At 52.9% G+C, this 264,270-nt stretch overlaps 7 protein-coding genes across 26 annotated transcripts; 6 read left to right on the top strand and 1 right to left on the bottom strand.

Moving 5' to 3' along the window:
* Nucleotides 1–3,012: 3,012 nt before the first annotated feature.
* On the top strand, nucleotides 3,013–95,398 carry MYO18A (myosin XVIIIA). Of its 11 annotated transcripts, XM_045525317.1 has the most exons (45): nucleotides 46,276–46,640; nucleotides 48,474–48,548; nucleotides 49,758–49,793; nucleotides 51,838–51,925; nucleotides 52,134–52,240; nucleotides 52,354–52,530; nucleotides 52,870–53,083; nucleotides 53,316–53,458; nucleotides 54,077–54,177; nucleotides 54,990–55,053; nucleotides 55,248–55,392; nucleotides 55,723–55,743; nucleotides 56,898–56,909; nucleotides 57,492–57,668; nucleotides 57,879–57,969; nucleotides 58,252–58,444; nucleotides 59,252–59,338; nucleotides 61,408–61,549; nucleotides 61,699–61,858; nucleotides 62,615–62,801; nucleotides 63,097–63,340; nucleotides 65,762–65,871; nucleotides 66,969–67,034; nucleotides 70,116–70,244; nucleotides 70,911–71,054; nucleotides 71,368–71,457; nucleotides 71,565–71,684; nucleotides 71,892–72,003; nucleotides 72,435–72,562; nucleotides 72,848–73,002; nucleotides 74,568–74,691; nucleotides 74,780–74,980; nucleotides 75,562–75,672; nucleotides 76,200–76,304; nucleotides 76,610–76,756; nucleotides 77,146–77,259; nucleotides 78,640–78,756; nucleotides 78,949–79,032; nucleotides 79,464–79,601; nucleotides 81,645–81,830; nucleotides 82,165–82,304; nucleotides 83,098–83,142; nucleotides 86,351–86,473; nucleotides 88,072–89,363; nucleotides 93,998–94,086. In XM_045525317.1, exons 1-44 carry the CDS (start codon nucleotides 46,374–46,376, stop codon nucleotides 89,357–89,359), a joined length of 6,708 nt encoding a protein of 2,235 aa, XP_045381273.1. In that variant the 5' UTR covers nucleotides 46,276–46,373; the 3' UTR covers nucleotides 89,360–89,363; nucleotides 93,998–94,086. The 11 variants fall into 11 exon arrangements, 10 of the variants coding, with proteins under 10 accessions (XP_045381269.1, XP_045381268.1, XP_045381271.1 ...); XM_045525312.1 differs by lacking the exons at nucleotides 46,276–46,640; nucleotides 48,474–48,548; nucleotides 49,758–49,793 and adding exons at nucleotides 3,014–3,114; nucleotides 12,537–13,616; XR_006728796.1 differs by lacking the exons at nucleotides 46,276–46,640; nucleotides 48,474–48,548; nucleotides 49,758–49,793; nucleotides 88,072–89,363 and adding exons at nucleotides 3,015–3,114; nucleotides 12,537–13,616; nucleotides 87,700–87,759 and having other exon boundaries at nucleotides 93,998–94,072.
* Nucleotides 95,399–108,571: 13,173 nt separating this feature from the next.
* PIPOX (pipecolic acid and sarcosine oxidase) lies at nucleotides 108,572–120,613 on the bottom strand. Its single transcript, XM_045525323.1, has 8 exons — nucleotides 120,111–120,613; nucleotides 118,238–118,386; nucleotides 111,457–111,670; nucleotides 111,023–111,205; nucleotides 110,334–110,480; nucleotides 109,849–110,007; nucleotides 109,188–109,263; nucleotides 108,572–108,885 (listed from the first exon to the last, which is right to left on the bottom strand). Exons 1-8 carry the CDS (start codon nucleotides 120,222–120,224, stop codon nucleotides 108,755–108,757), a joined length of 1,173 nt encoding a protein of 390 aa, XP_045381279.1. The 5' UTR covers nucleotides 120,225–120,613; the 3' UTR covers nucleotides 108,572–108,754.
* Nucleotides 120,614–151,410: 30,797 nt separating this feature from the next.
* SEZ6 (seizure related 6 homolog) lies at nucleotides 151,411–196,001 on the top strand. Of its 3 annotated transcripts, none has more exons than XM_045525327.1 (17): nucleotides 151,411–151,491; nucleotides 172,824–173,492; nucleotides 173,936–174,069; nucleotides 183,537–183,732; nucleotides 187,712–187,897; nucleotides 190,346–190,514; nucleotides 190,643–190,809; nucleotides 191,363–191,557; nucleotides 191,790–191,928; nucleotides 192,046–192,242; nucleotides 192,795–192,989; nucleotides 193,397–193,588; nucleotides 193,688–193,885; nucleotides 194,173–194,211; nucleotides 194,462–194,579; nucleotides 194,663–194,765; nucleotides 194,930–196,001. In XM_045525327.1, the coding sequence occupies exons 2-17, from the start codon at nucleotides 173,144–173,146 to the stop codon at nucleotides 194,960–194,962; spliced, it is 2,610 nt and encodes an 869-aa protein (XP_045381283.1). In that variant the 5' UTR covers nucleotides 151,411–151,491; nucleotides 172,824–173,143; the 3' UTR covers nucleotides 194,963–196,001. The 3 variants fall into 3 exon arrangements, with proteins under 3 accessions (XP_045381283.1, XP_045381281.1, XP_045381282.1); XM_045525325.1 differs by lacking the exon at nucleotides 151,411–151,491 and adding an exon at nucleotides 151,814–152,028; XM_045525326.1 differs by lacking the exon at nucleotides 151,411–151,491 and adding an exon at nucleotides 151,814–152,028 and having other exon boundaries at nucleotides 194,946–196,001.
* Nucleotides 196,002–199,019: 3,018 nt separating this feature from the next.
* On the top strand, nucleotides 199,020–240,711 carry PHF12 (PHD finger protein 12). 3 transcript variants are annotated; one of them, XM_045525330.1, is made up of 15 exons: nucleotides 199,020–199,126; nucleotides 200,357–200,538; nucleotides 221,185–221,257; nucleotides 223,841–224,234; nucleotides 226,037–226,157; nucleotides 227,490–227,622; nucleotides 229,352–229,516; nucleotides 232,493–232,651; nucleotides 233,242–234,037; nucleotides 235,240–235,365; nucleotides 236,309–236,452; nucleotides 237,414–237,512; nucleotides 238,317–238,399; nucleotides 238,984–239,122; nucleotides 239,452–240,711. In XM_045525330.1, exons 3-15 carry the CDS (start codon nucleotides 221,207–221,209, stop codon nucleotides 239,784–239,786), a joined length of 2,745 nt encoding a protein of 914 aa, XP_045381286.1. In that variant the 5' UTR covers nucleotides 199,020–199,126; nucleotides 200,357–200,538; nucleotides 221,185–221,206; the 3' UTR covers nucleotides 239,787–240,711. The 3 variants fall into 3 exon arrangements, with proteins under 3 accessions (XP_045381286.1, XP_045381284.1, XP_045381285.1); XM_045525328.1 differs by having other exon boundaries at nucleotides 199,075–199,707; XM_045525329.1 differs by lacking the exon at nucleotides 199,020–199,126 and adding an exon at nucleotides 199,845–200,181.
* LOC123620256 (60S ribosomal protein L32-like) lies at nucleotides 210,374–210,961 on the top strand. The gene has a single exon (XM_045525331.1). It carries the CDS (start codon nucleotides 210,439–210,441, stop codon nucleotides 210,913–210,915), a length of 477 nt encoding a protein of 158 aa, XP_045381287.1. The 5' UTR covers nucleotides 210,374–210,438; the 3' UTR covers nucleotides 210,916–210,961.
* A 1,977-nt stretch (nucleotides 240,712–242,688) lies between the features above and the next one.
* On the top strand, nucleotides 242,689–247,242 carry DHRS13 (dehydrogenase/reductase 13). Its single transcript, XM_045525339.1, has 5 exons — nucleotides 242,689–242,951; nucleotides 243,052–243,170; nucleotides 244,170–244,293; nucleotides 244,476–244,787; nucleotides 246,144–247,242. Exons 1-5 carry the CDS (start codon nucleotides 242,825–242,827, stop codon nucleotides 246,593–246,595), a joined length of 1,134 nt encoding a protein of 377 aa, XP_045381295.1. The 5' UTR covers nucleotides 242,689–242,824; the 3' UTR covers nucleotides 246,596–247,242.
* A 15-nt stretch (nucleotides 247,243–247,257) lies between these two features.
* Nucleotides 247,258–262,240, top strand: FLOT2 (flotillin 2). Of its 6 annotated transcripts, none has more exons than XM_045525332.1 (11): nucleotides 247,297–247,491; nucleotides 252,189–252,270; nucleotides 257,410–257,500; nucleotides 258,495–258,618; nucleotides 259,028–259,146; nucleotides 259,270–259,383; nucleotides 259,485–259,604; nucleotides 259,694–259,908; nucleotides 260,199–260,382; nucleotides 260,715–260,864; nucleotides 260,978–262,240. In XM_045525332.1, exons 1-11 carry the CDS (start codon nucleotides 247,443–247,445, stop codon nucleotides 261,014–261,016), a joined length of 1,287 nt encoding a protein of 428 aa, XP_045381288.1. In that variant the 5' UTR covers nucleotides 247,297–247,442; the 3' UTR covers nucleotides 261,017–262,240. The 6 variants fall into 6 exon arrangements, with proteins under 6 accessions (XP_045381289.1, XP_045381288.1, XP_045381293.1 ...); XM_045525337.1 differs by lacking the exon at nucleotides 257,410–257,500 and adding an exon at nucleotides 255,793–255,883 and having other exon boundaries at nucleotides 247,340–247,491; XM_045525335.1 differs by lacking the exon at nucleotides 252,189–252,270 and having other exon boundaries at nucleotides 247,361–247,491.
* Nucleotides 262,241–264,270: the final 2,030 nt, after the last annotated feature.

Genomic DNA, 264,270 nt, shown 5'->3' on the forward strand with positions numbered 1-264,270 from the left:
TTGGCCTCCTAAGTGCTGGGATTGCAGGTATGAGCCACCATGCCCAGTCTGTGTGCAGGTTTTTGGTTGGATTGTATGGTAAGAGAACGTTTAGAAATCGCCAAACCATCTTTCAAAGTGGCTGTACCATTGTGCAGTCCCACCCGCAATGAATGGGAGTTCCTGTTGCTCTACATTCTTGCCAACATTGGAGTTGTCAGAGTTTTGGATTTTGGCCATTCTAATAGGTGTGTAGTGACATCTCACTGTTGTTTTAATTTGCAATTCTCTAATGACATAATGTTGAACATCTTTTCATATGCTTACTGCCATCTGTATATCTTCTTTGGTAAGGTGGTTTGTTCAGGTTTTTTGAACATTTTTAAATTGAGTTGTTTTCTTATTCTTATTGAGTTTAAAGAATTCTTTGTATGTTTTGGACATCTGTCCATTATCAAATGTCTTTTGCATATATTTTCTCCCAGTTTGTGGCTTGTCTTTTCATTCTTTTGAAAGTCTTCTGCAGTGCAGAAGTTTTTAATTTTAATGAAGTCCAGCTTATAAATTCTTTTTTTCATAGATGGTACCTTTGGTGTTGTATCTAAAGAGACATTATTGTTCCCAAGGTCATCTAGGTTTTCTTCTATGTTATCTTCTGGGAGTTTTATAGTTTTTGTGTTTTACATTTAGGTGTATTATTCATTTTGAGTTAATTTTTGTTTTTGAAGGGTGTAAAGTCTGTGTCTAGATTCTTTTTTTTTTTTTTTTTGAGACACAGTTTCACTCCGTTGCCCTGGGTAGAGTGCTGTGGCATCAGCCTAACTCACAGCAACCTCAAACTCCTGGGCTCATGCAATCCTCCTGCCTCAGCCTCCCAAGTAGCTGGGACTATAGGCATGCACCATGACGCCCAGCCACTTTTTCTATTTTTAGTAGAGATGGGGTCTCGTTCTTGCTCAGGCTAGTTTTGAACTCCTGACCTCAAGCAATCCTCCTGCTTCGGCCTCCTAGAGTGCTAGGTCTGGATTCTGTTTTTTGCATGTGGATGTCTAGTTCCAGCACCATTTGTTGGAAAGACTAAACTCATTTAATTTTCAAAACAAACTTTGAAGGAGGGAGGCACTGTTATTATCCCCCTTTTGTGGATAAACTGAGGCACAGAGAGGTTTTATAAATCACTCAGAGTAACAAAGGTAGTACCTGGCAGAACTGAGATCTGAACCCATGCAACCTGGCTGCAGAGTCCATGCACACTCAATTCCTATCTATAATAATGCTATTTCCTTCATAGGTTTGTTGCGAGGAATATAGTGTCTGGTACATAGTAGGTGCTCAGGAAGCAGGAGTGATAGTCATTGTCCTACCTAGTCTCCAAGGTTCCACTCAAATGTTATGTTCTTGAAGTATTAATAGCTTCCTCACTCCTTCAGCCAAATAAGTCTTCCATCATAGCACCCATCTTGTCATCCAAGGAATGACAGCCTGGTGAACCCTATTGCGGGCACCTCTACCTGTTCCTCATGTGACAGGACACATCTGAATTCCTTCTGTGTCACCCAGAGTTCCTGGGGCAGCATTTGGCACTTAGCAAGCAAAGTTTGTTAAATTGAGTTTGAGTGGCTTGTTATTCCTTTACCCAAAGTGCTCATCCTGGCTGGGCATGGTGGCTCACACCTGTACTCCTAGCACTTTGGGAGGCCTAGGTGGTGGGACCGTTGCTTGAGGTCAGAAGTTTGAGACAGCCTGAGCAAAATATCGAGACCCCAACTCTACAAAACATAGAAAAATTAGCTGGGCATGCTGGCACATGACTGTAGTCCCACCTACTCTGGAGGCTGAGGCAGGAGGATCCGTTGAGCCCAGGAGTTTGAGGTTGCAGTGAGCTATGATCATGCCACTGCCTCATGCCCAGGCAACAAAGCAAGACCCTGTCTCCAAAAAAAAAAAGAAAAAGAAAAAACCAAAAAACCCCAAAATACTCATCCCAATATGGTCTATTCCTCAGGAACTCCTAAACTCCTAGCTCTTAACTCTGTTTCTGAGTCTCTTCCTCACTCCAGCTTTCCCTGGTCTGTTGGGTTGGGCCACCTTTGCCTGGAGAAGTTCCTGTTTGGGCTGTCTGGGGAGGCAGCTGCCATTGTCTGCTACACCCTTTTTTCTGCACCACCCTACTCAGTTTCTTCCAAATTCTGGGGTACCCTACTCCAACATAGACACTGCCCAGAGAAATGTCCGCTTCTCTCTTTCTCTCCAAATCAAGACTTAGCAACTATCTTGGAGGCCTGGTCTCTGAATGCCCCTTGACCTCTCCTAGAAAGTCTAAAATCTCTTCTTGGGTAGAGCAGCTCACTTGATATGTATGGTGGACCCACGGACACCCTGTTTTCCAAAGAGCTCCTGAAGGGTGTTCATCTTGGCATTGGTGGACTCCTCCAGGAAGTGTCACTTATGGCCTTGGTCCCTGGGCGCTGGTATGCCTCTTGGGCAACTCCACTTTAGGCAGGGGTCTCTCAGACCAAGCCATTGGGAACCTGTTCCCACCTTGGGGAGTGCATTCTGGCAGTGCCACTTTGGACATGGCAGGCAGTACCTGCTCTGGACTGAGCCAGCTAGCGCCATCCAGCAGGGCCTAGCCACCTTGGGAAGAGGTGGCCAGCAAGACTCAGCTGTTTCCTCTAGACAGCACTACCCTGGGCATAGCCTGCAGAGTCCAGTGCCTGCCTTGGACACAGCCTCTTCTGCATATTTATCACGACCCTGGTGCCTGGCCTGGCCAGCGCCACTCGGCACCTTCTGGACATGTCCAGCAGCCTCCAGTGCTCAGGGCAGACAGGACCTCCAGGCAAGGCCTCTCGGACACAGCTAGAGGGGCCTCGGAGCCCAGTGCGGACAGAGTCTCCCAGGGCAGCGCCGGTGCCCGTCTGGCCCGCGTCTGGCGGCGCGCCCGAGCGCTGCCAGACAGGCCGGGCGTTTTTCCCCGGAGCCGCCAGCAGGGAGCTCCCTTTCGGCTCGCCTCGCGCGGTCGCGGGGGGCGGCGCTGCGCTGCGCCGCGCTGCGCTCCAGCCCGGACCGGGCCGGGGCCGCTGGATGCCGCGTCTCCGCTTCTGCTGCCTGCCGGGCGGGCTCCGGCTGCCGGTGAGTGTGGGGCGGCGGGGGTGGCCGCTCTGTGGCGGGCCAGGTCCGGTGGGGCGGCGGGGCGGGCTCCGGCCGGGTGGCCGGGCGGGCGGGCGGCGGGGCCCGCCGACTCCTCCTCCTCCCCTGTCCCCTGGAAGCAGCGGCCCGGACTCCCGGCTCCGGTCTCTGGCGGCGCCGAGGAGCTCGAAGCTCGGGGGCGGGGGCCGACCGGGAGGCGAAGGCTGGGGAGGGACAGCACCGGCCCCTCTGGCCAGCCCGTGGGGCGCGGGGCGGCAGGACAGGGTGGCCTCGGTTTGGGGGGATTCGGGGCTTGGAGGAGCCGAGGTGGCCCAGAGCTGCGGGGTGGGGGCTGCAGCCTCGGGGGTGGGGGCTTCTCGGGGCCAGGCCCAGGCCCCCCTGGTAAAGCGATGGAGCGAGGCGCTGAGGAAGGCAGCGGGGAAGGCGAGCACCTCCACTGAGCCCTTTATCCCTCCCAGCGGCCTTCACTCTTTCACTGCCAGGCCGACAGCGGGCTCCTCTCAGAGGAGCAGCTGCTAGACAGCTGGCAAAACAATGGAGACCCCGCTTCCCTGCGCCCCCTCCCCTTGGGACAGAAGACGGGCGTGGGGGGGGTAGCGGGTGGGGGTGGAATGGCAGACTTTGGGGCTTAGGGAGTGCAGGCTGTCCCCAGTGACGGGCTGCTCACCTCACCTTTCCCTGCAAAGGGGTGGGGTGTGTGTGGGAAGGTCGGACAGCCTGCCTGCCCCAGGCCTCCAGGAGAGACCGCCCTGACGCCCCGCCCTGCTAACCTGTCATGCCAGTTGTTTCGCCAATAGGACGGGGAGGTGGTAGGGTTAGCTGCCCCGCGCCGGTGCCCTGTGTTGAGGGGACGCTGATGGGTACCTAGCCTGCTGAGGAGTGTGGGTCGTGGCCCTGGTTGAGATAAGGCCTGCGGGGACACACCACACATTGGGGCTTTATTGTGGGGGTGGAGGTGGGGGTGTCACCCTGTTGCAAGGCACATGTGTCCTGCTGATTAGTTGGAAAGGCTGAGGCCAGAATGAGCCAGAGGTGGGGGGTGGGGGTGGGGAGGAAGACAGTCAGTTTGTTTTTTAAGCCAGTACTCATTTTGCCTGGTCACTTGGCCAAGGGGGCATGTGTTTGGCGCTGGCCTCTTAGTTTGTGCTTGTGTGGGCCGGTTGGGAGAATGCTTCCTGAGAGGGACTCTCCTGGCTAGGGCCTTCCTGCCCTCAGATTCCCCACAATTATAGAATTGGGTTTCCTTCCCCCGTCACCTTGCCAATGACTTGGGCTAGTTTGCTGGGTTCATTTTGTCTCTTGAAGTCCCTGGCATGGTGGTGGCTGAGGAGACCTTCCTTGTATGTGCCCCTATGGAGTGTGAACTGTAGGAAGTGTGTATGCACTGGGGCCGAGCTGGGAGGGAGGCAAGGTCACCTGGGTGATTAAGAGCAAGAGCACCTTGGCAGGACGTGGAATCCAGAGCACATGGAATCAAGCTGCCTTTCCTTATGCTTACCAGATCTGGAGCCCCTTTCTTGAGCAAGTTGGTGTCCTGTTGTCATGGCAACAGGTCTGGCCTAACATTCCCCACCCTTTTTTGGTTCAGGGGCTACTTTCTATTTGGGGATATTGAAAGTTGCTCTCCTGAGGTCTCTGGCTTCCTGACAAGCCTCCCTGGCTCTTTGTCAATGGCCAGCCACCTCCTCAGCTTCCCCTCTGTCCTTTTGTGATGAGGGCTTTCCAGGAAACATCCTCCTGGTTTCTGGACTTGACAGGACTGGTTATATATAGCCTCCAGTGGAGGTGTGCTTGTCCATTTGGGGTTGAGGGCATTGAGGCTGGAGCCTCAGTCCCAGGAAGACAATGGCTTTGGGGGCAGCTATTGTGTTGGGGGGATTAGGGGAATGAGAAGGGTTGCAGGTGGGGTCAGAGGGTGGGGGTGGGAGTGGTCACGGGCTGGTGGTCACTTCCTTTGGGAGCTTTGGACTTTGAACAGTTGATGACCTGGTGCCTGGTAGCTCCGTGGTGTCTGGTTTGTTTGCTCTCCTGGCCTGGCTCAGGTGCCAGGGCATGTGCCTGAGGGCTTCCTCCTGTGGCCCAGACTTTCCTGAGAGGGCCTCATGTGGATGATGCCCTTTCTGACTCCTGCCTGGTCTCTCAACCTTACTCCCAGTCAGTCTGGGCAGCCAGCCAGTTGCCTGGAACTCCCTTCACTGGCCCTGCTTGGGGCTGCTCACTGAGGGTGCATGTGTCTTCAGAAGTTCGGCCTGAAAACTCTGGGGTCTTCCAGAGGCAGGTACCTAAATGTGGACTGGGTGGGGCAGAACTGGGGCTTACGTGAAAGGGAGAATCCACCCTGCTGGGGTGGAGCAGGGAGTTGCTGGAACTCAGGAAGCCTTGATCCGGACTTGGTGTGTCACCGGTCTCCAGGGCAGCAGGGCTGTTCTTGCTCCTTAAAACCAGAGGTCTGCCCAGCCAGACCCCCTTACCCAGAGTGGATGCCACAGTTGGGAACCAGAACATCCATGTGAGCTGGGTCCTGTCGTGGCCCTGGGCCCTAGGCCTTGTCCTAGGCCTCTCTTGGGTGTGGTTGGGTAAAGCTGAGGGGCTCTGGCCTGATATAGCTTAAAGGTTTGGAGGGATGGGACAGCCCAGCCCACTGTGTGCTGACTGACAGGTTCCCACAGGACTTGGGATGGGGGCTTGATGGAGTTTTTAAGTTCTGCTTTGGGCCAGGCCAAGGGAGTCCTTTAGGATCTGCACATGGCAGCCCCCAACCCCCTTCATCATTGCCCCCTCCCCCCGCGTCCCGCCTACCCAGCATTTTCCAAGGCAGCTTGAATTAGAGGGTGGGGAGGTGCAGAGGTGGGAGCTGGATTGAGGGCAGGGAGCAGACCTGGTGAACCTCCATTTCCCACTCCCTCACTTCCCTGCCCTTTGTCCTGAGGTAGGAATTGTGGGGCTTGTAAATTATCCACATTCCCTTGATTTTTCGAACAGTTTAGAGTCAGGCAGAGGTTTGAGTTGTTGGACTGATGACTTTACTCAGCCCAAGGCCCTTTCTCTCTGCTAGGTACTTTATCGTCATATACAACGGATTATTTTTATTATTCTCTGGTATTCAGAAATGTTGGATGATGGGCTCAAGGTCACACAGCAAGTCGGAAGCAGAGCAGAATTAGGACCTGCAAGTTGTGGTCGAGCAGAGTACCTCTCCAGCAAAGGTTTGGGGTCAAGTCCGAGCTCTCAGGCCCTTGGAGATTTTAGAGTTGAAATAGCTGAGGCCTAGAGAGGGGACGGGACTTGCTCAAGGTCACACAGAAGAGGGTGAGCGCCCAGCGGGCTGCGGCAGGTCCCGCTTGGGGCCGAGCAGTGCACCTGGAAGAGCGGCAGGGGACTAGGCTGGGCAGCTGGCACCTTCCCGCTCTCCTTTCTCCCGGACCTGCGGGATTGCTGCGTTCCGGGGGAGACGGTATCGCAGCGGGAGGCGCCGCGGGGTTGCGGCTGCGCCGTCCGGGCCGCCTGGAAACGCCGAGGGCCGCCGGCTCCCCGCGCTGCTGCGGCGGGCGGGCCGGCTGATGTCATGTGAGAAGCGTGCAGCCGCAGTGAGGGAGCACACCTGGAGCCAGATAAGCTCCGTGTGACCTGGCGGTGAATCACCGGCGCTGCGGAGCTCAGCAGAACCGGCCGGGAGGAGGCTCGGCGGCGGCCGCTCCCCGTGGGGCCGCCGGGCCGGGCCAGGTGCTGCGCGACCCCTCCTGGCCGCTTTTGCGGCGCTCGGTGTGGGCCCGGCGCCGAGATAGGGGCCTCGAGGCTGTCGGAAACGGCCGCTCTGGGAGGTCAGAGGCCAAGGGAGAGAGGCCGGCTCTCTTGGGAAAGTATTTCCTTTGTATTTATTTATGAGTGTGGTCTGGGGGGCGGGAGGGTGGGGGACTGACCTAAGCATCCTCCCACAGCAGCCTAGGCTGGCCGCCCTCCTCTCGGGATGCTAACGTTATAGTTTCCATTTCCTGGGGTTTCTACTTTGCCAGAAGCAGGGTGACCCATTTGAATCTGTCCCCACTTACAGCCACAAGACACCAGTGAAACATATTTTAACCAAGTCCCCCAAGTCACTGAAACTTTTTCAAGACATGAAGGCAGTTCTTAAACTGACGATTGCAAACCCCGTTTACAGATTTAATGTTAATGGGCGGCTTACTACTTTGACAAGACTTTTTTCTTTTTCCTTTTTTTTTTTAGTCTTTAAAATCGTAAAAGTAACGTACTGGAAAAAAGTTGAATCAGTAGGCAGTGCATTAGGTAGAAAACTCAAGTGTTACCCCTCCTCCCCAGAGATGACCACTGATATATGTTTGTAATGGGTCTTTCCAGACTATTTTTAAAAAGCTTGTTGTATATATTTTATGTATTATATATTTATAGTTTAATATATCATATATTACGTAAAATATTTTATGTAAATATTAAAACTTTTTCATTCTGTAAGAAGTAAAAAGCATCTAGAAAAGTAGAAGAAAAATTACACATAATCCCACTACCCATAGCCCCTGGGCTTAAATATATACCCCCCCATCAACTGAATATTCTCACTGTAAAAAATTAAAACAATATAGACAAACACAAGTCTGCTCGACTTTTCTAAAATCCCAGTCTCCTTCACAGGGCATGCATTTTTCTATGCATATGTAATAATTGCACATGATATACGTGTATATATTCACACATACATATATGGTTTTTAAAATTTTAGCAAAATTACATATTATCCTGCAACTTGCTTTTTTCACTTAATATGGTATAGAATCTTTTCCAGGTCAATATATACAAATCTACCTCATTCTTTTTATTAACTGCCCAGTTTTTCTGTCATTTAGCTATTCTCCAGTGATGGACATTCATTTTTTAGACTTACTGTTATAAAGAATGCTGTAAAGATTAGACACGTTTATTGTGTAAATATATCTATAGATGTCCTGTAGGTGGAAATGCCCAGTCAAATATGTACATAAATATTTTCATAGATACCACTAACTTGCCCTCCTGAAAGGTTATACCAATTTTTTGTTCCTGCCAACACATATGAGACTCTCTCTGCTTCCCATGCCCTAATTGATTGATGTTATCAATCTTGATAGCTTTTACTAAACTGTTAAGTGAAAAATAGTATACGTCTATGCTAAATACTTGTTCATGTTTTTTGGACATTCTTTCTTGTGAATCTGAATTGCCTGTCTGTAGTATCCTTGGCAGTAACTATATGGGGCCTCTGGACTCCAGCTAGCGTGATCCAGCTTGGCCATGTGCTCACTGGGTTGCCTTCACTTCTTTGGGCTTTTCTTTCCATATGCAAAGGTCTTACTTCAGTTACACTTGTGCTGATAGTCATGGTGCACTCTATTATCCTCTTTAGGATCCCATTTAGATGGCAAAAAATGTGCCCTGCTGCTATTAGGTACTATTCCTGAGGGCCTATTAGGGGCTAGGCATTGTCTGAAGGGTACTTTATTTCCTACACTTTATGTGGTATGTACTATTTATTATTATCTCCATTTTACAGATGGGGAAATGGAGGCATAGAGGCCTTTAGTGACTTGTCCAAGATTGCATAGCTATTAACTCGATTTGTTTCCAGGTGTGTTACCTGACATCCAAAGCCTGAGCTCTTTCACTAGGTTTATTTGGCTTTATGGCACTTGAATTTAGTAGGTGCTTGATAAATAAATAATTTTTCTCCACATTTTATCACAAAGATCTGCAAACATTCAGAAAAGTTAAAGAATTTTTCAGTGAACACTCTCCATCTCCTAGATTCTACAATTAACATTTTCCTCTCCTTACTTTCACGTATGTATCCCTTGACCCATCCATCAAGGTTTCTTAAATTTTTGACACATCCATCTCAAAGTAAATTGTAGACATCAGTATACTTCACCTCAAATACTTTAGTATATGTGTCATTAACTCAGAGTTCAATATTTGTCTATAGTTCTTTTTTTCTTTTGAGTGAATATTTACACACAATGAAATGCACAAATCTTATGTGCACTATTTGTTGACTGTTGACAAATGCATATACCTGTCAACCCAAACACCTATCAATATATAGGGCATGAACATCACCCTAGAAAGTTCCCTCATGCCCTTTCTCATGCCATCCCCACCCCTACCCCTGAGAAATAACACCACTGTTCTGATTTTTTTCACCATAGGTTAGTTTTGCCTGTCTCCAAGAAGGTGATGGAGCCCAGCTCTCTAGAAAATGGGGGTTGAGGGACATAGGAGCAGTAGCAGCTGCAGCTGCATTATAGATCTGGTCATGGACGGGGAGGCTGCAGGGAACCAGATAGCTCCAGACTTGTGGCTCAGTCCACAGCCAGGCCTGGCCATTATGGGGGTGGCAGTGGGGAAAGGGTGCCTTGTGAACTATGTAGATGACAGTATCAGGACAGCAGTGGTGAGGGAAGGGCTGACATGGCCTTAGTCTCTAAAGGCTCCAGGGTTGGGAGAAGGTTAATAACTAACTTGCATCCGTGAGAGACTTAGATATTTGAATTTTAGAGCTAGAAAAGACCTAGATCATCTAGTCCAACCTTAAGCAAAGTGACAGGCTCAAGGTCCCCCAGCGATTTGTTGGCAGATCCAGGCCTAGATACCAAATCTAAAAATTCTGGCTAGCGCTATCTCCCGTGCTGCTGCTGTGACTGACTTTTATTCCTGTTCGCTGCAATGACTGAGGACCAAGATTTTCCTGAGACAGGGATTTACATGAAATTACTTCTCAGGGACCTTTCGAGCCCAGAGATTCTGGAATTCTAGGGGCTATTTTCCATTGATACTGCTCAGCTATCTAGGCCTCAGCAAAGAGCCAGGATTAGGTAAGGATTGCAGAGTGAGAATTGGGTGTTTTGGTGGGAGATTGAGGCCAAGATACTCATTTGTCCCCTCTGAGTCCCCAGGATGGATTTCTTTTTTCCTTCCCCTCACAGGTGCCCCTGGAGTCATTTTCTAAACCAGCTCTGTTAAGACTGTGCAGGTAGTGGTGGGTGAGGGGTTGGGTGGGCAGTAACCAGTTGAAGATCCCATTTCTTGGTGTGTGGTAGGTCTATGTCACACCCCTATCAGCATTCAGTAGGAGAGAGGCTCCCCATGTTAAAGTAGAGCCTTGAAGAGAGGATGCCAGCTGTCAGACACACCTCCACCCCAAAGCAGTCCAGACCTAGCTGGCCTAGGCCCTTGGCTGTGTCCCTCTTGGGGCCTAGATTTCCTATCTTTCAAGGTATTGTGCATGGAACATTTAGAACCAACAGGTTCAGAGGGAGCCTGTTTTACCAAGTAGAAACTGAGGTTAGAGAGGGAAAAGGGCTCATCCTAGGCCCACAGGGAGCTAGTGGCTGGGCCAGATTTCCTGCCTCTTTCGATGTGCTCTACAACTAAAGAGTACTCTAGAATTGCATTGTCTAATCTGGTAGCCACTAGCTCATGGGGCTGTTGAATACTTGAGATATGGTCAGTCTGAATTGAGATGTCCTCTAAGGGTAAAAATACACACCAGGTTTCAAAGATGTAATATAGGAAAGAGAATGTAAAATATCTCAATATTTTTCATATAGATTACGTGTTGAGATGACAATATTTTGGATATATGACATCAAATAAAATATAATATTACCAGCGTGGGCAACACAGCGGGGACCCATCTCTACAAAAAAATTTAAAAATTAGCTGAGCATGGTGGCAAGGGGCTGTAGTCCCAGGTACTCAGGAGGCTGGAGCTAGAAGATCGCTTGAGCCTGGGAGTTGGAGGTTGCAGTGAGCTGTGCCACTTCACTCCAGTCTGGGTGATAGAGTGAAACCCTGTCTCACAAAAAGTGAAATTAATTAAATTAAATTTAAAAAATTAAGGTTAATTTCACCTGTTCCTTTTTGCCCTTTTTAGTGTGGCCGCTAGAAAATTGCAAATGACATGTATGACTTAAGTTATATTTCTTATGGACAGTGCTGCTCTAGAAAGGAGATGAGTTGGTCTACCAGGAACCACATAGGTCAGAGTGCTGGGCACGGGGGAAGCAATTAACCATTGTACCGGGGCCGTTGGGAGTTCCTGGCCTTGATGCTTTCTTGGGCACTGTCTCTGTGTTGGGGGGCAGGGGGATTCCCTCTCAGTGGAATGGGGAGCCTGGAGGGCCCTGCTTGGTTGTGTGGGGTGGGGGTACACACAGAGGAAAGGCCTGTCCTGGGCCTGGCAAGAGGCCATTACTGGAAGGGGTAAGCTTATAGATCCTGTGTCTGAAACTCTGAGGGAGAGACATTTGTCGAAAGAAAAAATGACATTTAATTTCTAATTAGGTGATATGGCCTACTTCTTGTTCCCTGCTGGTTAGAACAAGAAAGCCTCTCTCAACTCCTCCACACCAGGTTTTTCTCAGTCCCATCGCCAGTTGGGTGTGCAGGGAGTGGGGGAGGTTGGTGCCATAGTTGCCGGTGCCCTGGAGCTGGGATTTTCTCTCAGGCTGCCACAACTTTCTTCCCGAGGCTATATTTAGGTGTTGGTCTGGGGAAAAGGATGTGAGTTTTTCAGGATCCTGTTTATCCAGCAGACCCTACCCCACCCCCACCTCACAGCTGTCCATTCTCTGTTCTGTCTGGAACTTCCCCTTCCTTCCCTCCCTGCTTCGCTGTGGGCACCCAGACCCTAGAAAGAACACGGTATTTGCTATCGAATCCCAGCATCACCACTAATAAGCTGTATGATGACTAACATATACTTAATTTTCTAAGTCTCTTTTTCTCATTTGTAAACTGGAGATAATGATACGTACCTGGAAGGAATGCTGTGGGGTTCAAACGAGATAGTGTATGTAAAGTGCCTGGCGTCATGCCTGGCAAGTGGTAGTCACTAAATACATGTTGGTTCTTCTGTTAGGTAGTGCCTAAGGATGCTGCTCTAGGGACAAGAGCCCAGCAGCATGTGATGTCTGCTGCCTCAGTGGACATTAGCTGTGGGAGGTGTGAGTGTGCTGAGTGTCTTTCCTTTGTTGTGTTTGAATCCTAAATCAGGTCCCAGGTTGGCTTGGTGCCTCCTCTTTCCAGGAGGTCAGGTCTCCTAAACGCTACCTCCAGGCACACCTAACTCTTGATCTATCAGGGATTCAAGGAAATGACAGTCTTTGAAGTCTGGGCTTTTACAGCCTTATCTGAACCTCAAGTTTCCTTGATTGTAAAATGTAATGATAGTACCTACCTACAGAAATGTTACGAGGATTAAATTAATTAGGACAATATTGGGTAAAGCAGAGTACCTGGAGCATAACTGGTGCTCAGTGAGGGGCAGCTGTATCAGTTGGTTTCACCTAGACTATAGATACAGGAAGAGGCTCTGCTGGAATAACTTTTCTTTTTCTGTGTGTTTCTGTTTGCAGCAGCAAGGTGGGGCACAGAGGCCCTGTGCTAAGCACTTATAATCCTCTGGGGGTAACACCCCTAAAAACAGCACCCCCACCATGTTTAACCTAATGAAGAAAGACAAGGACAAAGATGGCGGGAGGAAGGAGAAGAAGGAGAAAAAGGAGAAGAAGGAGCGGATGTCAGCGGCAGAGCTAAAGAGCCTGGAGGAGATGAGCCTGCGACGAGGCTTCTTCAACCTGAACCGCTCTTCCAAGCGTGAATCCAAGACCCGCCTGGAGATCTCCAACCCCATCCCCATCAAGGTGGCCAGTGGCTCTGACCTGCACCTGACTGACATTGACTCCGACAGCAACCGGGGCAGCATCATCCTGGACTCAGGTCACCTGAGCACGGCCAGCTCCAGCGATGACCTCAAGGGTGAAGAAGGCAGCTTCCGAGGCTCCGTGCTGCAGCGGGCAGCCAAGTTTGGCTCGCTGGCCAAGCAGAACTCACAGATGATTGTCAAGCGCTTCTCCTTCTCCCAGCGTAGCCGGGATGAGAGTGCCTCAGAGACCTCAACCCCCTCGGAGCACTCTGCCGCCCCATCGCCGCAGGTGGAGGTGAGGACTCTAGAGGGACAGCTGATGCAGCATCCTGGCCTAGGCATCCCTCGGCCAGGGCCCCGGTCCCGAGTCCCTGAGCTGGTAACTAAAAAGTTCCCAGCCGACCTGCGCCTGCCCCCTGTGGTGCCCCTGCCCCCTCCTGCCCTCCGGGAGCTGGAGCTGCAACGACGGCCCACTGGAGACTTTGGCTTCTCCCTGCGACGTACAACCATGCTGGATCGGGGCCCCGAGGGCCAGGTCTATCGGCGGGTAGTTCACTTTGCGGAGCCTGGTGCAGGCACCAAGGACCTGGCCCTGGGGCTGGTGCCAGGAGATCGACTGGTGGAGATTAATGGGCACAATGTGGAGAGCAAGTCCAGGGATGAGATTGTAGAGATGATCCGGCAGTCCGGGGACAGTGTACAGCTCAAAGTGCAACCCATCCCAGAACTCAGTGAGCTGAGCCGGAGCTGGCTGCGGAGCGGCGAGGGACCCCGCAGGGAGCCAGCTGATGTGAGTGTTTCCCAGGGTACCAGGGGTGAGCGGGGATCTGGAATGCTGGCATCTTCTGTTGTACTGAGGTGGGTGATTGGGGTACCCAAGAGCTGTGGTCAGAGCCCAGCAAGTGTGTAAGTGGGGAAGCCATGCCACTCTCTGAGCGCGCAGGGAGGAGTGACTTCAGGAGAACGTGCCCCACGCCAGCTGCTCATTAAAGGAGTCACACCTTTATCTCTGTACCTTGTCTAGGAGCTGATGAAAGTCCCCAAAGGTTCAATGTGGTAGAGTTCTCAGCAGTTTAGTCAGGCCTCATGGTTTGATGTTTTGGTCCAGTGTTCTGTGTCTGTTGGATTGACTTGACTGAATTCAGCATAATGCCTTTCTCAAGGGTGTTGGGCCGGGCCATGTTCTGCCTGAACTTTAGCGGCACCTCTGAAGCCCTCAGGAGGGGTCTCAGGTTAGTTGGTGATTACCATGAAAATGTTCAGCTTCATGATTCAAGGATGGGTTAGGGGTTTGGGAACCCTGTTTCCTGAACCCTAAATTGGAGCACGTAGGCTAACGTGTGTCACTTCCAGTCATGAGAGAGAATCCGGACAATGAAATATAGTATGTCCATGTTATTTAGATATTGGAGGTAAAGAAAAAGAAAAGACAAATGATTTCAAAATAGGGCCGTCATGGCACATCTGAGATGTACAGCTGCTTATGGTTCTAGCTCCTGGAAAGATAACCCCAGGCCAGAGCCTCCTCTTACCCCTGAGTGCGCAAGGTAATACCAGGTGAGGTTGCAGAGATAGCAGCGGCCAGTTCATGGAGGACCTTGTACATAATGGTTTAGATTTTATCCCAGTGAAGTGGGACCATTGAAGGGTTTGAAGCAGGGGAGTGACTGGATCTGATCTGTGAAGATCACTTGGGCTCCAAGAGTCTTTATTACCTCTCCCGGAAGAAGGAAAAGCAACAGGGATCAAACCTGCACAGATAGTATGTCCTGACTATCCCTGGAACCCCAACTGTTATCCTGCCTACACAGTAGAGCAATGGAAGCCATTGGAGTAGAAGAGATTTAGATCAGATCAGTAGGAACAGATCTCTAAGGGGACTCAAGCTCTCTAACCCCAAGGAGTCTTTTGATAGGGTGATTACATATCAGTTTGGAATGTCCTGCCAAGTTGACCTCTGGCCATTCTTCTCTCCCAGCTGTGAGCTCTTAGGACTGTCTAGATCTGGCCCTTGCAGCCTGACCAGTACACAGCCTGGCTAGGACTTTGCAGCACTAAGTGACCAGCCAGATGTGTCCAAATCAGAAATGGGAGGAAGTGCTAAGGAAGCAGGCAGAGTCCTGCTCCCAGCTTTCGCCCAGGGAGAGGAAGTGGATGCTCAGGATGGCCGCTCAACCTGGCAGCACATTGGGTGGAGGGGGCTAGGAGTGGCAGGCTCAGACTCTGGCAGGAAACACTGGAGTTGGGTTCCAGGCTTTCCTTTAACTGGGGCAAGTTTGGTTTAGGCAGCTTTGCTGGTCAGGGAGCAGTAGTGAGTGGGAAGGAGCCTGTGTGGAATCCAGGGAAGGGCCGGGACTCATTCGTTCCAGAAGCACATTGAGCGCCTACTATGTGTGAGCCGCCAGGCTAGGCTGAAGTCAGAGAGCCACGACTTAGAAGAGGAAGAAAAAGGGAGTGGTCTTTATCTCAGAACCAGTGACCATAAAGTGTTGCCATGCCTGTCTGCTTTCTTCCAGACTAACGTTGCTTTTAACAGATGGAATTTTCTTCTTAAAGAATGAATCCCCCAGGGGATTGTTGCCAGCTCCCTGCTGAACTGAGGCCCTGGGCCTGGCATCCCAGATGCTGTTTAGTTTTCTCTTTACAGCACAGGGATCATCCTGGCATCTCACATTTCCTAGCCACCTTTCCTTCCCAACTAGCTGCTGCTGTCCCATCCCTGGGGAAGTAGATGGTTTAGCTTTGGAGGCCGTGGTGGATTCCAAGTTACAGCTGGTATCACTGCAATGCTGACTCACTCTAGCCCCCATGGGGCAAGCCCAGCTGGTACCCAAAGGACTTCTTCCCCTGGCATCAGCCTGGAGGATCCTGCAGGGGACATAGTAGAAAACCCCATCCCCATGCATCTCCTAGAGCCATCTGGCAGGACAACAAGACACACAAGGCTGAGACAAGCTCTGTATCTTTTCCCCTGGGGGAGGGGTGGACTCGTGCCACAAGCAGAGAGGAGCAGGGTGAGCCCAGCATTTCCAGCTGCGTGGGACAGACCCAGGAGCTGGTATGGGGGAGCTGCAGCCTCTTCTGTGCCCTCAGCCTCTTTCTCCTCTTCCTCCCACTCCTACTCCTGCTCCTTTTCTTGGCAGCAGTTCTAATCCCAGTTCCCCGCCAAGAAAAGTGTCTTCCCTCCTCCAGGCTCCTGGGCAGGGTACCCTGATGACTGCAGCCCCATAGCGACAGCTCCTGGTGGCCACCCTGCTGTCAGGCCATCCATCAACTGTGTCCACACGTTGCCTGTCCCCAGGGAGCTCTGGAGAGCTGACTAGCCATCTGTTCTCTTCCCACGCACGTATGGGGCCAGGCCCCACGACTCTTCTCCATGGCCTGTTCAGAAGGCCCCAGGGAGAGAGCTCCTTGGGTCTCCCTCTCACATGGTGTGTGTCTAGACGCTTGGCTCACACCCTCTCCATGTGGCCCTTTAGCTGCCAGATAAGGTTCCACTGGGAGTAGGGGTGAGTCTCTCCACGTGGTAGGATGGACTCGGGGCCGGACAGAAATCACTCAGCAGGCCTGAGAGAAGCAGTTCTGTCTTCTGCCATCTATCCTTTACCCCATCTGTCCATTAAGTATGCACTTGTTGAGCGCTTACTGTGTACTAGGTCCTGGGACCGAGCAGTGAGTGGCACATGGTCCCAGCCCCAGGGAGCTCTTATCTCATGGGAGAGAGGGTCCCGAGCAGACCACGGCGTGCTGTCTGAGCAGCTCCATGGCAGGGCCAGTCCAGGGGCCAGGGAGCACAGCAGAGGGGCTTCCAGTACAGTCTTGGGAGCAGGGTCACGAAAGGTGACATCTGGGGAGGAGATGAGTGAGGGGAAGGCAGGAGGAAGGTGAAAGCTGTCACGGACACATGCCAAGGCCTAGAGGTTGGAGAGAGAATGACACATTTCGGGAATAAGGCTGGGGGACAATGTGTGGGGAGGGAGTGTTGGGAGAAGCAGTAGGAGGAAGGAGCAGGAGCCAGGTCACTAGGCCCTTGGGAGCCATGCTAGGGAGTGCGAACTTGGACCGAAGGGCAATTTAAGCAGGAAGTGATAGGAACAGATTTTAGGAAATGTCTCTGGCTGCTTCCGGAGACTGCATTAGGGTATAGCAAGGGTGGTTGTGGGGAGCTATTGTAATCCTGGTGGAACCGGTGGAGGCCTGAGCTTGGGCAGAAGCAGTGGGATGGAGAGAAGTCTCAGACCTGAGCGACTGAGGCAGGCTCGGTGGTCTCAGACTGACTGCGGTGGGGACTGAGGAAGAGGAGAGGTCGAGTATGACCAGCCGGTTGGGGGGAAGATGCTACGTTCTTTCTTTGATTCCTCAGGGAAAGTTTTTGGGGGCCATCTGTATTTGGATCAGTTACTCTTAAGTTTGCTAAAGGCCAAGTGTTTCCTGAGGCTGGTGATGTTAGGGGAGGTGTTGGTAAAGGTGAGGGTCTGCAAACCCCTGTTGGATCAGAATTCCTCCTCCAGTTCTATAAGTCTAGGTGGGAAAGTGAAGGCCCATTGAGAAGGGGTAGAGGCCAGGGTGGGGACTAGGGCCTAGGAGAGGGGAAGGCTGCGGGCCATCCCAGGGGACAAGTACAGTCCTTTGGGGCTGGGAGTGTCCTACATTTGGGAATGTACAATGTTTCTACTGCGTTCAGAAAAGCCCACCCTGCTAAACCCTGGTCAGCGTGGTTGTCCCTGCCACCAAGAGCCAGAGGAGCTGGGCTGCATGAGTGCCCTCCCCAGAAAACACTGCCTCCTTGAGCTTTTGAGGATGTGGTGGGAGGGGAGGGGATTTTAAAGGAAGGCCTACCGCTCCTTCCCAGCCAAGTCTAGTTGCCGAGATCTGGGATGTGGTTACTTTTCCTGTTGGACCTTAGGGTTTATAGTCAAAAGTTTTAGGGCTTTCGGGTTCCTTAAGAGGTCATCATGTCCACGAAAACCACCTCCACCCTCAGGAGAGTCTGAGAGGGGGCATGTTACAGTGGAAGGAACATGGGCTTTAGAGCCAGAAAGACCTGGGTTTGGGTTTTACCAAAGTCACCAAACCTTTCTGAGCCTCCGTGTCCTCATTCCCCCAATAACCATTTAATGAAGTTTGCTTAAGGACCAGGCACTGTGCTGGTGCTGGGGGATTAAATAAAAAAGTATAATCTTTCCTTGAGGAAGCAAAGACCTAAGTAAAGAAATGCAACCCTGCACCGTAGCTGCTATCCCCAAAGTCTGTGCAGGCTTGCGGTGGGGCAGGAAGGAGAGATGGTCACCTTTGGCCAGGGGGAAGGGGTGGCAATCAGGAGAGGCCTCCTGGTGGAGGTGACCCTTGATCTCTATAAAATGGGCCTATTCTATCCTCCCCAAGTTTGAGAAGGTTAAGTTGGAGAAGAATGCACACCCAACTAGCTCACTCTTGTTATCTCTGAGAAGGAGAATAGAATTGGAGGCTAAAAGGAGATTTGCTTTTTATTCTATATTTATTCTATATACTATACTTTGTGGGTCTTTATATGAGATAAGCATGTTTATACATGAGGTGAGTTTACATGTGTGAGAATTTAGCGGGTGGTAAATGCTTAGGAAGATTAGTATCCTTCCCTTCCCTCTGCCTAGTCTCTCAAGCCATCTGGGGAAGATAATTTTGCACCTTTCTTAATCCATCCTAGTGCTCTCCTGTCCTTGCTCTTGATTTTCTGTCCAATGGGAACTCCTGATGCTTTTGTCTCAACATTCTCTATAGCTGTAGCCTTAAAGACAGCCAGCTGAAGAGATGGGACACTGGGTGCTCCCTGTCCTTTTCCAGCCGATTAGAGCCCAGCATCTCAGGCCTGCAGGCTTGGTCACCAGTGGCCGGTCAGGGGGGCCTGCATCTGGGAGCAGGGCAGGAGAGCCCCCTTTGCTGTAGCGGAAACCCTGGCCTAGACCCCTGGGTGGGAACTGTGTGAGCCTTACCAGCCTTGTCTCCAGGGCACCTGCTGCTGTCAGGATTCCAAGGGGAGACTCGAAGTTGTGCTGCCTCCGGGTCTGCCCGGTTGAGCACTGGGCTTTCCTAGGGGCTTCGTGTGCTGGTCGAGCAGCTGGGTGCTGCCCAGGCTTAGTGTTCAAGAATGCTTCTGTTCCTAATTTTACTCCAAGTGATCTTTGAAGGGTTTTTTTGTTTCTGTTTTTTTTTTTTTTTTTTAAACAGGAAATTTTTACTTCATTTTGTGCCAAAGCTTCTGGCATCAGGGAGTCTCACCATGTGAGAGTCCCGGCTTGGGGGCTCAGTGTGGAACTCAAACTAAGTCTTTTTGGTAACAATGAGGGGCCAGTGGGCAAGTGCCAAGGGCACAAGAAGTAGTAAGTGAAAGGTCTTTGGGAGCATCTTGAAGGGTTACTGATGATGGATTAGTGGGGTGCACGGGATCAGCAGGTAGACTAGGTCATTTGTGTCCTGCCAGGTCTCCTTCCCTTTCCTTGGAGGCACCGTTCTGCCTTCTTCCCCGTGAGATGCTAAACAAACAGCAGCTCCAGAGTGCCCCGGCCACCCAGCCCGTGGGTGGAGGGCACAGTGCCCAGGCCACATTGAACCGGGTGTGGGTACATATCATGGTCATTGGGTGTTTTTGCAGGCGCAGCTTGGAGCCCGAGCGTGGGGGCAGGGTCTTAAAGGTAGCCTGCCCCGGTTCCTGCCTGCCCTGACACCCCCAGCAACCCTGCCCTCTGCTCTCTTGTAATCTCTCTTATTTACATTGAAATGATTCCAGAAAATACCAGATATGCAAACACCCTGACTGGGGGTGGGTGGGGAGTAGGGTGAAGGGGGGTGGGTGGTGGGTGGGAACACAAGTATTTTAAATATGCTGCAAATCTCTACAGCGTTTCCCAGAAACCACAAGCACGCGCTCTGCCTGCCAGCAGGGCTCCTGCCACCCCACTGCACTAAGCTGCTAGGATCTCCCCACGGCAGCCTGGGGTGGAGAGCAGCATCTGGGGGGACAGCGGGGGCTCCCCTGCTGCCTGGGCAGGCCGCCTGGCGCCTCCACTGTCAGTCCGGGCAGCGGGTATGGATGTGCCCGGACATCCAGCAGCACTGTGGGTGCCCCCACGCCAGGAAGGCACCGTGAAGGGGTGGTGTCTTCATGGCCCCCCACCCCTGCTGTGCTGCTGGGTGGGGGGAGCCAACTCTAGGGTCCCTCATGGTGTTTGGCATCAGCTTCTGTTCTGTTAAATACAGGGGACAGTGTCAGCAAAGCTTATTTTTTCAGTTGTGGGCTCTAGTTTGGTCGGGAAACTATTTCCTTAGACCTGGGTCACGACTCTGTCTCCCTTAATCTCTCGCCATATGTTCCTCAGAATCAGGGCATGGCATTCTGCCCTGGCACGACGCAGTCCATCGCTTGCACAGACTCTGGGTCAGGGAGGAATGTAGGGTATTTGCCCAGCGTTATCTGTACGGCACCCAGGACGGTGTGTAGCACGTATGTGCTCCCTAAGTGGTGTTCGATTGATCTGGTTAAGATTTAGCTGAACAGAAATGCTTGCGGGAAGGGCATGGGAAGGACTGGCAAGGTGAGGGTCATGGCTAGCATTCACTCTATGTTAGACACTGTTCTCCGTGTTTTACGTGTACTAACTCACTTAATTTTCCCAGGAGCACTTTGAAGGAGGGGTTAGAATGATCTCTGATTTGAAGATGAGGAAACTGGATTACAGAGAGGTTAAAGTTAAGCAAGTTGCGTAATGTCAGACAGGTATTAAGTGACCTGTTAGGATTTGAACTGAAGCCATCGGCTCTTAACTGATGGCTTCAGTGTGCCATATAGGGGAGGGGAAGGCAGTATCTGGACATCCTTATAAATCCACTTCCAGCTCAGACCTGAACCCTTCTGATTCCTACTGTCCTGTGCTTAGAAGCCTCGTCACCTCCTTGTCATCCCTCCAGAAGGGGAAGCCAGGAGTGACTGGCATCTCTTGCTCCGTGGCTGGTGTGCCGCAGAAGGGTGTGGCCGTTGCTTTCCATGTCTCCTGGGATCAGCCAGAAGAAGTGATCCCAAGTGGCAGCAGGCAGGATTCCATCTTGTGGGAGCTGGGAGAGGACTGGCAGCGTTTGGGTGTGATCCCCCAGGGGTGGAGGAGGGGCACACTCTTGCCCCTTATGCTAGGTCTGGGAGGCAGGGACGTTGCCGTCTCACCTTTTTGGCCCATACTAGCATGGGAGTACTGATCTCTGCAGCTCTTGGGGTGGCAGGATCCCTGGAGTGTCACCTCTGACCAAGAGCAAGCTCCTCTGTTGCACGGGGCTGGACAATGTCGTTTCCTCTGTGTGTGTTGAGGGAAAACAGCAGGGGAGCACAGCCTGGCGGGGGCCTCACAGGTGATGGATGTGAATTGACTTCTGTCCTTGAGCTCTTGCTCTTCCTTTTGTCTACAGTACTGTTCCCTGCCCATTCTCATACACATTGGCCTCAGTTTGAATGTCACTTCCTCAGGGAAGCCATCCCGAATCCTCCCAGACTGTGTCAGATCCCCACCCGGCAGCACCCCATCCTTCCTCCTCATAGCATTCACAAGATTGTCATTAGTCAGCTACTTTGTTGTTTTGCCAGTGCTAGAGCACTTCATGAGAGTGATGGAGATTTGTCGAAGGGAAGAAGATGGTTCTTTAATTGGGAACTGCTTGCCCAGTCTCTCTGTCCAGTCTTCTGCACTGGAACCAAAACTTTAGTTGGTTCCTGGAACCCTCCCCTCTGGCCTTGGTGACTTGTCTGTAGTACCTCGCCATGTCCTGCCATGTCCATCCACTGACTCTGTTTCTTAGGTGCTTGGGGAGAGGAGTGGGGAGAGATGGCTCTAGGAGCAAGAGCCTGGGACAAGAGGGTCCCAGGGACAGCCTGCCTCATGCCCCTTCATAGGAGTGCCAGGAAGGTGCCAGGCCTGGGTGAGAAGGCAATTCAGGGTTACGTGGGGACCACAGTCTCCGACTCAGCAGACCTTGGAGGAATGCGCCTGTCTTACTGGCTGCAGGTCTCTGAGAGGCTGGAATGTAGCCCGGGAGGGCCCAGAGCTTCCTCTTCCCTTCTGCTGCTTTCCTTGAACTGCCTTCCTGCTGGAATGTCAGCAGGCTGGGGGTTTTCACAGCAAGGACTTTTCCCAGTTAGAGCAGCAGATTCTAGCTGGAGCCTGGGGACAGCCCCCACATGGGTCAGGGCTACAGAGAGGGCAGGGCGGGTGCCAGGGCAGTCCCAATTGCTCTGCTCTTAGGGCCCAAGCTCAGTTCCAGTCCCCTCTGGGAGACGAAAACAGAAGTCTCCCTTCTGGGCCAGGTCAGGGGCAACCTGGGCTTCTGGGGCTGCAGGGCTCAGGAGAGGGAGTGGGAAGGCTGGGAGGCCACAGACTCCACCTCTGCGAGGAGAGGACGAGGCTGGCCACATCCCACAAGGCCTCACTGCCTCCAGCCACATGAGTCAGGAGGGAGCCGCCTCGGATTCCATCCTCAGGTGGGGCCGTGCCTGCCAGACCCAGGTTCTCTGGCCTATGGGGGCCACAGAGCCACCCAGACCTGGCCCCTAGTCTGCGGGCCCCACAACACCTCCAGGGCCTGGCTCCCTCTCTCTAGTGACTTTTCTGGCCTCTGTGCCCTCTGCCCCCTGGTCTCATTTCTCTAGGCCCCTCCCTCCCATACCCATTTCTGTAAGGAGCTGACTCACTTCCTCCCTCCCCAACCTCTCACCGCCAGGCCCTGTGGCGAGCAGGGTACACACAGGGAGGGCGGTTTCTCGCCAGGGCACTTCCTGGGCTTTCTTCTCTGGCAGCAGGACTGCGAGACTGCCCCTGGCTCTGGGGCAGAAGAGGGCTGCATGTGAGTCAGGGAGGGCAGGCTCTGGGCTACAGGGAAGGCCAGGTGCGGATGTCCCCAGAGCCTTGGCACAATCAAGGCAGGACGTCAGGACGCACCTGCTCCATGTCACCCTGTGGCTTGGTTCTGTGGAGGAGAAAGGCCGAAGGTGCCACCCCTGTGATCAAGGAGCCCATGCTTCCACTAGAACAGCAGACATCTGCAAAAAGATAGATCCCAGCCCTGGGTGGCGTGGGCTAGAGGCCAAGCAGTGACAGCACTGTCAGGCAGCATGAGACAGTCTTGACTTTTGGTGACACCCAGTTTCATGCCCAGCCCCAACATATCAAGGGAAAAGTATCTGGAGATTCCAGTGGAAACTTCCAGGAACATGGTGAGGGGAAGGGCCTGATACCACTTCCGTGTGTTAGTTCTTCCTGTTAGGGGGCTGCCTCCTGCCCCCACCCCTGCCACCCTGGTTTGGTTGTGGAGCTGGTTGCAGGGAGCCGGTCTCAGAGCAGTAAAATGTGTCCTCCCCGGCTGGGCTGGCATCTTCTGCCTTGCCCTCCCTGGAGCTGTCCAGGCTGTGGGAGCCCATGTGCCTGGCACTTCAGGCACTGAGGTCCCAGCCTGTGCCGAGCCTGGCACAGCCTTGCATCCTCCTCAGCAGGCGCCTGGGTTACCTAAAGGACACAGGCACAGGGTGAGGTCGAGTCCCCAGTCACTTGGCCATGCCGCAAGATCAACAGAGGCAGGAGGGAAGCTGGGCCCACTGCCTGAGAAGCCTGGGGGGACTGCTGTGGTCTGTCTTCCTGGAATCAAGTGACCAGCAAACATCCCTATTCCCCCAGCACTTGGCTTTGCCTGGCAGAGCCCCCATTGCATTGGCAGCCTGAGATTCTGGCCTCAGGATTTCTGGACGACAGGGGTTTCTTGTTTAGGTGAGGGTTGGTTGGGGGTGGTGCAGGCAGGAATGAGGCCTAGGCTTGGAGAAGGTGAGGGGTACCAGCCTGACCACCTCACACAAAATGCCCTCACCCTTGCTCGTGGGAGGCAAACCACTGCGCACACCGATGCCTGTCTGCATTCCTCTCCCAGGGCTGCTATATCACTCCTGCCTCCACCCGTCATTACTTGGCCTCCACCTGGGCAAGAGAACCGCAGGACTGGGCTCTGTGGCCGGACATCCAGCTCAGGAATGGCCTGGGTGCCACACATGCACACACACACTGCAGGATTTATACCAGGTCGTCCTTTTCTCCCAGACCCCTCCAAAGTATTTCTGCCATTAGCTTCCAGCCCTTCTAACAAGCCCTCACCTTCTCTGTCCTTCAGACCAGAGGACTTGGGCTCTGGGGCAGAGGCAGATAGTTTTCCTTCTTTAATCGGAGCCTTGGGTTCCCCATCCAGCCCCTTTGTCTTCCTCGACTGCTGGTTTTGAGGTCTCTTCTTCTGTGCCTCTGAAAGAGAGACCCATCCTATAAAGGGTCCCTTACCCTTCGAGCCTGCTCAATTCACTTTCAGAACCTGAAAACTGCAGCTCCTATTGTTGCTGTAGAAACAGAAGCTTGGCTGTAGGCACTGCTTTCAGCTCATTTTGGGGAAGAGAAAGAGAAGGAAGGCAACCTAGGTGAAGGGCTCCCAGGTCTAAAGTTACGTGCCGTTATGTATGTATTGTTAACACATTGTTACCTATGGGTCCAGACTGGAGCCAGACTGCCTGGGTCCAAATCCGGGCTCTGCTGCTTACTGCCTAAGTGACCCTGGGCAAATTATTTAATTTCCCTGTGCCTCATTTTCCTTATCTGTAAAATGAGAATAATAATAGTGCTTTCCTTGTAAGGTTGTTTTGAGGATTAAATTAATCAATACATATAAATTGCTTAGAATAGTGCCTCAAAATATAGTGCCTTTTGAGCAAGGGCTCAAAATATCATTACCATCATCATCATCATCATCAATCGATCTCCCTCTGTTGGGAAGCACTCGGTGCCTGGCAGCTTGGTGGAGCATCTGCCCGCAGGAGGGCCACAGGCCCTGTTCCTGTAATGACTCAGCTCTGCTCGTGGGGTGGGAGGCTGCTTTATTCCTGTCCCCAGGCTGGTGCTTTTGCCGCAGGTGCCTTTTGGATAGAGATAGGGAAACAGGCCCAGGCTTACTCGGGCCCACACAGCAATCTCAGAGTGGGATTGCATTGCCCTGACTTTCCAGTGCGGTCTGAAGTTTGATGTCAGGTTTTTTTTTTTTCTTTTTTTGTTCCTCCTGCAAAACGTCACCTGGAATGATGTCAGTTTTTAAAATTGTGCTGTTTTTTTCTGTGACTTCCTCCAGTCACATTCTTGGCTGCTGGCAATACCTTTGGAGTGCCAGGCTTCTTTCTACCTATTTGTTTTCCAGTAGAACAAACTCACTCTACTTTTTCTGGGTCTGTCCTTAACTTATTTTGTTTCTTCACAGCAGTCTTGCTCCTGATAGCCCATCTTGATTAGGGCTGAGCAGGAATTGAGTGCAGAACAGAAAGACAGCACTGACCTGCCAGTTCCCGGGTCTGTCCTCCGCTCCCACCACACATATGAGCTGGCCCAGACTCTCCCACCCAGATTTTCTAACTACCATAGCAGGACCTCTCAAATGAAGTCCCCGTGATTGAGGGCCATGGCAGTCAGAGCCACGCATTGTTCCCCTGTGCTTCGTGAGTTTGGGCTGGTGGAGCCGCTCTGAGCCTCTCTAGCATGGCGAGCATGCCCACAGTCCATTCTCCGCCACGTCCTCCCTGCCCTCTTCCTCGTTTTATCCATCCAGCTGGTGACGCAGGGGGGTGTCCAGTTATGGTCCTTACTGCCCCAGGGCAGAAATCCTGGCATGCTGCCCTGGATGAGGCTTCATTACACGTATTTGCCCTTGAAAGTTCAGGACTCTGTTGGGACTGCTCTCTCTGGGAGCACTAACATCAGATGAGTCCTGCAGCGGGTGTCTTGGGGAAGCCCTCAGGCCACTACATTCCAGATGTCTTACCAATGCACTGCCCAGAGACTACAGAAACAAGGACCGATTGTGTGGCACTGAGGGGCTTTCTCCCAGGCCCTGGACGCCTTAGGGTGGGGGCAGGTTTCCATTCAGCCTTGCTGTTTCAGGCCCTTGGCATCTGGCTTCTGCTCCCAGGCTTGGTATTAAATTGTGAATACAGTCTCTTCCCCCACTTCTTTTTGAGGCATAGGGACCAAGGCAAGGCAAACGAGGTCTAAGGAGACCCTGGGGTGGGGCTGGGAGACAACAGCAGGTAGTTAGGGGCATCACCTGAAGAGGCTTTGGCAATGATGACCAGGACAAATGGAAGGGGGAACTTCTAGACCAGACCTGTCCAATAGAACAGTATTGAAAGATGGAAATGTCCTACAGTCTGTGCTGTCCATCTCAGTAGCCACTGACCAACATGTGACTATTGAGCACTTGAAATGTAGCTAGTGTGACTGAGGGAGTGAATTTTAATTTAATTTGATTACTTTAATCAGAAATAGTCCCATTGTTTCTACTTAACCTTGATTTAAATAGCCACACATAGTTCGTAGCTACCACATCGAACAGTGCAGCTCCAGACAGCTCCCCAGAAAGAAATGATGGGTGCTCTTGAAGGTTTGTCCGCTCCTGCAGAGTCCCCCTGGTGAGGCTGCAGATGGTGGCAGTTCCCGTTTCTCTCAGGAAGGAAGGTTTGTCCTCTTTGGCAATTTCTATGCTTCACCAGCTCTGGAATCCTGATGCCCCAGGGCCAACAGGTCCCTGGCTGTGTGCCACCACAACTGGGGCAGTGCTTCCCTACCGCGCCAAGGGTGTCTTCTGCCCGGCTTTATAACACGCAGGTGCTCACATGCCCGGGTGGATTTGGCGCGGGCTGTGAACGCGGAGGTGGTGGGTTGGTAGGCACAGTAGAGGCTTTCGCTTCGTCCTTCCTGCTTCTGTGGAGATTGGGTCTGTGCTGTATTTTTACTTCAAAGGGTTCTAGAAACAGGCCCAATAGGGGCCTCCAAAGGTGAACACACAGATCCTCAAATATTTATTGAATGTCCATTGTTGGAGGAACCTGAGGCTTGTCTAAAGGAGCCTCTTTGATTTTGAGAATAAGCACCACAGGCCTCCAGCTCACACCCAGGAAGACCTTACTGATGTTTTATTTAAATCAGTGTGGCTGACCCTTAAACTGGTTTTCTTTTTTTTCTCTTGTGGAAATAGAAAAGAGTTGTCATTTATACAAAAAGCAGAACAATGCCTCATTATGCTTATTCCCTCATGTCTGCCAGAGGGGGTGGGGATGGGAATATAGTGGATGTGGTGCATGTAGTAGACTCAGGAGTGACCCGAGTCCTGATGAGATTTGGAGCAGGGCGTGGGGGATTTTGGGAAACCATCCCAAGGCTGGCCCTTGGCTTTGGGCCCTGCGGGCGCTTGGCAAAGCGGAGGCAATTTGGAAATCCCCAGCAGCTGAGAGTCTTCAGAGAGCAGTGGGCCTACTGGACTAGCCAGTCAGGTGGTCCCTGCAGGCAGCCAGCACCTGACTGCCTAGTTTTTAGGGACTGACTCCTGGTCTGGGCAGAGAGGACAAGCCCAGGCGTCCCTGCTTGGGCTCTGTGCTGGGAAATGGTGTGGTGGCACCAGGCTCTGAGCAAACCTTTGGGTGTGCCAAGGCAGGGGCTGGGGGTAGTGCTGGAGCCCCAAGCCTCAGTGACCACCTCTGGGGCAGGGATTTGTGGCTCACCCTGCCATGCCCACTGACCCTCCTGATTGCTTGTCGCGACCCCTCCCCACAACACAGACTCTAGGCGTCGCTGGTGTCTTCTGACCTTATATTCATGTATTCATTTTACTCCATCAATAAACATTCATTAAACGCCTACTATATGTAGAACAGTTTTAGGCTCTGGGGATAGAGCGGTGAGAGCAAAGTGAACGCTGCAGACCTGAGTTCGATTCCCGATCAGGGAACTAAAAAAAAAAAAAAGTGGGCGTTGAGCTCATCCCTGCTTCTTCGGGTACGGCGAGAAGCCATCTTGCCGCTACGGCCCCCTCAGGCCTCGAGCTCCCCGGGGACGCCCCCTGGGGGCGGGCTGCGGAGGCCGGCCCCGTGGAGGTGAAGTCCCGCAGCCTGGGCAGCGCGGGCGGGTCTGTGAGAAGGCGGCGGACGCCCTCTGCTGGGCTCCGGCGGCGCTGCAGGGCGGTGCATCCCGGGGCTTCCCGCGCATGTGCCGGGCCTGGCTCCGCCCACGCGCCGGCCGGCGGGTGGGGCCAGGAAGCGCGGGCCGGGACGGGGGCCCGGGGCTGCCTCCGCCGGCCGTGACCGGCGCGGAGTGTCTGGGCGGGATTCCGGGGCGTGCGTGTTGGTCACTCCAGGTTTCCTCTCGGCCCTCCTTGCCCTCTCTGAGACCATCCCTAGGCTTCTTTAAGGGGGTCTGTCCTCTTGCATTTCAGGATTCATTGGTCCTCTGTGCCGCTAAAATTTCCCCCCAAATCTTGGTACCTTAAAGGGTACCCATCGCTGTCTATTAACACTGTTATTTTGTACAGAGAAGACATTTGTTACACGCACACACACAAATAGGAATAAAGGGTAATTCCTCCCAAGAAAGGGAAGACACTCTTGCGCTGGCATTTTCTTTGAGGACAAGGGAAACTAGTACTGGTCCTGTAGGGCTGGCGCTCAGGAACCTCTGAAGCCGTCATCTGAGAGAGTGCACCTGTCACCGTGCTGGCTGGTGCCCTCTACCCCAGGGAGCAAGTGCTCCAGGTCGTCCCCAGCCTTGGGGGCTGAGTGCTTGAAACAGGACTTCCCTAAATAAAGAGTTCTATTGGTGACATTTTATATATTGCAAACTTGTCACACAAGTATTATATAATTAGTATCCATTTATGGAGACAGGGTTTATCGACTTTTTAAAAAAGGAGTTTTGATTTACAGGGAAACTAGAGGGACAAATGGGATCAGAGGAGTATCTTTTTGTTAAGATATTAAATAGAACCACAGTCTCAGTGTTTTCTAAACTCTTTCGTTTTAAACCAGCCTCCATCTTTCTTCCCTGTTTTGCATAGTGGCTTCACACTGTCCTCTCAAACTCCCAAGCTCTTTAGTTCCTTTACCTACACCTACCCCTACCCCCACCCCCTTGTGTCCATTTCCCATCCTCCCCCAATAGTCACCAAGTCCTGCTGATTTTTTCATTTGCATCACCCTCTTTTCCCCATCCATTGCCAGAATCCTAGGCAGACCCTCTTCATCTCTCATCTGGCCCTCACCTTGACTTTCTAATGATATTTCAGCTTCTAGCCTCCTTCCCTTCCCTAGTATCCTGTTAGATCAGCATCCCTAAAGCACAGGTTAAATCGTGCCCCTTCACCTTCCAGAAGCCTGGAGCGCCTCTCATTGTTTTCCAGGCAGGTGGTAGTGTGGAAGGAGCAGGACGCTGGGGTTATTTAACCTCTGTAAACCTCTGTTTCCTAGTCCGCAATCCCCCTTTTCAACATTACCTCCCAGGGATTTGCCAGGAAAAGGAGAAGCACTGTGTCTCTGCCTGCCTCATGGCTAGTCTCTGTATGTGCTTTCTTTTTCCTTGGACTGCTTACATGGCTGTGGTCTCAGGTACAGATCTTTCAGTTGCAAGTGACAGAAAGCCCAGCTCAACTGGCTTAAAAAGAAGGAACGCATTGGCTCAAATATTTGAAAAGTCCAGGAGTTGAACTGGCTATAGGCTCAGCCTTTCCTGGAAACATAAGCAGTATGACCAGGATCCAGGCCGTTTGTTTCTCTCAGCTCATCTAGACTGACTTGGTCCTCAGACAAGTAATGACAAAATGGCACAGCCCCAGGTTCAAGTCTTATGGGAAGAAAAGTGTGACTTTTTCAATAATCCTAGTCAGAGTTTGAGTATGTGTCTTTGAAACTGATTGGATCACATGCCCTCCATGAACCAATCCGTATAGCTTGGAGATATGATACTGTCATTGGCTAGGCCCAAGTCACAGGCTAGTCTAGGTCCCCATAGGGAAACTGGGGTGCTATAATCAGAGGATGGAGGAATGGGCAGCAGGCAGCAGAAACAACAGGTCTGCTACGACATACACCTCTTGACTGGGACCTACCTACCTTCCTGGCTTTGTCTCTCCTTGTTTCCCTCTATGTGTCCTACACTTCATCCAAACTTACTGTCCACATCTCATTTTTCCCATCTCTGCCTTTTCTTCTACTACTACTACTTTCCCCTGGAATTCCGCTCCTACCTCATCTCCACATTATAAAATCCCTTCTCCCTTTCATGGCCTAGCTCCAAGCTGTCTGTAAGCTGTCTGCCCAACTCCCCCACTGGAAAAGGTCTCTGCTTCTGAACTTCCCTAGAATGTTACTGACGCCCAGTTGGAGCTCTGAGCACATTTCTGACTTGAATTATAATTATTGGGATACATTTGTTATCTCCCCTGCTGGTCTGTATGTCTTTTGAAATCAGGAAGGATGTTTGCATCATCTTGTTTCACTCACTCACTCAAACATGTATCACTTGTCATATCTGAGCAGGGCCCAGTGCTAAGTGGGTGCTGGGGAAACAAGGAACAACACACCTCGGCCTCAAGAAGCTCACAGTCTAGTTTTGGGGAGGCCCCAAACGAAGCAGGTATGGTGCTTGCCCACAGTGCTCACCTCGGGGTATACATGTCACAGCTAGTTGAATAAGTCAACAAGCTCCTCCACCCCGCAGAGCCTGCTGTCTGGACTGCCCCCAGCTCTGCTTGGCCACTTGGCCGGGCAGAGTGCCTGAAACAGAGCCAGGGACCTTTCACGCACCCACATCACCAACGTGGGAGAGCAGAGTAGTTGAAGTTGTCACCTCACATGGGGGTCCCCTTGTTCCCCAGTTCTGTTCAGCTGGCTTAGTGTGCCTGCACCTTTCAGATCAGTTGGCTAAATCCAGTGGATTTTTATGGAACACCTGTTGTGTGCCTGGTGCTGGGAAATGAGATGGGATATAAAGGAAGCAGGAAATGGCCCCTGCTCTCCAGGGAGAACAGGCTTAAACATACGACACAAATTGATTACCGTTCAGAACTTTAGTTATGCTGTGTAGTCATGGCATATGCACAATAAACTTTAATAAATTCAACTATATGCTTGTGCAAGAAACTACATCACTGCAGTCTAAAATTATAAATCTGGGCCGGGTGCAGTAGCTCACACCTCTAATCCCAGCACTTTGAGAGGCTGAGGCAGGAGGATCACTTGAGGCCAGTTCAAAACCAGCCTGGCAACATAGTGAGAGACACCTCCCTGCCCCCATCTCTACAAAAAATAAAAATAAAAATATTGTCTAGACATGGTGGCTCATGCCTGCCTATAGTCAGTCCCAGGTACTCAGGAGGTTGAGGTGGGAGGATCACTTGAGCCCAGAAGTTTTTTTTTGTTGTTTGTTTGTTTGTTTGTTTGTTTAGTTCATTCCAGAGAAGGAATGGGTCAACCCTGGTGAGTGGAGGGGACTGAGCCCAGAAGTTTGAGGCTGCAATGAGCTATGATCATGCCACTGCATTCCAGCTTGGGTGACAGAGTGAGATCCTGACACTAAAAAATAAATAAATAAAATTGTAAACCCATGTGCACTATACTTTGTTTGCAACTTAAGGGAGTTTCAGGAGTTTTTTTGACTGTATTCTATTTTTGCCTTACATGTATACTTTAGAATCTAATTCCATGTGGTTGGTGTGTGACTCCACTGTATACAATAGAGCACCATATCGAGTATGATCAAGAACCACTATATGTATGTGATGTGTTAGGTATAGACAGTAGTGCTGTGGTATTTAACGGTAATTCAATGATATTAATAATTTAATTACTACCTACAATTCACCAGGCCTGATGTCAGGTACTTTACGTGTACTGTCTCTGCCAGTTTCATAACAGCCCCACAAGATAGGTATTATACTATTTAAAGGCAACAGAAGTGGAAACTCTAAGAAGTCAAATAACTTTCCCTTAGGTCAGACAGCAAGAAAGAGGCCGGGCTGGGATTCAGACCCAGGCGCGTGAATCTGCCAAGTTCATGCTCTTTGCGCTGCACTTCCAGGCAGGTCTTGGGTTTCAGGGAAGGCTGCATAAAAGAGGCAGGATTCAAGATGGGCCTTGAGAGATGGGGAGGGTTGGGCAGCGTGGAGAGGCACTCACAAGTAAAGGCCCTGGTGGTGGTGACAAGGGCAGGGGACGTGGGGAGATCTGTCTGAGAGAGGGTGAGAGAGTGAGAGCCAGGCTGGCTGGGAAGAGGGAGAAGAGACCAGAGAAGTGAAGGTGGGGTGTTGCAGATTATGGCTGTCTGAGGAGGCAGGCCGAGGGGCCTGGGGGTGGCCTGGCTGGCAGTGGGAGTGCCTGCATGGCCTGCGGAGCCATCGCTTAGCCTTCCTAAAGACATGGACCATGCCCTGAGGAGGCACCACCCTTTGAGCAGCAGAGGGCCTGGTTGTGGTTGGGTGTGAAGCTGCGTGGGCTGCCGGGGCCTCTGGTTTCCCCCTCCGAACGAAGAGCTGTGCCCTTTTCACTAGGGGAAGCGAAACTGCTTTGAGATGATCTCTGTCAGTTCCACCAAAGGTCTCAGAGACAGAATTGACAGGGGTTAGTCATCTGAATAGAAAAGAGGAGTGGATGGGCGCTTGGTTACTCGTAACTCAGAACACGACTGTGCAGATGAAGTGGCACCTCGGTCCCCCAGAAGTCGTCTTCTGGAGCACTGCTGAATGGCAGTGGGCCCAGAGGGCCCTTGCGCAGCCACAGTAGAGGATAGCAAGTCCTCGTGTGAAAACCCAGGACCCAGGCCCTCCACTCGCAGGAGAACCTGCAGGTTTCCCTGACATCCCGCTTGTTCTGCTTTGGACACCTCCTATCTGCCCTGGTTATCTGGTTTCCTAGCCTTTGGCAGAAAAAGCGTATTAGAAGGAAGTGAGACTGCTGGAGACAGTCACGCTGACAGGCGAGTGACAGCTGACAGCCTGATGGGGCAGGGGACAAAAGAACTAAGAATCAGACATACAGACACAAAGGGCGTCTGGCCTTCCTAATATAGGCATATCCAAGGCTTCAGTTTGGCAGCGGTGCCTGGGAGGGGTCTGGTGCCCTGTGACAGAGGCGTGGGGCAGTGGTGGGGCAGCAGCCGTCCTGTAGCCAGGCTGGAAAGTTGGAGTCTTCACAGTGGGGACGACGTGCCCTTCGGTACGGGATGGAGGGGAAATGGATTGAGCTCGAGAGGGGAATCTCAGAGTTTGAGATCTTTGAGATGAATTCAGAGTGTTTTGCTTAAGAAAGTAGAGAGTATGTAAAATGTTTGCTATTTTTATGATTGTAAATAGGATTTGGAAAACTACTTAAAATAGAAAATATTTTGTCCCTTAAAAGAGGTAGGCTTCAGTGACCTGGAAATTTTGCTTATGATGCCACTTTTTTCCCCTCTAATGATCAGAGATAGATAATAATAGTTAAAATTTATTGAAAACTAATGTGCTGGACACCATTCTTAGATCTTTGTATGTACTAATTCTTTTAACCCCTATAAACACGTGATGTGGTAGGTGCTATTATTTTCCCATGTTACAGATGAAGAAATTGAACCACAGAGAGGTCAAGTTGTGTAGTTTACTACGTAGAAGAGCCAAGATTAAATGGGGCAGTCTGACTCTGGAGGTCTTGCCCTTAGCCATGGTACATGACAAAAAATTCCTTTTTTTGAGATAGGGTCTTGCTCTGTCACCTGGGCTAGAGTTCAGTGGTGTCAGCCTAGCTCACTGCAACCTCAAACTCCTGGGCTCTAGCAATCCTCCTGCCTCAGCCTCCCGAGTAGCTGGGACTACAAGCACCAGGCAACACACCTGACTAATTTTTCTATTTTTTGTAGAGATGGGGGTCTCACTCTTGCTCAAGCAATCCTCCCGCTTCAGCCTCACAAAGCGCTAGGATTACAGGCATGAGCCACCAAACCCAGCCAAAAAATTCCTTTTAAGCAGTGGTTCTCAGCCTTTAATGTGCATCAGAATCACCTGGAAGCCCAGTTAAAACACAGATGCCACACCCCTTATCCAGAGTTCTTGGTGCAGTAGGTCTGGAGTGGGGCCCTGGAATTTGCATTTCTGACAAGTCCCCAGGTGATGTTGATGCTGCTGGTCTGAGAACTTTGAGAACAAAGCTCTTTCACATATATTCTGATCAGTCTCATACCAACTGGCTAAAAGGGTCAGTACAGGTCTAATCCCCATTTTACAGATGAGGGATATTTAAGTCACCTGCCCATGTTCACACGGCAAAGTCATTCATTCTTTCATTCATTTAACAAATGGGCACATCTGTGCTCAGCCTCATGCTGGCCTCAGAGTCGAGCAGTTCTCAGCCTTGGCTACGTGTAATAATTATGTGGGGAGCTTTAAAAATCCCAGGCCCCAGGCCACCCTCCTAGACCAATGAGTCAGAAACTGAGAGGGAAAGGGTGGGATCCAGGCACCAGTAATTTTAAAGTCCCACAGGGGATTTCAGTGAGCAGCTGAGGTTGGCACCACTGTGCTACGAAGGCACTGGAGAGGCAGAGACCTGTGACACTGCGTGTGCTTCAGAAGGGCCAGGGGATCCCCCAGAAAAAATACCACTCCCTAGTGAGCAGGGGCTGTGTCCGAATGGCCTATGTGGCTGTATGACGATGTGACTTGGACAGTGTGTGGCGGGTAGGAGGCAGAGCTGGGTTGTGGTCTTCTCAGTCAGTGCTACCAATCTCTTCACGGAGAAAGTAATATAATTTACAGGACCTGCTGGCTCCTAGAACTGACCAGGGGTGACAGGCCCAGAGTCTCTGCCAGTCTGGTTAGGAGATAGCTCTGCTCCAGGGCTTCCTAGCACCTCCCCCACCCTACCCGACCTTTTTTTTTTTTTTTTTTTTTTCCTGGAGAGGAAGAAGGAGGCAATGACTGTTTCCTTTTTTCTGCAGAGCTGACATCTTCTGAGACTTGCAGGTCCTGTCTTTTTGCTTCTTCCCATTTGGTTCCCAGCTCCCATTTCAGCCTCTCAGGGGGTCTTGAGCCCTGGTCTGGGCATCTTGTCGCGATAACTGGGGAGCCAGGCCAGGACGTGTCTTCACAAGGAACACTGGCTTTGCATTGGCAGCCGTTGCTCATTGGCCAGACACCCACAATTTCCTCTGTCTGCAGAGCTAAGGCTCACCTACCACACCCCACCCACCCCACCCTCGTCTGTGCCTGCGCAGTCACTGGCTTGGGTGGGGGAGAGGGATGTACACATAGAGAGTGTGATTGATTCTCTGCATGTCCCCAGTGTGTTTATCCCAGTGAGGCAGCAACAGTGGTCTCAGACTGATTGTGTGGGTCTGTGCTCCCGCTGGACTTTACAGGACTGCTGTGTGGCTGCTGTTTGGGCACAGTGTGCAGTGGGCCCCATGTGTTGTATTGGATGTGACGTTAGTGGCTGTCTTGGCCTCTGCTGCAGTAATTAGATGGCTGGGGTAGACCTATGATTTGTGTGTTCTTGAGAACACTGGGCTGTGATTGAGTGTTCGTGCATGCTGGGGTGTGCGTGCGTGTGTGTGTGTGTGTGTGTGTGTGTGTGTGTGTGTGTGTGTGTGTGTGTGTGGCTGTGTGTACGTGAATGTGCATGTGCTCGTCTCAATCTTGGCCTGTAGGGCCGGGGGCTGCAGGTCTCAAATTCCTCTGCTATTTTTAGGGGCCGTATCAGCTCAGCTGTCCGGGAGCCTGGGTGTGTGTCAGTAGGAAAGTCCCACCCTCCCTGTCCCATGCCCCTAACCCCCCAACTCTGCCTGCCCCCCTCCCTATGCCCTCACTCCAAGAGCCTCCTCCTTCCCTTCCACACACGCTGTATCACCTCTCCCGCCTGGCGTACCTGGTACCCGCAGTCCCGCAGACCACTTGCTCTCTCGGCTGGCTCTGGCCAGGGCTGGGCAGCTCCGGCGGGAGGGGCCTGGGGGAGGGCGGGACGGGGGCGGGGCGCAGGCAGTGCTATTTTGAGCCGCTAAAGGAGCAGCATCAGAGGGAGTCTCCTTGCTCTGGGCTGCTCCAGGCCAGGCCATGCGGGTGAGTGTCCCTCTGACCCCCCAGTCCGGAAATGTCCCAAGCTCCTCTTGCTGTTTCCTCATTTAGGAAAGGAGGGACCTTCTGTTATTTCCCCAGATGTGGCTGAAATAGGTGAGGAAAGAAGGGTGGGGCTGCCTTGGGGCTCGTGGTGGAGCCTCTTGGTAGGAGGAGAATCACCCAGCCCCGGAAGCCTCAACACCCCTCAGAGGCCAGGGACAGGGCATCCCGGGCCTGGGTACTGACTTGAGGAGCTTTGGAGGGGCACTGTCTTCTAAACTCAGTTTCCTGGGACTGCGTCTGCCATCCCACAGCCCATGACACACCTTCCCCGCAAACCATAAGTGCTTTTGCAGCCTTCATTCCTTAGAATGCTACTTTTTTAAAAGCCTTGGAAACCCAGCACCCCAAGGTCTGTGGCAGTCTTGTCCCCTACCTTGTGTTGTCAGTATAGCCCTCTACCCTCTCTTCCTCCTAGCTAGACAGGAGAGAGGGTCTTGAGAGGAGTTGGTCCTGGGAGGTGCCAGGGACCCCCCTTGCCACTGTCCCCAAGAACAGGCTCAGCATGGCTGCCTTCATTTCTGTGCACAGGACACTTGGAAGGGGCACAGATGGCATCTTGGGAATGCCCTGACTGTCCGTAAGTCTCTTCTTTAGCAGAGATTACTCCACAGAAGTAAGTTCCTTAAAAAAGCAAGTGAGGAGAGACATAGCTGCCTCCCAGTCCATTCTGTTCCCCCCACTCTACCCCTCCCAGCCACCAAGGGTAAGGTTTTCAGTTGTGTCAGCAGTTGGCAGAGTGTGTGGGCCGGCCTGGTGCGGAGGTGTATCAGGAGCCTGAGATGTGCCCAGAGTGCTTGTATCTCTCCGTGCCCAGGGACTGGCCCACCTCGGCCCCCAAACTGGCACAGGGGTCGAGGTGTGTGGGGGCCAGGTGGGGGTGGGGTAGAGAGAGCTCCTCACGCTGAGAGGTGGGTGCTTGCTAGTCTAGCTTACTCCCCACCCCTCCTCAGGCCCCCAGGCCCCCAGTGCCAGGTCACAGATTCAGGGCCATACTTGATGCTGGCCAGGCAGATGGCACAGTGCCCTGCAGAGGGGCAGTGAGCATCCCCAGGGAAGGGAGGCCTCCAGCCGATCTGGCTGTTAGAGGAGGAAACTCAGGCCCTTCTGCAACTGCAGTGGCAGCAGGAAGCCATTCCAGTGCACCTGCTTCCTCCGGGCTGGCCGGCAGTGACGGTGGGCTCTCAGCTGCTTTCTCTTCCGCCCTGGGGTGGGGGAGGGCTCTGGCTGAAAGGGCCAGAGTGTCCCAGCCAGGTTCTGTTCCCCCTCCTCCTCTGGTTGGCAGCATGGCCTTCAGGACGCTCCCTGCAGAGCTCCCCTTCCTCTCAAGCAGCTCTGTGTGAAGTGTGTTCGGGTCATGGGTGGAGGGGCAGGTCATCTGTGGACACCCCTGCTCTCCACCCAAGCTGCTGTTCTGGCAGCTGGCGTCGGGGAAGGACAACAGTGTGGGTGAACTGAGGGACGTGGAGGGCAGGGTTTGCCGCTATTCCTGAAAGTGAGCCTTGGAGGCTCTTGCTAGAGGACCTGGGTCTGAGTCCCAGATCTGCCACTTGCCGTAGGAGGCCTTGGGAAAGTCACTTGACTTTCTGAGCCTCCTTTTGCTCATTTGTAAAGTAGCAGTTGTAGTAGTATCTGCTTCAGAGGGATGTTGTGAGGATCAAATGAGAATGCAGGTAAAGGATTCAGCACAGGGCCTGGCACAGAGTAAATGCTCCACAACCATGAACTGTTATTACTATTATTGCTATTATTTCTTCCCTTCTCCTTCACCCCCCAACCCCTAATTCCTTAGATAAGTTAGTGCTAGGTTGGGACTGGCAGGGAGAGGGTCTCCTGGGAGCTTCCCTCAGTCCCTCAGAATGGGAAGGGACAGAGAGGAGAGAAGGAGGCTGTGCCTCTTGTCCCTCACGATGACATGGCCTGAGTATGTGCACATGTGGGCAGAGGGGGCGAGGCAGGGAAGGTACCTCTGGGCACTCTCTCTCAGGGTTACCTGCCACTCTGGGTTTGCAGTGTGCAGATGTCTGGCATGGACGCTTGGGCCTCAGTGCATTTGTCCAGGCCTGGCATTCCAGGCCCGGGGGCTGCCTGGCGGATAGAATTATTCTCCTGAGAGCATTTGTGTCCCCAGTCCCTCCTGTGAGGGGCGTGGAGGATGGCACGTTAAGGGAGGGTGAGCCCTGCTGGCACTGTGGGGGGTAAAATCCAGCCTGGCTCCATGAGTGCCAGAATCTTCCGGGGCTGAGGCTAGATGGTCCCTCAGCATGTTTCTTGGATTTCTCTTCTTTGAGAACAAATGCTTCTAGCTATTATCTCCTTTGCTTGTTCTTTTTTATTGACTGCTTAGCCATCTTCACAATAAAAATAAGCAGTAAGTAACAAATACATAACAAAACAAATACCAAGTGTGTCTATTCCATCTCATTCACACAGTTTACGAGAGTATTATGATCGCTGTTTGCATACTATTTAGGTTCTAGCTTTTGTGATTAATGTTATTTTATGTGGAGTTTTCCATATGGTTACCTTGACCGCATGTTTGTCAGTTTAAATGGCAATATGACAATACATTGTACCGAAGCATCATACTTTACCTAACTGTTCCCTAATTCTAGGCATTTGGGTCATTTCCAATTTGGAGCTGTTTTATAGAGTGCATCCATAAAAATCTTTGCATGGGTTTGTGGGCTTTTTCTTTCTCTTTCTTTCTTTTAGTCAGCTCCTTGGACATATGTTCCTAGGCCAGAGGATGATGCATTTTGTGGGTATTGTTGTTCCACAAAGAGCTACTAAGCAATTTCAAAGTGCCCCTGCCCTCCCTCCGAAATTCATGGCATTGAGTTCACTATCGATTTGTTGTTGTTGAGTTTCGAGATTATACCTCCCTGATTTGTACCACATCCTGGGAGTCAGGATATGCATCATTCTCTGTAGTTTACAGTTGGAGAAAGACCAGAGGGGAACAAGAGGTTTATGCAAAGAACCCCCATTCCAGCACTATCCTGCAGCTAACATTTATTAAGTGCCTGCAGTATGATGGGTCAGATAGAGTCCTGCTCAGGAGGAAATCAATCTGAGAATGACACAGATACACCAAGACCTATCCTGGTTGTGAATCCCAGCTCTGCCACTCTCTGGTCATGGGGTTCTCAGCACCTCCCCTTCTCTGTTTCCTTATCTAGAAAGTGGCTTGTTGTGAGGATCAAATGAGGAGACAGGTATGAAGTGCCTACCCCTGTGCCTGGCTCATAGAAAGTGTTCAGTGAGTGTTGGTTTCTTTTTCCTTCCCTCAAGGGAAGAGGACAGAAGTGCTACAGAGGGTGGAGGTGGTCAGAGCCTCAGAGTGGCAGGATCATGGTTGAGTCTCCCTTTGCAAGTCCAGAAACTTACATTTGGAAAAGTTGAGCACTAGCAAACACCGCACTATCAATCCATGCTTTGGCTTAACCCAGGTCTCCTAAACCTCGGCGCTGATGAAGTCTGTCAACCAGATTTGGCTACCAAGGATGACTCAGCCCCTCTGATGCTGGCCTAACATAGCAGAAAAGGTGGGCACTGAGGAAGCGGCACAGGCTTTGGAGTCAGACCGACTTGGGTTCAAACCTGAGTTCCACTTCTTACAAGCTTTGTGACTTAATCTTTTTCTGAGTCTTTTTCCTCATCAGCAAATGGGAATAATACTAATTCCCATATCAGGAAATTATTGTAAGATTTATGTTAGAAAATAAATGTTCAATACCTTGTACAGGGCCCATCTCATTCTTGGTGCTCCGTATTAAGTGCCTGAAAGCTGTAGCCAGGGGACAGGTCAGGGAAGAGAGGCCTTGGCTCTGAGCACCCTTGCTCCACAAAGCCATTATTCCCAGCACGGGGAGTGACTATAGCAGAGACATCAACACCATCTTTGGGGCCTGAGTTCCTTATCTGTTTTGTATTGAATAAAGATAACTTCCTCTTGATCCTAAGCAAATCTTAGTTAAAATCCAGTGATAAGGAAGAGAAGAAAAATATTCAGGCAATTCTGCATAAGAATTACAGAGAGAATTTCCTTTGGGGAGAACCCCATGTTTGTGCTCAGAGCCTGGTGTCCCCATAGCCTGGGCCCACGGGACCTCCCTGGACAAGTAGGGAAATTGAACAAGAGATCAAAGAGCAAATGAGTTAATTAAGCAAACAAACTTAAAGTCTCTAGCATATTAACTGAATACTAAAACACAGTCAACAAAGCAAATTAAAAATAACTAATTGAGGCTGGGCGCAGTGGCTCACGCCTATAATCCCAGCACTCTGGGAGGCCAAGGTGGGAGAATCACTTAAGCTCAGGAGTTTGGGACCAGCTTGAGCAAGAGTGAGACCCCCATCTCTACCAAACATAGGAAAAATTAGCCAGCTGTGGTGGCGCACGTCTGTAGTCCCAGCTCCTTGGGAGGCTGAGGCAAGGAGGACGGGTTGAGCCCAGGAGTTTGAGGTTGCAGTGAGCTATGATGATGCCACTGCACTGTAGCCTGGATGACAGAGTGAGACAATGTCTCAAACAAACAAACAAACAACAAAAAAACCCACAACTAACTGAAAACAAAACATTTTCTAATTTTTAACTATTAATTCGTTATAAGCATTTGTAAGGACAAACCAATTCTCAAACTCCACCAAATTGAACTGATTCTTTGGATGAAGCCCCTCCCTGGGCTGAGGCAGGTTCTGACTGATGATTTCAGGAGGCCGAGCTCTGGTTGCCAACCCACAGATGGGGGCAGCTTTATGGTTCTCCAGGCCTCTTGCCCTGGCAGGTCATTGTGTGTTGCAGGTGGAAGGCAACGTTGCAGGGGTCCTGGAGCAGCTTCCTGTCCCGGGACTAAGGCCTGCACCTTTGGTTTACTGTATTAAGGGTTTGAGCGCCTCTCGCCACCCAGACTCCGAGGGTCCGAGGGTGCCAGACCTGGAAAGCTCATTAGCCACTATCTAGACTAGTCCAGCCCGTAATTCTACAGGGAGGTCTAGAGAGGTGAAGTGGCTTATTCAAGGGCACACAGCTTGCGAGGGTGGGCAGTTCTGTGTTCTGCACCCACCTTGCCTCTACGTTCCTCTAATATTTTATGACCTTTTGAGTTTTGTAATCCTTCCTCCTCCACTCCATCTCTGCTTTCCCCTTGTCGCCCACAGCATTTGTCCTGGCAGGTCCTGGCCTTTAGGAAGACTCCGAGTCCCTGAGAGACCTGCTCCCCATTTCTCCTCTGACCCGGGGTGCGGGTTACCTTCAGCACCATGGCCTTTTCATCAAGGTTCGCCTTCTGGGAGCAAAAGGAAAGTTGGATTTCAAAATCTTTATGTGTTGCCCGTGTGCTTGGCATGGTGTATCTGCAGGCAGGAGACTGGCTTATGGGAGAGGGAGCTTCGGAAGCTAGAGACGGACTGGGGCGTGTGGGTAGAATTGGGAGTGGGGACAGAATGACCAGAGGGCTGGTGAACTCCCTCTGGATGGGCTCCAGCTGGCCGAGTCAGGCTTCTCCCCTAAGCTCCACCTCTGGTAAGCTGAGCCGCCTTTTGTCCCGCTGCTGCCCCTCCAGGTTAACCCCTCCACACCCTCCCCACCACCCTGCTGCTCTGACTCACCCGTGGGAACGCAGGCTACTGTGGAGGGACCACCGGGAATGGCTTTGGCCCTGAGGCTTCTGGAACTGGGACTCCCCGAGTCTGGGGGCTGTGGTGGGTCGGAGGAGAAGGGGCCGAGGGTGGGGAGTCAGGCCAGTCGGCCAGCTAGGTCCAGGGGGTGATTCAGGCTGCAGACCTGGGCATGCCATTGTGTGTATGCATAGTCCCCAGCTGGGCAATGACCTACAACAGCCAGAGCCCTTCTGGTGGGGGATGGGGGGGTGAATCAGCCTGATACTAAATCCAGAGCTGAGCTCAGAGCGGGGCCCAGTGTTCCAGACACTTGGGGGGCAACCAGTGTTTTCCCTAGTGCCTCACCTTGGGCCAGACATTTGGGGTCCCCAACTCGAGCCACTGGAGGGAGGACAGATTTGGAGCTGGTGAAGGACGCGGAGTGGATTTGGAAACTGGGCCACCCCGGAGCCTGAGCTAACGGCACTGCACGCAGTAACGAGTGTGTCTGTGTGGTTTGCGCACACCTGCTGTCCCCCAGCCCGTGTGCCCAGGAGCTAATGCATGGTGTGATCCCTGGGGGAGAGTGGGGTGGTGGCATGACAGCCCTTGGGGAGGGGGCAGCGCGGGCGGACCTAGACTCTGCCACTCTTCTTTATTCCCTCTCCCCCAGCCCCGCCCTTCCCTTTCTCTGCCCCAATCCCAATTCCTAAAGTAATAGGCTCTACTCTGGTGAATATTTGCCATTTTCCCTCTGTCCTTAGCAGTGTGAACTAACTTTGAAGCTTGAGCCCATTGAAAATAGCTCTGTGGACAGAGCTTTAAAACTGCAGCAGCCATCACGCTGCTAATTTGGGCTCAAAATTAGCCATAGACCCTGATTAAAATTGGAGAGACCCCCTAAGTGGGTAATATAAATGATTCTGGATGTTTCTAAGGATATTTTCCCCTTAGGAATCAAGGATTTCTTCCTGTGCTCCTACGCCCATCGCGCTGGAGAGAAAGGCTTGCGGAGGATGGGGAGGGTTGGAATAGGCCTGTCTTTTTCCTATAGTCCTAGGTGACTCGGGAAAGAAGGGAAATTGAATCCACTAGGACTGCCTGAGCTTTTGGAGGGAGAGATGCTGGTGAGGAGGAGAGGAGAAGACTCTCCCAAACTTGAGGCCTGGCCCCTCTAAGGCTGTTCTGAGCCAGTCTCTGAACTGAAAGAACCTTCAGAGCTTCCACATCATCTGTCCCTTTTCCAGACGTGCTGTGGTATCTGCTCCTCCCCTCTGAGTCAGGCCAGCCAGCTCCTGGGCTCTAGCACAAGCCCCTGGCCACAGTATCCAGAGCTCAGGCATCTTTCCTTCCTCCGTACCCCGCCCCTAACCTTGGGGTTCCCTCCCTCAGCTGCATGGTTGGCAGTTTTGTGGGTCTGAGGTTGGGAAAGTATCTGGCTTCCTGAATCCCTGCCCCTGCCCCACTTCCTGCCTCCAGCCAGAGCTCAGCTTTGGCTGGGAGGGGCCTCAGGCTGTGAGCTGGGAGAATTGAGCCAGAGCCAGCCTGATGGAGTCGAAGTCACCCATGTGCCCTACACTGAACTCACTGGCCCAGCAGGCACCCACACTGGGGTTGTCCCTCCTCTCCAGGGACTGGAGCAGGAGCTTTCTGTTCAAACTACTTCTCATCTGAACTGGGAAAGACTCTTGTAGTTTGGCATGAGTTGAATTAGCTGGATCTTTCTATCCACCATGTAATCAAGCCATGGTGTTGCTATGGGTGGACCTCTTGACACAGCCCAAACGGGCACCGTGGCTGGGCACTGAGGCCAAGGCTACTTGGCTTTCACCCCCACAGAGACTCTTCATTCTTAAAGTTGTCACTGGACAGTTTCCATCCCAGGATAGGGTATCTCTTGGCCAGGTGCCCTAACCCCAGTAGTCCTGAAGACTCAGGAGCTCTGCCTCTTAGGGAGAGAGAGCCCCCTTGAATGCTTTCTGCCTGTGCTTTCACTGCTGGGTCTCCCGGCCCTGACCTGCCAGTGACTTCTCTGTCTGCTCCCTCAGGTTAAAGAGGAGGACAAAACCCTGCCAAAGCCTGGCCCTCCTGGCAAGGAGGAAGGGGCTGTAAGTGCTTCTCCGAGACTCCCGTGTGTGTGTGTGTGTGTGTGTGTGTGTGTGTGTGTGTGTCTGGATGGTTGGGCTTGTCCCTGCACCCGCCAGCCCTACACTAGTCTGTGAGACAGTTCCATGGAGTGGCAGGGACTACAGGGACCCCTCCATGTGTGGCATGGCTAGATGGAGTGCCTTTCAAGGGGGAGAAGGTGCAGTGTGTGCCATGCCAGCTTGGGGCCTGTGAAGGAGATGGCCAAGGTACTTTGGGGACCTCCTTCTGTCTTTCTCCCACCCCCCTTAGTTGCCTGGCTTTAGTTCTGGTCTCCTGAACCCTTTGGGGCTGGAGAGGCTTAGCTGGGCAAACTCTTAGGTCGGGGAGCACCAAATGAGAGCTCAGCTGTTGGGACTCTTTAGCTTGCTCTGGGTGGCACAAGGGCACAGAGGGATTCATTGCAGCTGCTGCTGTCTCTTCCAAGACCCCGTCAGCTGCTTGGTACGGGTGATCTGGAAGCAGGCTCCAGCTGCCCACTGCCCCCAGCCCCCACAGCCTTGGGATAGAGACCCCAAAGAAAGCTGGACTTATCCAAGGCAAAAGAGGAGAGAGTTCCTGAACAGCCAGGTCCAAAGATGTGCCATTAGGAGAGGGCTGCAGTCAGCACAGGAGGCGGAGTGCCCAGGGCTCTGGGGAAGAGCTGGATCACAAAACAGATCCTCATTTAATTACCCCAGATGGTGCCTAGCCCGGCTTCCCCCACTTCCTTGGACAATTTGATTAGCCAGGCATTGTGACTCCCACCTGATGTGTAAACAGTCCTGCAAGGCCAGCCTGTGATTTCAAAGGGATGTGTTTGAAAATGTGAGGGAGAGGCCTCAGAGTAGCCCAGATTTTTTATGAAAATTACATATAAAGTGCTTAGACGAGTGCCTGGCACGTAGTAAGTACTGTGTAAGTGTTAGCAATTACTATCGTCTTTGTCATCAGCATCTTCTAAAGTTAGGGGGTTGGGAACAAAGCTGGAAGAGGGAGGGGAAAGGAGTAGGACCCAGCAGCTGGGGGCACTGGCCAGCTCCGCACTGCCCTGGCATGCCATTGAGCACTCTTGGCCTAAGAGGTTGAGGAAGAGGCATCTTCCAAGCCTTCCCTCTCCACTCCTGCAGCAGAGCTGCCCTGTAGCCTGGACTAAGGCCCTTGGATCAGCTCTGCTCAGGAGGTGGGGCATCCTCTCCGTGTGGCATCCAGAGGCAGCAGCTCCCAGGTCTGTCACTCTGTGAGCATCTTCCTGCACCCAGACTGGCATGGGCAGCCAGACCTTCACAGAGCCCAGTGCCCAGATGCATTCTAGAACCAAGGTGACTGTTTTGGGGAACAAGGACTGAAGCACAGCCCAGTTAGTGACAGAGCACTGCTTGGCCAGCAAGGAAAACTCTGCCCTGCCATCAGCCTTCCCAGTGGCAGTCCGTTGGGCCTTCAGACATTTCCCACCAGTGTGTGGGAGAAGGGTGGGCATACCAACTGGGCACCAGCATACTCCAGTTGGCTCCTGGGTGCCCAGAGGCTGAGAGGCTGGCTGGGCCAGGGACACCGCTCTAGGGCAGAACGGAGCTGTGGCTGCCTGAGTGCTTAACCCTTTGTGGGCCGTAGCTGCCTCCTCTTCCTCCCATCATAATACACACACACACTCTGGGAGCTGGGATGTCTCCAAACCCTTGAGAGGTTTGCAGAAGGAAGACTGCAAAGAGATTGGCAGAAGGCAGGCTGAAGTAGAAGCTTCCTGGGCCAGCGCTGGGTCTCTGCAGCCAGTGAGAGTGTAGGTGAGGGGCAGACAGTGGCCACAGAACAGGGGCATTGCGGGCAGGAAGTTTGGCGTGTCTTGGGGCCAGGGAGAGCTCCCTGACCATTGCTGTCTTTAGAATTGGCAGGCCTTGGGTCTGACTGCCCAGAAACGCAGGTGATGGAAGGACCAGGGAGCACCAAAGCAGGAGGCCCCAGAGTTAGGCCTGGGATTGGTGGGAGGAGTGATGGCAGGAATTGGCTACTGCTGTGTTTGGGCTATGAGGCAGTGGGCTCACCTGGATCGGGGCTTGGTTGCATAAAGCCAGTAACTCTGGGGCACCTCATGGGCCTCTGGGCACTCTGTACTAGCATCTATCTCACAGTTCCGTGCTAAGTCTGGGCATAGACAACAGGTGATAGCAGTACCTGATTGTGCCTTGTGGGAAAGAGAAGCCAAACTCTTAGATGCAGTTGTCCTATCAGGAAGATGGAAAGAGGACTTCCCGGGATAGCCTCTTGGAGCTCTGTGTTGTTTGGTGGATGAATGGAAGATCTGTTCCAGGGCATGAGGTCACACCCTCTCATTTCCTCTGCATGGGGTGGGCAGGGATGCAGGGGTTAATGCTAATGTCTACCTGTATTTGTATGTAGCTAGAGGGCAGCTCAAAGGACAGCAGTGGCCCATCTAGGAGTCCTCAGCCTCCCGCCAGTCCGATACCCCCAGAGACGTCCCAGAGAGCCAAGAGCCCTGCGCGCACACTCGCCATGAACGGCCCTGGGGCTGCCTTGGCAGAAGGCCCAAGCGAGGAGGCCCAGGGCCTGTCCCGGAAGCGGGTAGCAAATGCAGTAAGGAAGGTGGTCAGCAAGGTGCTGCCCGGTGAGGAGCTTGGGGGTGCCAAGGAGCCCCCAGGCAGAGGGGTCAAGTCCCCTGAGCACCCAGCTCGAGGCAAGAGGGGAGAAAAGGCAGCCCCTAGCCCCAAGCCGCCACCCCCCTCCACCGCCTCCCCCTGTTCCACCTAAGCACGAAGCCAAGAAGGAGGCAGCCAAGGATGAGCTCTCAGTGGGCCTGCGGAGCCTGATGTCTCGAGGCAGAGGCAAGGACCACAAGCCCCGTGGCAAGCAGTCTCCTGGGAAGGGGGAAAAGCCCTCCAGCCAGGAGCCAGGCTCCCCAAAGATGGTGGACTCCCCAGGGAAAGCAGGCTCCCCAGCCACACCTGAAACCCGTGAGAAGCAGTGTTCCCCAGTTCCACCAGAAGAGCTGGCGGACCCAGGCTCCGCTGGCCGGAAGTCAAACCTCACTGGAGAGCAGCCATCCAAGTCACCAGCCCCTGGTGTGCAGCAGGAGGTACCCGAGTGTGTCACTAACCTGCATTGCCCCTCACCACTCATGCTTGAGGGCCAGCCACCCTCACAGCCAGCTTCCCCAAGCCACCTCAACAAACCCTGCATGATGAAGAGGCTGGCCCAGGGCCATGTGCCCATGGCAGGGATTGCATGGCTTTCCTTAACTGAATTCCAGGACCCGTGGTTGCCTGGGCTCTGGCCCAGCGGCTGGGATGGGAACCACTAACCAGCATGTTCCTGGCCCTGCTGTGGGAGTCGGGGCCTTGTCCCCAGCTACATGGTGCCAGCTTGAGGCCCCAGATCCCAAGCCGAGGGTCAGAGTCTTGGCAGATCAGTGCAACCCAGAGAGACAGTGTGTTCTCAAGTCGAAAGCCCTGTGTTCCCATCTCCGGCCACTGGCCCGGTGAGCCTGTCGAGTGGGTGTAACACAGGTCCATAATCTCTCTTCTGATGCCCTTGGGGCCAGAAATATTTTAGAAATTCATAATTTGGGTATTTTAGAAGGTCATGCGGTATGCATAATAAACAGCAACCCATAACAAACACGTTAATATTTCTAAAGCAGTTTATGAATATTCACACTGCAGGGGGATAAAGGATAAACAATCAGGTTTTGCCACCAACATAGTTAAGAAAAATCTTTTGTTTTGGGGGCTTTTTGGATTTTGGAATTGAAATAAGGGATAATACTTGCTTTGAAGGGTTTTAAGTAACCAGAAGATTAGAAATGATCCAGGCGGTGCTCCAAGCCTAGTCCCTGGCAGGGTGGGTGCTCTGCAAATGGCAGCGTTGACAGTGATGCAGGTAACAGCTGTTAATGCCATCACAGCCATCACTGCCTTCTTCAGGCCTGGCCAGTGCCTGCATGGCGGATGGGCACAGTGGGCCTCTTTGGATGTGGGGGTGACCCTGTCTTCCCAGAAAGTACCCTCTGGGTGAAGCAAGAGGCTGAGAAGCAGGAGGGAAGGCCCAAGCATGGTTAGTCTAACCCCTGCCCCTTGGAAGGGGATGCCTGTGTGGCTGGTCTTTGAGTTGGGGACAGTTGTCTTCAAGCCTCTCGGTTTTATGAACCCTGCTGAGGCCTCTTAGTGTGTGAGGGAGGGGCGTCTGCTTCCGGCCCTGCTTCCCTATGCTCCTGCAGGCTCCTTCTGGCTGGAGGGAGAGAGGTCAGGAGGATGCTGGGGCACAGCCTAAGGGTCCTTGAGGCCCTCCCTTGAGTGCTACCTCTCAGGACCTGGGGTTCCTGGAACCTGCCTTGCCCCCCTTCATCCTGGGCACTGCAGCACTTACCAAATAGCCAGCTGTAGCTGTCCCCACCCTCCTGGCCCACTCTGAATCAGGGAAGTGACTGTTCCTGGCACACAGGAAGGAGTTGGCACGGGCATTTTGGCCCAATAGGCAGGTGTGAGCCGAACTGTCAGCCCCTCAGGAGAATCTCCAAGTGGCCAAGGAGTGTCGTGTGCCTGTTCCTGGGCCGGCTACTCTCCCTGCCCCTCCTTCTCTCACGAGGGAGGAGTTGGGGGCTGAGACATGTCCTGACTTGGAGTCTAGCTACCTGTCACCTGGGCCTGGGGCAAGGGCCAGAGGGGTGCATGGGATAACAGGGCTATTTGGTGCTGAAGATAGTTAGAACAGTAGGAAGAAATAACCAGAGAACTCCCAGGCACCTGTTCTTTTTGCTCATCTGATAGTTTAAAAACTCAAATTGGCACCTGGCTTGCCTCCCTGACCCTGCTCCACTTCCCTGCTGGGTCCCAGTGGCTTCCTGGGCTGGGAGCTCGGCATGCTGTACCCCTGGCCTCTGGGCCAGGACTAATAGTGGTTTAACCTTCAGGTAGGAGCTGCCAAGGTCCAGCTGACCCCCTCGGAAGAGGCCCACCTGCGGCTTGAGAGGATCTTCACAGCTCCTGTAATGCCCTTTCTCTCGGGTGTGGGTCCCCAGCCCCTGGCCCTCCTTTTCCTGAGGCTGGTGGCAGGACCGTGTGTGTCTGTGTGTAGGAGCACTGGCTGTGACGGGTGGCTCCATGGTGGCCAGTGGGCCTTCACATTGGCTTCCCACTTGAAGAGATGAGAAAAGGGATCTGGGGAGGGTTGTTCCTTCAGAGAGCCCCAAACTCTGTGCACGTGGGAGGGGGCCCCTCTTGGCTGGAGATCAAGTCTCCCTGGCCCCATTCTTCTGCCTTGAGGACATGTCTTGGTGCCAGGGCCTGGTGGATGGCAAGGCAGGGAGCTGATGCTCCCCATTTTTGATGCCCTGGCTTCCCAGACCCAGGTGGGGCCTATTAACTCCTTGCCCATTTCTAACAGGCAACGTGTAAGGCCCGGCTGACTCCCATCCTCCCCAGAAAGGCCTTTGAGGGGTTTAAGTAACTGGACAGAGACAGGGGTCAAGGCTGACCACAGTCCCTTGGCTCCTGGGCAGTTGGGAGGTGGCCCCAGGTCAGCCCTGGGTGGGGTCATTGTGTCTGCCTGGGGGAGGTACAGGGTTGCACTGGGGGTTTGAAGAAGAGGCCCTGGACTTGGGGCTGCTGGAGGCCTTGTTCCAAGCGGTGCAGGGGTACAGCTCTGAGAGCAGCCCTTGGCATGGAGAGTGGCACTCTTGGGCATGTGTTTGGAGGCAAGGAATAGCTCTGTGCTGGTGTCTGGTGGCCACATGGGAGCTAGGCTGAGGAATGCCCTGGAGATAAGGCAGGAGGCTCCCAGGGGGCCCAGGCCCTGGGTATGGTGAGGTGGCCTGGCCTGGCAGACACATGAAAGAGGAAGCCTAATTCAGAATGGACCAGATGGCTGGCCCAGGAGAGACTGTGGCCAGAGGCAGAGTGGCAGACTCCTGCCCAGGCCACTGGGAATGACTTAAAAGAGCGTCTCCTCTGAGAGTGATGGTAACAGGTGTCTTGTAACTTCCCTGGTCTGGCCTCTCCTTCACTGGCTGCAGTTCACCCACCAAGGCCAGCTCCCAGGTCCTGGCGCTGAGGTCCTCCCACCTCTACCCTGTGCCTTGGGCAGTGACAGTGAGCCTGCTCACTTGGTCCAGGGGTGCTTGCTTGAAGGGACATGCCAGTGGTCTGCTTGTCTTCACCCCTCTTCTCTCTCTCTCTTCTTTGCTTGCTGCTGGCAGCTGGACCCTGAGGCCGCCTCTCCTGCCCACAGCCAGGTAGGGTGCTTCTGCCGCCCTCGGGAGCCCTCCGCTTCCTCCGGTGACCACCCACCACCCCTGGCCTGTACCTGGGCTGGCGTCTGTGCCCGGGCCTCGTGCTGGAGTGTAAGGCCTCTTCTCCTTCAGGCTCCCACCCTGTGTCTGGGGGGACCCTCAGGGGATGCCAGTGCCAGGAGCTCAAAAGGGGACAGCTCTGTGCCAGGCTCTTGGGGAGCCTCTGGACCAAGTGTCACCCTTCAAGTTTGGTCTCTGTGGCATGTGGTTCTCAGCCACTGGAGTCCAAGGGCCTGGCTGGGTTCTAGGTGATGCAGCTCTTCTCAGTCTGGGTAGAGAAAGCTGGAAAGGTGGATCTCTGCCCTCTCCCGGCCTGAGCCTGAAGATGACACATTCTCTGTCTCCACCTCCTGGCCAGTCTGAGAAACCCATTTTCAGATTAGCTCTAAAGGAGTCAGTTATAACTTTGATGTCATCAGTCCCCAAATACCTAGCGCATAGAATGTGCCCATTCAAGACAAAGGTCTCACCTGTCTCATGTGATTTGAAAAAAATACAACATTGTAATGATTTTTTTATAAAGTTATATTTCTTCAAATGTAAACAACTATCCTTTCTTAATGTCCTCACTTAACAAATCAAAACGTTGACAGCCCCATAGCCATCATCCCATCTAAAAGATCGTTTTGCTGGTATGTGAAACCCAGAGACCCGGGAGCCTCTGGTGTAGCCTGGCCCTCTCCCTCCAGGCCAGGGAAGGGCGGTCCGGCCGCAGCGGGGTGTTACCTGAAGCCAGGGTCCAGCCTGGGAGTAGAACCCAGATCTCCTTTCTTTCGACTCCAAGAAATGTGACAAAGAACATACTTCCTATGTTTCCTTGTCCTTTCCTGATCCTTCATCCAGGGCATCAGGTCTCACGAGGAAGGGACGCCTGGGGTGAGGGACTCTAGGACACTAACTGTGCCTCACAGCTGGAGGCCTTGGAGATGGTGGGGGTTAGGGCCAGCCTGAGGGTGGGTCCATGCCCCTGGGGCGTCCATCCCCCCACCCACTGAATGACTTTGCTGCCATTTTACCCACACACAACCAAGGGACCCTGCTGGGCTGAGGACACTGGGCCCTCTCCCGTTTCCCAGCTCCAGTGTCCTTAGGGATGCAGGTTTGACAGCCCCACACCCTGATACAGCTTGTGGTGACCTCCTGGGGCTTCTGGGGGCTCCTAGCCCCTTCCTACCCACCCCTGTGCCCATCTGTGTGACATACCAGTCCCTCCCTGAGTTTGACAGAGCAGGCCTGCCCCCTGCCTCCAAATCTCTGGCCATGCTGCCTCGTGCCCTCGTGTGGCATTAGCACGTCCACTGGGTCTGTGTCACTGCCACTTTCTGAGATGAGGCCTTTGCTGACCGTGACATGGAGGAGAAGCAGGGAGGCTGGCATGTGCATCTGGGCACTGTCCCTCTGCCCAGGTAGAGCATCCTCTGCAGGGGAAGGCCAGGACTGAGGCTGTGCCCTCAACCCACCTGTCATTCTGCACTGCACAGTGTCTAGGTGGACACTTCTCTCTTTGGGTCTGAGGAAATGCCCTTTCCCAGCTCGGTGAAGGAGGCCCTGCCATTTGGATGAGGAGAGAAGCTGGATGTGGAAGACCCTAATAGTTGTGACCCAGGGTTTAGGGGCTTGGGTTCAGGATACTGATCTTACAGGCTTGGCTTGGTGGAGGGCAGAGGGTGGCTGAAGGTAGAACCTCACTTTCCTGGGGCCTGTTCTCTCCTGGGCACATGCTTCCTGTGTCCCTGTCCTTCCAGACCCTCAGTGCTGGTGTGGTCTCTCCTCTGTGTCCTTGTCCTTAGGGCTACTCAGAATCACCACTGCTACCTGGCTTCCCCACCCTCTTTCCCTGACACCTCTGATGTCCCCGTGTTCTGTGTCTGCCACCTAACTGTTCCCTCGCCCAGCGGCTCATCTTGAAGGCCTTCCCCTCACTCGTCTCCTCTCTCCTGCTGTCGTCCAGAGCAGGGCCTGACTTTGTTCTTCCCTCCTCTGATAGGCCAAGACAGAAGAGCAGATTGCAGCCGAGGAGGCCTGGTATGAGACGGAGAAGGTGTGGCTGGTCCATAAGGACGGCTTCTCACTGGGTGAGTCTTGGGCGGGGCAGGGGCATGTGTCCAGGACTCTGGTCTCAGGGCTGGGCAGTGGGTATGCCTTCTGGCTCTGGTGAGGGCTGGACGGTGAGCAAGGAGAGGCTGGTGACACTGTGGGGAGGAGGGCAGGACCATGGAAGGCCCAAGTGGGACAGTAAAGTCTTCCCAGGCCTGCGTCCAGCTATCTGTCCCTCCTCTGCAGCCAGTCAGCTCAAATCCGAGGAGCTCAGCTTACCTGAGGGGAAGGTGCGCGTGAAGCTGGACCACGATGGAGCCATCCTGGACGTGGATGAGGATGACGTGGAGAAGGTGTGCGGGAGGCGGGACGAGGGCACAGGAGTGGGCTGGGCAGGGCAGGTGTGTCGTCTGCAACGGAGACAGGTTCTGCTTCCTCAATGCCGCCTGCCTGTCCCATCACACAGGCTAATGCTCCCTCCTGCGACCGTCTAGACGATCTGGCCTCGCTGGTGTACCTCAATGAGTCCAGCGTTCTACACACGCTGCGCCAGCGCTACGGTGCTAGCCTGCTGCACACGTACGCTGGCCCCAGCCTGCTCGTCCTCAGCCCCCGTGGGGCCCCCGCCGTGTACTCTGAGAAGGTGCGGCACCCTCAAGGCTACCATGCCCACCCCCCGCCCGCCCCACCTGCCCTGGCTCTCTCCCTTCCCCTTTGACATCCCATGGGCTCCTGTCCACCCTCACAGTTGACCTTGGGAAGAGGGGTCATCTCGAGGGATGGAGGACAGAAGGACCTCCCTGTGACATTTAACAGAGTCTGAGACTTGGCTCGTCTCTGCATCTCCATGCATGGCCTTAGCTTCAGAATCCCTGGGCACCACTGGAGTGAAAATCCAGAAGGATGTGGACCGTGGGGGTGAGGGTGTCTGGAGGGGACCAGCTGAGAGCCTACCCTTCCCTCCATCGCTCTCCTGCCCAAGGTGATGCACATGTTCAAGGGGTGTCGGCGGGAGGACATGGCACCCCACATCTATGCCGTGGCCCAGACCGCGTACAGGGCAATGCTGATGAGCCGTCAGGACCAGTCCATCATCCTCCTGGGCAGCAGTGGCAGTGGCAAGACCACTAGCTGCCAGCATCTGGTGCAATACCTGGCTACCATCGCAGGCACCAGTGGGAACAAGGTGTTTTCTGGTGAGGCAGGGACAACTGGGAGAGCTGAGAATAGGGTGAGATGGGGGCGGGGAGGGAGGACCCTCCTAGGTGCCAGCTCCTTTTCTCCCTGGCCTCTCCATCCCCTCAGAACCACTCTGTCCCTGGGCAGTTCTGGTCTGAGTGGTTCCAAGGCTCCATGCCTCTGGATCCCATGGCTGGGGATGAGCTGCCCTTGGCTTTCCTGATGTCCCCTTGGGCTGGTATTCTGCAGTGGAGAAGTGGCAGGCTCTGTACACCCTCCTGGAAGCTTTTGGGAACAGCCCCACCATCATGAACGGCAATGCCACCCGCTTCTCCCAGATCCTCTCCCTGGACTTTGACCAAGCTGGCCAGGTGGCCTCAGCCTCCATTCAGGTGAGGGGACACTGCCTGGGCCTCAGGATAGTGAGAAATGGGCCACCTGATTTCATGCCCTAGAAATCAGGCTCTCTTCTGAGCCTCACTCCACTTTCCTGCCCTAACAAAATGGACCCAGCACAGGCAGGGCTGGCCGATACTGCCTGGAGGCGTCACCAGTCTGCCCTCCGTTCCTCCTGCCCTGGATGGGGCCCAACTCGGCCCCCTGCCCAGCTCCCTTCTCCCTCCCAGCCCTAGGGTTGTCCCTACCCTACTGTCCCCAGCCTCATGTGCACTTTCTGAAGTCCATGCTCGGGGCTTCTCTCAGGGCTGGCTTGTTGGCAAAGTAGGATAGATATCTTGCCACAGGCTTCCATCTTTGGAAGGCCGGTGCCTGGGGACTGGGCAGGGCAGCAGGGGCCCCCCAGGAGCTGGGCCTGTCTTTCTCCTGGTTCTGGTTTCTGTCCCCTGTTTGACCCCAGGGGGTTTCTGGCCTCTGGTTGAACACACCTGGGAGTAAGATGCAGCTGCTTGTTCCCAGGGCCTGGAGGACCATGGCCTGGTTCCTTCTGGGGTGGGGTGGGAGAAATGGCCTGGCACTACCCTCCTTACCCACACCTCTGCGCTCTGCCACAGACGATGCTTCTGGAGAAGCTGCGTGTGGCTCGGCGCCCAGCCAACGAGGCCACGTTCAACGTCTTCTACTACCTGCTGGCCTGTGGGGATAGCACCCTCAGGTGAGATGGGACAGCGGGCACACACATGGTGCTCTGGCCTCTGGCCTGCTGACTGGGTTCCCGGGCCTTGCCACTTGATTGGATCCTGTACCATTTGTTCACTGAGTGCCTACTATGTGCTAGGCTCTGAGCTTGGCCCTGGGGATGGCAAGATGAGTGAGACACAAGCCCTGTCAGGACCTCCCTGGTCCCGGGTACTGGAGCCCCCTGTACGAGAGGGGCACAGCTGACCCTAAGTGTTCCCAGAGCCTAGCTAAGATCTCCGTTACCCACGAAGCCAGGTCTGGAGAGGAAAGCACAGAGACACAGGTGGCTGGGGACTTGGCCACAGTCACACAGCTGGATGGGACTGAGCTGGTGTTTGAGTCCACACTGGAGCCCAAAGCCCATACTTGCTCCATGCCGGCCCTCCCTTTCCCGTGTTGGCTGCCTCTGCCCCGTCCTCCCTTCAGACCTTCAGACTTGCTGTCTGTGTTCACTCAAAAGGGATACATGGTCAGGCTGAGCCAGCAGCCCCAGGCCGTTGTCCTCCTTAGCCCTTCTCGTAACTGAAGGTGCAGACTCTATTCCGGCTGGACTCACCCTTTAGGCCGGTTCCCTGCTCCCTTCCAGGGGTCTGGCTGGATCCTCTCACCAGGCATCTCTGGTGACCTGTTGTGGGGAGACTGGGGCTCTGACCAGGCATCCAGGCCAATCAGGAAAGGTGGCAGCACTGACGGTCAGGGAAGACGGGCACCTGGAAGCTGAGGCTGTCTGTCTCTGCCTGGGCTTGGGGACCAAGCGCTGTGCTGATGCCTCATTTGTACCCCTAGGACAGAGCTCCACTTGAACCACTTGGCAGAGAACAACGTGTTTGGGATTGTGCCACTGGCCAAGGTGAGGGCCCTGGGGTGGCAGCCCTGGCCTTGGGAGTGGGAGAAGCCTCCGTTGGCTGTGGTGCCCCCTGGGAATAGCAGGAGCCCAGCTAAGGCTGGGTGGCTCCACTCAAGTCTGAGTCCAACAGCGTGGGGTGTGCCAGGAGGGACAGCCCCTCTGGGGTCCAGTGCCAGCGTGCCCGCCTTTCTCTGCAGCCTGAGGAGAAGCAGAAAGCCGCACAGCAGTTCAGTAAGCTGCAGACGGCCATGAAGGTGCTGGGCATCTCCCCTGATGAGCAGAAGGCCTGCTGGCTCATCCTGGCTGCCGTCTACCACCTGGGGGCTGCAGGAGCCACCAAAGGTAACCTCAGAGGGTCCCAACAGCCTGTCTTGACGCCCAGGAGACCTTGTGGGGGCCCTGCCCATGCCCAGCTGTTCTGCCCAGCACAGACCCAGCTGTTCTCAGACACCCCCCTCTTTTACCTGTGCCTCTTCCTAGTCCCCCACATTGGAGCCCCCACAGGGCTGAGAAGCATCTCTGCCAGTGGTGGCCCGAGGCCTGGACTGAGCTGGCCTTGACTGGGAGCCCTGTGCGGAGCGGGGAGGGGGTCCCGAGGCTGAGGGCGAGGGAAGGGCATGAACTCGGAGCAGTGCCCAGGAATAACTCTGCTTCTTGTTCCCTTCCTGACAGAGGCCCCCGAAGAGCAAGCGGGTAACTGACCTTGGCCCTGCCTTGGGGTGTAGGGGCCGCTCACCCTGCCTTGGTGCTTGCCCTGGGGCCCGGGCTTGTTCTGTCATAGCCAAGGGGACTGGTCTGGGGAGAAGCCCCAGGGTAGAGGGAGGAAGGGGGGCCTGCTGGCCGTGAGGCTTCTCCGAGACCCCGGAGTAGCTGCTTCTCCTTCCTGTTTCTCATCCAGATCCTGGGACCTCTCAGGAGGCCTCCAGGGGGCTGAGGCGTGGGGGTGGGCTTGCTTCCTGGGGCTTCTGAGGCCAGTGTCCCGTCTTCACCCCTTCTCTCTGGCAGTTTGGTGGCTGTGTCTCTCCCACTAGGGGGCAGCAGCCACCGCGGAACGAGCGGGCCACGCTTGGGCAGGGTGCTTGGGCTTGAGAATGGCTGGGAAGAGTTCTGTCACCCTCCTTTGAGTTACACTGAGGGGCAGCGTTTGGCGATTCGAGCACCCCTTTGCCCCTTTCTCCTCCGTTTCAGGGAAAGGGGATGCTGGCTCTGAGCGGCACCCTGGGCTTTGGCTTTGTCACCTATGGGGTGTGAGGGCCCCCAGCTGCTGAGCAGCAGTGCAGAAGTGGTGGGTGCATGCAGGAACAGGCGCTGGGTGCCAGGCCCCTTGTGGCCCCAGCAGGTGGCACCCCTGCCAGAGAGGACCCAGGCTCTGGGTTAAAGTTGTCTCCAGACTGAGTGGGAGGACGGGCAGGCAGGCGTGTGGCTGTGTCTTGAGGGAAGTTGCTTTACTCTGAGTCGGTGACAGCCCAGGTTTCCTTTCACCACACCCGGCTCTGTCTGCAGGTGGAGAGTTCTGGGCGTGTCAGCACACGCACCGAGTTGTTGAGCGGTGTGTGGAGCTCCTCGGAGCTTCCAGTGTTTTCCAGGGTCGTGGGGCGCGGGGGACGGGTATAACGTCTTTGTGTGTCTCCTTCTGCGTGTGTCGGTTTGATTACACCCACAGACATACTCCTCTGAACCGAGTGTGTACAAGTGTGCCTTCCCCAGTCTGGATGTTTTCTTGCCAGCTCATCCTCATAAGCCCCTACCCCCCACGGTCCCTTCCCGGGGCTGGCGGCTCAGTTGATGACTGTTTGCTAACACACTGTTTTTCTTTGCATGCTGCATGCTGGTCCTTTGCCTTACAGAAGCTGCCGAAGGTAAAACCTTGTTTCTTGTTAGCTTTCCCTAATTGCCGCGATTAGACACATGTTGGCTGAGGCGCGTATGTCTGTGTGGGCTGTTCCCTTTCCCCTGCGGCTCTTCTGCCTCCTCACTGGGGGCCATTTGTGGTCTCCCCTGGCAGATGCCTGGGGGCAAGAGGGAGGGCCTCATGCTTCCAGGGAAGGGGGAGGCGCCAGTCCTCTCTCAGGATAGAGTGGGTCTTGTGTTCATCGCAGGTGGGCTGGCTCAGCCTCTGGCTTTGTCCTTCCCCAAGCTGGGGCCCCCTGGAGCCAAACCCTGCGAAAGGGATTCGGCTGGCTTGCCGCCCTCTGGTGGCAGCATGTGGAGTTGCCTCTTCTTTTAGGGCCTGCTCATTCTCTCCATCCCCCAGAGGCACAGGAAGTGCTGGCAGCTGCTGGCTGTCCTTGTCCTGCCTGAAGCCCATCTGGTGTCATCGGGGCTGGTTTTTCCCTCCAGCAAATGCCCACTCCCCAGTCCTGTGGGGAGAAGGCACAGTGGTCATCAGCTGGCCTAAGGAGAAAGACCCAAGATGCCAGATCCTTTTTTCCACCCCACAGCCGGGCGCAAGCAGTTTGCCCGCCACGAGTGGGCCCAGAAGGCTGCGTACCTGCTGGGGTGTGGCCTGGAGGAGCTGTCCTCGGCCATCTTCAAGCACCAGCACAAGGGTGGCACCCTGCAGCGGTCTACCTCCTTCCGCCAGGGCCCCGAGGAGAGCAGCCTGGGAGATGGCACAGGTACCCTCAGCCCCCCGGCAGGTGGATGTGAGTGGGAGGCCTCATCCAGGGCTGGCTGCTGTCTCTGGGGGTGAAGGGGACTGCTGGAGCGAGTACATACTTCCATCAGTGGGGCGGGATTCAGTCCCAGAGCCCCATGTGCAATAGGGAGTATACCCAGGTGGGCAGCCCCGGGGAGCAAGAGACAGAGCTGATCCTCTTGCCCCACAGGCCCCAAACTGAGTGCCCTGGAGTGCTTAGAGGGCATGGCGTCTGGCCTCTACAGTGAGCTCTTCACCCTGCTGGTCTCCCTGGTGAACAGGTGAGTGCCAGGTAGGACCCAGGGGCTCCCTGCCTGCTTTGGCAAAGGTGGAGCTGATGCCTTTGCGTCTGTGGTTGGCCGACCTCCACCAGCAGAGGGTTCGCTGTCCCGTGGGCCATCATCGAGGCAAGGCCCATCCTCCCCACCAGGGTCCTGGGCACCTGGGTAGGGACAGGGATCTGGCTTGAGGCAGGGCGGGGCTGCCTGGTGCCAGGGGCAGACCAGCGGGGCCTGCTCTGTGCTATTGCCCTGGCCAGCTCTGACTTAGGCTCTCCCTCGAAGGGCTCTCAAGTCCAGCCAGCACTCACTCTGCTCCATGATGATTGTGGACACTCCAGGCTTCCAGAACCCTGAACAGGGTGGGTCAGCCCGCGGAGCCTCCTTTGAGGAGCTGTGCCACAACTACGTCCAGGACCGGCTGCAGAGGCTCTTCCACGAGCGTACCTTCGTGCAGGAGCTGGAGAGATACAAGGAGGTATACAGGAGACTCTCGGCCTCATGCCCTACCCCAGCCTCACTTTCTGGCCTTGGCACCCCCAGAGAGGCCGTCTGTGGCTGTGGAAAGCGCCACCTTCCCTGCCCTTTACTCCCTCTTTACTTCTGTCCTCCTGTGCCCTCTGGAGTGGGAGTCATTTCCTGCCCCCTTGTCCCTGGCCTGCGGCTTTGGCTACGTTCTTACTTTGTGGAGCGTTTGCTCTCCAAGAAGCTAAAGGTGCGTTTGGGGTCCGTGGGAGCCCTTTCTTGCCCTCCTTCAAGTTCTCCTCCGGCCCTGTGGGTTGCAACAGTGCAGTTCCTGCCTCCGAGTGTGTCTGGGCCTGGCCTTCCCCGTCTCCCTTTCCCGACGTGGGGATGGCGGGGGGTTATTTAGTGCCCCTCCGTAAAAGGGTGTCCCAGGTGGGGTAAGATCTGGACTCCCTCATGTGGAGGTGAGTTGAATGCATTGGGGAGGATATTTATTTTGGATTAGAGAAGATTCAGGAGGAAAATGACAGCTGTCTTCAAGTGTTTCAAGGATGATTGTGTGAGATGGAGAGTAGCTTATTCTGTGTTGCCTAATCAACTGATTCGAGTGACAGAGTGCGACTTTGGCTTAGTATAAAAAGAGGTTATGAGAAGTTTAGCTGTCCAAAAATACAGTGTGTTGCCTTGGGAGGTGGGTAGCAGTTTTTCATTTGGGATGCTGGAGGTTGGCCTTGCTGACCCCAGAGTCCCCTTCTGGCCTGATAGGGCTGCGTCCCACACTTGGTCCTCATGCTCAATACTGCACTGCCTTCCTTCCCAGGAGAACATCGAGCTGGCGTTTGATGACTTGGAGCCAACCACAGGTGACTCTGTGGCTGCTGTGGACGAGGCCTCCCACCAGGCCCTGGTAGGCATTCCAGGGAGGGTCTGGCCTTTTCTCTCATTTGCCACCTCTCTCCCTCTGGTCGAGCCCTCCCCATCTGAGCTGCTGCTCGGGGTGCCACTTGGGCTGAGAGGGGCGCCCAGCAGTTATGCCCAGACACCAAGCACTTTACAGCTATGGGGCTGTGCCCTCGGCACTCAGACAATCTGACCAGGAAGGTGATACTTTCTTCTGCCCTGGTGCAGTGGGAGCCATGGCCCACCTGTGTCCTAGCCAGGCAGGAGGACGTACCTCCTCTCTCACCAGCTGGGGCTCAGTCCCGATCCTGTGACTGGCTGGGCCTCCAGTGTGTCTGCCAAGAGCCCTGTTGTGAGGGCCTGGACCCCAAAGACGCAATCATTCCCTCCCGTTGTCCCCAAGAAGAGGACTCATGCAGTCCAGCAGGGTCCCACTCAAACAGGGAACAGTGCCAAACTCTGAGATGCCCTCTGGGGGCTGTCCTGGATGTGAGCCCTCAACCTTGTGGGCAGGCACTGTCACCCTTTGTGCTAGTGTCTTGGGTGCCTTGGTGCTTTTGGGGGGCTGGCCGGCCTGATGAGCACTTGGCATTTGGTGACTATCTTCCATTAGGGAAATTGCATCAAGTGCTTTATGGGCGAGCTGGCATTTTTGCCAGGCTGCTGCTACCCTGCCTCTGCTTTGGTTCCTGCCCCAACTCCTGCAGTAAGGCCCTGCTTGGCTAGCACAAGTGGTGGGCCCCAGGGAGAGTGAGTATCCTCCTGGGGACAAATGCTTAAAGTGCCCAAGTACCGAGTCTCCCCAGGGAAGCTGGATTTTCTTTTCCTGCCACCTGGGCTCCCATGGTGGGAGAGCCTTTGCCATTCCCAGGAGATGGGGAAGTCACCACATGTGACTCATGAGCAGCAGGGGTCAGACGGTGTGTTGGTGTGTTCGGATGGGGCTCCACAACCCTTTCCCTCCTGCACGCTCCTCTGTCTGATGCACCTTGACACCAGGCGGCTGCACCCTGGGGACGGGCTCCTCGGTGCCCTGCCTGCTGCTCACATCCGATGGCTTCATTGCTCTTTCTTGCCACTCAGCTCCAGCTGCTGGGGATGCCCCTCGGCCCTTGGCCACATCCTTCTTCCTTCTGATAATTGCACGGACTCCCTTGGGCAGCTGTGGGGAGGAGATCCAGGCAGCGGGAGTCAAAGATAGGGGAAATGGCACTTTTCTCACTTCTCTTGTCCTCCAGTCCCTAAAGGCCAGGCCAGAATAAGGTGTGGGGGAGGTTCAGTCCTTCCTGCCCAAGGAAGACACAGGAATTCCATAGGAAAGGTACCTTCAGGCCAGAGGTGGCCATAGGCCTAATTCGTTTGGCCTTCGCTGGGGTATCAGAAATCAGAATTCTCTATTTCCACCTTCCCTTGAAAAACCAGAGGACTTGTCAACACTAGGCCAATGTTCCTCCAGAATAGCAGTTGGCTGCAGCTGAGTGGAAGCTGTTCCCTTCAGAGGGGGACATTTGCTCTCCAGCTTGCCCTAGTCTCTGCCCATTTTGGCTGCCACATCAAGTCTCATTAAGTCTCCTGTCTTACGCTTCGGGCCCATGAGTTTATACCATGTAATGATCCCACCTGCAGCAACCTAAGCCCTCTCCGGGCTCTCCCCGCTCTGGCACCAGGGTTAACCCCATAGCTGTCACTTATCGAGAGCTTCCTTTGGGCCAAGCACTGTGCTCAGGGCCCTAAAGACTTTATCCTGTTTAATCTGCCAGGGAGTGGGAGCAATAGCCCCTGGCGACCTCTGATGGGGAGGGTGCAGGAGAGTCCCTGGATACGGTCTCGGGTTACTAGGAAGCCTTCAGTCTTTGGTGACTTCGGACCCAAGTCCTAGGAATCATATTTTGCCATGGGCTTCTCTCTGATCCGTGTCCAGGACCCTCCTTGCCCTTGCTGCCCACCTCCCCATGGGTGTCAGCCGCAGGCGGCAGGAGCTGCAGTGTGTATGCACACGTGGGTAGCATGTTCACAATGTGCAGCTGGGGCCAGGGTCCCTGGCTCCTTTCCCCAGGCTCCTTTCCTTCTCCGCAGGTGCGCTCGCTGTCTCGAGCCAATGAGGCAAGGGGCCTGCTGTGGCTGTTGGAAGAGGAGGCTCTGGTGCCAGGGGCCACTGAAGATGCCCTCCTGGAGCACCTCTTCTCCTATTACGGCCCCCAGGAGGGTGACAAGAAAGGTAGGTGGCATCCCTGGAGTGTGGCTCCTCTGCTTCCTGTCCAGAGGACCCCCCTGTGTGGGTCCAGGTGGCACCACCCAGGGGCTCACTTATTGCCCAGGCTTCGTGTCTGAGCCTGACAGTCTGAGCCTTGCTTCTCCCACTCTCAGGCCAAAGCCCCCTTCTGCGCAGCAGCAAACCACACCATTTCCTCCTGGGCCACAGCCATGGCACCAACTGGGTGGAGTACAGCGTGGCCGGCTGGCTGAGCTACACTAAGCAGAACCCAGCCACCCAGAACGCCCCCCGGCTCCTGCAGGACTCCCAGAAGTAAGAACACCACGCACTCTGCCCCTGTCCTATCCCCAGGGCTGTTTTGGGGCTCCCTTCCCCTGCAGATGCCTCAGAGGCCCCCTCACTCATGACGTAGACGGCCTGCGCTTCCTGAGAGGCACCATCCGGGGCCAGCTGGCCTTAGCGGTGGGGTGGCCTCCTGGATAGAGGTGGGAGGCAGACATGGCTGAAGAGCCTGTAGTTTTAAATTTGAATAACACCCTTACATTCTTCAGACTAGGAGCGGCTTTCAAGGCCCCTCCTTCACATAGGCCCTGTCATCGTTCGTATATTCAGTAGATGATCTGTGGGCACCTGGTCTCAGACAAAGGCTTCTAGGTGCTTGGCAGATAGTGGTGAACCTGCCCTTGTGGAATTTACATTCTAGTGGGGAAGACGGATAATGAACAATGTCATGAGTAAATTATGTGTAATAGCATGTTAGACATGTCACACCCCAATCTCTCCTGCCACATGGGACACCCCTTCCTCGCCTTTGCCCCCTGTGGTGAGGAGGACGTAGATTGCCCCACTCTGTCCAATCCTGCCTGTCCCTGGGCTTCTGCCCACCTCTGGTTTCTTCCTGCTTGAAAAGTTCTCTGAAGCTTCTCTGTAGGGTGTGGGGTGTGCAGCCCAGATAGGCAAGGCCCCTGGCCAGGGCCGTGTGGGGGTTGTGTGGAGCCCGGGAGCTGGGAGGAGGCAAGGCCTCTGCTGCTCAATTAACGTGCCTCCTCACCCGCCCGCCTCTGGCAGGAAAATCATCAGCAACCTGTTTCTGGGCCGGGCCGGCAGTGCCACGGTGCTCTCGGGCTCCGTCGCAGGCCTGGAGGGCGGCTCACAGCTGGCTCTGCGTCGGGCCACCAGCATGCGGAAGACCTTTACCACGGGCATGGCGGCTGTCAAGAAGAAGTCACTGTGCATCCAGATTAAGCTGCAGGTGGTGAGTGTGCCAGCCCAGGCCCTGGGGCCCGTCCTTACCCCTGGCAGGCAGGCCTGGGCACTCTGGGCACGCTGAGGTCAGCTGGCACCCTGGGGAAGGGGGGTCTTCTTTTCAGCGCGGCTGCCTCTGAGTGGCCACGCGGGCCTGGGGCGGGCAGAGTTGTCCAGGCTTAGCACGTCCTGGCTGGTGCTGGGACACCTGCTATCCTGGGAGGAGTGGAGACGCTGGCACCAGTCCCCACTCTCCTGGGCACTGCCATCAGAGCCCACTGAGGGCGGTCCCTTCCCTTTGGCAGGACGCCCTCATTGACACCATCAAGAAGTCGAAGCTGCATTTCGTGCACTGCTTCCTGCCTGTGGCTGAGGGCTGGGCCGGGGAGCCCCGTTCCGCCTCCTCCCGCCGAGTCAGCAGCAGCAGCGAGATGGACCTGCCCTCGGGAGACCACGGCGAGGCTGGGCTCCTGCAGCTGGACGTGCCCCTGCTTCGCGCCCAGCTCCGCGGCTCCCGCCTGCTCGACGCCATGCGCATGTACCGCCAAGGTGGGGCCTCCTTCCCCTCAACCCCTGGCTCTCCTTCCGGAACTGGCCCTGCCCCGCCCACCTCCAAACAGGCTCGTGGGCTGGAGGGTGCTGCCCCCCGCCTGTCTCGGGACTGGCCCTCGCCTCTTTCCTCCCTTCTGCTCCGGGGCCTCCCCTGGGGGCTCTCTCTCCTCGTCTCTCCCAGCCACCCACCCACGGCCAGGGTCCCCAGGTCCCCATGGGCACCTGTTCCGTTCTCTGTTTCTTCCCACCCTGCAGTCTGCCCTCTTGCTCGTCTCCCTTCCAGACACGCCCTGTTGTTCGTCCATGGCTCTGTCCTCACCGTGTCCCTAGTTTGGACAGGTCAGCTCTGCCCACGGCAGCACACCCACTGCCCTTTTGGAGCCTCCTGCCCAGAGAGAAATGAGGTGCTAAATCTTTCTGAAGTACTTAAAATTCCCAGGAAAGGTCAGACAAACCCTTTTTATGGACCTCTCTAGAAGAGGGGACGGAGAAGAATGATAGTAATCGTAGTTACTTAGAGTCCTTTGCTGCATACCAGACATTCTCCTAAGCTCTTCCCACGCATTAACTCACTTCATCCTCACGTCAGCCTCATGAGGTGGCACTACTGCTGTCCCTAGATGAGGAGACTGAGGCTCAGAGAGGTTAAATAGCCTGCCCAAGGTCACACAGCTCGTGAGTGGCAGAGCAGGATCTGACCCAGGCGGGCTCATGCCTCGCAAGTAGGGTTTTGTTTGCCCAAGAGGTTGTGAGTGGCCGGGTTTCTGCTGTTTTTTTCCTTGGCTAGATGAGCAGGCTGAGTCCCACCCACCCACAGCCAGGTCCCGGGAGGTATCCCCATAGGCACCGTCACTTTTCCTTAGCAGCCAAAGCCAGGAAACGGGCTCCCTGCCCTGCTCTAAATAAATCATCGATCTGTCCCTGCGTCTTGATATGGAGTTGGTGTTTATTATTTCAAAACCAGATTGTTACCACTCTGAACCAAAATCAATGTGCTTTACTCAAACAAGCAGATCGATGAGGCCGGCAGCAGCAGGTCCCCTTCCCTCTCCTGGCCCCCAGCCACCGGCGATAGCGCTGATGATTAATTAAGATGCCAGGCGTCCGGACCTGCTATCCTGGCCCATCAATTTAATTGCAATTCAGATACAATCAATAGCTCACTTTGTCTTGGCCCCTCGGCAGCCCCCGCCTCCTGTTTCAATTATCAGGCACATGCATCAGCCTCATCTCCCGGCTGGAGGGTTTCCCAGAGCTAGCTAGCCCGGCCATGGTGTGGCTGTCGGGAACCCAGGTTTGGAGTCGGGTTCTGCCCCTGCTGCAGCCTTTGTGACCTTGAGTGAGCCAGTGTCTCTCCCTCTCAGGTTTCCGTTTCCGTGTCTGAAAGATGAGTTGATCTGGCTTAGGACCCCTTTCCGGTTTGAAATTCTGCGATTCTGCTGGAGTGGATTTCTTGGTCCTCTAGCAGGGGCTCTGGTGAAATCAGGGTGACTCGGGGTCCCCTCCAGCTGACCACTGCTCTGGCCCTGCTCCAAGCCAGACACCATCTCACCCCCTCTCCCAACCTGAAACCCAGACACTCAGGGAAAGAGAATCAACAAACCTTTCTGGTCGCCTAGCCTAGCCTTCAAGGTCAAGGTGGGGCAGGGTGGAGAGCCCTTTCCGACACCCTGCTCCAGTGGGCAGAGGACAGGAAAGGAGCGTTTTATTAACTGTCCACCAAGTGAGCTAGACTGTTTTCTTTTTTTGTTTGTTTTCTTTTTTTTTAAAATAGATTTGGAGGGTATAAGAGATTTTTTGTTACATGCATGATTTGTATGATGGTAAAGTCAGACCTTTTAGTGTACCCGATTCTACCTATTTTCTGCTTTAACCTCCATCACTACCATGTGAGAGAAGTGCTAGTGCCCCCATTTAAAAGGGAAGAAACTGGGGCTCAGAGAGGTTGAGTGACTGGCCCAAGGTCACGTGGTCCTAAGAGGCAGGGCCAGGATTCCAGTGCCAGCCTAGGCCCTTGTCCTCTCAGCTACTCTGATGCCCTCCTGTTTTTCTTGAGTCTATCTGGGTTGTCACAGAGTCATAGACTTGGAGGGCGAGAAGGCACCTTCTAGATCACCCAGATCTCCATAGCACTCCTTCCAGGTGGTCCGCTGCCCCCTGCCCCGTTTGCATGCCCGGCTGACTAGGAACTTGATTCCTTCTAGAGGATCCTGTCCCGCTGTGGGGCAGCCCTGGTTGTCCTCTCAGCCTCCTGCCTCTCAGCTCTCGTTTCTGGGCCTGCCTCACCCGCAGGCTCCCCAGCCCCAACAGTTTCTCCCCTTGAGTGGCTGCCCACTGGCTGCCCGGGCACCAGTGGCCACTGGGGTGTGCTGGGAGCAAGCAGGGAGGTGTTGACCTCTCTGGCCGCTCTCTCTCCAGGTTACCCTGACCACATGGTGTTTTCCGAGTTCCGCCGCCGCTTTGACGTCCTGGCCCCACACCTGACCAAGAAACACGGGCGCAACTACATCGTGATGGATGAAAGGCGGGTAGGTCTGGGCCCCACCCCCCCAGCAGACCCCTCTTCTCTGCTCGGGCCCCTCTGAGCAGCTGCCCTTTCCCAAACCCACCCACCCTTCCTTCCCCAGAGACAGTGGCTGGCCCTGGCTCAGGCTCCTGGTGTCGGCTGACCAGGGCCAGGACAGAGGCACCAGGCTGTGGCAGTGGGGAGAAGGCAGCCTGGGGCATGGACTGTAGGGATAGAAGAAGAGCTGCCCTCTTTGGAGGCTCAGGCTGGGGGTGTCTGCTCTCTGGTGAGCCAGACGATCATCCAAGAGCTAGCAGGCCAGGGCCTTCCAGGTAGCAGGTGAGAACTAGTGTTTTGGGCACCCCACCGATGGCGCCTGGGCCCTTCCATGTCAGGGATTGGTTCCTGAAGCAGGAAGCGGCCAGGGCTGGGGCAAGATCCCTCCTAGAAGGAGAGTGGATATGGTGAGACCTCCTTGGTGCCAGGGTAACCTCAAGGCTGCCGGGCCCTCTGCCAGCCCAGGTTGGTGCATTCATGGCTGCAGAAAGAGCCTCTCTCTGCCACTCTAGGCTGTCACCTCGCTCCCCAGAGGCAGCTCCTCAGACAGCCAAACGGCGCCTTGAGCAGAGGAACCCTCATTCACTGTGCTCGGGTCTCAGGCACCCAGCCTGAGTCTGGAGGCACCTCAGACCTTGGGATGGCTTCCCCAAAAGCGGGGGGGACTCTGCATGACGGGGCAGGAAGCCCCACAGCGATGCCCAGCCTTCTGTGTGTGTCCCTCCCCTCCCCATCTTCCCTGCTTTGTCTAGCTAACTCTTACCTGTGTAGACATTCTCAGCGTAAACAGTACCCCCCCGTGCTTTCCACAGCCCCCTTGTCTGCGGTAGACACCTGCCCCTCTGTGCACTTCACTTGTCTTGTCCCCTAACAAGATGGTTTGTTCCTCTCGTAGTCATCGCTGTGTCCCCAGAGCCCAGCACAGTGCCTGACTCCTGACTCCACCTGGAATAAATAGTGGACTGTCTGGGAGGAGGGAGGGAAGGGCCGAGTGGCTGGGCGAAGCCCTGCGTGGCGAGGGGAGGCCCGGGCAGGCTGCCTGACGGAGGCGTCTCTCCACAGGCGGTGGAGGAGCTGCTGGAGTCCTTGGACCTGGAGAAGAGCAGCTGCTGCATGGGCCTGAGCCGGGTGAGTCGCCCCGCAGCAGGGCGTCGGGCCTCGTGCGCCGTGGCCCTTGTCAGATGTCTGGCCTCCCCTTCTGTTCCTCCTGCTCAGCCAGACTTCAGGAGTCTCCTGCTGCCCCTTCTGAGTCCTGCCAGCCCCCTCACCTGCCCTCACCCCTCTCAGCCCCTCAGAGCTGCCCCTCCTCTGAAGCTGCCCCCTGCAGGGCCAGGGGCCAGGGGCCAGGGAGGTTGATGTTTCAGATGCAGCAGACTTAACTTTCCCTCCCTCTCGACACCCGGCTTGTTCAGTGCTGTGAACACCTCTGTGAGGTCAGGAGGGAGAGGGTGGGAGGTGGCCCCGAGCTTGGCCCGAGTCCTGGCGTGGGGAGTGAGGGAGACAGAGGGCCGGGTTCAGAGGAGGAGGACGGGGAAAGCAGCAGGGCAGCAGGCAGAGCCCCCTGGGAGAGTTGTCGAGGCTGCCAGGGTCCCAGAGGAGCAAGCGGGACACGTGAGGCCGTGCTGCCGCCGCCTGCCCACAGGCCGGATTCCTCATCTGCATGGAAGGCGTGCGTGAAAGGCAGGCATGCCCGCCCCTGGGTGCCAGTCTGCCGCGTCACTGCACGCCAAAGGGCCAGCTGAGCGCCCTCCCACAGGCAGGGAGCCCTGCACACCCCTCTCTCCCGGGCCCGGGAAGCTTGGACAGGCGGCATCTGCGTATGTGCTCCATGGGCTGGGGGAACGGGAGGGCAGTGGGGAGCCAGCGAGGGTTCTGGACCTGTCCAGACGTCAGCAGAGAGGGAAGGAGCTCTGAGGTGGAAGGAGATGCCTGAAAAAAGGCTCGAGTCTCGCTTGTTCTCTGTCCTCTGTTCTGTGTGTCGAGTCACTTTCTCGGTCTTGCTGCGAATCCTTTTCCATCACTGCATCTTTGTGCCTTCCCAGCTTTGTCTCTGCTGTCCCTGGTTTTCCCTTTTCCTGTTGGCCCCGGCAGTCTTTGCTGGTGTCTATTCCTTGGTCTCTGGTTCTGTTTCTTTCTGCTTCTCTCCTTGTTGTCTGTGCCTTTTGTGGTCCCACCCTCTGTGTCATTTCTGGTTTGGGTCTCTGCTTTGTCTACCTGTGTGTCTGGCTCACCTCCTTTCTCTCTGTGCCCTCCCCCCAGAGTTTAAGCCTAGGGGCTGCCAGCTGGGCCTCCTCCCTGGGCAGTCGGGGATTTTCTCCAGCCCGGTGGTCTCTCCCTGGGCTGGCTCACCCGGCTTCCCCGCCGGCCCCTGCCCCTCCAGCAGGCAGAGCTGACGCCCGGAGTGGCGCCTCCCCCAGCTGATTCCTGGGTTCCCAGGCCTATCTTGGGCAGGAGAGGGCCTGTACAGGCAGGTCCTCTTCCTGCTGCCGTCTCAGGCCCTCCGCCGACCTGTCATCCCAGGAGCCCAGCCAAGGCAGGCGAGCCCTGGGGCCCATTCTCACTCAAGGAGAGCTGGGTTTGGGAAAGAAAGCTCGGGCCTTCCGGGCTCTGGTTGGCCCTGGCTGGTGAGCAAGATTCCCTGTGTGTTTGTCACATTGTTTCAGAGGAGAGGGGTCTCCGTCTGACCCACAGGACCCAGAGGGTTTAGGCAAGGACTTTAGGGGGCTGAGAGCCTCCCGACATTATAAAATTTGTATGAATGGGCATTTGGGGGAGGAGATGGCCCTGACCTTTCACCCAATACTCAAAAGGCCCCTGAACCCCACAAATGTTCAAGAGAGGTGTGAGGCTCACTGCTGTAGCCTCTAGACCATTCTTTCTCGTCTTACTGTGTTTTGGGGCCATCCTCTGTCCCCCTACTGCAGCACCTCGCTTCTGCTGCAGTCACGGTGCTCTGAGTGCTAACCAAGCATGTTTGCCCCGCTCCAGGGGCACCTGGGTAGTCTCTGCCCCCAGTGGAGTTTCAGGCTCACACATTGTGGGAAATGGAAGCCCAGGTAGAGCCTGAGACCCGCGGGAGATCCCACATGGCTGTACCTGTGGGATTTAGCAAAGTGTCACAAAGGACTGAGCTGGTTTTCTCGAGGCCAGCCTCAGGGGACTAGGTTTCCATGAAGTCGCCAGAGGCAAAGCTTTCTCAGCAGAAAGTTTAGGCCCTCCCCGCACTCCTTCCCTGGGATCCTGTTCCCATTGGCGCTGAGTACATTTACATAACCCGTTTCCCATAAAGGCTTCTCCTTGCCCCACTAAAGGGAATTTTCTGTGTTCTGCGCCAGGTGGAGGTCGGCAGACACCTAGGTGTCTCTGCCCTCTCAAGGACACTGGCGGATTTTTTTCACCTGACCATTCCCGGCACACACTCTCCTCTTAGTAGGGCAACTTCTGCCGGCCCATCTCAGGGCAGCAGGGAGGAAAGGCCAGTGTAGGGGTGCCAGCTGGTTTCTCACAGGTTGGTCTGCCCTCCAGCCCCCAAACCTGTATGACAGGTCCCTTGGCTGGGCCAACCCCCGCCCACCTCACTGGCTTCTTTTGGAGCAGGTGAAACCTGGGTGTGTGCGGTGGGGGTGTGGGCACATGAGAGCCTCTGAGATGAAACTCAGGGCAGGGGCCAAGACGGCTGGAGCTCCCCGCTGCCCCCTTCCTTGCCTCTCCCCTCCCTCTGCTCCCCGCTCCCTGGAGCTGCTTCTCACACAGACACCCACCACCCTGCACCGCACCTGAGGGGGCCCTGCTGTGGGCTCTGGGGACACTGGCAGTCCTGGGGGGCGGGGCCACCACAACACTGCTGAAGAGCATCCTCTCCCTGTGTGACCAGTGGCTGCTCCATTTCCTTCCTTGCCCCAGGTACCTTCCCTTTGGCGTCCCTCTGCTTTCATCTCTCTTTGAAGTTAAATTTCCCACCTTACTCCTCCGCTGCCCTAACCTCCCCCGGCCCCCAGCTGGGCCTTCTCCTCCAGCCTTCCCTGGGCCTCTTCCTGCTCCTCCCTCCTCTCCCTCCTGACAAGTGCATTTCCAGGTTGGATTTTCAGGCTCTTCTCAGGCGAGGGCTGCACTTCCTGGCCTGCCGGTTTCCTCTGCGCTGCTTGTTTGGCAGCTCCCACCCCACCTGCCCGGCCCAGTGTCCTGCCTCACCTGCCTGCTCTTCCGCAGGTGTTCTTCCGGGCTGGCACGTTGGCTCGGCTGGAGGAGCAGCGGGATGAACAAACCAGCAGGAACCTAACCCTGTTCCAGGCGGCCTGCAGGGGCTACCTTGCCCGCCAGCACTTCAAGAAGAGAAAGGTGCTGCTCCAGGGCCACCCGCTCCCTCCCCTCTCCAGCTTAGATGGGCACAGCTGAGTTCCTGGGGTTGGGGGAGCTCAGGAAGCTGGTCTCAAGTCTACCAGCTATTATCTGGGGAAGAAGAGGCAGGAAGCTCCCAGGCACAGGCCCTGGGGCAGGGTGGGGAACGGGCAGCTCCCTGGTGCTGCCATGGTCAGGGGCTGTGTTGGGGGGCGGGGGGGCGAAGCAGGGCCCAGGCAAAGGTGGGCTCTGGATCACAGGCTGCTCCATGAAGATTAAGGAGCTGTGTCAGCGACTCCTTTTCTTATTAGCAAGTCCATAAAACAGCCAGCACTGCCGCCTCTTGTGTTTCAGCAAGATTAGGTTTTATAGCACGGCTAGGCCAGGGTGCTGGAAATAATCAGGCAGCAAATAAAGCAGATGAAATTATTCCTAATGATGGTGGAGTGGTGAGTGCCCAGTGCAGTGCACCCCGCCAGGCCCTGGGCTCCACCCTCTGAGGGATGCAGGGGGCCCAGGGTAAGGGGGAGCATGGGAGGTGTCTGGCTTGGGGTCAGGGGGCCAGAGGAGCAGCCCCAGGGGCTGTGCTGGTGGGGGGAGGGTCCTTGGCTGAGTGTGGCTAGGGTGACTGAGAGCCCTGTGTGCACGACCCCACCCTGACTGCAGATCCAGGACCTGGCCATTCGCTGTGTGCAGAAGAACATCAAGAAGAACAAAGGGGTGAAGGACTGGCCCTGGTGGAAGCTCTTCACCACCGTGAGGCCCCTCATCGAAGTGCAGCTGTCAGAGGAGCAGATCCGGAACAAAGACGTATGTCGCAGCCTGCGAGGGCCGAGGTGCTCGGAGGGAATCCACAAGTGCAAGAACCCTGCCGGCCTGTCTTGGGCTTCCAAGTGCTCCTTTGTTTCGTCCAGAGAGCTGGTGTCATGAACTGTGCCCATTAAACAGAAGGTGTCCCTTTGGGGTGCCGGCTGAGCCCCAGCCTCTCAGGATAACATCTTGGGCATCCTCAGCATATGGGGTGGAGATCTGGGGACAGGGGCCCCGGGAGGCAGTGGCTCTCCTGTTGGGGACGTGCCCCTCGTGGTGCCTTGGGCTCACTCTGCGTCCTTGCTCGTGCTAGGAGGAGATCCAGCAGCTGCGGAGCAAGCTTGAGAAGGTGGAGAAGGAGCGGAACGAGCTGCGGCTCAACAGTGACCGGCTGGAGACCAGGGTGAGTGACTCCTGGCCCACTGTTGCAGGGTGACCGGGCCTCCCTGGTGTTCTGGCTGAGTGAGGCCGGCACTTCAATTGGTGCTGCCTCCCTCCCTTCCACCCCAGATCTCGGAGCTGACATCGGAGCTGACGGATGAACGTAACACGGGAGAGTCCGCCTCCCAGCTGCTGGACGCAGAGACGGCGGAGAGGCTGCGCGCTGAGAAGGAGATGAAGGAGCTGCAGGTGAGGGCAGGGCCGGGGTGAGGACAGCAGGCTGGTGACTGCCACACCCTGGTGCCCATCTGCTCCCCCCAAAGACGGTTGGCAGCTTCGCCCCAGCCCCCCAGCCCCGTCTGCCCTGGGTAAGCCTGTGGCCGTGGTCTGTGTGGTCAGGGGAGCGGGTGGCACTGGGTGAGGGGAACGGCACAGCTCACGAGCCCTCTTCTGCAGACTCAGCACGATGCACTGAAGAAGAAGATGGAGGTGATGGAGATGGAGGTCATGGAGGCCCGTCTCATCCGGGCAGCGGAGGTCAACGGGGAAGTGGATGACGATGACGCAGGTGGGTCTGAGGCCCGAGCAGCTTGGCAGTGGCCCGGGGGCGGGGGTGAGCCCCGATGCCCAGCCCTGGGTAATCGGGCCTCTCGTCCAGGCCTGTCTCCCCTCCGTGGGGCTGATATAAGGCCAGTGAAATAAGTAGATGAGAAAGCAGAGGAGCCAGTAAATGCAGGGCATTATCAGGTGCAGATATAACCCCCATGATAATGACAACGTCTAGGGGCATGGTCCTGGCAGTTCCTGGGGAGAGGACAGCACATGTAGTGACATCTCCCTCTAGTCTTCTCCTGGCTAGTGGGAAGAATCCACCATGGCAGTTTTCTGAGCCCTCCGGCTGACCCCACCTGCTGCTCCTCCCTGCCCCATCCTCCTTCTCCACCCCTTCTGGGGACTCTCAGCACCTCCATCTTCCCTTGTCTGTCCCCAACCTCACAGGTGGTGAGTGGCGGCTAAAGTATGAGCGTGCCATGCGGGAGGTGGACTTCACCAAGAAGCGGCTCCAGCAGGAGTTTGAGGACAAGCTGGAGGTGGAGCAGCAGAACAAGAGGCAGCTGGAGCGGCGGGTGAGGCTGGGGAGGGGCCGGCTACAGAGTGTCTGCCCAGCGGACTGGAGGCAGGCAGGGAGGGGAGGCTGGCTGGGAGGGGAGGGGAGGCTGGCACGTCATCCTCTCAGCGCAGAAATAACCAGGGGCAAACGACTGGAGCTTCTTAAGTTCCCTGGGTGACCGTGGCTCCCTCCCTCACTGCTGGTTCTTCCGCTCACTCACCCCCCTCTCTCTGCTCACCTTCTCCACCAATGCTTCCGGGTCTCTCGTGGCTGCTGCCCTGCGCCCCTCCTCGGCCCCTAGCTCGGGGACCTGCAGGCAGATAGTGAGGAGAGCCAGCGGGCTCTGCAGCAGCTCAAGAAGAAGTGCCAGCGGCTGACAGCTGAACTTCAGGACACCAAGCTGCACCTGGAGGGCCAGCAGGTCCGCAACCACGAGCTGGAGAAGAAGCAGAGGAGGTGGGTGGGCCCCCTGCCCGGGGCGCAAAGAATCTTCTAGAGCAGCCACAGACAGGGCTCCCTCCTTGCCCTCCAGGGAAGAAGGGAGGACCTGAATTTGGCTAGGGGCCTTGCCTGCCTGGTCACTTGTCCTGGAGCACAGACCCCACCGCGGGCCTGCTCAGGCCTCCGCTCTAGGATGTGCTTCCCCCACTGTGCACCTGTCACCCCGTCCCGGGCCCAGCCAGGCCCCCCCCCAGCTCTGCGTCTCTCTCACTTGCCTCAGCTACACAAACACACTCTCCTGACTAATGTCATTAAACTACCGTGCCACTTCCATCTCATTATGGTAATGACACAAAGGAGGGGGGTGGCCCTCACAGGAGAAAATCCAATCTAAATTAATTTCCCTGGCTGGGGATGGGAATGGGGCGCCTTTATTAGCAACACTGAGGAACCCACAAGCCCCGGGAACAGCAGGGTGCCCCAGGGAGCGGGAGCAGCACCGTTACCCCTCTGCAGGGGAAGGGCTTCCCAGGGGAGGCCCCAGTTGCCTCTGTGAAGGGGCAGCCTCACACCACCACCCTGGGAGTGAGGGTGCAGTGCGGAGCCTTTCCAGGGACCCTGGTGACCCCTGGCCTCCTGGACTCCCTGCCGTCCCAAGGAGAGTGAGGGAAATGGGAAGGTTTCTGTTCCTCCCTCCTGCACCGTGACCATCACTTCCCTCCTCCTTCTCTTTACCGGACCCTACCCCTGCACCCACAGGCTGGCACCCTTAGCAGGACCCCCTTCTGAGCACCCCATGACGGTGCCAGCTCAGCCTAGTTACCATATTGTCACACTCCCCACCGACAACATATTAGGTTTCAGCCGGCCAGAGTTTCCCTAGGGTTTTTTTTTTTTGATGTGAGGATGGGTAGTGGGGAGCTGTTCAGTTTCGGCAGGAACCTGATCAGCTATTCAAGGATGGTGTTAGGAATTTCATCAGTTTGCTCCTTAGCTAGTCACTGAGAGGGAAATGGAAGGCCGGAAAGTGAAGGAGGGAGAGTGAAGGAGGTGGCTGGCCACGTGCCTGTGGAAGCACCCTGCCAGCCGGACACAGGGAGTGCCAGCTCCAGCCTGGCCTGGGGTGTCCTGCTGGGACAGGTGGTCCTGGCCAAAGGCTGGCGCCTGGACGTAGGGGCTGGAGCCAGCAGCTGCACCTACAGTTGCCGAACCGAACTGTGGAAAGTGAGGTGGATGAGGCAGGACATCCATTTCTGCCCGTTCCAGTTGAAATTGAAAGTGTGGGGACCTAACTCCTGAGGAAGGCCTGTCCACCTCTTCCCGGAAGCAGTCTGCGGGTCCCCCGAGGCCCACTTGGTGAAAGGGCTCCCTCGATGAGGCTCTCCCCATCCCAGACTGGCTTGACCTGTAACCCCTGAGTGTCACCCCCCCCTCGCCACTGGCCGCAAGTTAGGGCTGCATGAGTCCCTCGGCCCCTGCTCTTGTCCTGTCCGTATCGGTGGCACCACCTCCTGGCAGTGTGTGTGTGCTGGGGACCCAGACTCTGTGCTGTCTGATGGAGCTGCCACGCTCCCTCGCAGGTTTGACAGTGAGCTCTCCCAGGCGCACGAGGAGGCCCAGCGGGAGAAGCTGCAGCGGGAGAAGCTGCAGCGGGAGAAGGACATGCTCCTCGCCGAGGCTTTCAGCCTGAAGCAGCAGCTGGAGGTGGGTGGGGCTGCCCGCCGTCCCTGCCCGTCCCCCCTCCCAGGCTGGGGCCAGCCCGACGCCAGCCTCATCTTCTCTTTCGGTCCAGGAAAAAGACATGGACATTGCAGGGTTCACCCAGAAGGTCGTCTCTCTAGAGGCCGAGCTCCAGGACATTTCTTCCCAAGAGTCTAAGGACGAGGCCTCTCTGGCCAAGGTCAAGAAACAGCTCCGGGACCTGGAGGCCAAAGTCAAGGACCAGGAAGAGGAGCTGGATGAGCAGGCGGGGACCATCCAGATGCTGGAGCAGGTGCTGGAGGGCTTGGCCAAGGGAGGGGCGAGGTGCAGCAGGGGACGCCGCCATCCCCACAGCCAGCCCAGGGTGTGGGCCAGGGGAGGGCAAGGTCCCACCTCCATTCATTCGTTTGTTCACACGTTCACCTACTCACAAAATGCGAGTGAGCACCTGCTCTGTGCCAGCCCCAGTGTGAAGACAATTAAGCTTTCACGGAGCTTTCCACAGAAACAAATCTGATTGAGCCCCAGTAGTGAGAGGTGTCGGATGCACAGCAGCCAGAGGCCACATGCCCACCCAGCCTGCCACTGAGCCGCCCAGTCAGCTCAGGAGCTAGAGCCTGCAGGCCAAACCGAGAAGCTGCAGCATTGTCCCCACCCCCAGCAGCTCCTCTCTGGGCCTGTGCCAGACACCTAGTCAGGGCATCCAGCTCCTCTGCAGAAGCTGGCTGCCGTGGGGCAAGGTGCGAGCAAAGGGAACCAGCTGGCAGAGGCACTCTTGGCTCCTGACTCTCGGGAGAGCTGCATGGCAGGGACAGGGGCAGGGGACAGGCGCCACTGGGAAAGGAACCCTGTCCCTATTCCAATCTTTTCCAGGCCAAGCTGCGTCTAGAGATGGAGATGGAGCGGATGAGACAGACCCATTCCAAGGAGATGGAGAGTCGGGATGAGGAGGTGGAGGAGGCCCGGCAGTCGTGTCAGAAGAAGGTAAGGCGGCTGGGCACGTACCCGTTCCCCTGTGGCTGCTTTAAAGCAAGCGGCTTTCTGTTTCTCTGCCTTAGCCACGTTGTCTTCCATTGCCATTCCGGACCAGGAATCTCCTCTTGGGATCCTGGCATTGGCTGGGATGTGTTGGCTTAGAGTCTGTAGAGAAGCCTGGTCCCTTGAGGAACTGACGTTCCCTGCCTTCTGTGCCAAGTGGCAGCCAACCGTGCACCTCCTGTGCTGCTCTGGTGCTGCCCACAGCCAGCCAGCCTGGCTGAACAGGTCTCCACTCTGCGGCAAGGTCTCCTCGGGCTCAGGCGGCCACTGTGCACGGCCTGCCGTCCCTCCTCCCCCTCCCAAGCCGCTTTGACACCCTGGGAGCTTGAAATTCATGTTCTGGCCCCTCCAGGGTCATCATGCCCAGTCCTGCCCCACCATTTTCCCCCGGGCGGGGGACCCAGAATTGAAGGGGACTCCCTGGCACCAGACACTAAAGGGACTGGCGGGTCTCTGTCCCCACGGTACTCCAGTTAAAACAAATGGAAGTGCAGCTGGAGGAAGAGTATGAGGACAAGCAGAAGGTGCTGCGAGAGAAGCGGGAGCTGGAGGGCAAGCTCGCCACGCTCAGCGACCAGGTGAGTGGGGACACTCTGCCCCATGCGGCCCAAGGGAGGAGATCTGAGGGACGGCAAGCTGGGATCAGGGTGGGCAGTGAGGTGAGGATGCCCTGACGAACCCACTGTCCTCCTGTGGATGGGGGAGCATCACCATACATGGGCACACCCAGGCCTGTCTCGTTGGCCAGCATGATCCTGGACTTCCCTTGTTATTGCTCACTGGGGGACTCCGATAATGAGGACAGGGTGAGGAGCAGGCTTGGGGACAACAGGAGCAAGCCCCATGGTGCAGCCCTGACCCCCAACTGCTGGCGCCAACCCAGGTGAACCAGCGGGACTTTGAGTCAGAGAAGCGGCTGCGGAAAGACCTGAAGCGCACGAAAGCGCTGCTGGCGGATGCGCAGCTCATGCTGGACCACCTGAAGAACAGCGCGCCCAGCAAGAGGGAGATCGCACAGCTCAAGAACCAGGTGCATGTGCAGAGAGGAAGCTGCTGGTGCAGGGCCACGGGGCTTGTTTTTTCAGTTCTCTTTCTCTCCCTCTTGCTCTACTCAGTGGCCCTTGAGTCCTTGGGAGGGAAGGTGGCAGGAAATGGGGAGAAGCCACTTGCAGCAGCCAGACTACCCAGAGTCTGTGTACGCTGCGTGGTCTCACTCCCAAGCCCCAGGGTGGTGTGGATGGGGCCTTGTGTCCCGGTAACCGTCCCTGTCATGGGAGGAGATGCCCATGGTTGTACCACAGCACAGCTGGGCCCTGGGGTCTGACGTGAACGGACGAGGAGAGGAGAGCACCCTGCATAGCCCTCCTGCCCCCAGGGAGTGGCTGACATCTCTCCCTGGGGTGGTGGCTCTGTGTCCAGCTGGAGGAGTCTGAATTCACCTGTGCGGCAGCCGTAAAAGCACGGAAAGCAATGGAGGTGGAGATCGAAGACCTGCACCTGCAGATTGATGACATCGCCAAAGCCAAGACAGCGGTGAGGGCCCCGGGGTGTACAGGGCCAGGGCTCAGGGGACTGAGGGAGAACAGAGCTGCCACCATGGCTCCCTTCACCCCAAACAAGACCCTCGACGCCAGGTCTTTCTGCAGGGAGAGCAGCCCTCCCGGGCCCTGCCTCTGCCCATGAGAGCAGAGGCCTAGGGGAGGGGCGAGCGAGAGGGTGCCGGCAAGGGCCCATCTCCCTGTTTAACCACCTGCCTATGGGAGCTTGGCCGCAGGCCCCAGCACCATAAATAAAGGCAGCTAATGTGGCTGAGGGATGTAAACAGGTGCCTGGAGATTAGCAGAAGCACCGATAAGAGGATGGGATGGCGCAGATTCCCTCCCCTTCCCCTGCCCAGCCCACTGACAAGCCCAAGCGGCAGCTAATTAGAGCTCTTATTTAATGGCTCCCTTTTAATTCCCCACCTCTCCCACGGCCCATCCATCCCATCCACCCCATCCACCGGCAGAGAATTCATTACTGGGATGCGGCCACCACCGGTCCCTCCTTGGGCAGGCAGTGGGGCAGGGAGGAGGCCGGACTTGGCTGTTGGCCTCGTGGCCCCCTGGCCTGTCGCCTGGCTGCTGAGAGATGCCAATCTCAGGGGCTTGATTTATCCCCATGACATTTGTGCTCCTCAGCAGTTTTCAGGTGAGTAATTCAAATTCCTTAATTGTGTTAAAAAAGGCTGTTATAAAATTACCATTTTATTTAAATCCAAGTTAATAAATTTCTTGGCGGAGGCTTCCCCAGCTCCCCACAGCCCAGTAACAAGATGGATGGGGCAGAGAAGGAGCCAACGCAGTCATTTTGGTTTGGAATTACAGGCTAATAGATTCATTCATTTCCTGAAGCCGCTGCTGGCTGTCTCTTCCCCTCCCCCCAGGAGGGGACTGGCGGTGGGGGCTGGACACCCAGGGAGTGGGCGGTCCCAGGGGAAATGAGACTCCAAGCCAGGGGAGCTACGCGGATTTGAGGGGTCCTTCCCTGGGGCCTGAAGGGGCAGAGTACATGCAGGTCAGGGCCTAGGCTGATAGTGCCAGGATGTCGGGTCATTGTTCTGGGCAGACCTCTTCTGCCTTCTCATTAGCCTCAAAAGAGCTGCCAGAAAGCAGCTGTCATTCAGCCCAGAGGCCCAGGATCTGCCTGCACTGCAAAGACAGCCCTTTCCCTCGTCTCCCCGGCCCAGGGCAGGGCGGGCACTTCCTCGAACATCACTGGTCCTGGAACCCACTCCGGGGGTAGGGGCTCAGCCCCATCACCACCTCCACCCACCCCCCATCGGAGGTGGCACAGAGGAGGTCTGGACTTGCCACCTGGAGCTTTCAGGCACACCAGCCTGAGACCCTCTGATCTGTCTTTGCCTCCCTCCAGCTGGAGGAGCAGCTGAGCCGCCTTCAGCGTGAGAAGAATGAGATCCAGAACCGGCTGGAAGAGGATCAGGAAGACATGAATGAGCTGATGAAGAAGCACAAGGCTGCCGTGGCACAGGTACCCTGCCAGGAGCGCCCACCACACCCTGCACAGTCACCGTCCTCTGGGCCTCCTCATGGGTCCCTGGTGCAGCCACTTGTTTTGGGAGGAGGCAGTGTGGGAGCCTGGATGCCCGGCACTCCGTGTGGGCTGCGCTGGGCTGGGTGTTTGTGGGGGATCCTGCCTCTAATGCTCTCACCCCTGTCCCAGGCCTCCCGGGACCTGGCTCAGATGAATGACTTCCAGGCTCAGCTAGAAGAAGCCAACAAGGAGAAGCAGGAGCTGCACGAGAAGGTGGGGACCAGGGGCTCCCCCAGCAGAGACGGGGCCGGGGTCACTGCACATGGGGAGGAACCCCCATGTTCACAGCAGAGAAGGCACTTCTCTCTGCCGTCAAGAATGCACAGAACAATGCAAACTGGTAGAAAGAGCAGGCTTGGAGCCATATCACCGCAGCAGACATTTTGGCTTCAGCAGCCTCATTTCCCATTTCTATTCCCTCTCTGGTCCTTGGCTTTCTCCTTTCTCTCCGAAGGGCAGGGTCTGTGCCAAGCACTGGGGCAGGTGGGAGATGCCTTTGGCTCGTGGCCCATCCTTCCTTCCTCCCCTGTGCACCCCCCCCACCTCAGCCTCCTGGTCACCATGGTGATGTTGCCTGCCCCAGACTCGGCCCCCTCCCTCCCAGGGCTCAGTTCATTCTTCTCTTTCTGCCCCCAACCCCTCAGCTACAAGCCCTCCAGAGCCAGCTGGAGTTCCTGGAGCAGTCCATGGTGGACAAGTCCCTGGTGAGCAGGCAGGAGGCTAAGATCCGGGAGCTGGAGACGCGCCTGGAGTTCGAAAGGACCCAAGTGAAGCGGCTGGAGGTGGGTCACACTTCTGGTCCGCAGCAAGGCGGGCAGAGCTGCCCCTGCGGCTGGAGCCACGCATGCTCAGCAGGGCTGGGCAGGCCTACGGACGCTCCTCGGAGGCCCCTGCCAAGCTGCCGGGCCAGCTGAAGGGCGGGTGCCCCCCTCCCGCCCGCCTGGCCTGCTCTCTGGGTGCCGTGGCGCCGGCCTGCTTTACATGCTGCCTCCGTGCCTGCGAGCTGCCAGGGGACCAGAGCAGCTTAGCTTTTCGTCTTCATATTTTCCTCCACCGTGAGCTCCCCCCGCCAGTCCCCTCACCCGGCTCTCAGGCAGGGTCATAAATATGCAGCGGATGGTGCCACTCCTGTGAGGGCTGAAGCCTGTTCTCTTGTCTCCCTCCTCTCTCTGCCTCACCCCCCATTATTCCTTTCTCCCCACTTCTTCCTCCCCTTCCTGTCTCGGCTTTTTCCCGCTCTTCGTTTTTCTCTATTACTGCCCTAGTCTGTCTTCTCCCTGCATATTTTCTTCCCCCAATCTCATTCCTCCTTCCCACCCTCTTCCCATTTCTTCTTTCACCCCGTTCCGTCCTTCTCTCCCTTCTTTTCCAGTCTCTTTTCCTTTAGCCCTTCTCCTTTTTTTTGAATGTTTAGAATATGTATTTAACAGCTTCTTTAGTATTGACCTTCTCCCTTTTTTTGTTCACCTCTTTTCTTCTCTATCTTTTTATCCCTCCTTCCTCCCAACTGGAATCTCCATACTCCAGATTCAGTCCTTCTTCTCGTCTACCAAAGCCAGCGTGGTCCAGCCCCTCCCTCCCCGGCAGAACAGATAGCAAGAGGGACGTCAGCAGAATTCTCTCTCTGGTTTTCGCACCTTCTGCCTTATTTTTAAGTTCTCCTTCTATAGACAATTGTCTGAGCACCGTCAGCTCTGCCTGAGAACCGTGGTCCCAAGAGTGGTTGCTGAGCCACGTCCCTGCCACCCCCATCAGCTTCTCAGTCCGTGGAGCAGGCACTTAGGCAGGGATGGAAAGAGGTGGACATTACTCACCTCGACGTAGGAGACAGTATGACTGAACATCCCAAGAGGGGCTCGAAGTCCTCAGGAGAGCTAGAGAGAGGTAGAGGAAGCTTTAATAGTTCATTTTCTGCCCACCACACCCCCAGGCAGTGGGTGCTATTTTGATTCCCCATTTTACATCCAGGAAGAGTTAAGTAGGTTGCCCAAGGTCACGGTGTGGATCCAGGGCAGGCCTGCAGGACCTGTCTCCTGGGCCCCAGGCCCTCCCCTCCCCTCCCCTCCCCTCCATCCCTCAGGTTCCCCTCTGCTCAGAAAGGCAATACTGTGGCTTAGGCTTGTGGAATGTTAAACACAAAGGGCCCCATCGTGCAGCCCAGATCTGCTATTTCAGAGACACACAAGCTGGGGGCCAATCGGTGGTAGAACCAGGGTCCTTCCCCCACGCTCTGCCCCTCTCTCCAGGTCATTTCTTGCTCAGCAGCCCACGGCCTGGCAGGGGAAAACGTGTTCGAGTTTCTGGAGGAGGAGAGATTCGTTAGGCTTGGAGAGATGGGTCTCTGCTTGGAATCTGGTGATTGCTTAGTCTCCTAATCCAGAGCGCTCAGAAAAGCCTTTTACCCCAGAGCACAGTGTCTAGCTTTGGGGGCTTCTGGATGCAGAATCCCTGAGGGAAACCCTGCCCAGCGAGAGGCCCCAACGTCGTGTCAGAACCACAGGCCCACCGGGCGCTGCCCAGGTCACGCCCTCCACCTTGGTAGTAATGACAATGACAGTAGCACCTTTCATCTGCCAAAGTACATTCACATTCATCGCCTTATGGGGTTCTCAACAGACCCCTGGGGGGTAGGTGTTATTCTTACAGTTTTACAGAAGAGCAAAGGGAGCCTCAGAGGGCTCAGGTGCTTCCCACGGGGCTGTGTGGTGGAGCCAGGGCTCACCCAGGCCTCCCCCAGGCCTCCTGGCCCCAGCGCCCTGCCTCACCCTCTCCCTGCCTGGCCCACGGACCTACTGCTGGGTTTTTCTTCCCCACCTGCCCTCCAGGGCCTGGCCAGCCGGCTCAAGGAAAACATGGAGAAGCTGACTGAGGAGCGGGACCATCGCATTGCCGCCGAGAACCGGGAGAAGGAGCAGAACAAGCGGCTACAGAGGCAGCTGCGAGACACCAAGGAGGAGATGGGCGAGCTGGCCAGGAAGGAGGCTGAGGCGAGCCGCAAGAAGCATGAACTGGTAATGCCCCTCACAGGCCCGAGCTGGCAGCCCTGCGAGCCGCTGCTGAGTGCATGCCTCACCCTGGGCTTCGGGGTAGGCTGCCAGCGGAGGTTAGAGAGCGGGAGGGAGGAGGAGCATGTCAAGAGCACAGTCCAGGAAGTCCCGAGGGTGGCCAGGGAGCCAAGAGTGGCCCCCACAGCCTGGCAGCACCAGAGCAGAAAAAGCTCTGGAGGCTGTAGCAGCACCCATGTAGCTTCCCCTCGGCTGGGAGAGGTTTGAAGCAGGCTGTTTCTGTGCCCTTGGAGGGGAGGCCAGCCCTCCTGCAAACTGGACTGTCCACTCTTCCTCCTAGGAGATGGATCTGGAAAGTCTGGAGGCTGCTAACCAGAGCCTGCAGGCCGACCTAAAGCTGGCGTTCAAGCGCATTGGGGACCTGCAGGCCGCCATCGAGGATGAGATGGAGAGCGATGAGAACGAGGACCTCATCAACAGGTGAGGGCAGCCTCTGTGGCATCGGCAGCCAGCATGGAATCCCTCTTGACCACCTCCCTCTGGGGCCAGGCCACCAGGTAGGATAGCTGCAACCTCTGCCTCCCTGTCACCAAGCCACCAATGCCCCCTCCCTGGTGCAGCCTGTCCTGCGGCAGCTGAGGATGGGACAGGTATGGCCTTGGGGAGCCCCCCACCCCGTGCTCCCCTCCCCAGGCCTGCTGAGGACCTGGCTCTCCGGCTCTGTCTGCTCAAGATGAGTTATTCCCCCGTTTAGCTGCATTTCCGATGGTGCCTGCCCCACTCTGGGGAGAGCAGAGATTTAAAGGCTGTGGTGCCTTGTTACTGTGCCAGAGATTTTCTCTCATAAAACCAACCCAGGGAACGGTTTAGGAGAGAGAGAGATTTGTGGTCCTAGGCCGAGGAGAAAGTCACGAGGAGGGAGACCAGCAGTGCAGGGCGGGGTTAGGCCCTGGAGACGTGCCCAAGGCTGCCTTGGACAGACCCCAGACCTGCCACCTTCCACCCCAGAGCCGGGGCCCATCCTGCAGGCAGGTCCAGGGCAGCCCAGGGAGCCTGCCTCCTTTGGGGCAGGGGACAAGTGCCAGGGGCAGCCTGGACCCGATTCTGAGGACAACAGCATCATGCATCCCACTGCCTGGTCTCAGCCAGCCAGAGCGGCTCCTGCTGAGGAAAGAGAGGTCCTTGGCTAAGGGGTCCACCTTGGTTTGCCCATTGATTTTTCTGTCTGCTTCCTCTGGGCCCCCCTTGCCCACCATTTTCTTTCTGTTTCCAGTTTGCAGGACATGGTGACAAAGTATCAGAAAAGAAAGAATAAACTGTGAGGACCGGAGCGCGTGCGCTCTCTGCCTCTCCCCGCGGGTGTCTAACCCCCTAACACTGGCTCCCACCCAGGGCCCCGCTGCATGCCGCATGTGGACACAGCCTCGCCACACACCCCCGCTAGCTGGTCTCTAACGCTAACACCACCGGCCGACCTCAGGGGAGGCAGGGACTGGCTGGGCCCCGGCAGAGGCGAGGGCAGGCAATGAGGCGTGCTGCCCGGCAGGCTGGAGCTGGCCCTCCGCCCCTGGTGGGCAGGAGCCTAGTGCTCTCAGAAAGGAGAGTTCAGCCTCATTCAGTGGTGCCTGCGTTCCACCTCCCTGAGTTCCAGCGCCCTCCTCCCTCAGAAGCCAAGCGTAGCCCCCTCCCTGGCCTGTTTCTCTGGGGGACGGTCTCTGTTTGGGCTGGATTTGTCCACATCCTTGCGGTCTCTTAGAGCCTCGGCTGCCTGAGAGAAGCGGGTATGTTATGTCTTTAAAGGTCCGCCACCTTCTCTTGGCAGACAAGGGGAGAAGGTGAGGGGCATCTAAGAGTTTCTTGTTTGCAGAAAGCATTCAGGCAGCTAATCACGGCTGCTCTGCCACGGCGGGGGAAGGGAACACAGCCAGATGTGTTTACTTTACTCCCTGCAGCACCGTGGGCAGAGGGAGGCCCCGGGCGTTTGTGCTGGTGCTGTCTGTCAGGTGGCGGGAAGCCCAGGAAATCCACCCCTCTCTTCTTTTCCTTCTCTCCGGGTGGGAGCCGGGCAGGCGGTGTAGATGCGCAGGCCCCGGGGCGCGTCGGGCTGGTCCTCTGTCAGGTTGGACAGGGCCCTGTCCTTCCTGTAGCGGGGCATCGGGTTCCTCCCCCACTCTTTCTTGCCTGGCAGCCTCCTCCCCTGGCCAGGGTGGGCTGGCAGCAGCGCAAAGGACTTGGTGAGAGCTAATGATAAATGTAATAGTGTGTAACAGTGATAGAGGGCCGCTGGAGCCCGGTTGTCACACACAATTAATATCCCCCGCCGTTCTGTCTCCGTTTGTTTGTTCCCCCGCGATTCGGCTCCCAGTTAACTAATAGCACATGAGCCCGGACATAAATTGTATTTGACGCGAGGTTTAATTCCGACCATTTAAAATTTCAACTGCCCCCTGAGCCCGCCTGCCCCCAGAGTTTGTTTACAGGCCTGATTATTTAAGGAAAAGAACCCAAACATCGCCTAGATGCTTGCAGCCGCAGGGAAGGCGAGGGCAGGCGGGCCAGGCTCTGCAACCCATTTGCCGCTCTGAATGTAGGGAGGGAAAATTCGTATTCTGGGCCTGTGATTGTCTGTCCCTCGTGTGTTCCAGCCCTGCCATCCTTGGGCGGCAGGAGCTTCAAGGGCTGATAAAATGCGCATTTAAGATCATATTCTAAACCATCGCCAGGCACGCACACACAAAGGCACACCCGCGCATGCACGCAAGCACACACACACACAGACACACACACACCCCAGCGTGCACTCACGCAGACGCATGGGGACGTGCAGCTCTAACCAGGTTCCCACTGATGGCAGGGACATGGTGTGGCTCCTTCCTCAGCAGCTCTGGGCCCCAGCTCCAAGTTATCGAGCCAGTGCGCTAAGGCAGGCAGAAAAATAATGTTTCGATTTACTTAGAGATACAGTTGTTATTGCCATAACCTTAATGAAAGCAGTAAACAGGGCAGTATTAAGGGAGATTTATACAGAAACGCTTTTAACATGTAGACATAGATTTTGCGATGCATACAGCACCTCCTTTCTAAAGGCAATCAATATGGTTATGAACGGCGGTGATAAATTACAGGCTCTGAAGCTAGAGAGGGAGGTTTTTTGCACGGGTGTATAAATCAGGTGGTATCGACGTTCCATGGGGTCCGGGCACCACAGTAAATCTGCCAGGCTTGGACGGGCACAGGGCTTGCATTAGCGGTTTCGGGGCTGTCTGCTAAACTCCTGTTTACCCGGGGCATCAGCCAGCCTCATCTTTGTTATAATTCTGTATTTGACGGAAGCCCATAAAATATGCCTCTTTATTCCCCTCCCCACGAGTCAGGCTCTCTCACAGTCCCCAGAACAGAGTCTGGTGGTTTCCACTGTGTGTGTGTATGCGCGTGTGTGTACGCACACACGCGCCTATGTGGCTATTTATTCGAGAACATAATTCAAGAACAGGGCCGTTCCTGTTGACACAGATGAAAGGAAATTTATATCAAGGAGAAACCTAAGCCTATGTGTGGCAGGGGAACTTGGTGAGCAGACAGTCTGCAGAATTTTAGAAGCATTATCACTCAGAAGCTATCTCCAAGCCCAGCTGCTTCATGAGGGGGTCTCCATGACTCTAGCCTCAGAATTTGACTCCTCTGGGCTTTCCTGCAAGTGCTGGGGTCAGCTTGGCCTGAAGCTGTACAGGGGACTAACAGCTGGAGGCTGCCTGAGGGAGGGAAGAGGAGACTTGGAGAGACAGAGCCCTTGTCTGGGACTTTCTGAGCCCACCTGGGTCTCCCTGGGCAATCTGGATCCTGAAGCTGCTGCCAGTCCCTCAGGAAATGCTGACACTCCTCTCCTTGTCCTTTGTCTGTCCTTAAGGGCCAGGGAAGCCACAGGGTGGGTCTGGGATGTGGCCTGTGCCTCCTTAACCTAGTGCCTGGGTTGGTGTTGCCATCAGCTAAGGAGATCTCCAAGTGCACGCTCACTGGCAAGCCTACGTAGCCCTTCTCTCCTGCTCCATGGCTAGCAGGCTGGCTCTTGTAACAAAGGCATGGAAAATGGCAGCAGCTCTAGCTACAGTTAGGAGAGTGGCAGACAGGAAACAGCAGAGTGGGCCTCAAGCAGTAGCTGAAGGGCCCAGGACTCCTCTTTTAACCATTCAGCCATTTAGCTGTAATTGACGAGTGGGTGGTCTTCGTGTTATTCTCCTTGGGTTGGTCAGCTGAACAGCTGCCTGTCACAGATAACTGGGATGGGAGCTGCCTCTGTGCTCCTGGGGGTCATCTTGGTGGCTGTCATACTGTGGCCTGCGGGGTGGGGACAGGCTCGTTGCGAATGGTGTGCTCTGTCCCTCTTACTCTCCTCCCTGACTCACTGATGCGCATGCCACCCTGCATCCCCAGACACACCCCGCCCCTCCCATCAGCTCTCCCTTCTGGGCAGCGGGTGACCACCTCTTGCCTGGCCTTGCCTACTTTTCTGCTCCTCATTCCCACAGCGAGGGGGACTCGGATGTGGACTCAGAACTGGAGGACCGGGTTGACGGGGTCAAGTCCTGGTTGTCGAAAAACAAGGGACCTTCCAAGGCAGCTTCTGATGATGGCAGCTTGAAGAGTTCCAGGTGAGCATGTGGCCTTGAGTTGGGAGGAAAAGCCATCTCGTGCCACCAGGAATGAATGAGCAGCACCTCGATCCCACGAGGGCAGGCCTCAGGCCATCTGCATCTCTTGCCTGGTGTCTGTGAGGGGGGCCCAGGCGTGCTCCTGGCACATGGAGTGAGCACAGGAGAAGGCTGGGGTTCTTAGCCAGCGTCTGCGTCACCCTTGTTTTTCCCAGGTGATGTTTTCCTGTTAGGCTCAGGTTTGGTATAGGATTAACTTCACCCCCATTTATTCATTCAACAAATGTTGATTGAACTACTGGATTAGGCCCTTGGAATCAAGACTGGGATGGGGCACAGGGGACTCTGGATCCCACAACCTGCGCCAGCTCTGGACTGCTGACATCTTAGTAAGAATAGCAGCAGAGGCCAGGCGTGGTGGCTCACGCCTGTTATCCTAACACTCTGGGAGGCCAAGGCAGGAGGTTCGCTTGAGCTCAGGAGTTGGAGACCAGGTTGAGCAAGAGCAAGACTCCGTCTCTACTAAAAATAGAAAAATTAGCTGGGCATGGTGGCACTCACCTGTAGTCCCAGCTACTCAGGAGACTGAGGCAGGAGGATTGCTTGAGCCCAGGAGTTTGAGGTTGCAGTGAGCAGTGATGATACCACTGCACTCTAGCTGGGACAGCAGAGCAAGACTCTGTCTCAAAAGAAAAAAAAAAAATCCAGAACAGCTGCAGAAAAGGCACCATTCCCCTGATTCCTGTCCCAGCTACAGGCACATTTCTGTCTTTCTCTGCCCGTTGTCTACTTGCTCTAATCTTTTTGCTGGCCCCTTTTTGCTAATACCCATCCACTGGGGGAACTTGCTCCCCTATTTGCCAGCCTTCTGATCATACAACCACCCCTGGAATCCAGGGCTCCCCCTTCCCCATCCCCTACCTGCTGGCCAGCATGGCAGCAGGAAGAGGAACATCTTAGGTTCCCTTCCCTCCTATGGTCACTTCCCTGCCAGCTCCCTTCTCACAAAGAGTCCCCCCCAACTCAAGCTGATGCGGATGCCCAGGGCACACCTTCCACCCCCTTCCAGAGACGGCAGGAGGGCTGGGTGGGAAAAGTAACATCCTTCCCTTCCTTCTCAACTCCCCTGAGGCCCCTTCCCCAAGTCTGGCCCCTCACCAGAAGCACCCAGTGGCCCCCTATAATTGGTTTAATTTATTCAGCCAAACAACATTTTGTTTTTGCAGATAATGCCGGCTTCCCCGCCCCTCTGCCGTGGTTCACCACGGCGTGGCACAAGGCTCCAGGTAGTTGACAATGAAATAAATTGAACTAAACGTTTAGAGGGGGAAAAGTGATGAAATAGAACAATAGTCTAATTTACATGACATTCTCCATGAAGCTATTTTCACTGACGCAAATTATTTTGCTTCATTTCCTCCGACATTCTCACCACCACTTTGCCAGAGCTGCTGCCGTTTCTCCTCCTTTCACCTCCCTCCTCCTGTGTCTTTATTCTCTAGGTTTAATGCTTGTTCCCCCCTCTCTCTCTCAACCTCTCTCTCTCTCTCTCTCCTGGCTGCCCCTCATCCACTGCTGCTGCTGGCACCGTCCCTCAGAACGGCCCTCAACACCCCGTGTAAGGAGGGCAAGGGGGCGGAGGAGCGGCCAGCCTCCGTGCTGAGCTCCCTGAGCTATCGCAAGCGGCTCACCCTAAAGGACTCCATCGGGGGCACCGGGGACGCGGACTCGCTCTTCACCACCCTGAGCGAGCGGGCGGCCTCCCCCGAGAGGCCCCCCAGGAAGGCCCGCGGGGGCCCCAGGGAGGAGCCAGGCCCGGGCAGGAAGTCGGAGGAGCCAGATGAGTGCGGCTCCGTCTTCTCCGAGGCCAGGAGCCGCGCCGGCCGGGGGCTGGAGAAGCGGTGGGGCTCAGACTTGGACCGGGCCTCGGCAGTCTCTGCGCCCGTCAGTCGGGCCTCCTCGGCCACCCGGCATGGCTCTGGTGAGGACAGGGCCTGCTCCTCCCTGAGCTTCTCACTGTCGGGCTCACCCAGTTCCCGCCGAAGCACCTCCCGCCTTGACAGCCTGTCCAGGACCCTCAGCCCTTCCTTGAGCCGGGCCTCGGGCCTAGGCCGGGAGAGCCCTGATTCCCGCCTGTCCCTGGGCCGGAGCTGCCTGGATGAGTGGGACGACGGAGCCAGCATGGCCTTGAGTGAGGCCCACTCGCAGTACAGCCACCCGTCACTGGCTCGCAGCCTGTCGGTGCCACCCGAGCCACGGGGCTCGGCCTCAGCCACGGATGAGCCTGTCAGCTCCGGCGTCCGCCCCATCAGCCGTCACTCCTACTTGGACCCAGACCTGGAGGCTGCCATCAACGAGGTCTTGAGCTACAAACCTGTCCCGTTCCAGCGGAGCAGCCTGGAGCCTGACTCCGAGGACGACCGGAAGAGCATCCAGAGTGCCCGGAGCGCCCAGCTGGGCCCCCCAGAGCGAGCCACCAGCATCCGCCGCTCTGCCTCTGCTGCTGATGTCTCCCGGTCCCACAGCAGCCGGAAGAGCCGGAGCAAGCGAAGGAGCAGAAGGAGCAGCTCCAGCTCCAGCTCCAGCTCCAGCTCAGAGGGTTCCTCGGAGCACAAGCGGCGGAAGAAGGGGCGCTCCCGGAGCAAGAAGAAGTCCAAATCGAGAAGAAAGAGAACCGACACCGAGTCGGAATCCTCCTCATCATCATCATCATCTGGTGGGTCCACCGTCTCAGGCCACAGCCGCTCCAGCGTGAAGAAGGGCCCAGCTGCGGAAAGTGAGGCGGCTGGGCAGGTGCCCCGGCAGTCGAGGAAAGAGGAGAAGAAGCGCAAGAAAGAGGTGGACAGCCTGATGATGCGGTACCTGTACCGGCCCGAGAGCGACTAGGGCAGTAGGTGGCACCTGGTGTGAAGTGCAGCATGGCTTGTTCCACCCGGCGTGAACTAACGTGCTCCCTGCCCCACCAGCCACCGCCTAAGGCCCCGCCTGCATTCCTCTTGGGCAGGCCTGGCCTTGGGGAGCCTCCTGGCGACCTCGGAGAGCAGGGGCCAGCTAAGCTGGTCAGTCACTCTGAGCCCTGAGCCCAACCACCTGAAATTGCTGGTGGTGTTAGTTATAGTTCCCGCTTACCAGATCTTTACCCTGTATCCTAGATACCCTGTGTCCCAGATACTTGCCGTGCTCTAGTCACTTAATCCTCACAATAACCCCCTAACGAAGGGCTGATCACTCCTGTTTCATAGAAGGGGAAGCTGAGGCTTGGGGAGGTTAAGTCACTTGCCAAGGTCTCATAGCTGGGAAATCATGTTGCCAAGATCTGAACGGGGCCTGTTCAACTCAACACTCTTGCCCTTAACCACCTCTCCTTATGCCCCAGCACAGAGCACAGGGGCGACATGTTTACTGTATGTGCCAAGCAGCACCCATCTGGGAGCTTTTGTCCACAGCCCCAGCAGGCTGGGCCCAGGGAAGGGCCTGAGCTGCCACCTGGCCGTGAGTTGGTACATCAGTGGCTGTAAGCTATTAGGGGGCCTTTTGCTCCATTCGCCCTGCCCCTGCAAAGCCACCTTTTTCCCTGGCGTGGATCTCAAGCCTAGGAGCACAAGGCTCACAGGGCTGCAGCCCACACAGCGCCACGCCCTGCGGAGAACCAGGAGATGCCTGACTCCCTCCTCAACCCTCCCACCTCAAGCCCACACATGGGCGTCACCTCGCTTCTGCTCCTCTTGTAAAGTTCTAATGAATAGAAATTAGCAGCTGCTGAGTGACAGCCCCCTCCTGGCTCTCCTGCCTCCCCCAGCTCTTCTCCCTGTGGGGAGGGAGACCTAGCAGTTAGGCCCTTTATGCCCACACCCCCGTGCTGGAGGAAAGGCAGAGCCTGACTCATGGAATCCCATTGTTGCCAGTTTCCCTGGTGGGCGGTGACATTTTGGATCACCCTAGTTATGCGAAGCTGTTTTCAGCATGGTGCCCTCCCAGGGCAAGCTTGCTACTTCCCAGGGGGTATGACCCCAGAGTGCAGCCCCCTGGGGAATGGGCGTTTATTTCCCAGATGCATGAACTAACACACCTGTTGCATGCTTGTGCTGTGGAGCCACTGGACATATTTGCTGACTTTGGATGGGTTATGCCAAAAGGGACCAAGTTTAAGGTCCCTTTAGGGAATGGAGCAGTGGAAGTGAATGTTACATGTAGGTATTTGGAGATAGGTGATGGGGTGGGGGAGTGGAACTTGAACTCATTCCTTGGGCCTAAGCTGCCCTGAAACCAAGCCCCTGGGCTCAGCCCTGCTGTGTTGCTTCCCCGATGAGACACGTGGCTGCTGGGTGCTCCAGGAAAGGCAGGAAGTATTTCAATTGTACAGGGGAGCTGCTGTCAGCTCCATAGTGAGAAGAGACAGGAGTGGAAATGTTCGGTCTACATCTCAGCCTTCTTAGCAGCCCTGCTAAGTGCCCAGCGCCCCCAGGGCAGGAAGGCAGTTGAGGGACCCAGGTTAGGGAAGGCGAATCAGGGGCCAGGTGCTTCTGCACACTGCACCCTTCCCTCAGAGGGGGACATGGGCCTACATGGGCCGTCCCACATTGACCAGCAACTGGCAGATTTCGGATCCCAATGCCCTCAGCCCACCCTTGACCTCAACAACCAGCAAGAACAAAAAGACAGAAAGCCTGTTTCTTCCACCAACCACCAGCACAGTTCTCGTTCATCAGGAGAGCGGAAGTAATCCTGAAACCCCACACACCACCATGTCTGAGGAGGACAGGATTCACTGCCGGTGGAGTGGCACCAAGCCAGTGCCTAACCGACCAACAGGGAGCCAGAGAGAAAAGGCCTGGGGAGGGAGGACCTTGCTGCACTCATCGTCAACTGACTTTGGAGTGGATAAACTGCCAAGGGTGGGGGCGGGGGCAGAGCAGTGGTTCAGCTTCCCATCTGGCAATGAGGACCAGCAGCATCCATAGCGAAGTCAAGGGGAGGGGAGCTGCCACCCCGGGCTCTCCCAGCAGGAATTAGCTTATGTACCAAATTGTTTGTGACAGCGCTGAGTAGGAGACACTGGCTTGTGGGGAGGAAGGATTTTTAAACAATTTGGTTAAAATGTTCCAATTGTCAGCCCTGGCTCCTGCTGTTGGCTCTCTGATGGCAGTGGCAGTAGAAGTCACTAAGGAGACTGGCTAGGGAGCACCCACGCTGGAAGCAAGGGGGACCCTGTGGATGCACAACCCAGGGGAGAGAGACGGGGAGTTAGTTTACTGCCTCCCCAGCTGCCTCTGCCACTGCCCGGCGTCTTGCTAGAACAGGATGGAAACCCGGCTGTCCTTTATCCAGGTGTCCGCCTGGCAGGCACAGGAGTGTGGTGGTGGGGGCCGGAGCCCCACTGTGAGAAGAGGTGCGGGATGGAAAGGAGCTCAGGGCCTCTATGAAGCGGGTCGCGCAGGCCTGGGCTCTCTGGCTGCCCCTCATTTGCATCCCAGCCCTGGCATCTGCCTCGTCCCCTCTGCCCACAGAATAACCCCACTGTCTTTCCACAAAGCCAGGCGTTCCTTTGCCTAACAGCAGACCCTTGGCACCGGGTGCCCAGAAATTGTAAAAAATGAGAACCAAACCAGGCTCCCACTAATTTGAATTCCAATAACCCCAAAGCTAAAATAACCCCAATTTTTTTCTGTGTTGCACAGTCATCATTGAGCTTTATAATTTTGTCCTGGAGACCCCCCAGAGTCCTTAAGTGCCTTTGGCCCATCAAAGTAAGTCTCATTTATGTTCAGTCTAGTTTGTATTAAATGTGTTTTGTGCTACTCTGATTCCTTTAAAAATGGTAATTCATTCATGAGAAGTACGATAACTATTAACCAGATTGCCCCATTCCTGAACCGTTTTGCATAATTGAACATGTATTCATTCTACCAGGCTCTTCCTTCCCCCCAGGGACAGAGAGAGACCTGTCTTTGCACCCCCCTGGGCACTCACCCAGGCCAGCAGGAGAATTCAGGTTTGGTCTTGTTTTCCTCCTGGTCATTTAGTCTAGCTGCAGAATGGACTCCTCTTAAGTCTTTGAGGTCTAAGTGTCCCAGGTTCAAGTTTACATATTGGCTGTGACCTTGGGCAAGATGGCTCCTCTCTTTGAACTAGCTTCCTTATAGTATTTCACAGGGTTATTTGAAGAATAAGATAGCACATGTATGGTGCCTAGGCCGGTGTCTCGTACACAGGAGACAGGAGTGCTCAGTGATCAAGTCCTTTCTTCTGGATTTCTCACTGACACTTTGGGAAAAGCTCAGAAGGTGGTTCATTCTTGCAGAAACCCTGTTTCCTTCTCTTTGGGGTTGGGGATAGAACTTTAAAAGGGCGAATAAACAAAGGGCCCTCCCCAGACTCTTAAATCAGAATTGTAGGCAGCGGGGATCACAGAATTCCTGTTTGCCCAAGTGGAAAGTCTCTAAAACCTGGAGGCAGGGCTGCAGCTCCAGGGACCCGCCGAGTGTAGGGCACCGGGAGGAGCCATGCTGGGCTGTGTTTTCTCCAGTGGTGCTGAAATTATAGTGCACTTAAACCGGCAGAGGCAGTGGAGGCAGGAGGGGTAGTGGAAGGTGGCTCTAAGGCTTTGGGAAAGAGAAAAGAGAAGGTGGATGGAGCTGGAAGCTGAGGTCCCATCTTCCCTCGTCCAATGCCACGATCTTGCTCCATCCAGGGATGATGCTTCACATCGTAGTAGAGGGAGAGCTGGAGGCTTCCAGAGCCGGTGGTCTGATGAAGATTCTCTGGGGTTAGGTTGTTAAACCAAGAAAGGGGCTTTTCCCATTGGGCCACCCTGAAACAGAGGTCTTGACAGCCCCTACTTCCTGAGTCTCCGTTCCTTGTTGTGGGTAGATGATGCCGTGGTCAAGGGTAGCAATTCTCACAGGCCTTAAGAAACCCTGATTAGAAGAAAGTGTTACTATCTGGGAGTATTCCATGGGGAAAGCCCTCCTCAGAAGGAATCTTTACAGGAATAACGTCAGCCTGGGTGACAGAGTGAGACCCTGTCTCTAAAAAAATAAAAAAGGGAAATTAACAAGTAAATGACCACACAGGAATAACTTGCCTAAGAGAACGCCTGCCATAGACAAGTCGTGATCATGTAGGCACCAGACCTCCAGTCTCCACGCCAAAGTGGGTCGTGGGCCGCCTGTGTCAGAGACTTCTGAGGAGGGACCTGAAGGTGCAGAACTCCTGGGCTATCCCCAGGAGCTAGCAAGTCAGAATTTCTAACGGGAAGACCCAGGAGTCTGCAGCTGGTTCTTGTCCCGCTCAAGTCCAAGACCCACCTCTCTCCAGCTTCGCTTTCCTAGGAGTTCTAAAGGCGTCCAGAGTCAAAATGGTGCTCTCCTTCTATCTTCTAGGCAAGCCGAGGAAGGGTTTTATTCAGCAGCGTTTGGCTTTGGGGAGTGCTCCTGACCGGCTTTGGTCCTCTCCAGAACCAAAGCTTTGGTGTTGACGCGTAGGAGTGTCATTTGTCCGTAACCTATCCCTCTGTCCCCACAGCCCCACCAGCTACTGGAAGTCCCTCGCCCCTGACCAGTCAGACGACGAGCACGACCCTCTGGACAACACCTCCAGACCCCGATACTCCCACAGCTATATGAGTGACAGTGACACAGAGGCCAAGCCGACGGAGACCAATGCGTAGCCCAGGGGAATGGTTTGCCACCCTCCCACCCACGGCCTGCGGCTGCCTCGGCGCCTCTCCCGGGAAATGGCGGGGCACTGGTCTCCCCCACCCGACTGCTGATCTGCATGGAAACACCCAGCCCTCTCCTGTCAGGGGGATTTTCCAGGCTGTGGGTGTCCAACATCTCCACGTGGAAGAGGTGGGGGAAGAGGAGCTTCTGAAAAGAGAACTTTTTGCTCCTTCCTGCCTCAAAGATGCCACACTCTTGGCTTCTGCCCTGGGCCACTGTGGGCAGCAGCAGCTGGCCTGGCACTGCATGGAGCCAGCAAGTTGACCTCCACCTCAGCCCCCTGCTCAGGGACAGTGGACATGCTGCCTCCTGGGACACTGGGTTGCTGGGTCCCTGGGGAGGAGTAAGGGGCGGGGGCAGCAATTCCTTCTCTCTGGTTTGGGGTGAGGGCTTTCTCTTCTTGGTGCCTGCTGTCTTTCTACTTCTTAATTTAAATACCAACCTCTCCATCACAGCTGCATCCCTGAGAGTGGGAAGGGGCTGCGGTGGCAGCTGGGGCCCCGGGGAATGACTCGGGAAGCTCATCTCCCCTTCACTCTTCAGAGCGCAGTCCTCTGTCTGTGCAGCTGGAGACGTGGTGAGCAGAGCTGGGTCCAGGTCCTTACGAGTCAGCGTGGGTGGGGGGCCCCGGGTGCTTCTGGGTTGGGCTGAGCGGGCCCATACGGCAGGGGTCCGCCTACCATCCGCAGCTTCCACCCCCACCCACCCCTGCTCAGCGTGTTACGTGCAATGACCTATTTAAGAGTAAACCCATTCCACCTACGCCAATTCAGGGCTTATCCAAGCACTGCCTCCCTCCCCTTGTGTCCCAGTTGCCTGGGTCATAAGCGCCACTTGGGAGGGAAGGCCCTGGGCTGAGGGCTTGTGATGGAAAGTCTGAAGAGGGAAGTTTTGGTCGGTGCTGATGTGTATCAGACACGAGTCCTCACCCTGTGTCCTGAGCCTGTGTTATTTTTCTTCTCTCAACCTCCCTGCCCCCACACACTTATCCCAGACATCACACATGCGGTCTGAAGGTCCCAGCCCCACCCCAAAAGGTTATCCCGACAACTCCACCAGACTTCGGGGCCCAAGGGCAGTGCCTGGTGCTGCGCCCACCTGCCGTCCCCCCTCCTCTCCTGCAATTGGTTTGTACTCACTGGGCTGTGCTCTCCCTTCTCTGTTTACCTGATGTATGGAAATAAAGGCCCTTTTCCTCCGGCTACACCTGTTTTCCCGCCTGGTCCTTCAGGCTCAGGTAAAGTCCAGTGTGGTCTTGGAGGGAGAGGCAGGATTCTGATGGGGATGCAGGGTCTCTGGCCTGCTCCCGTGTCATACCAATGCCACTTAGAGGGGCTTGGAAGGTCATTTGGGGCAGGTGGTGGGATGAGGGGGTTGGTCAAGGAAGACACCGCCCCCACCTTTTATGTCAAGAGCCTGTGCCTGGAATCCAGGTTGGCAGAGTGATCCGCGCCTCATCCTCCCCTGGCCCGAGGGAACACTGAGATCCACCTGATTGTTAAATCTCACCAATCACAGAGATCCTATCTTCTCTAACTTTTTTTTTTAAGGGGATTCAAGCCTTTCTCATTGGAAAGTTTTTTTAAAGCTTCGTTTTAGTCCTTTCAAAGGTGACTTTTGGACCAAAACTTGGCAGGACTGTCTCTGGCCCCCAACCCTCTTTGGCCACAGGGCAAATTCAATAGGCCAGGAGTTCTGTCTTCTGTGCCTTGCTCAGTCCCTGTCTTCATGCCCCAGCCCACGCTTTGTCCCTTCACTGGCAGCTCGTGGCAGCTTGTACAGAATGGCAAAAAGCAAAAGACCCTCCCTCCTCTACCTTCTGTAATGCGGCCAGTTACAACCCCTGTGTAAATAAAGCCGTCTGGGCAGGTAGGTGGGGAAGGGCATCAGACAGCCCTGGTGCCGGGGGTCTCCTGATGTCATCCAGAAAGAGTCACGAAAGGGAAGGAGGGCAAAAAATCACCCCCAAAACGAGTGGGAGAGAAGTGTGACATGGATCCATCTTGAGCCAAGGAGACTGCTCCCTCCACCGCCCCACAATAGAATAGAGAGGGCAGTAAAAGTGAAGCTACTTTTTTTTAAACTGCTGGCACATGTTCAATTCTGTCACTCATCTTTTATTCCTGCTTTCACATAGCTCGGTGCATTTTCTGTTTCTCCTAGGAACTAGTGTGACAAACTCTCTGCCACCTACAGTTGAGTTCCCAACTCTGCCCATCCATCCTGAGTCAGGCCTCCGGTTAACTGGAAAGTCCACCGTCAACTCCGATAGCCTGGCCTGGGTTAAAGGGCTTTGTTCAAGTCAGAAAATATTCATTTGTTCATTTGCTCAACAGTGGAGAAATGTTTCATAGCTGCTTGCTGTGGGCTAGGCACCATTCTAGGTGCTGGGGTGGATAAGGTCCCTCCCTTCATAAAGTGGACATTCTCGTGGAGGACGGAGGCACAGAATATGTACCGCACCTGCTGTATGCACAAGCTCCGAGTGGGTAGAGAGGAATAAATCGTCATGTTTGTCCTCTGGGGGCTTGTGGACTGGGGCCAGAGGAGACCTATGTGGAAATAATTACACAGGACATCACAGAAGGACAAGAAGTTTGGGGGCACATTATGGAAGGAAACACTCTCTTTGAGCCAGGGGGCTGGGGAGGCTATTAAAAGGAGCTGGAATTCTGAGCCAGCTTGAAGATAGGGCTTCCGCAGGTAGGTCTTGCTGGGATAGGCATGCTGGGGAAAAAGAGATTAAGCCAAGGTCCTGAGGCAGGGAAAGACTGGTGGTAGAGCATGTCACAGGCTGTCTGGGGAAACCAGCGGACATCGCCTGAGATGTTTGTCCAAGTTTCAGCAAAGCCACTTGGGCCAAGGTGGTGGGCTCTAGGCTGCAAAGCACACGATTCCCTTGGCACTAACCCCAGAGGAGTCCAGGAGTCTTCAAGGCCACCAAATCCTGTCTTCATTCTGGGTGTACCTTGAAAGCTCTGTAAACTTCTGCCCTCTCCTGTACAGCTCTGGTCCTTAAGATGTATGTGATCTTGCAAAACAGAAAGCAAACCTGTCCCTGTGCCAGGCTCAAAGCCAGCTCACCAGATCCTCCTCTCTAATCACAGACCCTCAGGATTGCTTCAACTCCTGAATAAGAGGGAACCAAAGTCCTGTGGCACTCCCCATGGTGCCCAGTCTGTGCCCAGAGACTACAGCAGCAGGCAGTGACCCCCGAACTGCCTCCTTTTGTCCTTGTGTCCCCTTGGCAGATTATCCCAGTTGTCCTTTCCCCCATCCCCCGCCCCCGTGCCTGGTGGCACAGACACTTAGCGATTTGCTCCTTAATTGTCCCCCAGCTAGGCTTCCCAGATGCTGCTCTTTAATCTCTCCTGATAAATGAATGGCGCCGCTCCTTTAATCATATGTTCATATCCAAGCCAATTTGAATCAATTTGGCAGGAAGCGTGTTGCAAGAGATGCCATGACTGCTGTTTCTCCCCCCAGGGCCCTGGAGCCAGAGTGACTGCTGCCCTCACCCTCAGCAAAGAGCCCAGGAGACCCATGCAGGAAAGGATCTCCTACCTGAACGGTGGGGACTTTTCAAAGTCATCCCATTCATTCTTGTCCTCCAAGGAGGCAGTGTGGGACTGGAGGGAGATGGATTCACAAAGCCCTCAGAAGTGGAAGGGAGGGGGTGAGTCCACAGCCTTCCTTGGTCACTGAATAAAGGGCTCCGTAATAATCCCTGGGAGAAAGTGCTGCTTTAAATCTAACCCTAATCCTTTCTGTCCCCCATTCATTTCCTCTGAGTTGGTTCTCAGGGAAGCTGGAACACTTCATCACCTTTTATATAGCAACACATTCCAGACAAGTCTATGATAATTTGTCCTTGCCTGCTACTGCTACTGGCATTCACTCCAACTCCTTCCATCTTCCCCTAGGACATATTTTCTAAAACCTCCAGCCTGGTGGGCAGTCTAGGACACGCTTGGTAATGGGCCAAGCTCTGCCACATTTGGGGCTGCTGCCTTTTCACCTCTAGAGTGGTGCCCACGTGCAGTAGTGAACACAAAGCAAAAATAGACAAAACCTGCTAAACTGAGCACTTATTTTGCTGCTATCACTGCGACCTTGGAGAAGAGGCTTAACCTCTGGAGCCTAAGGTGGCATTGCTGGCAAGAACCTTTTGGCTCCCAAATTCAGAGCTCCTCACTACAGCCAACAGAGTCTCCTATGCCCACCCCTTCATCGCCCCAGTGAGGAACCAGAGGGACCAACGTGTCGGCAGCGCCAGTGGGGCTGCGAGACCCTGGTGCTGTGGGAGGAACGTCGTCTTCCCGCGCGCGGTCTGTCTGGGGTTACTTTCCATCCAGCCCACCGGTTGAGCCTCAGCGTCCAGCTTCATTTCCTCTCCTTCCTTCCGCTCTGCCAGTCCAGGCAGGTGCCCGGCCATTCACTGGGAAACCGAGGGGTCATTAGCATATTCATATCTCATTTGCGTGTCCGGGGCTTTGGGATGCCCTGGCCTAGGATTCCGCCCCTCCCACCCGCCCCGCCCTGGAGATTCTTCCCGCATTTCCCATAGGCCACGCCCCTTAAAAGAGGAAGGTTAGCTCTGTCCACGGGTTTTTAAGCAGCTGCTGGGGGTGAACTTACTGGCGTTGCAGAGGCATGAGGACCCGGCTACTCTCTCAGCAACCCGGAAATACTGTTTCCCGCCCTTTTAAGGGCTCTTGGAAGTCCTCAGCCTGAGCTCAGAGGACCAATGACTGGGGCTGAGGGGGCCCCTCCCTGCCTGTCAGTAGAGATCTGTGCGATGAGGAGGAGGGTGATAAGACCAATAATAGTTCCTACTTGTTGGACACTTTGCCTACAAAATCTCATTTAACCTCCATCACAGCTCTGTGAAGTGTCATTGTCCTCTTAAGGAAACTGAGGCTGAGAAATGACATCATCTTGCCAAGCAGGGTCCTCACCTTGGTTCCAGCAGCTGGCCAGGCGTTTGGGAACTGTTCTGGCCTTGCCAGAGAACGGAGAGGCTGGAGAGGGAAGAATTGCTGTCAAATCGCTGCATGCTTGGTATTCACCAAGGCTTGGCCTTAGGAAGGAAACACTTCTTGGCAATTTGGGAGAAAAATACCTACCTCACATTTGTGTCGCTCTTTACAATTTTCAGAACAGCCCCCACACATTACCACATTTGCACTTTACTCCCACTGTGCCAACAATATGAATAACAGTTCCACATAGCCCAGGATGCATATTTTAAGCTATATTCACTTCAGTCTAATTTCATTACAGTACAACAGAGCAATCTAGACCATTCTCTGCGATTCTATCTGGGAGGAGACATTTCCAGAGCAATAGCCATGTTGGAGTTAACAAGGATGCTAGATTTGCTCAGAAGGAATTTTACAGAGAAATTGAGTCTTCTGTAGTGTAAACCCCAGTGATGGGTCATATACATAAGGGAGATTCCAGAAAGGATGTGTGCTTTGCGATTGAAGTCAATGACATAAATCTCCCAGTGGAATACTTATATGTGCAGATAGAATTTGCTGTAGATATCAAAAGTCGGCTATGACAGTTTTACCAAAAAGAAAAAAGAAAAATTCAAAAAGGATATTAAGTTTTGACACCATCCAGGCAAATTATATTTGAGGTGGCTTAAGAGTCAAAGAGTTTCCACATTTTAATAAATTTTTATATGTTTTGGGCCACATCTATGATCTGATTAGATTAGGAAAAGAAGCAAATGGATTTGGGGAAGAGAGAACACTAAGGAATTTGAAAGTGGAGAATTTAAAAAAAAGGTCAAAAAAAAAATAAGATCGAGGTTTGGGGAAGATGAAGTCAATAGGTCTTTGAAAGACAGGTCAGAGACAGGTAGCCCGGCAAATATAAAATTGTATGTGATGAAAAAGGTCTCATGGCTCATCGTAACCCTGGGGCCTGGCATCAATTGCAGGTTGGCACCTTTGCTTGAGGGCTGCTTCTGGCCCCCAGCGGATTACTGTCCTGTGGAGAGCAAGGGTGACCCTGGTGAATGGCACTCCCTGGAAGGTTCTGCACTGTAAGCACAGGTCGCATGGCCTGCCTTTGTGGCTCCCAGAACTCATTTATGGGGGCTGTTCTTTCTGGTGGACCACACACTCAGCCACTGGGCAGGATTTAATAATAGAAAAAGAGCTTCTGCTCCCAGGAACTGGCAAAATAAGCCTAGAGAACCAACTAGAAAGTGAGGAAGTCTTACAACTCTGTTAATGGGTTCTTAAGGTTACAGGTAGATGTGAAAACACAGATCAATAAATAAATATTAGAAGGAACCTCTGAAAACTATGGTTTTATTTGGAGACGTGGGGTTATAGATGAAGTATTTGTGCTTTTAATATCAAGTTTTCACACAATTTTTTTTAAAAAGTCAGGCCAGGCTAGGCATAGTAGCTCACACCTATAAATCCCAGCACTTTGGGAGGCCGAGGCAGGAGGATCGCTTGAGGTCAGGAGTTTGAGACCAGTCCAGGCAAAAGCGAGACCCTGTCTCTACAAAAAAAAAAATTAGCCTGGCGTGGTGGTGCCCTCCTGTAGTCCCAGCTACTCCGAAGGCTGAGCCAGGAAGATTGCTTGAGCCCAGGAGTATGAGGTTGATGTGAGCTGTGATGGCGCCACTGCACTCTAGCCTGGGCAACAGACCCTGTCTCAAGGAAAGAAAAAAAAAAGTCAGTACAGATGTGTGTACCAACACCAAAGAAGGCCCCAAATTGTCATATTAACGTGACTATAAGAGTAGCTTCTTTTCCGGCTTTTCATATATAGAAATCATAGCTGTGGGGGGTGAACCATGTGGCAAAGCTGCTTAGAAACTGCTTAGATTCCTTGCTCAGGGAAAGCCATTCTTAAAGCAGCAGGCATCTCTTGGCATGGCTGAGAGTAGAAGCTGGAAGAAGAACAGATTGGAGGGTGGAACTTGAATGGGGTATTTAGGGGAGAGGAGCAGGGCGGGGGAGAGAGGAGCATTTAGAGCAAGCCCTCCCCTGCAGCCTGGAGCCCTGCAGGCGACTGGTTTAGGTGAGGATGTTCCTGCTGTTAGCGACTGGTGGTGGAGTTGGGATGAGGAGAAGCCAAGAGTTGAGAAGGTCATTTAGGCAGTTCGTGACATAGTGATAGACTTTCTTTTTTTAAAGAAGGGAGGGGAGCGGACGCGGCTCAATGGCCAGACTCCGCGCCTGGCTGATAGATTTGTGCTTCTAATTCTGGATTCCATCTGAGAAGGTTTAGCCCCTTAAGGAAGTATCGTTGCTGAGTCAAGTGACCAGTGTGTTTCCCTGCGAAAATGAGAACAGGAGCTATCCATAGTAGAAGGGGAAGCCTGGGGCTTCTGCATCCGGGAAGGTCTGGGAGGAGTAAGTCCCCTGGGGCGTGGGTGTGAGCACCATCTCCCGCCCTGCCCCCACTCCTTGCTCCACAGTAGAAATCAGCTACAAATCTCAGCTTGTTGGGAACAGATGGCCTTGGCTGACGAATAAGCCACCGCAGGCTGCTCCACCTGTTCTTGGGCTGGAATAATCAGCTCGAGACAAACATCGGCGCTGAAATAACTCATGGCAGCGGGTGATGCGCAGGCACAGATTCCAAAAAATCTCTTAAACAGACCCCCTCCAACTCTCTCCCCTCCCCAGCCCCTAGAGGCCATCCGGGAAGGTAATGGAGCGAAGAAGACAGATAGAGCGCCAGTCTGAGCAGGAGGCCCGAGCTGGTGGTGCCCAGGGCGGGGCTGGGTGGAGCACGGGGCTGAGTTCTGCAGCAGGGCAGGGGCGTCTGCCTCTGTGGGGTGGGAAGTCACTTCTCGGGAGCACGAGGAAAACAGGGGACTGGTTGGTCCGTGGGTGGGCCGAGGGCGAGAAGATCCAACCAGTCTGGGACAGTAGAGACCTGAGAATTTGGGATCCATTTGGATGTGTTCATTAAAGGTGTGATATGCAAATAGGATCAAGCTACCAGATCTCTGGGCAGCTCAGAGGGCTCTGGCGGCAGCCACTGGAGTCTTCTCTCCCTGGCTCTGTCGATGGGCGCCTGGGTGCCCGTGATACCCTAGACTCGTGTTCAGCCTCCTCTGCTCCCTGATGGAGTCAGCTGGGCTGATGTTCCCTGGGAGAGGCAGAAGAGCCTGTCAGGGGAGTGACAGAGCAGGGAAACGGTGAGGGACAGTGGGGGTGCCAGCTGAGATGGGGGTCCAGTCCCTGTGGAGCCAGCCTGGAGAGGGCAGGCAGGGAGAGGAGGGAGGCTGGTTGCTCGTGTTGGGTGCCTCATGCAGGGGGTTCCCTCGGTCCAGCGGCCAGGCCAAGTGCACAGAGCATGGGGCTCTAAGTCCCCAGAGGCTGTGTGGGCATATGGGGCATGCGGAGTCCTTTGGCCCCCTACTTGCATCTCTAACTGCCAGTCATTTTTTCCACAGCAGGTGTCCCCTGCTGTGCTGCCTGGGGACTCAGGACATTGGAGGACCCTCCCCAATTATTTAGGGTCCTGCAAACCTGTTCAAGAAACCAGTTCTGCTCACAGAGGTGCCGCAGTGGCCCCTGTCCCAAGCAGCAGGCTCTGTGGTTCTCATCCCTGGCCATTTGGTTGATAACACGAAGTAAAAAGAACAGTCTAATGAATGAACCTGTTTACCCCTCAAGTCACTTCCTCAGTTCTCAACAGTGAATCTTGCTTGCCAGCGCCCCTTCCCGCCTCCCCATTCCCTTCACTAGATTATTTTGATACTGGCCCCAGAAATGATGTCATTTCATCAGGAAACACTTTAGTGTCTATCCCTCAAAGCAAAGAAAATGATTCTTTAAAAAAACATAATCACAGTACTCTTATCACAACTAAAATATGATCAATAATTCCTTTTTTTTTGAAGACAGAGTCTCACTCTGTTGCCCAGGCTAGAGTGCCCTGGCGTTAGCCTAGCTCACAGCAACCTCAAACCCCTGGGCTTAAGCGATCCTTCTGCCTCAGCCTCCAAGTAGCTGGGACTACAGGCATGTGCCACCATGCCCAGCTAATTTTTTTTATTTTTAGTTGTTTGGCTAATTTCTTTCTATTTTTAGTAGAGACGGGGTCTCGCTCTTGCTCAGGTTGGTCTCAACTCCTGACCTCAGCGATCCATTCACCTCGGCCTTCCAGAGTGCTAGGATTACAGGTGTGAGCCACCACACCCGTCCTTAATAATTCCTTAATATCAAATATCCAATCAATGTTTAAATCTCCCTGATTTTATTTTATTATGTATTTTTATACACTTCTTATCCTATATATTTTAAAGTTGGTTCGTTTAAACCAGGATCCATACAAAATTGAAGTAATGTTCTAAAAACACTGTGCCCAGTGCGCCTTCTCCTTCAGGGATCCTGACTTAATCGGTCTTGGGTGGGGCCCAAGCTCCAGCGTTCTGAAAGCTCCCCAGGTGGTTTTAATGTGCAGCCAGGGTTGGAAAATGCTCTACCTTTCCCCCCACCAGTTCCCTGCCAACTCCTCCACACTCAGGCCGTTAAATCCTTCCCCCTGTCTCTGGCCAGCAGACCTGGCAGCTCTCAGAGCGGTGGCACTAAGGTGCCTGCTTGGACAAGTTGAGGCCCCTCCTTCAAGGTGGACACAGCACTCCTTGTCCCTAGAAATTCCTATCCCATGTGTACCTCTTCCTATTTCTTTCTCCCCTAATATGCCTGGTAGTTGTTCTTGCCTTGCAAGCATAGATGATTTTTTTTTTCCAGTGAAAATAGCAAAATTCCTGCCTCAGGAAAAAGTACGAACTTCCCCGGGGGCTGTACTCATTTGGCTGCTCAAGTGGCTAAGCCTCGCTGGAGCAGAGCGGGGCCTGCTGGGTGCTCGGCAGCAGATGTGAGGAAAACTGGTGATTTGAGTGGGACTTGAACCCAGTGCATTTGGGGAATCTAAGAAACCTTTCTCTCCTTAAGATGTTGGCCCCAGGAGCATTTTAGAGAGTGAAGCCCACATCCCTAGCTGTCGGCCTCTGCTCACAGCCGTGAGCCAGCCTCCCCACGGCTGCTCTGTCTCCCGGCCCCACCCCTCCACTCCACTTGCCTTTGGGATCCGTTCCTCCCTCCCGTGTCCCCCACTCCATGCCTCACTGAATGTTGGTGAAACAAATCTAGTCTAAAGTAATGAGCAGTCAACTACCCTGATGCTTGGGGCAGGCTGGGCAGGGGCGGGGAAGGGGTGGGGAGCTGAGTCATTTATAAAGCTTAATAAAGATGCAGATGAGCAGCGCTGACTAGGAACCCCAGAGCAGGGCTTATTCATTATTCAAAGTTATGTAAATGCCACTGGGTCCTGCATGTTAGAACTCTGCCCCTTGCGCCTGCTGCCTCTCCTGGGGCTGACAGATCCACCCCACCTTGTGCCTACCCCTACCCCCACCCCGGTCAGGGCTTGCATTAGCCCTGTCATAGGCCTGTGCCCAGATCCCCATTTCAGACCCTACTTGCAGGGTACTAAAAATCTTAGGTCCCTTCTCCAGCCAGTGGCCTTCCAGAGACTGTGCAGGGAAGCCCTGGCCTCCAGGCAAGCTCTACGGGCCCACACAGAGGGACTTCTCATTTTGCAAGTTTTCAAGGATGGAATACCATAAGCGTGCCATCTACATGTTTTAATATCTCCCAAATCTACTTACTGGGATGGATTTGCTGAAGGCTAACTTTACCCTCTTGCTGCGCTGAAAGCCCACCACTGAAATAACCACACTGTTGAATCACTCCTTTGAGGAGTCAAATGCAGGCACCGAGTCCCTTTCCAGCCTACTGTCTCCAGACTGACTCATCCTTGTTGCCTTTTACCCTTCTAGCTAGTTGACCCTCCTTCCAGGTTATACCCACATTGCTCAAGCTCTCACACCTGCCCTCGGATACCAGACTCTGGAGCGGTGGAATGGTACTAACGCAGTACGGGTCTCCCAATTTCCGCACCGTGATTACTGACGCGTACCCTGCGATCGCCTAGCTCTTAGGATTCAAATTCCTTTCCCCGGACTCTTGAGTCTTTCCCTCTTTCCTCCCATTTTTTGGCGAGGCTGAGAGATGAAAAATTGGGTCAGAGTCGCGGTGGCATCGATGGCGCTGCTCTGCCTCCTCTCCTGGCCGGCTCGCCTCCCTCCCCACCTCCGGGCTATTTTCAGCTGCCTCCGCTCTCCTCAGTCTGGTTGGCAACCAGGCCGGCCTCTTCCTCCTCAGTGCCCTTATCTCTGCCCTGCAGCCTGTGCAGACCCCAGCTGCCCTTCCTGAGGTCTCTGACTATCTGCCCCATTGATTTTGATTTTCTTCCATCTCGAGGATGCGTAGGGTCCGCCTGAAAGGGGACGCCTGGCCACGCTCAGGCGGAAGGGAAGCGGCCGATACTGGCATGTCTATTTTGGCAAATCCTTCAGTATGACCGAAACCCTCAAGTATGTCCTCTGACCCCTTCTCCTCTATGATCTCGCACGCCCCAACGAAGGAATGTTCGCTTCCTCCCACTTGGGCATTCTGGGCCCATTTCCTATGGCTTTGGGGGTGCAAAGCACCCCAGGAGGTCCTTGTCTGCACATTGCCAGTCTCTTCCCACTCAGTTCCTCCTCTCCTTTCTTCACCGGCGCCACCCCTCCCCCATGCCCCCTGCCCCACTCATACCCCTGCCTTCTGCTCTTTCCTGGGAGCACAGGGCCTCAGCCAGCTCAGACAGGCCTTGATGGCATCCCCCATTCGTCCTTTCTCAGCTTCCTCGAGACACTGGCCTTCCTTTAGTTGTCACCAACAAGCTGAATAAGGCTGGATATTTTGGAAGGGGAGCTGCAGCTGGCTGGGGGAGGGGGCGGTGCCACCAAGAGAAGGCAGAGGGAACTGTGTGGGCAGCTGTGGGGCCGAGGGGACATTCCTAACACCCTTTCTCCCCAGCTCTGCCGGCTTGGAAGCTGGTGGGATCTCACACGGGTCCCTCTTTGTACCTGTTTTTCTCTCCCCCTCATGATAACACAATACCCTGCTTTAGGTTCATAACATTCTTTCACATGCATCCAAATATCTGCGCTCTGAAAGGGCAGACCCTCCCCAGCACTCCCTGTCACCCTGCTCTGCTTTCCCGAAAGCACTCATCACTTTCTGAGATAAGACAGATTTTATTTACATATATTCCTCATGTGTCTTCTCCCCACTGGACTGTAAGCTCTGTAAGAACAGGGATTTTTAAAAATTGTGGTAGCTACACATAAAATTTACCATCTTAACCATTTTTAAGTATATAGTTCAATGGCATTAAGTACATTCACGTTGTGCAACCAATCTGCAGAACTTTCATCTTGCAAAACTGAAACCCTATCCCCATGGACACACCCCATGTCCTCCTCTCCCCAGCCCCTGGCAACTACCATTTTGCTTTCTATCTCATGAATTTGACGACTCTCGATACCTCATATATGCGGAATCATACTATTTGTCTTTGTGACTGGCTTGTTTCGCTTAGCATAATGTCCTCAAGGTTCATCCATGTTGTAGCATGGACCAGAATTCCCTTCCTTTTTAAGGCTGAATAATAATCCATTGTGTGTACATATCACATTTTGTTTATCTATTCATTCATGGATGGACACCTTGCTTGCTCCTACCTTTTGGCTATTGTGAATAATGCTGCTGTGAATATTGGTATATGAATCTCTCTTCTAGACCCTGTTTTCAATTCTTCTGGGTATATACCCAGAAATGGAATTGCTGGATCATATGGGGATTCTATTTTTACTTTTTTGAGGAACGACCATACTGTTTTAGAACATAGATTTTTTTTTTTTTTTTTTTGAGACAGTTTCCCTCTGTCGCCCTGGGTAGAATGCAATGACGTCATCGTAGCTCACTGCAACCTCAAACTCCGGAGCTCAAGCAATCCTCTTGCCTCAGCCTGCTGAATAGCTGGGACTACAGGTATGGGCCATGACGCCAGGCTAATTTTTCTATTTTTAGTAGAGACGGGGTCTTGCTCTTGCTCAAGCTGGTCTTGAACTTCTGAGCTCAAGTGATCCTCCGGCCTCAGCCTCCCAGAGCGCTAGGATTACAGGCGTGAGCCACCACACCCGGCCTAGAACAAAGATTTTGATCTGTTTTGTTCACTGATACATCCACAGGGCCTAGCACAGTGCCTGGCACACAGTAGAGGCTCCATAAATGTTTGTGCATTCAATGAATAAGTGAATAATCTTATCAGGACCTCACACAGCTCTGTAGAGTTGGTCAGTATTACTATTTCCATTTTACAGAGGCTGAGGCTGAGGCAACCGTCTGAGATCACCCAAAAAGCAGACTTGGCACAGAGTCCACAGGCTCGCTGGCTTTTACAGCTCGCTGGAGAAATCAGTGCTCATACACAGGCCTAGGCCCTTGAGGACTCAGGCAGTTGAAGAGTAATTTCCTCTGTGCTGTATTTCCTTTGGGAATACTTTACTCTCATTCCCATTGCCCAGTCTTCCTTCACCGCTCAGTGACTCCTCCCAACGTCTCCACCCCACCCAGCCTCGGTCTTTCTCTGCCCAGAGCATTTTAACTCCTGTCCTCTGGGGTCAAACCTGCTTGAGTGCCTGTTACAGCCCTCACCCGTCCACCCACCCCGGGGTGGTTATGAGCCTGTTCCTTTCCAAAGCAATTAGTGCAAGGAGGCCAGCCACCGCGGTGCTAATGCTGTTTCATTAAGTGGGAGCAATCCTAATGATAATAAAATGGCACATTTAACATTCAAACATTGAACAGGGGTTCTGAGCGAGTGTGTCTCTCTCCTTCTTTCTGGTATAACAGCTCCATCTTCATAAAGACCTGACAATACACCTTAATGAGAGACCGGGGGCTGAGCATCCTTGCAGAACCAGAGAGAGGATGAGGAGGAGGCAAAACACCCAGAGAAAGGGGGTGCAGTGCCTCAGGGGGATCAAGACTTCAAGGCTTCCTGGATTAATGGATTCTGTGGTGCTAATGTAGACAATTAGAGCCTGTGAGAGAGAAGTTCACACGGAAAAGAAAGCCCACCACAGACTCAAAATGTCGTTATTTGTTTGTTTGTTCAACAAATCTCTTTCGACCCATATTTATTGTGCATCTAAGATCAGCCAGAAATTTTATGGGCATTTGTGAGGGAGGGTGGCTCTAATTGTGGAAAAAGGAACTCCAAGGGCAATAATGACCTATAAGAGACCATCTTGTTCTGCCTCTCCTGGGCAGATTTAGTCAAATCCATTTCAAGTTCATCAAACATCCCAGCAAAGAGAATTTTAACAACTGCTTTGGTCTCCTGAGCCAGTCCTTGTGCCCTTCCATATTGAAACATCCATCCCAAAGGTCCTTGCTACTCTGTGATTATAGAATATCTGATTGACCTTTTGCAAGCACAAAAGTAGTTGAGATTAGGGAGCTGGCCGGGGAAAGAAGGTTGACTCGACCATCCGGGGTTTATGGGGGATTCAAGAGAGGCAGAAAAGGATGATGTCTCAGGGCCACTTCCTGCATCTGAAGCGTCTCCTGCAGCAGGGGCTCCTGGGCACAGAGGGGAGGCTGCTGGCCGGGGCTCAAAGATGAGCTTTGCCCAGGCCAGGGAAGCGGCTGATTCGAAAAGGCGTCAAGTCATAAGATGGTGTTAGTTTCATGCTTAATTCATACAGGATCTTCCCCACAACAGGGGCCAGCTTGAATCCATGCCCTAGGAAAAGAAGAGTAGATTGTCAAGTAAGTAGATTGTCACCCTGGGAGAGAGAGAGAGGCTGAGCTCTCCAAAAGTCTCCTGCTTACCGGGACAGGGCTGACTCTCCTCTTGGTCATATCCCAAAGCCAGAAGTTGCCTCCCACCGTGAGCACCCCTTCTCTGACTTCCCAGCCTCCTTATACACTCTATGTCCAGGGTTCAGTACTTACCTGGGCAGCTAAGAGTGTGGAAAATATCATTTTGCCTGGCATTGAGGTAGGTCAGCTTAAGGCACCCCATTTCCCCCAGCCCGGGCTTACCAGAGAATCCAGCGCCAATGATAATGTTGTCATACTTTGGGTGACGATCAAGAATGAAGTGTTTATCAGGTGTGTTCTAGAAAGAAACAATCACACTTTTGTCCGTTGAGGATAGAGGGAGGAACTGCCGGCTCTGATGGGCAGGACCTGAGCTCGGTTTCTTTCCAGAAAGAATGGGAGTGGGGCACAGGCACGCTTTCCGCATGCCAGGCCCCCTCTGGGTGTGCCAGTCTTTCTCATTTGTCCATCTGCCTCTCTTCTCATCCAGAGCTATGAACACAGTAGGTGCTCAGTTAATCTCTGTAAACTAACTTTAGCCAAGATGCCTCAGGCCCTGGTGACATCTGTCTCTTCTCTTTATCCCTAAGGCCTGTTCAACTAGAGGATCTTGCCAAAATAATTTTTAGAGCACTTCTGGGAAACACAGTGAAGGACTGCCAGGCATAAGCCTAGTTTCCTAATGAAAAAGATTATGAATAATCCCTAACAGGCCCCTCTCTGGTAGAGGCGAACCGACCCACAGAGATTATTCACTCATTTGTTTAAAGTCACAGACTACGTCAGGGGTCAAACAGAGTGGGGCCGGCCAGTGCAAGGTCTGTCTGTCTCCTCCCCGTTCTCGAGCAGTGAGAGGGCCCGGCGAGGCGGCCCCGACCCTTACCGTGTACATGCAGTACTCCATGACGGCAGGCTCGGGCTTCAGGCCAGGTAAGTGATTTTTGACAAAGCGGCACAGGAATTGGATGTCTTGGCTGTCTGAGCGTGCTGCGGGGCAGTCCCGCTCATCGGGGTCTGCACGGTTGCCGTGGTGATAGCAGGCCTGTCTCCCAATCAGAGTGACATGAGCAGCGAGGGTCCGGCCCTCCACGCACACCCACGGCCAAGGGGCAGGCTTGTGCACAGGACGGCCCCATCCGTCATTCCAGCTTCCCCCAGCCTGGCAGATGCTGCTGGGAGCCACCTGCGGTTGCCTGGCTGTCGGTCCCTGCACCCACCCTACGTTTGCAAAGGAAGGGCTCCCTTTGCTGGGCCTCGGGGCAGCTGAGGGTCTTTCCTTGCAAATAGCAGCAGCGAAGTAGGCTCCGCTGCTGCCCCTGTGGAGGGGGAAGTTAGAGCAGCTGCCCCAAATCTGCGCAGGCACCTCACCTTCATCAGCCCCGGGTACTCTCCCGAGGGCAGCCCGTAGATGTGGTGGGGGGCTTGGTCCAGGCCCAGGAAGCATGGAAAGGCCTGGGATGCACCATAACTCCCGGGAACCTTCTCTTGCCAGTAACACACGTTGATCCGCAGGGTCTTGAGGCAGGGAGAGGAAGGGGAAGGAAGGTGAAGGGGAAAGCCAAGGAACTCTACAGCAGCGACAGCACTTTCTTCTGCGGCCCTGCGGCCCTTTAACAGGAGCGAGCATAGCCCCGCTGAACTCCTCCGTGCTTGCTTCGCCCACTTCTCGCCTCATTTCCCTGTTGCACACGTTACTGTGCACAGAGACCTCCGAACCTCTGTCTCTTCCCCGTTCGCAGTTTCCTCCCACAGCTGCACCTGCTCCTATTTCTCCCTCTTTCCGGGAGTCAACAATATCTCATAGTTACTGAGTGCTGCTATACGGCCCCATCTCCTAAGGACTTAAATACATCATGTAATTTAATTCCCCGACAGCCCTAGGAGGTAGCTATTACTCCCCCACATCACAGGTGACAAAACTGAGGCTCAGTGAGATGAACTAATTTGCCCAAGTTCGTCCACTTGCAAGTGGCAGATCCAGGACTCATACTCCACTCCATCTGGCTCCAAGGCTGCTTCCCTTAAGCACCAACTCTCGGGCTGCCAGCTCCTCTTACCTGGAGAGGTAGTTCGATTCCCAGGGGACGGAGGAGCCAGTTGGTCCAAGGACCCGCTGTGATGATCAGGCTCTTGGCTTGGTAGATCCCGGAGGTGGTTTTCACCACGACCGGCAGCCCTGGTTTTATCTCCGTCACCTTTTCTCCATCACGCACGTCGCCTCCCAGCTGCCGCACTGCATCCTGAAAGGGCGGGGCAGGGAAAGGCACACTGGTCACTGTTCACCCTGGTGGACAAAGAGCCCTTCGCTTAGGGTGGAGAAAAGAGTGCAGAGTCTAGACTCCTCCCCCATATGGACAAGGCCCTGCCCGACAGGTCAAGACTGAAGGCAGCCGGGCGAAGGCCCTCATCGGAGGGGCGCCGGGGCTGGCCGGCTGGCACCCAGGATGCCCAGAGCGGGGAGCTGTGTTGCCCTGATGCTGTATGACGTCACCTGGAGGGCTCTGAGGGCCTTGTCTGCGTAGAGAACTCCTCCAGACCTGTCCAGGATCCCCACTTCTCCCCTGGGCAACTGAATATTTGGGAAACGTTGCTTCATTTCCTCAGATGAGAGATACTCGTGTTCTATCATCTGCCTAGACAGAGTGGCCTGGATTGTCTGTAGTTCTGGATTCTCCTTCATCCCCAGTAACAGCAGTCCAGTCTGCCTGTCAAAAAAAATAAAGCCACCTAGGTGAAGGTACGTGTCAAAGCCCTGGGCCATTCGCTCTCCTTCTTCAGCAAGATCCGGGTCCAGGTCCAGGCCTGGGCATCAGGGGAGTCATGGCCTCACGGTTGGAGGACAGGAGACTCATCTAGACCGGGTCATAAGAGCCCCAGTATTCTCGAGCTGAATTCCCCAGCTGTCACTGTTGGTTGGTTTGTCCCCTATCCTCCTTCCTTAGCATCCAGCCTGTCCTTGAAAGTAGAGAGCCTAAGTCCTCTTTCATCTTCCACACCTTCAAAGTCGCTTTAATAAAATTTCATCCCCTCCTCCTGTTCCCTGACCCCACTATTTCGAATAATGCCACCCTCCTCCCCAACACCACCCTCTGCCCCATTCCCCTCCCCTTTCCCTCGTCTTGTCATAAGATGTTTTATCCTCCTCAGAGGCTGCCTGTTTTGTGGAAAGGGTCCTAAATTGAGAGATCTGGCTCCGCCTCTAGTCCTGGCATCACCTTGGTGTGACCTTGACCTGGTTACTCACCTCTCGGAGCCCAGACTCCTCTGCCATAACACATGCCTGTTGGACTGTTGATGGTTCCACACCAGGGTGGTACCCCCCGACCCACCCAGGGATGAGGGGAAACAGCATGGGCCATTTTTGTAGTTGTCACCATGTCTGGGGGTGCCACTCACATTTAGTGGGCAGGAGCCAGGGATGCTGAACCCCCGATGTTCGAGAAGATTCCACCCCTCATGCAGAAGCACTAGCGGATGGTCTCTTAGGGCTCCAGCAATAAATTCAGTGATTCTGTGATTTTGTTTCTCCCTGTACCTCCCACTACGTCTCTTAGTCCCTAAGGGAGCAAAGGCAGTTTCTCTTTCATGCTGCCTGCATCTTTGTCACAAGAGACCAGAGCTCCCTTTTGGGGTAAGGAGATCAATAGAAGGGTCACTCTGGCCCTTGGGACCATTCCTGTGGTCCCTGTGCGTCCCAGCAGCCGCACTGACCAGCAGCAGCCTGGTACATCCCCCAGGTACCGCGTATAAAGCTCGTAATAGCCTATAATGGAGTCTCATGGATATTACATGCTTCCAAATCCCACATTATCTGGTTGGGGGGATTAAAGAGAAGATTGGGAGGGGGTAGGGACGCAGTGGGCCCTGGGGCGGGTGTCAGTACACAGAGCCGCGCAGCGTGCCCAATCCATTCGCCATGGCCCCCGCCTCCCCAGCGTTCACCACTGGCGAGATAGCAGCGAGCGTGCTGCCTCTTCAAAGCTCAGCAGAGGAGGGATGCTGTCGAAATCCCCGCTCGCCAGGAGGAGGTAGGCTTTTTTCTCTGGCCCCCAAATGGACTTCGGATTGGTTCTCAGGTAATGAAAACTTGCCTGGCAAACTTCTTAGTCAACAAGATAATTATAAAGTCATCCAGGTGTCTGTTCTTGAGCCCTTTTTTATCCAGATGGGGACCTGGCTGAGTAGGATTCCGGAAAGAGGTGGCTCACACCTCATCTCAGCAGACGTAATGTCAAATCCCTGGCCCGGAAATTCCAGAGCAGCACATTCCAGCTCTGCATACCACACACCAGCCTTGGCCTCTCATATACGCCGAGATTGACTTTCCCTTTTCCACCCTTCCTTCATTCCTCCCCTCCTTCCTTCCTCCTGTTCTTTTCTCTTTCCTTCATTCCTTCCCTCCTTCCTTCCTCCTGTTCTTCCTTTCTCTTTCCTTCCTTCCTTCCTTCCTTCCTTCCTTCCTTCCTTCCTTCCTTCCTTCCTTCCTTCCTTCCTTCTTTCCTTTAATTAAGAACTCTTCTTACAGGAAGGTGCTGTATGGGAAAAATGAACTCATGCCAAGACAACGGGCAAATCTGTCGAATTATGAAATGCTGAGTGATGTTCTAATTCCCAAGCCGTCCTGCGGTGGATGAAGTGGGAGCTCCCCAGCCCTGGGAGTAATCAGCGAGCTGATTCCGCCGGTGAATGTAATTGTGCCGATTGTAATCATTTTGCTCCAGCTCTCTGCCCCTGTGGCATTTATTTCTTAGCCCAGATATTGATCTAACAGTGGGAAATTTTCCATCTGAATTCGTGATGCCGGACCCTCCCCTGGTCCGAAGATGTGTTTGGGAAATTCTCATTTTCCGTGGATCACAGCTGAGCTATTTTGCCTGAGGGAAACCGTGCACTGCTGGAGAAATGCCTTGGATTGGAGAGAGATTTTTGACCATTATGAGCAAATCGTAAATAAATGTAAAACACTGCCTAGAAATGCAAAGGCCTGTCATTACCGGAGATAGGTGAGAGGCTCCTATGGGAGATGGCGTAGAGAATTGGAAATCAGTCAATCAAAACCGGGATTGGAGACCGGGTCTTTTCCCCCCAGGATGAAGATAGATGACTTCCATGGGCAGATTGAAAATCATTTAAGTGCTTATTTTCTTAATGGCTTTTTCTAGATACCAATAAATAGACTGCTCATTCTGCATCAATTTCTCATCCCTGTGCTCCGGGCCTCCCCTTCCTCTTTTTCTGCTCAGACCTTGGCTACAAAGTTTGGGAAGGAGAAGGGTGAGAAGAGACAAGGGCACCTGAAGGGGGAAAAATGAACAGGGACTGACTGGTTGGGACTAGCTGGAAAGAAGGGCCAGAAGCCAGCGCTGGGGTTGCAGGGGACCCTAGGAAAGAGTGCAGCTCCCAATGCCCAGGATGCCCATCTGCTGATTCCAGAGCAACTGGTATGAACTGTGCCTTCCTCCCAGCGCTAGTCTGATCCAGCACTAGGAAGAGGTGACTAAAGATTGCTCCCAAGGCCCTTGTTGACTCCCCTGTGGCCCGACCAATACCTCAGGTGTGATGTAGGGAGTTGGCGATCAGGGATGTCCCCCAGCTACTGCAGCAGGACAGGGTGCAGGATGAGGGTGGGGGGAACGGGACAGGGAGACAGCTCCCCCTGCATCTATTCTGAAAAACTCTCCTCCCCCAAGCTCCAGCTTTCCCCTCTCTGGGTTCAAAGTGCCAGGCAAGCCAGCTCTCAGAGTCACATTGAGGAAGGGGCTCGCACGGGGACTTGGTAATGGCTGCTGTCTTTGTTGGTTTTGGAGGAGCTCTTTGCGTTTCATCTTCCGCTCACTGGGCCGAGGTGGAATTGGTTAACAAAGACTGCTCCAGGGAGGGGACTGGCTGACAAGGCAGACACTTCGCAGACACAAGAAGCAGCAGCTGCGGAAGGGGCCACCAGGTTCTGCCAGCAGCTGTACTGCCTACGGCTGTGATCTTGTCTGATATTGTCAGCTAAGCAGGGGCAGCCCGGGTCAGGAGCTAGATAGTGGGACTCAAAGGGAGAAGGCGGGGCAGGAGAGAAACGGTCCGCAGAGCTGGGCTTTGCTGTTGGCGTCAGCATCCTGGCTGTACACATCACAACAAAAGATTCAGACCTTGTGATCTGACACATGTGGCTTTGTCTGTTCCCAGAATATATGCAAATATCTTGAACCCACCCATGTTTAGTGTGCCACTGTCATAGAAACCAGCCACATAGAAAGCACTGGACAGCCACCTTAACTACCTACTCCTAAGGTTTTTTTTTTTTTCCTAATCATCATCAAATAGCATTAAGTATGTTCCTATCTACCAGTTATGGGATGGTGCTGGTTCTTCTAGAAGAACCTGGAGAGACGTAAGGACCACAAAGATGATGAATCATTTAAGAAATCAGAATCAGGAGTAAAAGCTAAAGGAGGTGGAATGGCTTTTAGCCCGAAGGTAGAGCTATATTCAGATACCATTCCGAGAATGGGAAGTATCTGTTCTGTGTCCCCGAAAAGTAAAAAACCAAATAAATTAATGTGCCTCAGTAAATCAGGTTAGCCATAAGAAAGGACTTGTTAATACTAGGATAATAATAACAATAATAATAATACTTAGCACTCTATAGTACTTTAAAGGTTTTTGAGGCATGTTCATATTACTTTTCATTTTTCATAACTGGAGCTTTGAGACATCGGAATGATCTTTTAAGAGGGGCTGTGGTACTTCCCTGTCTTCCAATGAACAGTAGCAGCCTTTTGACGTGGGAGGATTTAGGCAGGAATTTATTTGGAGACAGGAATGGACCAGGGAACCAGGTTTGGGTATCTTCTAGACCAGGGCCCAGCAAACTATGACCCAGGGCCCAAATCTGGCCTTCTGCCTGTTTCTGTCTGGCTCATGAGCCAAGATGGTTTTTAAATTTTTAAAGGGTTAATTTTTAAAAAATAAAAAAAAAATATTTCCTGACACATGAAAATTATATGAAATCCAGATTTCATTGTCCATAAATAAAGTTTTTTTGGAACACATCTAGGTTCATTTATTTCCATCTTGTTTCACGCTACCACGGCAGAGTTGAATAGTTGCAACAGAGGCTTCACAGCCTGTGAAGCTTAAAATACTTACTACATAGCCACTTACAGAAGTTTGCCAACTCCTGTTCTAGATTAAGAGTATAGTAATTCTGTGATTTACATCGATGGCTTAAGACCCTGACTACTCAGTAGCAACCTTCTCATAAGGTTGTGGGGAGACTTAAAATGAGTTATATATATGAAGAACTTAGGCGAGCCCCTAGTTTCTTTTTTTCTCTTTTTAGAGACAGGGTGTCACTCTGTCACCCAGGCTGGAGAGCAGTGGCATGATCGTAGCTTGCTGTATAACCTCGAACTCCTGGGCTCTAGTGATCCTCCTGCCTCAGCCTCCCGAGTAGCTGGGACCACAGGTGTGCACCACCACACCCAGCTACTTTTTTAAATTTTTTGTAGAGACAGGGTCTCTCGATGTTGTCCAGGCTGGTTTCAAACTCCTGGCCTCAAGCCATCCTCTTGTTTTGGCCTCCCAAAGTGCTGGATTACAAGCATGAGCCACTGCACCTGGCCCCTAGTTTCTTACCGTTAGCCCCAAATATGTGGTGAGGAGGATGATGATTTTCCATGTAGTTCTGAGCTCATTACATATCCTCACAATAGGCCCATGAAATGGGTATTATTACCCCTACTTTGCAGACAAGAAAACTGAGTCTCTCAGAGGTGACACTGCTCACTCCAAACCACGCCACCAAGTGCGTCAGAGCTGAGATTTACAGCCAAGCCTGACTAGTTCCAAAGCCCTTCCAAATTCCAGTCCTCCTGCCACAGGGGAAGATTGTGAGCCTCTGAGAATCTCCTACACAGGGGCCCCTTTCCCTCCCTCCTGCAGCCTTGATGTCCACGGTTGTTGCAGCCCCTCTGTCTCCTCCTGCCTCCTCCCTCCATTGCTCAGTGGAATCAGCCTGTGGCCAACCCTGAACAGGTGGAAGGGATTGCCACTTATTGACAGTTCCTAGGCTCTGCGCCAAGTATTTTACAGAAGTCTCATTTAATCCTCACAGAGCCCTGGGAGAAAAAGTGAGGCACAGAGAGGTAAAGCAACTTCTCCAAGATCGCACAGCTGGTACTGGAGTAGAGTACAAAGTCAAACCCAAGCCTGTCTGACTCCAGAATCGGCTTCCGTCTGAGAGATTCCAAATCCTCTCCTAACATCCCTCAGTTGCGTCCTTGTCTGCTGGGAAGCAGTGTGCCCTTCAAGGCCTGGGGCAATTCTTTTAGCACAAGATACTCAGCAGTATTCACAGGCAGCTGACAGAGAAGGCTCCCTTTGCCAGGGCACCCCCCAGCAAGACATGTTCTTTTATTTGGGTGCTGGGTGCATTAGCTGCCTCTGAATAAATCTGTAATTAGCTGCCCTGGCTGTATTTGCATAATGGATTTCACTTTGTTCTTAAGTTAATGGTGTTTCTGCAACAGAACAGTAACCTCTTGGTTCCTGTCCATTACAATAACTGCCACCCTGTAGGGTAGAGCCAGGGTTTGTGGGAAGTTCAGATAAGAGTCACAGAGGAGGTGGGAGGGGAGGCAGGATGGTCAAAGTCCCCATTGCATCACAGGTCACTGGCCTTCCCGTGAGTGTTTGAAGGGTCAGAGAGGGCGGGGTCTTAAGTGTTAGAGCCGTGGAGGCAACAGAGAGAGAGGTGCAGGCTCGCTCCCTGGCAAGCACGGTGGCCTGTTCCTGCAGGAGAAGGAATTCAGAGAGAATGAAATGCACTTATAGGGTCACTATGGGGGTGAGGACCTAGTATGAACAGTTGTGATACTGGTAGAAATATAAAGAATCCAAACAGCACCTGCATCCTCAAACTCAACCCCTGCGCTCAGTCTCAGAGGGCTCCACAGAGGGACAGGTACAACCTCCAGCAGGTCCTCGCAGCCTGCCCAGCTCTGTGCCTCTCCAGCAGTTTTGCCAACACGGCCTCGGCTAGCCTTGGTCACGCGGTCTGAACCCAGTCCTGGAACACAGAGCCCAGCAGGAGCCAGCTGGACCTGTGCAGTGACCATAATGACAGTGAGCAGAATGACAGCTTCCGTGCATCTGGCACTCCTCTAGACCTTGTGTCCCTCCCATTGCATTTCCAGTGTTCGTGGCACTGCCACCTGACACACTAGAAGCACCTCCAGGTGCGGGGCCCCATGATTCCAGGGGCTCCTCCCCCAGCCTACCTGTGCAGTTGGGTTCCAGCCTCCTGCTCCAGCTGGGCCCATATCTGATAGCACTCATCCATCATCCGGGTGTAAAAGTCTTCCACGTACGCCTTTCGGATTATCCGGCTCTGTCCATGGGAGCTCCCTCGGGAGTGCGGTAGAAAGAACTGGAAGCGGAGAACAAGGGAGACAAGGGAAGCCACTGCCCCTTACACTGTCATCTCATTGCGTGCTGTCAACCAGGAGCCTCTTATCTTTTAAATATTTCCATACAATCTTTCCAAATTCCCCTTGATGACCAATTTACTGACTTGGCAATCAAGATAGAAGTTCTTCAGTAGCAGTAACTTAGGCTTCCTTTTTGTTAACATCATTCACATCCAGAAGTCCCTTTGTTAGCTAATTTGTAACCATCCTGCTGCAATCTCACCCCACTTTGATTCATAGAGAAGACTCTAGTCTAGTCTCCAGCCCTTCCTCCTGCTTCCCGGGGCCGGGGTTAGGGGGTGCTCTGCTCCCCCAGAACCAGTCTTCTCACTGACCCCAGACTATCTTGTATTTCCTACCACTCTGCCTCTGCATAAGCCATGCCCCGGACTTTGGATGCACTCCCCCTCCTCTCCCTCCCCATTGAAACATAAAACATATTTGAGGGCCAGGTGCAGTGGCTCATGCCTGTAATCTTAGCACTTTGGGAGGCTGAGATTGGAGGATCACTTGAGGCCAGGAGCTCAAGACCAGCCTGAGCTACACAGAGAGACCCCTGTCTCTACAAAATATATATTTAAAAAATTAGCTGGGCATTGTGGTGCATGCCTGTGGTCCCAGCTACTCGAGAGGCTGAGGCAGGAGGATCATTTGAGTCCAGGAGTTTGAGGTTGCAGTGAGCTGTGATGACACCACTGCACTTTAGCCCGGGCAACAGAGCAAGACTCTGTCTTAAAAAAAAAAAAAAAAAATAAGAACGAATCTTCTAGATCATTCTAGTCTAGTCCCTTCATTTTATGAACAAGGAAACTGATGCTGACTTTATTTTCTGTGGCTTTGGATCACTCAGGCTAAGGGAACCAGAAAAAGACAGAGAGTCTCCTGAGAGGATGAACCAGAGATTCCTTGGGCTTTGATAAAACCGATAGAGAAATGAAGAAGGTTTCTAACTACTACAGCTCGTAACCTAGAAGAGTAGACCATAACTAGCCTGGACAGCTGTCGGCAGAATGGGGAGGGCCTCCTGCAGCAGAAACCCTTGACAGTGAGCGGTGGACCTGGCCTTGGAAGGACCCTGCAGATACACAGGGCCACGCACATGTCCAGAGGTCACTGAAGACTACACTGCATGGCATCGCTTTTCCTTTAAAGAAAAAAACGAGACCCAAGTCTTACTTCCTGTCTATCAAACAAAGAGGCTGCTATTGCCCAGGGGAGGCAAGAAAAACAGAAGCTTCTGCTGGGTAGTGGGGTGCCAGGCCGGGACTATGCAGAGGAGAAACCTACCTTTTAGGCTGATAAGTCGATCTTTGCCTCTAGGCAAAATTATCTTTATTTCAGGCTACCCAGAGCAGAACTGATTATTTTTCTGGTCTGGATCAACCATGTGGACATGGTGGCAAAAAGGAAGAGAACAGGGCCTGGGACACTTCCTGGTCAAGGGCAAGAATAGGGAAGCAGTGAAAGGAGGAATGTGCCTAGAAACCCGATGTGGGTCTAAGGGATGGTGAAACTCTCTTGGAATTGTCATGAAAGACACCAGGCAGCCAAGCTACAAATTGCACAGAATTTGAGGTGATTCAGGCCCTTTGGCCTTGCCCCATAGCCTGCTGGCTCTGGAAACCCCTCTCCTGCAGAGGAAAGGAACAGTCCTTAAGGCCGGAGTGCAGAAGAGACACAGTACCTGCTCCAGCAGGAGGACCTTCTTCCTGTGTTTGGTCAGGTGGTATGCAGTGAAGCAGCCCTGGATGCCTGCCCCGATCACAATGGCGTCGTAGAGATCTTTCGGAGCAGCCATGGTGCCCACTTGGTCGGCCCTATGGTCTGCTTCTACAAAGCAGAAGGCAGGCAAAAGTGACTCCCAGCTGAAGTAAGAGGAAGGCAAAGTTCAGCCTGGCCAGCATTCCCACAATCCCCCAGGGCCACACCCCTCTCCCCTCTCCAGCCCTCCCCACGAGCCTGACACAGGGCTCAGCCTCCCTTCCCCTGCAGAGCAGAGCTGGGTAGTCTGATTTGTGAGGTTTAGCCCAGCTCAGCTGCCAGCCTCACCCTTGTATCCCTCTAGCTTTCTATTCTTGGCTCAATTATTGTCATGCAAATGGTCTCCTTCCTTTGCCACCTTCCTGTCTCATTATGATCTTTGTCTCAGGACTTCGGCCCTGGAATTTCAATGGCTCCTAGACCAAGCTGGGCACCAGGAATGCTGCCTCCCCCTACTGGCTTCCCCCTCTTCAGCCTGATTTCCTTTAGAGATTCTGGAGGACCAGGCTAAGAACTTGGCACAATGCCCAGGGTTAGACCCGCCTCCCTGGTGGGTGGTGATGTCAGGGGGTATAGGCAGGGCCCATTGCGAGAGCAGTTTTGTGATTATGAAATTATTCTCAGCATGTTTTACTTTCATTTTGAAGAACGTAAAAGAAGAAATGATCCTGAAAAAATGAGAAGGACAGAATGAGAGAAGCAGCCCTCTCCTCAGACACAGCAGGGACCAGGCACCAGCCTAGCGCCTACAGTGCCCAGTGCTGAGTGCGCCTCTGTGCCAGGCAGTGTGCTGAATAGGTATTGTGACCAGCGCCGGGGACAGAGCCAGGATCTGTACGGCCTGATTCTTACACAGTTTGGGGCTCCTTTTTAAGAAAAAGGCTGGGTGCAGTGGCTCACGCCTGTAATCCTAGCACTTTGGGAGGCTGAGGCAGGAGGATCGCTTGAGCCCAGGAGTTGGAGGTTGCAGTGAGCTACGATGACACCACTGAACTCTAGCCAGGGCAATGGAGCGAGACTCTGTCTCAACAACAACAACAAAAAAAAAAGGAGGCGAGGGGAGTGAAACCATCTCGGAGACTCCAGCCCAGCCTAGCCACCAGCAAAATACCACTGAGTGACCCAGCTGATGCCACATGACACAGAAGAACCACCCAGTCAAGCCCCATCTGAATTCCTGACCCACAAAATTGTGAAATACAATAAAATGATTGTTGTTTTCAGCTACTAGGCTTTGGGGTGGTTTTTCACACAGCAATAACAGCCAAAGACACGGAGGCTTAGAGAGGTTATATCTTGCCCAGAGCCACACACCTGGCATGCAGAGACCCTGGGCTGTGAACCCAGTTCTGTCCGCACCAGAACCCATTGCTTTAACCACGGTGCTGTACTGAGGATTGGTCAGACTTGCAGTGATGATTTTGATGTCAGTGTTTGCTGTTTCTCTCATGGCCATACTGTGAGTAGGAGAAAATCTGGTCCAGGAAGCCCAGATGACTATGGGGAGATGACAGCCCCAGCACGGTGGCCTGCAGAGGCCCCTGGGCAACGCTTCTCCATCCACAAATAATCCCCCAGAGTGGCCTCAGCAACTGGCTGTCCTCTCAGCCCAGCCTTTCTGTTCTTGGAAAACTGGCAGCCCAGAGAGGGGGTGCCACCCAACTGGCTTTTTTCCCTTCTGAAAAAAATATCACTCCAGAGTCTAGAAGTCATCTCAACTCCATGCCACCCACCTCTCAACAATTGGACAGCTCCCCTAGAGTAAAAAATCGCAGGCATAACCGAGAAAAATGTACTATTTAAGTATGTAAAGGCTTGATATAAATACATAAAGTCAGCCCCCAGATTTCTCTTGATAAGATGTCAGAGGAGATGAACAGTTTACACACAAGGAAAAGCAGACAATAAATCGTCACATGGAAGTGTGCCCAGTCCCACTAGCAATGAAAGAAATGGGAATTAGATAACTGTAAGGTACTATTATGTGCCTATTAAATGATCAAAAATAAATAAACATGACAAAAATCTTATGTTGTCAGTGCTGCGGGGATGGAGACAGAGTGGGGTGGCCATTCGGGGTGTCTGGGTCTCCTAGAGGTTGCTGAGGCAACATGCCAGGATCAGGATAAAATAGCTCAAACCTCTGACCTAGACATTCTGCTTGGGGAACTAGACTCCAACAGGAGAAAACGGTATGAAGGCATTTATATCTGTGCTTTTATAATATAAACAAATTGGAACCTGGCCACGGTGGCTCACTTCTGTAATCTCAGCACTTTGGGAGGCCGAGGCAGGAGGATCACTTGAGGCCAGGAGTTCGAGACCAGCCTGAGCAACAATGTGAAACCTCATCTCTACAAAAAATAGAAAAATTAGCCAGGTGTGGTGGCATGCACCTATAGTCCCAGCTACCAGGAGGCTGAGGCAAGAGGATCACTTGAGCTCAGGAGTTTGAGGTTGCAGTGAGCTATGATGACACCACTGTACTCTAGCCCAGACAACAGAGCGAGATTTTATTTCGAAAAAAAAAAAAGAACTAACCCAACAACCAGAACCAGCTGAACAAACTCTGGCACGTTTATACAGTGGAATACTATGTAGCTATTCAAAATGACAAGCTTGGGAACTCTGCTCTGCCGAAATGTGTATATGAAACGATACCGAGAAAGAGAAGAACACAGATAGACACGCCAATCGCAGCCCTGTGTTATCTGCGTGTGTTAGTGAAGATCTAAAGAGAATTTGGTGAAGTAATTGAGCTTAATGCTCATTAGTTTCCATATTCTACAAAAATGGCGCATCCATTTACAATTTGTAAAAGAAGGAGAAATTCCCTGGGGCAGCAGAGGCTTCAAATCTCCCTGGTCACTGGTTCCAGGGCCTGGGGAAGTTCATTCTTTGTTCTAATCTCAGTTCTTCCTGCTGCCCCCGACATTTCTCATTGTGCAATTCTCCAGGGAAGCTGCAAAGCATCTCTGTACCCCTCCCCCCCTCCACTTTGTTTAATATAATATCCCTTCAGAGATAAAATGACAATTCCATTTCCCCATCCCTACTTCACAAGCCTGCCCTGGATTCCTGGACTCAAGCATTCTGCTTCTTGTTAAGAATTTCAAACAGCTCCTCCGAAAGCACACACTGGCCACGGCCCAACCTTGAAATGAAAAGCAAATCGGCTTCTGAAGGCTTCCCCTTCTCTCAGGGTTGCCCGTGCTCGTGGCTGTTGTGACAGGGGCAGGCAGAGAGAAGCTCTCCACTCAAATTCCATTTTAACGCCCATTCTGGCTCGGAAGACTATTAAAGGGAGAGCCAGCAGCCCTACACCTTGCTGCCTGTGTGTGTCAGCCATCGCTGCTCGTGTCCTGGGGCAGAGACGCTGAGGATATGAGGCTGAGCTGCTCATCTGATGGCTTGATTGACACTTTGCAGACGGGGGTTGGGAGAGCCGAGCCAGGGAAGCAGCAAGCTGTTCAGATCAGAAATAATGAGGACCCGAACTGAGCGAGAGCGCGGAATAAATAAGACAGACCTAAGAGTTGGATGTCGAGGGAGAGGTTTCCGTTCTTTTTTTCCCCCGCCCCACTTTGCCAAGGAGCCTGGGGCAAAGGAGCAAGCAGGCAGACCGGGACAGGCCCCTCTGGACCCATCCAGCCAGCTGCTGGGGTTTCTGGGGCCCCTCATGTGCCGAAGATGCCAGCGTGAGAAAGCGAAGCGCGGCAGAGCAGGCTTTGTGCGTGGTCTCCATACACACCGCCGCCTGGTTCGGGTCTCAGATTTAATCCTCCTCTGTCATCCCTGCTCCCTTTGCCGGGGGTATCCATTCAGCATGGCTCACCTAGATTATTGCATTAACCTCAAAGCACTTCTCCCCGCCCCATCCTTGCCTCTGTTAATCTATCCTCATGTTCCTACCAGAGCCATCTCTCTAAACAGCAAAAGCTGAACAGGTCAGTCCCTGCTGAAAATTCTTTTAATAGCTGCCCATTTCCTAGTAGGATAAAATCTGAACTCCTTAGCTTGGCTCATAAGGCAGTTCACGTTCTGGCCTGCTCCTGCAGCTCCGTCACGGGTCCCTTCTCACTGCGCTTTGTGCCCCGGCGACGCTGAGCTGAGCGAGGTTCCAGCATTCACCGTGATAATTCCGAATTCCTGGACACCCACAACCCCGCCTCAACGGCTTCTGTCCTCCACTCCCTCCCCTCCCTCAGACTCTCAGCGATAACAATGAGCACATTGTATTGGAATTGTTTACATGTCTGCCTTTCCAGCTCTTTAAGAGGAGGGAGTCTTCTTGTTATTGTCGTTTTTCACAGGTAACGCATACAAAGGTGTACAAAGGAGGACGCTGTGAAAAGGAAGTCTCCCTTCCACCCTGTCCTCACTGCTTACTTCTCGTCACATGCAACACTGCTGCTATTTTCTTTTGAGTCCTTCCAGAGATGTTCTACGGGTACAAAAACATATTTATACGGAATATTCATTTTATCTCAAAAATAGCATACTGTACGGCACCTTGATGATTTCATCTCCTTTATCTTGGCAATCCACATCGGTCATATGGAGCCTGCACCATCTTCCTGAAGGCCACCTCGTGCTCCATGCTATGGAGGAGGCACTGGGGACAGAGAAGGCACCCATACAGGCTTGCTGATACACGGTGGGTTTCTCTGGCTCTCACAGGCATCCTCTACTCACGTGGCTCTCTGGCTGTCCGGTATTGGGTGTTCAGAGAGGGTGACATGCCTGTCCTGGGCTGGCCCAGCAAGGTTTAGCAAACACTGACAGTGCCCTCTGTGAGTGCCAAGGACAGCACCCACCTTCAGACCAGGAGATGGTGGGACTGGAACACCCAGACACCCTGGTTTCTGCTTCCTGCCACTTCTCTGTTTTTGCATTTGTGCAATGGTAGACATTAGGGTCAAACCTGCTCCCTCAAGATACAAGAGTGCAATTGCTAGGCTGACCCCAGGGGAGCGGGGAAGATGAGAAAGGTCCTGGAATTGGGACTGAAACCTCTGAGAACATATTAAATCATCGTTTCGCCTTGGGGAGGGGTCAGGATACACCCAGGAAAGGGTATTCTCAGACCTCACTGGGACCAAAGGAAATGCATTAAAAATGGGGGAGGAGGGATTTGCATTTGTCTCAAGGGAAAACTTCCCTGAAGATGAACACTGGAATCTTCTTTACCTTATCTCCAGTTCTACCCCAGCCCCATGCACAAACATGTGCATATGTGCACACTCATCTGACTGTGGTGCTCTAACATACACCCAGCTGTTTGTTAAGCAGGTGTCTTTACGCATGCGTGCATCCGAGTGGGTCTATTTCCACCACTGCACATTTTGGAGACGGTCTCATTGGGGAAAATAAGAAGTCAATGAGTGCCAAGAACTGGTATCCCAGTTCTCCTCGGTGTCTGGGATGGAGACTAGATCTGTATCCCCTGTCAGCAGCCTCCCTCCCTTCTTGGGAGGACTCGTTTCCATGTCTTCCCCACGCTTCACAGCCTGGATATCACTGCCCTCCGAGGTGGGCAGCTGGGGGGAGAGTGGAAATTGGGAGTAGGAAAAGTAACTAGCTTTTGCATGGATTGGGCTGTCTTGACAGGTGACAAATGGCAACCAAAATTCAGTAGCATGCAAGAAGATTAACCCCAGGGTTCAGGCTTCTGGTATTCTCCGCCTTTTGGGTAGATGTGGTCTTCCCTCCTACCTCTGCAGCTGGACCTGCCGATGTTGCTGTTTATTAGGGAATGTAGACCGACATGTAGACAGACACGGAAGCTTGGGCCCTCCCCACTCCATACTGCCAGACACGGGGCCAGGCAGACAATCAGAGGGAAGCCCGAGGGAAAAGAGGGAAGGAAGGGAAGCTGAACTCTGGACAGCAGCTTCTGAGTCGTCTTCAATCTCCACCTTCTGCTTGTGGCCTCCAGGCTGGCCCCCAACACCAGCTGGGCCCATCTCCTGTGCTGTGATGCCTGTGGGATGCATCTCTCTTGCCCTTTTCTCACTGGTTCTTCTTCTTCTGTTCTTTTTTCTGTTTCTGCCTTGGGCTCCCTTCCTTCCCTTGAGGTCAAGAGAGAGAGAAAGAGGGGTTTAAGGGAAGGCCTTTGTGGATGGATGCTAGGACAGCAGGGCCTCAAGGCAGTGGGAAGGCCTAGGGAGCCAGCGAATCCTTGGTGCCAAAGCCACAAGGCTTTGCTCTTTCTTCTCACTGAGGTTTTTAGGAGAAGTTTAAGCCTGCTGGACCTGGGGAGGCGACTCTCAGCCAAACCCCTCCCTCCTCTCTCATCTGACTACTGGTTCATGTAGGACTTTCCTGATCGGTATCTCATGCCTCTTGAATCTGTGGATTGGTGTCTTTCGTCTGTTCAGGGAAACTCCCAGCCATTATCTCTTCAAATACCTATCTCTGCCCTATCTGTTCTTCCCCCTCTTTCTGGGATGTTAGTGAAACATACGTTAAATCTCTGTATGTATTATCTCTTATCCTCTCTATTCTCCCCAGTTTTTTTCTCTCCATGCTGCATTCTGGGTAATTTCTCATTGTTATCTTCTATTTTGCCAACTCTCTGTTCCACCACATCTAAGCTGCTTTTAAATTAATAATTTGAGTTTTAATTGTGTTACTGATTTTTTTATTTTTAGAATTTCTATTTGGGGTTTTTAAGAAGTCCATATTGTCACCTTATATAATTTTTTGTCCCCTGCAAATATTTTCAAGCTTGTCTTTTATTTATTTGACCACAGTAAGCATGGCTGTTTTATAGTCTATGTCTGTTCACTCTAATGTGTGAAGTCCTAACAGGTTTTTTTCATTTGTCTCTTGTTTCTATAATTTTCACTCACAGAGCCTTATTTTCTCATAGGCTTGGCTATCTTCTGGTAACTGGGCTTGAACAAAGAATATACTGGGGCTGGCAGGGTGGCTCATGTCTGTAATCCTAGTGCTTTGGGAAGCTGAAGCAGGAGGATCGCTTGAGGCCAGGAGTTCGAGACCAGCCTGAGCAAGAATAAGACCCAGTCTCTACGAAAAACAGAAAAATTAGCCTAGTGTGGTGGGGTGCGCCTGTAGTACCAGCTACTTGGGAGGCTGAGGCAGGAGGATCGCTTGAGCCCAGGAGTTTGAGGTTGCAGTGAGCTATGATGACTTCACTGCACTCTAGCCTGGGTGACAGAGTAAGACTTTGTCTCAAAAAAAAAAAAAAAAGTATACTGGAATAATTGGAGTATAAAAGGGCCTCCTCTAGAGACGATTGTGTTTCCTTCCACCAGGAACCAGGGGCACCACCAGCCCAGAGCTATGTAAATTGAGTTCCCAGCCTGAGGGTCCCTGGACCACCCAGGCAATGTGAAGGGGGCTGGATTACCTCAGTTTACCCTTCCCCTGATGGTATAGCCCTTAGAGATCTCGGCATATTGATGGGAAAATCTTCTATTAGACTCCCCACCATAAGCAGGCACTGGGCTTGGATTTCTATTCCCCTTACTCTGCCAGGTCATCAAAATGAAAGTTCAGATTTGCTAGGATTGGCAGAGGCTCTTTAAGGGAAAAGTGGTTTCTAGCCTCTGGTTTTCTCTTCCATGTTGGTCTGTTAATTCCTTACCATTTTATTAACTCTTCAGGGCTTTCAAGATGTTTTTGATATTTTATCTAGCATTTTTTTGTTGTTTTTACTGGGATAATTGGTCCAAATAACTCAGTCTGCCATTGTTAGCCTTCCGAACTTGGTTGTAATCAGAGTAGTAACATCGGGAATGCATAAGCTCTCCAGCATGGTCTTTGTTTATACTAGTCTCCTGGGCCAGGCATGGTGGCTCACACCTGTAATCCTCTCACTCAGGGAGGCCGACCCAGGGGGATCGATTGAGGTCAGGAGTTCAAGACCAGCCTCAGCAATAGCGAGGACCCCCCCCCCATCTCTACTGAAAATAGAAAAATTAGCCAGGCATGGTAGCGCATGCCTGTATTCCCAACTCCTGGGGAGGCTAAGGCAGGAGGATCTCTTGAGCCCAGGAATTTGAGGTTGCTGTGAGCTAGGCTAATACCATGGCACTCTAGCCTGGACAACAGAGCACAGAGCAAGACTCTGTCTCAAAAAAGAAATAAGTGAATTAAAAAAAAACATATATATACTGGTCTCCCATTTCCCTGACCCCTTCCCCCTCAGATACCAAGAGTGAAAAAAGACAATGGCAACTGTCAACAAGGATGACCGCCTCCCTCAGATGGCAGCAAGAGCAGGAATCTCATAATAATTGTCACCACAAGAGCTTGATTTAGATGTGGACCAGCCAGGCTTTGGCTGAGGGGCCAGTATACAGGGGACCCCAAAACATCATCATAATGGGAGTAAGTTAGAAGAGCATTTTACTGGCTAGAATGCCTTTTGGGGAATCAGTGTATTTGTTTAGAAGAAGGAATATTTTGATAAGGTGCAGGTGTAGGCTGTGACCTCCAAGGTTAATTGCTTTCGGCTGAGAGTGGGTCCTGCTCGCTGCACAGCTTTTGTTTTGATGAATGGGGCAGCAATTGCCCACCAGCGCTGAATTGCTCAGAACCGCGCAGAAGCACGATCCTCTGTTCATCCCTCCTTTCTGCCCTACCTAACCTCTTTAAATAAAGCAGTGAACAAATATTTAAAGAAAATCAATTTTCTCTCTATAAGGATAGCAAGAAACTGGCAACACTAGTTGCCTCTGGGGAGCGAAGCTGGGTGGAATCTTGCCACATATAGAAAAAGACTTAGAAGAAAATGCTGCACAGATCATCGCAGTCCTGCTGGGACTTGGGGACGGGCTCCAGGCGTCGTCACATCCTGTCTGTACCTAAGCTCCCGACCATAGCCGGGCTCTGCCCTGGGCAGGATTGAAATCCACAGAAGGCCAGAGAGCAGCTGAAGGAAGGGTCACGTGCAGCATTTCAAATTTAGAGAATGTAAAGGAAGTGGAATTGCCGGGGCCATGCTGGGTCTCGTCTCACTAAGCGGGTTCTCCTACAGAACCTTCCAAGGCCCCGTGCCGAGTGCTCAGTGGCACGGTGCGTATTAACCAACTGCTCCCCGCTTCCCGCCTTGTCCTTGGCAGCCCCCTCCCAAGCGGAATCTTGGCTTTCCTCTCTCTATCTCTCTCCATCTCCCGGTCTCTCACCTCTCATTCTTGTCTACCTTTATTTTCTTGCTATGGGCAGAAGGAAGAAAGGTTTAGTTAGAAAAAACACTGGGAAGATTCCAGTTGTGCTTGGAACAGACTAACTGGGCTCCTTGCCCAAAATTCTTAAAGGAAAGGAGAAAGCGATGGTTCCAGGAATGGGTTGGGGGGAGGTCTGCCTACAGCCCCTTCAAAAAGCTCTCCTGACACCCCGGGGTGCTGGACAAAACCCTGGCCCTCATTACAGCTCCTGCCTGACTCCTTGTCATGTCACACAGGTTTGTCACAGCTTCCAGGGCACTCACTTCACAGGCATCTAATTCAACCTTTACAGCAGCCTCGTGAAGCGGACAGGCAGGTATTTTTACCCCCATTTTGCAGATGAGGAAAGGCAAACAATAGCCAAAAAGTGACAGAAGGCCGAGGCAAGAAGATCGCTTCAGCTCGGGAGTTCAAGACCAGACTGGGCAGCATAGCGAGACCCCCATCTCTATAAATAATAGAAAAATTAGCTGGATGTCATAGCACATGCCTGTAGTCCCAGCTACTCGGGAGGCTGAGGCAAGAGAATCACTTGAGCCCAAGAGTTGGAGGCTGCAGTGAGCTATGATGATGCCACTGCATTCTAGACTGGACAACAGAGCGAGATCCTGTCTCAAATAAATAAATAATAAAAATAAAAAGTGACAGAGCCAGCATTCCCACCCCTATCCTGGACTGCAAGCCCCGAGGCTCCCTCCACATCCAGAGAGAGGCCCCGCTTGCACTCTTCAGCATCCCTGGTCCTGGGTCCTGGGCTCAGTTCTTTTGTGAAGATGGGGTGAGAATGTGTCTCAATCCGTGTTGCAAATAACTCCCTACCTCCACCCACCCCTACAAAGAAAGCGAAGGAGCATGACCCCCAATGGGAAGAAATTCTAAAGCAGCCCCTAGGGACCCTGAGAGAAGCTGTTTGATTTATTCCAGTCCCTACTGGTATTCTATGCCACATTTATAAACGTCAGCGCCGAAAATGAAGTTCCCACTGCCCTGGCAGCTGCTGGTTGCTGCTGCTGCTCACCACGGGTTCAGATAAAGTGTTTCCCCCTCCCCTTGATTGATAGGGAACCGAGAATAAAAGAGAAAGAAAAGCCCCCTGCAGCATTGATGGAAGGGAGGGGGCAGCTCCTGGAGAGAAAGGGCGTGACCTAGAAAGAGCTGATATTGGTGGAACAGAGAGGGGGGGTGTCTGTCTGTCTGTGTTTGTCAATGTAAGGTCCTATAAGGAGAAAACCCCATTGTTAAGCATATGGAAAATAAATACCTTCTGCTTATGCAGAGAGAGGAAAAGTGGTGAAATCCGTATTTCATTTCAGGGGCTCTGTCACCAGATGAGGGAAGGAAAGGGGGTCAGTGAGGCTGCCTTTGTGACCTCAAGGCTTCTACTCTCCCTGAGAAGGATCTGCTGTCTTCTGGGGTCCCAGACAGGGGACGAAGCTGGCAGAGATTTAGAATAAAGGGGTCTTTGAGGAAAGTGGGAAGAAGAAATGAAAGGTAAAAGGATCCCAAGGGACCCCACAGATACAAGGCATCATCAGGATGAACTGAACCAGTGGCTGAGACTGGGGAGACCCTGCTGGGAGCAGCGTGGGGGACTCCAGGCAGTGCTGTCCGCACTTCTGCGGTGAGGCCTTCCCTTGCAGCTCTCCGGTATCTGGGATGTTTGTTCTCTGGTCTTTGAGAAACGCCGGTTGGGACCAACTCATACAGCCCTGGTCAAGCACCTGAGGGATGCAGCAGTTGTCTTCAGTTTGACTTTTGTATATTTATTTTAAAGCATATTTTCGAAATGACCACTGGTTTCTTCAAAGTGGCCCCCCTGAGAAGTTGTAGAGTGAATCCGATGGTGCTCAGTGTGTGGCCCGAGTCATCCCGCAGGGTGACGGGTGAACTACCTTCGGGGCCAATTTATAACCCAGGCAATAAAATGTCTTGTTACTTTATAGGGGTTTCCGTCCTTTCCCTTAACTTGATTTATCCGACTTGTCTCTCCGTAACTTTTGGCCCTTCCCAAATACCAAATGCTCTGCCAAGCTGCTCTCTCAGAGTGGCTTGGAGCAGCCTTCGGAGGACAGGATTATTCATGAAGGGACAGAGGTATAATTATTAGCAAGAGAGAGATGGAGACACACAAAAGGGAGAAGAATCATTATATTAATATGACAGGAGTCTGGGTGGGTTTTCTCTTCGCTTCACTTTCCTCACATGGAAATATTTCCATTTTTAAAAAGGGTGGAATAAACAAAATGTAGTATATATACACAATGAAATAGTATTCAGCCTTAAAAATAAATGTCATTCTGATACATGCTGCAACATGACGCTAAGTGAAACAAGCCAGACACAAAAGGAGAAATATTCAGATTCCACGCGTGGGAAGTACCGAGAATAGGCAAATGTCCCTATGTCCCTTCATAGAGACAAAAAGTGGAAGGGTGGTTACCCAGGGCTGGGAGAGGGCGAGGTACTATTTAACGGGTACAGTTTCAATTTGGGATGATGAAAAACTTCTGGAGATGGATGATGGTGATGATTGCACAGCAATGCGGATATATTTCATGGTACTGGACTGTACCGTTACAATGGTTAAACTGTAAGTTTTACATTATGTATATTTTACCACAGTGAAAAAAAAAGTCTAGATAACAAAATCAAATCTACCTTCAAAAGGTAAAGATTTAATATCACTGATGTTTTCAAAGGAATTTGCTACGGAGTGGGTGAACGTCCAAAGAGAAAGACCCAAAATATTCTTTTTGCAGGAGCTGAGTAGCTGGGGTCAGCTGGGTTAACCACAGGGGCCTGTCCCTCTGCTCTGAGGGAGCTCCAGAAGGGACCCCTCCTGTAGCTCTTCTGTCCTCAAGCCTCCCGTGACATCGTGAGCCTGCCACCACCGCCACAGGTGCCCCTCCAGGCCCCAGAACATTCCACAGCACAGCCCACATTCCCCTGGCCTGGCCCGGGCTGGCCAGCTCCCCTGGCAGTGTAAACAAGGCTCCAGAGTGTCGTGTCATGGCTCTGCTGGCCAGGAGGCTGCTGAGGTGGCTTTTTAATCCTCCAGCCATGCCGTCCTAGTGATTGCTTTTATTAGGAAATGTAATGAAAAAGACTATATGAAGCCCCTGCCAGAAAAAAAAAAACCTAATAAGATTTTGCACCAAGTGTGGCGAGAAAAGAAAAGGGGGAAAAGCACATTAGGAGTCAGATAATGAGATAAATGAAAGACCGCAGGGAAGATCATTTTTGCAGACTTGCCGGATGGTTGTAAAATTTTTAATTTGCTGAATTCTCTCTTTTCGTCCTCTCTGACTCTCCCATCTCTGTCTTTCACTATCATCAGAAGATGCTTTGAGTCTTGTCTGTCTTTCTCTCCATGCCGCTCCCCACCCCCCTGGGCTGTTTTTCTTCCTCTGTTCCAGCTCTTGCTTTGTGTGTGTGTGTGTGTGTGTGTGTGTGTGTGTGTGTGTGTGTGTGTGTGTGTGTGTGTGTGTTGTGTCTCCCCATGGCCAAATCCTGCCTCGTGACTTCGGTAGGAGGCTGGGACCTGGGCAGCCAGGACCCAGTCGGGAGAAGAAAGAGGACAAAGAACTGCCTCCCCCTCCTTTGCTTCTAGGGAGCAGCTATGATTCAGCTAAAGGAAGAGAAAGAGGGGGAAATCAAGGGAAGAAGGAGGGGGAGAAATGGACTATGGAGGGAGGACAAGAGATCAAAGACCAGGGAAGTACAGAAAAAGAGAAAGCCCCGCTGCTCCGCAAATCGATTCTCGGCAATGCCTGCCTCCCTGTCTGTGCTCTGAGCTCCCGGGCAGAGTGCCACCTCCGTGGGATGCCAGGCCTGAACAGAAGGGCTCTGGGGCACTGGGCAGGCATACAAGCCAGGCTACTGGGGACCCTCAGGCCTGCCTGGCCCTGCAGAGAGAGGTGCCACTTCCCCTAGCACCACTCTCTCTCCACCCACACTTCAAGAAAGTCCTCTCCAAAATCTAGTTGCATTACTTGCTTTTCCCTCCTCCTGTTCTGAACTTGGGAATTCTGAGGGGTTTCTTTGTGGCTGTGGGTAAGTCCCAGTTCACAGCTGCAGCTGGAGGGACTGGGGGCGGACACGATGAGTAGTGTCTCCATCGGAGGTAGGTGGGGGAGACCTGAGAAGTACAGGAATGAATGGCTAAGGATGGAGACACATTGTTAGTTATTAGGAACATCACTGTCACTCCTCCATCCCTTGTGCCTTCCCCAGTGGGGACTATCTGCTCTGTTTCCCTCCCAGGGAATTCATCTCTCTCAGCGCTCTCCCGCCTGCAAGAATGCGCTGCCGGTTACCTAGGGAATGGGCGTTTCCTGTACCAGCCATCGCAGGAGATAAAAGAGGCATGAAAATCCTCAAGGTCCGTGGGAATGAGAGGACCTATTAGAAATCAGGCATTTTGTGCATCTCATAAAGACAGAGAGTAGATTGGTGGCTACCAGGAGCCAGGAAGGGTAGGGAGGAGGGGAGGATGAAGAGAAGTTGATTTATGGGTACAAATATACACCAAGATAGAAGAAATAAGACCTGGTATTTGACAGATCAGTAGGGGAGCTATAGTTAACATTAATCAATTGTACATTTCAAAATAGCTAGAAGAGAATAATTCAAATGATCCTAGCATAAATAAAACATAAATATTTAAGGTCATGGCTATCCCAATTAACCTGACTTGATTACTTGAATGTATCAAATTATCACATACGTACATCTAATAGGTACCAATAAAAAATGTTAACTATAGTATAGTAAGTACATTTTTTTTAAAAAGAAATCAGGTCCTTTGTACTCTTTGATCAACATCTCCCCTTTCCCTATCCACCCCGTCTCCAGCCTCTGGTAACCGTCATTCTACTCTCTACTTCCATGAGTTCAACTTTTTCAGATGCCACGTGTAAGTGACATAATGTGATGGATTTGTTAATTAGCCTGATTTAATCATTCCACATTGTAAACATTTATCAAAACATCACGTTGTATCCCATAAATATATACAAGTATTACTTAATTAAAAGTTAAAGTTTTTTAATTTTTTTTAAAAGAAATCAGGCAAAAGACCTGGTGAAATCTGATGTGTGTCAACAGTGTCCCAGGGAGTCCCAGGGAAGCCCCCAGGAATGGGGAGGGGTGAGTGGGAAGGGGTCTGACAGTGAGACCCAAGCCAGGCTGGGCAGAGGAGGAAGAGGGCTGGGAAATAAGGTGGAATGGGACAGAGATGGGCAGTCCCAAGAGGGAAGATGACAGGTTCGAGGTCAGTTGGGAGGGAGCGGCTGCTACTAGACTATGGAATAGCGTAGGCTGGGAGTCAGAGCGGTACACATACAGACCAGCTTATTGAAGCGGGGAAACAAAAGAGCTGATACACACAGTGCATGCTATGCTCCAGGCTCTGCTCTGAGCACCTGAGGATTTTTACTTCTTTAATCCTCACCGCGATCCTCTGAGGTCGGTACTGTTGTTAATGTCTCCATTTTACCCATGAGTAAAATGAATCTTTGCTCTTAATCGCATCTCTCTCCTCCCCCTCCAGAACAGGACACAGGTCCAGCAAAGTATTGAGAGGGAGAAAGGCGCTATAGTTAACAAAGTGAACTTGTGGACCAGATAGGCTGATGCTGACCCTCCCTGTGACCCTGGATAGGGTCCTTAGCACTCAGGTCATCCCTCAGAGGGATGCAAGGAGTGACTGGAAGCGTGCAGGTTAAAGCAGGGGCACAGCGCTGGACCCGAGCTCAGTTAACAGCAGATTTTAACATTGTTACTCTCTGCTTTCCCTGAGATGAAGGAAGCATCTTCGGTGCTTGGCAACTATTAATAGCAAGCCTCAACTGCCCACCTGTGATCTCCCACCAGAAACACTGGAGATGGGCTCGGCAGTGACCGACTTCCTGGGGACACACAGTCTTGCAAACAGGCCCAGGGAGGGCCCAGCATGCATGGCACAGCCCCTCTCCCCAGAGCTGACCTCCCCTTGCTCTGTCCTGACCACCTGGCCCAGTCCTGTGGCCCCTTGCATTGTTCCAGGGAGCGTGTGTTCCACCCTCCTTCCCTGCCTCCTTCCCTCCCCCAGCCCCTGCTTTTCTCTTTACAGAGAAGGCACAAATTAGGCAGAAAGGAAAATGTTGACAGTTCCCAGCCCTCCCTTGCTGGGGATAAAGAGAAATACGTTAACAGTCGAAGCTTTAGGCGGATCAAACACAGTTTGTGAGATACTTCAAATGTATTATTCATCTCACCAATGAGATGCAATCCTGGGCTTTCTCTTTTCGCCCCATCAAGAGGAAACCTCAGCTACTATGCAGATGCCAGGCTCCAGAGGGGAGGGGGTGTTTTCAAAACGCCATCTTTTCAATTAAATCAACGAATTCGTCTCGCGTCTTGTCTTGTTTCTCCTGAAGCTTTCCAAATGACATGGGTCAACTTGCCAGGGAACCTAAGGGTGCAAAGGCTGTGGGTGAGACCCACAGGAATGGGGCGATGACAAGCACTTAGGATCAAAGAGAAGACTGAGACACTTAGAGGGGGCAGGAGCTGGAGACCTTGATCCTGGACAGTCCACCATGTGCCATGTGAACTTGAGGGATGTAACTGTCTCAAGCAGGAAGAGCTCCAAGAGGAGCCATGACAGCCATGCCTTTAGCTCTGCAGTGCCACGGCAGAGGTGGGGCTGTACTCACCCCAACGCTTAGATGCCTGGAGGAAAGATCTGGATCCAGCCTCAAGTGCTTGCTGCACAACTTTTGGCCTTGTGATTTGGACTGGTGTAGGCCCCTGCCCTGCCTGCCTGGGGGTTCTGCACCCAGTCCTTGCTCCTCTTCCTTTTCCCTTTGGCCACTGAGGTCCCCTCTGGTCTCCTGCCAGCATCCTGGGATTTTTACCCAGAGAAGAAGCTGCCCTGGCCTCCCATGATTTTGCCCCACTGTCTCACAAACGTTACACGTGTGCCATGCAGAATAAATCTGATTTGTGGGTGGGGAACAGCACTGCTGGTGGAATGGGATGCCGTTAACAGCCCAGAGAAGAGGAAATTTGACATGATGGATCAAAGAGCCTTATAGTATACATACCCTTTGACCCAGCAATTCCATTTCTTAAAAACCACCCCAAGGAAGCACCAGCCAAGTATGCAGAGATGTACAAAAACGTCCATCCCAGCTTTGCTGATAATAGCAAAACTTGCAAACATCTTACAACCACAATAATAAAGGATTGGTTAAACAGTAGCCTTCCAAACCAGTCATTTGAGATTAGATTCTAGTAGAATATCAGGAGGAAGTAATATATCAATATATTAATATTTGCATTCTAAAAAAAATTTCAAATAATAAAGATACAGCAAAGTTCCCCCTTAATCCTAGCCCAATCTCATTACTATCTCCCAGCTACCCATTGTTATCAGTTTAGTATGTATCCTCTCCCATCTTTATTTTTGAAGAATCATATTTAAGGTAAACAAGTAATAAAACCAGGTTATGCAAGTTTGTAACTATAGATGCATGTGTCTACCCAAAGAGAAAGGGCTGGCTCATTATACACCAAAATGTAAACAGTATTCAGCTCTTAATATTGGATTGCATATGATTTTTATTTTCCTCTGCAGGAATTATTGTATTTTCTATGTGAATCAAAAAGAGAAACAATGCTATTTTTGACTATAGTGAAACACAAGCAATTGGTGGCACTGGCTGCCGAGGAGGAGTGGGAGAGTCTATTCACCGAATACTCTTTTCATGTCTTTTGAATTTTTGCACCTTGGGCACATATTACCTATTCCAAAAATGAATTAAAATTTTTAAAAATGTAATATGGCAATAAAATGCAATGAGGGGGTTGGTGGAGAAGACCTTCAGGACTCACTCCAATGATGCTGGTCACTTTCTGTCTCAACAGGCAAGGAATTAGGGCCTATCACCTGGAAGAAATGAGGTAGGGTCTAAAATAAACCAGGCTGCCAGCCAGAAATAACTTTATAGTAGTATACGGCATAGCAACAGTCATGGCTCTGTTGAATCCATTTTCATACTTTTTCAAAGAACTTTTCATCTCCCTTTAGTTCTCCAAATTTTCCTTGCGGCTACCCACTGCTGTCAGGTTCCTGGGGAGGAAAGGATGGGACAAAGACCTCGTCTGAAGGGCCACTGTTTGAAGTCTGCCCCCAAGACCCACATTTCCCAGCACTGGGTGTTGGTCTCAGACGACAATCCTCTCTCCTTCCTGGGCCCATCTCGTGTGTCAACACCCAGTTCTGTCATCTGCCTCTGAACCTCAGATTCCTAACTTGTAAAATGCGGGTGATCGGCCTGACCCCATAGACTGGTTGTGAGATGTCGGTGACGCCCACTCAGAACAGAGGGTCCCTAGGGCTGGAGCGGTTTGCAGGCATCCACCCCGGGGGGAAGCAGGTTGGGGGTTTCCTGAGGCCTGATACAGCTGCTATTTATCAATTGATGACAGATATTTTCAATCAGCTGTGTTGTGAGAATTAAATAAGACATGTGTGTCTGTGCGTGAGGACGCAGGCAGTCCACCCAGCCTAGAAAATGCTCCATAACATATTAATTCCCTCCCCTGGAAAACCTCCCCTCTTGATCCACTCCAACCCCCCATTGCAGCTTCCTCTGCCTCTACCACTCAGATATCTCCTAGTAATTGTGTGCTTGTCTCATGCACGGTCTCCACAGACCGAGTTCCTTAAGGGCATGATTGGTGTCCAAATCACTTTTATTGTCACCTAATAGGTCCTCAGAAACTATTTGTTGAATGAATAAATGAACTCTATTTATAGAGCCAGGATTCTTGTAAATTCTCACTAGGCTGCTTCTGTTTCCTGCCAGAACTCACTCCAAACCGGACCCAGAGGAGGTGGGCGCAGAGGAACCTGGGGGCAGCACGGTGTGAAAATGGTCCTGGCCATCGGAGACGACCCCTCTGGGCTGTTTCTTCCTCTGTACGTGCTCGTTAGAGCAGATCCGGGTTGAAAACTCAAATGCCCACAGGGGCCAGGAAAATAATGTGGAGAGCGAGACAAAGGGCGGAGGGTGGCACCTCCCTGTGTTAGAGGGCAGACGTGTCCCTCGCACCGCACTGCCCTTCAGTGCCAGCTGATCATGGCCAACGGATGCGAGACTGTGGGTCGAGTCTTGTGGCAAGATTTTCTGATTTTTCAAGAGAAGCCAGAAATCTGGATTTTTATGTGACGTCTCCTGAACAGGTCAAACTCCATAGGCCGGTTACAGCCTGAAGGCCACCAGTTTGTGACCTGCCCACCGGCTGACCGCTCGGCTTCCTTCCAGCTCTTAAATTCTGCCAGTTCAGGAAAAACTCAGTTCAGGCCCAAAGACTTAATGTTCTTGAAAGCAACCAAGCGAAGGACCCAAAGTCCGAGCTTCGTTCTGGCAGCTGGGCCTCTGGCAACTGCCACATGACTCCGAAACTGCAGTTTTAGGCAAGTTTGTTCTGCCACTCTCCCCTCCCCCCACCATCAGTGGGCAGAAATGGGGGCGGTGAGGGGACAACGGTCACTGGTCCTGGGGTGGGCCAGGGTGCAGCCGCTCGTGTTTTGCCCCTCAAAGTGCCTGCCCTACCCAGAGACCTAGGCTTGGGGGCAAACTCCCCACCTTAACGCTGCCCCGCACAGGGGCGCCCACCGGTGAGAGTCTCACCCCATAAATTCCTGTCAGAAAAGCTGTCAGGGCCTGGGAAATAAATAATGATATTTAACATTTTGTAATAACAACAATTAACCAGTAAATAATGTCCTTTAAACTGCAAACGCTGGAGTAAATTAATTCTTCTAATGAGCTGTCAGGCACGGAAGGAAAAAAAAAGTCCCCGCGTTCTTTGGTACCAGGCGGCTGCCGTGTGAGCAGCCGGAGCAGCTCACCCAGGCCCTGGGAGCTCATTACCGCGACGCACGCGGCGCGGGGTCCCCGGGGACTGGCCGGGCTCGGGGCCCCACGTGGGCGATCGGCCCCCGCCCCGCCCCGCGCCCGCGCCCATCGCAACACGGGCAGCGCGACGGGCATTTCGATTCGAGACCCCCTCCTTGTGGTCGCCTGGGAGGTGCTCAGCCTCCAGGTGGCTCGGGGCAGGAGCTGCGGACGGAGGAGAAGCCCCGCAAGTCCCTAGTGTCCCTAGTTTTCGCTGCGCGACCTTGGAGAGGTTTCCTGCCCTCTCTGGGCGGGGATGTCGTAAATGGAAATGTGAAGCTAATCAAACCAGATGTGATTACTTCTGAGCTCCCGAGAAGCCTGTGACCATAAAAAGACACCTAAGAGTAAGGCAGCTCTTTATGTACTGATTCGGAGTAATCTCCAAGATATATTGTCAGGTGACAAAAGCAAGGCACAGAACAGTGTGCAGAGTATGCTACCTCTTGTGTGTTAAAAATAGGACTGGAGGAAGAGAATGTGTGTCCGTATTTGCTTGTATATGTCTAGACAGGAAGCGCATTAATGCTGCTGGCCTCTGGGGAGGGGAACTGGGGGGCTTGGGCCCGAGGGAGACAGCACTGAACAACATCTTGTGCCCTTATTTTTTGAACCATTTCCAGGTATTACCTATGCAAGAAAAAAAAGTTACAGAAGACACAGCCACACACACCAGAGGTCATCTTGTCTCTCAGTAGCTTTCAGGCTGTGGAAGCCACAGGAGCCCAGGTGAACTGAGATCCCAGCCGAAACCCCTCCAGAGAGAGAACACACTGCCTCTCTAATCACCTGGTCTAGAGACAAGCTGATGATCAGGAAGTCCTTCCCAGCAGCTAATCCCATTCCCTCCTGCTATAATTTAAGTTTCTCTCTTCATACTCTGTATTTGGTGGGTGAAAGGGCTGCAGAACCCGGGGTGGGGGCAGCCCCTGTATGGAAAGGAGAGCATGGAGGGCAGTCCCCGCCCTCTGGAGCCCTGCAGGCCTGGCTTTGCATCTGCTTCTGTGACTTGCTGCCTGTGTGGTATTGTACGTCACTCTCCACTGCAGGGTTTCAGTGGCCTGAGGTTCCTGCCTCCCTCAGGGAGGATGTAAGGTGCTGAGTGTGATGAATAGACATCTACCTCCCATGAGAGCAAGCAGGCCCATTGCTCCCCAGAATGGACTGTCCTGGGCCATCTGGGCCCCAGATCTATGCCTCCCCAGCCACAATGCCCAGCCCCACCCCCCACCCCAGAGCAGGCGCATATGAGGCCTGCCTGTGGCCAGGGGCAGCTTTGCCCATTTGGCACCTAAATTGTCATGCTCTGAATCCAGAACTGGCTCAAGATAGCTGATAGCTTAGAGACAGTGTGGGAGCCAGAAAGTGACCCGGGCCCAGGGCGTGGGGGAAGCACCCAAGGGGCTGCCATAGGGCTGGGCTAATAGAGGGGTTCAAGCAGGAGGGCTCCCAGCCCCTGTCACCATCTGACCAACTCCCTGTTTATCTGCTTTGTATCCTTGCCTTCCTCATAAAGTGTTTTCTTATTAAAGAGTTTCTTAGCTAAAACATATTTGAAAGGCCCTGACCTTGGCCATTCTTAACTGGGAACCCAAAGCATGGGTTTCCAGAAAGCAGGGCCAAGAAAGGGAGAAAGAGCCCAGTGCACACTGAGCACCTACTCCACTCCAGGCACTTCACATGCAATGTTTTATTTTAATCCTCACAGCCTGTGGTTTGGGTAATATTATCCCCAGTGTGCAGACAGGATGAGAGGAGTCCAAGACTTGCCCAAGTGCATTCAACTAACACATGGTTGGACCCATGTCTGCTGACTCCAAAGCCACATGTTCCAACACGTTACTGCCTGCCCTAGCCCCATTTCTCATCATCTTGATATACTAATGGGGCAGAGGTGGGCATGAGTGTGCAGAGCCTGGGGTGTGGGAAGGTGGCTGGCTCACCCTCCTGACCCTCTCATCTCCTCAACACCCTCAACTCGGTACCTGAAGCATCAGGGTGAAAGTTCAGGGAACGACTGCTGATTGTGAGAATCAGATTGTGAGAATCTGATGTCACCTTTAGGAGAGTGTGGTGGCTAAAGCTTAGGCACGGAGTCTAATGGACATGGGTTCAAATCCAGGCTCTACCACTTCCAAGCTGTGTGACTCAGGACAAGTTACTTAACCTTTCTGAGCTTTGTTTTCCTCCCCTGCAAAATGCGGATAATTGCTACCTATCTCTTTGGGCAGTTATGAGGGTTAAGAAGATGATGTGTAAAGTATTTAGCATAGTGCCTATACATAAAGTAAACACCCAATAAATGGCTATATCTGTCCTAATGAGTTTTTTGCTACCCTGCTAGGCAAACTCAATCTCCAAGACCAAGAAGGGCAGTTGTCCTGGTGCCTGAGACAGCCAGCCTACCTCTGCAGCTCCCTGATTTGGGAGGCAGCCCAGAAAGGCCTCCAGGCTTGGTTTTTGCAAAGGGCAGCGGAAAATCGAAGCTGAAGCCAGCAAAACAAAGATCCCAGCAGTGGATCTGAGTCAGCTCCTTCTGGGTCTGGGGGTTCAAGAGCCTTCCTTAAAGTCACACAGCTTCCTCATCACCCTGTCCTCCATGCAGCTTCCCTCTCCCCTTGGCCTGAAGCCTCTGAGCGCCCTGGGCACCTGCGTGCGTGGAGCACCAGCTGGGAAAAGGGGTGCTCCAGTGAGCAGAGGAAGCTGGGTCTCAGCCACGCGGAAATTAAAGCCAGCTTGCCCAGCGCTGAGTTACCATGTCGCCTAAAATCAGATTGATTTCTTCGGCTTGTTGTGACGGCAGTGTTGAAATTGATTCGTCTGGATGGCGGGGAGTTTATCTATTCGGAGCTGTCTGTCATTGATCTGAATAAGCTTCTAAAATAGCCCAAATACCTGGCCAGGGCGAGGTCTCCACGAACCCAGCTCAATATTAATTATAATAATGAACAGGCATGAGGAGGGTTGGTTCATTGCCTGCCCTGCAGGGCTGGCCTCTGTGAGGTTTGGTGTTTAATATTCATTTCGAATCAACAACGTTCCAAGAGCTGGTGGACACTCCTGAGCTGAGAGAAGTTTGCAGGGCAGTGATGTTGTTCTGTTTCCATGGGACTGAGAAGGAACCAGTGCTGCGGAAACAGGAAAGGTTTAGGTCAGACCTCAAGAAGGACTTCCCAATGACCAAAAGTGGATGGATATAGAATATCTGATTCATTTATTAGCCTGGGCAAGTTGCTTCTCCTCTCTGAATCTGCTTCCTTGTCTGTAAAAGAAGGATTATAACACTTCTCAGAGCTGCTGCCGCCGCTACACCTAACCAAAAAACAAGACAAAACAACAGAACTGGAAGGCTCTTCTGAGCTGTTGTTGTCTGGTTCAGGGAGTGGCAGAGGGGTCCTACTTCAGGTGACAACGCACCTGCCCTTCTCAGCCTTGGCACAGAGTAAGCATTCAACCAATGGAGCTATTATAATAATTATCGATTCAATGAATATTTATTGGGCACCTTTCTGTATGCCTGGCCCTGAGACAAAACTACTGAACAAGCTATGATCCCCGGCCTTTGAGGAGATGGGAAATCTGGGGTTACTCTGGTAGCTGGGGTATCCCCCTCCCTGGAGGCTCTCGGGAATAAGGGTGAGCCCTAGCTCTGGGAGACAGCTTGGAGGGTGCTCGTGCAGGCAGGCAGATGGACGTGAGGACCTCGTGGGGTGGCTGCGGGTCTGGGGCAGTGTAACCCAGCAGTAGAAATCAGTCAACATGAGCCCCTCCAGAATATTGTTTTTCCAGGAAAAAGAAGATTCTGCCCTGAATGGATCTTGCAGAAATGTGGTCAGACTTGGAGGTTCAAGTCTGCAAGAAGCAAAGAGTAACCAGCTGTCCCCTGAAGACACCAGCCAAAACGAAACTGCAGCAAGAAACATGGAGGTTAAACCCACACAAGGACTTCCCGGCTGAGGTTTGGAAGGCGGTGAAGGAAACCATGCATGGAGAGATTCCTATGTTGCTGCCTTCCTGGTGACATTCGTTGCTCTGTTCCTACAAAGCTCTCCTCTCTCCTCCAGCCCGGCCACTGGCAGAGACCCCCGTGGCCACCCTTAAGAGAAACATCAGAAGAAAGTTAATAGAGAAACGCTCCGGCGGATCTAATTGATTTTTTTCCTATTGGTTCCCTAATATAGGCAACACTGTTCCTGCCGCTTTTCTGGGCTGGAGATTATGTCATAAATAAAGAGATTTGCTCCCTATTTCCATGTGCTTATCTTTAATAAGTTAAGAACTCAACAAGCTTTAGGAGGACTTGAAATAAGCAAGAGATCCAGTGGTGGCTTCCGCTGTGGCGGTGGCAGCCACAGCTTTATTTCAGTAAAGGGGGAGGCAGACGGCTGAGGCAGGTGGGGGGAGAATTTGCATTCTTTGGGCTGCATTGGACCCAGGCTCGGCTGGAGGAAGCAGAAGAGAGGGGCAGGTGGCAGAGCTGGGGGAGGAAGGTCGTGGTGGCAGAAATGGCAAAATAGATGGACAGGGCATACGGGGCTGGGGGTGGTGTGGGAGTTAAGAGTGTAGGTTCTAGGGCCAGGTAGCCTGGGTTCAAATCCCAGCTCCAGCATCGCTTGCTAGCTGTGTGACCCTGGGCAAATTACTTAGCTTCTCTGTTTCCTCATTTTAAAAATGGATAACAATAATATCTGCCTCCTAGATTGTTGTAAGGAACAATAACATGTCAAGTGCCTAGCACACAGCCTGGCACAGGATATGCACAGAATATACATTAGCCAGTATATTATTAAGATCTTCTAACTCAACTCACTTAACTGTGGCTGGGCCTCTGCCATGGGTCAGGCCCTGGCCTGGGCTTCACAGACGAGTGAGACACGGCTCACTCTGACTTCAAGAACTCCTGACTTCAAGGAGCTCCCAGCCCCTGGGACTCATATGAGCTGGCAGCACTGCTGGGTGTCTGCCCTGGGGGACTCTAGCAAGGGAGTGGTGACCCCTTTCCTGGGGAGACTGCCATCCTGTGGCCATGTCTTGAGGTTCGCCCACTCTCCAGTTCTGGACACCTGACAGATTAACTCACATTTTCTAAAAGCTCACTGTGAACAGAAACTGTGTGGCATGTGTAGAAACAGCCTCACTCAAGACTGAACACTTTTACGTAAAATAAGGGAGTGAAAAGAAAAAAAGACTGAACACAATTGCCACTGTCCACTGTGCACCTAACATGTGCAAGCCATGCTATTTATTTATTTATTTTAGAGACAGAGTCTTGCTCTGTCATCCAGGCTGGAGTGCAGTGGCCAGATCATGGCTCACTGCAGCCTCGAACTCCTGGCCTCAAGCAATCCTCCCACCTCAGCCTCCCAAAGTGCTGGGATTATAGGCGTGAGCCACTGTCCCCAGCCTAACTGTGCCATTTATTTGCAGTGTCTCATTTAGTCCAAAGCAACCCTATGAAGACAATAATATTACTATCTCCCATTTTACAGTTAAGGAAACTGAGGCACAGAGCAGTGCGGTGATTTGCTCAAAGGCTTCCAGCTGGTAAGTAGCAGAGCCAGGATTTGAATCCAGGTCCACTGGTTTCCCCTGCTCTAAACACTGCCCTCTATTCCTCACCCTGTGCTTACAGTCACAAGCATTAATTAAGCACATTTCGTATGCAAGACCCTAGGCTAAGGGCTAAGGGGCTAGAAAAACAAATATAATGAGGGTTATTGAGCACCTACCAGATGCCAAGCCCTCGTGCAGGATATCTCACTGAATGCTTTTCTGAAAGGCAAGTGACATCATTTTCCTTTTACATGTAAAGAAACGAAGTCTCTGAAACTTGCCCAAGGCGAGTGTTAGGCTGGGAAGATTTGAACTCCGGCCTGAACTCCTGGACACTGTTCAGGGTACCCCTCAGCCTTTTCGGGAGCAGTTCCTCTCTCTAGCTGGCCTTACTCTTGCAAACCACAAATATGGCCTCTCTGTAGATGGGCTGAGGAGCAACATCCTCCTCCCTCCGTAGGACCGGGTGGCCTTCCCCTTTCCCTGCAGGAGGTGATCTCCATCTCAGGCTTCCAGGCCATTGTTTGGACCCACAGATTCTGTTGCTTTAAGGACCAGTGACCTCACAGTCAGTTGCCATAGAGACCATTGTGATGTCACAAGCAGAGGACAAGTAGTTCAAGGAGGAGTAGGAGTGGGAAAGCATGGATGGAATTGAAAGTCATTGGGGATTTCTGTCCTATTTTCATACCCAGAAAAGGAAGAGGCTAGAAGTGTATCTGAGGCTGGGTTCCGACGTCTGCGGGAGACCTGACCATGTTCTGCCAGTTCTCCTGGGTTCTCCTACGATTGCAATGCCTCTGAGACCCAAAGGAAGGGTCAGTGGAAAGGGACATCAGAAACACTCCCCACCACTTTAGAGCTGTAAGAAGTGGGCTATTTTTGTAGCAGGAAGGAAGAGAATTAGATGCCAGGAGGAACTGTGTGGCTGAAGAGCTCCCTGGAGGGAATGATGGACCCTTGCCTCAGGAACCTTGAACCATGGGAGACCCAGCCTCTAGGGCTTCCAGAGCCTTGTTTAAATACCTTGTAGACATGGACATGCTGTAGTACAGTGTGTGGAGACTCTGTCTCCCCTCCCTGATCTGGGCGGTCCTTGAGGGCTCTACCCCTCCAGCAGCCAGCTCAGGTCCAGGCACACACACGGTGCTCAATAAATGTTCCTTCATTCGGTAAATGAATTAGTGAGTGGGTGATGAATGAACTGGGTGGGTGGTTGGGTGAAGGATGAATGAATAGAGGGACAGATGGGTAGGCTGGGGAGAGCCCAGCGATCACGTAAAACCCTCTAAGCTTTGGAGCTCTACACCTGCCTACCTCTCTAGCTACAGCCCACAGCACACTTATTCTCTGCCATGCAGCCACACTAACCGTCTCTTAGTCCTGCCTTTCCGTGCACATGCTGCTCCCTCTGCGCGAATGCATTTCATTTCTTCTCCAATCAAATAACTGATACTCATCTCAATGTAGCCCCTTGATGCCCACCTGCTGGGGCAGCCCACAGGATGCCCCCGGGGCCCTCCTCCCTCTTTCTCAGGAGCTCACCCCACCTAGTGACCCACTCCCTCATCACATGGCCATCAACCTGGCACCAGGTCCCCAGCCCCAGAGCAGCTCCATAAACCCAGTGTCTCTGGACAGATGTATTTTATGGAAGTTCAAGCACTAGAAATATTGAGCTCAGAGAATTTTATTTCTAGAGCCCTCTATATTTCTCTGGGATTCTCGCCTGTCTTTGTTCCCTCCCTCTCTTGGTTATTATCATTGGACACTTTCCAAGCCAAGCTGCCTTCATTGGCTGGGGAGACGAAGGCTCCCAGCATCCTCCCATGGTGTCTCTGGGTCTGGTGAAGGTGACCTTGGGGGACCTTTTCTTCTTCCTTTAACATAACTCTGCAGGTGGCCACACTGTCTAGGCAGCCTTGGCTTTTAGGAGCTGGCTTCCCTAAGAGACTCTCCAAGTGTCAGGGAACACTGAGGGGGTAGTGAAAGCAGAGGCCTCATGCCCCTCAAGTTGGGGAAAGCTATGCTTAGAGTAAGCCCTGGGGTACAGAGAGGAGGGAGAAGGCCAGCTGTTCTCTTCCCTACACTGTGCCAACATAGCCTGACACCAAATTAATAATATTCAAATGAGATGCAAAACATTATGCAAATTCAGAGGAGAAGGCCCTTCTTACCAGGGCCTTAGAGCTATTGGAAGGCCAGTGCCTTGAGTCCTTTGTGGAGGACCCTACAGCCTCCCTTCAGCTTCATCCCTGCACCTTCAGCATCAGCTGGTGTGAAGAATCCCGTGAGACTGGCACAGGCGCTCACTCTGGCCTCACCTCCCAGGCACTCAGGGCCTCCCATTCTGAAATGATGCAGAGACAGCCACAGAAGGTAGTACAACCTCCCTCTGAATGCCAAAATTCCAGTTCTCCACTTATCAACAGTGTATGTAAAGTAGATGCAGGGCTTTTTGCATCTATTTAACTGTCCATTAAAACAGCCCCACGCCCATCACCTCTGCACAGGCCCAGGCTTCCAAATCCCCCACCCCTGCTGCCTGCAGGCACCATGTGGCTCCTGCGCCTGGTAATTGCTGTGGTGTTTGTTGAGCTGTATTTGCATTTGATTGTCATTTAACTTTCCATCTTTCTCCTTCATCAAACCAGAGATTGGGCTTTTGCAATTGATTATTCATTTTATTTTCAGCCCCTTGGTGGTTTTCAAAGAGTTTTATTAGTGCCACAAACTTGAACCCTGGGACTTCTCCCACCACAGGGAGGAGGAAGGCCTCCTCCCACCCATCCCAGAGCTCCTCTGTGAAAATGATCCAGCCAACACCGTGGATCTTAAGTCCTATCCCCAGTCTCCCTATTCTACCACCTGCCTCATTTCTGCCCAGCCGGTGGCATTAAACATTTATGGAGCTGTGGAGGATCAAAGGCCTTGGCTGGGGGTGGTGGGCAGGCTGGAGGCCTCTGTTTGGAGATAGAAAGTAGCTCACATCAAACCACTTTCTGCCGCTGTCTCCATCTTGCTGGGCTCTTGCTGCAGCTGGTCTGATCCCGCTCCTGGAGTGGGAGCAAATGCCTAGGAGCCAGGACTCTCCATTTATCAGAGCAGGGCCCTCCTCCTGCCCCTAAATCAAAGAGCTGACTTTGGGTAATCCAGGGAGCCCGGCTGGAGCCCTGGCATCCCTGACTGTTCCGGACTGCAAGGTCCCAGAGCCTGCTCCAAGAAGTGGGCTGAGGTGAGCAGGCAGCTCTGTGTCCCTGGGAGTCTCTCGAGTGAGGTGGCATCCCCTGCCCCTCCTTCCCTGAAACCTCAAAACCCCTTTGGCGCCACAGAAGATATAGCTCTGGTTTGAAACCTGTCTTGGAGGAGAGTAATTTTCTCCTCCTCTCGCTCAGAAAGCAAGTGTCATCCCAGCAGAGACTTCAAAATGAGTCACCAATGTGCCTGTGATCCTGCAAATTGATGGGCTATTTGGCAGTGGGGAAGTGAGGCTGGCTTCTCCAGGGATGGGGGCTGGATGTCGGGCTTTGGCTGGGCAGGGGCTGCCAGGGTCTCTGGGATCAGAGAGGCCCTTCTTCCCTGTCTCTGGCTCTCAATCCTAATTCAGCCATTGTATCTCACCCCCACGCCCACCCCCACCTTCTGAGTCAGCAGTAAACCCTGCAGTTCCTGTGGTGCTTGAAAACGCACCTTAATGATTCCAGACTCCCCTATTTCTTGCAAATATCTTTGTGATGAGGTAACTTCTTCACTGTAGCCACCAAGGATATCCTTCAGCTCAGATGACCATAAAGCCTCTCACAGCCAGGCCCCAGCCAACTCCAGCTCTCCCTCCTACTTCCGAGGATTGGGGTGGGGTGGGGACTATGCTCCCCGCCTGCAACCAGTCTTCTCGCTGACCCCTGACTATCCCGCATTTCTCAATACTTTGCCTCTGCATAAGCCATGCCCCCCACATTGGATGCACTTCTTCTGTCTCTCCATTGAAACACAAAACATATTTGGGGGCCAGGTACAGTGGCTCATGCCATTTGGGGGGCCGAGGTGGGAGGATCGCTTGAGGCCAGGAGTTCGAGACCAGCCTGAGCTACACAGAGAGACCCCCATCTTTACAAAATATATATTTTAAAAATTAGCTGAGCATGGTGGCATGTGCCTATAGTACCAGCTACTTGGGAGGCTGAGGCAGGAGGATCATTTGAGCCTAGGAGTTTCAGGTTGCAGTGGGCGATGATGACACCACTGCACTCTAGCCCAGGAAACAGAGTGAGACCCTATTTCAAAAAAAAAAAAAAATTCGACTTGTTTTCAGCCATCTGCTGTGTGAAACCTTCATTGACCTTGCCTCAGCCCCAGAAGAAGCAATTGCCCTCTTCTCCATTATCTCACAGCACTCATTTGGCACCAATGACCTGCCTTGGGCTTTAGACACTCCCCGCCCCCATCACTTACACACAAATATTTATTGAGCATCTACTACGTGCCAGCCACTGGGTGAGGTTGTGCGTAATGACATAGACATGGTCTGTGCCTTCACAGCATTGACAGCTAGTTGAGAAGACAGACAATTAAGTTAGCAACTACATAGAAAGGGGAAGCCCAGGATCCTCTGGGAGCAAAAAGGCCGGGTGGGGGACACAGACAACAGGAGAAATGAGACCAGTGAGGGGAGTTTTGCAAGTCCCCTCAGGATGCCACTTTCAAATGTGTATTTGAATTAAGTACACTATAAGCCTGTAAGCCTTGTATACAGCTGAATGTCCCCTTGGGCACTTTATTGTCCTCAATTTGTGGGTGATACTGAGGTCTGGGCAGAATAGGCCCTTCGGAGGAGGGTATGACAGAGGGTGCTTGACAGAAACTCTACTGCTTCCCAGTTTGGCCCAGGCTCTGCCTCAGCCTAACTGTGAACCCACTGCATAGAGGCCATGTTGACCATCCTTAGGAGGGAGGGACAGCGCAGGCACATTATTAGTCCCATCAAGCAGCACAAGCCCACTCTCTGAGCTCAGGGGACTCATAGTCTCCATCGGACCCCGTAGGGGACTGCCTAGGGAGGGTCATGTGGCAAGACCCCGGATGGCTCCTCTCGCCCTTCCTGTGGGTAGTGCCCAGCCCATCAAGAACCCTACTTGCCAGGAGAGTCAGACAAGCCTGCCACCAGCCTCCACGTCCCCATGAATCATCCTGGCACACAAGGTTTATCCCTAAGTTATGACTCAGCCCCCTTTGCCCAAGCTGCCTAGTCCTGAGGGGCCCAAGGACACTAGAGGAGCCCAGGAATACTTTCAAGGAGGAAAGGAGGAATCCCATGACACTTGCCAGTATTCCCTAAACTTCCAGCAGCCACAGAACCTTCTACCCTGTCCCTCTTTCCCTCCTGTTGGCAACTGTCCTTCTCCTTTCCCTCTGTACCTTCTTTCCTGGCTTCCTCTCCTCACCTCTGGTTCTTTCATCAACTCCTCCCACTTTCTGCCATCCTTTTGCCACTACCCTCTTTTTCCTCAGCTTCTCAAAACGACTGTCCAGAAATCCCAGCTTCTAATTCCACATGCCACCTGCCTGCTGCCTGGGATTCTGTACAGCAGTCAAGGTGGCTTCCTAGAGCCCCCAGCAAGAGGACCTGGAGGGAATCCAACGAGCAGAGCTGGAAGACTCCAGGGCTCAAAAGGATCCAAAGACTCCCGAACAAATTTGACTTAAGGGCAGAAATTTTGCCACCTGCTTCCAGGATGAGGTCAGGAAGGGCACTGGACAATGACTGGGGTCTGGGCTTTGGGGAGGAGCTAAGTTCATGTGAAAAGAACTAAACACAAAGCTGCTCTTCTCCCAGGGGGCCAAAGGGAGTTCAATCCTCCTCTTCTCTACAGGGAATAATACCATCAGCCACAGGGTCATGTTCCATTGTGCCTGTTGAAGCTCTTCAAGTGAACCCATCCATGGACGCCACGGTCTAAAGAGTAGCTCAGGGATGGCACAGCTATGACTGCTCCCTTGCTCCCTTGTGACTCTTCGGGGCTCTGTGGCCCAAGCAGGGCCCTGGAAGCATATTTTTCCACACCTCCCATAGCACAGCCTCCCTGGCTACTCTCTTGGGTGTCCTGCAAATCTCTATCTAAAATGGCCCCAGGGAACCCTCCCTCATGCCTGTACCATTTTCTCCACCAGTTCCAGGAAAACGGACAGGGATTAGCATGAAGGGTCTGTGCTGACTGTCACTGTGGCTTCTCTGGTCCTGCAGAGGGGCCAACGCAGGGGCCTGGAGATCCAGGGCTGCATGGGGACCCAGGATGCTATCTTCAGCTGCCCACGGCTTGGCCTGGGTTGCCTCCTGCCAAGTGAAGAATGTCTCCCCGGGACACAAGTGCCACTGGCTTTTAACTATAATATCAGGATAATTAAGCTTTTCTGTGAGCACAGTTTGCTGCTGATGCAGCTGCCTGGAGCCCTGGCATTTATTGAGCGCAAAGTAATAATTTATTGTCCTTTGTACGCTCAAAAGCCATCTTCATTATCGGCCCAGGACGGAGCTGCCACAAGGGCACGCGAGCCTCCCAGCTGCCTCACTCTCGATGTCTTCCCAGGTCACCCTTGGGGCCCTCAGGTACCAGGATGGGGTGGAGAGAGGTGGGGAGAGGGTTGCTCGCTCTCATGAAGAATCGGGATAGAACCCACCTTCTCGGCAGGCTGTGAACCGGGGAGAGGGTGGCAGGCTTTGGCTGGGCGTGGGCAGCGCGGAAGGGCGGGGGCCGTGTGCCCACATCGGCAGGGCAGTCCTTTCCCTGAGCCGGCGGTGGCGCGGGAGCCCGTGCTCCTGCCGCTGGGTCTCTGCGCCTTTGCTTGAGACTTTACGGTAAGCCGCTCCTCCCGCGCCCCCGCCCCCAGCCCCGCGCGGCGATCCCCGGCGCCGACGCCAGGCGCTGGCCGTGGTGCTGATTCTGTCAGGCGCTGGCGGCGGTGGCGGCGGCGGCCCCGCTCCCTCTGCCCGGCCGGACCCGGCTCCGCACCTCCCCGGCGCTCACGCCCCGCCGACCCTCGCGCCCTCCCGCCGCGGCCCCCGGCCGGGGCGCGGCTGCAAGCAGCACCATGCGCCCGGCAGCCCTGCTGCTCCTGCCCGCGCTGCTGGCGCTCCTGGCTCACGGTAAGGGACCCCGGCGTCCGGCGGCAGGACACGGGCGGGAGCGGGGTCCTAGGAGCGGGAAAGGAGGACCCGGCGCCCGGCTCCACGCGTCCGGCCGCCCAGCCCAAGCCTCGCGCCCCGCCGGCTGCGCTGCCCCCGGCGCCGGCCGAGCCGGGCGGGGCGCGGGCTTCGCGGGCGGGAAGCCGCCGCGGCTCCCGCCATCCGCGCCCGGTCGAGACCTCGCCTTTAATCATCTCCCCAGATCTAATGGGATTTCTCTGCTGCAATTCAACGCGCCACCCCCTCCCCACAGACACGCGCTCGCCCGCGCGCTACCTCGCCACACTCCGGGCGTCTAGGGGCGCCGGGGCGCGTGCGGGGGGGCGCGGGGCGGCGAGTCGGGACGGTCTGGCTGGCGGCCCGCGGTCCCGCCTCGCCTGCTGCCCGCCAAACTTCGCTCGACTTTGCCGCCGGTTCCGGGGCCCCTCGCGTCCTCACTGCGGAGGGACGGAGCCAGATGGCGACTAAACCCGGGGTTGGGACATCGCTCACCTCCCTCCGTCTTGGCGTTGCCACGCCAGAGCCGAAACCTAAAACATAATTCTGGGGAGAAACTCGCGGGGGCCCGGGCCCCCTATCCGGCTCTTCGCTCTGCCCTGGGCTGCAGCAGCTGTGGTCCTGGGATAGAGACTCTGTCCTCCCTGAACTCCTTTCCCTGTACACACACACCCCACACGTCTGAATCTCTGCCTCCCTCCGGGGCCTGCAGTCCTGCCTGGCCCCGTCCACCCCATGGCAGCAGATTGGTGGAGGGAGGACAAGTCCCCCACCCAGCGGCCGCCAGCCTCCCCTCTGGGAGTCCGGTCCCCAACTTCACCGGTCTAGGGTCGAGGGAACCTTGGCCATACAGTGGGCAGCAAGGGAGTGCTGGGGAGAGGATGAGGGTTTTGTGCCCTGGAGAAGGAAGATTTCTTCTGGAACTGCCGTCCCAGCTCAAACAAGGTTTCACTGAAGCTACTGACGCCCACCAGGTCCTACTCCTGCTGCAGCCAGTCTCCTCGTGGGGTCACCCGCACCGCTCTTGGAGTTGGGACCTGCCCTCCCTTGCCATACGGTTCAGCGTCTGATGTGGAGAGGGGAGAAGGTGAAGTTTCTAGCCTCTGAGTTCAATCTTTCCAGGCCTGGTCGGAGGTCAGGGCAGAACTGCCTGGACCAGACTGGGCCCCTGGATGTCAGTTTTTTTTCTGTGGCCCCAGGGATGCAGAAGCTCCCTCTCTAAGCCTCTAGCTTCACTCGCACAAAGCCCAATGTTCTCACCCTGCCACCTGGCTGCCCACTGGGGTTCCTCCAGCAGCTCAGGAACTTGGAACCGTGTGTTCATGTTGGCAGTTGGGGGAAGAGTCCCACAAGCCCCACCCCTGCAACGGGACGGGGGAGGAGTAGCCGGTATCCTGGCCCAGCTGGCCAGCATGCCCCTAGGAGTTCAGGACCTGTCTTGGTCTGACATCCTGGCGCTGGACAGCTCCCTGGGGGCACTGGGCCTGTGTATGTCCCCTGGCATGTAGTCTGTGGCCTGCTGTGTGGGTGCATGGGTCTGAGTGAGTGTAATCAGGTTCCTGCGTGTCTGGAGTAGCAGGTCCCAGTGTGCCTGCACTTCAGGATGTCTGAATGTTGGGTGAGGGCTCAGCAGTGAACGGGTGTGAGGAGGGTGTGAGGCCACTAGTGTGCGGTGCAGCCTTGGCCGGCTGGAGAGCTCCCTGCAGGGCTGGAGCAAGACTAGGTATCCAGGGGGAAGGCTGGTGTGGCTGGGAGGCTGACGAGCCCCACTGGGAGTGTGAGTATGAGTGTTGGGAGGAATCTGCTCACTCTGGGTGTCCCTGGCAAGTGGTCCTGATCCACTGGGATCTCCAGTGCCCATGGGGCCGCTTGCCCAAGGGGTATGTGGGTAGGGGTCTGACTGGTGGGGAAGACCTTTATTTTCACTCCCCAAGGGAGATGAGGAAGTGGCCCCCAATTGCCAAAGCTGAGGGTGAGAGGGAGCTGGGTGGCCTGGAGGCCCCTCCCTCCTCCATGGGGCTGCAGGTCCCAGTCATTGGGATACTGAGTCGTCCCACTGGGGAGCAGTGCATTCGGCCATCTCAGGGCTCCTGGGCACCTCTGCTATACAAAGGCGACCCTGGAGGAGCAAAGGCCTCAGGCTGGGAGCCTCTGCAGCCAGAGTCGAGTGTCCCTCAGCCTCCCAGCCTTTCGGCCTCGAGACGAGGCCCTCAGAGCTTTGCTCATAGGCAGGATGCAGGCCGCAGGACGCAGCCAGGCGCGGCCCAGAAGCCGCAGGAGGCCGGGTGGGTGGAGGCTGCAGAGGTAGGGCGGGATGTCGCGGGGCTGGGGCCACCCCCACAGGCTCCGTCCCCTATCCCCTCCTGCAGCCTCCAGGGCTCAACTGGCCTCAGGCGTGAGGGGTACCGTGGGCCAATGGGTGTCCTCCCCACCTGTGGGCGGTTCCTGGGCGATCCTGCCACAGCGGGGGAAGGCGGCGGTGTGGGAGGGGCTGCGCGTGCCTGGGCCTGCTGTGTCAGTTTAATGATTTTTAATGAGCAATTACCTTTAGTCATTCTCCTAATTTCTGAATATCAATAAAGTTAATTAAACTCTGCGTGTGTGAATGTGGCCTGGGGAGATTGTGAAGGTGGAAGCAGCCGAGAGTGAGGTTGGGTCTCCCGGGGAGGAGGCTGCCTCCTTGGCTGTGTGACCTTGGACCTGCTGCTCCGCCTCTCTGAGCTCCATTTGAGAGTGTGGTGGGAAGAGGGGGCTGGGGATGACAAGTCTGGGTTGCCCACTCAGCCAGGAACTGGGGGGTGGCGTCTGCGAGGCCGGGACTGGAGGAAGAAGGAGAGAAGGGGAAGGACGACTTGGCTTCCAGGAGCCCCAGTGCTGCAAGGGTTAACAAACCAGGGCTGCCTTAACCTAAAATGGTAATTGCTGCTTCCTGCAGACTCCTGGGTAGGTGCTGGATTCTACCAGCACGTTCCTGAGTCTGGGGGCTGCTATTCATACCAGGCCCTGCTCCCTGTCCCGGAGCCTGGCACTTCAGTGTCAGGAAGCGGTGCTGGGGACAAGACCCCAGGGAAAGAGCCTGGACTTCACTCAGAGCCCCAGAGGTTGGCGTGGCGGGCAGGAGGCCTCCCTGGGCTTCTGAGGAGACTGGAGGACCCAGAGACTGCCACATGCAGGAGGGGAAAGTCTGAGTTGGCTTTTTGCCCCTTACAGGCTGAAGCTCATCAAGCTTGGCAGGCCCTGGCGGCCATCCCGGCCTCCTCAACAGAGTGGCAGCTTAAAATGCCTTGGGGACACCGTGGGGTGCTAATGGGGAGCAAGGAGACACAGGGGCTGGGCTTAATCAGAAACTGGGCTTAATTAGAAACTGGGCTTCTGTTCCCTACCACCGCCGCCACCATGGCGGCCTGAATATGGGGGGCATATGAGAAGCCTGCCTCCTCAGCCCCTCCCTCCCGCCAGTCCCCCGCCCTCCAGGCTCCTTCAGTCCTCCTTGTCCCCACCTCTCCTAGCCCAACCAGGCCCCGTCTGCCAGGCTGCAATCGGCTCGGGGATGCTGCGCCCCCACCTGGGCAGAGCTGTCAGGGCTCAGTACTCCACCATGCCCCCAAAAGAAGAAAGAGGGTGCAGAAAAGGGCCCATAGGCAAGGGTTACTGTAGTGAAGGAACCTCTCAGCCCAGATGGCTAAGAGCCCGGCTCCCATGTGGCCTCAGGCATGCCCCTGCCCTCTCTGGGTCTTCACTTTCTGGAGCCTTCAATGTAAGGTTGCCAGGCCTAGGAGCACTTCAGGGCCTCAAAGTTCTTGCAGATTTCTGCTCCCCAGCTTACTGAACCACTCTCAGGGAGGGGGAACCAGGTTCTGTATGGAAGAGGCTTCCAGAGGAGACAATGCTGCCAGTTGGGAGGGGGGAAGCCAGTACTAGGAGGTCTCCAAGGCCAATTCCAACAGGAAGCAGCAACTCCAGGAAGCCAACTCACCCAGCCAGGCCAAAGGAGTTTCAGCTTCAGTTCCCCAAACTAGCCAAGCTTGCAACAGCTTCTGGGCTCATGTCATTCCTTCTGTCTGAAATTCTTTTCCCCTCCTGGGCCAACCTGGCTCTCTCTACTTCATGCTTCAAGTGTTAGCTTAGCTGGTACTTCCTGTAATCCTTCAGTACGTATTTATAGAGCATCTACAGCATAGCTTCTCAGGGGAGCCTCACCTGTCCTCCAGCCTGGGTCAGGGGACCCTTCTGTGCTCCCGCCATCCCTTGGCTTCCCCTGTCAAGGTTCCAGTCTTGCTGGGTCACCAGAGCCTAGCTGCTGACACTCCTCCCCAGCAGCAAGACTGAACTCACAGAAGAGGACACCCATCTGTTTCGCTCAGCCCCTGTGCCTTGGGGAAGCTCCAGAATTCCTATTTCAGAGAAGCTGAGGGTCAGCTGCTTGGTTAGAAAGGCGAGGTGGGCCCGTGGCAGCTGGGACCGCATCTTGAAGCTGAGTTTGCGTAGCAAGCACACTATTTTTATATAGATTGTATGTTAGGATTTTTTCCCTTTCCTAACAGTTGGGCAATTATCCCAACTGTAAATTATAGCCTTTACTTAGTTTTTCCCTTCTACAAATTAAGCTGTCATGCCATCAGCCTGAGGTGGCTTGGGGGTGGGGTGCTGATGGCCATTCTGAGTGGCTAAAGCCTCTGCCTAGTCACCCCATAGTGCTACCGCTGCTTGGGTTCCCAGTGGCACAGAGCCCAGCATGGCAGACATTAAATATGTGTTGAATAAATTAATGAGAGTTGCGCAGGTGGCTATTGGACAGAGGTGAGCCCAGAGCCTAGGCTTCCTGACTCCCTCCGACAACACCCACCACCTGCTGGCTGAGAGGGTTACCCTGTATGAAATTAAAGACAGAGGTAAGCGAGGGACAATGCCATATCATCTGGCTCCATAGTCCCTTCATCCATCTCAGCTTCAGACACCCTCACATGGCTTAGAGGGACCAACATGAAACTTTGCAGGGAGCTCCGAGCCTGCATGCCCATCAATGGAGAGTAGGCGGCCTAAGAATCATCGAGGACCACAGCAATTCAGGTCCACAGATGTTAAAAAATCAGGCCCTGGAGTTTATCCACTGTCATTCATTCAGTCATTCCACAAACATGCATTGAGGTATGAGGCCTGGCCCAGGACCCCCAGGGGCCCAGCCTTCACTGGTCAAGCCTTTCCTATGCCTTTTCTATTTAATATTCACAATAAGAGATTAGTTATCCCCACTTTACCGATGAGAAAACTGAGTTTTGGAGAGTAAGTCATTTACCCTGGGGCTACACAGCCAATAAGTAGTAAGGCTACCCCAAAGTGCCTGCCCGTTTTACAAACCTAGCTTCAGCCAACACGGTGTCCACTCTTCCTTCCCAGGGCAGAGCTTCAGTACAGGCAGATGGGGACCCAGGAGAGAATCACTATCCAAATAATAATAATAGCAGCAACGATAATAGCAAACATTTATTAGGTACCAACTATGTGCCAGGTACTGTACAAAGTGCTTTATATACGTTTGTTCATTTCATTCTCTTATCATCTCTATGAGATAGAAGCTATTATCTATCTGCCTTTTATAGACCAAGTTCAAATCCATGTTGTCACACAGACCCAAGACCTAACCAGCCCCTAACTTTCTTCTAGCACATTTCTGGTGATGACAGCTGCTTCTCTGTTGATGTCTGTTCTCAGTCCTTACTGCTGCAGGTTAAGGACATTTTATCTTGCTGGCAAAGGAATAAAACATCCTTTCCAACACTTAGGAGGCCAGGAAAGTGCATGGGGCTAGGAGTCAGGTGAACTGTGCTCCCTGAAGTCTTGAGCCAGAGGTCAGAGACCTTGGGTGACTCTCACTCTCCAATCCTTTGGGGGTTGGTAAATGAGAGGACCAGTCACTCCTGTCCTCGCATCCTGGGCTGCCCCACTCCACCTGTTTCAACCTCCCCTGAGGCCCAGCCCCTATGCTGGAGGGCTGGAACAGGCCCTAGCTTCCTTCCACCTGCCTACCTGCCCCCCAGCCGCCAGCCCTGGGAAGCCAGCCCTGGGAAGGGAGGATCGATGCTGCAGCCTCAGGCAAAGTGTTGTTGGCCATTGATTGTTGAGATTTCTCGTGGGCTCTGGAGCAAACAAACCTGCCACTGCTCCAACAACAATCCACAAACCTGCCGTTTCTCCAACAACAATCTGGGTCTCCGGGTCTCTGGCTGCAGTCTGCAGCCTTGCTGGCAGGCAGTCAGGCAGGAAGGGAGGGAGTGGGGTGGGAGGTCCTGGCTCGGTCCATCAGGAGCAAGGAGTTCTGCCAGGAGATGAGCAGGGACCAAGTGGACAATGGGAAGAGGGCAACAGGGAGATGCAGTGAGGATGCTAGGGTGAATCCTAGACCCTGTGCATGTCATGTTTGGTCCAACCTCTACAGTTTTGCTCAGCCATTTCTCCATACCTGGAATGCTACCCTGGGTCCTTCTGCTTATTTTAGTTCTCTCATCCCCCTTTTCCTAACCACCTAGCCCAGATGGCTCTCTCTGTCTTGCAAACACCCAATGATACCCATCCAGAACTTAGCCTGTCCATTCTTCATCCACCCATCCATTCTCCGCTCACCAACCCTCTATTCAACCCTACCAGGTGCTTTGATAGGCAGGAATACAACATAATCCCTGTCCTTAAGGCACCCAGTCTGGAGGGGAGCTCCCTTCTCTTATTTTTTTATTTTTATTTTTTTTCTGAGACAGCATCTTGCTCTGTCACCCAAGCTACAGTGCAGTGGTGTCATCATAACTCACTGCAACCTCAAACCCCTGGGCTCAAGCAATCCTCCTGCTTCAGCCTCCAAAGTAGCTGGGACTACAGGCATGAGCCACCGCCCCCAGACCTCCCTTCTTGATAAGCTCATCTGTGACTACCTCTCCAGGCAGACCAATGACTCTCTGATTTTAATAGAATGAGATACAGATGAGATGCCAAACAGCACCCACATGATCCAACTACTCTGGCCTTCAGAAGGATAGGAGGAGACTCCTGGCCAGGGACTGTTCAGGGCCTCAGTTTCTCATTTGTAGCAAAAGGTTTCACCTTTTGGGTCTGTGAGGGCCTAGCAAGCCTCTAGGGTCCCTGGACTAGCCCATGACGGGTGCCCTCCCTCACAACTCTTCCCATGTCTGCTGGGTCTTGGTGTGCCCCTAAGCCCCAACAAGGCAGGGCAGGTGCAGGGCACCTCCTGCCACCAAACCACATGTGCTATAGAATCCAAGCAGTGGGTCTCACCTTTCCCCCTCATACCCCTCCCTTGCCCTTTCTCCCTGCCCACCCCCTCCTGCCACACTGTCCCCAGGGTCCCAGCCAGCATTTTGACACCCTGGCATCAACCTCAGCATCTCCCCCCAGTCCCCTACTCCTCCCCTCCCCACAGGCCCCTCTCTCTAGCTGGTCTTCAGGCTGCCAGGGCGGAACTTGGGGGATGCCTTGAAGAAAGCCTGAACCGCTGAGCCCCCCATGCTCATTTGCATGCTGTTTGCTGACTGCTTGTTAAAGGCACCGCAGCAGACCCTGCCCCCCCACTTCCAGCCCAGATCCCTCCTCCCTCCCCACAGCGTCTCCCTCCCTCCCTCCCTCCCTCCCAGCTCAGCAGCTGAGCACCAGCTCCTTTGTGCCCCTAGCAGCCACCTGCTGAGTGTCTGGCCTGAGTCCCACCAGCCAGCAGGTGCCTAAGGAGTCCCAGCGCCTGGGGTGGGGGTGCCAGGCAGTGTAGGGAGCCAAGTTGTGCCTCAGGGAGGAGGGGGCAGTCCCAAAGGAAGAACACAATAAGAGGAGCTGGTCAGGAAGCTGGGCCCCCAGGGTTTACACCCAGTACTGGTTCTTTCTGGCTGGGTGAACTTGGGCAAGTTGTGTCACCTCCCTGTGCCTCAGTCTCCTTGGGAATTTATGGTGCCTGTCCCTGTCCCACTTCTTTCAAGGAACAGCATCAGGATCAAAGGAAATCACCGGGGAGGCTGAATCATTTGCCCCAGGAGCCCAGGCCCGGTCTGTTGCGGCAGGGTGGGGGGCGAGCCCAGCAGTGCAGAGGGACGAAGGTTGGGTTCCCGACGCTGCTAAGGGTCTTCACCCTGGCTGGCTGCTCTGATGGACGTTGTCTTAGATGTCATGTGCATCCAGCAAAGAGATGTGCTGGTGATTTGAAACATCTGGTCCAGCAGCTGGCAGGGCCCTGCTGTCATGAGGCCCTATTTTCTGGCTGGTTAGAGGAAATGTGGGAGATGGAGTCACCTTTTGTGGACTGAAGAGCCCCTGACATCTCCAGGCAAAGGTGTGAAGGTGAGATCAAACAAGGCACACAGGAGAGGTCGTCCATGCATTTCCTTATCCAGAATCCCTTGTCCCCTTCCCCCACTGCCCACCCATGTCCTGGTAGAGCCCTACTGCTGCCCAACTGGGTCCAGTCACATCTCTCCCACGCCCCTCCCCCCCATGCCCGTTGCACAGGCCGGGGTGGTGCCCCTGAGGCCCAGCCACTGGGTGGTGCCCTAACTCTGGTCTGTGCTGTGCCTGTACCCCTGATGCCACCTGTGATGCCCCCTGGTCCTTCCCTGCCCTGGGCCTCATGCAGAGGAGACTGGAGGAGACAGGGGAGGAGGACTTAGTGCTCTCTGCTCAAGCTGTCCACACACCCAGCTTGGTGGGGTCTATGGAGGTCAAAGCAAGGTTGAGGCAGGGGAGAGGCCTGAGGGGTTGGGGACCGTGCAGCTGGGCCCCTCTGGAGGAGAAGCAGCCCAAGATGTGCAGGTAGCTGTGCCCATGTGTGTCTCTGCCTGGTTATTCACCTATGTGTGGTGTCTGTGTGCATATGTCCCTGCATATCTGTGCCCTCTGTCCCTGCATCCTGGGGCTGTGGTCTGGGTGTAGACACAGGAGGCCCCAGCTCAGGCTGGTCTATCCCCTCCCTGCAGCCCACTCCACTCTCTTCTTCCCCAATCTTGGGCTCCACTGACCCCTCAAGGAGACTCATAGCTGGAGCTGCTGCTGCTATTTTTAGCAGCTCTGTACCCCACCCCTCCCCCCACTCAGGCTTGCTTGGGAAGTGGAGGAACCGGCCACGCCTGGGGAGCCTCAGGGAGCTGGAGTGCTGGGCCGGTGAGGCCCTTTCCCCTCCATCCCGCAGGCTTTGGAGGCAAGGGCAGCCTGGGGTAGCCCACAGGTGCAGGGCCTACATCTTGTGGCAAATTAAGCTCCATCCTACCTGTCTGGGGCTGGGAGAAGGTCCCAGGCTGCCCTCCCTCTGCCCTGTCCCCACCCCCGCCAACCTCACCAAGTCCCTAAGGGCAGAGCCCAGGCCTCCAGTGACTCCTCCCTAGGCCATTTGGAAATAAGGCTGGAGCACCTGGGTCTCCCCTGTAGAAGCTGGGAGAGGCAGAGAGGGGCTCAAAGTGTCAGGGTGTGGAGAGGACGGAGGCACTGCTGGATGAGGTTACCTACCAGGCACTTCCCAGAGTGGTTTCAGGCCCCTGCTGCAGCTCAGCTCTGCAGCTCATTCCCCTCCAGACACCCCCATCACTGCCCCACCAGCTGCCCTGGAAACTGACACCTGCTGGGAGGGGGTAGGGTAGGGCAGTCCAAGGGGCCTGAACGGAGAGGCCAAGGAGGGAGGCAGCCCTGGCCTCTGGGCTCAGGCTGGCTTTGCCTTCAGAGGTCTTTCATCCCTGCCTCTGTCTGTCTCTTGAGCTCAGCAGGGCAGGAATGCCCCAGGGTCTACCTCCCAGGCAGAGCTGGCCCACCTCCCACAGGTCATGTCAGCTCTCTGACCCCACTTCTTTACCTGTGGGTGGGGAGGATTAATCAGCCAGTGTAGGTGAAGGGGCAGCAGAGAGTCTGGCACACAGCTGGTGCCCCGAAATGTGAGAGCTCTGTCTGGGTCCTCTTCTCACACCTCCATCCCCCGCTCCCACCTGATGCTCCCTCATATACATGCACACGAATATGCTCACACACGGACATGTGTACACATGCACACACACAAACATACACACACACAGCCTGGCCCTCCAGATTCTCAGCAGATGGAGACGAGGAGACGGGCTCTAGTGCACACAGAAGGAAAATGGCAATTCAATAGAGCACAGTCCCCCACGCTGCCAAGCCCCTTCCCACCTGGAGTTTCCATCAACCTCCGGGTTTGGACACCGACAATAGAGGGGCCATGACTCTGTCCCACCCACCCAAAGACTCTCTAAAAAGTCAGGAGCCAAGTACTGTATGAAAAACCAGACAGGCCCAGAGAGGGCAGGACAAGCTCAAGGTCACAGAGCCTGTCGGGGCAGAGCAACCTCCACAGGGGAGCCAGGGCTCTGACAAGGCCTCACCAGGCTCCTCAGCTTTCACAGCTGAGAACAGACACCCTAGAGACCTCCAGGGTGGGAAGTGGCCAGAGCCTCCTTCAGCACCAGGGTAGCCCAGGGGTCTGGGCTACGGGCCCTTCCATCCCCTGCTAAGCTCCCCAAATTCAGCTCCTTCCAGATGTAGCAGACAAAAGCAGCCACAGGGCAAAGGTCACAAGGTCAGGGAGGTGACTTTGGCCTTGGGGCACAGAATAAGCCCCTTCATCTGACCCAAAGACCACAGAATCTTGGGGCTACGAGACTGGTGATTCAGCTCAGAGGTGGACACAGGTGCTGGGAACAGCCTCAATGGTGTTGGCTTTTGAACCTCAGGGTGGGGGGCAAAAGGGGGTTGTCTGGGACCAAGAAGGTACCTTCTCTGAGGCCCTGGCACCTTACAGCCGCATCTTGCTAGGCTCCATGGCTGAGAAGGACTGTCCTCGGTGGGTGTCTGGAGCCACACAATGGGGAAAAGGATGGGGGGACTGGCTGTTTCTCCCTAGATCAACCCTTGTCCTGAGCTGGCCCTGGTACTGACTCCAGGGAGAATGCAGTTCTTGCCTCTGCAGGCTTCCTTGTCCCTGCTGACATTTCCAAGGTTTTCCATTCTGAGAAATATGGGCTCTGCTGCTGACATGATGGTAGGGGAAGTGGCTAGCAGTGGGGGAGGACTATGCCCTGAGCACCCAGCTCTGGGCCACGTTTCTCTGCCCACCCACTCCATACCTCCACCTTGGGACCAGCGGGTAGTTCCTCGTTCCTCTCCCTCGTGCCTAACATAGCAGGCAGGTGAAGGGGCCCAGGGTCAACAGATGGACAGAAGGAGCTGCCGGACAGAACCCCCTCCAGGGAGGGAAGGAAGCCCAGCACCCACCCCCATCCCTACCTAGACCCCCGCCCTGGCCACGCTACTGGGAGTTGGCGCAATCAGGGCGAGGTACAGCAGACTGATGAGTTGTCAGACTGGCGAGGGGGGTGACACCAGGGGGGCCCCTGCTGCTCCTGTCATTCCTTCCAACCCACCCCCCGAGAGTGGGGTCAGCTCTCCCGTGCCTGCCTCCAAAGTCAGTTCCTTTCTTCCCTAACACCCACTCAGGCCTCTGGCTCGTGTCCCACCTGCCCAGTCCCAGGAACTGTGGGCAGGCAGGGCCAGGGCCCCCAGGTCCCCAGGGCCAGCAGGCAGACAGGAGGGGGGAACACAGGCCTGCAGGGGAAGGTGTAGAGCACCGCAGGTGACGCAGGTGACGCTGTAGCAGAGGCCTCATTAATCACCTCTGCAGCCCCCGGCTCTGCAGTGGCGAGACCGTATTAGATTTTAAATTGGAAAGCAGAGGATGTAGCAGTTAGCCAGGAGCTCCCTCTACCCTGTGCCCCTGGTCACAGCCTCAAGGGAGGGAGGTGACAGTGGGGCAAAGAGGACTGGTCCGGACTAGCTTCTCCCCTCCCCCACCTACCCAGATCCTGAGAGGCTCTCTAGGACACAGGCCCCGCAAAGGGTCATGTTGGCATCCAAGAAGGGGTCAGAGTGAAAGGGAGGGAGCGCAGCAGCCACCCTGGGAAGAAGTGTGTCCCTTCTTTGGAGAGTATGGCCTCCCTGGGCTTGAGGACTGTGTGAAGCCAGGTTCCAGGGTGTGGCATCCATGGGCAAGGACATATGGTGGTGACTTGTGGCTCATGCATGTATTTGGACACACACACACCCCCAGGCTCATGTACACACATATGCCCATGTACTCACACATGCACACACACACATGCTCCCAGGAAGCAGCAACTAATGTAGTGGAAATTTTGGTCCCAGGCTTTGGAACAGACAGACCCAGTTCAAGCCTTTACTGGCCACTTTCCCTCTGTATGAACTAGGATGATTCACTTTGCCTCTCAGCCTCAGGTTCTTCATATGTGAAGTGTAAAATATTGATTCCAAGCACAACGGGTGGCCACTGTGGGTGGAAGACAGCTCTTTAGGAAGTACATGCCTGGCCCATAGCGGGGTGCTCAGTAAATGCCTGCCCCAAGGCCAGGCAGCTGCTCTGGGACTGTCCCAGGAGCCCTGGGGTAGTAGCCAGGCCAGTCACCCTGCCCTCTGTGCTGCTGACTGGGCAGTGTGGCTGGGGCAAGTCATTAGGGCGCAGCGGGCATTCCCATGGAGCATGCACACACCCTGGCCCCGTCCTGGGCCAAATCACTTAAGGGCAAATCACATGAGGCTAAGTGTTCCTGGCTGTCCTCCACCCATAAAGTCCCTCACACTGGCTCTGCCTGAGCTTCCAAAATTGCCCATCAAACACTCAACCCTCAGAACACCAGTGTTGCGCCAAGGTTGGGAAGCAGACAACATCATCGGTGGGTGACAGTCATCATCCTTCCCTGCCCAACCACAGGCCCCAAAGGAAGGGAGCAGACACCCCATCTTAACTTTTTTCTAGGACCCCACCCCAGGCTCTTCCCTCCTGAGAGGTGGGGAATCCTGTGGGCGTTGAGGGGTCAGGTTATGGAGCTGCACTTTCCACTATGGTAGCCACTGACCACATGTGGCTATTCAAATGCAAACTCTTTGACATGAAATAAAATTTCGAATTCAGTGCCTCATTCTCACTAGCCTCATTTCGAGTGTTCGAGAGCCATGTGTGGCTACTGGCTACCATTTTTAGACACACAGAATATAAAGCATTTCCATCATCACAAAATGTTCTGCAGGACAGCTCCGCTCTAGGGCTATTTGCATCTGATACATCCAAACTGGTAAACTTGGGGACTGCACTTCCCTGGGTGTCAGTTTCCTCATCTATAGAATGGGATAGTAAAAGTTCACATGTCATAGAGGTTTTGTGGGGATTGAGTTGATTCTGATGAAGCACTTAGAATGTTGCTAGCTGCCGGGCATGGTGGCTCATGCCTGTAATCCCAGCACTTTGGGAGGCTGAGGTGGGAGGATCACTTGAGGCCAGGAGTTAGAGACCAGCCTGGGCAACATAGTGAGAGACTCTGTCTCTACAAAAAATTTAAAAATTAGCCAGCCGTGGTGGCACACACCTGTAGTCCCAGCTACTCGAGAGGCTAAGGCAGGAGGATCACTTGAACCCAGGAGTCTGAGGCTGCAGTGAGCCACGGCACTCCAGCCTGGGTGACAGAGTGAAATCCTATCTCAGAGAAAAAAAAAGAAAAGAAGGTTGTTGGGCATGTAGTAAATGCTCAGTAAACAGTAGTATTCAATATTTTTATTCACAGAGCCTTTCATGGTTCACTGGATCCTGGAATGCAAGAACTGGCAGGGCCCGTAGATACTTTCTCCATTTTACTGGTGGGAATATGGAAGCTCGGGTTGAGGAAATGACTTGTGCAGAGGGACCAGCCTGTTACAGGCAGGATCAGGATGGGGTGGCCCAGCTCCTGGCTGGTGCCCACTACCTCCACTCGTGCTCCCTCCACCTGGCAATAAGACCCCCCAACCTTGAAGATGCTGAAGCCCAGGGTTACTCCCTACCCCTCCCCAGGACAACTCAGGGGACAGTGAGCTCTCTGTCCTTGGAGATATGCCTACAGATGGCAGATAGTCCCAGAAGCAACGGAGGGTTCACTCTTCACCACAGCTGGCCCAGATGCCTTCTGAGCTCCAACATCCTGAGTCCCAGCCCTGCCCCAGGTTTTCTGTGTGAAAACCCTCTGGACTCAGTTTCCTCCTGGGTAAATGAGGGAGGGATGAGATGCTCACCAAGGCCACAAGGGCTCAGATTCCGGGAACCAGCCACTGCCTCACCTGGAGCCTGGCCAAGAGGAGGGGCCCTGTTCACATTTGCAATCCAAATTTGACTGGACTGCCGAGGGTGGCCAGGAAAGAGAGGGTGGCGAGAGGGTGTGATGGAGATGGTCCGTGGCAGGGGAAGAGAGGGTAGTCTGGGGCGGGGGACCCACCAGCTTGTGCCAGCAGACACTCCCCATCAACTGCCCGCTGGGGCTGTGCTGGGGCGCTGCCAAGGGCTGGCTGCCCATCTTCTCCCTGCAGGACACACCGCTGCCCTCCTCTGCCCACCCCTGCTGGCCAAGAGCCAGGCACTTTGGGGAGCAGGATGTCTTCTGAGTGTGCAAAGAGGCAGAATCTGCGCCTGGAAACTCCGTGCCCTGAGCCCACCCTTCACTGTGCCTAGCACGAGGGGTCAGTATTTGTGGGCAGAGAACTGGAAAGAGAGATGCCTAATGCTGGGAGCTTGCCCATGGACACAGCCATCAATCATGTGCTGGGGGCCCATCAGGAAGGGCCCCCAGGAGGTCAAGAGGAGGACCAGGCAGGGATGGCTCCCCAGAGAGGGCTTAGGACCTGACCCTTGAAAGATGGGGAGGGTTTAGAGACAAAGGAATAGAGAAGCCACAGTAAGAGGGTGGAATCACGCGAGCAAATGGGGCAAAAATGGGGAAGCCACCTGCTCTGACAATGAGAAGGTTCCTTTGAGTATATGTCTGTATCCACCCCAAAAACTGCCCCTCCAGGACACCACCAGGACTTCGTTCCCCATCAGCACAAGCTGCAGGGCTCCAGGCACCCAGGTTGGTGGGGAGGCAAGAGGCCCCAGGCACGACAGCTGAAAGCCAGTGGCAACAGTGGACGGAGCCGAGCTGTGGAGCTGCCCAGCGCTGGGTTCTAGTCCCAGGCTCTGCCACTCATTAGCTGTGTGGCCTTGGAGAAGTTGTGTAACCATTCTGGGCCCCAATGTCATCATTCCTTGGGATAATGACCCAAACTTCCCCGGAGTGAGGGAAGGATGGGGAATCGTGTGCGGGGGTGCTGAGCGCATGTTAGCACACAGTGAGCACTGAGTAAGCGGACAGCAGCTGTCACCAGCCCCCGCCGCCTGGCTCCAGACCACAGGAGACAGGATGTGTCCGTGTCCATTCTGGCTCTGCCATAGCTTCTGGGTGACCTTGGATGAGCCACACCCCAGCTCTGGGCCTCAGTTTCCCCACCCGTCTTATGAGGGTTATGTTGCCTTCCCTGTTAGTACCAGTAGTCGGGCAGCAGCAAACCTACCTCAGACGCTGGGCATGGTGGGGCTAATTATTTCAGTAGCACAAGGAATCGGAAGCTTCTAGAACTGGGCCTCAGACCTCAGGGGCTCTATGTGGCCTTGCCAGCCTCTAGCTGGGCCCCTCAGTACAGGGGGCAGGGCTGGGCCCAGTGGAACTGTCACTGTGGAGACCAGACTCTGGCTCTGGGGGGCCCAAGCACTCCCAGCTCCCTCGGGTTCTGGGATAACAGGGGTCTGCAGGGACGAGGCCCTCACTAATCCCCTATTAAAACTTGAAAGGGGCCAGGGAACCTCCAGAATAAACTCATTAACTTTTATGGGATAATAAATGGATCCCATTAAATTCTCATTCTCCCAGTGCTGGGCCAGCTTAACCTCTGGAACCCAGACGAGTGGGCTCCTGGCCCGCTGTTTCCCTCCAGCTCCCCTTGTACCCACGTGCTGTCACGCCCCTCCCCCCACGCTGAGAGTTGGTCCTGCCTTGAGATGGGGATCAGGCCCAAACTCACCCCAGAACTTCGGGGGCCCTCCCTCTACCGGTCCCTGTGCCCAGCTCCCTGGAGGGAGAATGCCTGACATCTCTTCAGGGCCTGCCAGAGTAACAGGCAGCCCCACCACCTGTGTAGCAATGGGGTGGGTGACAGGTTACATCTGTCAATAGATGAATCCTCCCTAAATCCAGTATGTCTGCACTTCACAGGTGAGGAGACAGGCTCAAGGGTGCAGCCCCCTGCCCAGGTCACACAAGTAGTGGGCATAGATTTGGGGTTAGAATCCAAGGCTTTGTGGCTGACGGATACAGAAAGATCTGTTGAAACAACAGCACTGAGGGGACAGGCCAGCTGGCCCTGAGGTGGCACCATTGCCCAGTGCAGCAGTTTCCCCAGGCAGGGGCATTGCATAATGACTCCAGCTCCACTGCACACCAGCACTGTGACCCTGGGCAGATCCCTGGGCCTCACTGAGCCTCAATTTCCCCATCTATACGCAGGGACAGGAACACCTATCTCGCCGGACGCTGGAAAAGGCCCCAGTCCTTACGGCTTCCTCCAAACACAAGCTGGGCCCCGCCCCCACTCCATCCAGAGCTGGTGGGGTGGGGCACGTGGGCCCTCATCTCTGCCCCCCACCCTGCCGGGCCCTGGCAAGGGGGCAAGGGCAGGCGGCCGTCCCTGGGAGTCCCAGGCTGGGGTTGGGGGGAGGGGCCTCCAATCCCAAGAGGGGCCACAGGGGGGCGGCGCAGGCCAGGAGGCGGGAGCGGGAGCGAATCCACCGGGGAGGCATGCTGAATGGCTCATTAGTGCCGATGAAAGCCTTTTTTCATTTCGTCTAAATACTTTAAACAGGGCTCCCTCCGATGTCTATTTGCATAGCTTAAGAGCTAATGCGGGGGGAGGGCCCAGGCGGCGGCGGGGCCACGCCGGGGCCGGGGGCTGCGGGGAAGCTCCTGGGCCGCCTCCGCGGAGGGGGTGGCGGAGGGGGCGGGGGCGGGCGGTTCCCAGCCCTGCGGGAGGGGAGGGGAAGGGAGGGCGGCGCAGCGCGGAGAACCTCCCCGTGTTCTGGCACCGAGCCTGTGTCCCCCACGGACATGCAGGGCCTTGAAGGTGGCCACCCTGTGCTTGGATGGTGCCGTATGAGCCTTGTTTTAGGGATGAGGACTCTGACGTCCTCAGGGTCACACACACTGCCACCCAACCGGGATAATGGTTCCCCAGAGAAGAGACCCCCCCACACCAGCCCCTCCTGCCCTCTGGGCCTGCCTGAGTGTTGCCCTGACAGGGGCGCTGCCGCTCCCTCAGCCTCAGGACGCTGCTATTTAGAGCATCCAGATTCCCACAAAACCCTTCCAGAGTGGCCACTTCACAGCTGAGAAGGCCAAAGCTCTGAAAGGCCACTTGCCCAGACTTATGTACGTGACTTTTAAGTGGCAGAACTGACACTTAAACCCAGCTCTGTGTGACTCTGTGCCCTCGCACTGTGGAGAGTGCTGCTGGGTCTCCGGTTGGGGTTGCAGGCTCATGCCCATCCTTCCGGCACCGGGTGGGGCTCCCTGGGTGCCAGCCAGAAGGCTTCTCCAGGGCCTGATTCAGCTCAGGCCCAACCCAAGGCCTCAGCTCCACTTCCAACTGCATGAGACCTTGGACGAGTCCATTCCTCTCTCTGGGCCTCAGTTTCCTCAACTGGCTAGAGTGTTCTCTGCTGCATAGCTCCAGTCTCTTTCTCTCACAAGGCAGGCTGGTATCTGGCAAGACTTTAGGCTTTAAAGCCAGATCAACATAGGTTTAAATTCCAGCTCCTCCACTGTGAGACTCTGGGCAAGTCCTCACCTCACCCTGCTAGGCTTCAGGTTGTTTGAAAAGTAGGAATTAGACTCCCACCTCATCAGTCACAGTGTCAGTTAGATAATACAGAAGGGCCTGACACAACAGGTGCTTGACTGGGCATCTGGGCCCAGCCCCTGACTTTTTCCTGCTGTCCCTGTATCACACCCTCCCCCTTTGCCAGTCCTTGCACCCCTGAACTAACTCAGTCAGCCCAGGCAGAGAGAAGCCCCATCTCCTGGGAACCTAAGGGGCAGGTCACGGAGCCTCAGGCCTCCAACAGAATCAACCAGGGTGTCTGGAGATGCCCCTTCCCCAGAAACAGCTTGTCTCCTAGGGATTATCTTACCCTCGCTGACAGTAGGCAGCACCCTCTGGGACCAAGTGTCAGCTGATTTTGGAATCAATTTGTTCGTTTGATACGCTATCTCGATCCCATTTAACCAAGTGCTCAGTCCCCCCAGATAACACAATCAGAGCAATCAACAGTGACGGGAGGTGCCCATTAGCTCTGCTCCATTGCCCAGCACCCACCTGGCAGCCAGGCGGAAGACTTGTGCCCTCCATAGTCATTTCCCAAGTCAGAGGCTTTCTGGTGCACTCCTTCTGCCAGTGAAGAGTCCCACAGGTACCCAACCTAAGAGCCAAGGGCCACATCTCTTGTTGGGCAATCTTGGAAGGGGACATATGAGCAAAGCACATCTCCAGGGGGCTCCAGTATGTGCGATGCGAAAGGCTCCTCTTCTTCATGCCATGCTAAGATCAGTCTCAGCTTGCCTGGCAAAGGCTGTGTGACATCTGGGGGGTGGGCAAAATGAGTAGCCCTGTCCAGGCATGTCACTGGCGCTGCCTGGCCCCTCCATTGCTGATTCAGATGAAAGACACAGGGCACTGGTGAACCATCTGCTCTGGGGATATGGGCCTGGCTGGGCATCTAGTTTGGACACTGTGTTTTCAGTGCCTGGCATGGAATGCCGGAGCACAGATGGGCTGCTTCAGTGGGCATCTCAGGAGATAGCAGTTGGTCCAGGTTTCTCAGGGCTTTGGGATACCAAGGCCCGTCTGACCCAGAGGAATGGAGAGCCCTCCAACCTGTACCTGCCTCCCGCACCCCAATTTCCTCCCTCCTCCCATTTGTCTGACACATCAGAGCTGCTGTGGTCTCCTGAACAGAACGTAGGCCATCTGCCACTTCCTCACGCCTGCCAATCCATGGGGTGGGTGTGAGCCTGTGGAATGACAGCCCCACCACCAGACGTGCGGAGGAAGCGACCTTCTCCTTGCAAACTCTGTTATCTCGCCCTGGCTATGTTTCCCTTCAAGTCCTCATGCAGCCATTTTGAGAGCTGTAAGGATCTCAAAATATCCTCCCAGCCTTCTCAGAGCTGGCAAAACTGTGTATGAGCCGAATCTGGAGCCAGCATCCATTAACCTTTTCTTGGCAGTTAAAGATCTGGGGAGCCTAGGGGGCCACAAGCAGAATATGCTTCATCTCTCCAGCTGTGTTGTTGAATAAGTCAAAATAATCAATAGCACATCAGTCTGTATTCAGAGATAACAAATAATTTTCATTTTCCATAGCCTAGCTAATTGATTAGTACTGGCTGCCTGGATAACTGTGTTGAGAAGGATTCTGAAGTCCCATATGGCCTTAGGAAGAAATAACCAAAATTGATTAGCAATGTCTGCCATGAATTGGAGGGTAGGTGGGTAGCATGCCAGATGTCCATTCTATCCCTATTTTAGACACTGCCCTAGATGGAACCTGACCAATTTCACAAGAAAAAAAACAAACTCAGATGGAAATATCAAATAGGGAAGGGAAGTAATATTATCTCTGTCAATCCTAAAAAAGAAACCTCATTTTATAGATGAGAAAACCAAGGTTCATAGGATTTAGATTATTTGCCTGAGGTCACATAGCCCCAGAGTGATGGATCTAGGATTTTTTTTTTTCTTTTTTGAGAGGGGGTCTCACTCTGTCACCCAGGCTGGAGTGCAGTGGTACAATCATAGCTCACTGCAGCCTCAAACTCCTGGGCTTAAGGGTCCTCCCACGTCAGCCTCCAGAGTAGCTAGGACTATAGGCACACATCACCATGCCTGGCTAATTGGTTTTTAAATTTTCTCTAGAGACAGGGCTCTTGCTATGTTAGCCAGGCTAGTTTTGAACTCCCAGCCTCAAGCTATCCTCCTACGTTGGCCTCCCGAAGTCCTGGGATTATAGGTATAAGCCACTGTGCCCAGCCAGATCTGGGATTTGAAGCCACATCTGCCTAGCTCCAGAGCTTAGCTCGTCACACTCTACTCACATTACTGCTCTAGAAGAACCACAAAAACAGGAAAGGGGATGAAAGAAATGATTTTCTGAGAAGTGAGAGAAATGGGATCTAATGGGACCCTAACAAAGAAATCATGCACCCATGAGGAAATCTAAAATCAAATCCCAAATATGTGACATATTTCCTAAGGCTAATGACCAGCAGTTTCACTGAGAACAGGAAACGAACTTGAGTGCCCCATGATGTCAGGCAGAAAAGTCATTTGGTGGGAGACAGCACTCATGCTAAGGTTCTCATCTGTTTTTCAACTGGTCTTGTGACTTTGAGCAAGTCACTTTCTCTGGCCAATTTCCTCATTAGTAAAATAAGGCCCTTGCACTAGGCTAGGGATAGCAAGTATTTATTTGTCGTCATGGCAGTGTGAGGCATGATATCCATATCAGGCATGATTGCCTGGAGAAGGATTCTGAGGCCAAATCTGAGAACAGCAGGAAATAGTGCAATGATTGACTAGTAATGTCTGCCTCTGGTGCTGGAGGAGAAAAAATATCTCACATGCCATCCTTGCAGTATGTGATATCATCTCACTTCCAGCTCTAAAATTCTATAGCTCCATGGTTTTCAACAGTGAGCGCCCCTCAATGCTCTGTCAAAAGAGAGATGGGTCTCCTACTGCTTGGGCTGGGCGTGGTGCTGCTTACATGGTGCAGGGGAAGAACCTCTGATCATCTGTTATTATTTCAGGACTCTCCTCAGAGGCCCCAACCGTGGGGGAAGGGCAAGCCCCAGGCATTGAGGAGACAAATGGGGAGCTGACAGCGGCCCCCACACCTGAGCAGCCAGAACGAGGTGTCCACTTCGTCACAACGGCCCCCACTCTGAAGCTGCTCAACCACCACCCACTGCTTGAGGAATTCCTACAAGAGGGGCTGGAGAGGGGCGAGGAGGAGCTGAGGCCAGCACTGCCCTTCCAGCCTGACCCACCTACACCTTTCACCCCGAGTCCCCTTCCCCGCCTGGCCAACCAGGACAGCCGCCCTGTCTTCACCAGCCCCACTCCGGCCATGGCGGCAGCACCCACTCAGCCCCAGTCCAGGGAAGGACCCTGGAGCCTGGAGTCAGAGCCCCCTGTGCTTCACATCACAGCTCCCCTACCTCCAGGGCCCAGCATGGCAGTGCCCACCCTGGGCCCAGGGGAGAGGCCCAGCTCTACACCCCCTAGCAGAGCCTGGACTCCAACCCAAGAGGGTCCTGGAGACCTGGGCAGGCCATGGGCTCCAGAGGTTGTGTCCCAGACCACAGGGCTTGGGATCGAGGGGATCATTGCCACCTCCACAGCTTCAGGGGACGATGAGGAGACCACCACTACCACCACCATTGTCACCACCACCATCACCACAGTCCGGCCACCAGGTGAGCTACCTGCTTGTTTACAGATCTGGAAATGGGGTGAGGGGAACTGCAGGGCCCATAAAAGTCTGTCTCTGATACCATACCAGCCTGCCCGCCCTTTAGCACCAAGAGCCAGCCTGCCGGCAGCACGTGGATCGGAACCAGATAGACCTGGGTTCAAATCCTGATTCTTCCAACTATAACATGACCCTAGGAGTTTTATTTAATGGCTCATCTCTGAGCCTCATCTGTAAAATGGCAATAAGCCTCATTGAGCCATTGTGAGAACGGAAATAAGATTGCACATAGTAGGTGCTCAATAAAAGGTGTTCCCTTCTTTCAACAGGGGGATAGACATCCCAAGAGGTGGGCTTTACCACCACCCTCCACAGACATGGTTTAGCCTTAGTTGGACCCACTGCACCAGAGCTGGGCTTAGCCTTGTGTCTCCTCCTGTCTCCCAGGCCCTTGTAGCTGGAATTTCTCCGGCCCAGAGGGCTCTCTGGACTCCCCCACGGCCCCCAGCTCACCTCCTGATGTCGGCCTGGACTGTTTCTACTACATCTCTGTCTACCCTGGCTACGGCGTGGAAATCAAGGTGAGTGACCTGGATGTGGCAAGGGCAAAGCCGGTGCCAGTGGGTTTCCTTTCCCCAGAAGGGCACCTGCTGTGAGGGAGGTGGGGATGTTTAGGGGCGTCAGTTGCGGGGTGCTAAGGCCAGGGCTGGGAGATGGGCCTAAAACATGGTTGGATTCTGTCTTGTGTGCCAGGGAGTGGAGAGGGCCACTGTCCCACTCAGCAATGCCCGAGGCTGAGAGGGGCTGTGCTTCCCCCAGGGGTTTGATCAGGGGTTTGATCAGGGGCTTAGAAGAGCCTGAGGAGGTGGCTCAAGCCTTGGATGGGCAGGGGACCAGATAAACTCTGCTTCTGAATCTACGTGGCTGAGTGGAGAGAACGCAGAGCTGCCTGATTCAGTCTGAGGGAGCTTCATTCGCTCATTCATTCATTCATTCGCTCCTTCAGCAAATACTCCCTGAGCAGAGCAGCTCCTCAGGGCCAGGCCCTGTGCTGGCTCCTGGGATGCGGAGCTGGAGAAGACAGACATGGCTGCTCTATCCGAGAGGTGACCAGCTCGGGGGGGAGTCAGACCTCCAGCCCCAGCCTCCTGTCCCCAGCCTCCCTGGGCTGTCTCATCCCTCCCCTGGGATTAAGACTTTCTCTTAATCCTAAAGCCTGAGACCGCAGGTCCTCACAGATGTCCCACAGGCTCCTCAGCCTCCACAAACCCAAATCTTCCTTTTACTTTCCCCAGATCTTCTTGCCACTCCACTCCTGTCAGGTCAGAAACCACAGTGCAATGTGGATGGTGTCCCCTCTGCCCTTCCCCCTCCTTCTTCCCCGTCCCATCAACTCATCCGCAAGTTCTGTCACCACGACACTCCCCCAAACTCTCCAAGCTGCCTGCTTCTCTCCCTCCATCCCCATAGGCACAGTGGTCCAGCCCATCACCCCTTTCCACTCCCCCAGCCCCACGACACAGTGGCCACTTCACTGGTCTCCCCACCCATGCTTGCTCCCTGCTACCCCCTCCACCTACACTGCAGTCATTTTCCTCACGTGAGATCAGTCTTGTCCCCCACAATCCCCCAGGGGCCCCTGAATCAAGGGTCCAAGTTCACCCACTTCTGCCCTTGTTCTCTTCTCCCCTTTGCACTGAACAGCTTGCAGGTAACTACATGGGCCAAGCCCTCTTTCCCCGCAGCCCCAGTTGCACATGCTGGTCCCTCTGCCTGCAAGAGTTGTCCCACCACCCCCTCCCTTAGGACTCATCCCTGACATCGCCTTCTCTGGGAATTCTCTCCTGATCCCCAAAGTCTGGGGCACCCCCACCTTAGCTCTTCACTCTGCCCCTCTGTTGATCTGTTCATAGCTGTCCCCCTCCTCAGCTAGACTGAGCTCCTTGAGGGGTACCCTGCAGCCTGGGGCCCAGATGTGTACCCCATGGACCCCATGAATGACTGGACAAAGCAATGGGGGAAAGAAGGAACGAGGTACCACATGACTTGGATCTTGGAGCTGACGTGGGTGTGGAGGAGAGGAGTTCAGCCCAGCGGAGGGGATCAGGCGGGGCCTGAGGAGTCACGGGCTGCCCCCACCCCCCAGCCTTCGTCCCCCCCCATTCCAGTTCCTGTGCCCCTGAATCCAGGCTGGAGCCAGCTACACCTGTCCTGGGGCAGTGCCTCCAGCCCACCCCTCTGGGGACATCAGGTCCAGGTCTCTGAGCCAGGCCCCGCGGAGGGGGCCCCTCTCCCGCCCCTGGTGGGCTCCTCCCCTTCTTTCCACACTGTTTGCTTCTGCTTTGCCAAGCCCGTGCCCCTCACTCAGGGCTGACTGGGAGGGTAATTAGGAACAGCCACCCCCCCAACAAGCCATTAGCACTCAGCGCCGCTTAATTAAGGTAATTAATGTAAAATCATCACCTAATGAGAGGTGGCACCGGCTGTGGCTCACTGGGTAGAAGGCGCCAGCTGCAGGTGCAGGGAAGGGGGTGGGAGGGGGCAGATGCCAGGCTGAGTGCCCCCCTGCAGGCCTGGGTGGCCCCACCTGCCCCCCAAGCCTACTGCCCCCACTGAAGCCCACTGGACAAGGCTGGGCCCAGCCTTGGTACCCTCCACAATGGGGGGACAAGATGCTGGTTCCGGCTGCCCCTGCCCTGGTCCAGGCACAAGCCCCGCCCTGGATGCCCGCCCCTCACACAAGCCCTGTGTCTGTTGTCTGGGGCTGCCACGTTTTTTTCATAAGAATGCAAAAGCTGTTACCAGGCAACCTTGAGAGGAAGACCTGCCACAGCCCTGGATTGCTGTCAGGAAATGTGGCAGATTGCTGGCCCCACCCTCCACCTCAGCACCGTGGGGGCAGAGTCCTTGGGGACTCTGTTAGCCCTGATGGCCCGAGATAGAGTTTGAGGCCATGGGTAGCGGGACAGGGTGGCCAGAGCTGGGTCAGCACCCGATTTGGGAAAGGAGCAAGAGACAGAATCAGCCGGGACTAAAGCAGGGTTTAAGGTTCTTTTCCTTCCAAGACCAGTTCCAGCAACCCCCACTCCCGCCCAGGCCTCCTGGCCACACTGCACAGGCCACGTGGGACCTGAAGAATTACTGACACTGCAGACCAATATCCACCAGACATCTGGGGAAACTGAGGCCCAGGCAAGGAAAGGGAATTGCCTGAGGTCACTCAGTTAATCACGAATGGATTTTGATGAGTGGATTTGTTCCACAAGCATAAATTGAGCACTTACTACATGCCGGGCTCTGTGCTGGGGTACAGACCTTCACAGGCAGCGGGAGAGACAGAGGTCATACACAATGACCATGGAATGCTCCATGCTGGCAGGGATGGGGATGGGAAGCACGGGGGCTGTGGGAATGCCAGGGCGGAGACACACCACCAGCCTGGGGGCCAGGGAAGGCTTCCTGCAGGTGATGACCCTGCCCTGAGGCCTGTAGGATGAGAAGCCAGCAGCCAAACCTGGGCTGAGAGGCAGCAGGTGCAGCAGGCCTGGCTGTTGGAGGCTGCCCTGTCTGTTTCAGAAAGGTGACTGCTGCCTGGGTGTGGGGGTAAGGGTAAGGGCTTCTGGATCACACTCCTGCCAGAGGCCTGAGAGCACTGCCCTCCTGCCCAGGCGGACAGTTGGGCCAGGCCGTGCTGCACACTGGAGGCACGATGGGTGGGCAGCTAGAAGGCCTGGCCCACGGCTGCTCAGGCTTGGGGAGAGGGGATGCCTGTGGCTTCTCCCCACCATGGAGAACTCCCTGCCTGCCCCTCTATGAATCCACCAGGATCACTCGGGGTAGATGGGAGGAGCAAAGACTGGGCAGGGGGGAGGAGGGGAGCCAGGGAGGAGAGGACTGTCTCAAGGCCTCACAAGTCACACCCCGAGCAAGTCAACCAGACACCACACTGAGCTCCTATCACGTGACTACAGCCCTTGCCTAAAGTCTGGGGCCCTGGGCAAGACCTCACATTTCCCTTTGTTCGAGGAGCAGCCATGGGGGTACTAGAATCCCTAAAAGCCGTACTCTCCACAGCCTGGACCACAGCCCCTCCCAGCCTGCCTCCCCCCTGCCTCCTGCCTCCCTTCATGGTGCTGCAGCTGCGTGTGCCCACTGGTGCTGAGTGTCTGAGCCACCCATGGGGCAGGCCCTCCGTGATCAGAGGAGGCTTGCCTGCTTTAGCAGGGGGCCAAGCACTGGGCTAGGCTCTTCCTTGAGATGTCCAGAGAAGCCTCTTCAGTGCAGGTGGGCATGAGCCCCATGGCCCATTGGGTCCCAGCCCGTCCCCAGGCAGCCTGTCTTCCCCAAAAGGCCCCAGGCCTTTCTGGGCCTGGTGCCTGCCTCTCTCTGCACTTGGCATTGCCAGAGCCCTCTCACTGCCAGCCTCCATCTTGGCTTGGCTGCTCTCTGCACCATCTGGAGCCTGGGCACAGCTGCCCACAGGCCCTGCCCTTGTGCCCCAGGTGCCTCCATTGGCACACAACTCTTCCATGCCAGGCCAGCTGTCAGTTTGACAGCCAGAATGTCCTGCCCTTCTAAGCCAGGCCCAGGCCTGATGTGGGCACCAGGAGGGGGGTGTGGGTTGGTAGGGTGGGACTTCTGTGCAACCTCCTATGTCCTGGCTCCAGGAAGACCCATTTGAGGGGGGCAGGTCTGGTCTCAACACATTTAGGCCCCTGTCCCCATCCCTTACCGATAAGGTTTTAGGGATGATTCCCAGTTCAGAAGAGCACAGAAGCTGTCCTGTAGGACTAAGGTTCCAGTCCTGGCTCTGCAGTCCACCGCTCCATGACTGGGGCTAAGCACCTGGCCATCTCTGGGCCTCAGTTTCCCAATCTGAAAAAGGAAATTGAGCCAAATGACACACAAGGCTCCTCACAGCCAGTCCCTTTGAGTGTGGCTCCTTCTCTGGGGTCAGAAGCTCCCTCCTAGGCCTGACTGCACAGCGGCGCCTCAGGCCCATGGCCTTGCTTCTTGCCTCCTGGCAGCTGCAGAGCCTGGGCCGGGAAGAGGGTGGCTCCCAGGTATGGGGCCTTCTAAGCAGAGTCCTGGCAGACCCAAGGATGAGGTGGCCCATGGCCAGCTGTCACCGTGGCAGATCCCAAGGTTTTGCCCGGTTGGGGCCCAGGTCTCCCCAGGAAGGGGAAAGAGGGCTGCTAATGCCATCCCCCTCTGTGCTGAGGCCTGATAGGCAGGATCTAACTTAATCCTTACAGTCTCATGCAGTGGGTATATTATCCATTTCACAGGCAAAGCTGAGGCCTGGAGAGGTCATGTGACTTGCCCAGGGACCCTCACTCAGTCAGTGATGGAGCTAGGATTTGACCCCAAGACTCAAGAGCCCCCGTTTTTCCCCTGGCCCCTGACATTGGCCTGGGTGTGATACAGGGCAAATCCAAACGGGAGTCCCATGAGGGGACGGGAGTCCCATGCGGGGACAGGTGCCTGTCCAGGCCCTGCCCCAGACCCCCTCTGCCTGATCCCGTAGGACACCCACCTGGGATTCTCCCAGTCCCAGGTAGGGGCCTGGGATATTGTGCATGAAGAAGGCAGAGCACTGGACCAGGAGTCAGGAGTCCTGGCTTAGACTCCTGGCTTTGCCTTGGACTCACTGGGGGACCAAAAAGGATCTCTCAACTTCTTGATTACAAAGTGCCTTTATCTAAAAGGGGAGGAAAGTGCAGCCTGCCCTAACCCCTTTGTTGAGGTTTTGTGAGATCTGAGAGGATGAGGGGTATGAAAGAGCTTTGAAAACTTTAAAGGGTCTTATGGGAAAAATTGTGATTATCCTACCATGTGTTTGAGGGAGCACAGGTATGTGAGGACACATGTGTGCCAGGACATGTGTTTAAAGGGGCTGTGTGTGTGCAAGTGGGCCAGTGTCACAGTACACACATGGGTGATGGCCAGGAGACTCCAGGGGAGCTGTGGCATGGAGATGGCACACAAGAGTCACCCCTGAGCTCACCTGCCTGTGCTGGGCTGTACTGATAAGAGTGTGCACAAAAACTGTGGCCCCATCTCACCCATGGGTCACACGACTGGGGCATGCACAGAAGGCCTGACTGGCAGCTTCTATGGGGACAGGCAGGCCAGACAAGCCTGATGATCCGGAGGCTGGCAGAAGGCAACCTGAATGTTCCCCACCTCCCATCCAGCAAGGGGCCAGTCCCCTCAAAGTGGCTATATTTCTTCCTTGAACAGATCCCAGGGTCTGCTAGAAGCAGGGCAGTGCTGGACAGCCCAGGGTTCTGTGACAGTTGTCCTCAGCTCCCTCTGCTCTGTCTTCCCCTTGCCCAGCCCCCCAGGTCCCCTCCTGTCACTGGCTATGGGCATGGCAAGACAGCCCTCGTGAGCAGAGCTGACATTTCAATCTGTCTCCCAGGCTCTTCAGATGCCTACAAATTACATCAAGACTTCATCACCCCCCTTGTCCAACACCCAGCCCTGTCTGGCCCCTGTCAGCCTGGCCCTCAAACAAGTGACAAATTACATTCCAGCCACTGCAGCAGGCCTGCAAGTGGGTGCTTGAAACCCAGGGGACCAGAGCTGCACAGACAGCCTCTGGCTGAGAACAGGGAGGCTTCCGCATAGGAGCCACTCCATTCCATGCTCTTACCCTGACCCTCACCACCAGGCTTGGCTGGGAGCCAGGCCAGCTTGAAGGGGCCCTGCCTCCTCCAAACCAGAGGGGACCAGAGGGGGCCAGAGATTACAGCTCCCAGTTTTCCCAGCTTTACAGAGTGCTTAGGGGGAGTATGGTTGGTGGGAACTCAAATCCTAACATCTTGAAAAATCCAAGCCAAGCCAAGATTCACCTCCCTGCTAAACGGGGGGGCCTGGAGCCTGGGAATAAAAGATGTCTAGAAGTCTGTTTCTTCAAAGTGATACCCCCATAAATCTGGGGGGCAGGGAGCTTCCTTTGCCTACAGCAAGGCTAGACTCTGCTGAACACCTGTGTGACCTTTTGCAAGTTCCTTAGCACCTCTGAGCCTCCGTTTACTTATGGGGATTTTAGCACCTACCCTATAGAATTGGGGTGAGTTTGAAATAAGACGTGGAAAGCACCTGGCACAAGTCCTGATACATGGTAGGTGCTCTATGAATAGCAATCGTCGTTATTGCTGCTCTGTTGTACCACTGCTGCTGCACTCTGATCCCGCAAAGCAGCAAGATCAGGAGCAGGAAGCTAGAGGTATGTGGGGAACCAGAAGAAAATACTAAATTAATTCCCACTTCTCTGCCTTTGCTTTCGTAGTAATTCCCCTGCAATGAGTGTCCTCCCTTCCTCCTCCTCCTTCTAGCACTCCCCTCTTCAAGGCGCTCTGAGGCCCACCTGCTCCACGCACTTTCCCTGAGCCTCCAGCCCTCCGCTGTCCCCTGGAGGATTCCTGCTGCAGGCATTCAGTGCCACTTAAAGCAGAATTATATGCTGCCTGGCATCTCTCGATAATTACAGATTCCACGTGTGTGAGTCTTGTTTTCCCAACTCTAGAATCACAGAATCTCCAAGTTTGAAGGGACCTCATCCAGCCTCCGCCTGCCGCAGGAATTCCCTGAGGAATGTCCCCGGCAGATGGTCAGGCAGCCTCCACCCAAATGTGCCTGGGTGGGGAGCTCCTCGCAGAGTGAGGCGCCTCTGCCCCCCCCCCAACCCCCGCACCCTGCCTTGAGCTTTTGCTTCAGCCCAGAGAACTACCAGATCTTTCCTCTCAAGCAGGGATAAGAACCCCTCCTTGCCCAGCTGCCCCTCTGGAGCCCCCAGGGCACATCTATTCCCAGCACCCACAGTCTGAGGGGCCCAGAGCCTGGCAGCAGCTAGCTCCTTGGACCTGGCTGGGCTGGGCATCCTCTGTGCTACTCAGCTCACAGGAACCTGGTGAGACCTGCACCTCCAGCAGCCCACACATTTACTCTCTCCACACATCTTCACTGAGACTGGCCAGTGAAGAGGGCATCGTGACCCAAAATGCCAACCTGGGCTTTAGTGGCAAAATGGGCAGAGGCCCAATGGGGACCCAGTGGGGAGAGTCTGAAGCGGAGGGACTGACTGGCCTGGCTTGGGAGGCAGAGGATGTGGCCTCGAGATCTAAAACGATGTTCAGCTTCACTGGGAGAGGCATAAGGACATCTCTCCCTGTGCAGAGTCCCATACGTGAATGCCCAGAAGGGCAGAAGTGAGGGGTGGCCTGTGGCTGCAGTGCGGGTTAAATGAGGCTAACAAAGCCACTGGAGCCAACCGTGCGTGAGCTGGGAAGTTTGGGCCTTGTCTTCTGGGCAAGCTGAGGTCCCCAGCAGCGTTTGGGGACGAGAGAGACATGGTCTGGTCCGAGGCAGCCAGGGCCCAGGAGATGAGTTGGGGATGGAAGGGGTGAGACAGGCAGTTAGAAGTCCATTCTCAGGAGAGAAACAATGGGCAGGAGGTGATCAGAGCCAGGACAGCAACAAAAGGATAGAGAGGAGGAAACAATTGGAATATTTGGGAAATAAGATTAGGAAGAATTCGGTGACTCACTGGATGCCATTTAACCAGCCAGGCGGTTAGCCCTTGAAGGCCCTGCCTCAGAGCACTACGGTAGGGGCCTTGGAGGCCATGTAGTTCTGTGCTTTTGCATTGCCCAGGGATCTTGTTAAAATGCAGAGTATGATTTAGTAGATCTGATGTGGGGTCTGAAGATTCTGAATTTCTTACAAGTTCCCAGGTGATGCCGAAGCTGCTGGTGTGGGGACCACATTTTGAGTAGCAAAGATCTGCACGAGGCCGCTTTATAAAACGAGGAAACTAAAGCTCAAATAGTTAGTATTTGTCCAAGATCACATGGTTAGGATGAGGTCCCAGATCTCTGGGCTCCCAATCCAGTGCTCCTTCTACCAGGCCACACCGCCACTTCCACTCTGGGCAGAGTCTGTCCTTGTCCAAACCTCATTTGACTGAATGGAGGCATGGAGCTCAGAAGGATGCCCCAGGGATTGAGGGCCTGAAGATCAGGGTGGTGGCAGAGGGGCCTGGGACAGCCAGAGGAAAGGATCAGAGAAGAGAGAGAGGAGAGAACCATGGCTGACACGTGAAGGGTTACGGTGTAAGGCCGAGCTGGGGCCAAGTTGGGCCGGGTCTTGAGGGCTGAGCAAGGAGTCTGGACTAGATGCTGCGGGCTCCATGGGCTCAGTGGAGCCACTGCAGGACTTAAACAAGAAAGCACCGTGATCAGCAACAGGTCTGGGACTATTAACCAGCTGCAGCTCAGAAAATATTGATGGATTAAGCCCTACAGGCAGGGAGGCCAGCCAGGAGGCTGCCATGGTGATCTAGGTGAGCAATAACAGTGACAAGCCGGGGAGGTGGCAATCGGGGTAAAGAACAGTGAACAGATTCCAGGTCCAATTGACAGGACTGAATGACTGACTGGATGTAGGGTATGAGCGGGGAGGCAAGACGCCAGTTTCTGACTTGGGCATCCAGACAGTGAGATCATTCCCAGGGGCACCGCTGGTAAAGGGAAGAGGGCAGCTCAGTATGAGTCAGGCTGGGAGTGAGGACGTCTGGGGGAAGCTGGGCACGAGGGTCTGATGCCCAAAGACCCCACATGGCTGGCCAGGCCCTCAGAGCCATCTAGTTCAACACACTGCCCCACCCCTACTCCCCTACTTTGCAGATGAGAAAACTGAGCCCAGGGAGGGGAAGGGATAGGAAGCAGCTGGTGTACTTGAAAAGCTATGGAGACAGAAAGATGTACTTACAAATCCCAGTCCTGTTAATACTCTCTATGTGACCTTGGATAATCTATTTACTGTCTCTGAACTTCAGGTCCCACCTCACAGAGTTACTGAGAAGGTGAGATGGGCTCCTCCAGCACCCGCACCAGAGTGCCTAGCTCAGGGCCTGGGGGCTCGGACGCCCAAGGGGCATTGAGTACTGGCCCAGCTGGGGCGTCTAGGAGCCTGAGGGCATCAGGGCTCAGGCAGCAGGAAGAAGTCTCACTGCTCTGCTTTGCTCTCTCCACGTGGGCAGGTCCAGAACATCAGCCTCCGGGAGGGGGAGACGGTGACCGTGGAGGGTCTGGGGGGACCTGACCCACTGCCCCTGGCCAACCAGTCTTTCCTGCTTCGGGGCCAAGTCATCCGCAGCCCCACCCACCAAGCGGCCCTGAGGTTCCAGAGTCTCCCACCACCTGCTGGGCCTGGCACCTTCCATTTCCACTACCAAGGTAAGGCCCAGGCAGCAGAGGGAGGAACCAGCCCAGACTGGCTGTCCTCCTGGGGGTCTCTGGTGCAATTACAGCCTGCAGGGAACAGGGCAGGGCTAGTCACATGAGCACAGGTGCCTAGTGAAGCTCTGCACGATTGGAGGTAAGTATCATCTGACACCTCCAGGGCCTTCCCTCCTCAGCCCACCACCCTGCAGAGAGCTGGTCTTGCCTCAGGATCAGGCAGCCTCCAGGTGTGCCCACTGTCACTCATTCATTCATTCAGTAAACTCTCACAAGGCACCTGCTCTTTACCAGGCTGGTGCTAGACACTGGTAATCTCAACCTGAACCAGCCAAGGTCCTTGCCCACAGGGAGTTCAGAATCTCAGGAGGTGGCAGACACTTAAAACGGCAATAGCAATAGACGCCCTCCCCAAATGCAAGAAGGTCAAAGTCAAAGGGGCTTGACAATAACCTTCTGGAGGTCTTTAGCTGCCAATCTGCACTTCCTGAACCTCCTCACCCACACTAGACCTGGTGCATGCCCCAATCAGCTGAGAACACCTATGGAAATAGGGGAGTGGCATGATGTAATGGGAAAATCACAGACTCAGGAGACTGGCAGATCTGTGTTTGAATCTCTTTCTCACTGGCTGTTAACCTTGGACAGGTCATTTGACCTCTCTGACCCTCCATTTCCTCTCCTATAATTTGAAACCAAAACACCTACCCCACAAAGTCACGTTAGGATTAAACAAAATGGTACATGTCAAGTGCTTAGCACATGTTCCATTAAGGAAACTAGTGTTAAACGGCTGGCAGGATAGGAGAGGGAGGAGGAGGGGCTTGGGACTCTGCTGTTCTCCCATCCACATCCCTCCTGCCCATCCCCCTCCCCGGGCACAAAGTCAGCTTGATCCTTTGCAGCAGGTTAACCAGTTCAGACTGGGGAGAGCTAATAGGGAAATAATTGGTGTGAACAATCACAGGATTGTCTTGCATTGTCATGGACCACGTCTGCAGCCCTGCAGGGGACCATGCCTGGCTGCAGGGCTGGCATTCGGGATATGGGGATGCTTGGAACCCTACCTAAGGAGCATTCACTCTATCCTGGCCTCCTCACCCAAACTGGGGGGAGCAGTCTGGAGAGGCAGCAGGGAGCGTGGCAGTGGGCAGGGGCTGTACAGGGGCTTGGCAGAGGCAAGGGGCCAGGTGAGGCAAGGGTGAAGTCTAGGCGGCCTAGCTAGCCTCCCTAATGGCTCATCAATCCTCCTTGGAAGTGGGCATAATTTCACGCCACGATAACCTTCTCTCTTGCTGCAAGTTCCTTTGCACAAAACTCCAGACCTTTTCTCTGTCAAGTCAGACCAAGGTGGCTGAATAGCAGTGAGTTGGAGGCCAGGCAAGGGGAAGCAGACCCCAAGGAAGGGCTGGGAGAGCTGGCCCCGTCCTGCCTCCTTCTTGGCTCCCAGAAGCCTTCCCTCTTCAGCCCAGTTTTTGTCAATGATCAGCTCTTTCCTTAATGAGTGTAATTCCCCTAATTATAGTCTGTAATTAGCCCTGATCCCAGAGATGGGAACAGGAGGAGCGTGTGCTCACACACGCGTTTCCGTGGGCTAGAGAAAGAGAGTGCCAGGAGAGGGGGTGAGGGACCTGATGCCCATACTTGTGCTGGAGCTGTCCAGGCCGATGTTGGAGGTCACAGGGATGGGCCCTCACAAGTGCCTCATCGCAGGACCAAGTTCCAACCCCCCTCCCACAGCCTCAGGCAGGGTGGGGAGGCAGAGGGCCCTGACAGCCATCCCCCTCCTCCTTCCTGAGCATTCCTGGCACTGGTCTTGGCCCCAAAAACAGACTCCAGTGAGAAAATAACTCGACAGATTGCAGTGGTGCGGGCTCCCTGGGAATGGTTGTCATGGCAACAGGAGGAAGCTCATCCTGGGAAGTGGCACTTTACCTACTATGGAGTCTGGGGGCTTCATTGTCTGCCCCCAGCCTCCTGCCCTCACCTCGTCCCTGCCCAGTTTCCTCATCTGTGACCCCTACAAGAGTCATGCTGTGCTAAGAACTCAAGAGGAAGATGTAGGGACAAGCATGGAGCCTTATATTTGGCTCATGGTCTAGACCTCCCTGGGTGTCAGCCCCTCAACTCCCTCCCCGCTAGGTACAGTGCCCCACACCCTTCTCCCCATCCTGGCCTGGGATCTCTCCCCAGGTCATTGTGAGTGGCCTCCATGAACCACCACCCAGGGCAGCCTTGTCTGTTACTGTCAGGTGTCTCTGATCCCTGAACCCAGGTTTCTACTTCAGCTGGCAAGCAGGTGGGGGGGGGGGGTGGAAAGCAAGTGGGCTCTAGAACCAGGAGTGTCAAGTCCCCGCTCTACTGCTTACTTGCCGTGTGATGAGGGTACACAGTCTCTTTGAACCTCAGTTTTCCTCATCTGAAAATGGGTTAATAACCCCTCCCTTGCCTTCCTTCCTCCCAAGCATACTACAGGCATCCCGTAAGAAAAGTATGAAGGCATTTTAGAAGCTGGAGAAGTGCTATTATTAATCAAGATTACAAACAGTAACAGGAGGCTGGGGTATTAGGTATGAGTTCTGTGCCAGGCCCTTACATATGTCCTCTCACTTAACCTCTACAACACCGGATGCAATACTCAAAATGGGTGGTAAACATGGAAACTGAGCCCAGAGAATTCTCGTAACTTGCCCAAGGTGGCACAGAAAGTAGGGGAACCTATACTCAAACCCAGGCAGTGTGACCCCAGAGCCTGTCTCCTAAGCGCTGCTTTGTACTGCCTGCCAGTCACAATTAGCCACTCACTGTATGTTCTCTCAAGAGCCCTATGAAAGACAGAAGAGTGGGAATCTTCCTCCCACTGTAACAGACATAGTACCTAAGGTCGGGACAGATGAAAGTCACAAAACTCAAGTTTCTGGACCTCGTCTGCCCAAAGGCAGCCACATTTTCTGTTCACATAAAGTCTCACAGAGGCTAGCAGAGCTCCTGCCCCGACCTCTCCTCCCTCTACCTGGCACCCTCAGCGAGGGTGGCCTCCCCACGCCAAGACCCAAGTTCTTCAGTCTAGACAGTCCCCATCCCTCCTACCACCCCAAAGACTGTCGGGCACTGTAGCCCAAGCCTCCTCCCAGCCTCTCTCCTCCACCCCTCCAGGCCTTTCCCCCACTCTTAGACCCAAGCTGGAATCCCCATTTTTAGTTCCATGCCCCTTGGCCCTGGGTTAGGATTTGCCAGACTGTTTTGTAGGATTTGCTGCCACCATTTGGTTATACTTGGTATGACAATTCCAAAAGCTGCAAGGTTTCCCAGGGCAACTTGTCCCTCTCCTGGCTTCTGCAAAGGCATGCCCTGCCTCCCTACCCTCACCCCCATCCTGCTTAAAAAAAAAATCCACAGCTATTGCCATCAAGTTTTTTAGCATATTTCAGTGAATACTGGGAAAGCTTTTACTGTCTGACTTCAGTCTTTCCTGCTGCAATTCATATTTGTCCCAACAGGGACAAATAATATCAACACTTTCCATCAGTACAGGCTTTTCACTAGTTCAAGTGTTTTCATATCTACAAGTCATTCAGTAAACATTTCTTGACGATATATTATCAGCTGGGTACCAGGGATACCAAACTGGATAAAACACTATCCCATTTATTTTCCCAATAATTCTGCGGATGGGCTGGCATTTTGAACTTCATGTAACGAGTGAAGAAATAGACACAAAATGATTAAGTAACCTCCCTAAAGTGTCACAAAGCTTGGACCAAAACCCAAGAACCAGCCCAGGCTGCTGGAAATATCATTGGCACCTTCTAAGGAGAGATTAGAGTGTTTTTTAGAACTCTTAATGCCTCCTCTGGCCCCAAATGACACCTCCAGGCAGGCTGGGGCAGATGTCCCCCACTCCAGTGGCTCAGCTTCCCGCCACACACACACACACACACACACACACACAGTATCACCCATTCTCTCTTTGCAGCCTATCTCCTGAGCTGCCACTTTCCCCGACGTCCAGCTTATGGAGATGTGACTGTCACCAGCCTCCATCCAGGAGGCAGCGCCCGCTTCTACTGTGCCACTGGCTACCAGCTGAAGGGTGCCAGGCTCCTTACCTGTCTCAATGCCACCCAGCCCTTCTGGGATTCTCAGGAGCCTGTCTGCATCGGTGAGTGGCCCCGGAGAAAAGGGCTGAGTGCTGAGCAGAGTCAGGTGGGGGGCTCATCTCCATTCTCTGTTGTCTGGCACTTTCATTTGCTTTCCATAAGGAAGCCAGAAAACGGTCACACACCTCAGTGGCATTTATCCAACCTGCATTTATTGAGCATCTACTTTATGGAGGCACAACAGGTAAACAGAGCTGAATTGAACAGGGACTCTGCCCTCAAAGAGCCCACACTTCCAGGAAAGAGGAGAAGAAGATAGCACGTATTTCCAGAACATGAATTAAAAAAACAAATGAAGAGACAAAGTGACCTAGGAGGGAGCAATCATTCTTAGTTGGGTATTTAGGAGGCTTCCTAGGGGAGGTGGCACTGAAAGTTTGACACTTCAGTGGAGGGAAAAACGTGGGCAGTGACACAGGCAGGAAGATGAGGGTGTTTGGGGACACAGAAGACAGCCAGGTTTGGCTGAAGCCTGGAGCATGGAGAGGGCAGTGGGAGGGCCTTGAATGTCAAGGCAAGACACTGGGTGTTGAAGTTTTTTGAGAGTAGAAGGGAGGAACTCAGAACTATTGCTCGGGAGAGCCAGCCAGGTGGTTGTCTGAAGCTGGGAAGCCAGCAAGGCAAGAGCGCTTGAACTTAGACAGTGACTTTGGGAATGGAGAGGAGGGAAGATGTTCCAGAGACATTGATGAGGGAAAGGGGGCAAGAGAAAGATGACTCCCAGGTTCAGGTTCTGGGTGATCAGGAGGTCTGGGATAGCTGCCAATGGAAGGGGGCTTGTTGTAAGAAGGAAGATGGAATGTTTGCTTTGCAGCACGAAAGGCAACTTGGGCTTTTTTCTTTCCTTTGGTGGGGGAGCTTGAGCTTTTGAACCTTATTTAATTCTATAAACCTTTCCTGGGTGCCAGGCACACCAGAGATGGATAACACAGACATGTGCTCTGCCCTGCAGGCGCTCTGCCTCCAGGGAAGACTGAGGGGCAGCTCAGTGCAGAGAATGCTGTACCAGGGGTAAACTCAGGGTGCTGTGGGAACCTGAGGGAGAGCTGCTCCAAAATGAGGGAGCAGGCGGACAAGGCTTCCTCGGGAGATAACAGGGAAGGATTACAGAAATGTTAGTTTGGGGCAGTGGGGTGGGTTCCTGGAGCAGCAAATGCAAAGATGTGGAGGGCTGAAAGAGCAGCTCCACATTGAGGACACAGGGAAGTGTGCCTGAAGTTGAGGGTACTGGGCAGAGGGGACTGATGCTGAGTCTAGACAGAGTCAAATTCAGGAAGGACTTGAATGCCATTTTGAGCTTGAACTCTTATCAGGAGTGTAACAGGGAGCCACTGGGCAATTTTAAGCAAAGGACGGCGCATGATCAGATGTGAAGGGCAGTTCCATTCTGAGACCAAGCAGAAAGGTAGGTCTGACCTCTCTACAGAGAAGAAACTCACCCCAGCCCTCCGGGAGCTTTATTAAAATACTCTGCTGTATTGAGCATTTGAAGACAAAGGTACTGTGTATCGGGCTGGTCTCTGAGAGCAAGAGGGTTAGAGCTGTGTGTCCAGGAGAGGAAAGTGCTCCTGGAACCAGCCACACTCTTCTTGCCTGAGGCCCCTTCTCTGGCCCCAATTAACTGCCAGGAGTTTGTAGCCAAGTGACCCAGGAGTCCTCACTGATGGCACAAGCCGGCTGCCTGGCCTCTCCTTAGAAAGGGAGGACAGCTCCCAGGCCAGAGCGGTCAGTGCTGGGAAGGCCCTAAGGGGTCAGCTGTGTGTGAGAGCTATTTCAGAAAGTGTTCAAGGCCATCGATGGCTAGCAATGCCTGCTAAGGGCACAGGGTTTGGGGCATGCACGTCAGGTGTTTGTCATCCCAGATCTAGTCCTACCCGTCTTTTTACTTTTATGAATAACCTCTCATTTTATTCAACCAACACTGAACACCAACCCCATGCCTGGCCTGAAGAGACCGGGCCCCTGCTCTAGGGGGCCCTAGTTAAGGGACATATCCAAACAAATAACTATTTTTAGGGAAGTAGCATGAGGTGGAGATAGCAGATGTATCCCAGAGGGTTGGAGCCCAGAGTAAGGGCTTTATTACAGTCCACCCAGGGAGTGTCAGGAACAGCCTCTTAGAGGAATCAGCAGAGAGGGAAAGTGACTTACTGGGGCCACACAGCCAGGCAGTGACAGATCTACCTACAGTCAGACCGTTGCATGTGACTAGTCCCACAGGTGTGAAAGTTTAGGAAGTAGGATTCTGCAGTTCAGACCACCTGGAGCTGCATGGTCACAGAGCTAAACGATTGACCTTTAGGACCACGATAGCAAAGATGGCAGGGAGGCAAAGGTCCCTGCTGCCCCATGCAGATGGTACAAAGCTGGAATGGGGAGGCAGGTTTGTTAGGCTACCTAGGTTCCAGTCAGGGGACCCAGCCTACATACATCCTGTCCCTGTCTCCCAGCTGCCTGTGGTGGAGTGATCCGCAATGCTACCACTGGCCGCATCGTGTCTCCCGGCTTCCCGGGCAACTACAGCAACAACCTCACCTGCCACTGGCTGCTTGAGGCTCCTGAGGGCCAGCGGCTACACCTGCACTTTGAGAAAGTTTCCCTAGCAGAGGATGATGACAGGTGAGGGGCTGTTCTAGTGGGATGGGAGTGCCCGGCCTGGTAATACCCTGCTGGAGGAATGCTACCCAAGCCTGGGGCCACACCCCATCTGGGTGACCAGCCATGTAGCTGCCACTCTCCCGGACCAGGCTCATCATTCGCAATGGGGACAACGTGGAGGCCCCGCCAGTGTACGATTCCTATGAGGTGGAATACCTGCCCATTGAGGGCCTGCTCAGCTCTGGCAGACACTTCTTTGTGGACCTCAGTACCGACAGCAGCGGGGCAGCGGCAGGCATGGCCCTGCGCTATGAGGGTGAGCCTGCCGGGCCTAACTGGGGCTGGGGGGCTGGGCGGTGGGCTTGGGCCTGGGCTTTTTCTCACACACCCTCCCCCTCTCTGCCCCCATCCCATAACTCCTTCCAAGTCTGCCCCTGCTCACCTGGCACTCAGGTCCCCTCTCCCTGCCCCTCCCCTTGGGTCCACGATTCCTGCCCCATCTTTGCTGGAGACCCTTGCCTGGTCCAAGACAATAAATTCTCCAGATTTTGAAAAGCATAAGGGCCCCAACCCTTAGGGAAGGAGAATTGCTGTAAGAAACATTCTAGAACCATTCTTGCATGCATACAAACATTAATTCATTCGAAAAATGTTTATTGAGTATCTTCTGTGTACTAAGCGCAAAACTAGACATTGGGAATCCAATCCCAGGGGTCAAGACGGCCCCCTGAGCATAATAGGGATGAGTGTTCCGGGCTGTCCCTCTTGCACCGCCTCTCCACTCCCAAGCCCAGGAGGGAAGCAAGAGGATGCTTGCCCCGTGTTTACGCCAGCTGAGGCTGAGTTAGGCAGGGCCCTGTGGTTTACAGCCTTCCAGCAGGGCCATTGCTATGAGCCTTTTGTCAAATACGGCAACTTCAGCAGTAGCGCACCCTCCTACCCTGTGGGTACCACTGTGGAGTTCAGCTGCGACCCTGGCTACACCCTGGAGCAGGGTTCCATCATCATCGAATGTGTCGACCCCCACGATCCCCAGTGGAATGAGACAGAGCCAGCCTGCCGAGGTCAGTAGGCACCAGTGGATGGGCCTGCCGGGGACAGAGAGCTGGGTGGGTACCAGGGAGCCAGCCTCAGAGCCTTGGGCCACAGGGCCCTGTGATACGTATGATTCAGGCTTCCCCCTGAAGAGGAGGTGGAGGCTCCCAGCAATGGGTGGGCATGTGATAGCTCCAGGACACAGTGGCACTGGGGAGAACATGGAGGCAACACGCCTCCTGGGCCTCCCCTGCCTTCTAGCCGTGTGCAGTGGGGAGATCACAGACTCAGCCGGCGTGGTGCTCTCCCCCAACTGGCCCGAGCCCTACGGCCGAGGGCAGGACTGCATCTGGGGTGTGCACGTGGAAGAGGACAAGCGCATCATGCTGGATGTCCGAGTGTGAGTGCCTACTGGGTCAGGCCAAGCCAACTCCTGAGGTCTGGGGACACCTCTTGTCCAGCCCATTCTGGGGCCCCCAGGCCTGCCCTGCCCTGCCCTGATGGTCCTCCTCCACAGGCTGCGCATAGGCCCTGGTGACGTACTTACCTTCTATGATGGGGACGACCTGACAGCCCGGGTCCTGGGCCAGTACTCAGGGCCCCGTGGCCACTTCAAGCTCTTTACCTCCATGGCTGATGTTACCATCCAGTTCCAGTCGGACCCTGGGACCTCAGTGCTGGGCTACCAGCAGGGCTTCGTCATCCACTTCTTTGGTGAGCTAGTCCCTACCCCCCTCAGAGTGCAGACCTCGAACCACGGCAAGTCATAGAGGCCAGGGCAACTAGGAGCCTGGGTGCTCTTTTGGACAAAGGAAAGCTGGCATCACCTGAAGGAAGCTAGTCCTGTTCTCCATCTTCCCTGGGGACCCGCTAACAGAAAGGGAGCCTTCTGTCGCAGCAAGAGGGATTTGGGTAGGCAGCACGAAGAACTTCCTAACAAAAATAGGGAACTGAGGAAAAGTGTTGGTTTTTACCTTTCTGACAATCTAGACAGAAGTGACAATTTCCCTCACCCTACCGGGCCCCATCTCTCAGGCCTGAAGAAATTGTCAAGGTGCTTTTGGAAGTAAGGACAAAGCCTAGGTGATAACCCTGGAATCTAGGAGACAGAGCAATGTCAGGGACAGGCCAGGGGGCATGAATCGCTGAGACTACCCAGGACAGTCCAGGCCCAGGACAAACTGGCAGGAGCCAGAGTGTCCTCAAAGGGGACAGTTGCTCTGGTGCTGGCTGAGGCCCTGCATCTTGCTGCCTCTGTGCCCTCAGAGGTACCCCGCAATGACACATGTCCGGAGCTACCTGACATCCCCAATGGCTGGAAGAGCCCGTCGCAGCCTGAGCTGGTGCATGGCACTGTGGTCACTTACCAGTGCTACCCTGGCTACCAGGTGGTGGGATCCAGTGTCCTCATGTGCCAGTGGGACCTAACCTGGAGTGAGGACCTGCCCTCATGCCAGAGGGGTAAGTGTACCTGTCCCCTATGCTCCCCTGCCCAGCACAACCTCTAAGCATCTCTCCTGGATTCTGAACCAGACCCCAGTTGTTTTTGGCTAGTATCCTTGAAGTTCCTTCACCTCTCATAGCCTCAGTTTCTTCATCTATGAAATGAGGATAATATCTTTTCATAGGGTTATCAGCCAAGTACTCCAAGTATTTCATTCCTGGTAGATGGCCAATTAGTGTTTGTCAACCCTAATGGATGTGAAGGGGACAAATGAGGGGACACAACAGCAAAATAGTAGGGACAGATAAATAGGGGGTAGAACCGTATGACATGAAGATATTAGCTGGCCTGGAATGAAACCAGGGTGGATTGGCTGTTGCTGAGTTCTTCTTGGGCTACTTTCCTCATTACCCCCCACCCATAGTGACTTCCTGTCATGACCCCGGAGACGTGGAGCACAGCCGACGCCTCGTATCCAGTCCCAAGTTTCCCGTGGGGGCCACCGTGCAGTATATCTGTGACCAGGGTTTTGTGCTGACGGGTAGTGCCATCCTCACCTGCCATGACCGTCAGGCCGGCAGCCCCAAGTGGAGTGACCGGGCCCCCAAATGTCTCTGTAAGTGGGTAGGACGGGAAGTCCCTGGTAGGTCATACAAGATGCTACCTCTGGAGGCCAGGGGCCTGGCACCCTCATTGGGCTCTGCCTGCTTTGCAGTGGAACAGCTCAAGCCATGCCATGGCCTTAGTGCCCCTGAGAATGGTGCCCGCAGTCCTGAGAAGCAGCTACACCCAGCAGGGGCTACTGTCCACTTCTCCTGTGCCCCTGGTTATGTGTTGAAGGGCCAGGCCAGCATCAAGTGTGTGCCTGGACACCCCTCACATTGGAGTGACCCCCCACCCATCTGCAGAGCTGGTGAGTGCCCTGTCAGCCCCAAGACCCCCTCCTGCCCCACAGGGCTGCTCTGGCGAAGATGTCCAGTGTTGAGAACCAGAACCCCTTGCCCATGCCACCTTCATGTTACCCTCGGTCTCCCCAGTCTCTGCCAGATCCTTCTGACCTGGCATCACCAAGACAAATCCAGGAGTAGGCTCTCCTTGGACAAATCTTTCCCATGACCAGCCCACTACCTCCGCTTCCTGCCTCAGTGGTTTGGCCCACTGGGCTCACCCACTGCCCTTGGCCCTCCCCTCTTGTTCCAGCCTCTCTGGATGGGTTCTACAGCAGCCGCAGCCTGGATGGTGAGTCTCCACCCTTGAGGGCCAGGGAAGTAGTCTCCTTGCCCCTGGTTCTCACAGCTCCCAAGCCCTGGGCTTGCCAAGGAGGGAGGGCAGAGAAAGAGAGGTTTGGACCTAGGAGGGCAAACAGCTCTTTCCCTGCCTCCAGCCAGCTAGAGGGAGCTGGTAGCTGGATGCCTTTGGGCAAAGGGGAGGGCATGTGGGTTCCAGGTGACAGGGACCTCTGCTCTAATGCCACCCTGTGTGTTTTCAGTTGCCAAGGCACCTGCTGCTTCCAGCACCCTGGATGCTGCCCACATTGCAGCTGCCATCTTCTTGCCGCTGGTGGCAATGGCGCTGTTGGTGGGAGGTGTGTACCTTTACTTCTCCAGGTGGGTCTGGCTTCTCTTCCTGCTCTGCATACCTGCCTCCCTCCTGCCCAGTACTCCTGACTCGCAGGCTTCTCTGCCCACAGGTTCCAGGGAAAAACCTCCCTGCAGCTGCCCCGAACACGACCCCGCCCCTATAGCCGCATCACCGTAGAATCAGCATTTGACAATCCAACTTACGAGACTGGAGTAAGTAACCATGCCAACCTTGACACCCTGGCCAGAACTCAATTCTTTGCTCCCTTGGGAAGGTACTCCTGAGGGTCCTACCAAGCCCTCTCAATTTTTCCCTTTTCCTTGGGAAGGTGAATTATGGCCTGGCAAACCTTATACAAGTTTCTAACTCCCAGCAGTCTCTTTCCTTTGCAGGAGATGAGAGAATATGAAGTCTCCATCTAGGTGGGGGCAGCCTAGGGAAGCCAACTTAGCCTTGCGTCACAGTCCAGCAGCAGGGCTCCCGGCTTCCTGCTGTCCCTCCACCTCCTGTACATACCACCTGGGAGGAGACACCACCAATCCCTCAAGAAGTTGTGCCCTTCCCCGCCTGCAATGCCCACCATGGCCTACTTTCTTGGTACCACTGCCCACTTAGGGCCCTTCCTTGGGCCCAAGTCAGCGGGCATCTGCCTATGGGCAGAACACAGCTGGAGCACATACATCAACAGCCAGCATTCTCCTGACCCTCCCCCATGCCCTGGACTTCCAGCCTGGAATTCACAGGCAGAGCAGAAGCACCTTTCTCCACAAGACCACCATCCAGACCTGGCACATACGACCCTGCAGCAGGGCTAACTTGGTGGAAACTGCACTAGGGTGCTCCTCACAAGGGCCATCACTAGTGGCCAGAACTGCTCTCAATGGTGACCTCTGGGTAGTCCTGGCATGCCAACATCAGCCCCTCGGGGAGGTCTCTAGTCCTCTAAAGCCCCCAGAATGGACAGTTCTGCCTCCTGTCCTGTTGCAGTGGAGGCAATAATTCTAAGGGATCCTAAAGGGTTCGGGGATCCTACTCCAAGCTCAGGTTGGGCTTCCCTGGGCGCTCATGCTCCACACCAAAGCAGGACACCCCCAGCAGCCCTACACCCTGAGGAAAGGGAGACCTTCCTCTGATGTTTATCTGGCTGTTACAAACATCCTCTTTCCCACTAGTCCCTCCTCTAATCTCAGCCATTTGCCAGGCTCCTCTCTCCTGGCCACTGTGTTATGAGATAAGGGGAGAGGACAGGGACATTCTGGAGAGGAGCAGGGGTCCAAGGACCCAGGAATTTGGCATGGAACAGATGGTCAGAGAGCCCCAGGCAGAGGTCTAGGCGCTGGCTGAAGGCCACTTTATACATGTAATGTATTATATAGGGTCTGGGCTCTAGCCAGAGAACAATCTTTTATTTCTGTTGTTTCCTTATTAAAATGGTGTTTTTGAAAAAACCAAGCAATGGCCAGGTGGATGGTGTTTTCCTGGAGGGAAGGGAGGTGGGAAATAAATGGGATATGGACTTTAGGATCAGAAGGTATGCTGGACCGATCAATCATCCCCAGATATTATTTAAAAAGAAAAAGACTTATTAATACATGCAGTTGAGCAGGGTCCACTGTCCCAGAAAGGTCAGTGCAACAGATGGCAGGAGAAATGAGAGGCCCCAGTGGCTGGTGCTCAGGGATGTGGGAACCTGGGAACTGCACTGCACACCCACCCCAATGCCTCATTTCCTCTTCTTTGCCGAGTCCAGAACCACAGGATGGCATGCTCCGAAACCCTCCTCAGTGCCACCAGATTGCTGACAAGGCCCAGGAGGCCTGACACATCTCTCCTTCCCCTTACTTCCAAGCAAGCAAGGGTTGGGAAATTAGAATAGGAAACAGACTGAACCCTTGAATATGAGGCCTTATAGCCAGATGTCAGGAGCATGGGTAATGCAGCTTAGGGGCTTGGCTCCTAAGTTAGGCTAAGGCCGTATCCATGGCCTCTGGGAAAAGGTGACTGGGCAGGATCTTCTTAAGTTTGCCCTTTCCCTATGGCCCCCAATGCCTCCTGAGATGAAAGTGTTTGCCCAGCGTCAGCCCCCAGCATGCACATTCCATGCTTAGAGGTGTGCCCTGCATGGCTCCTCTCCAGAGTAGGAGCAAGAGGCAAGCGACAGGGAGTTCTGGGAACTAAGAAACCAGAAGACAAAAATCCCTCAAAGAAATAATAGCAACTAGCACCTTCTGCTTCTACAGCCTTCCAACAGGGAGGTCTTGACCACTCATGCTGCCCACCCCTGGCCCTTGAGGAATGTAGAAGCTCCAATCCAAGCAGAGTGCAGTGCCTAGATTAGCCACAAGAGGTCAATTCCAAGGGCAACTATATCCTACCTGCTCTCTCTCCTCAAGCCCCCTTGAACTTCTTGGGCTGAAGCTCTCCAAGGTGGCACCATTGCTAGCCCCACTGGGCTGATCTCATTCTCCAAGTTCCAAGACGAAGGTGTGTGAAGTTCCCCTGGCACTTGTCAACAGAGCCAACCAAGTCTTATTTTGCTCGTTAGCCCACCGCCCGTTCCTATTCTCAGCTGCAACCGATGGTGTTGATCAGAGCAAAGCCTTCCTCACTGGACATGTGCCAGTGGCTTACTTATCTGCCCCATAATGCCTTCAGGCTGACAGAGCAGCACAGCTGGGCCCTGAGCAGTAGGAAGGAAGCCAATGAGAGAGGGCACATGAGGTTATAACCTCTGAGGGCCTGTGGCATGAAGTACGGGCCTAGGAGAGAGAAGATCTGGCCACTTCCATACAAGCTATCTAGCTCATCCCTCCCCTCTCTGAGGGCCACATCTCTGGTCCATAGTCACTAAAAATCTGTTGTTGCCTGAGTCTGGCATAAGGCAGAGAGCAGCCAATTTACAAGACATTCCCCACCCCCAGCCCCCATGACTTTATAGTTCTTTCCAGACACCTAAAGGGTCATCAGAAAAGTGAAAAGGCAGAAAAAAAGAAACCTAAGACTCCACATACTGATATCCCAACTCTATCTAACTCATCCTCCTTACTGTCCCAAAAGAGAGAGCAGCAACAATTCTGCAGAGGCAGTTAACATGGTGTAAAGGGCAGTGTCTGGCCTGGGAATCAAGAAATCTGTTTTATTTCTATGTCTGCCATACATTCACTATGCGATCTAGGCAAATCACTGCTCCTCTCTGTGCATCTGGAAATGAGGAGATTAAATCAGATGGTCTCTAAGCTCTTTCCAGTTTGATGACTTGGAAAATGCTAAATGTGTCTTGACATTAAAACTGGGCTGGGCACAGCTACCTGGCAACAATGCCAATTAAACACCTAGTGTCAAGCACAACGATGCGGTTCCCTTCTCTACTACTTCATCCACAGTGATGCTGGCAGCAATAACCGGCCATCTCTGACGGCGATACCAAGGGGAGGGGCGGGCGCCCTGGAAGGGAGCATAATCCCCGCCCAGAATGCGAGGTGAGGCCTTCAGACTACAAATCCCACCATGCAGCAGCGCAGTCTCAAAAGTATCCTTTCCCGGCAGGCAAATCACTCTTCCCTGAGTCCACCCTACCGTAGAGTGCATCGCACGCACACGGAACTACGGCTCCCACAATCCACCAGACCCATCGCGATTCTTGCTCCCGGGATGCAATGCGCTCCTGTTCGCCCTTTGGACCCCTTGCGCATTGCAAACTGGGAGCTGAAGTCCGCTGTACGCAGGTTGCTGGGCGTTGTCAGGATTACAAACTGTCCGCTTTGGGCTTCCTCTTGAAGAGCAGTTCTCAGGGACTGTGGTGGTGAAGAGAGTGCAGTAACGGGCAGCCGGAACTCTCCATAGTGGCATCAACACGCAAGGCAGGGATGCTCGGGCTAAAATTAACTGTCGGGAGCGGGAGGGAAAAGGGAACCGCAGCCAGCAAACCCACCACCAAAATTGTCATTTTCTGTCGCAATGGGTTTCTTTTCTCTCTTTACCAATATGGCGGCCCGGTCAAGCCACACCTGACGCTAGAACCAAATACTCCAGTACAACATTCCTAGGAACATTGCTGTCAGCGACAGCCTACTAGCTCCATCCAACACCACACCTTGCTCCTTCATGCCTGAGAACTCCAAGGGCACGACAGCCCATCTCTCATTACTAAAATGGCGAAAGGAGAAGTTTTCTTGTGAGGGCCTGCAACTGACAATACGCCTGCGCGGGAAGCGGCTATGTAATGAGGGAGGGGAGCACCCCCAACACGCCTGCGCGGGAACAGAGTCCCTTGGTCCGCACACAAACACCAATGGATGAACAGTCACTAGGTTCCTGCGGCTGCGCTATGACCCCTAGGAGTTTCCCAAGCGCCTGCGCGAGGCCTCAGGTCCCGCCCTTTTGCCTCAGTGCGCTGGCGCAGGGCAGAAAGGCGGGGCTTCGGCGCTCAAGACGAATGCCAGCGCGGCTGCGCGATGGGGGGTACGCCCTCACCGCGGCTGCGCGGGAGCCCGGCCGCCGGCTGTCACTGCGGTTGCGCGCGGCGAGCGGCGATCCCGGGGCGCCTGCGCGGGTGGCTTTGCGGGCGCTCGCGGTAAGTTTGCGCCAAGTGCGCGGCAGCCGGGACGCAGACGGCGGCGGCGGCAAGAGGCGGAGCCCGGGGACCACCCCCCATCACCCTCCCCCCCCCCCAGTCACCTCACGTACCACAACCTCACCTAACCTCTCACCCCCCCCTCCGATCCCCCCAACCCTGGGATGGCAGCGCCCGCCAGCCTTCCCGGCCGGACCAGCGGTCGCCAGTGCCGGCTTTAGCCTGTGGGACTAGGCCCCGCCGAGGCCTGACCCCCGGAGCCGGGACTCACTGTGCAGCCAGCAGCCGGGCCGGGACTGAGGGGCTGCTCCCCCCTCACGGCCCGTGGGGAGGACGCTGCCGTCCCGGGGACTGGGGGCCGGGGGGTGGGGGGGAGCCAGGGCGAGGAAGTCGGGACCCGTGTTGGGAAAAAAGAAGGGGAGCCAGGGTCAGGAGCGCCCCCTCCTCCCGTTTCCCCCCTCCCCCCGGGGTTGGGGGGGCCGGAGCAGAGAGCACCCAGCCCGGGAGGTGGATGAATGTGGGAGAAAATGGAGACCAAGACGATCGTGTACGACTTGGACACGTCGGGGGGGCTGATGGAGGTAAGAGTGGCCCTCCTCATCCCCTTCCCCCAGCGCCGGGAGGGAACCTACGCCCTCCACCCCACAAAGCCGGTCCTAAGCTCAAGGCGCCCAGAGGGCCGGGGGAGGGGGGGTTCTTCCTCACCCAGCCTGTCCCCTCCCATCTTTGCAATTCGAGGGGCTGTGCTCAGCCTCCGAGGACGTTTGCAGCAGTTTCACCTACCCGCCGCCCTCGATTCGTTCTCCCGAGGCGCCAGCCCACTCCATCTCGTTGCACCGGCGGTCCTCCCCACCCCCTTCTTGTCGGCCCTTTTGTGCTTCCCCCAGCACGTCCGGGTACCGGGCTCGGGCCTCTCCCGAGCTGGGCTTTGGAGTCCCCCACTGTCCATACAAGGAAGTGGCGAGAAGGGAACCGCGCACCCTCTCCCCATCCCCCTACCCTTGATCCTCCCCATTTGGAAGAAGCTGTTCTCGTTGTTGTGCTGCAGGAACGCGGTTAGGGTGGGCTCCCCCTGGTTCCGGGGGCTGAAAGGTTCTGGGAGCAGCCTGGATGGGAGGAAGAAGGACAAAAGGGGGGAGAGGGGTGGGTGACGGAGAAGCCGCGCCGGGGGGGCGACGGACCGCCCGGGAGCTCCGGGTGTGCACACACGCCGTTTGTATGTGTGTGCAGCAAATCCAAGCTCTGCTGGCTCCCCCCAAGACCGACGAGGCAGAAAAGCGGAGTCGGAAGCCTGAGAAAGAGCCTCGGAGAAGCGGCAGGGCCACCAACCACGACAGCTGCGATAGCTGCAAGGAAGGTGGAGATCTCCTATGCTGCGACCACTGCCCGGCCGCCTTCCACCTCCAATGCTGGTAAGGTCTGGGGACCCCTTTGGAGCCCTTTGGCGGACCGTTCTCGGCACATTCCTTCACCCGGCCTGCTCCTGCCTGCCGAAATAACGGGCGCTTGCAGCCGCTAGCTGACTTTCTGCAGCCGCTGGGGCGAGTGCCTCCCCGCCCATAGGCGTCTGCCGGGATCTGACCGTTTTGGGGGGAGGAACAGTGGAGGGTCTGGACCCCGAAGTGGGGGTTGGGAGGAGTGAGGAGAACCCCATCTGGGATTGGAAGTCGCTGGGGAGCCGGGACATAGCCGGCAGGGCACGGCGGGCGGTGGCGGGGGAGGAAGGGGAGGAGCTCCGGGCCCAGTGCCGCTTGCCTGCCCGCGCGCCCGCTGTCCTCGGGGCTTCTGCCCGGCCGGGCTTCTCCTCGGGGTGGGTGCGCGGAGCCCTCGGCCGCGGGAGCTGCCCTGGTCCAGACCCTGGCGACCGGGCGCTTGCGGCTGTGGAAGAAATAATGGAGGGTGTCTCTCGAGTCTGCCTCTTCTTTGCCTCTCTGTTTACAATATGGCGACCTGCCTTTAAATTATATTTTTATTCTCAGCGCCATTTTGGCTGCATATATAATTTGCAAACGTTTACCGGCGAACAGTGAGGGCAGCCCCGGAGTCCTTTCTGCAGAAGCTCCTCGGGGGTCCAGGCTGGGATCTCGCCGCTTTGGTCCCCTTTCTCTGCCTTGGCTTGCCCCCTGTTGCCTCTCGGAGCTGCCCCCTCCTCCCTCCTCCCTCTTCTCTCCCTGCGCTGCTGCCTCTTAGGAAATCGGCCCGGGTTAGACAATTAAAATTGCCCTTGGGCAGCTATTTCACTTCTCCGCTCTGGATCGGCGCAAAATTCTTTGCTGCTGGGGCAAGATTCTGTGCTGTGGCTCCGAAAAGGCATTTTTAAGGAGCTGGGAGCTGGAAAGCCGTGCGCTTTTTTTTTCTTCCTTACTGAACGGGAGGGGAGGGGGAAAACCGAAGAGAGAGGGAGGGACCTGGGTTGATCGCCCGCTGCTTGATCCTCCTCAGCAGCTCAGCCCAGAACAATCCGGCAAAGAAGAGTTTAAACTCTAGCTTCTGCCGGGAGAGATGAGCTCTGCCCTCCACAAAAGTCCCACATCTGCGCAGCAAACCCAGATTTCATCTTGTTCTGCTGGGTTTTGTTCTGTTGTTCAGCAACAGTTGACTGAGGCAGGCATTGGAGAAAGGAAGGAGAGGGGGCTGTTCTGTTTCTTCCCATCCATTTTTTTATATTGCCTTTTTTAGCTCTTTGGTTTTCTTTCTTTCTTTCTTTTTAAAGGAGGAGGAGGAATTTCCCATAAGATCTCTTCACAGTCCATTCACATTCCATCTCTCGGTTTGTGGAATAGTGCCTACTGTATATTTGTACTAATTGCAGGTTTTGGAACACTTATTAGACAGATGACTGATACTAGGCAAATTAAGTCTGTGGTCAGAAGTTATGTAGGAAGCACCCATTACCATTCCCAAGATACTTTTGCCCAGGAGAGCACCCCATCTGGGCTTGTAATGTTGCAGGGACAAAAATGATTATCCTGGAGGAAGCGTTGCTGCTGGCTTTGAAATTTTTATTATGAAATGACTAATACCAACAGGGTCTGTGATTTTTAGCCTTTACTTCCATTAAGGTGTAATCAATCCACTTGGAGGAAATATCTCTGGTCAAATTTCAAGCACAGAACAGATCTGTACCTGAACATGCTGTGTTGCTTACCGGTTATTCCCAGTTGCTTACTTTTTTTTTTATTGTGCTTGTTTAATACATACACTAGGACTGAGTTGTATACTTCTTGATTTAAAGTTATGGGCTAATGTTTTACCCCTAGCATAAAGTTGGTGTTAACTGTGATTGTTGACTTTCATGTTGAGTGTCAATTTTATAAGTTTTATATTATCTTTTGTTTCATTTGTTTAATAAAGCTGAAATTATTTATTAGAAACCTCAGGCATGGAAAAAGTATGCTGTTTTGCCTGAGATTGGGCTTTTAAACTCTAAAACCTAACCTTTGAATCTTTTAATTAGATGAGTGTAAGTCTAGTCAAGTTGTAACAATTAACAGTTTCCATTTTAGCCTAAAGGAGAGAGAAGGAGGAACTTTTAGCTCTTCAGGCTTGCCCAGACTACATTTCATTGAATACTTTTTTTTTTTTTTTTTGAGACCATGAATGGGAACTGGTAATCAGAGATTTCCAAATAGTAGTAAATGAAGTAGGGCTTGTTTAACATCTCCACTTCTGCCTTTGAAGATGCCAGTACTGAATGTACCATTGACTTATCAGAGTTATTATCTAAATCACAAACAGTTGTAGATACTGGTATAAAGGCAGGAAGTCTTCTTTTAAATAGGAATTCCCAAGATGAGTTTCATTCAGGAAGTGAGGCCTATCCCACTTTCCTGCTTCCTAACCCACACTCTTTCCAGCAAGAGTGAAGTACTTCATTAACCACAGTAGTTAGGTCAAGTAGTTAATATCTGAAAACATTTTGATTCCTGGGTGTGTTTTCATTAATTTGTCTTGTTGTTACTTGTACCATATGACAGCAAGTTTAGGCGGTATGGCAATATTTTCTGTTGCTTCCCTTTTTAGCTGGCTAAGACAATTATTTAGATAAGCATAGTAATGATACATTCTCTCACGTACAGAATGTGTAAGAGTGGAGTTAGAATTTTGCAGATGCTGTCGATCATACTTGCAGTGCTGCTGTGCTCTCCATTCAAAATTCCATGACATAAGTCCTTTTCAGTCTCTTAAGTTTGCCTTACCAGTCTGCCTCACAGTGAACAGGATTCAATAAAATGTTCCAGAAGTCACTGTAGGCAAACTTTACCTCCTGGGTTAACTGACATAGCCGTAAACCACAGGGGATTTTTCTAAGATAAACTACTGGAGGAAATGACTGGTCAAATAAGCTGTTTTAATTGTTCTGTCTTTTCTCAGGGGCCAGTGCTTTGTACAAGGCACATCATCTCTTCCCAATTAGACTGGGAGCCCTATTTCTGGGTTTTCTGTAATGACCCTCTGGATGAGAGAATGAATTATCCTGTCCTCAGTACCATGACCTCATCAAAGAACTAAACTTGAGGAGCTGATGTCTTTGTATTTGTTTAAGTGATAGTGTAATCATTTTATCCAAGTTTAACTGGTTTATCAATTATTCAGAGTGATAGTAGGGGGTTACTAAATCTGCCTCTGGAGAATTGGAAAAAGATATGTTTTTAAGTGTTCCCTAGTGTGCCTGACCTTTTCCATAATTGTCATGCTGTAAGTTGAGCTTTCTGAAAATTCTGAGTCTCCATGAACTGTCCCTAAAAATCTGTTAAAAATTAGAGTAACTGGTGAAGCTTTAGTTGCCACTGGCCCATCTTTCTGCTGGAGATGGGTGGGATTGTTGTCACTGATAGGGTGAATACCATAGGGCATCAGTAAGGAGGATGGTGAAACTGGCTGGTTTCCTCTGATTGCTTTGTCATGGCATTTTGCTCCAAACAGACTGAGGGACCAAAATGGTCTGACTGAGAAATGCATCTATCTCAGCGGACCTCAGCATGGTCCCTTCCCGTCAGACAGATTTCTGTAGCATTTGCCTCCGCATGTTATATTTGGAATTTTGGCCGGCTTTCCTCTCTCTGGTGTTGGCAGCAAGATCCAAAATGAGGTTTTCGAAGAATGAGAGTAAAAAGGTCTCTGTGCACAGGCAAAACTAAGCTCGGCTTGGAGTTTTACATATTTAATTTTCATTGAGTCATAACAAAGGTTTCACACATGGAATAGAAAACTGCCTTGCAGAAAATCTTTGCTGTCTGAACTTTAAAGGAGGTGGTTTTTCTGATTTTGTTGTGTTTAGCTCCTCATTAGAATAATATCAGGCAAATGGCAAATTAAAATAAATTTATTTTAACATTATCATATGAATCTGTTGTTTTTGACATTGTAAGCGTTTAGAAGCCTGGCACTGATGGAACTGGAGGTGACAATGTCTGGATTCCCTCCCCTCACCCTGCCCCATCAATAGTAAAATGATTCCACAATAAACAAACCTAATTTGGTTTTGTGTTTATTTTATCTACTTATTTGTTTTGCATTTTCTGTGTTGCATTAGAATCTAGATGTGTGGGGAATATATTGAGGGCAACTTTTCAATATGTGCTCCTCCCAGGGGGAATGCAAAAAAAATCTAGGTGTGCAGTGTTGTCTTTAAATGGTCCATCTAAACATGGAAGGTCCAATAATGTTCAGCTTTAACTCGGGTTCAAATGAATGCTTCTTAAACTTAACGTGGAGCTCAGTGGCTAAGTCTGGTGAAATGAGTACAAGTATCAGAAACATTAAAAATGGAAAAGGAGGTAATACTCCTGAAAGGTGATAGTTTTGTATAACTTAAGTACTTAGTGATGCAGTTGTGAGAAATTTTTCATTTTGGGTCTGTCCCAGAATTACCGTACTCCGTGAAAGGTGGGATGTAGTTACAATCTCATCAATCTCCTGGTGTTCCTTAAGGCTCTCGAAGTACTTTATGAATGGGCTCCACTAATAGATTAGGACAGTTTTGGCCTTTGTAAATGACTTGTGTATTCTTTAGAGACATAAAGGTACAAAAGACATGTTTAGGTACTGCTTTCATTTGAATCTGGAGATGGAATTCATGTTGATCTGTTATAAGTTCTCGGTTAAGTATGCCTCCAAGATTATTTTTTTTAAAGCCAAACCAGAGGGATGTTCAATAATTTTCTAACTTGAACTTAAAAGGGATTCAAGTAGTCACTACCATGTGTTAAATAAAACACACTGGTTTTTGTTAGCTTCTAAGTAAAACTACAAGTGGTACATAAAATTACTCAAACAGGCTCAGTGAACCTTTTCAAGGTTCATCCTTGTATTCATTATCAGTAATTCATTCCTTTTTATGGCTAAACAATTTTTCATTGTATGGATATACTACATTTTATTTATCTGTTTATCAGTTGATGGACATTTGGGCTGTGTCCACTTTTTGTTCTTGTGAATAATGATGTCATGAACATTTGGGTGTAAGTTTTTGTGTGGACATATGTTTTTCTTGGATGTACCCCTAGAGGTGGAATTGCTAAGTCTATGGTAACTCTTATGTTTAACTTTTTGAGGAACTACCTATTTTCCAAAGTGGCTACATCATTTCACTTTCCCACTAGTAGGTCCCAATTTTTCCACATCCTCAACAGCACTTGTTATTATCTGCTTTCTTGATTAAAGCCATCCTAGTGGGCATGAAGTGGTATCTCATTGTGGTTTTGAATCGAATTTCCCTGATGGCTAATGATGTTAAACATCTTTTCATGTGCTTATTGGCCATTGGACCTTTTTTTGTGGAAAAATATCTATTCAGGTCCTTTGTGCATTTTTACTTGGATTATTTGGTTTTTTATTGAGTTGTAAGGGTTTTTTCTTTTTTCTTTTTTCTTTTTTTTTTTTTTTGGGACAGAGTCTCGCTCTGTTGCCGGCGCTAGAGTGCCGTGGCGTCAGCCTAGCTCACAGCAACCGCAAACTCCTGGGCTGGAGCAATCCTCCTGCCTCAGCCTCCCGTGTAGCTGGGACTACAGGCATGCGCTACCGTGCCCGGCTAATTTTTTCTATATATATTTTTAGCTGTCCATATAATTTCTTTCCATTTTTAGTAGAGACGGGGTCTCGCTCTTGCTCAGGCTGGTCTGGAACTCCTGAGCTCAAACAATCCGCCCGCCTCGGCCTCCCAGAGTGCTAGGATTACAGGCGTGAGCCACTGCATCCGGCCAGAAAAAACTCTTACAACTCAAGTAATCCTAGCACTCTGGGAGGCCGAGGCGGGCGGATTGTTTGAGCTCAGGAGTTCCAGACCAGCCTGAGCAAGAGCGAGACCCCGTCTCTACTAAAAATGGAAAGAAATTATATGGACAGCTAAAAATATATATAGAAAAAATTAGCCGGGCACGGTAGCGCATGCCTGTAGTCCCAGCTACACGGGAGGCTGAGGCAGGAGGATTGCTCCAGCCCAGGAGTTTGCGGTTGCTGTGAGCTAGGCTGACGCCACGGCACTCTAGCGCCGGCAACAGAGCGAGACTCTGTCCCCCCCAAAAAAAAGAAAGAGTTTTTTCTATGTTCTAGATCTAAGTCCCTTGTGAGATATGATTTGCAAGTATTCTCCCATTCTATGAGTTGTCTTTTCACTTCTCTTGTCTTTTTTTTCTTTATTTTTGAGTCTTACCTAGAAAAAGATGATTGATTTAAGCACACTTTAGTATCTATGCCTATCTATCTAATGACAGTGAGTGAAGTTTCTTCTGTGAACTCCAGTCAGGATGATACATTGCAGTGAAGAAAACCTTACAGTTGGTATGTTGCTATTTCAACTTTTGTGGGTGACCGCTCCTAACAAAGAAGTCTAAGGCTAGACTTCCTAGAGGAAGTATTAAAAAATGCACCACCTGCCTTTAGGTAGGATGCCCACCTGGCACCCACCAGCCCCAGTAGAAAATTTCTGTGTATAAGCACTTCTCATACTTGGAGACCCCTAGTTTAAGAATGAAGATTTTAATTGTCTTGGTTTGATTGGTAACAGCTTGAGATGTAAATAACTGGTTTCTTTTGAACCTGGTTAACAAGAACAAAAAGTTGTTTATATGCTGCAGTGAACTCACCTGTTTATATGTGTCTATGTAATCCTAGATAGCAATAAATAGGGAGACAGAGTGCAGAGAATATTTGCCTGAAGGTTTTATATAGCTTATAAAAAGAAGCAGTCTGTTTTCATGCTCCCAAGAGGATTTTTGCTACCTACAAATGCAGATGTCCTGCTTCTTAACAGAAATGGGTAGATCTTTTCTCCTATAAGTGAAACGTAATAGAAAATAGATGAAGCTGACTATTGTGTGCTTTTGATTATGGGTAAGAGTGTTGAAATCCATCTCTGAACTTTCTTGTCCCACCCCCAGCACATAGACAATTCCTTGGGTATATGGTTAAGTAGGCCACCCTGGTAGAAGATTCTGTTTGGTATTATGATGGCCCTTACTGTGTTAATGCAGCACAGGCTTCTGAAAATACATTCATGTTTTAAGGTGCCAGCGTTTTAAGTCATTAGAACAGAAAAAAAAATGTCTGTTTTCCACCCTCCACAGGGTTCCTCCTTTGACTTAGAGGCCCCAGGGAATACAACATGGCCAGCTGCATTGCCATTCAATGAGTGACACTTAGAAGAGCACCTCTGCATAATGCTAGCCTCCTGAGAGACACAGGACAAGAGTAGGGCTGTCCCTCTGCCAGTTTCCTGAAAGAGGAGGACACTATATTCCGTGCAAGTCCTAGGCCGAATTTCAGAAAGGCACTTTGGTATTTCAGATTTGTCACCATGCCCAGGACACATGCACAGGTCACTAGCTGACTACTTTTCCCATGCCTTTAGAGCAGTTAAGAAGAATGAGAAGGTGACTCCTTTTTCTGCCTGCCATTTCCACATATCAAAATCCTCGTCCTTTAAGCCTAAGGTTGTTTCTAAATCTAGGTCTCAGCAAATGAGAACCAAGATGAGGTTTTAGCACATTTATGTGGGAGGCAAAAGCTGAGGGGTACAATAGACACTAATGAAAGGAGAAGTCGTTGAGTTGAGTTGACCCGTCAGCAAGAAGTAACTTGACTGCTACATAGATCTGTTGTGGAATTCACAATAAACAAATTCCAAATGCACCTCGCAGATTGGTGAGATTTTCTAAGTAATAAAAAACTTGACTCACTCATTCAAAGAGTGAGTCCCTTTTGCTCTGCTCCCTACTTTCCCTTTTGCTATGGTCATTCTATGTAAATGCTCACTAAACTACTTGAAAGCCAGAGGCTGACCCATTTCCTCTTCTCACTGCTGCGTAATACCTATGGTATTACAGATGAGAGACGTGCAAAGATAAACACTGGTTGGGGAACAGAAATGATACCTGGGTTATTCTAAGTAGATGGTACCTTTGTTAACACAAACACAAGGTGACAGTTCCTTCTCCCCTAATTACATTTGCTTTCCTTTGTGTTAATTACCTTGGTGTTTAATTTTTGCCCTTCCCCTGTTTTTTGACAAATTGTACAGGCTATCTCCCAGGAAATGTTTCCCAGTCTTGACAAAAGACAGAGTAACAGCAGGGCAGGGAGAAACTCCATGCCTGAACCTAGTGTCAGTCTTTCCCACTGATCTGGGCTCTGCATGAGGCTCTTTTTGAAATAAGCTTGAGTGAGCCAGAGAGGACACTCCATAGGGTTTGAATTTAACCATAGCCCCAAAACATCACTTTCTCTCCAGGCCAGGCAGGGGTGGGGAAACCTCTCAGAATTACTAGCAAGCTTGAGTTCCAGGTGGAACCCTGTTTGTGGCAACCAAAACACACTTGCATGCTTTTACTCGGCTGTCATCCTCAGAGGGATGTTGAATATTATTTTCTCCTGTCTGCATTTGTGTAGAGAAGCCAATGAAATACACAGAACTTACAGTGAGTTTTAAAAAGTCCCTGCATTATGAAATCAGGCAATACAGACCAACCCTTGCTTTTCTTGCTGCCACCCTTGGGCTCCTGTGATGAGCTGGGAGCTTTTTAATTCCCATGTTCACTGGACCATCAGACAAGAGTTCTGCTGATTTTAAGTTTTAACGAAGCTTTGGAAACATAAGAGAGAAACTACAGTGAACTTTTTCATTTGACAGTCATCAATTATTGGTCAGAATGCATTATGAAAATTCTACTCAATCTCACTAAATGTGTCTAAACCTATAACTTTTCATAGTTCTACACATAGGTTGGCTGTATTTAACTTTCTTTTATCTTGCTTTCCATTTTTGAAAAAGCATCATCTTAAATATAGGGAGAATTCTGTCACTAAGTTTGACTTTTTGACGAGTGTTTTGCTTTATCCCTCCTTTGTGGTCCTAGTGGTTTTGTCTGGCATAGGTGACACTTAGCCATTCTAATTTAGCAAACTGTCTACCAAAGGAAACGCCTAATTCTATGATATCAGACATCTTTGACTGCAGGCTATGGTTTGTTGGTGTTGAAGTAGGCTATATGTTGAAAAAAGTGTCTGCAGTTTATTTAAGTTATAGCAAGTAACTCATGTCCAAGGTGGATATGCTTGCTGCATTTCTTAGAGGGCTTTCCTCAAATCTTAGTATCTGTGTGCATACATGTAGACCTTTAGGGTAATCATTCTTTGGTTAAGGACCATCTGAGAAAAAAGCGGACCAAAGGGAAAAAATACAGCTCTCTATCTCTGAAAAATATATTCAACTCCTAAATAGGTCACTGGGGGTACAACTGAAGGCTTCGGAAGCCCAAGTCAGCACTTAGCTGTGGCATCAAACCATGACAGCATGGTTTTACAGCATGCCCAGGAGATTACTTCGGTCCTGTAGGGTGGGGCACTTTGTTTATGAGTAGAATTTGGGGATGGGAGACGGTAAAGCTAAAAGAAGGAGGGAATGAGCCCAATGCTGTTTTGGCTCAAATGATACTATTTTCCCACCTTCCTTTTCTAATAGGCTCTGTCAAGGGGGAGGATGAATGAAGCAGAAATTCCTCCTTAGGGAAAGGCAGCTGGGTCCTAAGTAGAAACCTGCTCTCTCGATTTAGTTGGGTTTTAAGTAAAGACATTGTTAGTGTTTTTTATTTTCTAACCGTTTGTAGAATTTTAGGTTCAATAGCTGTAAACTATAAACTGGCCCAAATTCCTGAGCTGTGTCTGCGAGAAGTGTTGCCTGATTATTCCCTTTTTTTGATAGTCCACTAAAATTTGACAATAGAGCAGTGTCCGGGTTTCCATGTCTCTGAGACCTTTCTAGAATACACAGTTGATTCTTCTTCCAATGGAATGTTCCCTAAGAGTGTTAGAAAATGACTACTGTCCTCTCTCTTCTTGGCGCTGCCTACGGAGATGGCAGCCATCTCCTATTTGGCATCATGGCCGCCCTCAGACCTCTTGTGAAGCCCAAGATCGTCAAAAAGAGGACCAAGAAGTTTATCCAGTCAGTCAAACTGATACGTCAAAATTTTAAGCATAACTGGCAGAAACCCAGAGGTATTATAGACAACAAGATTTGGAGAAGATTCAAGGGCCAGATCTTGATGCCCAACATTGGTTATGGGAGCAACAAGAAAACAAAGCACGTGCTGCCCAGTGGTTTCCACAAGTTCCTGGTCCACAACGTCAAGGAGCTGGAAGTGTTGCTGATGTGCAACAAATGTTACTGTGCACAGTTTGCTCATAATGTTTACTCCAAGAACCGCAAAGCCGTTGTGGAAAGAGCAGCCCAGCTGGCCATCAGAGTCACCAATCTCAATGCCAGGCTGCACAGTGAAGAAAATGAATAGACAGCTCATGTGCACATTTTATTTGTGTTTAAATAAAACCATAAAAACTGCCCCCCTCCCAAAAAAAAAGAAAGAAAGAAAATGACTGCTGAGGCCAGAATATTGATCCTTTTCCAAAGCATGTGGGCTCCATGTATGAAGCCACTTTTTAAAATGTTTGTGGCCAGCCCATCTTCCATTGTGGAGAAGCCAGAATTGCAAGAATAGCCAAACTGGGCTAGTGACAGATGAGGCCCTGTGGCACTGGGGCTCAGCTTGCACAAAAGTTGGCAGAGGGAAACACCTGCTATAACTGTTGGTGCTCTACCCTCCCTCCCTTCTTCTTTCCCTACACTAACTTACAACACTCCTCTCCAGGTGTCCTTTGCTGGGAGGATGCCACAAGCCAGCTCTACATAGAAGGCGATAAAACTTGGGGGCACAGTCAGCTAGTTTGAAAGGATTGTATGCCTGTGGAAGTGATGCAACTAGCTAAGTTTCTCAATGGGGCATTTGTAGTGGCCTGGCACTTCGTTGGTTTCCTTGTTAACACAGCCACTGAGGCTTTGCATGAAAAAACCAGCAGTCCTTGCACTTTTTATGTACTTTGTGGCATTAGCTGTATTTGAGTCAGTAGCTAGGATGAAGAGGGAGTAAGGAATTAAGGTTTAGGGACTCTGTGAACTTTCAGTTTTCATCTCTTTAATATTCTTCAATATGGCCATCTTCCCTGCCTTTGGAAGGTAGGCCATACTTGAAGATAAAGCTGATGTTCGTGTAAGTGTCCAGAGGAAGCTTGCTGTTTCTGCTGACATTTAAATTTCGTTAAATTTTGTTCCCTCAAAGCATATACTCTTTCTGTGTTTTTTCCTTCCTTTCTTTCCTTCCTTCTTTCTTTTTCTTTCTTTCCAGAGATGAGGTCTTACTATGTTGCCTAGGCTGGTCTTGAACTCCTGGCCTTAAGCAATCCTCCCACCTCAGCCTCTGAAAGCACTGGGATTACAGATACGAGCCACCGCACCCAGCCTAACTTTACCCAGCACCTCTTAGCTTTTGCAGGACATAAGCTGGTTTTAGTGTATAACAGGCTGGTTTTCTGTGTGCATGGGTCCCTTTATAGATCAAGGTGGCTGCTGGGAGGCTGAGACATGATTGTGGTCCTGTCAGTGATCACCTTCACTCCCCATTTTGGCTAGTACCAACACGTTTTCTTTCTTGTTTGTTTTGTTTTTTGAGACGGTGTCTCGCTCTGTCATTTGGGCTAGAGTGCCATATTGTCAGCCTATCTCGCAGCAACTTCAAACTCCTGGGCTCAATTCTCCTGCCTCAGCCTCCCAAGTAGCTGGGACTACAGGGGTGTGCCACCACACCCAGCTAATTTTTCTATTTTTATTAGAGATGAGGTCTCGCTCTTGCTCAGGCTGGTCCCGAACTCCTGAGCTCAAACTATCCTGCCTTGGCCTCCCAGAGTGCTAGGATTCCAGGCATGAGCCACCTCGCCCAGCCCCAACACGTTTTCTGAGCTGGCAGAGGGCTGCAAGGCCAGTCTGAGGGAGAGTAGCATGTATTGTCTTTTGCAACTGGTCTTACACAATGCTGCTAAATATAATTGCAGGATTTTTATCTGGTAGTGGTCCTCAGATGGATGGATGAAACCCACGAACTGTGAAATTAAAAATCAAAACTGCTCAGTGCCATTGTTTGCTTGCTGAACACCTCGTCCCCCACCAAAAGAAGGTGGGGTGACATACATATGATAGTGGTGGCAGTGAAATCTTTCTTAGTCCAACTGATAATTTATTTCAACTGCAACTGCCATAGATGGCTAGAGATCCTCTGATTCCTGGAAAATGATGGGTTCTGACAGGAGGTACCCTACCAGTTCATGTGACTGACCTTCTTTTGGAAGAGAATCCGAGTGAAAGGCTGTTGGTATATTGTGTACAGATATGCTGTTTGCATAGTGTTCCTGTTAAGTATTTGTATTAAATAGAATATTTTATCAGCCTGGGAGGAGAAAATGGAATGTGTTCTTTCTTAAATACTTTTCATCCACCTGCTTTCTTTTGTCCTAAAACATAGAGCAAAGCTTTTAATTTGGTTAAGTGAAATTTTCATGTCTCTCAGGCTGCCATTGGCTCAAGTTTTAAAATGTCAGTGTCACTTAAGGGGATGGACAGTTGCCAGCCACACATCAGTAATTTCACATATACAAAAAAAAACAAAACAGGTTCAGAGCCCAAAACCATTTTTATCTGCGTGTTGTAACACAAAAAAAGGTCTCTGGAATAAAAGGCAGTCTTTCTGCTTCCCGATCTCCCTTTCTCCCTCCACCTCTCCCCTCCTCCCTTTGTTCTCTACTCCCCCTCCCCCCTTCTCCCTTCCAGTTCCATATTGAAAAACTGCTTGTGCTGGATGGATAATTAACGCAGTGCTATGGAGCAACAGGTCCCACTGGCGGTGACTGAATCTGAAGTAAATGTTAATGTCGTGCAGGTTCACGTGTATTAATAGGCAAGGGAGATGAGTGAGGTTAGACTCAGATCAGCCACACTAGTATATGACTTGAAATAGATCCTCTTAATTAGAGAGCCAAGAACCATGACAACTACCAACATCTTCCACCTGCAGTGGTGAGTTGCAGCCTCATTAGTGAATGAAAGACATTCTATATTAAAACTGGGTTCCATCCTTGAGCTGTGAGTTAAGATCATCTGGCTCTGGGCTTTGAATCTTTGACACGGAGAGGTCTGTCAGTGCAGGCATTACTGTTAGCTGAGAGGTGTGCGTGTGTGGTTTCTCCTCGATGACTCCAGAAATAGACTGATCTAGACACCCTCATCAGCAATAAAGACGGGCCATTTGGATTTGTTTATGGGAGTCTAGATATATTGGAATCATGCTTGGCTTTAGGAAGTTTTAATTTTGAAAAAGTAATGTAATTGGTTTCTGTATAGACATTACCATTAATCTGTGGGCCCTCTGGGCCTCAGGAGAGCCACACAAAACTCTGACAAGCATATCCTTCAGTTGAACGTGCAGTCTCTGAAGATTTAGAGCTTTATTGTTATGAACTATTTGATAACTAACACAAGATCTTTTAAGATCAGGCCATGGTTAAAATAAATAGTCACTTTGTGGCCAGGAATTACAGGCCAGTGCTTTTAAACAAATGATCTGGAAGGAAACTTATCTACAGCAGTGTAGGTGGAAAGATATCCTGCAAAAGATGTGTCCTTAAAGGGCACTCTCTTCTTTGCCTGTGGAAAGGAGTGCCTATCTCATAGCATTGCGGGCCATATTTTTTTTTTGAATGCAGACAATAAAGTAAAGGTCCTTGGCCTGTTGGCTAAAGAGCTACCAGTTTTTCAAGACAACTATTCTGGGAACATTTATTCCCAGGAAAAATGTACCCACTGCTAGAACCTCTTATCATATTGTTTATAAAAATATGGAAATACACCTGCTTCTGAAACTATGGATTCCTCCTGAAGCCGTTGAGATCTCTCACTTCATTTAAAGCATCACTGGCTGAATTATCATCTGCTGAATAGCTCTTAATTATGAAAAGAGAGTAGGCAAAAGGCCATTGTCATTTTCAGGTACCAAATGACCAAACTTCTGGGGCTCTTTACTGATTCTGGCATCCATGAGCAGTTGAGTCCTATGTGGGTCTGTATGGCAAGAGTCACTTTGTAGTTGATTGTATGTGATCTCATTACCAAGTGTCCTCTTCACTTTGTCTCTAGTGATCCCTGAAATCAAGGACCATGTCTGAAATCCCAGCACTTAGCACATTGCCTAGCATAAAATGAGCATCCAGTGAATGTTTGAATGACATAGGTCCTCTCTCCCCAAGTCTACTTTTTTTTTTTTTGAGACAGAGGCTTGCTCTGACGCCCAGGGTATAGTACAGTGGTGTCATCATAGCTCACTGCAACCTCAAACTCCTGGACTCAAGCGATCCTCCTGCCTCAGTCTCCTGAGTAGCTGGGACTGCAGGCACATGCCATCACACCCAGCTAATTTTTTCTATTTTTGGCAGAGAAGGGGTCTTTTGCCCTGGCTAGAGTGAGTGCCGTGGCATCTGCCTAGCTCACAGCAACCTCAAACTCCTGGGCTTAAGCAATCCTACTGCCTCAGCCTCCCGAGTAGCTGGGACTACAGGCATGCGCCACCATGCCCGGCTAATTTTTTCTATATATGTTTTAGTTGGCCAGCTAATTTCTTTCTATTTTTAGTAGAGACGGGGGTCTCACTCTTGCTCAGGCTGGTCTCGAACTCCTGACCTCAAGCGATCCACCTGCCTCGGCCTCCCAGAGTGCTAGGATTACAGGCATGAGCCACCACGCCCAGCCAAGGCTACATTTTTTGATGGGGTAGATAATAACTTATTTGCTTTGTGTTCATCCTCCAGTATGGTAACCTAGTCCATCAATAAGTAAGCTGCGGGGACTCTAAATATTGACTGATACTGAAGGAAATGCTCAGCCTTGAGATTAAGGAAAGTACCCCGATGGATATTCTGTTGTGTTTCCTAGAAATAAGAGAACTACTAAAGGTTCTTAAAAAACAGCTTGGGCTCAAGATTTGAAAGAGCCAGGAAACTTTGATTTGGATTCCAGTGTTGCTCCTTATTAGTTGTCATGGCTTTAGATAAGTTTGTTTCCTCACCTGTAAGATGGGAATAAGAATTATCTTAGAGTGTGATAGCGAAGATTAAATAAGAGCATCTGTTAAAATAGTTTGTGAACTGTAATGCACTAGATTTAAGATGAAGTTATCACTCTGCTATTTCTGGGCTTTAGTGATTCGGAAGCACATTGATGTCTTTACAGGCAGCACTGGCTCCTTATAGTATTTTCATTGCTGAGTAGCTGAAACTCTGGTAGAGTAATCTCAGTGTTACCTGACTTTTAATGATTTCTTTTTATTAGTATAAAGGATGGCCTCCAGCACCCTGCTTCATTGATAAATAGGGATGAGAGGGAGCTGGGGCAGATTCTTGTTTATCTCGACAGGCATATCATGATTTAAAGACTCTGGCATGCACATAATTGTTTCAGAGTTGCACACTAAGCTTATGGGAACACCATTCTTTCGGGGAAGGAGCTTTGAGATGGGCAGCCGAGGTGAGGAAGTCCTCAGAATGAGTACATGAGTACCCTGAGGCTGCAGAATCTCCTTTCTCCCTAAATCCTTTCCCTGTCGGCAGTATTTCTGATAATGGAGCAAAACAGCCTCTTTCAGAACTGGTTCCTGAGCTTACCTGAGTGACAATATCTTTCCCGGAGCCGTTTCATGAGTCCTTTTCCTCTAGGAATTTGAGTTGAATAGCTGCCTTCTGAATAGATTGAAAGAAATTGCTTGGAGCAGAGAGGAAACATGATCAAGAGAAAGTTTTATGATGGGCAATTCCTGTGTCCCAGCTATGCCTGTGATGATCATTTTCTAGAAACTTAGACCTTCCTTTCCTATCCACCCCATCTTAGATATTACTGCCTTCTCTCAAGATACCATCTTTTTATTTTTTATTTTTTTTGAGACAGAGTCTCGCTGTATTGCCCGGGCTAGAGTGAGTGCCGTGGCATCAGCCTAGCTCACAGCAACCTCAAACTCCCGGGCTTAAGCGATCCTCCTGCCTCAGCCTCCCCAGTAGCTGGGACTACAGGCATGCGCCACCATGCCCGGCTAATTTTTTTCTGTATATATATTTTAGTTGGCCAGATAATTTCTTTCTATTTTTCAGTAGAGACGGGGTCTCGCTCTTGCTGAGGCTGGTCTCAAACTCCTGACCTCGAGCAATCCACCTGCCTCGGCCTCCCAGAGTGCTAGGATTACAGGCGTGAGCCACCACGCCCGGCCTAGATACCATCTTTTTAAATTGGTTATTTCAAGATACATGTTCTGTCTAAGAAAGCAGCAAATCTCAACAACTAAAGAAGTGATGGCCTCACTCATTTAAATGTTCTGGGTTCATCATGGAGACAACACTAGGATTTCCCTGGACCACTCCCTAAATTCACAGCCCCCATCCCACACTTAGGGCAGACCTGAAAAAAAGGAACCTATGGGCCAGCCAGGTGTGGTGGCTCATGCCTGTAATCCTTGCACTCTGGGAGGGTGAGGCAGGAGGATTGCTTGAGGTTGGGAGTATGAGACCAACCTGAGCAAGAGTGAGAGCCTGCCTCTACAAAAAAAAAATAGAAAATTTAGCTGGGCGTGGTGACGAGCCTGTAGTCCCAGCTACTTGGGAGGCTGAGACAGGAAGATCTCTTGAGCCCAGGAGTTTGAGGTTGCAATGAGCTATAATCACACCACTGCACTCTAGCCAGGGAGCTGGGTTGGCAGAGTGAGACTCTGTCTCAAAAATAAAAAAAAAAAAGGAACCTATGCCCATAATCCAGAATTCTAAGAAATGTGTGTTCTTGAACTTGGTTGGTGTCTCTAAAAGTGATCCATTAGAAACCAACAAGGAAGTGCTTTTTAGAGCCTCTCAATACAAGTTTTAAACATTTTACCTCTGTGTTAAGAAAGAAACAAGATTAAAAATCAAATTGTTTAAAGACAATTAAAATGAGTGGGGTGGAGTCATTCAGTATTTGAAGTTTAGGTTTGCAAGTATGGACTTTGACTCCCATGTCTTCTCATTGTTTTGTGACTTAGAAAACCCTAAGTAATTTCATATATGATTTAACCACCAAAACAGATGCCTGCCCAATTGCATTACCTTGCCTCATGCCTTTGGAGGGGTTATACTCACTTCTTAGGAGCCCATTCTTTTAGTGTTTCCCTAGTTCTTTAAAGTTTTAGTGCCTGGTACATGGTGGTCATTGTACAGGGTGTCATGGTACAAAGGTAAATGAGTCATAGAGAAGGGGATTCAGGTACGTAATGGTTTGAGTACAATATGGTGCATAAGTGCTGTGGGGAACCAGAGGCTTAGAAAAAGCTTCCTGGAGAGAATACCTGACTTGAGCCTCAAAAGTTAAAGAGTTCACCAGGTGAGGATTAGGGGAAGGGTTGTGTGGTGGTAGGTGGTGACCCTGGAGTGAGCAGAGACACAGAGATGAGAAGCAGTATGGGCTGTGCAGGGAGCCAGCAGACTGATGGAGCTGCAGAAAGAGTCAGGGTTCTGGCCACAGGGGTCTTATCTGCATTACTAAGGAGTTTGAAATTTATCTTGTAATGGATAGGGGAGGGGCACCATTGAAAGACTTTTTCAGAAGAGTGATATGATCATAATTGTATTTTGGATAAATCATTCTGCCAGCAAGTTTGGGAATAGACTGAGGAAAGCATGAAGGGTGGCCGAGAGACTAGTTCACATCCTGATCAAAGATCTAAGCCCATACCACCTTGCCTCACCCTTCTCTGCTTTGCATGTTTGATGTAGAGTATTGTGATACAAAGCCAGTGGGGCAGATGAAAAGAAATGATGAAAAACAGAATCAGAAGTGACAGGCTTCAGGGTTAATTTTAATATAACAGCTGCTGAAGCATAGCAGAGTCTTTTGCAAATTACATGCATGCGTTTCAGTAGTTTGGATGTGGCCTATTACAGAAATACATTGGAGAGAACAAGGAAAGACTACAGGTGACATTCCCCTGTGATCCTCTAGGGTTTGGAGACCTGTCCCACCAGGCCACTATGTCTCTAGTTTTCTGCTTCCTGGTAAGCATCCTCCTGAGGTTTCACTAAGGAAACAAGGAGTAAGGGAAGCAGTGAGCTGTGAAGGCTTGGTGGGCATCTGCCATGTATGTTCAGGGCTCCAGGGAAGCATGGCAGAGCAGAAACTAGAAAAATTTGCCAAGCCAAGTGCTGTTTTAAGTAGAAATGGCAAAACAGCATAGCATTAAACCCTGGAACTTAAAAGGGCTTGTATATTGTAAAAAATACTCAAGTGGTTTCTTGTTTTGTTTTTTTGCTGTTTCTCACATTCTTGGAAGAAAAATTTTCTCCTTACCATTCTAAGTAGGTGACTGCCAAGAATGAAAGGTAGGAAATTCTTAAGCATAAATGTTGCCATATTCAATATAGCAGTGATTTTCAAACTTTGGTGTTCAGCAAAATCACCTTGAGGGCTTGGTAAACACAAATTGCTGAGACCCACACCTAGAGTTTCTGATTCACTAGATCTGGAGGGAGGTCCCAGAATTTGCATTTCTAATAAATTCCCAGATGATACTGATGCTGCTGATCTGGGGACCATACTTTTTGGGAACCACTGTTGTATAGACATTATAAATGTGATCCTCCCAAGGATTTAATATAATAAAGTCTCATGTGGCTCTTGGGGTAACCTTCATGAAAATCGATGACCTAGAGGATCTGTAAGGCCCAGCCCTACATGGCTCTAGTTTTGATTCAGTATTGACTTACTGAGTGACTACTGTGTACACAACCTCTATATTATAAAAATAAAAAGAAAGAAGTCCTAGCGCGGTGGCTCATGCCTGTAATCGTAGCACTCTGGGAGGCCGAGGTGGGAGAATCCCTTGAGGTCAGGAGTTCAAGACCAGCCTGAGCAAGAGCAAGACCCCGTCTCTACTAAAAATAGAAAGAAATTAGGCTGGGCGCGGTGGCTCACGCCTGTAATCCTAGCACTCTGGGAGGCCGAGGCAGGTGGATCGCTCGAGGTCAGGAGTTCGAGACCAGCCTGAGCAAGAGCGAGACCCCCGTCTCTACTAAAAATAGAAAGAAATTATCTGGACAACTAAAAATATATATAGAAAAAATTAGCCGGGCATGGTGGCGCATGCCTGTAGTCCCAGCTACTCGGAAGACTGAGGCAGTAGGATCGCTTAAGCCCAGGAGTTCGAGGTTGCTGTGAGCTAGGCTGACGCCATGGCACTGACTCTAGCCCAGGCAACAAAGCGAGACTCTGTCTCAAAAAAGAAAAAAAATAGAAATTAGCTGGACAACTAAAAATACATAGAAAAAGTTAGCTAGGCATGGTGGTGCATGCCTGTAGTCCCAGCTACTCGGGAGGCTGAGGCAGAAGGATTGCTTAAGCCCAGGAGTTTGAGGTTGTTGTGAGATAGGCTGACACCATGGCACTCTAGCCTGGGCAACAGAGCAAGACTTTGTCTCTAAAAATAAAGAAAGAAAGAAGAAATCCAATCATTATCTTTATCCCTCCAATAAAAGAAATAAGAGAACTATCACATGAGGCAAAGCATGAGAAATGCTAAAAGAGAACTAAACCATGCAACAAGAAGTCCAAGATAATGAGTAATCTGGAAAGACCTCATGGGAGAGTTGTGTTTGATTATCTGTTGCTAATTAACAAACCACCCCAAAATTCAGTGGTTTGATACAGAAACTAATTACCATCTCTCACAATTTTGAGGGTTGCCTGGGCTCAGCTGGGTGGTTTTTCTGTTCCATTTGCTGCTGGGAGTATAGTCACTTGAAGGCTCTATTGAGCTGGTATGTCCAAAATGACTCGCTAACATAGCTGTAGTTGGTGCTGCCTATTGGATTGGAGTTCCGCTGAAGCTGTTGTTTGAAATATAGGTCCCTTCTGTGTGGCCTCTCACAGCATGACAGCAGTGTCTAAGATGGAACATTCCAAGCATATAAAAGAGAACTCTGTGATCTCTTAAGGCCTAGCCTTTTACAACATTGTCACCTCTGCTTCATTCTATTGGTCAAAACAAGTCACAAGGCAAGCCCAATTCAAGAGGAGGAAAATGGACTACTTGTGGATGGGAGGCTGTGCAAAGAATTTGTAGCTGTCTTTAATCCACCACACTGCTATTTGAGGCAAACCTTAAAGGATAAATAGGGTTTTAACAGGCATAGTTTTCTAGGTGAAGAAATAGCAAGTCTTCAATTTGATTATCAGGAAGGGTACCAGAAGGGGGCCTGGAAAGATAGAATGTGACCATGTGACATGGCTTTGAACAGCAGACAGAAGAGCTTGGACCTGCACTAACAGACTTTTAAAACAGTGTGGTGGACCTCTCAGTGATTTTATTAGTATGGTGCAGAGTTTAGGAATGACTCTCTAGGCTCCAAATTAGTTCTTTATACCTTTTCCTATAAGCCTAATGTTAATAGCTCTGCATTTGGTTCTTTTACTAAGGTAAGAAGGGATGTTCACTCAGGATATTCTAAATGCTGCCGAGTAAGTATTTTGAAAGATGAGCAAATCTTAGCAGGGCTGCAAGACTGGCCAAAATAGGAGTTTAGGGACATTCAGCTTTGTGCCAGACCTAGCTAGGCTTTTCCCTGCTGCATCAAAGGGTTAGTTACTTAGTCTTGCCCTTGTCTTTTCCCTGCAGTAACCCTCCACTGAGTGAAGAGATGTTGCCTCCTGGGGAGTGGATGTGTCACCGGTGCACTGTTCGCCGAAAGGTAATAATGCTGCTTTCTGAAGGCTCTGCTCAAAATGCCAGATCTAGAGCACTGATATTCTAGAGCTAAGATGGCCTGGCCCTCAAGGCATTTTCGTCCCTTTTTCTTGTCTTTTCCAGCCCTGGAATCACCCCACTCTCCCCATGGTGACTGTTTGGAATCCAGTAGGGCCTAAAAATCCAAACATGGGCTGCTGAAATGGGCAGAAGAGGTGTGTTAATTTACTGAGCCATGTTCAGTCACCAGTGGCAGGAGTAGTCTCATCTTTTTGTTGACCTCCTAATAAGTGGCCTGAATGTGACAGCCTTATCCATGGCTAAAGAAAAAGAAGGCTGCTTCTCCAGCTTGATGGAAAAGGGATTTTTATCTCCCCCCAAGGCAAATAAGTCACTGGTATCCAGAGCCTTGGCCAGGTGTATTGCATGGAGAGGATTTTTGAACCTGTTTGTACCTCAGGTTGCCTAATCTCTCTTTAGCTCCCCTTCCCTTAGCTTTGATAATTCAGTACTGGCTTAAGAACATGGTTCGTTATTTTCTACTTTGAGAGTTTTTGTGGAGTACAAGAGCTAAATTCTCCCTTATCAAAAAAGGAAGTAGGTGTGTTTCTACTCAGATATGATTACCCAATCCTCAAATATATAGGCTATGGATTAGAATTTGTCTGTGAGTTGTAAACCACCCCCTCTCCCCCACACTAATTATACACTGAGCAACTTTACTTTGTTGTGACATCACTTCTGTTTTCCTCACCCCTGAACATGATGTCACAGTGAATGATGACTTCCTTAGTTGCAGAAACAGGATGAGGGCATGATTCAGAGATTGTGGTTTATGTGTGTAACAGTTTTCAGCCTTTAGGAAGAAGGTAAACAGTTAGGCAGGCACTGTTTTTCACATATGTGCACAAGAGTTCCTATTACAAAGCAAGCCAAAGCCAAGTCAACCACGTAACCACAGCTGAAGCTCGATTTCTCCTAAAGTCCACAAGCCAGGCCATCCTCCAGCCTGTCCATCTTCCGGGATCCTTTCCTGTGCATCCCCAATTAGGTTACAGCAGGGCCTGTAGAGGCACCTGCCAGCCAGGAGGCATTTCAGAAACTTGCCACTCAAAGAAGTTGGCCCCAAAAGGGTTGGGAGGAGCTGAGGGAGAAGAGGTGAAGCCAGATAACAAGGGTAGAGAAAAGGAACTAACATTATGTTAGTTTCCATCATATGACAGGAATGGAAACTTGTTATCGCATTTAATCCATACAGCCATCACAGGGTGCCAATAGTAGATCTCCATTTTGGAAAAGAAGAAACTGAGACTCAGAAATGTAGATTAACTTTCCCAAGGATTCAAGGAAATTGACAGAGCTCTGTTACTTTAACAGTTTTCTAGAAGCAGAGCTGTTTGCTGAGAGGATTATAGTATGCCCTTTTCTGACACGGTGCTTCTCCTGAGATGCCACTCTGACCTGCTTTCACATGGACCTCTTTGCCTGCCAGTGCCAAATCTGCCTTTCCCGCCACCATTACTCCCTTTTGGCCTCCTGTTCACTGAAGTGGATTGAAATGATACATCCTCTGGGCCTCACCAACCCCTGATGTTCAGATCCTATCATGATTCCTGGTGGAAGCTAGGTCTTCCTCCAATACAGAGCCATCCCTTTCATATATATGACCCTCTTTATCTCCACTATATCCCTAAGAGAAGGAGGAGAAAGGTTTTATTAGCCTCACTTCATAGATGGAGAAATTCCTGCCCACCAGCATGAGTCACCGAAGGTCAGAGGGAATCAGTGGCAGAACTGGGACAAGATCCCAGATTCCCTAACTGGAGACCAGTGTTAAACCTTCATTTGACCACTATATTTGGAGTCTTGGAGGAAAATAGATCATCAGACATCCAGTTCTACTAGGTACACTTAGTCTTTTTCCACTTCCCTACCTTCTAAGAAGTGTCATTTTCAGAGTTCTAGTTAAAAGTGAGATATTGAAAACCACCCTTCTTGGACACCATGATTGCTGGATCGCTCCCCTTCCCATACCACCCCTCCACCTTGTAGCATAGTTACTCTCCATGCCAGCATCTAACCTCCTTGAACTGGACGCTCTACTTGCCTGTTTTTACTACCGTTGCTTTTGTAGACTTTCTTTATTGTGACCAAAATTTTTAAAACCATCCAGAAGGTCAGGATGCTTCAAGACAAACTACAGTGATCTCATTGATTTTCACTATGTTATTCTTACTGTTCTCACTTAGTCTCACTAAATTTATTCTCACTGTGTTAACATTTTAGCCATTTGACCTGTACTTTATAGATGTTGTGTGTTATATGAAGTTAGGGTTAATGATGTATAATTGTTCCTAACTTTCCATGCTTTTTGGTGATTCCCTGCTGTAATAGTTTTGTCAGCTTTAGATTAGTTCAGTCATAGTTGTGTCAACTTTAACAGACCAGTGTTCCAAGTCCCCAGGTGGATGATTCTGTCATACATAAAGCACTTTCATAATTTTGGTTAGTGGTCTGTCTTTGTAGCACCCATCTCTTTCTTTTTTGTGGTACTTTTCATGATGGGCCCACCTGTTCATTTGCACAGAAACGAGAGCAGAAAAAGGAGCTGGGTCATGTCAATGGACTGGTGGACAAATCTGGCAAACGGACTACATCCCCCAGCAGTGACACTGACTTGCTGGACAGATCAGCTAGCAAAGCCGAACTCAAGGCCATTGCCCATGCCCGGATCCTAGAAAGGAGAGCCAGCCGGCCTGGCACACCCACATCCAATGCCAGCACAGAGACCCCCACCTCTGAGCAGAACGACGTCGATGAAGACATCATTGACGTGGACGAGGAGCCAGTAGCAGCAGAGCCAGACTATGTGCAGCCCCAGTTGAGGCGGCCCTTTGAGCTGCTGATTGCTGCTGCCATGGAGCGGAACCCCACCCAATTTCAGTTGCCCAATGAACTGACTTGTACCACTGCACTACCAGGTTAGCCAAACCATCATCCTACTCCCTCCCCCACCCCAGCTTTCCCAAAGGATTATTGTCCAGCAAAAGAGCAGTACTGCCTGCAGGGTAAGTCTTTATAGCTGCCATCGTGGGTTCCTGTTCCTAGTTCTGCCTGGAAAGATCTTTGAAGGTCTTAACCACTACAGTGCTTATTCAATTTTCCATTTTGTGACTCTCTAAACTCCTTTCCCACCTCCTCTCAGTTTTTTTTTTTTTTTGAGTAGATGCTATATTCCCATGGTTCAGAAATCAAAAAACATAAAAAAGGCTTATAATTAAAAATTTCTCCTCCACCCTGTCTGCCATTTGCCTAGTTTCCTAGTTGCCACCTTCCTACCCATCACAGGTAACCTCTGGTTGGTTCTTGTTTATTCTTCTCGAATTTCCTTCTGTATATAAAAACAAATACGGATATATGCTCATTATTTTCTCCTTAAATAACATACTAGGTATACCATTCTACACCTTGCTTTTTTCACTTCACAATACGCTGTAAAAGTCTTTTTATATTAATGTAGAATTTCCTCAGTTTTTTTAATGGTTATGTAATAGTCATTGTATAGATATGTCATAATTTGTTTGACCAGTTTTCTATTGATGGACATTTAGGTTGTTCCTAATCTTTTGTTACTACAGGTAGTGCTTCAATGAATAACTTTGTAAATAATACCATTATACACATGTATAGATGTGTAAGTATATCTATAGGGCAAATTTCTAATATTATACTTGCTCAATCAAAACTATGCATTTAGGCCGGGCACAGTGGCTCGCGCCTGTAATCCTAGCACTCTGGGAGGCCAAGGCTGGAGGATCGTTTGAGCTCAGGAGTTCAAGACCAGCCTGAGCAAGAGTGAGACCTCGTCTCTACTAAAAATAGAAAGAAATTAGCTGGACACCTAAAAATATATAGAAAAAATTAGCCAGGCATGGTGGCACATGCCTGTAGTCCCAGCTACTTGGGAGGCTGAGGCAGAAGGATCGCTTGAGCCCAGGAGTTTGAGGTTGCTGTGAGCTAGGCTGACACCATGGCACTCTAGCCCAGCATGACAGAGCGAGACTCTGTCTCCATTTTAAAAAATTATGCATTTAGGCCGGGCACAGTGGCTCACGCCTGTAATCCTAGCATTCTGGGAGACCGAGGCGGGCGGATCGCTCGAGGTCAGGAGTTCAAGACCACCCTGAGCAAGAGCGAGACCCTGTCTCTATTAAAAAATAGAAAGAAATGATCTGGACAGCTAAAAATATGTAGAAAAAATTAGCCGGGCATGGTGGCACATGCCTGTAGTCCCAGCTACTCGGGAGGCTGAGGCAGTAGGATCGCTTGAGCCCAGGAGTTTGAGGTTGCTACGAGCTAGCCTGACGCCACGGCACTCTAGCCCGGGCAACAGAGTGAGACTCTGTCTCAAAAAAAAAAAAAAAATTATGCTTTTTTTTTTTTTTACAGGCATGTGCTACCATGCCCAGCTAATTTTTTCTATATGTTTTTAGCTGTCCAGATCATTTCTTTCTATTTTTAGTAGAGACGGGGATCTCGCTCTTGCTCAGGTTGGTCAGCAAGTGACTTTTGATCATGGTTCTGACTTATGTCTCTATCTTCTTTTTCCTCCCGGCTTGTTCTTTTTTCTCATTTGAAACCAGCCACATGGACCTCAGAGAGATCCATGTGTAGGCCATGGTACATGCTTAGCATCTGTTCTTTTCATTTAATGTTGTTTCCATATTACAGGCTAGGAACTCTGAAGCCAGGGGTAGCTCAGCACCACCAATTTCTTTTCTAGGTTCTAGCAAGAGAAGACGAAAAGAGGAAACCACAGGGAAAAATGTAAAGAAGACACAACATGAGTTAGATCACAATGGTCTCGTTCCTTTACCAGTCAAAGTCTGCTTCACGTGTAACAGGTATTTTCTTTCATACCAAGAGGCTCTTCCTCATATTCAGCAAATGATGCCTTTTCTCTTCCATCCCCTCTTCCAAACCATGTATGTTGAATGTGAACAACCCAGATTCTAATGGTATCAGTACACAGAGACTGACTGGTTAGTGGACTGACCAGAACTTTGAATATGTTCCCTGAAGAATCACAGTACAGGAGTATCGTTAACTGTGTTGATAGAAGCTAGAACAAGAGGAGTTAGACTTAAACTGAAGCATGAAATATTTAGACTAGCTAGTAGGAAAAATTCTGGCCAGCAGGGACATAAGTCCCTGGAAAGGGCACCAAGCATTGTTAAATCACTAAAGATGAGTTTAAAAGTAGTACAAGGCTGGGCATGGTGGCTCAAGTTTGTCATCCCAGGACTTTAGGAGGCCAAGGTGGGAGGATCGTTTGAGACCAGCCTGGGTGAAGAGCAAGACCTCATCTCTTTAGGGAAAAAAAAAAGTAGTACAAGTATTCTTAGTAGTTAGTGTGCATCAGACTGGATGACTTCCAAAAGCCCCTAGGCTGCCGCAGTTGTGCCTTTACTGAGACACTGGTTTCCTTCAAATAGGATCTCTTCAGTGACAGGAACCAGCTGATTCAGTTACTGAAGCTGGACTTGTTGGCTTGGGTGAATTAGAAGGACTTATTATTAGAAGGAGTATTATGGTCAGAGCAGGATAGCAGGAGAGAATAACTATCAGTAAAAGCTGTAGGTAACTACATAGTAGAGCAGTAGAACTCTGAGCGAGGACAAACTGTGGCTCAGAGACCCAAGGAGCTTTGTGTTACAAGTTGTAATTGGCATTTGCTTAGGCCCCCTCCCTTGACAACATGCTTCCATGAATACATGCAAAATCATTTTCCCAGCACACCTCTCTCTAGTTGTCAGTTCTGCCAAGTGCTTCATGCAAAAGGGAAATCTTTTTTTTTTTTGCTATAGTTAAAACTCTAGAAGGGTTGCCAGTGATCTTTCTTTTTAATGATAGTTGCTCTCTTGTAAGGAGTAGAAGGATCAGAGCAGAGTTGGCTATCTTCCCCCAGTGGGTATTGAGCATTGATCATTCCTGCTCTGACAGCCACTTTAGCTATACTCCAAATAAACATTCACTTCCCCACAAGACACATTATTCTTAGAAGAGAGAATAATAGAGAACCTAACAGGAGCCCTGAAATTAATCCTTATCATGAATGTAACTGAATCACTGCAGGGGGAAGGTGTGAGAGAATGTTGTTAGGATTAAGGAGGGGAGGCTATTCCATAGTGCAGAGTTACCTTGCCACAGAAATGGCCTATATCTCTTTTCTGCAGGAGTTGCCGCGTGGCCCCTCTCATCCAGTGTGACTATTGCCCCCTCCTGTTTCACATGGACTGCCTCGAGCCGCCGCTCACTGCCATGCCCCTGGGCAGATGGATGTGTCCGAATCACATCGAACATGTGGTGGTAAGCACAGCAGTGTCCAGTCGCTCCTCTACAGGCATAGCTAGGATGTGCACTGATTCAGCAGAAAGTGTATTAAAGTCAGCTTTGTGCCAGAGTTCACTATCATCTCACAGATGCTGGTTTTTGTAGACCAGCATACTCAGTTCTGATCATTTGGACATACCTCAGCTGTGCAGTTTGCCTTTTCCCACAATGCCTTATTTTGGTTGCATAGACAGACTTGACCCACTAGTGCTTAGCTGTTTGTGAGTAATTTCTCCCACAGTGAATTAAGCAGCTGATGTACATTCCTAAAAAGGGGTATATTAGATCCAACCTTAAGGTAATAAATGGTTGGCTGTCTGGATGGAATGCGTGTCCCAGGTACCAGATGAGGTTCTTTCCTTTCTCTTGTTTAATTCTTTACAACCTCCTTATGATGGCATATATTAATAACAGGAGTTCAGTAAGTAATAAATGAATGGTATGAAGATCTTATTACTTTGCCTCCCAAGAGTCTTGGTACATTTTCCAGAGATTAGAACAGCTGCCATTTGCTTTCTCCAAAAGAGTTTAAGTTTAGGACGTCTCCTTTTGGGCAGTTAGCAGTCATTCAAAAGATTGAATGAGAGAGGGCTTCAGGATGGGGAGCTCTATCATAAGAGCCGCCTTTCCAAATTAAAAAGGTTACTGCTTATGATACTCTATCAAATGATGATAACCATGGAATAACTATTGGCTTTCAACATGGTAGTGTTCTCCTGCCCTTGCACTGAAGGAAACCTCAGTTAAAGACTTAAACACAGAAGAGTTACTTTGTATTCTTGTGACTCATGCCACTCAGATTTATCTAGGAGGAAGCTTCTCTCTGAGGCTTAGTGTGTGTGTCATGTTTTGCTTCCTGCTGAACCAGAAAAAAAAATGACCATAAGTAGTTTACCCAAATATGTATCTTAAAGGGCAGCTTTCCAGCAGATGAGAAATAATTAGTTGTTTAATTTTTTATTACCCACTTAAAGGTTTTGCCTAATTTACTAATTAGGAAGCTGCCACAACCAGTCCTTTCTTTTGAATTAAAGTTTGGGGAGCCAGATGTAGAAGAGGATAAGTGTCATAGTTTGTGTATATTATCGCAGAAACTCTTCTTTCTTCTCTTCTTCTGGCCTCTAAGAGCAGTCCAAGGTTTTTCCCCTCCCGTAGAGGAAGAATGTGAAATTGAGAGGGTTCACTAATGCTCCCTGGTACCATGGAATAGGAATAGGGCAGGGCACACAGGATTCTGGTGCTGACCCAGTTGTCAGCCAAGCTCCTATGTAGGACACAATCCTACTTCCTGCAAGAGAGAGGCCCTTCCTGAGAAGGGAGTCTGAGTCTCTTGAGGGTCAAAGCCTGCATCCCCTCTGAAACCTGTGCTGCTTTTAGGGTACCCTGACAAAGGGTTCTCTGACCTGGAGCAGAAGACTGTCAGAGGCTGAATTTGGAAGGGCACTTCTTTACTAATTCCCTATTTCTTGTCTTCAAGCCTCTGTAGGGAACAGGAACACACTAGTTCTCCACTGGGTTGGGCAGGGCTGAGCGGGAAGTCTCATGCATGTTGCCTGGCCCTCTGACAGGAGTGCTGATGTCCTGGCCCCTGATGGAAGGAACCCATTAGGCCAAAGACTTCTAGTTTTTAAACCCAGAATGGGGTTAACTAGGAGTGGGGCACCTTCCGAGTCTCACCACAGGGGTGTGTCTGCTTTGTCCCTAGCTGAACCAGAAGAATATGACGCTGAGCAATCGGTGCCAGGTGTTTGATCGTTTCCAGGACACCATTTCGCAGCACGTCATCAAAGTGGACTTCCTGAACCGAATCCACAAGAAGCATCCTCCTAACCGTCGTGTGCTCCAGTCAGTCAAAAGGAGAAGCTTGAAGGTGAGTCACGGCCTAGTGCAGGCAAGATGGTGGTCTTTGGTTGCCTTCCTGGCATAGGGTATCATTGTCCCAATTTTACAGTTGGGGAGATGGGAGCCCCAGAGATTTGTCTGTGGCTTCTCAGCAAGTAATGGACGTGACCTTACATTTTAATGCTTGAGGATGGGTTGTCAGAATTATGAGACCCAAACCCCAAGTAGGCCTTTGAAGTCTGCAAGTCTCTAGTTCTCCAAAGGATGAGCACCCTTTAGCTCATCCTCCCAAACCCACATGTGCTCTGTTGTTACTGCCCCCTCACCTGGCACTCATCCTGTCTATTCTTGTTCGATGGCCCGTGTCCTGAGCTATCTGGTGAGAGAGAGCCATATAGAAAGTAAGGAGCTATTTCCAGCTCAGGAACTTAAGAGAAAAATGTGTAAAGGAAAGTTAAATCTATTTTCCAGGCTGCTGTTAATATATCACCTATACTCCAGATTGTAGCATTGCTGTAATAATATCTAACATTTATATGCATTTGACATTTGCTAAAATGTGTACAGAGATTGACAGAAAAATTTCCTTTATTGAAAAACATTTTGTAGTGTTGAGGATGTTTCTTAAACCATTCAGTCTCCTCATTTAGTTAACCTGGAGGCCCAACACTATATACCCATTAAATAAACTTGATTTTTCTCATTTGAAATCCTACGGACAGTCCTATATGCCAACAGAAACCAGCAATTCTTGAATACGGCCACTTGGTGGCAGCCGCATTTTAAAAATCAGTCACACCACTGCCATCACCTCCAGTGGGTGTCAGCACCAGCACGATGCTAACTGTTGGAAGTTGTATAACAAACCCTTAACTGGGCAAATATTTATACTACAATGGAAAAACAAGTTTTCTAAAATTAAATTCAAATGTTTTGAGTTGCGGTTAGGGGATATGAAAGGTGCCATGCCTCATACCTGAGTTAAATGGATATAAAAGTAATCCAGGGTGTGTACCTCGTTGTATAGATTTAGGAGAGAGCCTGGCTGCTGAAATGAACAGACCGAGCCACCTTGATAAAATCTTGTCATTGTTTGGTGCCCCCTCCCGTTTTTTAAATGTTTCCCTATTGAGGAAAATCCAGAGGTTTGAGTTACCTGCAAAGCATTTTGTACTTGGACAGTTTGAGAGTGAAGTGAGGACAGTAGCACCATAAGACACTGACAAAGAACTCCAGCTCTCTCCTGGAACATTGGCCTTTCTCCTTGATTATAGCCATGCAGGTATAATCTACTGAGAACTTTCTCTTTCTTTGTTTTTTTTTTTTTGAGACAAAGTCTCACTTGGTTGCCCCAGGGAGAGTGCAGTGGTGTCATCATAGCTCACTGCAATCTCAAACTCCTGGGCTCAAGCGATCCTCCTGCCTCAGCCTCCTGAGTAGCTGGGACTACAGCCATGCACGCACCATGACACCTGGTTAATTTTTCTATTTTTAGTAGAAATGGGGGTCTTGCTCTTGTTCAGGCTGGTCTCCAACTCCTGGGCACTGCGATCCTCCAACCTCAGCTCCCAAAGTGCTAGGATTATAGGTATGAGCCCCCACACTGGCCAGAATTTTATTTGTTGAAGGTTCCTCTTCACTCTTCCCCAGGAGACAGCCTTAGACTGCTCCATTCCTCCTCCACCCATTCCTGGGTGATGTCAGAAAGCCCATGGCACCAGCTAACACCATTATGGCAGTGACTCTCAACTCACATTCTTTGTCTTCCTCCTCATATTCAGACTTACATCTGCCTGCCCAACCCACAGGCACCTCAGTCTCAGCCTACTTAATACCAGCATCTTCTGCCCCTCCTAATGTGCCCTTCCTCCTATATTTCCTATTTCAGTGAATGACAGCGATCTCTACCCAGTCCCTCAAGTCAAAATTCTGGGAGCTGTTTTCAGTTCCTCTTCCCTTATCCTCCCTAAGGACATGGTCACCAAAATCTTGGTTCTCTGGATGCTTTCCAAATCCACCTTGTGCTTTCACATCTCTGTGCCATACATGCTGCACCCCCCCAACCCTTATTTCCCCTTTGTCTGCTTTGGAAGTTCCTTCTCAACTTCCAAGTCTCAGCTCACATACTGACTTCCTGTAAAATCTTCCCTAGTCCCCAACTCCTATCCCCCACACTAAAAGAACTATTCTCCTTTGTGTTTATGTTTTTTATAGCACCTTAGACATGCCTCTATTCTGGAACCCATTACATCGTGTTGTAATGTTTCTGTGTTTATCTCCCCACTAGACTGTGAGCTCCTTGAGGGCAAGGCTTAAGTTTTATTCATCTCCGGATCTCTAGGACTTGAAACAGTGTGCAGACGCAGGAAGTGCTCAATAAATGTTGGTCGAATGTATGAATGACTCTCTGCTTGTGTGGCTTTTTCATTCTTACATGGTGTGATTCAGAGTGTGTCTTCTGTCTTTGTGCAACAAAGAGGTCTTCAGTCGTTTCATGAGTCATGAATGAGTGGATAAAGAAAACTAACATTGATTGAGTGCTTATCATGAGCCAAAGCTCATGCTGAGCACATCTGCCATGAATGTTCTTATCTCTCAGTTTCTGCTTACCTACCTCCCAAACTTGACACTGAGCAATAAGAACCTAGAGTGCCACTCTGAAGACCTGTCCGGTGTCAGTCTTACACCTTTCAGGCCAAAGCAGAAGACAGCATGCACAGGTTCCTGGGTTCTGCAAGCCTTAGACCTTGATGAAGAAAAGTGGAAGCCCTGCCTGCTGTTTCCATTGCTGTGCCTTGTCAGGCCAGTGTGCGCATGTCAGAGTCAAAGAGATGGGGCACGCAGAGCAATTGCAGCACACTGAGCCTCCTTGTCCTCACTGGACCTCGGAGTGGATGGTCCCTTGGGCATCAGCACCACAGACAGAACAGCGTGCCAGGGCAGAATCAGCTGGACACGTTGGCACTATCTCCCTCTCCTTCCTCCTTCTGTCTATCCTGAACAGGTTCCCGATGCTATAAAATCTCAGTACCAGTTTCCACCCCCTCTCATTGCACCTGCGGCCATTCGGGACGGGGAGCTGATCTGCAATGGGATCCCTGAGGAATCACAGACGCACCTTTTGAACTCTGAGCACTTAGCCACCCAGGCAGAGCAGCAAGAGGTGAGTGAAGGCAGGGCTGGGATTCCCAATCTAATCTTGCTTCCATCTCATGACAGCTGTTATTGCAAACAGCCTCAGTGTCATTCCCATCCCCATCCCTACCTACCCTCACCGAAATCCCCGAAGAGTTGAGTATTCCAGAGAGAACCTCTGACTCAGATCCCAAAGGCAAGTAAGAGAGAACTACAGAGTCAACCGGCCTGCTCCTCCATCAGTCCCCCAGTGCACTGTGAGACAGGCAAATCTGTATTGTAGAAGGAGATGAGCTGACCTGTAGAGAGTTCAGGCGATAGTGCTGGACACACTGCAGGTGCTCGGGTACTTGCTGAGTATTGGTCGTAAGGTGAGCCTTCGTGGCAGGGCCAAAGCACGAACCCCAGGCTCTGCTGACGGGGTGCTGTCTGCCGAGCAGTACCCGTGGGAATGGAAATGGAATCCTGTCAGGAGTCGAGCACATCCTTCCTGGGCGTTCTTGATGGGACCTCGGAAACTGCTCGTCAGCTCTGCTGTAGCCCTGGCCACTGTGGCAGGAAGGACCAGCGCCTCCCAGGCCTCTCACCCTCCTCTCCTCTCCTCTCCTTCCGTTGCAGTGGCTCTGTAGTGTTGTTGCGCTCCAGTGCAGCATATTGAAACATTTATCTGCTAAGCAGATGCCTTCGCATTGGGACTCTGAACAGACAGAGAAGGCTGATATTAAGCCTGTTATTGTGACTGACAGCTCAATCACCACCTCCCTGCAAACAGCTGACAAGGCACCAACACCTTCCCACTACCCCTTGTCCTGCCCCTCAGGGATTAGCACCCAGAATTCCCTGAGCTGTTCTCCACCCCACCAGCCCCCAGCCCTAGAGGACATCAGCTGCAGTTCTTGTGCGGAAAAATCCAAGAAAGCCCCTTGTGGGACTGCCAACGGGCCAGTGAACACAGAGGTGAAAGTCAATGGCCCACACCTCTACAGCAGCCCCACTGATTCCACGGACCCCCGGCGACTTCCAGGCACCAACACACCCCTACCAGGCCTCTCACACCGGCAAGGCTGGCCCCAGCCCCTCACGCCACCAGCGGCTGGGGGCCTTCAGAACCACACTGTTGGCATCATTGTGAAGACAGAGAATGCCACTGGCCCCAGCTCTTGCCCCCAGAGGAGTTTAGTTCCTGTCCCAAGCCTGCCCCCTTCCATTCCCAGCTCTTGTGCCAGCATCGAGAACACCAGCACTTTGCAAAGAAAGACTGTCCAATCACAGATAGGACCTCCGTTGACAGATTCAAGGCCATTGGGCTCACCCCCAAATGCCACCCGGGTGCTCACTCCCCCCCACGCAGCAGGAGACAGTATCTTGGCCACAGGAGCCAACCAACGATTCTGCTCACCAGCGCCATCATCAGGTGAGTGCTGCTAAGACTTGGGATGACTTGGAATAATTTTATGCTCTTCCTGGCAAGTAAGACTTAAGATTTCAAAAACACTTATATGCCCATGAATGCTTCAGAGGACTTTGATCTCTGTATTGTTTGTGTTTTCCCCATTTTTGTAATAGAAGAGGAAGCACATATTAACTTGTCCCCATTTTTATAGATGGGACTGCTTAGGCTCTGAAAGCTGGAGTGATTTCCTTAAGGTGATTTCCACTACTGACTCAGTGGCAGGATTGGAACTACAGCCTGGGGCTCCTGTCTCCCACACCTTCAGGCCTAGTCTTCTGCCTGTTCCATCACCTTAGAAGAAGGCAGCTTGCTCTCTGGAACCACTGTGTCAGCCGGAGGTTCTGGGTAATGGTCTCAGTATCTCACGACTCCTATAAGAGACTAGATCATGAGCAGACTTTCAGAGCCAGCTCATTTGACGGACTTCCATGTCAGGAAGCAGGGACAGAAAACAGCACTGCTTTTCAGAAGCTTGGCCTCAGGCCACATGCCAAAGGGCAATCCCTTAAGTCTATACTTGGCCTAGCATGGACCTGCTCTCTCAGCTGTCCCCAGTCAGCAATCAGGACGTCAGGGTTGCTGACCCCAGCATCTGAACCAGGTTTCAGATGCTGCTGGGAACCCCCGCCCCCGTGGTCTTCTCCCCTCTGAACTGAAGCTGGCCTCCTAGTCAGCTGGGAGTCTCGGTAACCAGGTGACTGATTTCTCTGCATGGGGGCCCGTGGTCCCAGGATGGTTCTACCCTCAGGCTATTTTCCTCTCTCCGTTTATCTCTTAATACCGGTGTGGATAGATTTTGCACACTGTGAGCTGTATTTCAATAGGCAGGAATTGCAGGGGCAGGCACTACTTAGTTTAGGGTAGAGGCAACAGGAAGGTGGTCATGGCCCAGAGAATGAAGCTGCCCCACCACTTTCCCCAGAGCAGTGGATTTCAGTGGTTCTCAGTGTTCTGGAGACTTGCGTGCCCGGGTGCTTTGTCGTTCCATCTGCCCTTCCTCACCACACGTTTTTAGCTCTAGGAGTTCCAGAGCCTGTGGGTTGAGAATCAAGAAGGGAACATCACCTTGGGTCCGAAATCCAGACCTGTCTCAGCAGTGGGGGATTGGACCGGTGGGTTTCCCTCAGGCGACGTAAGTAACAGTCTTCCTGCTCCGTCCCCAGATGGCAAGGTCAGCCCCGGCACGTTATCCATAGGAAGCGCTTTAACCGTACCCTCTTTCCCAGCCAACTCTACTGCCATGGTGGACCTCACCAACTCACTTCGAGCATTTATGGATGTCAATGGAGGTGAGTGAGTGAGTGGCTGCTATTCCACCAGTTGCTATGGTGAAGGTGGTGCTCTGTACAGCATTCGGCTCATTTCAAAAAGCGGGAGAAGATAGCTGAGTGTGGTGGCTAACTCTTGTAATCCCAGCACTTGGGGAGGCCAAGGTTGGAGAATCACTTGAGGCCAAGAGTTGGAGACCAGCCTGGGCAGCAAAGCAAGACTCTGTCTCTACAGAAACATTTTTAAAAATTAGCCAGGTGTGATAGTGCACACCAGTAGTCCCAGCTACTTGGGAGACTAAGATGGGAGGATCGCTTGATACCAACCAAGCCCACCAAGACTACAGTGAGCTATGATGATACCACTGCACTCCAGCCTGGGCAACAGAGTGAGACCCTGTCTCTTAGGAAAAACAAAAAGAGAGAGAGAGAGGGGTTATCTGATCTCAAGGGCTAGGGAGAAGGGGATGAGGAACCAGTGAGAAAAGAACAAACTCACTTCAGGTAGATCATCCGGACTTACAGAATAAAACCAGGAGCCTTGCTCCAAAGGAAGGGCCTCATGTGTGGGAAATCCCCAAGTCAATGAGAACAGGGACAGACCTTGATCTCTGTGAACAGAGTGTGGGTAGAAAATATCCAAGTCTCAATATCAGACATCCAGGCCCTCCCCCACAGACAGGCAAGTGGTTTATTCTGCTCTGCCTTCCTAAGACCACTTTAAAATCACTCTACCCAACACCAGGAGGCATCTGCACAGACTGCATTGAGCCCCCTCTCACTGCAGATGTCGAGTGAGAGGCCCAGCTCCAGATCCTCGTACCACTCTGTGCTCTGTGCTGTTTGAACAAAAGTCATTTCGCTGAATTACAGAAGTGTTGAACTATTTGCTCTGTGACCCTTACCTACTTCCACATTCCATTTCCACCTCAGCTGCTTTTTAATCTTTCTCTTTGGTTAATAGAAATCGAGATAAATATGCTGGACGAGAAGCTGATCAAGTTTCTGGCCTTGCAGAGAATACATCAGCTTTTCCCCTCCCGGGTCCAAGCTTCACCAGGCAGTGTCGGGACACATCCGCTGGCTTCCGGAGGGCACCACACCGAAGGTGCGCATGCACACACCTGCCACCACACCAACAGATCTCTCCTCTGTGTGTGCAAACGGCCGCCTTGCCTCCGTGGAGGATCTGAGCGTTCAGTATCTCAAATCTCCTTGTGTGCCTTTAATGGGCTTACTAACGTATCATGGTTTTCTTCCTCGGAGAGCAAGAACAAGATGACAACCACAGCTTTCTGATTAGACTCGGAAGTCTATTGTAACTGTTTCATGCAAGTCTTATTTTGAGATACAGCAAAGCAGCTACCAGTATCTTTGGGTACATGTGATATGTTTTCTGCTCAGTTGCTTTCAAATATTTGAATTAGAAGGAGTTCCCAAGAGGGAACTTTTAAAAGTTCAAGGTGAGAAATAGAGTAACACTGGGCCAGCCTCCTGTAAATTTTCCCCAAGTGGTTAACTCTGCTTCAGATATCTCTGAGCATTAGCCATTAAGAGCCTTCATGCTTCGAAGTGTGGTCCCCACACCAGTAGCGTCAGCAGTCCCCAAGAGCATGTTAGAAATGGATAGCTCAGGCCCCACCTCAGACCTACTGAATCTGAATCTGCATTTTAACAGGATCATAGGGGATTCATGTGCACATTAAAGTTAAAGTTTGAGAAACACTGGTCCATGCTTTCTGTTTTTCCATGTTTTCCCTATAGTATAGTAGCAGCTGAAATATCCCTGATAAGCCAACCAGCAGCCCAGGAGCTTAAAGTATGATCATCTCTGAATTCCATGGCCATCTTCAAAGATAGTGTTCCCTACCGCATGTCGGCAATGCTGTGGGTGGGGAGAGAAAGCCTCACTCTGAAGCAGCTCATTGTCAGATGTGAGTTTGGAAAGATGAGTCATCCAGTGGGATTTTTCTCCAGGCCATGAGCCAAAGGTCCAGATTTTGTTGGTTTGTGTTTGCGTCACAGGATCTGAGTTTCTGAATGATCCTGTTCCTATGTTTGTCTTATAGTGCAAAGAAAGGAGGTACAGGCCCGAGCTGTGTTCTACCCCCTCTTAGGGTTGGGAGGAGCTGTGAACATGTGCTATCGAACCCTCTACATCGGGACAGGTGAGCCAGCCAGGAAGCCGGGAGAGGCACTGCACCTGCTCAGCCCTAAAGATCAGCACCCTTACCCACAGATGCTAGAAGGGGTGAGGGAATCCCTTTCCAGGGTTGGCTGGTTTTACCCAGGTTATTACCCAGCTTTTACCCAGACGGGAGAGACTAAGACTGGAGACGATCAGTCGCTTATCCTCCCTGGCTCAGGCGCTTTTGCTTTGTGCTCAGTGTGGCATCCGCAGAGATGAAAGTCAGCTCTGAGTACTGCTCAGGGAGGCATTTTCAATACTGCAGGGTAAAACCTGAAGGAGAGGGCAAATGCCTTGTCCCTGGAGGTCTTTGAAAAAGTAACAGGCCCACACATACCCAACCTTTAGTTAGGTACCTATTGGTTCCCTGCCCCACCTCCCCAGGAGTCCTAGAGACAGGTAGCCCTATATCTGGCACAGAGGGACAGATCAGCCCTTAGCCTAGTAATTTCTCTTTCAGGTGATATGATTTATAGGCCCTATACCCCCATGTTGTATTCTCATGGAAATACCCCATCCTCTTCAGTGGTTTAGTGTTCCTCCTCTGGATAGTAACCACATGTTCTAAAGCACATCAGCTGTCAGGGACGGCTGTTCTTTAGCAAGGGGTTGGAAAAGACATCAATTTTTGTTCAAAATATAAGGAGAGGGCCTCCAGCTACCCACCCCTTGAGGTCTCTACTAGCGCCCATCCTACATTTAATTCCCTCCTTCACCTCTCCCACACATACACCTTACAGTCTGTTCTCTGCCTTCCTTTCCTTCCACTCCTGACACCTTGCAGGAGCTGACATGGACGTGTGCCTTACAAACTATGGTCACTGTAACTACGTTTCTGGGAAACACGCCTGCATATTCTACGATGAGGTGAGGGCTGGAGATGGGGTGGGAGGGAGCTTTCCCAACCTGAGGCCCCTCCCGGGCACTGGGTTTTTGTTCAGTGCTGAGGGGGGAGGGGGAAGGGTTGAGGGTCCTCTCCCTTTCTTCCCTCCCTGTCATTCCTGGAGAAGAGTCTTGGTGCCAAGGGCATGCTACCAGCGCTACCTGCTTCCCAAGAGCAGGGCTGCCATTTCCCGTTAGTCATAGGCACAGCAGGAGGGGCCCACCCTAAAACAGGGCAGGGGACCAGCTTAGAAGGAAACCAAGCCCTGCGGGTATGTTCCTGTGAGTTTCATCATCATCACAGGCCAGTGAGTGTCATGTCACCGGGAGCCAGTTCTGAGGGACAGAGTGAAGGAGCAGTGGGAAAGCAGGGGGCGTGGGGCTCCGGGGAGGAAGGCTTACCCCAGGAGGCAAGTCTCTAGCCCTGTTCTGAAAGGAGGGGGCTGGGCCCTGACTGGGGAAGAAAGTGAGAGTTCCTTAGGTAGAGCAGCGGCCTTGTGTCCTCTCTCCCCTTAGCCCCAGGCCCCACGCAGCAGACCACACATCTTATCTCCCCTCCTCCTCCTCAGAATACCAAACATTATGAGCTGTTAAACTACAGTGAGCACGGGACAACGGTGGACAATGTGCTGTATTCATGTGACTTCTCTGAGAAGACCCCGCCAACCCCCCCAAGCAGTATTGTTGCCAAAGTGCAGAGTGTCATCAGTAAGTTGGAGCAGAGGCCTGTGGCCACAAAGCAGAGGCCCCCATCACTTGCTGCCGATGACCTGCTGTCTCTTGCCTTCCTGGGCCCGTTGGCTAAGCTCTCCTTGCTGTGGGCCCAGGGAAGGCCACAGAGAGCAAGTGCTGAGCACCCGCATATGTGCACACACCTGTGTGGGGACTTCAGACTCCACCAACCCTTTCTGAGTGTCTCCCACCCCTAGGCATGCAGCAGTTGGAACGGGGAGATGCAGGGGCCCAACCCTGGTGAACAGCCCAGATGGGTTGGCCACTCATTGTTCCTCTCCTGTGACCATCCCCCTTTTTCCCAGGGCGCCGCCGGCACCAGAAACAGGATGAAGAGCCAAGTGAGGAGGCAGCCATGATGAGTTCCCAGGCCCAGGGGCCGCAGCGGAGACCCTGCAACTGCAAAGCCAGCAGCTCGAGCTTGATTGGGGGCAGTGGGGCCGGCTGGGAGGGCACGGCCTTACTGCACCATGGCAGCTACATCAAGCTGGGCTGCCTGCAGTTTGTCTTCAGCATCACTGAGTTTGCGACCAAACAGCCCAAAGGCGATGCCAGCCTGCTGCAGGATGGGGTCTTGGCCGAGAAGCTCTCTCTCAAGCCCCACCAGGGCCCTGTGCTGCGCTCCAACTCCGTTCCCTAGGGCTGGTGGCCACCCCGCCGCTGGCCTGCATACCCACCCAAGACTCCTGCAATGCAAAAATGTACACAAACCAAGCCCGGTGTTTTCTATACCAGAAACCCTTCAACTACAATCTTTGCATGAAATGAAGAAAACCTTTTGACTTTTTTAAAAATCCTTTTCTTTTCTCAAGTTCTAGGGGGCATTTGCACATATATTTGTACTCGACATTTCATGGGAAAGCGGCAGACCCGAGCTGAGGAACAGCGTGGGCAGGGAGGGGAAGACCTGTGGTCTGGACTCTTCCTCCAACACAAAACCCTTTCCCCCCACCTCCTGCTCCCTCCCCCTCGCCCGCCGTTGTAAAATAATCAGAAACTTGTTCTATTTTGTGGCAGTGACAATAGTTTTATATTAAAAGAAAAAATACAGTTTTCATACAGCAAAATCTATACAATATCATTGTTTTATTTAATATAAAGATCGCTACCCACCCTCCTTCCATGGTTCCCACCCTCCGAGTTATTTTCCCTTTCTGCAGCGGTTGCACTACAGGTAGCTACTGTGTATTATGGACAAATGAGAAATGAATTCTTTTTCTGGCTGTCCATCTATTTTATTTCAAATAAGGAAAAGTGTATTTGGATTTTGTGTAAATACATCTAGTGATGACATTTTTTTCAATGTTTTTAAAAACCGTGTACAGTACTACATGTGGTAGAGCGTTTTCTCAAATTGTCTATTGTAGCAAAAATGTTTTTGTCGTAAACCTGTTTTGTCTCCTTTTTTTGTTCTCTTGCCACTTCTCTCCTCTTCCTCCTGCCCTTGGCTCCCTCCTCTCCTCCCACCCCCACAACTAGTACCAATGTACATAGTAATTGTAATGTTTTAGACTTTACAGAAGCTTTCCTGTATTCTGTATATAAAAAAACAAAAATACTTCAAATTATGTTTTCTGCCTGTCTGTCCTACCTGTCATCACCCTTAGAGGGGACCCACCCTTAGGTCTGGGTTCAACAGGTGTGGGACCCTCTGAGCAGGTCTTATTCCCAGACGTTTAGTCCCCAGGAGAAGTTTGGGAAGAGAGGTGGGTGTTGGAGAAAAGCAAGCCCAGGGTGGGTGGAAGACATTGGAAGGGGAGGAGTGGTTTGTTTGAGAACTCTGAATAACAGAGTGGAATCCAGTCTAGACCCAGCCTTGCCACTTCTAGTTTCGTGACTCACAGTCACAACTTCTGTACAACTGCTGTTCCTCCCTCGCTGATGAGTCTACTGCATTATCTTAATTGTAAAGCCTAAGGGACCTCATTAAACCAAACTCCGTCCTTTCCTCCTCCCAAACCTTAGGAACTCTTCTGGAAGTTTTCCTGAGGACAATCTCCTGCTTCTTAGAGGGCACCCCTGTGTGTACCCCGGCACTATTCCAGCAATGCACCTGTTTGTGTATCAAAATTTTGCCTTAAGGATAGAGAATGGATATTCCACCCCCAGCCTCATCCCACAACATCTACAATTAAATCCTGAACCCACAGTGCAGCTAAAAGGAAACTTCCTCTGGGATCTGAGGTCTGACCCTGGCTTCCATTTATCCATCTAGTTTTGTCTCTACTTCTCTGCTCCCCCTGCCCTGGTGGGCTTCTTGAACTCCCTAAGGGCAGAAACTTTTATATATTCTGCTCAGCATCTCCAAGGCTAACCATACTGCTGTGCACACAAGTGCCAGATATCAGGTGCTAAATCGTACTGAATTTCTCAGGCAAGGTCCTGAGTCACCTGGCCAGGAATGCCCTTAACCCACGCCTCCCTAGCTGTCCCATCCACCTTGTTATCACTTCTTCCATGGAGCGACAGAGCTTTTTATTTTTTTCTTCTGAGACAGGGTCTCACTGTGTCACCCAGGCTAGAATGTAGTGGCCCTATCATTCACAGCTCACTGTAAACTCAAATTCCTGGGCTCAAGTGAGCATCCTGAGTACCTGGGACCACAGGTACACTCCCTGCTAATTCTTTAAATTTTATGTAGAGATGGTGTCTCGCTTCATTGCCCAGGCTGGTCTTGAAATCCTGACCTCAAGCGATCCTCCTGACTCGGCCTCCAGAGTAGTGGGGTTTCAGGCAGAGTGATGGAGTCTCTTTACCCTTTACATTTTCTACCCCCATGAGAACCAGTCCACAGACAAATTTCCTCCTGAAGAGCAATAACAGATTTTATTCTCTGTCCTTTCCTGCTTCCTTTCAGAAACGGAACGAGACATAGACAAGGAATGAGTGAATCCTGAGAGCCCTTTACTACTGGTGCCACCTTGAACACTGTGTCACCTCTCTGGCCTGTATGGGGAAGACGGGGAAGAATCCTAGAAGCTGAGGGCTGGATGTGAGGATAAGGCATCGAAGGATTTGTTCATTGAGAGAAAAGCATCTAGGAGTGGACTGTCTCAGACATAAGAGTATCACGTCTCGAGAAGGGAGGGACTGTACTACATACGCACACCTAGCATAAGCACACAGAGCTGTTCATTCAAGCACACACACTCGCACAGACTACAGATGCATGCACACCCCTGGAGGGGCTCTGCCCTAAAGTGCACAAACACCTACAAGGTGTTTACAGGGGTGCACACAAACGGAGGGTGATCCTAGGGCCCCTGGCACATGCACACCTAGACATCATTCACACACAGAGACACACACACAGGTTGCAAATGCAGGCACATACTTAGCGGGCCCTCCCCGAGTGCCTGTGGGTGCGCACACACCTAGAAGGAGTTCCCACAGGCACACACATAGGGGGCGCTCCCTGGGCCCAGATGCCGCACGGCCTCGAAGGTGTCCACACAGGCACGCCCCCACCGGACACAGACGCCGGCCTAGGGGGCGCTCGCCGGGCCCACACGCACCCGCACGCACACACACCCCTGCCCAGCCTCCTGCCCGCCCCCGCCTCCGGGAGTCCGCGCGCGCCCGGCGCCCTTCCAGGCCTGTGCGGCGCGGATCGGCAGCCGCTGGGCGGCGATCCAGGACGGCGCGGGGCCTGGGCGGGAGCCGGGAGGCGCAGCCGGCATGGAGGCGCTGCTGCTGGGCGTGGGGTTGCTGCTGGGCGCCTACGTGCTCGTCTACTACAACCTGGTGAAGGCCCCGCCGTGCGGCGGCATCAGCAACCTGCGGGGCCGCACGGCCGTGGTCACCGGTGAGTGCGGGCGGCGGGCGGTGGGAGCCGGGGCGGCGGGGGCGGCGGAGGCGGCGGCCCGCGGGCTCAGCTCAGCTCGGCTTCCGCCCGCCGCCCGCAGGCGCCAACAGCGGCATCGGGAAGATGACGGCGCTGGAGCTGGCGCGCCGGGGAGCGCGCGTGGTGCTGGCCTGCCGCAGCCGGGAGCGCGGGGAGGCGGCCGCCTTCGACATCCGCCAGGTGAGGGAAGGCGGGGGCGGCTGGGAAGGTGAGCTGAGGACTCACCGCGACACGGAGGGGCGAGCAAAGCGGTTCTGGGAGATCCAGTTCCAGAGAAGAGAGTGCAGCTCGGTTCGTTAAGTACAGAAGAGGGGGTGCACAGAGTGCTCCGGTCACACAGGGAAGGGGGCGCCAGAATCAAGCTGGGGAGGGGGCGTCCCGAAGGAAGTAATTCTGTTCTAAGACGTTTAGGACTAATAGGAATTGAGTTTATGAAGAACAGTGGGGAAAGGAACAGCAGAGGGAACAGCATATGCGAAAGCCCTGAGGCAAGAGAGGTGGACTGATTTGAGAAGCTGAGAAAAAGGTTCAATGAGGCTGGAGCACAAAGGAGGAGGAGGAGGGGCAAAATGAAGGGCTGGTGGCTTTGAGCCAGGGCCGGGTTCTGAAGGCCCTTACAGATCCTACTGAGAAGCTTGGATTTCATAGGACTGGCAGCAGAGATCAGGAAAGGGTCCTTACTGTTAGAATAGGCTCTGGACTGTTAGAGCAGCCTTTGGGAACAACTCCTTTGTGGCCCTGTGGTACCTGGACTGAAGAGGGAGGAGTGGGTGAAAGGAGACCAATGAGAAGTTGTTATGGATTTTCCAGTAAGTGATAAAGGGGAGAGGGGATGATATTGATAATAATAGCAAGTACCTGCACAGTGCTGACTGCATGTATTTTACGTATACTAACTCATTCAATCCTCACAACAGCTCTATGAGATAGGTACAATTACTGATATTCCCATTCTACAGTGAGAGAACTGAAGCCCAGCGAGATTATGTATTTTGCTCAAGGTCACGCTCCAGTAAGAGGCAAAGTCAGGATTTGAAGCCATACACTTATCCACTACATTCTAATGCACAGGGGCAGATTTTAGTAATAGTCGGAGATGGACTCTCACAATTTGGTGCCTGGGGAGAGGGAAGAGGAGGGAGGTGCCTGGTGACAAGCCCAGCCCTTGCCGCTCCACAGGAGAGTGGGAACAATGAGGTCATCTTCATGGCCTTGGACTTGGCCAGTCTGGCCTCGGTGCAGGCCTTTGCTGCTGCCTTCCTGAGCTCTGAGCCACGGTTGGACATCCTCATCCACAACGCCGGTGAGGGGCAGCAGGCCCTGCAGGGGGTGGGGGTGGGTGGCCAGGGGCAGCTGCCCCCTCCAGCCGGGCCCTGCCAGGGGCCAGTGGACTCATGGGAAGGATGCCCCCTACTCCCATCTCACAGATGGGGAGGCCACAGGGCTCCTTCCGGAGGATCCGCTCACACCTAGCCCCTGCCCCAGGGATCAGTTCCTGTGGCCGGACCCGCGAGGCCTTTAACCTGCTGCTTCGGGTGAACCACATCGGTCCCTTCCTGCTGACCCATCTGCTGTTGCCCCGCCTGAAGACTTGTGCCCCTAGTCGTGTGGTGGTGGTCTCCTCAGCTGCCCACCGGCGTGGGCGCCTTGACTTCAAACGCCTAGACCGCCCGGTAGTGGGCTGGCGGCAGGAGCTGCGGGCGTATGCTGACAGTAAGCTGGCCAACGTGCTGTTTGCCCGGGAGCTTGCCACCCAGCTTGAGGGCACTGGCGTCACCTGCTATGCAGCCCATCCAGGTGAGGCCTGGTTCTCTGGCTGCTCTTGATACCCCTCTCTCATCCTTGCCCCATCCTGTGCTCCCCCAGCCTCTCATTGAGTCACAGAATCTCAGAACAGGAAGGAAGCATGGTCCAAGCAGAGACCTGTTCCTTGCTGATCTTGGAACCAGGTTCTCCTTGTCTAGGTTCCTCCTCTCACGCCACAAGCTGGGATGCTGACCTCTGGGTGGGGTGTGGCAATGAACAAGACCCAGATTCTCACCCCCAGGAGCCATCTATACTGACTGAACTGACTATAATATTATGATGATGATAGCTAATAATTATTCATTCATCCAAGAAGCATTTACTGAGTACCTACTACATATCAGGCATTACTTGCAATGAACAAAGACCCTATCGTCATAGAGTTTGCGTTCTAGTTTAGGGGAGGGAGAGACAGCCAATAAATAAATATATACAATGACAGTGGTGATAAAGTGCTATGAGGAAAGATGAAACAGGGAAAAGGGAATATGGAATGCCAGGAGGTACTATTTTATCAGTGGCAGTCAAGGAAGACATATCTGTAAGGGTGGCATTTGAACAGAGGCCTGAAAGATATATTGCTTACTGGGGAGAGACACCCAGACAGAGAACAGCCAAGTGCAAAGGTCCTGAGGCAGAAGTTCCTGGTGTGCTTGAGAAAGGCTAGTATGGCTGGAACTGAGTGACGGGGGGAGAGTGGCAAGAAAGGAGATCAGGTGGTAGAGATGGGCTGGGTCTCACAGGGTTTGGAGGTTCACTGTAAGCATTTCGGCTTTTACTCTGAGTGTGATAATTGGTGAGTAGACTCATCCTTGCCTTTAGGGAATAGGTTACACCAGGATAATAAGATCTGCTCTACCCATATTACCGTACTGCATATTAGAGAGTCGTTGCCTAAGGCTCATTAGTAATTATAATAGTGACAATAATAATAATCACAAACTAACCTTTATTAAGACGTTATTACACTCCATATCCCTAATGTCCAAGAACAGTGGCTGGCATATCATAGGTGCTTAATAAATGCTGGTTAAACAAAGGAACAGGAATGAAGCTAGAAGAAAAGATGGAGAGAGACTAGAGAATTGTTTCGGACAGGAAACAGCATGACCAAAATCTGGAAGATGGAGATGTACAAGCAGTTTGGATGCAGAGAGGAGGCTTCATGTAGGAAATGAGTGAAGTCACCATGTAGGGGTCCTGAATGCCTACGAAATACCACTCTAGCTTCCCTGGACCTGGATTCTGTCCCCTACATCCCTTCTAGCGCTGTTCCCTTCTAGTTGCTCATACTCTGGGCCCTCACACACTGTCCTCTCCAACTCTTTTCTTTCTTCGTGCCCGCAGGGCCTGTGAACTCGGAGCTATTCTTGCGCCATGTTCCTGGATGGCTGCGCCCATTTTTGCGCCCGCTGGCTTGGCTGATACTCCGGGCGCCGAGAGGGGGTGCCCAGACACCCTTGTACTGTGCTCTACAGGAGGGTATCGAGCCCCTCAGTGGGAGATACTTTGCCAACTGCCGTGTGGAGGAGGTGCCCCCAGCTGCCCGAGATGACCGGGCAGCCCAGTGCCTGTGGGACGCCAGCAGGAGGCTAGCAGGGCTTGGGGCTGAGGAGGATGCTGAACCCAATGAAGACCCCCAGCCTGAGGACCCAGGAGTCCCATCCTCTCTGAGCACCCCTCACCCTGAGGAGCCCACGGTTTCTGAACCTGACCCCAGCCCTCAGAGCTCACCAGATTTGTCTAAGGTGATACGCCGAATTCGGGTGAAAGTTGAGCCTGAGACCCAAGTCTCCTAACCCCCAGGCCAGGATTCTATTCATGGTACTTGGTGGCCCTTGAAAACCTCAGCTGTGTGCCATGCCCTGGGCACTGAGGGGGTTGCAATTTTTTTACCTCCATGGTTACTTTCTGGGGCCCCGAGTTGTGTCCTGGACAGATCTTTTCCTAGCTGAAGGAATAATGGGTGATTATTTCTTCCTGAGAGTGACAGTAAGCCCAGATGGAGGGATGGAGGCTAAGATGCCAGACAGTGTGCTTCTCAGGAATTTGAATTTCGGATTTCCAGGCCCCACCCTCGGTGATTCTGATCAGCTCTGGAGCAGGGCCTGGGAATTTGTTTGATGCCAACATTGAGAATTACCGAACGGAGCCCTTTGCAACCACCTAGCTAGGTAGTTAAATTACCCGCATTTGACGGAGGCGGGATTAGGCTCAGAGGTAAGGGACTCGCCCAAGGTCTCACCACGGCCAGTAGGAGCAGACGCCGGGACTGGAACCCAGGGGTCTGAGGCCAGGGGCGGCCGACTGCTGGGAGGTGGGCGGTGAGTCAGGGCTGGGCGGTTGTTACCGAGGTGCCCCGTGGGAGTCGGGGGGACGACTCCCGGGGTGCCGTAGGCCGGCCCCCGCGATCTGGAGCCCCTCGTAATAAAGCGCGTTGACTGCCGAGGCTGCGCTGGCTCCTGCCTCTCTCAACATGCCGGCCCCGCCCTCCGCCGCCACACTTCCGGCGGGGCTGCGACCACAGAGGGGCGCGGGCGGGCGGCGCTGGGGGTGGCGGGATAGGCTGGGCGCGGCCGGCGCTGCGGACCTGCTGCTGCTGTCCAGGTCTGCGCGGTCCCCAGGGCCCACCGTCTTGCGGGCGCCATGGGCAATTGCCACACGGTGGGGCCCAACGAGGCACTGGTGGTTTCAGGTGAGGGGGCAGTGAGGGAGGTGGGTGCTGGGGCGCCCAGGGCTGGGGAGGGTGCTTCGGGGTGGGTGCAGGGCTGGGGAGAGCACGAGGGAGGGCCGGGCCGGCGAAGAGCTCAGAGGGTGGAGGGACGAGGTGGGGGCGCTGCGGGCTGGGCCGAGTCCACCGCGCTGCGCAGGACGCTGGCCCCGGGGCCGCACCTGAGCCCCCTTCCGGGAGAAACTCCCTCCAGGAGAGACCCCCATACTCACGCTTTCCGAGCTGTGCGCCCTCCGGCACCCGCCAGGGACTCCCCTCCCACTGCGTGTTTCCCTGTGTTTATGCCCTCCTCTCTCCTCCCCCGCCCTGGCCAGGGCCTCCCCTCCACTGCGCCGCGGGCTTGGGGGGTCCAGAGCAAAAGCCGTGGGGTTCCGGGAGGGAGGGGACTGGTGGGTCCCAAAACGCAGAGGTTTGGCTGGGTTCCAGCGCCCAGGACTGGGGGTGGGTCGCGCAGTCCTGGAGGGCAGGTGCCTGTATGGGGAGTGGCCCTGGGACGTGGATCCTTTCTGTAGGCACAATCAGACCCGTTAATTCCGAGCAGGCTGGGGCTCACTGGGGTTTACTGGCATTGCTCGCCCTGGAGACGCGGGTGCGGCCTCTACAGGTTGGGAAACCCAGCTCCAGATTGCAAAATACTGCAAGCTCCGGAATTTCTCTCTAGGTGGGGCTTGGGGACTGCGGTATTGGGAAAGAGGGGCTGCTATTTAGGTTGTGTATTGGGGGTTTCTTGGGAAGTGGCTGAAACCTTTCAAGCCACCAGGGTGTGCAGCTCCTGGCTCCCAGGTGCTGGGGAGAGGGGGGCGGTGTTGCCTGACAGCTTGGAAGCCTGGATTCCCTCATGTCTTACTGCCCCCTGTCAAGTGCTGGTTTTCAGCCTGTGTGCACAGTTGGTAGGACTGGCTAGCCTAGAGATAGAAGGAGGTAGAAGCCCTGAGTCAGGGCTTATAGCTGCCAACCCCCGGGGAGATGTGATAAATCCATTGGGAACTTCTCCTCAAAACATGGCCTTTGGATCTCAAAATCAGTCACACTGGGACATCCCCACTGTGGGGGAGCTAAGATACCTCACCTCCCTGAAGACCAGAGATAGCCTTGGGGTCAGGAGAGAGACCCCCAGAGAGCACTGAGGCCACACTTGCTCCTCTGTAAGGCCTGGGCCTGTCTTCCAGCCCCCACCACGAGAAGGGGCTTTTTAGAAACTCAAATCTGCACGAAACTTTGTTTTTCTTCTGGAATTTCCTTCAGGAAGCCCAGACTCTGGGCTGAGGAGACAAAAGCTCCAATTCTGTCCCTGCGCAAAGTCTTGAGACTGAGTAGTGATCTGAGAGGGGCTGCTCTGTGCCTTCCCATGACCAGTGCTAGCTTCGAAGCTGTTTTAGGGGTGCAGAGAGGAGGTCATGCTGAGAACTGAGGGTGCTGGAAGGCAGGAGACAGAGGGATAATTCCTGGCATAATAATAGTACCTTGGGATTTGAGATGACCAAGGCGAGATGCAGCTCCCTCTTGCATCTCGTGTGCAAGTGCAGAGCGGCTGCCCCCAGCCCTGCCCCACCTGTCTACCTTGTCCCCTGCCATTGAAGTCCAGAGACATCTCACCCTGTGGAGGGTGGTCCTACATCTCATGGTCGTCTTTCCCGTCTCTTCTTACTGTCTGACCTCCCTCCTTCATTGTGTGACATAAAACGTTTTTCTCTCTACTTTGGAAAATTTAAAAGGGGAATCCATTTCGTTTTGGGGGAAGGTGGGGGAGTACATTTTTATTTCCACTAACCTTAACTGAAATTTAGTATTTCCTCTGGTTATGAATGTCGGCAACAATCCATGATTGTATTAGCAGATATTTTCCTACCACACTGCAGTGTTGCAAGCACCTTGAAAATCATTTATGCTCAACACTACTTTGAAATTAAGCTAGTAATGAGATCTGCTGCTAGGTCTTATTACTTAATGTGTTAATAAAGAAGCACATATTACTGTGTTACACATTTGATTATTTTAACATTTTGATAACTGAATATAATTTTTTATGTATTTTATACATTTATAAACATTCTGAGGAGGGGTCTTTAGGCACTGCTGGAATACTAAAGGGTTGCGGTTCAAAAAAGTCTAAAACCCCCTTGGAGGATATTGTCTTGACCAGTAGGAAGAAGGTGGAGGAGGAACAGGAAGGGCAGGGAGTAATCCTGAGAGGGCAGAGCAGTGCGCTGTGGCTGGGGAGGGGCTCAGAGGCTGGAGTAGACGTTATTATGGGGTATTTGAGCTTCTTCCGCTTGATTGAGGACAGAGCAAGGAGGAGCAAGTTGGGTTAGAAAAAGTGACATAAAATTAGGAGAAATGTCCCTAAGGAGGTCAAGGAATAGGCACTTAACTGCCCTCTGGGAAGAGGGGCTCCCCTGCTAGTGATCAGGAAGCGGCAGACAGATGCCTTCCAGGGGAGGAGGCTGCTGGGGGCGGGGCAATCTGGCAGTCCCAGCTTCCTGTTGTTGCTACCCCTGGGAACCTGGCCATGTTGCCGTTGGCCAAGGCCCAGCTTGAGCTGTGGCAGCCTGCTCCCAAGGTCAAAGAATAAGTTAAAGGTGGTGGGTGGACACCTACCTTGTCCCTCCCCCATCCCACTCCACCAGTGCCATCTCCTCCCACAGCACATTGAGAAGTGCCCTGGAGCTGGCTGGAGGCAGCCATGCCCCACCCCCCACCAGGCCAGAAGATATAGAGCAAGCTGTGATTTTTGGCCCTCTTCCACTTTCACTTGATCCCAAGACAGTTTGGGTTTCAGATTGACTGCTTGTCCTCAGAGGCTTCCCCACCCCACCTCCCAGGGAAGAGAAGCCTGTTAAAGGCTTGTCTTGAACAGCAGCCCTGTGGGCAGGTATTTCCACCCCGGAGAACAGACAGACCTAAGACTCTTTCCTGCTCCTGCCTACACTGTGGGGCTGCGCTTTGACCCCTGGACCTCTCTGGCTTGGCTACTAGCACTCCATACACGGAGCGGTCAGGTCTCCAACCTTTCAAGCCCTCTCCGGTGGGGGTGGGGCAGGGCGGGTCTTTTTTCTACCCATCAAAAACTTGTCCCCAGTTTGCTTTTCTCTCCAATGTCTCTGTTTTGGTTGTTGGCCTCACCACCCACCCAAACCCTAGAGCTGCACTGTCCCCTGTGGTGGCCACTAGCCATCTCTGGCTATTTACATTTAAAGTAATTAAATTAACAATTCAGTTCCTCATTTATGCCAGTCACATGTGAAGTGTGCAATAGCAGCATGTGGCCAGTGGCTGCCATGCTGCACAGCCACATAGATATAGGACATTTCTACCCCCAAAGAAAGTTCTCTTGGACAAGACTGCTTTAGAAGTTATCCCCTTACATCAGCCACTGTGCCTCGCCTAGGTTCCTGCAAGAGGCTTCTGCCCCGTCTCCCTGACTCTAGTATCTTCCTCCTTGTGCAAAGCAGTATTTCTTTCCAAAATGTAGCCTTGGCGCTCCCCATCTTAAATCCCTGTGTGGCCCCCCATCACTCACAGCTCCTTGGCCTGACACAGAAGACACTCCGTGCTCTGCCCTTGGACACTGTAACCCAGCTATGGCAAAACCACCTTAGACCCCTGACCTTGGGAGGCAAACACCCTGAGGCTTTCATGAAAATCCAAGTTTGTGAACATGGAAATGATAACACCCTCTGGCTTTTTCTCAAGACACGTTTCCTTCTAATCATCCGTTTTCTGTAGATTGCTTTGCACTGCAAGTCAGCCGCCTCTCCAGTTTTTGTTAATGTTTCCTTGAACTTGGTGAGTAATTTTGGCATTAACAGGAGTGATCACTACAAGAATTCCAGGAATTGATTTTTCTTGTTTCCTTATAGAGAACATGCTGAACACGTCCATAGCATAGATCTGGGTTGTAGCCGAATTAGATATTCTGTTTAGTTGACACACAGTTCCCAAGAACCACCTCCTTTTTAGGCCTTTTCCCTTTCTCTTCACTTCTCCCTTTAGTACCACAAGTTGGCCTTTGTTTTGAGGACTTGCCTTTGCCGCCTGTTCCCATGAGAGGAAAAAAGTCACTCTGAACGCTCTGGCAGTAGAGAACCAGCCTCACTGGGATGTGTCTGCCGGGCACAGCAAGACGCCCACCCGGCTCTAAGACTCGCCCTCCCTCCCACCATCCCTGTAATGTTGCCCTCCCTCTGCATCCCCTCTGTCTGCGCCCACCGTGAGAACAGGCAAACCACGTGCTATCATCCCATCCCAGGAAAAGGTTCCTCCTTCTATTCTCACCTCCTTCGAGATAGGAATTGTATCTTCATCTCTGTATCTGTACCATAGAATACTCTACCTGTTTGTTGAATGAATGAATGCTTGAATGAAAAATGGAAGCTCTTCAAAACCACCACTGCCCAGTGACCTGTTCTGGTCTCCGGCAGCACTTATGTTCTGAACTATTCATTAGCTGTCCCTCTTTTTATGCAAATTGCCTGTCTGCCAAACTGGATTCTAAGTCCCTCAAGGGCAGGGAGCGCTTGTCTCCCATTTCTGTGTAACCTCAGCACACCGGACACCCAACAGTAGGAGCTGTCAAGTCTCAGAGCAGATAAAAGGGCCAAAGGTCGGGGAGTAGACAACCCAGGAACTGACTGATGGCAGTGGTTTGCTTTGCTCCCCAGGGGGCTGTTGTGGTTCCGACTATAAACAGTACGTGTTTGGCGGCTGGGCCTGGGCCTGGTGGTGCATCTCCGACACTCAGAGGTAAGCGCGTGGGGGCTCCGGAGCCTGTCATCCGGTGGGCAAGGGAGAGCCGGGTTTCCAGTGTGCCCCCTGCAGCCCCCAGTTCAGCTAGAGCATCTGCCATTTGCCGCATTCCTTGCTGGCGGGTGGGGGCGTCCTGAGAAGCCAGTGCGGTGAGTTGCACAGGGACACAGGAGGAACACGTCGGGAAGGGGTGTCGTGGGCACCTCCTCCTTGGTGGGTGTTCTTTTTTTCCAGTGGAGGTGACATCACTCCTGTCCCAGAGAATTCAGAGTCATACCCAGGCAGAATCTCAATTTCCCAATTCTAGCTCAAAGTTATTTAAGAAGTCTTAATTACACACCCTGTTTGGAGTGAGTCTATGAAAGGAGGAAAGGCTGAAGAGACCCCGAGTGCACACCCTTACCTGTGCAGGCACTGAAAGAACTCAGGCAGGGGCTCAGAGGCAGAGAATGGACATAGAGTCAGAAGTGGTTCTGGGATCTGGCTAGGCGTGGTGGCGCACGCATGTAGTCCTAGCTTCTCCGGAGGCTGAGGCAGGAGGATCACTTTGCTTGTGCCCAGGAGTTCTAGGTTGCAGTGAGCTAGGACTGCACCACTGGCATTCCAGCCTGGGTGACAGAGCAAGACACTGGCTCTAAAAAAAAAAAAAGCGGTTCTGTGCCAGTGATGAGTTAGAGACAAGGGGTGCTGGGGCCAGGCAAGACAGACCTTGACCCCATAAATCAGTCTGGACTTACCAGAGAAAGGAAGATTTCAGCTCCCCAGAGGGCCCACCATCCAGCTTTACCAGCTGCTGCCTCCAGAGCCGAGGGCAGGGCCAGACCTGGCCTCTCCTGCCCCGTCCACCTAGGAGATGTGGCATGCCAGTCATGTTTCCACGATCACCCCCTTCCTGATTATGGGAGATGGGGCAGGGGAAGCAGACCCTTCCAAGCCAGGACGCAGACGACAAGGGCAGGACAGCCATGAAGCTGTGGACCTGTTGTAGGGGGGTGGTCATCCCACAGGGGAAGCAATGGAGATTCCAGTGGAAACCCCCTCTGCCCCAGCCCTCTAGTCGGCAGAGAGAAGCCCGTGTCTGCACCGAGCTGCTGGGGCTTGAGGCTTCTGGGAGTCTAAGGGTATCTGCTAGGTCGGGGAACAGGAAGCATGTCACAGTTTTTCAACTTCACTGGTTTCCCAGTAACCCCCTCCACTCTCCCATCCCCCCTCATGTTCCCTGCTGAAGGTGAGGGATCCTGGGGGACTCTTCTGATCCAAGGCTAAAACTGTTGGAGATAGTGCACAAGGACGCATTTTAGTAACAAACAAACAAACAAAAAACCTGTTAGGGAGTAACCAAGAGTGGTCACAGGCCAGGCACAGTGGCTCATGCCTGTAATCCCAACACTTTGGGAGGCTGAGGCGAGAGGATCGCTTGAAGCCAGAAGTTCGAGACCAACTTGAGCAAGAGTGAGACCCCGTCTCTACAAAAAATAGAAAAAATTAGCCAGGCATGGTGGCACGTACCTGTATTCCCAGCTACTCAGGAGGCTGAGGCAGGAGGATCGCTTGAGCCCAGGAGTTTGAGGTTGCTATGAGCTAAGCTGATGCCACTGCACTCTACCTAGGGTGACAAAGTGAGACTCTTGTCTTAAATAAAAAAGGGGGGTTGGTCACATCTTCTACCCGAGAAGATCCTAGGCACTCCTGAGTGGGCCCGCTGGCCTGTCAGAAGTCATGGGGAGACCCCTCCAGAGACACGGCCGCCCCACACACCTGCAGTCATAGCACAACAGAGTGTCTTGTCCAAGTACCTGGACTTACAGCTGGGCCCAGACACTGTCCTGCATGGATGTTCACTGCTAGGGCAGTGCCCTGCAGCCCTTTCTCCACGGGCTTGGTCTCCAGCTCCCTCCTTGCTCCAGGGAGCAGAGCAGGAGGGCCACACCCCTCTCACTGCAGGTTTGGAAGTGAGAGGTGAGGGAGCCCGTATCTCCTCTTAGGAACCTGGCCTCACACCCAGGCTGCACACCCTCCTTCGGTCCCACCTGCAGGAGCCTGCAAGCCGTTCCCATTCCTGCTCCCCTTTCTGGGGAGCAGCCCCTCGCCCAATCCCTGGCCCACGTAGGGGACATCTCCACAGGCTGAGGCCTTTCTTGCCCTAGGCTGGCAGCAGCCTTTCAGGTAGAAAAGAGGCTTCTAACTCAGCCTGGATCCTCAGCCTCCCTTTCTCAGTATCTTCCACAGCCATCCCTCCTCTAGGCTCCGGGAAGCCCCTCCTGCTGCACTTTGCTGCCATGTCCTGTACTGTCCTGAAACCCTGATGTAGGCAGCTCTCTCCCCCTTACCTGAGCAATTCTTCCACCTCTGGCATCTGAGCTGCAGCCTCCCTTCTTCCTTCCCTCCCTCCCTCCCTCCCGCTCCCTCTTTCCTTCTTTCCTTCCCCAGGAGAGAGCTTGGTGGGTTCCTGTCTGAGCTGGGTCGAGAGTCCTCTCGGGCCCAAGGGTGCTAGTGTTAGGTGCTCAAATGAAGGCAACCTTTGCACCTCTGCATGGCTGGAGGGAGGCCCCAGGGCTGTCAGTATGAGGGTGGCCCCTCCCAGAGCGGAAGTGGGGGCTCCCCATTGCCTCCTGCTGCTCATCCCCCACCCCACCCCCTGCTTCTGCCCCTTTAGCCTCTGTCTTCTCTTCCTTCCTCTGGTTTAAGGAAACCGTCCATGCTGAGCACAGCCTGGCCTCTGCCTGCACGCGTGCACGTGCACACACATGCCACCCTAGGGAGGCCCAGCAGAGTGGGCCAAGGAGCTAGCTTCTAGGTGCCTTGTTTGCTTTGCCGATACTCCTCTCTGCCCGTGGCCAACTTTGCAAATTCCCAAGTGAATTACTCCCTCATCTCCCTGTTGTCCCTGAATATTCTGGCAAGAGCACACTTTCTCCGTAAGCCTTCCTTCACCCCTACCCCAAATCAGAAAATCCACATTTTTCTTTGGGTTTTTCTGGCCCTACCTTGCCTTTGTTGTGATGGGTAGTACAGACCTAGAGGTTTTGTGCTCCGAGCAGGATCTGGTATTTGCTGAGGCTCATTAGTCCCCAGAGTGGCTTCTCCCTCCCACTTTCTGGAAACACAGGTTTGCCTGTGTTAGGAGGGTAGGCTAAGGCTAAGTCTCTCAGATTGTGACAGGAATCTTCTGGGAAGGTGAGGTGGTGGGCAACCCGGGTGCCCTGTGCAGAGGCCTCTTGACCTCAAGCTGTGAGCCCAGGGCATTAGCAGGCATCGCCCCCAGCCCATGGGCCTAGCAGCTCCTCCGCAGAGGGGTTTGGGGGCTACAGAAAAGACTCAGAAGCCTCAGGCCAGCAAGGGAGTATCTCTGCTCTCCAGCAGCCCTAGGCTGAGCTGGCAGTGGGGGTTGAAGTATGGAGAGCACCCCCACCCCGCCCCAGGCATCAGTGCTTGTCTGGTAACCACTGTGTGTGTTTGCTGTGTCCCCTCCTACCCCTTCCTGTCCCTACCTCTCCCTACCCCCTGGCTGCTTCTCAGACTGTCTCTGGAGGTTATGACCATCCTGTGTCGCTGTGAGAATATTGAGACGTCGGAGGGGGTCCCGCTATTCGTAACAGGGGTTGCACAGGTAATAACCCACCTGCTTCCTCCTCTGTGTCTAACCTTCTCTCTTCCTGCCCTGCGGGGCCTGGCAGGCAGGAGCCGGTGGACTCCCCTCCTGAGAGTGTGCCTCCCCTCCTTTCTCTCGGGTACTCTGGGTGCCAGGATGTAGAGCCCCAGGGCCCCTGCCCTTGCCCATTGGGACTGCAAGGGGGGAAGGAGCAAGGGATTCTGGAAGCTCTGCCCACACCTGCCAGCGAGTGTCCTTGGATGCCAAACCTTCACTACCCTGCAGCCATAGCTGGCGAAACCTATTCCTGGACTAGGGTGCTAAGTAACTCCCAGTGCCTTCTCTGCAACGTGCAGGTCCCCAGCGTCATTGCTTCATTTACCAGCTCTCTATTGAGCACCTTCTCAGTCTCGGGCACTTGGAATGCAGCAGCAAACATCAAAAAGCCCCTGCCCCTCAGAGCCTGTGTGCCGGTGGCTCCCCAGGCTGGAAGACGCCTAGCCAGCATCTTCCTCATCTCCCTCCCTCTGCACTAAATTGCCCTTCAGCCTGCTCAGACAAAAGTCCCGGACCACCACTCCCTTCCTCTGCCATCTCTAATCGGGAAGGGGACTGTCCCCATCTTACCAGCCCTTGTAGTCACGGGAGGGCAGTCTTTAGCGCAGAGGCCTGAGCTCAGCGCACCTTGTGTGGAAGGGGCAGGGTCCAGGCCTCCTTCAACAGCAGCCCTTTCCCCTGCAAACCCACTGCTACACTCGAAACCTCTGCAGACGCCCAGATCCCTTTCAAGCTGGGCAGTTGTGGACACTTGAAGAGTCATATTGTCTGGGGAGAACAACTCTTTCTAGGGTTTCTAGGGTTAATACTCCTTGGCCAGGAGGCTCTGGTGTGACCCGATTGACCCACCTGCGGTGGGTTTCAAGTCACAGACTGTTGCCAGGTGAAGGGACCAGGTAGGGCTTCCCTGGCAAGGGGCAGGTGCAGGATCACTTCCACCGTGGCCCAGCAGTTGGCATACTCTCCGCATGCCAGGATCAGGCAGAGCCTGCTAGGCAGCTTCCTGGGGCATCCTGGGGTGCGGAGTAAACCCAGGGGACGGGTGAGGACCCCGGGGGTGTTCAGATGACATGCATGGACAGCCTACATGGCACGCCCTGGAGAGCCAGCACTTCCTTGCTGTCTAGGCCATACACAGCTACACACAGCTTCTCCCACCCCCAGCAGCCCTAGACCACCCACAGCCACTTCTTTTCTACGTCCTTTTCCTCACAATTCAAGCCAGGCTGACTTGAGCAGAGGATGCGTGCGCACACGTGCAGCCCACTTCTATACCTTCCCTGGAGCCACCTGCACTCGCCCTGCCCTCCCGCCCACCTCCTTCTCACACACTGTCAGCTTCAACCCCCTGGAGAGTCCTCCCCACCCTCCTCCTCGCCAGGACCCTTGGCCCACCCCAGCTGGAGCAGTGAGGTATTGGACTCTTCCCCACACTGCCAGGGCCCTGGGCCTGCAGACCCATGCCCCTGTTTTGCGTTTCTTGGCAGGATTTCCCTAGAGATTATGACGTTGCAGCCCCGCTGCGAGGACGTAGAGACGGCCGAGGGGGTAGCTTTAACTGTGACGGGTGTCGCCCAGGTATAGTAACTCAGCAGCCCTGCGCATGTCTGTTGAGCTGCCTCGTCCCCGTGCTGGGGTTTGGGGGGAGGAGGAGAAGACGGCAGCCAGGGACAGTCTCTCTCTAGCAGCCCTGCCCCTGCCCCCCAAGAGAGGGTCAGTCGTCACCACTGGAACATGCTTGCTTGGCCCCCTTGGCCACCCAGCAGGACTAACAGACACCCCTTCTTTTCTCAGCGGCCCGCGAGGGACAGAAGCGGTGCTGAGGGCTCCTGCCTCACTAACCCCACCCCCGTTCTTTGCAGGTGTTGGAAATGCTAAGCCCCAGAATCCAGGCCTTCCCTGTTCCCCGGGCAGGGTGGGGGTGGGAGTGGCCAGAGGGAGAGACCTTGTGAGGCAGAGGAACTCTGGGCTCTGGGAGTCGGAGGCTGCAGTATAGTTCCAGCGGGGGGGCCCGGGTGAGGAGCACCCCGTCCTACTCCACCTCTCGGCATCACAGGGCAGCGAGGGTCAACTACGTTACCGGCCTCTGGCGAGGGGGTTGGCTGAGTACCTTGCAAAGGAAAGGCACCCTTGGTTGTGTCCCCCTGGACCTGTCTCCTGCCCTGTCCAGGCTTCTTTCCTAGTCTGTCTGTCTGTCTGTCTGTGCCCCTCTTGCTCGTTCTCCTTCCTCTTTGCCCCTCAGCCTGAGGGTCTCCCACATGGGGAGCCTGCAAGGGAGGAGTTGGCTAGTACGGGGACAGGGGAGATGAGCCCTACGTGCGCAGGAGAGATGCCATGTCAGGGCCTGGGGCTGCCGGTGAAGGTGCAGTTTCTCACTGTCAGGACGACTCCTCGTGCTGCTGTCCCCCCACTAGAGGCCACAGACAGATTCCAGCCCCCCTCCTAGCCCCCAGGGCCTCCAGATCTGAAAAAGGAGGGGAGGGGCACAGCCACCCCCCTCAACACCTCTGGGTCTGGGGCCTCCATCTTCCCCCCACCAGCCTGGCTGAAGCACCTCTGTGACCCCTGGCAGGTGAAGATCATGACGGAGAAGGAGCTCCTGGCTGTGGCCTGTGAGCAGTTCCTGGGCAAGAACGTGCAGGACATCAAGAACGTCGTCCTTCAGACCCTGGAGGGGCATCTGCGCTCCATCCTTGGTGAGGCCCTGTCCAACTTTTGAAGACCCTCACAAGGTCCCCAAGCCAGGGCCAGGGAGGGGGTCTGTAGTCCTGGCAAGGGGCCTGTCCCACTGAGGTTTCAGGCTGCAACATTTTCCCTCAAGTCTTTCATTTCAACACATCAGGTGACTTGAGTGAAGCACAGGGCATTGGGGTTGGGGGCTGAGGGCCTTTCTTAAACCTAGTGCTGCTCGAGACACTTTTTCCCATCCAGCCTGGACTCCACAGAAGGAGGCTCAGTGCTAAACACTGTTGAGAAAATACCCCAGGAAGATCCAGCTCAGACTGCACAACCCCTGCATGCATCCAGGCCACTGCATGCATGCCTTCTCCCTTGCCCAGCTGGCTGGGCCCCTGGAGAGCCAGTCCATGATCCCTCTGTCCCCAGGGACCCTGACTGTGGAGCAGATTTATCAGGACCGGGACCAGTTTGCCAAGCTGGTGCGAGAGGTGGCAGCCCCTGACGTTGGCCGCATGGGCATTGAGATCCTCAGCTTCACCATCAAGGTAGGGTGTGATGGGGAGGCTGAACCCTCTAGTGTCCACCTGGGAGATGGGGGCTTGGCTAGAGGGACACCTGTATGCCTCTGGCTGTCCCTGTGTGCCTATGACTCCCCCTTCCCTCCCCAGGATGTATATGACAAAGTGGACTATCTAAGCTCCCTGGGCAAGACGCAGACTGCTGTGGTACAGAGAGATGCTGACATTGGCGTGGCCGAGGCAGAGCGGGACGCAGGCATCCGGGTATGTGACATTTCCTTCCCATCCTCAGGGACAGGAAGCTCAGAGGTGATAGGACCATGGTCACTCAGGGGACCCTCAGCACCTGCCCCTCCTGCTCTTAGGAAGCCGAGTGCAAGAAGGAGATGCTGGACGTGAAGTTCATGGCAGACACCAAGATCGCTGACTCCAAGCGAGCCTTCGAGCTGCAGAAGTCAGCCTTCAGTGAGGAAGTCAACATCAAGGTGAGAGGCCAGAGGGCATCCCGGGTTGGGGCCCAGGGCTCAGGACTTGGTGGCCAGCCTCTAACGAGCCTGCCACCCTCTTGCCACAGACAGCAGAGGCCCAGTTGGCCTACGAGCTGCAAGGGGCCCGTGAGCAGCAAAAGATCCGGCAGGAAGAGATCGAGATCGAAGTTGTACAACGCAAGAAGCAGATCGCAGTGGAGGCGCAGGAGATCCTGCGCACGGACAAGGAGCTCATCGCCACGGTGCGCCGCCCTGCCGAGGCCGAGGCCCACCGCATACAGCAGATCGCCGAGGGTGAAAAGTGAGAGTTGCCCCAGGTGCCGGGGTCAGGGGTCAGAGGGGACTTGAGGGCCTGGCGTAGTGCCTGGCACAGAGGGCATCCTGGTTAGTCCATCCTCCCACTTGTAGCTGGGAGCCAGTGGCCTCTCCCTGGCCAGAGCCAGGAGGCCTGGGCACCCCCCTCCTCCTTCAAATGCCTCCCACCCCTGACGTCCACCAGCGTGGAGGGCTTGAGGGTTTGCTGGCCCCCAGGCAAAGCTTGAGGGGACTTTGGCCTCTCCCACTGACCCTGCCCGGCCTGGGCTCCCCCAGGGTGAAGCAAGTCCTCTTGGCACAGGCAGAGGCTGAAAAGATCCGCAAAATCGGGGAGGCAGAGGCCGCAGTCATCGAGGCGATGGGCAAGGCAGAGGCTGAGCGGATGAAGCTCAAGGCCGAAGCCTACCAGAAGTATGGGGATGCAGCCAAGATGGCCTTGGTGCTGGAGGCCCTGCCCCAGGTGAGGCTGCCGCCCCAGGTTGGGACCCGAGGGTCACGTGTCCTCCCTTGATGAGCTGGGCAAGTGCCAGAACTTCTCTGGGCCTTGTCAGTAACACAGCAACAGGCAGCCAGAAGGATTAAATGGGGAGAATACTCAGCACCCGAACAGGAACCCTCCAACCGCCCTAGGCCGTCCCTGGCCCACTGGGCCTCTCCTACCATGGCTCAAAAATAAGGGCCGCCCTGGCTGCTGTGGGCTTTGGGGGAGCTGGAGAAGGGAGGGAGAGGTGCTGGACAGGACGGGCAGGACTCAGAGCACCAGCCAAGCTCTCCTCCCACTCCGCCTCCTAGATTGCTGCCAAAATCGCTGCCCCACTGACCAAAGTCGATGAGATTGTGGTCCTCAGTGGGGACAACAGCAAGGTCACATCAGAAGTGAACCGACTGCTGGCCGAGCTGCCTGCCTCCGTGCACGCCCTCACAGGTGTGGACCTGTCTAAGGTATGTGCCTCCAGAGCTGCGGCGGGGTTGCCTGGGCAGCCCATTGGACTGGCCCTGGCAGAGTGGTCCTGGGCCCCAAGGCCAAGGCCTCATGCCACCTCCCTTCCTTGCAGATACCCCTGATCAAGAAGGCTACCGGTGCACAGGTGTGAGGCTCCTGCAGCCCACACCCTTCAGCAGCCGCCTGCCCCTCCCTCCAGCATCCATTTTAATACCACGGGGACAGCGGGAGCGTTATTGACTCTGGTGCCTTATTTTGTAGGGACCAGAAGTGCTGCGTGTTCAGGCCATCTCTGGCCGTCTTCTGTTCTCTCCTGTCTCTGTCCATCTCTTCCTCTTCTCACTTTCACTTTCACTGCCACATTCATCTGGTTTGTCTCTCATCTCTCTGTGTGTCTCTTCCTTTGTCTGTTGGTCTTTTTCTCTCCTCTCCTCCCACCCCCTATGCACATCACGTAGTTTGAGCTGAAGATGTTTATTATAATCGCTGTCTGTCTGCGGGGGGGTGGCCCTGCTGCTCCTCCGAATCCTGGTGCCTTGAAGTTCTCCGTGCATCTGTCCGTCCTCCCCACGGCCCTGGCCAGAGCTCAGCATGGGTGTGGGGGTTCTGGGTAGGACGGCCACTCTCCCCTCTCCTGGCCTGGTCTTTGCAGCCCTAAACCCTGCCCGAGGAAGCCCATGGCCTCACCTGCTCCTGCCCCTCTAGGCCTGGGCAGCCGTAGCCTGCAGGGCGCAGGGCTGTCACCCTTCCCCTCATCACTCCCCAGGCCCAGGCTGGCACTCATATCCTATCCTCTCTCCCTTACCCCAGGAGCACAGAGGCAAGGCCTCTTGTCTCTAGCAGTTTCCTCAGTTTACTACTGCCTCAGGAGGCCCTGCTTGTGCTCAGGGAAGTCCTCTTCATGGGTGTGTCCCTGCTGGGGTGGTGGGGCTTGGTCCCAACCCTGCTACGCCTTTCTGGGATCAGGGTCTTAGCCCTGCTGGGGACAGGAAAGCGTGTAGACCCTCTTCCTGCCTGAAGGTTTTGGGCCCTTCCAGTGGGCAAGGCTGTGCCAACCCTCTACAGAATTGAGTGCCGTAGACTGGCCAGACCCCATAGCCCTTGTGCCAGCTTTCTTCCTGGCCAGACTGATAGGGCTCCAGCCATGGGAAAGCAGCCCAGTCCTCTGTCTCCAGTGGAGGCGGGAGAACCCAGAGCCCGAACATCCTGGCAGGGGTGCTGTGGGTGTCCTACTGTCCCAGTTCCCCACCCCTGGCCCTGCCCCAGCCTGTGTAGCTGTTCCTGCATGTGGATGCTGCATGTCTGGTCTGGGGCTTGGATGTTGCACTGCCCCACTGCCTGTCCCTTCTGATAAAATAAAGATCTCTAATGCCCAGACCCTGTGCTGTGTCTTCTGTGAAAGGAGAGGCTGGGGCCAGGAACCAGCCAGGTCCTCCACCCATACACCCCTTCAGCCTCCAGGCTGCTCTTAGCCTGTTCTCCACCCTAGCCACTGAGGGGCATCAGCACACTGGCCTTGTCCCCGGTGGTAGCCTGGGACATGGCTGCCATTGGCCAGGGTGCTGAGACCAGACCTGAGCCCTGGAAGACCTGGCTCTGATGCAGGTAGAAGGTGGAGGGGGAAAACCAGCTTCACTGCATCTCCGTACCAGTCCTGAGCTCTACTCAGTAATGGAAGCTACCTCTCAGGCTTAAGAGCATGAACTCAGCAAGGTGGGAGGATCGCTTGAGGCCAGGAGTTCGAGACCAGCCTGAGCAAAATAGTGAGAACCTATCTGTACAAAAAATTTTAAAATTAGCCGGGCATGGTGGCATGTGCAGGTAGTCCTAGCTACTTGGGAGGCTGAAGTAGGAGGATTGCTTAAGCCCAGGATTTGGAGGGTGCAGTGAGCAATGATTATGCCATAGCACTCCAGCCTGGGCAAAAAAGCAAGATCTTGTCTCAAAGGAAAGGCTGGGGGCATGAAATCTGAAGTCAGGCAGTTCGGCTTTCAATTTCAGCTCTGTTGTTTATTACCTGTGTAATCCTGGACAAGTAACTTCATCTTTCTGGGCCTCAATATTCTTACCCATTTAACAAATTTATCAAATGTTTGCCATGTGCCAGACATGGTCTTAGATGCTGGAAGACTGCAGCGAACAAAAGAAGTGCCTCACTTTTAGAGCTTACATTCAGGTAGGAACAAAATAAGAAAAATTAAACATGCAGTGTGTTAGATAATGGTAAGTAGTAAGGAAAATAAATCAGGAAAAGGAATAGGAAGTTGGAGAGGGTGCTGAAATTTTAGGGTGTCCAAGGAAGGACTCAATGAGAAGGGAGCACTGAAGAAAGTAAAGGAATGAGCCACACAGATATCCAAAGTAAGAGCTTTCCGTCCAAAGACCCTGAGTGGGAACGCGTCTGGCATGATCAAAGAATAACAAGTAAAGGATGGGTGCAGTGGCTCATGCCTGTAATCCTAGCACTCTGGGAGACCGAGGCGGGAGGATCTCTTGAGCTCAGGAGTTTGAAATCAGCGTGACCGAGTGAGACCCCGTCTCTACTAAAAATAGAAAAATTAGCCAGGCGGAGTGGCACACTTGTAGTCCCAGCTACTCAGGAGGCTAAGGCAGGAGGATCACTTGAGCCCAGGAGTTTGAGATTGCTGTGAGCTAGGCTGACTCCATGGCACTCTAGCCTGGGTGACAGAACAAGACCCTATCTCAAAAAAAAAGGACAGATTAGTGGTTGCCAGGAGTAGGGATGGAGGATGGGGGAAGGAAGTGGGTATTGTGGGTACGATAATCGTTCAGTATCTTTACCATGAGGACAGATACATGATGCACAGGTGGTAAAACTATAGAATTTAACACACATACACACACAAATGAGCACAAGTAAAACAGGAAATCTGAATAAAATGGCGGATTACATGAATGTCGACATCCTGTTATATTTTGTTGTGGTTGTGATATTATACTGTAGTTGTGAAAAATGTCACCACTGGATAAAGTGAGCAAAGTGTACAGAGGATCTCTCCATATTATTTCTTACAACTGCATGTGAATCTATAATTATTTCAATAAAAATCAATTAAGATGCACACAAGCTGGGCATAGTAGCTCATGCCTATAATCCCAGTATCATAGGAGGTTGAGGCGGGAGGATCACTTGAGGCCAGGAGTTTAAGACCAGCCTGGGCAACACAGCAAGACCTTGTCTCTAAAAATTGTTTTAAATAAAAAAATAAAATATAGACACAGACCCATTAAGAGAACAAGAAGGCAAGCCTCAGAATAATGGGCAAAAATCATTATAATACATATATCTGGGGAAAAGAACTAGCATCAAAATATATTTTACCAATCAATAAGAAAAAAGACAAGGCTGATCCGATGGTACTGGGTTATCAGAACTTATTAGTG

This window comes from Lemur catta, chromosome 15 (assembly GCF_020740605.2).
Source record: "Lemur catta isolate mLemCat1 chromosome 15, mLemCat1.pri, whole genome shotgun sequence".
In the NCBI taxonomy this organism is placed as follows: domain Eukaryota; kingdom Metazoa; phylum Chordata; class Mammalia; order Primates; family Lemuridae; genus Lemur; species Lemur catta.

Coding starts and splice junctions, on each gene's coding strand:
- DHRS13 (XM_045525339.1), top strand. CDS start 242,825: ATGGAGGCGCTGCTGCTGGGCGTGGGGTTGCTGCTGGGCGCCTACGTG. Junction 243,171..244,169: donor CCGCCTTCGACATCCGCCAG/GTGAGGGAAGGC, acceptor GCCGCTCCACAG/GAGAGTGGGAACAATGAGGT. Junction 244,294..244,475: donor CATCCTCATCCACAACGCCG/GTGAGGGGCAGC, acceptor CCCCTGCCCCAG/GGATCAGTTCCTGTGGCCGG.
- PHF12 (XM_045525328.1), top strand. CDS start 199,642: ATGTGGGAGAAAATGGAGACCAAGACGATCGTGTACGACTTGGACACG. Junction 226,158..227,489: donor GTCTGCTTCACGTGTAACAG/GTATTTTCTTTC, acceptor TCTTTTCTGCAG/GAGTTGCCGCGTGGCCCCTC. Junction 227,623..229,351: donor ATCACATCGAACATGTGGTG/GTAAGCACAGCA, acceptor CTTTGTCCCTAG/CTGAACCAGAAGAATATGAC.
- SEZ6 (XM_045525325.1), top strand. CDS start 151,974: ATGCGCCCGGCAGCCCTGCTGCTCCTGCCCGCGCTGCTGGCGCTCCTG. Junction 192,243..192,794: donor CTTCGTCATCCACTTCTTTG/GTGAGCTAGTCC, acceptor CTGTGCCCTCAG/AGGTACCCCGCAATGACACA. Junction 194,766..194,929: donor ATCCAACTTACGAGACTGGA/GTAAGTAACCAT, acceptor AACTCCCAGCAG/TCTCTTTCCTTTGCAGGAGA.
- FLOT2 (XM_045525332.1), top strand. CDS start 247,443: ATGGGCAATTGCCACACGGTGGGGCCCAACGAGGCACTGGTGGTTTCA. Junction 258,619..259,027: donor GCATCTGCGCTCCATCCTTG/GTGAGGCCCTGT, acceptor CTCTGTCCCCAG/GGACCCTGACTGTGGAGCAG. Junction 260,865..260,977: donor CAGGTGTGGACCTGTCTAAG/GTATGTGCCTCC, acceptor CCTTCCTTGCAG/ATACCCCTGATCAAGAAGGC.
- PIPOX (XM_045525323.1), bottom strand. CDS start 120,224: ATGGCTGCTCCGAAAGATCTCTACGACGCCATTGTGATCGGGGCAGGC. Junction 109,264..109,848: donor TGGAGTACTGCATGTACACG/GTAAGGGTCGGG, acceptor GTTTCTTTCTAG/AACACACCTGATAAACACTT. Junction 108,886..109,187: donor CATTGGCGCTGGATTCTCTG/GTAAGCCCGGGC, acceptor TTCTTTTCCTAG/GGCATGGATTCAAGCTGGCC.
- LOC123620256 (XM_045525331.1), top strand. CDS start 210,439: ATGACTACTGTCCTCTCTCTTCTTGGCGCTGCCTACGGAGATGGCAGC.
- MYO18A (XM_045525312.1), top strand. CDS start 12,618: ATGTTTAACCTAATGAAGAAAGACAAGGACAAAGATGGCGGGAGGAAG. Junction 54,178..54,989: donor TGTGGGGATAGCACCCTCAG/GTGAGATGGGAC, acceptor TTGTACCCCTAG/GACAGAGCTCCACTTGAACC. Junction 79,602..81,644: donor CCCAAGTGAAGCGGCTGGAG/GTGGGTCACACT, acceptor CCTGCCCTCCAG/GGCCTGGCCAGCCGGCTCAA.